Genomic DNA, 245,054 nt, shown 5'->3' on the forward strand with positions numbered 1-245,054 from the left:
CAGTCTGGAGACCTAAGCTTGGAATAAGGGGAAGCAGGCCAAGAAACCTGCGGCTGCCTCTAAGACAGCATGAAGGAGTAGCCCCCGATCCGGGACCGGATCTAGTGGGGGGCAGACTCTCTCTCTCTTTGCCCAGGCTTGGGCAAGAGACGTCCAGGATCCCTGGGTATTAGAGATTGTTTCCCAGGGATATCTTCTGGACTTCAAAGCTTCATCTCCAAAGTGGAGATTTCATCTCTCACAATTATCTGTAAACCAGATAAAGAGAGAGGCATTCTTACGTTGTGTTCAAGACCTGCTGGTTATGGGAGTGATCCACCCAGTTCCAAAGCAGGAACAGGGGCAGGGCTTCTATTCAAATCGGTTTATAGTTCCCAAAAAAGAGGGAACTTTCAGACCAATCTTGGATCTCAAGATCCTAAACAAATTTCTCAGGGTCCCATCCTTCAAGATGGAGACTATCCGAACCATCCTCCCTATAATCCAGGAGGGTCAATATATGACTAACGTGGACTTAAAGGGACACTGTAACCAAATTTTTTCTTTAGTGATTCAGATAGAGCATGACATTTTAAGCAACTTTCTAATTTACTCCTATTGTCAAATTTTCTTCATTCTCTTGGAATCTTTATTTGAAATGCAAGAATGTAAGTTTAGATGCCGGCCCATTTTTGGTGAACAACCTAGGTTGTCCTTGCTGATTGGTGGATAAATCCATCCACCAATCAAAAACTGCTGCCCAGAGTTCTGAACCAAGAAAAAAGCTTAGATGCCTTTTTTTATATAAAGATAGCAAGAGAATGAAGAAAAATTGATAATATGAGTAAATTAGAAAGTTGCTTAAAATTGCATGCTCTATCTGAATCACAAAAGAAACATTTTTGGTTCAGTGTCCCTTTAAAGGATGCTTATCTCCACATTCCGATTCACAGAGATCATCATCAGTTCCTCAGGTTCGCCTTCTTAGACAGGCATTACTAATTTGTGGCTCTTCTCTTCGGGTTAGCCATGGCACCAAGAATCTTTACGAAGGTTCTAGGGTCCCTACTGGAGGTTCTAAGGCCACGGGGCATAGCAGTGGCTCCTTACCTAGACGACATTCTGATACAGGCGTCGACTTTTCAAATCGCCAAGTCCCATACGGACATCTTTCTGGCCTTTCTGAGGTCTCACGGGTGGAAGGTGAACGAAGAAAAGAGTTCTCTCTCCCCTCTCACAAGAGTTTCCTTCCTAGGAACACTGATAGATTCAGTAGAAATGAAAATTTTTCCGACAGAGGTCAGGTTATCAAAGCTTCTAACTTCCTGCCGTGCTCTTCATTCCACTTCTCGGCCGTTAGTGGCTCAGTGTATGGAAGTAATAGGCCTAGCGGCAATGGACATAGTTCCGTTTCCCCGCCTACATCTAAGACCACTGCAACTTTGCATGCTCAATCAGTGGAATGGGGATTACACAGATTTGTCCCCTCTGCTAAATCTGGATCAAGAGACCAGGGATTCTCTTCTCTGGTGGTTCTCTCGGGTCCATCTGTCCAGGGGAATGAGTTTCCGCAGGCCAGAGTGGACTATAGTCACGACAGATGCCAGCCTTCTGGGCTGGGGCTCAGTCTGGAACTCACTGAAGGCTCAGGGTTCGTGGACTCAGGAGGAAGCCCTCCTTCCGATAAACATTCTGGAACTGAGAGCGATATTCAATGCTCTTCAGGCTTGGCCTCAACTAGCTGCGGTCAGGTTCATCAGATTTCAGTCGGACAATATCACGACTGTAGCCTATATGAACCATCAGGGGGGGACTAGAAGCCCCCTGGCAATGTTGGAGGTTTCAAAGATAATTCTATGGGCAGAGGTTCACTCTTGCCATCTCTCAGCTATCCATATCCCAGGAGTAGAGAACTGGGAGGCGGATTTTCTAAGTCGGCAGACTTTTCATCCGGGGGAGTGGGAGCTCCATCCGGAGGTATTTGCCCAGCTGATTCAACTATGGGGCAAACCAGAAGTGGATCTGATGGCGTCTCGTCAGAACGCCAAGCTTCCCTGTTACAGGTCCAGGTCAAGGGATCCCTAGGCAGCACTGATAGATGCTCTAGCAGTGCCCTGGTCCTTCAGCCTGGCTTATGTGTTCCCACCATTTCCTCTCCTCCCTCGTCTGATTGCCAAGATCAAGCAGGAGAGAGCTTTGGTGATTTTGATAGCACCTGCGTGGCCACGCAGGACTTGGTATGCAGATCTGGTGGACATGTCATCCCTTCCATCATGGACTCTGCCGCTGAGGCAGGACCTTCTACTCCAAGGTCCATTCAAACATCCAAATCTAATTTCTCTGCGGCTGACTGCTTGGAGATTGAACGCTTGATTTTATCAAAAGGTGGTTTCTCTGAGTCGGTCATTAATACCTTAATTCAGGCTCGAAAGCCTGTCACAAGGAAAATCTATCATAAGATATGGTGTAAATATCTTCATTGGTGTGAATCCAAGGGTTACTCATGGAGTAAAGTCAGGATTCCTAGGATATTATCTTTTTTCCAAGAAGGATTGGAGAAGGGATTGTCGGCTAGTTCCTTAAAGGGACAGATTTCTGCTCTGTCTATTCTTCTGCACAAGCGCCTGGCAGATGTTCCAGACGTTCAGGCGTTTTGTCAGGCTTTAGTTAGAATCAAGCCTGTGTTTAAACCTGTTGCTCCGCCATGGAGTTTAAATTTAGTTCTTAAAGTTCTTCAAGGGGTTCCGTTTGAACCTCTGCATTCCATAGATATCAAGCTTTTATCTTGGAAAGTTCTGTTTTTGGTAGCTATCTCTTCGGCTCGAAGAGTTTCAGAGTTATCTGCCTTACAGTGTGATTCCCCTTTTTCTGATATTCCATACAGATAAGGTAGTGTTGCGTACCAAACCTGGATTTCTTCCTAAGGTGGTATCTGATAAGAATATCAATCAGGAGATTGTAGTTCCGTCACTGTGTCCTAATCCTTCTTCAAAGAAGGAACGTCTATTACACAATCTTGACGTGGTTCGTGCTTTAAAGTTTTATTTACAAGCTACTAAGATTTTCGTCAAACATCTGCATTGTTTGTTGTCTACTATGGACAGAGGAGAGGCCAAAAGGCTTCGGCATCTTCTCTTTCTTTTTGGCTGAGAAGCATAATCCGTTTAGCTTATGAGACTGCTGGTCAGCAGCCTCCTGAAAGAATTACAGCTCATTCCACTAGAGCGGTAGCTTCCACATGGGCTTTTAAAAATGAGGCCTCTGTTGAACAGATTTGTAAGGCGGCGACTTGGTCTTCGCTTCATACTTTTTCTAAATTCTACAAATTTGATACTTTTGCTTCCTCGGAGGCTATATTTGGGAGAAAGGTCTTGCAGGCAGTGGTGCCTTCCGTTTAAGTTCCTGCCTTGTCCCTCCCTTCATCCGTGTCCTAAAGCTTTGGTATTGGTGTCCCACAAGTAATGGATGAACCCATGGACTGGATACACCTTACAAGAGAAAACAAAATTTATGCTTACCTGATAATATTCTTTCTCTTGTGGTGTATCCAGTCCACGGCCCGCCCTGTCATTTTAAGGCAGGTGTTTTTTATTTTTAAAATACAGTCACCACTGCACCCTATAGTTTCTCCTTTCTCTTGCTTGTCTTCGGTCGAATGACTGGGGGTGGCAGTTAGTGGAGGAGCTATATAGACAGCTCTGCTGTGGGTGTCCTCTTGCAACTTCCTGTTGGGAAGGAGAATATCCCCCAAGTAATGGATGAACCCGTGGACTGGATACACCACAAGAGAAAGAAATTTATCAGGTAAGTATAAATTTTGTTTTTCCCTTTGTTTCCAATGACTTGTTATACCATCTGCAGAGTATACAATGAATGGGACATTGTGTTTTTAGTTTTTTTTCTATATAATGAAATACCCACATCCCATAAAGGGCTAGATTACCATTACCTGTTGCGCACAAGAGAAATCAGTTTTTCGTGTGCGTTGGAAATAGCTCACGTATTACAAGTTGAAAGTAAACTCGATCGCAAAAGAGCGCAATCAAATTTTACACTCGTCATAGTGATTTAAAAAAGAAACTTTACACTAATATCCCTTTAATCGCCATACCCTCCAAAGCAACCTAAGAACACTAAACTATTAACCCCTTAAGCGACAGACCCCCAAAGCAACCGAACAACACTACACTATTAACTCCATAAGCGCAATACCCCCCAACACAACCTAACAACTCTACAGTAAACAAATGTAAAAGAAAAGCACAACAGTAAAACACAACAAAGTAATTAAACCATTAACCAAAAGTACTCAACAAATTAACCTAACTACACAATAAAAAAATGACACAAAAAATTACTACACAACAATAATCACAAAACAAATTAAACTTTATTCAACAATAATAGTTGTTTCAATTAGCCCCTGTGTCAATGCCCTTATACACCAGGGTATCTAATTTGCAGATTTTGGTTTTATGTCTCATTACAGGCTAGATTACGAGTGGAGCGCATTTTATAGCTCCCACTCGTGCATTAAATTTGCTAGAAGTGAGCTTTTTCCATGCGTTGGGCGCGTATTACACGTTGAAAGTAAAATGCTTTTGCACGAGCGCTAACCTGACGTGAAACATTTAATATTTCACATTCCAATGTTCTGCACATGTTATATTTATTCTTAAATACATATTTATATATAAAATATATATATATATGTGTGTGTGTGTTTTTTTATAGGTAAAATATATAATATATATATTTATATATATATATATTTATTTTATTTTTTAAATACTTAGAACATTTACACTATGTGAAGAACATTGGAATGTGTAATATTTATCATATCTCACAAAGTCAAAGAAAAAAAATAATAAAAAAAATTGAAAAATACATCATTTGTGAAAAGTGTTAGCATATCTCACATAGTCAATGTGAAAAAATAAAACTGCGGAGAGCTTGTGAACTCTTTAATTTTAAATAAGATTGGAAATATCCTGTTACCAACGCATGTCGTCCTTTTAAATAACTCCAGATATTACGCCATCTGAGAGTTCTTCCTGTTTAGTGTGTGACTCTGTTTTGCACCATTAAAGTTCTTTTCATTTAGAGTTTGAATGAAAAAATGGGTGCCTCAGTAATTGATTTAGACAGGACCGTCTTTAACACAGGGCAAAAGGGGCAGCTGCCCAGGGCCCAGTTTCTGTTGAGGGGCCCAAGAGTCCTTTTTTATGGTTCATACCAGACTGCTGATGTGACATGGGGAACACACACATTCAGTCCTAATACTGTCACAGTCAAAAGTACTCTGCTTATATATATATATTTTTTTTTAAACTGTGCCAGACCGTGCCGGTGTCACGTGATATGCCAAGCTATTGCCATGTGCTGTTTTATATGTGCACTGTGCAGCACTGAATGCAAAGCCCTAACTCAGCATCCAGCCATTCCCACTGCATCATAAAAGGTCCTACTGGGGTTACCACTGTTACCAGGTAACTGCTCTGGTGGTAGGGATTGTTTCTGGGTAGGGCTGACTGTAGGCGCATGCAGCAGAAAGCTGGAGCGGCAAGCACGTGAGGATTTGAGCATCTGTGCAGCTGCATACAGTGCTCTCTTCAGTCTTGAGGCTGTGTGACTCATCTCACACTGTATCCATGCAGCCTTGGAAAGACAGCATCCAGTCTGCTGGTCCCCTTAGCCCTGCTCTTTCTGCTGTGGCCCTAGGATCAACTAACTGAAGTTTGTTAGGGGAACAGTGCTTTGTAGAAAGGTGTCAGTGGGAAGAATGAGTGCACACACACCCCTCCCCATGCAGCATTGTCTAGTGCAAGGTGAGAGGGAACTTGTTCCTAGCAAAGAAGTAACATCTGCTGCTGTGGCTGATGTATAGTGTCATGCTGATACTTCACACATTAATGTAAGGTTTATTTTTATAGTTTTTGTTTTCTCTCTGTCTCAGATTTTACAGCTTCCTATAGTAGTTCTGCTGTTCCAGTCAGTAAACTTATACTGCACCTCCATGCTTCCTCCTCAGTCTTTACCTTGTTTTGCTCCTGTTGGCTGCCCTAAATCTCTTTAACCAACTAACCTCACACCAGAATCACATTCAAAAGAATATTAAATGAATCCACAGTGGAGGAATTTATATATTTATTTACTTATTAGTACTACTTAGGTTCAGTTTCACATATTGCAATTTATTTCATTTTTTTATTTTTTTTTTCAAAAGAGCTTTATTTTAGTAAACAGTACATACACGGCATAAATGAAATGAGCGCTCAGTACACCAAAGCTATTACAGTAAAATGCTTCATCACAATAGTCCATTGTATAAGCTGTATAAAGTTATGAGGTATGCTTATGAGCATTCATTTCAGCACTTGAAGACACCTATTAAATTCAGTGTATGTCTTAATTGATCCCAATTTTCTAACCATGTAGACCACTCTTGGGTCTGTAACAGATACAAACATGAACAATATTGGGAATATATAGCGGTGGGGTGGGGGGAACTAGGGGTAAGGAAAGCAAACAATTTAAATTTAACATTTTTAGGATAGCAAGTTGGTCCCAATTTTCTAACTTTATAGACCACTCCTGGGTCTGTGGCTGATGCTCATATGAACAGTATTGGGGATCTGTATGGGAGTTAAGGGCAAGGAAAACAAACATATCAAGTACAGCAGTTTAAGTAGAGTGAGTAACTATACCTAATCAAAAAGTTCTTATTAAGCAGTATTCAATTATGACTATCTTGCTGGCAGAAGTATGCTTAGATGGGTGGTTGTGAAGTTAGGGAGCATTAGCTACAAAATTTGAGAGGAGCTTAGGAGTTATATAAGGACACACTTTTTGCATTTGTTTGGGGTAAACTTTTAAGTGACATAACCAACCAAGACATCTAAAAAGCTCTTCTTTATATATATATATATCCTGGGGTAAGTCTTGGTCACCTATTGGTGTAAATGGGGAGGAGTGTGCAATATGTATCTTAAAGGAAAGATTTGAGGGGAATAGGGGTGAAATAGTAGTGGGTTAGGTCTGTAAGAACATGGCACCAATTGCAACTTTGTTTTCAAAGTATGTTATTTTCTCTCTTTTGGTCCTGGACGCTGACTACAACAAAAGGGTTTGTATGACCTATGCCATTGTGCCTTTTTAGTCTATGAATATACGGCTACTCAGATACTAGCCCATTAGATGTGTGACATTGCCCCAAGAGCCCCTACATAGCGATGTGGTCTAATTGGGGCAGTATATCTGTGCATGTGATAAATCATATCTTAAATCCCATACCACCAAACATAAACACCTTATGAAATATTTACACAAAAATAATCTTAATACGTTTCTAAAACATGCAATACAACATCTCCATCTCAGTTTTATTAACGTCCATTTAATATGGCTGTAGGTGATAGTGATCGCTATCAGTCCCCAGGGTTTTGCTGGCTTACTCTAGACATTTTATAGACCAACAGGCTTCTTGGTGGTGATATTTAAGCTTCCCCAATCAAGAGGAGGAAGAAATGAGGATAATTGAGCAGCGTGTCTTTCACTTAAGTGTAAACATCAAACATTTCAACAACTCATGTTATAATAAAGTAGTCAATGCTATTATGGGGTTACCAGAGTCCATTTTATGTATCGGTGGCTGAAGGCATCCGTTGCACTGAAGGGCTAGACCAGCCCCGTGCTGTCTGTGAGGGGCATACGTGGGCTACCCCACTCCTATCTTTGGGATATGGTCGCCGCTGCGTGAGCTGAAAATGCTTTGCCAGGAGCTGAATTGGGATATGGTCGTGGTTCTCCTCGCCGTCTCACCTAGCAGCTGCCTTGCCGATATAGAGAAGTTGCGTTGCTCTGCTGTTCCCTCTGCCGCGGTGCGTATCATCCTCTTCTCTCCCACCCGGGCTCCCGGGGTTTCTTGAAGCTGGGTATCGTGGTTACCATGCTTCCTTATAATGCCGGCAGAAGGTGACAGCGATGAGAAAGGTTTCATGAGCGGTACTCCGCAACTTATTTTATTGCGCTCCATGGGACCTCTCTGTAATGGCGGAAAGCCATGCTGGATCTTTGGTATGCTTATTTGCATCAGAGGTGTTGTGCCAGCAGGGTTCTCTGTTTCTGAAGTCTGGGGTGGGCTTGCTTGGATTCGTTGTAACAGGTAGTCGTATGGTGCCCTGTCCATTAATTTTTGCATGAGGAGTTCAAGTTTTCTTAGGTGGTTGTCTGGCTGCTGTATATGACCTACTTCTGTCATGGCCATTGTGCTGGGTGTCTTCCGAGAGTGTCAGGACAAAAAAGGCGCTGATACTGCTGCCCCCAACAGCCCACTCTCCCGTTATGAACCTACAGTGAAGCAATTTCAGCAAGCCGGGTTATTCCGACAGCGCTGATACCCCGTTACTTCTCGGGGGGGGAGGTGTATGCCTATCAGTGGGCCGCCGCCCTAGGCCTCCTTATTCCGATCTGAGTCTCTGGGGTCATAAAAACAAACAAGAAGTCAATTGTCAGGCCACAATCAGTGACTTTGTGATGCCTTGATGTTGTGTGATATTAATCTTGCTGTTGTTAATAATAATCAGCGGATTATTAGTTTTTCTGCCAGAGCATTCAGAAGATGCGTCCTAACCAGAACGCTGCACGGACACGCCCCTTTATTTCATTTTTTTTAAATGATTAGCTCAGCAGTGGATAATCCACTGCTGGGCTAATAATAAAAAAAAAAAATTTTGGGATGTTGGGGTGAAGAGCGAAATTGCATGGGGGGGGGGGCCCAAGAAAATTTTCGCCCAGGGTCCAGTCAATATTAAAGACGGCCCTGGATTTAGATCCCTGCGAAGGCCAGCTTTACTATTAAAGGAGGATTTAAAAAAATACAATGCTTCTTTTTTTCACATTTACCTTATTATCTTGATATCCTTTGTTGAAATGTACCTCATTTCCATGTGAGAATACTGAGGTAGGCTCAAGATCATGTTTTATCTAAATGATTTCATCTTCCAAGATCTCTTGGACCATATTTGTACACTCAATCACGTTACTATAGCATAAAGCTACACGATGAGTATAGAGTACATATAGGCTATAAAACACATTTTGCCATTGGATATATACATGTAATCACATTTATAATTATTTTCATTATATAACCCTACAGCAAGTCTATCCCTTTTAATACAGGTACTGTATTTGCATTGATACCTTTATACAGTGTGAAATGAAAATAACCACTGGCCACTAAATGTAGTTAAATATTTAAGTTTCAGGACCAACCAATAGGGAAGGACCATAAAACAGAAAGGAATATACTGTAATCTTAATTAATTTAGACCATTGTATATTAAATTGACATGAAACCCCCCAAAAAAATATTTAATGGTTTAGGTAGAACATAATATTTTAAACAACTTTTCAGTTTACTTCTATTATCAAATTTGCTTCATTCTCTTTGTATCATTTGTTAAAGGGGCAGAAATGCACTGCTAGTTTCTGACTGAACACATGGGTAAGCTAATGGCAATCTGTATATATATGCAGCCACTAATCAGCAGCTAGAACCTAGGTTATTTGCTGCTCCTGAGCTTTCCTAGATAAATCTTTCAGCAAAGGATAACAAGAGAAGAAAACAAATTAAATAATAGAAGTAAATTAGAAAGTTGTTTAAAATCACATGCTCTTTCTGAATCATGAAAGGAAAAATTTACCACAAACTTGTAACATGAACATGAGTTTCTGCTTTGTCATTGAAACTATAGGGTGCGGTAGTTATCGTGAGCTTGCACAGGTGAACTCTCAATGGTTTTTTAATGCCCAACTTGTAATAAGGTTCTAGCGCCCAACCTTGTGATCATGTTTGTGATACGACAATGATAGTGCTCTACTTGTAATCTGGGTCTATATTTCTATAATGTTGGCGATATACACATTTATAGCATAACATTCAACCTTGCTCCAAGGCCATTGTTTTTACTGTAGACCTCAAGTTTTAGATTGTAACACTTTAGCAGTGAAGTTTTAAATGCATCATAGACCTAATTCAGTTTTGGCGGTAGCTCTGCAAAAGCAATTCAGTCCTCCAGCACTTGGTCCTTAAGACTAGGCGCCCAGTGATCTAAAGCTCTCCGCTCTAGCGGGATTATCTTAGAAGACTTGTCAGTACTGTGAGGTCCCTTAAAGAGTTTTTGAAAGGCAAAGCGAGTTTTTGATTATTGGGCCATAGAAGTTAAATACCTTGCTCGCTGGTACTTAAACAGCCGATGACTGGAAGCTTTTTTAAAATTGTGCAGAAAAACATATCTGACTAATATAGTCTTTCTTCTTTGTGTTCAGGTACTTCACTCTAAGGACCTGATGATAAAAACCCCTCCTCTCAGATGAAATTATATAAAATGATCCTCCAGCACTGCGAGATCCCTAGAAAAATTCTAAAAAGGCATATTTTGCTATACTTTAATTAGTGTTCCCTGGAATTCTGTGAAGGAGAGACAATTGCAATATAGCACTGCATGACATGGGAGTTCTGCTGCATTTACACTTTGTGCTTTGTGTTATATATTACTTTACACTTCAGATTGTTTTATTACATTTTAACTTTGCACTTTCTATTTTTTATTTTATTTTGTATTCAGCAATGTATTTTGGATTGTGATTTTACAAATTCTAATTATGCCTTAACAAATTATGCTCATACTTTATATATTTATGTGTATCTTTGAAAAATTACATTGCACTTTGTATTTCTTCTATTTAAAATAAAACTGAAAACTGACAGCTTCAGTTTCCCAGAGAGCTTCATTATTTTCCATGGGCAAGATAATCAAAGATTCTCTAGTTCAGAGAGAAAGTACAGTGCAGACTTTGCCGGGGCTGAACTCACTGAATTCTATAAGTAAAAGGGCAGAACCTGGAAATTCCAGAAAGATGATAGCTGCATTCCATAGAAAGTAATGAGGCTCTATGGGATACAGAATTTCAGAGGGGAGAGAAGTTAGCAGGAGAACATCTAGGGCTGATCTAAAGTCTCAGTTTGCAGCAAATACAATTTAAACTGAAATATTTTCACTACAATTTAACTTTTTTTGCCAGTAGCTTAGTATATGTTATGTTTGTGTCTGTTAAATAAGTGTATCTCACAGTTGGTGAGATAAATCAGTGAGATACTTTGTATATGATACAAAGTATGATCCTAATTTGTTAAACTTTCAAAACTTAATTAGAATTTGTTAAATCACTGTTGAATAAAAATCTAAATGTATTAAAATAGAAAATAGAAAGTGCAAAGCATAAATGTAATAACACTGAAAGGAACAAATCTGAAGTGTAAAGTTATATAAAACATAAGTGTAACAAAACTCTCATATTCAGTGCTATATCGGCCTTGGTTTTGTCTCTCCTTCACATACAGAAATGCAGAGAACACCCCTTAGAGAACAGGTTAACTCACATGAAGAACTAGTGTACTCCTGATGGACTTATGTGCGCAAACTCGATAGGAGTACACTACTTCCTCATGTGCGCCAACCTGACATGTTATATTAAGGAGCGTTATGTATTTATTAAATATAAAATATTGAAAAATATTAATTAATGTAAATAATTATAGATGTACTAAAAAAGTCTAAAAAAAATCCATAGAGGGGGCGGAGCCTAACCACTCTGGAAGATGGCTGCACATTAACAGAGCTCCGTAGTCCCCAGTGCTCTCACACTTATTTATATGCAACTAGTAGAGTCGAAGATTACAGTGCTCACAATAGCGCTGAGATGTGCTGAAGTCTTATTAGGTCTCAAACACCAGGATAATCCTGAAATTACATCCGTCTGGAACATGGTGAAACAGCAGACACACGCTATGTCTTAAACCTTGAAAAGGCAGAGAAGTGGAAACCGACCCTATAAACAATCCCTACAACTGCCCAGGAATAAACCTAAAAGGGTAGAAAAATACCACAGCATAAACCCTCATCGACCATCGCACTCTGCGAGGAGCCGCCATATCAAGTAGGGAGACCAACCTTCAAACCGGGCCGCGATCCACAGCACCATAGCTTGAGACAAAGCAGATACAGGTTCCCCAAGCAGCTTCTACGGCCATCCAGACGTGGATCTCGAGGGGTAAGCAGCTCCCATCACACAGGCCGCTATTGGCCAACACTCTCAGAGAGACGCCGCCATTTTGGCGCGAACAGCCTGATAGGAGGAGCGGTTCCTGTGCTGGGCATCGATCAGCAGTATCTGCCGTGCTGTAACTCAAAGCATCAGCATACGCACCTAAACAGCAGACGCTGACCCTGGACACGGCACCCAGAGCTGCTAAGCTTAGACAGCTGACTGGGAAGAGGGTCCCCGCCACACTAATAAGCTACGACCGGCAGTAATCACAGCCTGAAGATTAATCTCAGAGCTATCAACCAAAATTCCCACATTTACAGTGCCCATTGACAACTACCCCAGAGGCAGAACTTTTCTTCACTTTCTGCAATGAGATTTTTTTTTATATGAAAACTTTTCTGCAGGTCATTTTGAAATAGAATTTTAAATTAGGCAGTTGCACTAAAGCACCAGCTCGATTGCAATGTGATTAACAGAGTAAAGGCCGTGTCACACTGCACGCAAAGCAACGCGCAGCTAGGGGAAGAGGTGACGCGCAGACATTCGCGAGCAATGTGTCTTGGCTCTTGACTCCGTCGGCGACATTTGGCGTGGACTCGCGTAGCCAAGCGCTGAGAGATGAAAAATTTCATCTTCAACCAATCGGCTCACGCGTATAAACACGCGCGTCAGGATGCGGGCAGCCAATCAGATTCCCCCAGACAAATGAGTGTCTGTTGAGAGGAATTGATTGGCTTGCCGCTCTTTTACATTATTTCTGGGGCTTTTGCTTGGGTGTTGGTAGCTGGGAAGGAGGGAGGCCACCACATAACCGGCGATTTGAGTGTAGTAGAGTAGTGTACAAGCAGCTGCGATACCTGTGCTGCATATAGCTGACACGCAGTAGGTATAAGCTAACTTGCTTGTGTAAAATATCCATGTAAGGTTAATGTACAATAATAAAAGAGGTTATTATGATTTATTTCCCACACAAAAATGTACTAATTTTTTTAATAGCTAGTTGTTTTTTTGTACAGTACAAATAAAATAAAGCAAGCTGATAAACAAAGGAATACATCTTTGTTTGGTTGAAAAAATCATGTTACTGCTTGATTATTGCATAATATACACCATACATGGATATTGTAAAAAATCAGGCAGTAGCCGTGGGTCAAGTTGTAGTGGATTTTTGCCTGCACATCCAAAAAAAATGTTCTAAAGTTGTTTTCTCTTGTTAAGTGTATCCAGTCCACGGATCATCCATTACTTGTGGGATATTCTCCTTCCCAACAGGAAGTTGCAAGAGGATCACCCATAGCAGAGCTGCTACATAGCTCCTCCCCTCACTGCCATATCCAGTCATTCTCTTGCAACTCTCAACAAAGATGGACGTAGTAAGAGGAGAGTGGTGTATTATAGTTAGTTTTTTAACTTCAATCAAAAGTTTGTTATTTTAAATGGTACCGGAGTGTACTGTTTATCTCAGGCAGTATTTAGAAGAAGAATCTGCCTGCATTTTCTATGATCTTAGCAGAAGTAACTAAGATCCATGGCTGTTCTCACATATTCTGAGGAGTGAGGTAACTTCAGAGGGGAATGGCGTGCAGGTTTTCCTGCAATAAGGTATGTGCAGTTAATATTTTTCTAGGGATCGCCCAGGCGTGGGCAAGAGATGTTCAGGATCCCTGGGCGTTGGAGATCATATCTCAGGGATATCTTCTGGACTTCAAAGCTTCTCCTCCACAAGGGAGATTTCACCTTTCAAGATTATCTGCAAACCAGATAAAGAAAGAGGCATTCCTAAGCTGCGTACAAGATCTCCTTGTAATGGGAGTGATCCATCCAGTTCCGCGGACGGAACAAGGACAGGGGTTTTATTCAAATCTGTTTGTGGTTCCCAAAAAAGAGGGAACCTTCAGACCAATTTTGGATTTAAAGATCCTAAACAAATTCCTCAGAGTTCCGTCATTCAAGATGGAAACTATTCGAACCATTTTACCCATGATCCAAGAGGGTCAGTACATGACCACAGTGGACTTAAAGGATGCCTACCTTCACATTCCGATTCACAAGAATCATCATCAGTTCCTGAGGTTTGCCTTTCTAGACAGGCATTACCAATTTGTAGCTCTTCCATTCGGGTTAGAATTTTTACAAAGGTTCTGGGCTCACTTCTGGCGGTCCTAAGACCGCGAGGCATAGCGGTGGCTCCTTACCTGGACGATATCCTGATACAGGCGTCAAGCTTTCAAATCTCATACAGAGATAGTTCTGGCATTCCTGAGGTCGCATGGGTGGAAAGTGAACGAAGAAAAGAGTTCGCTATCTCCTCTCACGAGGGTTTCCTTCCTAGGGACTCTAATAGATTCTGTAGAAATGAAAATTTACCTGACGGAGTCCAGGTTATCAAAACTTCTAAATGCTTGCCATGTTCTTCACTCCATTCCGCGCCCCACGGTGGCTCAGTGCATGGAAGTAATCGGCTTAATGGTAGCGGCGATGGACATAGTGCCATTCGTGCGCCTGCATCTCAGACCGCTGCACCGATTACACAGATTTGTCCCCTCTACTAAATCTGGATCAGGAAACCAGAGATTCTCTTCTCTGGTGGTTATCTCGGGCCCATCTGTCCAAGGGTATGACCTTTCGCAGACCAGATTGGACAATTGTAACAACAGATGCCAGCCTTCTAGGTTGGGGTGCAGTCTGGAACTCCCTGAAGGCTCAGGGTTCATGGACTCAGGAGGAGAAACTCCTCCCAATAAATATTCTGGAGTTAAGAGCAATATTCAATGCTCTTCTGGCTTGGCCTCAGCTAGCAACACTGAGGTTCATCAGATTTCAGTCAGACAACATCACGACTGTGGCTTACATCAACCATCAAGGGGGAACCAGGAGTTCCCTAGCGATGTCAGAAGTCTCCAAGATAATTCGCTGGGCAGAGACTCACTCTTGCCACCTGTCAGCGATCCATATCCCAGGTGTAGAGAACTGGGAGGCGGATTTTCTAAGTCGTCAGACTTTTCATCCGGGGGAATGGGAACTCCATCCGGAGGTGTTTGCTCAATTGGTTCTCCGTTGGGGCAAACCAGAATTGGATCTCATGGCGTCTCGCCAGAACGCCAAGCTTCCTTGTTACGGATCCAGGTCCAGGGACCCAGAAGCGGCACTGATAGATGCTCTAGCAGCGCCTTGGTTCTTCAACCTGGCTTATGTGTTTCCACCGTTTCCTCTGCTCCCTCGTCTGATTGCCAAAATCAAACAGGAAAGAGCATCAGTGATATTGATAGCGCCTGCGTGGCCACGCAGGACCTGGTATGCAGACCTAGTGGACATGTCATCCTTTCCACCATGGACTCTGCCTCTGAGACAAGACCTTCTAATACAAGGTCCTTTCAATCATCCGAATCTACTTTCTCTGAGACTGACTGCATGGAGATTGAACGCTTGATCCTATCAAAGCGTGGCTTCTCCGAGTCGGTAATTGATACCTTAATATTGGCACGAAAGCATGTCACCAGGAAAATTTACCACAAGATATGGCGTAAATATCTTCATTGGTGTGAATCCAAAAATTACTCATGGAGTAGGGTTAGGATTCCTAGGATATTGTCCTTCCTCCAAGAGGGTTTGGACAAAGGATTATCAGCTAGTTCTTTAAAGGGACAGATTTCTGCTCTGTCTATTCTTTTACACAAGAGTCTGGCAGAAGTTCCAGACGTTCAGGCATTTTGTCAGGCTTTAGTTAGAATTAAGCCTGTGTTTAAATCTGTTGCTCCTCCATGGAGCTTAAACTTGGTTCTTAAAGTTCTTCAAGGGGTTCCGTTTGAACCCCTTCATTCTATTGATATCAAACTTCTTTCATGGAAAGTTCTTTTTCTGATGGCTATTTCCTCGGCTCGAAGAGTCTCGGAGTTATCTGCCTTACATTGTGATTCTCCTTATCTGATCTTTCATTCAGATAAAGTTGTTCTGCGTACAAAACCTGGGTTTTTACCTAAGGTGGTTTCTAACAAGAATATCAATCAAGAGATTGTTGTTCCATCATTATGTCCTAATCCTTCTTCAAAGAAGGAACGTCTTTTGCATAATCTAGATGTGGTCCGTGCCTTGAAGTTTTACTTACAGGCTACTAAAGATTTTCGCCAAACATCTAACCTGTTGTTTACTCTGGACAGAGGAGAGGTCAGAAGGCCTCGGCAACCTCTCTTTCTTTTTGGCTTCGGAGTATAATCCGTTTAGCCTATGAGACTGCTGGACAGCAGCCTCCTGAAAGGATTACAGCTCATTCTACTAGAGCTGTGGCTTCCACCTGGGCCTTTAAAAATGAGGCCTCTGTTGAACAGATTTGCAAGGCTGCAACTTGGTCTTCCCTTCATACTTTTTCCAAATTTTACAAATTTTATACTTTTGCTTCTTCGGAGGCTGTTTTTGAGAGAAAGGTTCTACAGGCAGTGGTTCCTTCCGTTTAAGTTCCTGCCTTGTCCCTCCCATCATCTATGTACTTTAGCTTTGGTATTGGTATCCCACAAGTAATGGATGATCCGTGGACTGGATATACTTAACAAGAGAAAACATAATTTATGCTTACCTGATAAATTTATTTCTCTTGTAGTGTATCCAGTCCACGGCCCGCCCTGTCCTTTTCAGGCAGGTCTAAATTTTAATTAAACTACAGTCACCACTGCACCCTATGGTTTCTCCTTTCTCGGCTTGTTTCGGTCGAATGACTGGATATGGCAGTGAGGGGAGGAGCTATGTAGCAGCTCTGCTGTGGGTGATCCTCTTGCAACTTCCTGTTGGGAAGGAGAATATCCCACAAGTAATGGATGATCCGTGGACTGGATACACTACAAGAGAAATAAATTTATCAGGTAAGCATAAATTATGTTGTTTTATGTTTTAAACACTTTTTAATAAAGTCCTTGGTAACTAAAGGTGCTATATACAGTATAATCTATATAAAATAGAATGGAACCTGAACCATTGTCAGATTATATAGCTTATACATAGCACCTATAGTTCTCATATACATTTACCCAACATAAGGACTTGTTTTAAATAACATCAGGACTGTTGGTAGCTATATATAGCACAGTGTAATTTGTATTTCTGTATTCTGGCCCCATACATGACCAGTGATATCAGGGCTGTTACAGAATGAAGAAATAAAATAAATTACACTGTGCTCTATATAGCTACCAACAGTCCTGATTTTATTTAAAGGGGCAGTGAACACCAGTTTGTGTTGTTGTTTAAAAACATAGATTATCCCTTTTTATTACCAATTCCCCAGTTTTGCATAACAAACACAGTTATATTAATATACTTTTTTTTCCTCTGTGATTACCTTGTTTCCAAGCATCTGCAAACTGGCCCCTTATTTCAGTAGTTTTGACAGACTTGCATTTTAGTCAATCAGTGTTCACTCATAGGTAACTTCACGTGCATGAGCTCAATGTTATCTATATGAAACAGATGAACTAATGCCATCTAGTGTTGAAAAACTGGCAAAATGCATTCAGATTAGAGGTGGCCTTTAAGGTCTAAGAAATTAGCATATGAACCTCCTAGGTTGAGCTTTCAGCTAAGAAAACCAAGAGAGCAAAGCTAAATTGGTGATAAAAGTAAATTGGAAAGTTATTTAAAATTAGATGCCCTATTTGAATTCCGCTTTTGGACTTGACTTTCTCTTTAAAACAAGTCCTTATGTTGGGTAAGTTATATAATCTATATAATCAGAGAATGGTTTTATGTTCCATTCTTTTATTATAAAGATTATATATAGCACCTTTATTAGTTCTCATAGTTTACTAATTTAACCAACATATGGACTTGTTTAACACTTTCGTGACAGGGTCATAATGTCTACATTGGAACAACGTTCCGATGTAGACAAATTGAAATCCCGCGATTGTGCACGCGATTGCGAGATTTCAATTATGGCATCAGGTCTGGGGGGCATCCCTATGACGCTAGGAACGCACTGCAAACCGCAATCAAATCCAGGAAGCGCAGTTGGCTTCAGGACATCCAACGGCTATGACGTTGTATTTTGTCCTAACGGCGCTAAAGCCCAGCGCCGTTTGGACGGAATACAATGACATAACAGTGGTAAAAGGTTAAAATAAAATCAGGACTGTCAATTGGGTTCATGGGAGTGAACATGGATGTGTTTTGGAAATTTCAAGTGTGATTAATTTATTTTATTGACTTGTATTTTTAAAGTTTAAAATTATTTAAATTCTTGAAAATAATTATAAAGTGTATTATTAATACAAATAAAGATAAAAATATTTTTACTTTTTTTAAAAAAAAATCATGTAAAATGGCTGTTGAAGGGGTGGTGATGTGATAATTAATCATGAGTTCCTGCTAGTGTATTTGGTATATACATATAAAATGTATACCTAAACCCTTCCAAATTTTAATTTGAGTGTCCAGTGGCTTTTTTTTATTTTATTTGTTTTTTCTGCTTTATTTTATTCAATAGAAATACATTTTTCATAGAAAATTGCCTTTTCGCAACAGTGTGATTGGGATGCAGATATTCTGTTTGTTTTGGAAGTTGAAAAAAGACCTTGTCTTTACGACATGCGAATAAAAGAATATCGCAATCAGAACTTCCTGGCAAATGGCATCCAAAGAAATCAGCCAAATTTTAAATATCCCAGGTACAGTATTCCTGTTTGTATTGAGATCTTTCATAGAATAGTCCTAAAAGTGTTTGTTGTAAAAAGTGTAACTTACACAATGTTACCATGCTTAAGTAAATAAATATTTGAGTTTATTTATTTTGTTATGCAGAAGCCACCTGTCCTGGCAAGTGGAAGTCCATAAGAGACAAATACCTCCAAATTTATTAAAAAAAAAAAGTGGATCGGGATCAGAGGTGATAATAGAAGATCCCACATGGATTGTGAGCAAATACCTGAGTTTCCTCAATCCTTGTTTAAAACCAAAAAGGTAAAACTTCCTATATCATTGTATTAAAGTTATATTCGTAATTTCTGTGTTTAATTATTTTATTATATAATAAATAGAAATAGTTTAATAATTATTATAAATTCAGTTTATTACATTATTTATGAAAAATGTATTAAAACCATATTATCTTTTTTTTTTTAGGACTACAGGAAACTTTAGTGAGTTTCTATCAAGAGAAACTCCTCAGACCTCCCAGTCAGAACCATCAATTCAGGAGGACACATATATGCTATCAGGCACAGTGCAGGACATGACTGAAACCATCATAATGGAAAACCCAAGTTTGGAGACTTATATTGAGTTAAATCCAGATGTCACCGACAGCGCAGAAATAGCTTTACAGAGTTCCGACATGACAGGTTGGTGGTCAATTAAAATTTAGGATTGTTACAGTGCAGTATAATCAGGGTAATAATATTGCATTTACAGCAAAAATATTTTTGATGTGCTTTCAGATTCTGCTACAACTTCAAGGGATGCTGTTCCAGGAAAAAGAAAACGTGTTCAGCTGTCAGGGTTTTAGGGTATACTGTTCCTTTAATTATTGATCATCCAATCACATACTAGTTACTCCCATAAAACACCTGCACACTAAGCACTCCTTGCTTAGTATTTTGTTATTCACCTTTGGAGTAACACTGAGCCTTGCAATTCATTGTGATATCCTACCTAAATTCAATCTCTACTATTCCTAGAATATTGCTTCCTTTCAGTACCATTGTGGAAAGTTGTCACCCAGCTCCTACCTGTCTGCTGCCACTAAAAAAACTGACAAGAACATCGAGTGATTCGACTTACAATCTGTGTGCTGTTCCGGTAACATCGGAGCTCTTCTGACATCACACGCCACTTACCATTCTAACTAGTGCGTGCCTCATTCCATCCTGCATTCACAGCACACAGAACCCGGAAGTGTTTGTGTCACTACCAACCGCACTCTCAGCGTACAAGAAACTATCTTTACATTTCTCCCATGGGGCAAGTTGCTTACATAATACTAAGCCATAAAAAAAAAAATGGATCCTGCTGAAATTCCCCAAGTAGTCTATAACCTAAGCCAAAAGGTAGACAAAATGGGGCAGGTTATCCTGGACTTACAAGTTGAAAATCAGGTTCTTAGGGAACTGATTAAGGAGGTAAAAGAACAACAAACCCCCAGTTCTGAACCACAGATAAGCTTGCCAGATTTGTTTCATGGTGATAGAAAAAACTATAGGCAGTTTAAGAACGCATGCTATCTGCTGTACAATCTAAAACCCAAAACTTACCCCACTGATAGGGTTAGGGTTTTGTCTACAATTTCATTTCTAAGATCTGAACCTAGAATCTGGGCAGATCATTTGTGTGAAACAAATGACCCTTTACTAAATTCTCTGACAGATTTCTTTCTAGCTATGGATGAGCTATATAGAGACATTGACATCCAGTTAACAGCGGAACAGAAAATGAGGAACCTAAAACAAGGGAAAAAGTCAGTGGAAGAGTATATCACTGAATTCAAGTTATACGCCTCTGATTCAGCATGGAGCCTGGTCTCCCTCAGAAACCAGTTTAGACTAGGTTTGTCTGACCCTGTTAAGGATGAGCTAGCTCATATTGAGCTTCCAAGTACCCTGGATGCCTTAATGAAGGTGGCTACTCAAATCGACCGTAGGCTCAGAGAACGCAAGGCTGAACGAGGACATTCTGAATCAACATTTAAAGCCACTACCTCCTCCTATTCGCACATAAAACCTCCTCATACAGAGCAAGTTACCCCTATGGAAATTGGGGTCATACGAGGTCCTCTCTCTCCTGAAGAAAGGAGAAGGAACAATCACCTTTGCGTGTATTGTGCAAATCCCAGTCATATAGTAACGGACTGTCCTATATTACGAAAAAATAAAAAGAGTAAGTTTACCCATATTAACAATACTCAATGTTCAGATAAACAAATATCTTACTGCAGTTTATCTCTCCTTTTACAGTGGGACCTTAGGAGACTGTCTACTTCCGCCATTGTTGACTCTGGAGCCTTTGGCAACTTCATCAATAATTCTACTGTACAACAAAATAAAATACCTATTGTGTTAAAACAAAAACCAGTCTCACTTAAAGTTATTGATGGCTCAGTGATATCAAATGGTCCCATCACACATAATACGATTCCTATACTAGTCACCACTGAGGATGGTCACACCGAATATTTAACATTTGATGTAATACCATCACCACATTTCCCAATTGTTCTAGGATTATATTGGTTACAAACACACAACCCTCATGTTGATTGGACTAATTTAACCGTTAACTTCCAATCTTCTTATTGTGAAAACACATGTTATCCACATACTGTACTACTACACACAGACTCAGAACAAATACAAATACCTGAACCATACCAAGACTTCATTGAGGTTTTCAGGAAGATTGAGGCTGAAACCCTTCCTCCCCACCGAGTATATGATTGCCCTATTGAACTTATTCCTGGTGCAACATTACCTGTCGGTCATTTATACCCTTTGAGTCAACCAGAATTAATTCATTTAAAGCAGTACTTACAAGATAATTTAAGGAAAGGCTTCATCAGACCATCTTCTTCACCCGCAGCAGCCGGAATGTTCTTTGTAACCAACAAAGATTCATCCCTTAGGCCGATAATTGATTATCGGGAGCTTAATAAACGGACAGTAAAAAATCGTTATCCACTACCCCTTATTCCGGAATTAATCGAAAGATTAAGTAACGCTACGATTTTTACAAAGTTGGACTTGCGTGGGGCATACAATCTTATACGTATAAGAGAAGGCGACGAATGGCTCACAGCATTCAGAACTAGGTATGGTCTATTTGAGTACCTTGTGATGCCATTCGTCCTTTGCAATGCCCCCGCAACGTTTCAACACTTCATTAATGATATTTTCCGTGATTTACTTGACATATGTTTAGTAGTGTATTTAGACGACATACTAATCTACTCTAACAACTTAACAGATCATATAAAACATGTCCGCTGGGTGTTAGCACGTTTAAAAACACACAAATTATATGCCAAACTAGAAAAATGTTCTTTCCACAACACCACTATTTCATTTCTAGGGTACACTATCTCACCTGACGGTATTCAAATGCAAACTGAGAAGGTTGAGTCAGTAAAAAATTGGCCAAAACCTATGGATAAAAAGTCACTACAAAGGTTCTTAGGTTTCGCCAATTATTACAGAAAATTTATAAAGAATTTTTCTTCAATTGTGAGACCACTCACACAACTCACCGGCTCAACACAACAATTTCATTGGAACAATACTCATTCTAGAGTATTTGATTTCCTTAAACAAGCTTTCACAGAAGCACCCATACTGAAATTTCCGAATGTCGACCTTCAATACGTTCTTGAAGTAGATTCTTCTGACTTTGCGATTGGAGCAGTTCTTTCACAACAGAAAACATCTAAAGATCCCTTACATCCAATCTCCTATTTTTCCAAGAGTATGTCATCAGCAGAGAGGAATTACGCAATTGGAGACAAAGAATTACTCGCCATCCGCAAATCACTGGAATTTTGGAGACACCTCCTAGAAGGTGCAAAGAAGCCCTTCATAATTTACACAGACCACAAAAACCTCCAATACCTGCAAAATAACAAAACTCTCTCAGCCAGACAGGTAAGGTGGAGTTTATACTTCGCAAGATTTGATTTCCAGATTTTATACCGTCCAGCAAATAAAAACGGAAAAGCTGATGCTCTCTCTCGACAGTTCACAATACCCATTCCAAATGAAAATCCTACGTCTATTATTCCCAATGAACGTTTCATTGGACTAACTTCAGAATTCCTTGCAGATATTAAGAAGTCTTCAAACATACCACCAACTGACTCCAAGGTCCCCTTGGACCAGAAAGAAGGTTTATACTATTACAAGAATATGATTTATGTTCCTAAAGATTTGAGACACCACATACTCCAACAACATCATGATTCACCTTTATCTGGACATCCAGGTGAATCACGCACTATGGAACTTATAACGAGGACATACTGGTGGCCTCAGATGAGGGAAACTGTATCAAATTACATAAAAGGTTGTGTCACCTGTCAAACCTGCAAAACAGAACGAAAATTACCCTACGGACTTTTACTATCTATCCCAGCTTCTGACAGGCCCTGGAAGCAAATAGGAGTCGATTTCATAGTAGATTTACCGCCATCAAAAAATCATACCACTATAATGGTAGTAGTTGACAGTTTCACCAAGATGGCACATTTTATTCCATTTCATAAACTTCCCACTTCAGCAGAAACAGCTAAACTTTTCATACAACATGTGATTCGTCTACATGGAGTTCCAATGACTCTGATATCTGACCGCGGATCCCAGTTCACATCCAAATTCTGGAAAGGTCTCTGCCTATCACTCAATATAACCCATCAATATACAACAGCATTCCATCCACAAGCAAACGGACAAGTCGAGAGAATTAACCAATGGTTAGATGAGTATTTATGCTGTTTCTGTTCTTACCAGCAAGAAAACTGGATAACTTATCTTCCTTTCGCGGAATTCTCTTATAACAACCTAACCAACTCATCCTCAAAACTATCTCCGTTTTTTGCTAACTATGGATACCATCCAACCATCATTTCAGTTAGTTCAACTCCTTCAAATTCCCCTTTGGTTGACAAATTGAATAATGCACTTTTAGACAATTTTCGGGTTATCAAAGAAAATATTACTAAAGCTCAGAACAACCAAAAACACTATTACGATTTGCGGCATAGAGAACCACCCTCATACCAAATCGGTGACCAGGTTTGGTTGTCAACGAAAAACTTGAAGTTACATCTGCCTAGTAGGAAAATGACACAAAAATGTTGTGGACCTTTTACCATTACTAAAGTAATCAATAGGAATGCAGTCACCCTAGAGTTACCACCTTCTATGAAAGTGCACTCAACTTTTCATGTTTCTCTCCTCAAGCCCTACATACCCACGAGAACCGCAACGCCTCAATTGCTGCCAATTGCATCCACTCAGGACTCAGATGTGTACGAGGGGAAGGACGTAATCGATTCCAGATATTCTAGGGGAATTCTGGAATATCTGATTAGGTGGAAGGGTTATTCTGATGAGGATGATACTTGGGAACCCGCATCCAATCTTAATGCACCTCGTCTGGTATCCCAGTTCCACAGGAGATTTCCGGATCGTCCTAGACTGCAAGCTGAGGATCAGCTTGTTTGAGGGGGGAGTCATGTCAGGGTTTTAGGGTATACTGTTCCTTTAATTATTGATCATCCAATCACATACTAGTTACTCCCATAAAACACCTGCACACTAAGCACTCCTTGCTTAGTATTTTGTTATTCACCTTTGGAGTAACACTGAGCCTTGCAATTCATTGTGATATCCTACCTAAATTCAATCTCTACTATTCCTAGAATATTGCTTCCTTTCAGTACCATTGTGGAAAGTTGTCACCCAGCTCCTACCTGTCTGCTGCCACTAAAAAAACTGACAAGAACATCGAGTGATTCGACTTACAATCTGTGTGCTGTTCCAGTAACATCGGAGCTCTTCTGACGTCACACGCCACTTACCATTCTAACTAGTGCGTGCATCATTCCATCCTGCATTCACAGCACACAGAACCCGGAAGTGTTTGTGTCACTACCAACCGCACTCTCAGCGTACAAGAAACTATCTTTACATTTCTACCAGGGGGCAAGTTGTTTACATCAGCAAAGCACTATGGAAAAGGTTTTGGAAGCGTTAAAAGCACCAATTGTTCCTTCAAACCAAGCAACCATGGAATCGGATGCAGACAGGCTGTTTCTATTAAGTCTCTTACCTGATTTTATGAAGATTAATCCGTGCATTAAAAATAATGTTAAAATTGAAATCATTAAATTAATAGATGATGCACAAGAACATTGATACACTGGTTCTGAATGTGTACAAATGTTACTTGCATTTTGTTTAAAAATAATATTCAAAGTTTTGTTATTTTTTTTTCCATTCAGTTTACATTAACTACATGCCAATGTAGTTTACAGTGTGTGTATATATATATATATATATATATATATATATATATATATATATATATATATTTATTTATACCTGTATAATATATTTTATTTTAATTTGTTATTTCTAACTGGTTCTAGAACATGTTTAACAGTTATAATATTTAAAAAAATGTATCTATATATTTTAATAAAATCAAATGCCAATAACTATTTTTTGTTTTTGTTTATGTATGCGAGTCACTGTTTGGACCCCTATACACAACAGTCATTAGCATACATAAATAAAAACCGATAGTTATTGGCAATTGATTTTTGAATAGTTAAACATTTATATATATATATATATATATATATATATATATATATATATAATAAAAATAATTTCAAGTTTTGAAACTGTTTTGCATTAACTAAATACACTTTATTAAACAAATAAATTAAAAGTTTTTATACAATAAATATTTCATTTCAACAAAATGTGCCTTGCCCTCATTCGATGTAAAATACTTCACAAAAGTTTCTCTTGTTTGATCTGCTACTTTACTATAGTTATTGGCACCCTTGCCTACTTAATCCATGGACACGATCTGCATACACTTCTTGCCTCCATCGTCCAGATATTATATTTCCATTTGCTTCCTCCATATCCATATAGCCAAGAGGGCAGTACCTTCTTCTCTCCGGTTCCATTACAGCTTCCTCTACTCTGATGTAGTTGTGCAATGCACAAATGCTTTTTACTACAGTTTCGGCATTATCTGGATGCATGTACAATGAATCCAAAATTGCCCTCCTTTTTGCACAAACAGATGCCAAACACATTTTCAGAGATCCGCCTAGCTCTTGATAGTCTTCTGTTGAAGATGATTTGGTCTTCTTTAATTTCTTTTTTTTTAGGGAAAGGCCTCATGAGGTTTTTGAGTAGTGGGAATGCTTCGTCAGCAACAATAACAGGTGGAACAACTATGGATGTTCCCGGCATCTTGCATGCAGATGGCAAATCAGCATTTCCAGCAATAATTGCCTTCCCAAAACTACTTTCAGAAAAAACTCCACCATCACTTTGTTTTCCGTATGCCCCTACATAAACAAATATATATTTTTAGTTAGCATCACAAAGTGCCAGCAGTACAATGGTGTTTGAATCCTTGTAGTTGTACCACATGGATCCAGCATTGGGTGGGTCTTGAATATACACAAGCTTTCCATCCATTGCCCCTAAAAAAAATGTAATAATAAATTAATTATTTTGATATTTTGAATACATTAAAATTCATGATTTATTAAAATTTAATAAACAATTCATACCTATACACATGGGAAACTGCCATTTCTCCCAGAACTCATAGCAGATTTTCTTCCACATTTCCTGGTTTGGAACAGGCATGTATACTGGCCACAAAACATCCCACAGTACTGCTGCAGTATCTGGAATGATCTGTCCAACTGTTGTTCTACCACAACGGAATGCCAAACCGATACTTGAATATGATTCTCCAGTGGCCAAAAATCTTAATGTAATTGCCAGCCTTTGAGCAGGACTGATAGATTGACGGAAATTTGTGTCTTGTCTCTGAATTCTTGGTCCTACTAATGTCAGCAGCTTGTCAAAATGTTCTTGACACATTCTGAAATACAAGTAGTGGCTTTCATCATCATTCAATCGCATTTCCTGAATCAGATGATTAAAGACCCCTTGTTGGGCCCTTTGTTGGTAAATGGGCCTTATCCACCATCTTCTGGTATTTCGCCGAGGCAGGGAGTCTATAAGGAGAGCAGCTAAAATCCGTCTCCTCCTCCCCTGAGTTATTACCTATAATGACATAATTTTGTTTATTTAAGCATAAGTTTAAAGGGACAGTTGACTCAAAAAAATCCCCACCCCCCTTTAATTTGTTCCCAATGATCCACTTTACCTGCTGGAGTGTATTAAATTGTTTACAAGTATTTTCATTACACTTATATTAGCATTTGAAATAGTTTATTTAGCCTGTGTTATTCCCACCTATCCTGAAAGTTTTGGCCTTAAAAGTATTTCCAACTATCCTGAAAGTTTTTGGCCTTAAAGGGACATGAAACCCAAAAATGTTATTTCATGATTCAGCTAGAGAATACAATTTTAAACAACTTTCTAATTTACTTCTATTATGTAATTTGTTTCATTCTCTTTGTATCATTTGTTGAATGAGCAGCAATGCACTACTGGTTGCTGACTGAACACATGGGTGAGCAAATGACAATTGTTATATATATGCAGCCACCAATCAGCAGCTAGAACCTAGGTTATTTGCTGCTCCTGAGCTTGCAAAGATAAACCTTTCAGCAAAGGATAACAAGAGAAGGAAGCAAATAAAATAATAGAAGTAAATTGGAAAGTTGTTTAAAATTGTATTCTCTATCTGAATCACGAAAGTAAATTTTTGTGTGTCATGTCCCTTTAAGGCCAAGTTGTGTAAACACAGCCAGCAGAATAAATTACACTCCCAGTGGGGTATAGAAGAGATAAGGTAATAAAATGTTAACTTTCCATTGTTCTCTCCAAGTATTGGTGTTTGGTTAACTGACAGATATAAGATAAAGCAGTAGGCATATGTACACAATTTGATAAAGTAATGAGATCTAATTATACCTACAAGCTCAACACTTTTTATTAGTTTGTGTCCTTAAAACACAAATCAGGTCATTTATATACACAAATAAACCTTAAAAAGAAAATCTCATACATTTTATACTCTGCAGCTGGTAAAAAAAATAATTGGAAACATATATTTTATAGTATACTGTGCCTTTAATGCATATTTGTAATTTGATTACATAAAACACAAATTATGGGGGGGGGGCGGAGTCAGCAGCTGAACAGGGCAGACGTGTTTGTGCAGAGCTCCTGCGATAGACCCTGTTATAAATCTTTTATTTCAGCCTATGCTATTCTGATCTGCCTAACTATGTGCCCAATGCACTGAGGACCACTCTGGCTATGTTTAGAGACCATTCAAGCATATGCCCCAAACAGGTGTATCTGCCGAACACCATCTGGCCTTAGGAAACATTGTGGCCTTATGGCCTTCAATACAGTAGGCCTCGCTGGAGGGAAACTGCACCGAAGAGATTAAGGATCTAAATGCGGCATATACTTAGCCGCGTCCACAGCCAGATGACTGCGAACAGCCCGGAGCTGATTGGAGACTCGTCAGCTAACGCCTGGGTCGGACACACCGCCAGAGAGGAATCTCATCAGAGAGCCAAAGGTTCCAATTGCGGTTCATACGTAGCCGCCTACGAGGCCAGGGGATCATTCTAGGCTAATATCTAGGCCTCAATTATGGCCACAGTCTCAGACTGCTGTCGCTCCATAATTAAGCTGCCGACAAAGAAGCCACATCTGGCCTAGGGCAGAATTATATTGGGACCCCACAATGTGCTTACAGGGTCGAGCGCAAGCTAGAAGCGCCCTTCCACTGTTTGACCAAAATACAGGCATCGCCTCCCGGGGAAGCCACAGAGTCTGCCTGTTTCGAGGGAGTCGCTCTCCATCTGCCGGCACCGCATTAAGTAACGTCAGCTGGGTACACCTAAGCCATTTTGAGACCATTACTTGGAGCGGATTATCTTTGGCAGAGAGACCCATTTTAAGAACAGTGTAATTCTTACCAGCACACATGGAGACACAGCTCCCGCACTAGATGAACGCTGTTTGAGGCACAGCACCCATATTGCACACGCTCCCCATATTACCACGTGGAGTAGCGTCTTACTTGTTTGTCTCTCTTCTACCTGGAATGCAAGCCCTTATCCCTACTGACAGGGCACAGTTTAAATGCAAGACTTCTCAAGAGTGGTCATATCTGCTATCAATTCCAAGTAACACAGCAGCTAAAGGATACAAGAAATATATTCTTGGGCCTGTTTAGTATCGCCTTTAAAACTGCTCTAACTATGGACACTAGAGCACATGGCACCTCTATCAAGTAAAAGTGCGCTGCCCCATACAGACAGGCTCATCCCTCCTTGTATTTAATAGAGCTAAGTGTTTGATTCTAATATCTACAGATACTGTATTGTGTAGTTCACCCTTACAATTGCTACTTGCAATTTAAGTTGATTCATGTTGTTCCTGATATTTCCCTGTGGGAAAAGTTTTTCACTTACTTGTTTAAAAGCTTTAGGGCATACAATTATCATAGTGTTAAAGTGTAGCACAATTATATTTGGTTATTTGTATACTCTAATGCAGGGTGGGTTCTAGATGTGCTAGGTATTGTATGTGCTAGGTACTGTTTGAGCTGGGTACTGTGTGTGTTTGGTACTGTGCATGTCGGGCGCCGTTTGTGCTAGGTTCTGTGTGTGCTAGGTACTCTGTGTACTAGGTTCTGAGCGCGTTGTGGACTGCGTATGCTGGGTACCGTTTGTGCTGGGCGCTGTGTGTGCTAGGTGCTGTGTGTGCTAAGTGCTGTGTGAGCTAGGTACTTTATGTGCTAGGTTTTTCGTGTGCTAGGTTCTGAGTGTGCTTGGTACTGTGGGTGCTAGGTACTGTGTGTGCTAGGTACTGTATGTGCTAGGTATAATGTGTGCTAGGTACAGTGTGTGCTAGGTGCCATGTGTGCTAGGTGCCATGTGTGCTAGGTGCAGTGTGTGCTAGGTACAGCGTGTGCTAGGTACAGCGTGTGCTAGGCAAGGCGGGGGTCGGGCACGGCGTGTGCTAGGTACAGCGTGTGCTAGGCAACATGTGTGCTAGGTACCATGTGTGCTAGGTTTCATGTGTGCTAGGTATTGTGTGCAAGGTGCCATGTATGCTAGGTATCATCTGTGCTAGGTATCATGTGTGCTAGGTATCATGTGTGCTAGGTGTCATGTGTGCTAGGTGTCATGTGTGCTAGGTATCATGTGTGCTAGGTACCATGTGTGCTAGGTGTCATGTGTGCTAGGTACCATGTGTGCTAGGTATCATGTGTGCTAGGTATCATGTGCGCTAGGTATCATTTGTGCTAGGCTCAATGCGTGCTAGGTTCAATGCATGCTAGCTTCAATACGTGCTAAGTACGGTGTATGCTAGGTACAATATATGCTAGGTTTAATGTGTGCTAGGTACAGCGTGTGCTCAGCAAGAGGGGTGCTGGGTACAGCGTGTGCTAGGTATAAGGTGTGCCAGGTATACTTTGTGCTGGGTACAACATGTGCTAGGCACTATATGTGCTAGGCACTGCGTGTGTTGGAAACGGTGTGTGCTAGATTCAGTGTGTGCTAGGTATCATGTGTGCTAGGTACAGCGTGTGCTAGGCAAGGTGGGTGCTAGGTACAACGTGCGCTAGGTATCATGTGTGCCAGGTATAATGTGTGTTAGGAACAGCGTGTGCTAGGCACAGCGTGTGTTGGGTACAGCGTGTGCTAGGTATATTGTGTGCTAGGTATCATGTGTACTAGGGACAGTATGTGTTGGGTACAATGTATGCTTGGCACAATGAGTGCTAGATACAATGTGGGCTAGGTACAGCGGGTGCTAGGTTCAGTGTGTGCTAGGTATAGGGTGTGCTGGGTACAGTGTGTGCTGGGTACAGTGTGCGTTAGTTATAATGAACGCTGGGTACTGTGTGAAGGGTACGGTGTGTGCTAGGTGCAATGAGTGCTAGATACAGTGTGTGCTAGGCGCAACGAGTGCTAGGTATAGTGGGTGTTAAGTACAGCTTGTACTGAGTATTTTGTAGATTAGGCAGAACCTGTTCCTCATTTTATATGGTCAATCCCATTAATACATATTACAGCAATTTATCCTGACTTGCTCTTTGGAACCTTAGATTTAATTTATAAGCACCACCTCCTCCCCCCCCCCCCCCCCCCATATTCAGAGCCCACGCCAGGGTTCAATCTTGGTGAACTATTTTCACCACAAATCCCTGCAATTTACTTACGATGTATCAATGTTTTGACAGCTATTGCAACCGGACCTGCATGTCCGATCCTTTTGTTTGTGTATGTTTGAACTGGTACTCTGTAGAAGTATCCATGACTAGCAGAATCTGTAGAGGTAAACATGAAAAACTACAGACAGTACAGACAACAGTGTAGACAAGCTGCGAGGCGGGGCAGCGCGAAGTGAAGCTTGCAAACTTTTCTTGCTGCTTCGCTTTGCATCACCTCACACATCATCGCTTGCAGTGTGTCACAGCCTTAAAGGGACAGTAAACCTTAAAAATAATGTTATATAATTCTGCACAGTGTCTGACAGCGGGAGCGAGCTGCACTTAGTATAATGGCGCGGTCGGGCCGGGTTGTGACTATACAGCTGGCCCGATGCGCTGTGTAAAACAAACAGACCCGCTCAGAAGATCACAGAGAGCGGGTCTGTAAAACAGCCGTTTCTTTTTAAAATTATAAGGGAATATTAGGTTTTACAGTGTTTGCGCTAATATAATGTTATATAATTCTGCACTATGTGCAGAATTATATAACATTATTTTTAAGGTTTACTGTCCCTTTAATGCAGTTGAAAATTGCTTTGCAAATTAGCTGCAGACAAAAAAAAATAACTTTTGAAAATGTCTTTAGTTTTTTTTCTTTTCTCTTAGCTTAACATCACAAGGTAGAAACATTGGGATCTGGAGAGAACACCAAGTGCTATAGGAACTCAGTACATCTAAGTTAAAGTTTACTGTTAATATCTGTTTACTTGTATAATATCATACCAGTCTCTGAAAGAACCTCATCCTCTAGCTAACGGTAAAGCAGGAACCCCTACTACATGAGTAGGATAGCTTGAGGGCCACTACACTCAGCACAGGACTACAACCAGGTAATATTAACTATGATTTACTGAAATACCATGTATTCGCCTACTGCCATTAGTCTGCTATACTGAAAAGTTGACCTGAACACCACTAACCACACTCACACACAAGAAAGCTGGCTCATTGGGGGATGTACTAATCACTCAATGAGAGCAGGTGGGATCCATACAACTAAGTATAGGATAGGTCATCAGCACTTGGCATACTAACAGCTGACTATAGCTATTGATGAACACCCATCTAGTAGATAACTGAATCTGAACACATAATACACACACGCAGCTTAAAGAAACATAAAATAGGATCTCCCCCACCTGCCCACACATAACAACACACATGTCAAAACAAGAAAAAGGTATGATGTACTGTCTTATATAGTTATGCAATTCTTACAGGTTACAGTCGACAATGTATGACTCTTGAAGTTTTCAATGTTATGTGTAATGTTTGACTCCAGTAACGGACCATTATTAAGTGAACAGTTGAATTATTATTCTTTGTTGTACTGGGTTATAGTTCTTATTGTTTCATGAACGACATTAGATGTTAGTTATCACCAAAACTACTTCTGATGATTCACATTATTAGACTCTAGAACTACACTCATGCACTAAAAATGTGTCACAATAGACATGGTGCATATCATGTCGCTGAGTACAAAATAGACCCACACAACATAGTATATAACAGCTAATTGATCAGACTGAGACAAAGCATTCGGACGGCTTATCAATAGCCAACACGTTTGGCAATTTTTATGAATCTCTATACAACATTTACCCTCCTAAGCAAAGTGAGGAAGAACCTCCACAACGATTAAATCAGAGCAAGCTATCCTAGAATATTTATTAAATATAACTATGCCAAAACTATCAAAGGAGGAAGCAGACTACTTAGAGACTCATTTTACACTGGAGGAGGTTTTCCTGGCAATTAAAGATAAACCAGTGGGGAAAAGTACAGGCCCAGACGGGTTAGGAGCCAGACACTATAAAGCCTTTTCAGATATTCTAGCTCCTCAACTGTTGCTCATTTTTAATCAACTATGTGAGACACCGTCCCTCCCATGTACAATGTTGAAGGCTTATATCTCAGTGATCCCTAAACCAGACAAGCCTACGAATAAGCCCGGAAGCTATAGGCCAATATCCCTACTCAATTCTGACATAAAGATTTTGGCCAAAGTCCTGGCCAATAGACTGAACAAATTCCTTTCTCAACTGATCTCTACAGACCAGGTGGGGTTTATCCCACCAGGGAAGAGCACGATAATACGCTCAAAGTACTGCAACTGATCTCACATGCACACACTATGCTATCCCTTTAGCGCTGGTTTCAACGGATGCTGAAAAAGCGTTTGATCGGGTTAATTGGTATTTTATGCGTCTTACCCTAGTTAAAAAGGGTTTTGGCCCCAGCTTCATAAATCGAGTGTTTTCACTCTACGCCCAACGCACGAGTGAGAGTCAATGGCATGCTTTCCAAGACATTTCAGATTACTAATGGGACAAGGCAGGGGTGTCCTCTTTCCCTGCTCCTTTTTGTGCTTTCTATTGAAGTATTGGCCAACAAAATTCGTGCTAACCCAAAAATAAAAGGCATTGATCAAACAGAACATAACCTGTCAATGTATGCGGATGATATCCTTCTAACAATATCAGATACTATACCTTCACTAAAAGCATCAATGGCAGAATTTGCAGACATCAATGGCAGTATCAGACTTTCTCCTCAACCCATCAAAGTCAAAGATTTTGAATATCACGGAACATCCTAGAATCTTTGATACCCTACGATCACCATGCCCTCTCAAGATCGCCTCTCACCCTCTGAAATATTTAGGAATCACTTTGACTCCCTCTATTAAAGAATTGGTCATCCTGAACTACAAACGTATTAGAGATGAAGTTTTGAGAGATTTAGCTAACTGGAAAAATAAATCCATCCCGTGGATGGGACGTATCCATGTCGTTAAAATGAACATTCTACCTAGGGTGCTTTATGTTCTACAGACAGTCCCTTTGACCACCGCCTTGCATATTATACATCAGATACAAACCGCAATTGAAGCATACATATGGAACGGATTGGAAGGAAAACAATTTTACTACCTAGAGAAAGAGGAGGAGCTGGCGTTCCTCATCTAAAAGAATACTGCAAGGCTATTAGCCTACAACGATTGGTTGAGTGGTGTCATTGCCCAGCTAGTAAGGCTTGGATAGGAATACATAATGAGATACTCTAAAGGGGAAACGTTGGATCACTGACCTGGGTCTCGGCGTCACACCGCCCTGGATTGATAAAACACTACCCTTTGATTGAGGAGGTCTTCCAGACTTGGGACAAACTAATTTGGGTTGAGAATCATATCTCCACTGCTCACTTGTCTGTCACACCAGTGTGTGAGAACCCAGACATATTAATAGCAAACAAATGACACATTCCAGGGTATTCATACCCCATTGCTAAATCTGCCATAACCAACGCTCTCCGACAGGGGAAACTCAAAACACAATGTGAATTGGCGGAGTGGGATAGCTGAATGTTTTCCTCTTGGTTTCGAGTAGCACATCTCAATCACTACTACAATAGACATAGGGATAGACCCTCACTAACCAGACAAAAGACACTCTTTGAAACTCTCTGTACCGCTTCTTATACCCCAAATCACTTAATTTCAATCCTTTATAGACTTTTGCTGGTGAAGAGCGACTCTGTCTTACCCTCCTATGTGGAAGCCTGGTGAAGGGATCTTGACTTAGAACGTGATACAAAGGCATGGCTCAAAATCTTTGACAAAGCCAAAAAAACATCTGTATCATCTAGACTGCAGGAAATGCATTACAAATTTTTGAGCCAATGGTATCTAACCCCACAAAGGCTAAAGAGAATAAACCGAAACACGAGGAGGGTTCTCTTCTGCACATTTGGTGGACTTGTCCGCATATCCGCCCCTTCGGGAACAATGTGCTTTAGGAAATTAGCAGGCTGCTAAATATTATTATACCCATTAACCCAAATTATTTAATTTACCACAATCTACTCAAAGTAATCGGAGAGGCCAGTCAACGTTTGCTCTCCCTGATGCTGAACGGAGCCAAAAGCCTTATAACTAAGTACTGGAAAAAACAACAAGTGCTAAGCCTGAGTGAGTGGAAGGCCGGGATTGGTGATTGGCTTTGGCTGGAAAGGTTTCACTACTTGAAAATGGGGAAACTAGCGACTCATGAACACATGTTTTTAATATGGTAGGGCAAAAACCTTTAGTCATTGTCCAGGACCCTTTTGGTCTGCACTTATATAACGCACAAGGATTCCCTCCCTCAAAACACCTATCTCTATTTAGGAATGAACCCCACTCCTCAACCATCCCATATTACCCCTCATGCCCCATCTACACTTCCCTTCCCTTTTTTTCCTCATATACAGTATATCTCTTCCCTAGCTTTCCTTTATCCTCTTCTCCTTTCTTTCTTTCCTTTCTTCTGACTAAACCCACTTCTTTTTGTTAATGTGGGCAGAAACATCAAGCCTTCATATTTCTACCTATTTGGTGTATAAAAGAATAGGGGTATATGATCACAAGGTTTGATGTGACGCCTACACCATTCATTAAATATGCAAAATACCAATTTTTTTGTTTATGTTAATGCAAAAATCATACGACAAGTTTCAAAATGATGGACTCTCAAACCTCATCATCATCATAGGACTAATGATAGACTTCTCATAATGTGTTAGAGGATTGGAGGGAAACAGCATAACAGAGCTTGCATGTAGAGCTGACATACCAATTATCTGTGAATACTATTAATGTCATCTTTGTATTGCTGTCTAATTACATACAAAAAAAGCTTGTTTTTAAAAAAAAAAAAAAAAAATCCATAGAATATATATATATTACAGTAACTATAATACACTTTCATGATTCAAATAGGGCATGTAATTTAAACAACTTTCCAATGTACTTTTATCACCAATTTTGCTTTGTTCTCTTGGTATTCTTAGTTGAAGGCTAAAACTAGGTAGAATCATATGCTAATTTCTTATACCTTGAAGGCCGCCTCTAATCTGAATGCATTTTGACAGTTTTTCACCACTAGAGGGTGGTAGTTTATGTGTGTCATATACATAACATTGAGCTCACGCAAGAAAAGTTACCTAGGAGTCAGCACTGATTGGCTAAAATGCAAGTCTGCCAAAAGAACTGAAAGAAGGGGGCAGTTTGCAGAGGCTTAGCTACAAGGTAATCACAGAGGTAAAAAGTATATTATTATAACTGTGTTGGTTATGCAAAACTGGGGAATGGGTAATAAAGGGATTATCTATCTTTCTTCTGTTATGTGTGATCAGTCCACGGGTCATCATTACTTCTGGGATATAACTCCTCCCCAACAGGAAATGCAAGAGGATTCACCCAGCAGAGCTGCATATAGCTCCTCCCCTCTACGTCAGTCCCAGTCATTCTCTTGCACCCAACGACTAGATAGGATGTGTGAGAGGACTATGGTGATTATACTTAGTTTTTATGACTTCAATCAAAAGTTTGTTATTTTAAAATAGCACCGGAGCGTGTTATTACTTCTCTGGCAGAGTTTGAGGAAGAATCTGTCAGAGTTTTTTACTATGATTTTAACCGGAGTAGTTAAGATCATATTGCTGTTCTCGGCCATCTGAGGGAGGTAAAGGCTTCAGATCAGGGGACAGCGGGCAGATGAATCTGCATTGAGGTATGTAGCAGTTTTTATTTTCTGAATGGAATTGATGAGAAAATCCTGCCATACCGTTAAAATGACATGTATGTATACACTTCAGTATTCTGGGGATGGTATTTCACCGGAACTACTCTGTTAAAGGTCACTAATCCTTTTTAATAACTATTTATCATGTTAAACGTTTTTGCTGGAATGTAGAATCGTTTACATTGCTGAGGTACTGTGTGAATAAATATTTGGGCATTATTTTCCACTTGGCAGTTTTTTTGCTTTAATTGTGACAGTTTCGTTTCTCTTCACTGCTGTGTGGGAGAGGGAGGGGCCGTTTTTGGCGCTCTTTGCTACGCATCAAAAAATACCAGTCAGTTACTTTTATTTTTCCTGCATGATCCGGTTCATCTCTGATAGATCTCAGGGGTCTTCAAACTTCTTTGAAGGGAGGTAAATTCTCTCAGCAGAGCTGTGAGAATTCTTATAGTGACTGTGAATAAAAACGTTGCTTTGTATTTTTTATGTCAAATTTAATTATTGTTATTTTACTAATGGGAACAAACCTTTGCTAAAAGTTTTGTTATTTTAAAGTTTGATGCTATAACTGTTTTTCAGTTCATTATTTCAACTGTCATTTAATCGTTAGTACCTCTTTGAGGCACAGTACGTGTTTTGCTAAAAAAGATTATAACCAAGTTGTAAGTTTTTTGCTAGTGTGTTAAACATGTCTGACTCAGAGGAAGATATCTGTGTCATTTGTTCCAATGCCAAGGTGGAGCCCAATAGAAATTTATGTACTAACTGTATTGATGCTACTTTAAATAAAAGTCAATCTGTACAATGTGAACAAATTTCACCAAACAGCGAGGGGAGAGTTATGCCGACTAACTCGCCTCACGCGGCAGTACCTGCATCTCCCGCCCGGGAGGTGCGTGATATTTTGGCGCCTAGTACATCTGGGCGGCCATTACAGATAACATTACAAGATATGGCTACTGTTATGACTGAAGTTTTGTCTAAATTACCAGAACTAAGAGGCAAGCGTGATCACTCTGGGGTGAGAACAGAGTGCGCTGACAATGCTAGGGCCATGTCTGATACTGCGTCACAGCTCGCAGAGCATGAGGACGGAGAGCTTCATTCTGTGGGTGACGGTTCTGATCCAAACAGATTGGACTCAGATATTTCAAATTTTAAATTTAAATTGGAGAACCTCCGTGTATTACTAGGGGAGGTCTTAGCAGCTCTCAACGATTGTAACACCGTTGCAATACCAGAGAAACTGTGTAGGTTGGATAAATACTTTGCGGTACCGGCGAGTACTGACGTTTTTCCTATACCTAAGAGACTAACTGAAATTGTTACTAAGGAGTGGGATAGACCCGGTGTGCCGTTCTCACCCCCTCCAATATTTAGAAAGATGTTTCCAATAGACGCCACCACTCGGGACTTATGGCAAACGGTCCCCAAGGTGGAAGGAGCAGTTTCTACTTTAGCTAAGCGTACCACTATCCCGGTGGAGGATAGCTGTGCTTTCTCAGATCCAATGGATAAAAAATTAGAGGGTTACCTTAAGAAAATGTTTGTTCAACAAGGTTTTATATTACAACCCCTTGCATGTATCGCGCCGATTACGGCTGCGGCAGCATTTTGGATTGAGTCGCTTGAAGAGAACCTTAGTTCATCTACGCTAGACGACATTACGGACAGGCTTAGAGTCCTTAAACTAGCTAATTCCTTCATTTCGGAGGCCGTAGTACATTTAACCAAACTTACGGCTAAGAACTCAGGATTCGCCATACAGGCACGTAGGGCGCTGTGGCTAAAATCCTGGTCAGCTGATGTTACTTCTAAGTCCAAATTACTTAATATACCTTTCAAGGGGCAGTCTTTATTTGGGCCCGGTTTGAAAGAGATTATCGCTGACATTACAGGAGGTAAGGGCCACGCCCTACCTCAAGACAAAGCCAAAGCTAAGGCTAGACAGTCTAATTTTCGTCCCTTTCGGAACTTCAAAACAGGAGCAGCATCAACCTCCACTGCACCAAAACAGGAAGGAGCTGTTGCTCGTTACAGGCAAGGCTGGAAGCCTAACCAGTCCTGGAACAAGAGCAAGCAGGCCAGGAAACCTGCTGCTGCCCCAAAGACAGCATGAACCGAGAGCCCCCGATCCGGGACCGGATCTAGTGGGGGGCAGACTCTCTCTCTTCGCCCAGGCCTGGGCAAGAGATGTTCAGGATCCCTGGGCACTAGAGATCATATCTCAGGGATACCTTCTAGACTTCAAATTATCTCCCCCAAGAGGGAGATTTCATCTGTCAAGGTTGTCAACAAACCAGATAAAGAAAGAAGCGTTTCTACGCTGCGTACAAGATCTGTTAATAATGGGAGTGATCCATCCGGTTCCGCGGTCGGAACAAGAACAAGGGTTCTACTCAAACCTGTTTGTGGTTCCCAAAAAAGAGGGAACTTTCAGGCCAATCTTAGATTTAAAGATTCTAAACAAATTCCTAAGAGTTCCATCGTTCAAAATGGAAACTATTCGGACAATCTTACCCATGATCCAAGAGGGTCAGTACATGACCACAGTGGATTTAAAGGATGCTTACCTTCACATACCGATCCACAAAGATCATCACCGGTATCTAAGGTTTGCCTTCTTAGACAGGCACTACCAGTTTGTAGCTCTTCCATTCGGATTGGCTACGGCTCCAAGAATCTTCACAAAGGTTCTGGGTGCCCTTCTGGCGGTACTAAGACCGCGAGGGATTTCGGTAGCTCCATACCTAGACGACATTCTAATACAAGCTTCAAGCTTTCAAACTGCCAAGTCTCATACAGAGTTAGTTCTGGCATTTCTAAGGTCGCATGGATGGAAAGTGAACGAAAAGAAGAGTTCTCTTTTTCCTCTCACAAGAGTTACATTCTTGGGGACTCTTATAGATTCTGTAGAAATGAAGATTTACCTGACAGAGGACAGGTTAACAAAGCTTCAAAATGCATGCCGTGTCCTTCATTCCATTCAACACCCGTCAGTAGCTCAATGCATGGAGGTGATCGGCTTAATGGTAGCGGCAATGGACATAGTACCTTTTGCACGCCTACACCTCAGACCTCTGCAATTATGCATGCTAAGTCAGTGGAATGGGGATTACTCAGATTTGTCCCCTACTCTGAATCTGAATCAAGAGACCAGAAATTCTCTTCTATGGTGGCTTCATCGGCCACACCTGTCCAGGGGGATGCCATTCAGCAGGCCAGACTGGACAATTGTAACTACAGACGCCAGCCTACTAGGTTGGGGCGCTGTCTGGAATTCTCTGAAGGCTCAGGGACTATGGAATCAGGAGGAGAGTCTCCTTCCAATAAACATTCTGGAATTGAGAGCAGTTCTCAATGCCCTTCTAGCTTGGCCCCAATTAACAACTCGGGGGTTCATCAGGTTTCAGTCGGACAACATCACGACTGTAGCTTACATCAACCATCAGGGAGGGACAAGAAGCTCCCTAGCAATGGTGGAAGTATCAAAGATAATTCGCTGGGCAGAGTCTCACTCTTGCCACCTGTCAGCAATCCACATCCCGGGAGTGGAGAACTGGGAGGCGGATTTCTTGAGTCGCCAGACTTTTCATCCGGGGGAGTGGGAACTTCATCCGGAGGTCTTTGCCCAAATACTTCGACGTTGGGGCAAACCAGAGATAGATCTCATGGCGTCTCGCCAGAACGCCAAACTTCCTCGCTACGGGTCCAGATCCAGGGATCCGGGAGCGGTTCTGATAGATGCTTTGACAGCACCTTGGAACTTCGGGATGGCTTATGTGTTTCCACCCTTTCCGCTGCTTCCTCGATTGATTGCCAAAATCAAGCAGGAGAGAGCATCAGTGATTCTAATAGCGCCTGCATGGCCACGCAGGACTTGGTATGCAGATCTAGTGGACATGTCATCCTGTCCGCCTTGGTCTCTACCTCTAAGACAGGACCTTCTGATACAGGGTCCATTCAAACATCAAAATCTAACTTCTCTGAAGCTGACTGCTTGGAAATTGAACGTTTGATTTTATCAAAACGTGGTTTTTCTGAGTCGGTTATTGATACCCTGATACAGGCTAGGAAGCCTGTTACCAGAAAGATTTACCATAAAATATGGCGTAAATACCTATACTGGTGCGAATCCAAACATTACTCATGGAGTAAGGTTAGGATCTCTAGGATATTGTCCTTTCTACAAGAAGGGTTAGAAAAGGGTTTATCAGCTAGTTCATTAAAGGGACAGATTTCAGCTCTGTCCATCTTGTTACACAGGCGTCTGTCAGAAAATCCAGACGTCCAGGCTTTTTGTCAGGCTTTAGCTAGGATCAAGCCTGTGTTTAAAGCTGTTGCTCCGCCATGGAGTTTAAACTTAGTTCTTAACGTTTTACAGGGTGTTCCATTTGAACCCCTTCATTCCATTGATATAAAATTGTTATCTTGGAAAGTTCTGTTTTTAATGGCTATTTCCTCGGCTCGAAGAGTCTCTGAGTTATCAGCCTTACATTGTGATTCTCCTTATCTGATTTTTCACTCAGACAAGGTAGTTCTGCGTACTAAACCTGGGTTCTTACCTAAGGTGGTCACTAACAGGAATATCAATCAAGAGATTGTTGTTCCATCCTTGTGTCCAAATCCTTCTTCAAAGAAGGAACGTCTTCTACACAATCTGGATGTAGTTCGTGCCCTCAAGTTCTACTTGCAGGCAACTAAAGATTTTCGCCAAACTTCTTCCCTGTTTGTCGTTTATTCTGGACAGAGGAGAGGTCAAAAAGCTTCTGCTACCTCTCTCTCTTTTTGGCTTCGTAGCATAATACGTTTAGCCTATGAGACTGCTGGTCAGCAGCCTCCTGAAAGAATTACAGCTCACTCCACTAGAGCTGTGGCTTCCACTTGGGCCTTTAAGAATGAGGCCTCTGTTGAACAGATTTGCAAGGCTGCAACTTGGTCTTCGCTTCATACTTTTTCCAAATTTTACAAATTTGACACTTTTGCTTCTTCGGAGGCTATTTTTGGGAGAAAGGTTCTTCAGGCAGTGGTTCCTTCTATATAATGAGCCTGCCTATCCCTCCCGTCATCCGTGTACTTTTGCTTTGGTATTGGTATCCCAGAAGTAATGATGACCCGTGGACTGATCACACATAACAGAAGAAAACATAATTTATGCTTACCTGATAAATTCCTTTCTTCTGTTGTGTGATCAGTCCACGGCCCGCCCTGTTTTAAGGCAGGTAAATATCTTTTAAATTATACTCCAGTCACCACTTCACCCTTGGTTACTCCTTTCTCGTTGATTCTTGGTCGAATGACTGGGACTGACGTAGAGGGGAGGAGCTATATGCAGCTCTGCTGGGTGAATCCTCTTGCATTTCCTGTTGGGGAGGAGTTATATCCCAGAAGTAATGATGACCCGTGGACTGATCACACAACAGAAGAAAGGAATTTATCAGGTAAGCATAAATTATGTTTTTTAAACAACAACAATTCTGGTGTTGACTATCCCTTTATTGTTTTTATTCAATATTTAATATTTACATAACATGCCTTAAGATTAATGATTCTTCATGTGTGCTAACCCGACATCGAGGTAGACCTAAAGCGTGCATCCCTGAAGCAAGGTATACTTATTTTGCATTCCAATATTCTTCACATAGAAAAAAATCTACTTTTATATATGCAGCGTCGCTGCAAAAGCCGGCGCCAACATTTTTACACAATTTTGGTATTATATATACGGCGCCGCATATAAATGCAGCTCATATATTTCACCCGTCGCCTGCAATTTTTACTCCCATAAGCTAACAGAACCGCGTCGCAAATCGGTATCACATATTCAGCGCAAGGACTTACGTGGCAAAAATTGAGAAATTTTACTCCATTTTCACCTCACCACACAAAGGCAGCCGCAGTAAGCCTTATGTTGAGTATGTGAGCATCGTAACTGCCTGAAAATATTAAATAACACCTAACACATGCGCAATATCTATCTACCTGTCAACCGCAATCCCCCACCACAATAACTAATAAAGTATATTAACCCTTATATCCGCCATCAAACCCACATCGCAATTAATAATTAAAGTATTAACCCCTAAATCCGCCAACCCCATCATCGCAAACTACCTAATAAATGTAATAACCCCTAATCCGCCATTAACCCACAATGCAATAAACCTTTTAAACTATTAACCCTTAATCCGCCAAACCCACACAGTGCAATAATGTGAATAAATCTATTAACCCCTAAACTGCCAAAGCCCACAACGCAAATAACTAATCCCTAACACCCCATAAATTAACCCCATTACATAAATTAAAATAAAACTAAATTAGAATTAAAATAAAAAACCTAACATTACTTTAAAAATAAAAAATACTACGTTTAAATTAAGCGAAAATTACAAAAAATAAAAAAGCTAAAATTACAGAAAATAAAAAAAGCTAAAATTACAGAAATTATTACAGAAAATTATCAAAAATAAAAAAATTATACCTAATCCCTATGAAAATAAAAAAGCCCCCCCCCCAAATAAAAACACCCCCTATTCTAAGAATAAACTACCAATAACCCTTAAAAGGGCCTTTTGTAAGGCAGTGCCCTAAAGAAATCAGCTCTTTTCCTTAAAAAAATACTGTCCCCCCCAAAACCCCCACACACCAAACCCCCCAAAATAAAAGAACCTAATACTAAAAAAACTAAACTACCCATTGCCCCTAAAGGGGCATTTGTTTGGTCATTGCCCTTAAAAGATCATTCAGCTCTTTTACTGTCCTTAAAAGGGCAGTCAGTTCTTTTAAGAAGGCCCATAATCCTAATCTAAAAAAAACTAAGCCCCCAAAATATTAAAAAAGCCTAAATCTAACCCCCAGGTTGGTACTCAAGGTTTCTGAAGTCCGGCGGAGAAGGTCCTGTTCCAGGCGGTGAAGTCTTCCTCTAAGCAGCAACTGGTTCCTGAAGTCCGACGGTGAAGTCTTCCTCCAAGCAGCGACTGGTTCCCCAAGTCCTTTGGTGAAGTCTTCTTCCAAGCGGCAGGTTGCTACTGCAATCCTATTGGCTGATTTGAACAGCCAATAGGATTTCAGTAGCTCTCATCCTATTGGCTGATTTGAATTTGAAGAATCAAAACGGCCAATAGGAATTCAATGGACACCATTTTTAATCGCGTACCTTGAATTTACTGTTCAGTGTACGGCGAAGATCTTACGAAGAGGATCCTCCATGCTCCGAGGTCGCCGGTCTTCAGTTCTGCGGTCCTGGATTAAGATAGAGGTCGCCGCTTGGAAGAAAACTTCACTGCCGGACTTCAGGAACCGGTCGCCGCTTGGAGGAAGACCTCACCGCCGGACTTCAGGAAGCAGTCGACGCTTGAAAGAAGACTTCACCGCCTGGAACAGGACCTTCTCTGCCGGACTTCAGGAACCATGAGTACCAACCTAGGGGTTAAATTTAGGCTTTTTTTTTTTAATTTTTTTGGGGGGGTTAGTTTTTTTTTAGATTAGGGTTATGGGCCTTCTTAAATGAACTGACTGCCCTTTTAAGGGCAGTAAAAGAGCTGAATGCCCTTTTAAGGGCAATGCCCCTTTAGGGGCAATAGGTAGTTTAGGTTTTTTTAGTATTAGGTTCTTTTTATTTTGGAGGGTGGGGGTTTTGAGGGGACTTAGTATTTTTTTTAAGGAAAAGAGCTGATTTCTTTAGGGCACTTCCCTACAAAAAGGCCCTTTTAAGGGCTATTGGTAGTTTATTCTTAGATTAGGGGGTGTTTTTATTTTGGGGGGGTTATTTTCATAGGAATTAGGTATAATCTTTTTATTTTTGATCATTTTGTTTTTTATTTTCTGTAATTTTAACTTTTTTATATTCTGTAATTTTAATTTAATTTAAACTTAGTATTTTTTATTTTTAAAGTAATGTTAGGTTTTTTATTTTAATTGTAATTTAGTTTTATTTTAATTTTTGTAATGGGGTTAATTTAGGGGTGTTAGGTTAGGGGGCTTAGTGATTAGTTATTTGCGTTGTGGGCTTTGGCAATTTAGGGGTTAATAGATTTATTAGCATTATTATGTGTGGGTTTGGAGGATTAGGGGTTAATAGTTTAATAGGTTTACTGCGTTGTGGGTTAATGGCGGATTAGGGGTTAATAAATTTATTAGGTAGTTTGCGATGTTGGGGTTGGCGGAATTTAGAGGTTAATACTTTAATTATTAATTGCGATGTTGGTTTGATGGCGGATATAGGGGTTAATATACTTTATTAGTTATTGTGTGGGGGATTGCGGTTGACAGGTAGATAAAGTATATTAACCCCTATATCCGCCATCAAACCCACTACCTAATAAATGTATTAACCCCTAATCCGCCATTAACCCACAACACAAAAACCTATTAAACTATAAACCCCTAATCCGCCAAACCCACACAACGCAATAATGCTAATAAATCTATTAACCCTTAAACTGCCAAAGCCCACAACGCAAATAACTAATCACTAAGCCCCCTAACCTAACACCCCCTAAATTAACCTCATTACATAAATTAAAATAAAACTAAATTACAATTAAAATTAAAAAAAACTAACATTACTTTAAAAATAAAAAATACTAAGTTTAAATTAAGCTAAAATTACAGAAAATAAAAAGCAAAATTATCAAAAATAAAATAATTACCTAATCCCTAAGAAAATAAAAACACCCCCTAATCCAAGAAATTACTATCAATAGCCTTTAAAAGGGCCTTTTGTAGGGCAGTGCCCTAAAGAAATCCGCTCTTTTCCTTAAAAAAAATACTAAGTCCAGGTAAAAACCCTTTCAACACATCTCAGGTACTCTTTGTTTTCTTATCTGCTGTCACTGCTGAGAAATAGTAATTAGCAGTAATGCTGATTATCAGGTTGATTATAGTCTATTGTTTGATAATTATCAGCAGAATAACGGTTCCTGATAAGCACTTTTAAATATCAGCACAATCACCAATATTCTATTTATTTTTTGACAGCAAAAGAAAATCAGTTTGTCAAAAAATTATTTTATACTTATCATAGGACAGTCCTGCTCGATGCGCTCACCATGCAAAAACAATACTTACCAGCTAACTTATTAACCCCTTCATTGCCGGGAATTTCAGAAGTGTGCTGTGCAGCTGCAATGAGCAGCATTCTACTTACCCAAAACTAATTGCAAAGTCATGAATGTCTGCTATTTCTGAACAAAAGGGACCTCAGAGATCCTTTTACAACTATTTGTCCTATGACTGCAGTAGTTGTGTGTAAAAAAGCGAGAAACCCAAAGTTTGTGAAAAAGTAAACAATTTTTTTTAAATATGATTGCATTTGGCGTCAAAACAGTGCCATAAATATACCAAAATGGGCCTCCTAGATCAACACCTTGGGTTGTCTATTTAAAAATATATATATAGTATTGCTAAGTAAATAAATAAAAAGCAACAGACTCTATTTCTGTTTAAATGGAGTGACAGCAAAATGCTAAAAGTTCTTCTGTATTTTAGGCAAGTATTTCTGTTTAAATGGAGTGACAGCAAAATGCTAAAAGTTCTTCTGTATTTTAGGCAAGTATTTCTGCAACATTCCCGGTACTGAAAGGGGTTATTGAGTTGAGCCTCACATTTCTGTAATGTTTCAGTACTTTTGTTCTTGAAAGCGCAATTCTTCAATACTTTGCACTTTGATGATGGACAGTGTGTGATCTATTTAAATCCTGCTATTGTAGATCAGAGAAGTAGCTTCTTCCTTCTTCTGAAACATATTTTAATTCTATCTAAGGGACGTGTGCTTAGGAGCCGACCCATTTCTGGAACACTATATGGCAGCAGTTTTGCAATAATGTTATCCTTTTGTAAGAACACTAGATGGCAGCACTTTCACAATATGATCTAATATAAATAACCCATCCAAAACACCTGCCTGCTGTATCCATAATGTCCGTGTTAAAATGGCTTTATAAGTCATTAACACCTATACTTATGGCTTTAGGAACACAAGGTTAGTTGCACACGTCATTTATTAACATCACACACTGTACAAAAGGATCAATAAAAATGTAAAATCTGAATCTGCAAAATGACCGTTATCATTTTCTTTGCATTTCGATTTTCAGTGCCAAACTTCACTGTGAAACACTATTTTGGATTGTGATCACTCAATATCCATGCTGACAGAGGGCCAGATTACAAGTGGAGCGTTATTTAATGCTCACGCTCAAGTGTTGACTGTGCTAGAAGTCAGTTTTTTGCGCCAGTCGTGTAGCACTCGTATTATGATTTAAAAGTAAACTGTTTTCGCTTGTGCGCTAATTCAAAGAGCACAAAAAGCCAAACTTAGAATATCGTACAACCGATAACCTATTCTCCATATAAGCCAATGGAGCAAAAAAAGTGGGGGAAAAACACCTTACTCGCGCAAACACAATGCCATATTCTATTGTATAAATATGTTTTTACATGTTTTCATATTTTAGACATGTATATGTATGTATTTCAATGAATGTCTGCCTTTTTTTCTAACACCTGAGACCTCATATCTTTGAGCCCTTATAATTTTTTGTGCAATATTTTTTTTGTATAATTTTATTAGATGGTGTTATTAAGGTGTAAGTGTACTTTGTAATGTATTTTTTATGTGTTTGTGACTTTTTTTTTGTTTTGCAAAACAGCTAACCAGAGCCTTGCAAATCGCAACTGTACTCAAGCGATCACGTTTACTTTCAACTTGTAATACGAGCGGAAAATCCGACCGGTGCTCGTAACTGTTAGCTCTCCACTTATAATCTGGCCCAATATCAGAGGTTCAAAATTTAATATCAGTCAAAAACAAGATTACAAGTGGTGCGATATTTAGCACTCCCACTTGTGCATTAACTTTGCTAGAAGCAAACTTTTTGTGCGCGTCAGGTAGCGCGCGTAATACAAGTAAAAAGTTAGCCCGGAAACAAAACCCAGCTCCTGCAAAGAGTTGGACTTCAGATATTGTGAAAACGAACGTATTCTCCCCATAGACTTCAATGGAACGTACAAACTCACGCACTAACATGAATTATGCATATTTTACATTCCAATGTTTTTCACATAGAAGACTATGTTCTATTTATTCTTAAAGTGGTAGTAAAGTCCAAATTAAATATTCATGATTCAGATAGAGCATGCCATTTTAAACAACTGACTAATTTACTTTTTTCATCAAATTTGCTTTGTTCTCTTGTTATTCTTAGTTGAAGGCTAATACTAGGTAGGCTCATATGCTAATTTCTAAGCCCTTGAAGGCCACCTCTTATTTGAATGCATTTGACAGTTTTTCACAGCTAGAGGGCGTCAGTTCATGTGTTTCATATAGATAACATTGTGCTCATGCACATGAAGTTATTTAAGTCAGCACTAATTGCCTGAAATGCAAGTCAGGCAGTTAGCAGAAGCTTAGATTAGATACAAGGTAATTACAGAGATAAAAAGTATATTTCTATAACAGTGTTGGTTATGTAAATCTGGGGAATGGTAAATAAAGGGATTGTCTATCTTTTTAAACAATAACATTTTTGGTGTTTACTATCCCTTTAAATAAATATATATATAATTATTTTTTGGTAAAATATATATCTATACCTATATGTCCCAAGCAGTTTGGATAAAGGGTTTTCTACCTGTGTATATATATGACTTTATATACAGTAGGTATAGATATATACAGATATATATAGGAATATCTATTTAAAAGTATTTAGAACGTATTCCCTTATGTAACATTGGAATGTAAAATATTTGCGCATATAGATAGAGATATATATATATGTGTGTGTGTGTATATGAGTATATATGCGCTAATATGTGAGTGTAAATGTGTATATATTTAGACATGTATAGGTATGCATATATTTGTTAAAGCCCTTTTGCTGCCCTTTTTTGTCAAACACCTTATAACTTTTTAAATAGTTTTTTAAATAATTTTTATCAGTTGTGTTTATATGAGTGTAATTGTACTTTTAAGTATATTTATATTGTGTTTAATGCAAATTTTTTCTTCCCCTACCCTTTAAGCAAGCTCTTAAATTGCGCTAACCTGATGAGCGTAGACCACGATTGTGCTCGAGCGAATGTGTTTACTTTCAACTTGTAAAACACGCACTATTTCCGGCTCAAAAATATGGAAAAAAAATTATCACTCGAGCACAAAAGTTAATGCACCATTTGTAGTCTAAGAATAAGTGTTTTATACGTGCATGATATATACTAACAACTAAGCACTGCACTGGAAAACATCTGTATAACAATAAGAGCTAGATTACAAGTGGAGCGCTAATTTATTGCGTGCCCGCAAACGGGCACATTCACCTGTTTACAGATGCGCAATAATTAGCCATTACAAGTGGCTAGTTATTGCTACCGCAAGCTTGCAGTAGTAATTAACCAGAGGTCAGACCTAAAAATGTGTGAGGTCCTTTTTGAAAAAACAAAAAATTCTAGCATTTTATATTTTTTTTAATAAAAACTGCACTAATCAGTTTTTAGGGGTTAAAAGTGATGGTGCAGGGTGTTAGAAAAAAACTACACTGAAAAGTGACTTTATATAGCGGTCTATGGGGACTGTGTGTTCTCTATAAATATATGTATATCCTTATGTACCTATGTATTTATCTTTATATACACATATTCACACATTAATATATATATGTATATATTCATATACATATATATTTAAAATTTCTGCGCTACTTACCCCCTTGGATGCGCTAGTTCTCATGTCATGTCTGCCGGCATGAGAACGAGGCTCCCATTGGAGCCTATGGAAGTGCGCTCTCATGAGCGCAATGCTTCTGTGCAATGGGAGGTTGCGTTCGCAATGCACTTCACTGGTAAAGCGATATTTTGCACTTAATTTGTTCTCTGGCCCTAAATGTTTTTAAAGCATTTTAGCTGTTCTTTTGTTAGTAAATTTTGCTACAATTGAACAGCTCACTGATCTAAAGCTGTCTACCCTGGCAAGATTGCCTAAAATGTCTTGTCAATACTGTGAGGTCCCTCAAAGATTTTTAGAAAGACGCATTTTAGCTTGCGAGCTGTTTATCTTGCTTTGCAGGGTTTTTGATGTGAAGGAGAGACACATATAATTTAATGCTCAAAAAAAGCCCCCAAAACATTTTCCATGATTCCTCTCTGTTCTGGGGAGCTGATCATCAAGCCAAATGTATGTGCTTCTATTCGCCTTTGTTTTGGCCAGTTAGAGCCATAGAAAATATTCTAATGCATTAATCTAAGCAATCTCTGTGTAGCATGTTGCAGGGGTAGTTAGATATAGAACTCACTGTATTTATTTGTGTCCCCAATTACAAGACATTGCTGTTGTGTTGCTATTGAATAATATATCAACCAAGTCTTAAAACAAATTAAAATTATTTTTACAGCAATTATTTATCAATAGCCAAACTCCACCACCATCTGGGCTTTAGTCTTCAGACAAGAAGACTAGTACAGAGTACATTGTTTTGCAGTTGTTACCAGTTAAATCCAATTTGGGACAGATATGTACCAAGGTTAGCATTGAGAAGTCAGCAGGGTTAAATTTTAAGTTCTGGGAATGAGAATTTACACATAAAGGGGGGCACCATAAATAATGAAAGTACACTGCCAATTTGTTTCAATATGCATTATTAAACATTTTATATACAAATCTTAAGGTGTTTACTGTCCCTGTAATGGACTTACTGTGACTGTTTAATGTTTTTGTTAAAGAAGCTGTAATATACTCCAGTGTTTGCAATGATACATGTTATTGACCCCCCTCAGGGGATAGTTATTTATATATATATATATATATATATATATATATATATATATATATATATATATATATATATATATATGATCAAAAGGGTGTATGCACTCTCACCATCGGTAGCAACTGCCAGGGTGCTATTGTTGGTAATACAAATAGAAAGGTAAATAAGCACTCACTGGTCTTCTGACATCTGTGACAAAAACGTATTTATTCAATTGTAAAACACAATTAGATACAAATTAGACCAATTAAGAATTGACTTCAGATGTAAATAAAATAAAACTTATATGGCTCATTAGTAGACTTTGAACTCATTTTCATCTGGGCATCCCTAATGCAGACATTGCTTTCTGTTGACTGTTCTTATTGAAGGATGTAAAATGCAGCATGGATATTCAGTTTGTTGTTCTGAGAGGTCCTTAAGGCTGGCTCACTAGTAGCCGTTGCTGAAAACAGCAGTGAAAAGAATCTACGGCATCCACATATCAGCAATTCAGCCAGTAAGAAATGAACTGTAGCTGTGCACATGTTTCTGTCTGTGCTTTTTTTTCATGAAGGATCCGGACATCTGCAGTTACTATAGGCGTGGGGATCGGAGAGGCCTTGGCAGACGATCTGTGTGCCATAGTTTTACTCTACAGAAACCTGTTCTGTGCAGCACTGCACCCACTTACTGGGTTTAGAACAAAATATCACTACAAGCAGAATGGCTTCAGGAAAAAATCATCAGCCTGGGGTATATACTGGACCTAATGCACACCAATTATACTGCCCACAGGAATATTCCCAGGAATTGCATATACAAATGTGCAAGAAAATAGCACAATTAACTAAGGTAAGGAAAATATTATACATGACAGTCTACATCAGAGTACTCTTTAGCATGCTGCTGCAGTAATAAATCAGGGGCAAACCTGTTAGAGAAAATTGAGAGAATATAATGCAATATTCTTAGCAAATTGCATAACAATACACTGAAAAATGCAGCACAAGATTAAAAATAATAATTATAAATAGAAAAGAATATCATAATAACTTTTATTACTTGTTGAATACATTGTTTCTTAATCCAAGTGGAATATATATATATATATATATATATATATATATATATGAAGTATGTGTGTATGTATATATATATATATATATATATATATACAGTATATATAAATATAAAATATGTATGTGCAGGTGGAAAGAGACAGACTGACAAACAAATGGACGGATGGATAGATAGATATTCATAGCTAAACTTTGATATGGCTAAAGAAAAATCTGTATTAATGATTGTTCCTCCGCTCAAATGGCTTGCCATTCCCAGTATTAAAAAAAAAAAAAAAACACCCTGTTTTTTCATCAAAATATGAATGGAGAATGTTTACAATATTTACTGAAATAAACATCGCCAAATGACCCACACACAGCTATAGCTAAAAAATGTTCCAGACATATATATGTCAAGATCATATATTAAGCCTATTATGAGCTATTATTATTTACTCTTTGGGATTATATCCAGTTTATTTTAAAGATAATTACAATGTCTCTTTTACAAAGCTTACATGTACTACAGATACAATCAATAGCAGCACCTATTATAAAGGGACATTAAATTAAAAATATAATTCCACATAAAATATTTAATTATGTATAAATTAAAAAAACTTTGCAGTACACATTCATAATTTAATGTACCTACTTTTACTGTAATTTTACTCTAAAAACTGTAGTTCAATGGCATGCAGAATCTCAACACTCCTACACAGTGATTGGCTGACATGTGCAAGAGCTACAGCAAAGATAAAAAAAAAAATAAACATTAAAAAGGCAAGCAAAGAAATGCATATTTTTCTAATAATATTACTAATTAAAATGCTTCAAAAACATACATTTTCCCTGCAGGTTTTAGGCAAAGCAGTGAATAAATACTTATGCTTAAATGCAAAAAAAAATACTTTAAAGGGACAGTCTACTACAAAATTGTTATCGTTTAAAAAGATTGATAAAACCTTTATCTACCCATTCCCCAACTTTGCACAACCAACATTGTTACATTAACATACTTTATAACCTTTAAACCTCTAAATTTCTGCCTGTTTCTAAGCCCATGCAGGCCGCCTTTATTTCGGGGAATTTTTATAGCTTTTCACAGCAAGACCCTTGCTCATTAATGTGTGCCATATAGATAATGTTGTGCTCACTCCTGTAGAATTATTCATGAGTCAACACTGATTGTCTAAAATGCAAGCCTGTAAACAGCACTGAGATAAGGAGGCAGTCTTCAGAGGCTTAGATACAAGGTAATCATAAGAAATGTATTAATATAACCGTCTTGGTTGTGCAAAACTGGGGAATGGGTAATAAAGGGATCATCTATCTTTTTAAACAATAACAAGACTGTCCTTTAAACCGTTTCAGTCAATTATTTTGCTATGTGTTAAAGTCAGGAGTGGATTCCTTCCAGGCAGGTGTTATATTCCACTGAGCTTGCAAAGTGTCCCACCTGACTTTTTGTGGGTTTTTCACATTTTCAAAAACATTTGAAACCACTAGAAAACACCCTTGCACTGCATTAATTTTAATAACACTTTGCATTGAGTTTATTTCAAATTGTTTTTCTAATCCATCAGAACACACTTTTTTTTTGCATGATTTTTGTACTTCTTAAATGGAGCTTAAAGGGACATGAAACCCAAATTTTTTCTTTCGGGATTTAGAAAGAGCATGTCATTTTAAACAACTTTCTAATTTACTTCTATTATCTAATTTGCTTCATTCTCTTGATATCACTTGCTGAAAAGCATATCTAGATATGCTCAGTAGCTTCTGATTGGTTGCTGCACATAGAGGCCTTGTGTGATTGGCTCACACATGTGCATTGCTATTTCGTCAACAAAGGATATCAATCTAAAGAATTGAGCAAATTAGATAATAGAAGTAAATTGGAAAGTTGTTTAAAATTACATGCCCTATCTGAATCATGAAAGTTTAATTTTGACTAGACTGTCCCTTTAAAAGGGAAACTGTAGTTAGAAAACGAACTTTGGAGAAAAAAAAATACGTTTTTGTAATATATAGATATTAAGAATTTTGCAGCTTAAGTTGTTAAAATTTCACCTGCAAAATTTTTAATACAATAGTACAATATATTGCAAAAATAATATTTAATTAATTATTTTGTCAAACATTGTACTTTGTTTTCTGGCTAAAGTGTAAAAACTGCATTCAAACACATTAGGCAGCTATCAATACTGAATCAAGTAGTTACTTTTATCTGCAATCTCTAATTAATTAAACAGTTAATTAGCCTGGTTTTCCAGTGTCTTCTCATTGCATTCACTTGTATTAATTTGTCAGAAGTATTCCAATCCATCTGAAAATGCTTTTAGAGCAGCCATTCTCATTTTGGACTTATGTTTTTGAACAGCCTTTGAGGCTCATTTATCAAATTCCGAATGGAGCGTAAGGGCCTGTGTTTCTGGCGTGTCTTCAGATTCTCCAGAAACAGCAGTTATGAAGCAGCGGTCTAAAGACCGCTGCTCCATAACCCTTTTTAAACAATAACAAGACTGTCCTTTAAACCGTTTCAGTCAATTATTTTGCTATGTGTTAAAGTCAGGAGTGGATTCCTTCCAGGCAGGTGTTATATTCCACTGAGCTTGCAAAGTGTCCCACCTGACTTTTTGTGGGTTTTTCACATTTTCAAAAACATTTGAAACCACTAGAAAACACCCTTGCACTGCATTAATTTTAATAACACTTTGCATTGAGTTTATTTCAAATTGTTTTTCTAATCCATCAGAACACACTTTTTTTTTGCATGATTTTTGTACTTCTTAAATGGAGCTTAAAGGGACATGAAACCCAAATTTTTTCTTTCGGGATTTAGAAAGAGCATGTCATTTTAAACAACTTTCTAATTTACTTCTATTATCTAATTTGCTTCATTCTCTTGATATCACTTGCTGAAAAGCATATCTAGATATGCTCAGTAGCTTCTGATTGGTTGCTGCACATAGAGGCCTTGTGTGATTGGCTCACACATGTGCATTGCTATTTCGTCAACAAAGGATATCAATCTAAAGAATTGAGCAAATTAGATAATAGAAGTAAATTGGAAAGTTGTTTAAAATTACATGCCCTATCTAAATCATGAAAGTTTAATTTTGACTAGACTGTCCCTTTAAAAGGGAAACTGTAGTTAGAAAACGAACTTTGGAGAAAAAAAAATACGTTTTTGTAATATATAGATATTAAGAATTTTGCAGCTTAAGTTGTTAAAATTTCACCTGCAAAATTTTTAATACAATAGTACAATATATTGCAAAAATAATATTTAATTAATTATTTTGTCAAACATTGTACTTTGTTTTCTGGCTAAAGTGTAAAAACTGCATTCAAACACATTAGGCAGCTATCAATACTGAATCAAGTAGTTACTTTTATCTGCAATCTCTAATTAATTAAACAGTTAATTAGCCTGGTTTTCCAGTGTCTTCTCATTGCATTCACTTGTATTAATTTGTCAGAAGTATTCCAATCCATCTGAAAATGCTTTTAGAGCAGCCATTCTCATTTTGGACTTATGTTTTTGAACAGCCTTTGAGGCTCATTTATCAAATTCCGAATGGAGCGTAAGGGCCTGTGTTTCTGGCGTGTCTTCAGATTCTCCAGAAACAGCAGTTATGAAGCAGCGGTCTAAAGACCGCTGCTCCATAACCCTGTCCGCCTGCTCTGATGAGGTGGACAGAGATTGCCACAATTCATTGATTGACACCTCCCTACTGGCGGCCGATTGGCTGCGATTCTGCAGGGGGCGGCGTTGTACCAGCAGCTCACAAGAGCTGCTGGTGCATTGCTGAATACAGAGTGCGTATTGCTCTCCGGATTCAGCGATGTCTTTCGGACCTGATACGCACTGTTGGATCAGGTCCGACAGACATTTGATAAATAGGCCTCTTTACCTCATAAAACACAATTTTGGCTTGTTTTCAGCATGTGAAAATACATAATGTGACTCAGGTCTAATCTCATGATTGGACAAATTTCCCAGATAGGGAATCTGTCCATTCACATTTGTGGCAGTGAAGCAGCATCTTCTACCCTGCATTTATCATTGCATATGTACTTGTGTCTTCGAATATGTACTGCCATATCATATATAAAAAGCATGGTTAATATCATTACTAGTGTAAATTGGCAGTATAAGTGCTTGTCAATTATCTGCTCTGTTCTAATGATAGGCCATCATGAGTCACGCTTGCCAACCGATTATTGTATAGAATAAATAAAGAGCTCAACCAGGAAATAAAAGTAAATAGTTAGCACCCATGGGCAGCACTTTTAGCCCAGAATGTAACTTTTAAAAGGAAGAACTTTCAAGCAGTTTGTCAGTGTGTCCAGCCCTGAAATTGTAGGCATTCCCTATTTAGTTGACGGGCAATAGCTACATAATTAGTGTGTATAATGTATGTAATTTGCCTTTTAAAACTGATATGTTATTTGGAAAACATTTGGAGTGATTGCTAAAGGTCAGGGCAGCAGTTTTTTTTTTTTTGCTAACACCCGAATCTGGTCATTTTAACACTGAACCTCCTAGATACAAAAAACTAAATTGTTTGGAAATAAGGGAGATAACGTGTAAATATCCATGGACTACATATATTTAAAGTAGAAACATTTTCATTTTTCAGTAAAGACGGCCTTCGAGTGATAGGCAGCCCTGATACTAGATTTTATGTTTATGATTAACTTTCTTATTAATCTTCTAGATTTTGTTATTGTACAGAATATTCATTCACATTGGATATTACTTTATTCACATAAGGAAACTCTGTTTCATTTCATGTTGCTCTTTCGTATTGGGAAAGGGGACCTATAAATCACTGTAGAAGGAGATTGTATTATTTTAATTGTTAAATTATTTTGTTCTTTGTATTGTGAAGACGTCTGGATAATCTTAAATTTGTATGTTTAAGGGGATGGTAAATCCTACATGATGAAAGTTCCTTTATTTGTTTGAAGCGTTTGCCGCACTGAGCTGCTCAGGCAGCCCGGGGAAGACTGCTATTTTGCTGAGAGGTGACGTTTCTACCTCTTAGCAAATAGTGCTGCGCTCCAAATGGCGCCAAGCCAGATAGCCCACACAGTTATTGGCTAAGAGGTGGAAACGTCACTTCTCAGCAAAATAGCGTTCTGCCGTGGGATGCCTGAGGCGCTCAGTGTGGCGAACACTTTAAACAAATAAATAAACTTTCAGCATTAAGTATTTTATACTTCATGACTGAAAGTTCCCTTCATTTCTTCCAATGGTAAATCCTAGCGTTTGATAAACGCTAGGATTTACCATCCCTTTAAATGAACTGAAAGGGAGTATTATAGATCAAGAAAGGGTAGCAACATGTATTTCAACAGCCTCTGTATAACTGCTTAATTTTATATATATATTTGTACAAAACACAACTGTTAGTAATGTGCAGTCACAAGAGGTAAGGACAACATCTGTAGGAGAGGTAAACTTCCTTCCCAGTAGGTAAAAGCCTTATAAGATCCAATCTTGTTTTTTATTTTCCATGTTGGATATTTTATTTCCCTTGTAGGTAATTTAAGTTGTTCTTCATAAAATGCTTAAATTCCCTTGTGGTATACCAGGACGTCCTAAGTGTCTTGTTATCTCACATTTAGCAAGAAGATAGGGAGGGGAACACTCAGAGACATTAACCAAATAGAGAGCACTATATAGGCCTCCATTTATGAGGCAATTTTAGTGCAGACTGGCAACCCAAAAGCTAAGAAGCAACAGTCTTATGACGCAGCTTCTTAACGTGTTAGTAACCTCAGAAGTTATAGATTCCAAATATCCCAGTCTCATTTCTCCGGGGTGACTGACAAGCCTTTCCTTCGTACAAAAGGTGGTGACTGACTGAACCCCCGAAGGGATTTGAACAGGTTCCCTGTTTGGGAACTTTATCTACGCACACACTGATAAATGTGGACCACAGTACAGTATTTGTTTTTTATTGTTTCAATGAAAGCAGTTGTTAGTACAATGAGACCTAAGGTATGTAGCACATATGCATAAAAGCTTTATTTTTAGACTTATTAGTAATATTAGCCACTGTATAATATTAGTGACATTAGTCTATTTTTCAAGTTCATAAATAATAATAAAAAAAACTAATACAATGTTCATAAACAGACACTACAAGGGTTGTCAGTGGTACGTCTTCATGTAACGTACAACTGCAGAGGCAGCTATGTAGCCCTTAGGATGCATACTCACTCATATAAGCCTGTTAACTGAGATAAAAAGCAGCTAATGATAAATACAGTCCTTTATGTTTATATTTCATGTTTTTGTTCACCGTACTTCAGTTGGATAATTATAAACATTTAATTTTCATTTAATATTAAATCAGAGTTTTGTAAGGAGGATTAAGCTATAGTTATCAATGGTTTCACTGTGTACCTTTTTATATAAATAGATTAATGATCTCCTCTATTTAGCACTGATTTTATTCAATAGTTGAACTGACTCATTTTCTACAAAGACAAAAGATATGATATGTATGAACCTACCAGACTGCATCATAAGGGCACAGAAATGTGAAAAAAAATATTATTTTTTCAGACTCTTCTCCTTTTCATCTCTGGCGTCCTTTAGAACCTGTTATAGTTAGATGTACAGCTTGCAATCAGCAATATGAAAACTAGTGTTTCAAGTTGTTTTATATTTCAAAAGAAGGCAATAATTTGTCAGCCCTATTAAGAGTTCTCATATACTATTATGTAATAGCCAACAAAATCACAATCCTATGCTGAGGATATTAAGATGTGCTTAGCGAATCATCTGTACATTCATCAAATAAAGGCGCTTGCAATTTATCTTCATCTCCTTGTATTCTTTCTTTTGTATAACAATATTAGGGCAGTCAATAGTGTCAAAGTTATTTGGCAAGCCCGAAAAAAAGACAACACTGATCACTGTCATTCTTTCACTTTACATAGCTTCTTATAAGCCTCCTAAAAATGTTGAGTACAAAAGATTACTGTATGAAAAATAAAGGTTTGTTCATTCTATCAACACTTGATTCTCATTGGAAGAAGTCTGTCTGAAATAATGAAACACAGCCAGCAGTTTTACAGACAAGAAAAGACAGGGATGGTCTCTATTAGTGGCTTCAGATGCTCACTGCAGTAACAATAGATGGTTAAAAGTGAACAATTTCCTTAACTGTATGTGCATCTACATCAGTTCTGCAATAAAAAAAATGTAGATCCCTTCTTCTTTGCTGTAATCCACTAAAATTTCCTTGGATGTTCAAGTGGGGAATGCTCTTTTTTTATGCATTGGGCAAACTGAAAGATAAAACACTGTAAGGAAAAAAAAAAATTCCTAAGTCAATAGCCTAGATTCAGCAAAACGCATTGGTGAAACTAATATTTAGCTGGGGAAAAAAACTCAATGCAACTTCAACTCTCAAACATTACAGAATTCCTAAAGCTTTGTATCCGCCCCCTTGTCAGAGAGCCAGCATGATCAACTCCATTGAAATCAGTCGGGTCACTTTTGCACGGTCATTAACTTCCTTTCACATAGAAAGACCGGCATCACAATTTTTTTTGCAACGAAAAAGTGCCTACCCAATCAATGTGGATTACAAATGATAAATATCAAGCATGGCCTATGATCCCTATTCGTTTGCCCTGAGGAAACCCCTTGACGCAGTGGTCACGTGGGGGTGAAACGCGCGTCGGCAGTGACGTGCACGGAGTGGGTCGCTCAGCCCTGGAACAAACAAAGTCCGCAATCCAATGGAAACTTTTGGCAACTAATGTGAGCAGTATGGATACATGATTGCTGCTTCTCTTTACTCGGAAGGAAGGCTCCAAGATTAATTATGCCGGTACTTCGATTGAGGGAAGGAATTTCACCCCTCTGAGAGAGTAAATATATGGCGTTTGAATTCTGGACAGTGTGTGAAAATTATACCATACGTTCGGATGTCATACAAACAACCACTTGCCATGCCATGTGATTTAATATGTTATATGGACATATCATTTGCCCTTTGTTTCCTTGCATATAATTCTGACATTTAATTCTATTTGTCAATCTGTTTAGTGGTATTGTCACCTTGATATTAGGAAGACCAGGCATAGATCCTAATAATAATTTCATGACACCGAATCCTTTCTATATGTTAGGGGTGCCCTCTGAAATAGGTGTTGCTTGGCTTCCCACTAGGTTTCAATCCACCTCTCTATAAGTCAGATTTATTTATGTATTTAACACTACATGCATATGTGTTTACAATATACATATATACCTTCTTGTTTATATTAATGTGGCTAACACCTGTTTTGACAAACATAGATCCTCAATGATTAACATGTTGGCTGATTAGTGCAGGCACTGCACTGCCATCCCCTGTTAGAGGTGTTGTTTGTTAATCCAAGCCACTAATTGACTGTATGTATGAATGTATGTTGCGGCTTTGATGTCCTAGGACTGTGTGACCTGTATTTCTCTGTGCAATTTAATAGTGATTCCTGTGAAAGCCAGAATCAGGGTCTCTGTCTGATGCAGGCTTGCAGGAGTTGTGCTGCACCGCTTTGTATTTTCCCTATTTTTGGGTTATATGTAAAGGTTATTTAACCTATTAAAATGAAAATGCTGATATCCCTGTCTTTTGTGTAGCTATTTATTTGATATCTACAATTCTCTCTTTTTCTTAGTTTTTTCTATATACATATTTTAAGGGTCTGCATTTTCAATCCTTAAAACAGGTTTAGCTGTGTCCAGCTTAAGGGCCCAGCCTATTCTTTAGTAACAGCCTACTCCTACTTTTAACATATAAGCAGATGTGAATTTGTCTACTCCAGAATTGTTATTGTTTTAAAAGATAGATAATCCCTTTTTACCCATTCCCCAATTTTGCATAACCAACACTGTTATATTAATACACTTTTTACCTCAGTGATTAACTAAGCCTCTGCAGACTGCCCCCTTATATCAGTTCTTTTGACAGTTTTGCATTTTAGCCAGTCAGTGGCAGTGCCCTCTCATAAGTAACTCCACAATGGTATCTATATGGCCCACATGAACTAGCGCTGCCTAGCTGTAAAAAACTGTCAAAATGCACGTAGATAAGAGGTGGCCTTTAAGGGCTTAGAAATTAGCATATGAGCCTACCTAGCTTTAGCTTTCAACAAAGAATACCAAGAGAACTAAACAAATTTGATTATCTGAATCATGAAAGTTTTATTTTGACTAGACTGTCCCTTTAACAATTACATTCATTTAGAAAAATCCTTTTGTAAACGTTTGTGCAGTTGTAATGATTGTTTTATCATGTTGCTAGTGATATATATATATATATATATATATATATATATATATATATATATATATATTATTTTCTTCAGGGATTAGCTCTCACCATGTGGATCAAGAACTGCAAGGATGTCAGGAATGATTATTATTCTAAACATATTAAGGATCTGCACTCACTGAAAAAATAAACATTTAGGAACAGACTACAAGTGGCGTGCTATTTAGCTCTTCCGCTCATGCACCAACATCGCCAGAAGTAAACTTTTAATGCGCGCGTTTTACAAGGTGAAAGTAAAATGTTTGTGAGCGAGTGAAACCCGACGCGCACTAACTTCAAGACTTCGGATATCGCAACCGTGTTAACTTCTCCCCATAGACTTCAATGGAGCGCGCAGATTTGAAAAAAAAAACTAACACTTATCGCACACATGCTAACCTGACACTGATTTTGACCAACTGCGCTAAACTGTATGTAGTTATGAATATTTTACATTCCAATGTTCTTCACATAAAAGAAAATGTTCTATTTATTTTAAATAGATATTTCTATGTATATTCTGATGTATTTAATATATGTATGTATATATATATATATATATATATATATATATACAGATATATATAGGAATATATATTTCAAAATATATAGAACATTTTCCCCATGTGAAGCATTGGAATGTAAAATATTTACATTACATACACTGTAAAACACATTATCATTATTAAATATTAACATTTTATAAAAAATTATGTTCCATGTTTTCAGGTATTTGAGTTGAAAGGGCTTCATAGTATATATACATGTGTTTATATGTGTATATATATATATATATATATATGTATGTACATATTTAGACATGTATATGTATGTATATATATATATTTATATTATAGGCCTTTCCATTCAAATACCTTGTCATTTACCAAAAACCTTTTAACCCTTATAAAAAAAAATTTAAAATATTTTAATGAATATTTTTATTAGATAGTGTATATCTATATATAAGTGTAACACTTTATTTTAATGTATTTGTGTTTGGTGCAATGTTTTATTTAGCCATAACCCTTAAAGGGACATGAAACCCAATGTTTTTCTTTCATGATTTAGAAAGAGCATGCTATTTTAAACAACTTTTCAATTTACTTCTATTATCTATTTTCCTTTATTCTTTTGATATCCTTTGTTTAAAAGCATATCTAGATAGGCTCAGTAGCTGGTGATTGGTAGCTGCACACAGATACCTCCCATGATTTTCTCACCTGTGTGCATTGCTATTTTTTCAACAAAGATTATCTACATAATTAAACAAATTAGATAATAGAAGTAAGTTGTAATGTTGTTTAAAATTGTATTCTCTATCTGAATCATGAAAGAAAACTTTTGGGTTTCATGTCTCTTTAAGTCCCGCTGTCCGGACAAGCGCAAATTTAGTTTGCTCCCATGCGGTTGCATTTACTTTCAACTTGTAATACTCACGCAAGTTAGCGTGGGCACGATATTTCAATATTACACAAACTATTACACAAACTAATGTAAGCCTGTTACTTGTAATCTAGCCCTTATTTGGTAATGTTTTAGGCACCAATTTCTCCTTCAAACTGACTGGGTGTTCTGGGCAATAAAAGGTTTTATTCACTACTGCATTGGTGTTCTGGGTAATCAACATGTATAATCGATGTTTTATAGGGCAATCGAGGGGTTAAATTACTGCTGCATGTGTTAACATATAGGGGCCCATTTATCAAAGCGTCAATCTAGACGCATTTGCGGAGGTCAATACACTCGCCAGACATCGCTGATACGAATCTACATTTGATGGTCTTATTTATCAACACAATTAATAAAGAAAGAGTGGTCCTAAGAAGTACTGTTTTTTATGTATCTCTTTTGGGCGGACTTGTTTATATTGATTTATCTTATATATTCAAAGAGTCATCACCCAAAAGTGTGCTATAGCATAATATTGTATAAGCATACAAAAATAACCGATTTATAGATAGGTACACAAATAAAATTAGCAAAAAAAAAAGCTTCAAGTACAGTTAAAATTTAACCTTTATTATGTTATAAAATAAAAGACAGCTCTATTTTGCTAAGAAAAATGCTACCATGAAATAATCAAAAACACATCTCTGCTGGGCAGCCAACAATTAATATTAACATAATAGGTTAGTATGGTATGCGGGTAAAGTATGTCAGACTCACTATAAGCTCAATGATTCAATAGTATAAGTTGGACTAAGAGTCTCATATTCATATCCAGGGCCGGCCTTAGGGCAAGGCGGCTGCCTCGGTCCCGGGAGTTAGGGAGCCCCGCGATTGTGCCAACTTTATTTTTTTTAAAACATTTTTTCTTTTACAAGATACGAAGAGTCCACGGATTTCATCCTTACTTATGGGATATCGCCTCCTGGTCAGCAGGAGGAGGCAAAGAGCACCACAGTAGAACTGTATATATAGCTCCTCCCTTCCCTCCCCCTCCAGTCATTCTCTTTGCCTGTGTTAGTGATAGGAAGAGGTAAAGTGAGGTGTTAGTTTAGATTCTTCAATCAAGAGTTTATTATTTTTATTGTAGTGCCTATGTGTGCTACTTTGTTCTAGGGTGTAGCCTAGACCAGATCAGTCTCTTCAGTAAAAAAAGAGAAGCATCTGTTGGCTTCAAAGCAATGGGAACTGGTGGGATATAAATCTCACTGTGCCTCCCATATACTGATGCTGCCCTTGCATTGAAAACCTGAGACATTCTAACTCAGGACTTTTGTTTATTTCCAGGCCCATAGGAGGGAGAAGACCTCTTATGCCTGAAACCTGCCTTACTACCAGGAAGATGAGGTTAGTGCTGACTTTATTCTGGGGTAAGAAGACACAGGATAAGTTTGGGCACTTTATTTTTCCATGGGACCTCATGGTAATGATGGTAAGGTCTCCTAGCATACTAGGGGTTAATATGACAGTATGAATTGTGACACTCTCTCAGCGGTTCTCATGGCTTATAGTAACCGTCCGGGAGATTTATTATGGGCACCGAAGTGCTCTGTGAGAGGTTCAGATTTCACATTCATAAGATTATGTCCTGTGAACTCGATGTAAGGGCTTCACTATCGAGCAGGACTACGCTAACTTGCTTCCGAAACTGTTCTGTGATTTATCCCGGTGGCTCATTTAAAATGGCGACCGGGAGATGGCCAGACGGATCGGGTGGGTGAGAATATGTGTTTAACCTTCGATCTCTGCTCACTGTGTGTGGCGTAAGAGTTTTGGAAGAATCTACGCAGTTTATTTTCTCCCGGTGGCTCAATTTACAAAATAAAGATGGCGACCAGGAGATGTTTTCAGTTTACGCCCACGGGGCTTAGAAGTGTATTCATTACACGTTTTATATTTCTCCTGGTGACTCCATTAGTATAATTCTGATGACGGCAAGGAGACGTCTTCTACATGCCCACGGGGCATGTGTGTATTGCAAGGCTTGTATGCGGCACGTTTTCAGTAAAGGGTACAATTGATAATTACCTAATCTGAGGGACTGCATAGTTTATTTTTTCCGGTGACTCACTCTATCTAATGTTTTGAGGGTGACCGGGAACTGTTATTTGATGCGCTCACGTTACTTATGGGTTTGCTCGAAACAGAATACACACCCTGTGTGACTGTGCTTCCCTTTTTCGTTTACATACGGTTCAGAGGTTGCTTGCTCTACGAATCTGTGTAGTTATTTCTCCCGGTGCCTTATTTAAAAAGTAATGGGGTCTGGGAGTTGCCCTTTCGTATGCCTGTTTGACATAATCTCTGTTCCTTGTTCAATTCATTCTTGGGAATGGAACAGCAGCGCATGTAAGATAAAGTTACTTTATAAGCGGTTAAGTCACAGAAATTTAAAGAGACAGTACCATGTTTTCCGTCTAAGGTGATGGCTGTTAAGAGTCTGGTGACATCAGTTAGTACCCGCCACGCTTTAATATTTAAAGTCTCCAAATTTCTTTATGACTCACAGGCAGTGCTCTGCGGGTCTCTGCAGGGACTTTGTTTTTAAGATACTTAGTAACGTCTACCTACAGCCGTCTTTATGTTGTTATAAGATGTTTATGCATGTCAGAAATAAAACACTCTTTTAACATTTAAAGAGACAGTACATTTTATTTAAGGGAATTGCGGCTGTTTTGTTGTTGGTTAACTCATCCTTAGTTGCGTAGGATGCTGCACATTCCCACATGCATGCGTTGCTTCAGATTTAAGAGTGCAAGCCATCTGGTGGTGAAGAGGTTAGAACCACAGACTGGGAAACAGCAGCAACAAACAAAGAATCAGGTCCCAGGTTCAAGCCCAGGCTGGGTTATGACACCCTTTCTCCCCTTGTTTGTTTGGACCCAGGTACAGCTCCTGATTTCTCTTGAGTTTCATATTTGAAAGAACAGTATCGTGTCCTATGTTTAAATTGGATTACGGCTTGTTCAAATTTATTTTTTCTTTTTGACCCTACTCCCTCTTCAGCATTTGCTGTTGGGGAGTCTGTTAACTATTGGCCAACAAATTTCTCCTATGGGTTCTAATCAAAATTTTATGGCCGTCATATAGTGCCCTGCGTGTCCTTCACACTCGCTTCGGGGTTCGGATGCTTTCTTTCTTTTTACCATGACTTTGAAGCATAGCCGGAGGACTTGCTATTCTAACGTTTTCTCCTTGTTACTGAGAATTTCGATTTCAGATGGAATTGGTGCCTTAGGCATTCCTTCTATTTACAACACTGTTTTCCAGGGCTGTGTCAGCTATAAGGCTGGAAAGGAGTAGTTTTCATCACTCCGTGAACTTCTATATCCTTAGAGGATGTTCCTGATGGACTAACCTTCGTTATGGGCCTCACGACGGGGTCTCCAATGGCGACCATCTGTGTACTTTACTACCGTCACTGGTGTGACGGCATATTGGTTAATTCTTTTTCTACCTTACAGTTATCAAATTGGGAGCGTAGGTGGCTCTGTACCAGCTCGTGGTACCTTATAGTTAGAGCATTGTCTTTTGTATCTATGTGCTCTATGACTAAACTTGGAGTTGAAATATTCCTTCCCCGGAGGAAGGTTTCTTCTTTCATGATTGTCTGTCGACCAGATAAATAGAGAGGCGTTCTTACGCTGTGTAAGGGATCTTTCCTCCATGGGAGTAATATGTCCCGTCCCAATACAAGAACATGGGCAGGGGTTTTACTCCACTCTCTTTGTAGTTCCCAAAATTGGGGGAACGTTCCGATCTATTCTAGACCTTAAAAGTCTAAACAAGTTTTTCAGAGTTCCATCATTCAAGATGGAGACTATTCTTACCATACTTCCATTGACCCAGAAGGGTCAATTTATGACTACCGTGGATCTAAAGGATGCATATCTACATGTTCCTATATACAAGGATCATCACAAGTTCTTCCGTTGTGCCTTTCTGGACAAACTTTTTCAGTTCATGGCTCTTCCTTTCGGGCTGACCACAGCACCCAGAATTTTTACAAGGGTTCTGGGGTCTCTGCTGGTGGTTCTCAGGCTGCGGGGCTTTGCAGTAGCGCCTTATCTGGACGATATTCTGATATTCTGACGTCATCTTACCAACTAACGAAGTCTCATACTGACTTTGTTCTGTCCTTTCTAGGACTCACGGGTGGAAAGTACATCTAGAGAAGAGTTTGCTAGTCCCACAGACAAGGGTTCTTTTCTTGGGAACTCTAATCGACTCTCTATCCATGAAAATCTTTTTGACGGAAGTCAGAAAGTTAAAGATTCTGACTACATGCTGATCCCTTCAGTCCAATCCTCGGCCATCAGTGGCTCAGTGCAAATAGATTGGGATCAGGAGACAAGGGATTCTCTTCTTTGGTGGTTGTCGCCGGATTATCTGTCCCAGGGGATGTGCTTCCGCAGACCTTCATGGGTGATAGTGACAACAGACGCCAGCCTCTTAGGATGGGGTGCAGTCTGGAATTCCCTGCAGGTTCAGGGTGTGTGGACTCGGTCGGAGTCTCTACTTCCCATCAACATTCTGGAGTTGGGAGCGATATTCAATGCGCTTCAGGCTTGGCCTCGGTTGGCTTCGGCCAAATTCATCCGATTTCAGTCGGACATCTTCACGACTGTGGCTTACATCAATCATCAGGGAGAAATAAGGAGTTCCTTAGCAATGACAGCAATAACCAAGATAATTCAGTGGGTGGAAGCTCACTCTTGTTATCTGTCAACAATCTACATCTCAGGAGTGGACAACTGGGAAGCGGATTTTTTGTGCAGACAGACGTTTCATCCGGGCGGAGCTGGATCTTATGGCGTCTCGTCAGAATACCAAGATCGCGAGATACGGATCCAGGTCCAGGGATCCTCAGGCCGAACTGATAGATGCCCTGGCAGGGCCTTGGTAGTCAACCTAGCTTATGTGTTTCCACCGTTTTCTCTCCTTCCCGGGTGATTGCTTGAGTCAATCAGGAGAGGGCTTCAGTGATCCTCATCACTCCTGCGTGGCTTCACAGGACTTGGTATGCCGATCTGGTGGACATGTCCTCTCTGCCGTCGTGGAAGCTTCCATTGAGGCAGGACCTTCTCATTCAGGGACCTTCCATGATCCGAATTTCATTTCTCTGCAGCTGACTGCTTGGAGATGGAACGCTTGATTTTATCTAAGCGAGGGTTCTCTGATTCGGTCATTGATACCTTGATCCAGGCACGTAAGCCTGTTACTAGACGGATTTACCATGAAATATGGTGTAAATATCTTTATTGGTGTGAATCCAAGGGCTACTCATGGAGTAAGATTAGGATTCCTAGGATGTTATTTTTTTCTCCAAGACGGATTGGAGAAAGGGTTATCAGCAAGTTCCTTAAAGGGACAGATTTCTGCTTTATCTATTGTACTACACACACGTCTGGCAGATGTTCCGGATGTTCAATCTTTTTGTCAGGCTCTGACTAGAATCAGGCCTGTGTTTAGACCAATTGCTCCTCCTTGGAGTTTAAATAATGTTCTTCAAGGGGTTCCGTTTGAACCTATGCATTCCATAGCTATTAAGTTGTTATCTTGGGAAGTTTTATTTTTGGTTGCTATTTCTTCTACTCGCAGAATTTGTGAACTTTTGGCATTACAATGTGATTCTCCCTACCTTATTTTTCATTCACGATAAGGTAGTGTTACGTACCAAACCTGGTTTCTTCCTAAGGTTGTTTCCAACAGAAATATTTCTCAGGAATTTATTGTTTCTTCATTGCGTCCTAATCCTTCTTCTAAGAAGGAGCGTCTGTTACATAATTTGGACGTAGTCCGTGCCCTTAAGTTTTACTTGCAGGCGACTAAGGAATTTCGTCAATCTTTTTCATTATTTGTTGTTAAACGTAGGGGTCAGAAAGCTACGGCTACCTCTCTTTCTTTTTGGCTGATGAGTATCATCCGTTTTGCATATGAGACTGCTGGACAGCAGAATCCTGAAAGAATTACGGCTCATTCCGCTAGGGCTGTGACTTCCTTATGGACATTTCAGAATGATGCTTCTGTTGCACAGAGTTGCAAGGTGACGACTTGGTCGTCTATTCATACTTTTTCTAAATTTTATACTTTTGCCTCGTCCGAGGCTGTTTTTGGGAGAAAAGTTCTTCAAGCAGTGGTGCCTTCTGTTTAGGTTCCTGTCTTGTCCCTCCCTTTCATCTGTGTCCTATAGCTTTGGTATTGTATCCCATAAGTAAGGATGAAATCTGTGGACTCGTCGTATCTTGTAAAAGAAAAGGAAATTTATGCTTACCTGATAAATTTATTTATTTTACGATACGACGAGTCCACGGCCCACCCTGTTTTTTATAAGACAGGTCTTTATTTTTGTTAAACTTCAGTCACCTCTGCACCTTGGCTTTTCCTTTCTCTTCCAAACTTCGGTCGAATGACTGGAGGGGGAAGGAAGGGAGGAGCTATATATACAGCTCTGCTGTGGTGCTCTTTGCCTCCTCCTGCTGACCAGGAGGCGATATCCCATAAGTAAGGATGAAATCCGTGGACTCATCGTATCGTAAAATTAATACATTTATCAGGTAAGCATAAATTTCCTTTTTTTCCTGTCATTTTTAAATGTTATTTTTGCCGCCATTTTTGTGGGGGGGAGGGGTTGTAGTGAGACGGGGAGGGAAGCGAACAAAGAGTTTGCGCGCTTTTGAGGGAGTTACTGCGCCCGGCCGGATCCTGGTGGCAAAGACTCTGCAGTGCAGAGGGGTGTACCGGGGCCCCATCCACACACTGCACTGGCATCTGCTGTGCTGCTAAGGTGAGTGGGGTCAGCAGGTGGGACCAGAGGGCAACCAGTGACAAGAAAATCTTGCGAGGTGGAGGGGGACTGGTTACCAGGTCATGAGGTCAGACCGTCAGGCTGGTCAGCACTACATACCAGCGGGCCCCTTGCAGCATGATGGAAAGCGTTGGAGACTATAAAGGGTCTGGCTGGCAGTGGCAACTGCATATCAACAACAGTTGCTTAGGGTCAGTCAGACCCTGAAGTAAGGATCATGGTATTGCATTGGCACTGACTGTTCAGTAATTTTGGAGGCACTGTGTGTATATATATATATATATATATATATACTGTATATATATATATAGAAAAAATAACTCATTGTGTAGTTCATTAACAAATCTAGACAGGCCCAGAGGCTTGTTTTCCCACAGAAAACCTCTGAATTACATTGTTTCCAATGCAGCAAAGGGTTCTGGGTAAGATATGCAAATCAAGTACACAATGACACACCTTTTTACTTCAGTCTGCTTTTCAGCAGGTTCCCTTTACGCCAAAGTATCGCTGTTCACACAGCTTATAAACTTAGCTAGGGTTAGTGCAGTGATTCATAACCATCCCAGGACAGACTGTTTCGTGGTTATTGCCACTCATCAGCTGGGAGAAGGTTAGAATCACTGCTGGGTGAAGTTGATTCCAGGCAGAATACAACAACATTTTAAATTAGGGGGAGATAAAAGGCGAGTTTAAAATCCTCCACTACGCACAAAATATAGAAAAAATAACTCATAGTGTAGTTCATTAACACATCTAGACAGGCCCAGAGGCTTGTTTCCCCACAGAAAACCTCTGAATTACATTGTTTCCAATGCAGCAAAGGGTTCTGGGTAAGATATGCAAATCAAGTACACAATGACACACCTTTTTACTTCAGTCTGCTTTTCAGAGGTTTTCTGTGGGAAAACAAGCCTCTGGGCCTGTCTAGATTTGTTAATGAACTACACAATGAGTTATTTTTTTCTATATTTTGTGCGTATTGGAGGATTTTAAACTCGCCTTTTATCTCCCCCTAATTTAAAATGTTGTTGTATATATATATATATTATGGCTAATAGTGCTCAGCTGTTTGCTTTGGGCGTATAGCGTATAAAGGTGTGGAGCAGTGGACACTCAGATTATCCTATGACTAAGTGCCAGTTGGGCACGAAACGCGTAAGGATGTCTTGTGTTTACCCTCATTGTTGGAATGTGTTATTTTAAAGGATTCTAATAAAGTGACTTTTAATTTTCCCTAAGAGTGCTGCTCTAACGTGGTTTTTAGGATTTTAAACTCGCCTTTTATCTCCCCCTAATTTAAAATGTTGTCTTATTCTGCCTGGAATCAACTTCACCCAGCAGTGACTTTAACCTTCTCCCAGCTGATGAGTGGCAATAACCACGAAACAGTCTGTCCTGGGATGGTTATGAATCACTGCACTAACCCTAGCTAAGTTTATACGCTGTGTGAACAGCGATACTTTGGCGTAAAGGGAACCTGCTGAAAAGCAGACTGAAGTAAAAAGGTGTGTCCTTGTGTACTTGATTTGCATATCTTACCCAGAACCCTTTGCTGCATTGGAAACAATGTAATCAGTGGTTTTCTGTGGGAAAACAAGCCTCTGGGCCTGTCTAGGTTTGTTAATGAACTACACAATGAGTTATTTTTTCTATATTTTGTGCGTAGTGGATGATTTTAAACTCGCCTTTTATCTCCCCCTAATTTAAAATGTTGTTGTATATATATATATATATATATATATATATATATATATACTGTGTATATACTGTATATACCCTGTATATACCCTGTATATACCCTGTATATACCTATATATAAAACTGTTACTGCTCTGACATTGTCATTTCTGTGCCTAAAGTGATTTTATACAGAAAAATGTGCATGATTTAAAAAACAACACATTTTTGGTGCAGATTTATAACAAAAACATAAATGGCTTTATTTGGCAGCTTAATTAACTTTTAATATTACTGCTGCTTAAAGCTATCAACATCTATCTCAAAAAGGATACTAAGAAAAATAACAAATGACTTGCTATTATTTATGTTGAATGTAAGTGTGCAAAAAAAAAAAGTTCTCACAAAAGTACAGACCTGAGTACCAGTTGTTTTAACCTTATATTATGATATTTGCTTAAAAGGGACACTAGCCAGTAAAAATGCTTTTTTTTCTTCCACTTAAAGGGACATTAAACACTTTGAGATGGTAATATAAAATGATAAATTGTATATATAAAACAACTCTGCAATATACTTTCATTATTAATTTTGTCCTCTTTGCCTGTAATTCCTTTCTGAAATTGTGAGCTTTTCAGTTCCTGTTAGAAATGGAAGTGCAGCACACTGTTAAATCCAGCACAACCATTGGCTGCACACTCTAGTGACCTATGTATAACTGTCCCTAATTGGCCACAGCAGAGAAGGTAACACAAGTTACAACATGGCAGCTCCCAGGGCGCGATCCGATAAAGATCATAGTTTGCGGCGCAAGCGAGGGAACCCCCGCCGGCCGCAGTTTCAGCTCGCAACTTGAGCTATCCTATATACGGCGCCGTCAGAGGCTAAAGTGCCGTAAGTCTGACAAACCAGCGATGTCCAGAAATCTGCGTGAGTACAAATTTCTGGAGTCGCCAGTGACTTACGGCACTTTAGATACTGCCGGCGCCTACAAAACCTGACTAAGTTATAAAATCACCCGTACTGTCTAACACGCCTCTCAAACATAGCCCGACACGTCTAACCCTCTATCCGCTATCCCCCCTCACTATCCTAACAATAAAAAATGTATTAACCCCTAAACCGCCGCTCCCGGACCCCGCCGCCACCTAATAAAGTAATTAACCCCTAAACCGCCGCTCCCGGACCCCGCCGCCAGCTATATTAAATCTATAACCCCCTAATGTGAGCCCCTACCCCGCAGCCATCTACCTTAACTACCCCCTAAAGTGAACCCCTTACACCGCCGCCATCTACCTTACCTACCCCCTAAAGTGAGCCCCTACCCCGCCGCCATCTACCTTACCTACCCCCTAAAGTGAGCCCCTACCCCGCCGCCATCTACCTTACCTACCCCCTAAAGTGAGCCCCTACCCCACCGCCATCTACCTTACCTACCCCCTAAAGTGAGCCCCTACCCCGCCGCCATCTAACTTACCTACCCCCTAAAGTGAGCCCGTACCACGCCGCCATCTACCTTACCTACCCCCTAAAGTGAGCGCCTACCCTGCCGCCATCTACCTTACCTACCCCCTAAAGTGAGCCCCTTACACCGCCGCCATCTACCTTACCTACCCCCTAAAGTGAGCCCCTTACACCGCCGGCATCTACCTTACCTACCCCCTAAAGTGAGCCCCTACCCCGCCGCCATCTACCTTACCTACCCCCTAAAGTGAGCCCCTTATACCACCGCCATCTATCTTACCTACCCCCTAAAGTGAGCCCCTTACACCGCCGCCATCTACCTTACCTACCCCCTAAAGTGAGCCCCTTACACCGCCGCCATCTATTTTAAAAATATTAACCCCTAATTTAATCCCCCTACACCGCCGCCAGCTATATTAACTATATTAACCCTAATTATATTAGGGTTAATATAGTTAATATAGTTATTATATTATATATATTAACTATATTAACCCTAATTATCTTTGGGTTAATATAGTTAATATCGTTATTATATTATATATATATTAAGTATAATAACCCTATCTAACTCTAACATCCCTAACTAAATTCTTATTAAAATAGATCTAATTAATATTAATATTATTAATTAAAATATTCCTATTTAAATCTAAATACTTACCAATAAAATAAACCCTAAGATAGCTAAAATGTAATTAATAATTACATTGTAGCTATTTTAGGGTTTATATTTATTTTACAGGTAACTTGGCATTTATTTTAACTAGGTACAATAGCTATTAAATAGATAATAACTATTTAATAGCTACCTAGTTAAAATAATTACCAATTTACCTGTAAAATAAATCCTAACCTAAGTTACAAATACACCTACACAATCAATAAATTAAATAAACTACAAATATCTAAACTAAAATTCAATAAAATAAACTAAACTAAATTACAAAAAAAACAAACACTAAATTACAAAAAATAAAAAAAATATTACAAGATTTTTAAGCTAATTACACCTATTCTAAGCCCCCTAATAAAATAATAAAGCCCCCAAAAATAAAAAAAATTCCCTACCCTATTCTAAATTTAAAAAGTTCACAGCTCTTTTACCTTACCAGCCCTTAAAAGGGCCTTTTGCGGGGCATGCCCCAAAGAATTCAGCTCTTTTGCATTTAAATAAACATACAATACCCCCCCCAACAATACAACCCACCACCCACATACCCCTATTCTAAACCCACACAAACCCCCCTTAAAAAAACCTAACACTACCCCCTGAAGATCTCCCTACCTTGTTGTCACCCAGCCGGGCAGAACTCTTCATCCGATCCGGGCGATGTCCAATCAAGCGGCAGTGAAGTCTTCTTTCATCCGGGCGATGTCTTCAATCAAGTGGCAGTGAAGTCTTCTTCCATCCGGGCGATGTCTTCAATCAAGCGGCAGTGAAGTCTTCGTCCATCCGGCGATGTCTTCAAGCAAAGCGGCATCTTCAATCTTCTTTCTTCGCTCCTCCGCCGCGGAGCATCCATCCGGCACAAAGATTGAACGAGGAATGAGGTACCTTTAAATGACGTCATCCAAGATGGCGTCCATCGAATTAAAGGTACCTCATTCCTCGTTCAGTCTTCGTGCCCGATGGCTGCTCTGCGGCGGAGGAGCGAAGAAAGAAGATTGAAGATACCGCTTTGCTTGAAGACATCGCCGTATGGAAGAAGACTTCACTGCCGCTTGATTGAAGACATCGCCCGGATGGAAGAAGACTTCACTGCCGCTTGATTGAAGACATCGCCCGGATGGAAGAAGACTTCACTGCTGCTTGATTGCACATCACCCGGATCGGATGAAGAGTTCTGCCCGGCTGGGTGAAGACAAGGTAGGGAGATCTTCAGGGGGTAGTGTTAGGTTTTTTTAAGGGGGGTTTGGGTGGGTTTAGAATAGGGGTATGTGGGTGGTGGGTTGTAATGTTGGGGGGTATTGTATGTTTATTTAAATGCAAAAGAGCTGAATTCTTTGGGGCATGCCCCGCAAAAGGCCCTTTTAAGGGCTGGTAAGGTAAAAGAGCTGTGAACTTTTTAAATTTAGAATAGGGTAGGGAAAACATTTTTATTTTGGGGGGCTTTATTATTTTATTAGGGGGCTTAGAATAGGTGTGATTAGCTTAAAAATCTTGTAATATTTTTTTTATTTTTTGTAATTTAGTGTTTGTTTGTTTTTGTAATTTAGTTTAGTTTATTTTATTGTATTTTAGTTTAGATATTTGTAGTTTATTTAATTTATTGATAGTGTAGGTGTATTTGTAACTTAGGTTAGGATTTATTTTACAGGTAAATTGGTAATTATTTTAACTAGGTAGCTATTAAATAGTTATTAACTATTTAATAGCTATTGTACCTAGTTAAAATAAATACCAAGTTACCTGTAAAATAAATATAAACCCTAAAATAGCTACAATGTAATTATTAATTACAGTGTAGCTATCTTACAGCTAGATTTAGAGTTTTGTCGGTAACGACCCGAAAAGCTAACGCTGGCTTTTTTCTGGCCGCACCATAAAAATAACTCTGGTATTGAGAGTCCACATAAAGGCTGCGTTAGGCTCCAAAAACGGAGCGTAGAGCATATTTAACGCAACTTCAACTCTCGATACCAGAGTTGCTTACGCAAGCGGCCAGCCTCAAAAACGAGCTTGTGCACGATTCCCCCATAGGAAACAATGGGGCTGTTTGAGCTGGGAAAAAAACCTAACACCTGCAAAAAAGCCGCGTTCAGCTCCTAACGCAGCACCATTGTTTCCTATGGGGAAACACTTCCTACGTCTGCACCTAACACTCTAACATGTACCCCGAGTCTAAACACCCCTAACCTTACACTTATTAACCCCTAATCTGCCGCCCCCGCTATCGCTGACCCCTGCATATTATTATTAACCCCTAATCTGCCGCTTCGTAAACCGCCGCTACTTACATTATCCCTATGTACCCCTAATCTGCTGCCCTAACATCGCCGACCCCTATATTATATTTATTAACCCCTAATCTGCCCCCCACAACATCGCCTCCACCTGCCTACACTTATTAACCCCTAATCTGCCGAGCGGACGCACCGCTATTATTATAAAGTTATTAACCCCTAATCCGCCTCACTAACCCTATAATATATAGTATTAACCCCTAATCTGCCCTCCCTAACATCGCCGACACCTAACTTCAATTATTAACCCCTAATCTGCCGACTTGAGCTCAGCGCTATTCTAATAAATGTATTAACCCCTAAAGCTAAGTCTAACCCTAACACTAACACCCCCCTAAATTAAATATAATTTAAATCTAACGAAATTAATTAACTCTTATTAAATAAATTATTCCTATTTAAAGCTAAATACTTACCTGTAAAATAAATCCTAATATAGCTACAATATAAATTATAATTATATTATAGCTATTTTAGGATTAATATTTATTTTACAGGTAACTTTGTATTTATTTTAACCAGGTACACTAGCTATTAAATAGTTAAGAACTATTTAATAGCTAAAATAGTTAAAATAATTACAAATTTACCTGTAAAATAAATCCTAACCTAAGTTACAATTAAACCTAACACTACACTATCAATAAATTAATTAAATAAAATACCTACAATTACCTACAATTAAACCTAACACTACACTATCAATAAATTAATTAAATACAATACCTACAAATAACTACAATGAAATAAACTAACTAAAGTACAAAAAATAAAAAAGAACTAAGTTACAAAAAATAAAAAAATATTTACAAACATAAGAAAAATATTACAACAATTTTAAACTAATTACACCTACTCTAAGCCCCCTAATAAAATAACAAAGCCCCCCAAAATAAAAAAATGCCCTACCCTATTCTAGATTACTAAAGTTCAAAGCTCTTTTACCTTACCAGCCCTGAACAGGGCCCTTTGCGGGGCATGCCCCAAGAAGTTCAGCTCTTTTGCCTGTAAAAAAAAAACCATACAAAACCCCCCCCCCCCAACATTACAACCCACCACCCATATACCCCTAATCTAACCCAAACCCTCCTTAAATAAACCTAACACTAAGCCCCTGAAGATCTCCCTACCTTTTCTTCACCTCACCGGGTTCAGCGATCGGTCCAGAAGAGGGTCCGAAGTCTTGATCCAAGCGGAGCAAGAAGAGGTTCTCCATCCGGTAGAAGTCTTCATCCAAGCGGGGCAGAAGAGGGGTTAAAAAAATTAAATCGAGTGGCGGCGATGTGGGGGGGGGCCTCGGTTTAGGGGTACATAGGTAGTTTATGGGTGTTAGTGTACTTTAGAGTACAGTAGTTAAGAGCTTTATGAACCGGCGTTAGCCCAGAAAGCTCTTAACTACTGACTTTTTTCTGCGGCTGGAGTTTTGTCGTTAGATTTCTAATGCTCACTTCAGCCACGACTCTAAATACCGGAGTTATAAAAATCCCATTGAAAAGATAGGATACGCAATTGACGTAAGGGGATCTGCGGTATGGAAAAGTCGCGGCTGAAAAGTGAGCGTTAGACCCTTTTTTGAGTGACTCCAAATACCGGAGGTAGCCTAAAACCAGCGTTAGGAGCCTCTAACGCTGGTTTTCACGGCTACCGCCAAACTCCAAATCTAGGCCTTAGGGTTTATTTTATAGGTAAGTATTTAGATTTAAATAGGAATATTTTAATTAATAATATTAATATTAATTAGATCTATTTTAATAAGAATTTAGTTAGGGATGTTAGAGTTAGATAGGGTTATTATACTTAATATATATATAATATAATAACGATATTAACTATATTAACCCTAATATAATTAGGGTTAATATAGTTAATATATATAATATAATAACTATATTAACTATATTAACCCTAATATAATTAGGGTTAATATAGTTAATATAGCTGGCGGCGGTGTAGGGGGATTAAATTAGTGGTTAATATTTATAAAATAGATGGCGGCGGTGTAAGGGGCTCACTTTAGGGGGTAGGTAAGGTAGATGGTGGCGGGGTAGGAGCTCACTTTAGGGGGTAGGTAAGGTAGATGGAGGCGGGGTAGGAGCTCACTTTAGGGGGTAGGTAAGGTAGATGGCGGCGGGGTAGGGGGCTCACTTTAGGGGGTAGGTAAGGTAGATGGCGGCGGGGTAGGAGCTCACTTTAAGGGGTAGGTAAAGTAGATGGCGGCGGGGTAGGGGGCTCACTTTAGGGGGTAGGTAAGGTAGCTGGCGACGGTGTAGGGGGATCACATTAGGGGGTATGTAATGTAGCTGGCGACGTTGTAGGGGGATCACATTAAGGGGTTATACTTTTAATGTAGGTGGCGGCGGGGTCCGGGAGCGGCGGTTTAGGGGTTAAATACTTTATTAGGGATTGCGGCGGGGGATCGCGGTTGACAGGTAGATAGACATTGCGCATGCGTTAGGTGTTAGGTTTTATTTGGCAGGTAGTTTAGGGAGTTACGGGGCTCCAATAGACAGCGTAAGGCTTACTACGGCTGCATTTTGTGGCGAGGTGAAAATGGAGTAAGATTTCTCCATTTTCGGCACGTAAGTCCTTACGCTATATATTAGATACCAAACTGCGCTGGTTTGGTATACCTGCTATGGCCCAAAAAACTACGGGCGAAGGCAGAAATATACGAGCGTAACTTCTAGGTTACGCCGTATATGTGATACCAAACCAGCGCAAATTTCGGCGTCGCTGGCTTTTGCGGGCGACGCTGCATATCGGATCGGGCCCCCAGTGTTTTATAGACACTAAAACTTTACACTTATTTCGTCACTTTTTAAACAACTAATGAAACTTTAAAAAATACATCTACATGTTAGTCATGGACTAATCTTTTCTTTGAATGCATCATTCTATCTAGCGTGTATTTAGTGTTGAATGTCCATTTAATGTGTTTCCAATGACTACCAGCAGCAGAGTATAATGTTGCTATGCCCAGTAGCTGCTAACAGTCACTCTTGCCACCAAAAATTATGCTATCTGTAAACTCAACCCAGCATAATTAGGCAACAAGGTTAAAAACAATTTATAGTCAAATGGGAAGGACAGACAGAGATATCTGCATTCTATTGTTTCCTTAAATTTTTTATTTCATTATAAATACAGCTTTATTTTGCTTTTATGGTATATTTAATCTTTACACATCCAGAATCAGATCATTAAAGCAAAATCAAAGAATAATTGGTTATTTTTTGCAATAGCTGGGTCAGTGTCTAAATGCAGAAAAAAAATGTGTGTAAATATCACCTGGTCTGCTGTACAAAGTGACTGGCTTGTCCATGTGTGATGCACTTATTAGTCCTTGAAAGGAGGGGAAGTGTAGGCATATGCAGTGTGTAAAACGTCATTGCCTCACGTTTGGCAGGGGACCAATTGGCAGGGGAAAATTTAGTTTCATGATATAGTTAGGGCACTGAAATTTTTTTAAAAAAGCTTTCTAATTTACTTCCATTATCAAAACATGCATATTTTATATGCATACTTTCTGAGGCTCCAGCTCCTACTGAGCATGTGCAAAAGTGTACAGTATGGTTTCCCCTTTTTTTTTTTGGCTGACGGCTGTCACATGATACAGGCTAGACTGGAGATTGGATTAACTTAATTTGCCAGAAAATATTTTGCTGATTTCAAATTGAAAGTGCTATTACATTATTTTATATTTGTCAAATATCCTCAGATGAAGTTCAGAATTTTGTTTAGTAGAGCCATTCCTTCTTCTGCTGATGAGGAACATAAATACGCAAGTTTTTTTGTATAGATTATATATTCCTTTAAATAAGCATCATATTCAGGGTCATGGTGAATTTTGAATTGTTTTAGGTTTGCTGCTGCACATCGTGTTGCTTGCTAACAAATATGTGAACTTAAGATGCCTGGTTCTACTCTTCTCACCTGTTAATATCCCTTTTTTCTTTGTTATTATTTTTTCTCTGCAGAACAATTCTTTAATTAGGTTTAAAATTAAGACCTTAACAAAGAATTTAGGTGTAGATAAAAAAAGGAACTGATATTTAACAAAGATATTTACCAAATGTCTGCCAGATTTTTTTTACCACATTCTTCTTTTTCTGTTTGTGTGTGTTTGTGAGAGAGTGTGTGAGTGTGTTAGTGTATGTTTTGTGTGTGTTTTAAATGTTTGTACATGTGTGTGTGTGTACATGTGTGTCTGCATCTCTGTGTGTGTGTGTACTGTCTGTGTGTGTGTGTACTGTCTGTGTATGTGTACTGTCTGTGTATGTGTACTGTCTGTGTATGTGTACCGTCTGTGTGTGTGTGTACTGTCTGTGTATGTGTACTGTCTGTGTGTGTGTACTGTCTGGGTATGTGTACTGTCTGTGTATGTGTACTGTCTGTGTGTGTGTGTGTGTACTGTTTGTGTATGTGTACTGTCTGTGTGTGTGTGTGTACTGTCTATGTGTGCACTGTCTGTGTATGTGTACTGTCTGTGTGTGTGTGTACTGTCTATGTGTGTGTGTGTACTGTATGTGTGTACTGTCTGTGTGTGTGTGTACGGTTTGTGTGTGTGTGTACTATTGTGTACGACTGTATCTCAGTGTGTGCACTGTTTTTGTGTGTGTGTGTACTGTCATTCTGCCTAGGGACCCACACTTGCTAGGGCCAGCCCTGTAGATGTATGCTGATGTCTACAGACTCCTGGTTGTGTAATGGGTCTTTTCATATGCAGGAGTTGAGGGAGTGTCTGCCTGTTCTACTTTCTCAGCCCCTTACAGGCGGTGTCCCAGCCTAACCTCATCAGCAGTGCTAAGCTTTGAGCTTCTAAGTAAGTTTTTTAAAAGGCTTTATACTGGATATTTATATCAGTATCTGTGCATATTCTTCTTTATAGTAGTGTCTATTATATGAATGGGTGTATACTGTCCCTTTAAATTGTTTTTTTCCCCCATTTTTTCATAAAAAAATGGTTGGGGCAGAGTTGAGGGCGGGGTTAAGGGAGTAGCTAGGGGGCAGGGAGACAGGGGGGCCCATTTCGTCATTCTGCCTTGGGCCCCGCAATAGCTAGGGCCGGCCCTGTTCATATCATTACTGAGCCGTGAGAGGTCACTATAGAATATACCCTTAAATAAATATCTTAAAGGGACAGTCAAGTCCAAAAAAAAATTAAATTTTTCAAATATGGCATGTAATTTTAAACAACTTTCCAATTTACTTTTATCAACAATTTTGCTTTTTTCTCTTGATATTCTAGTTGAAAGCAAGCCTAGGAAGGTGCATATGATAATTTCTAAGCCCTTGAAGACTGCCTCTATTTTATTTACTTTTCACAGCAGGGGAGAGCAAGCTCATGTAGGCCATATAGATAGCATTGTGATCACGCCCGTGGCTAGTGGCAGACACTGCACTAATTGGCTAAAATGCAAGTCAATAGATAATAACTAAAAGTCATGTGATTAGGGGCGGTCAGGAGATGCTTAGGTACAAGTTAGTCACAGAAATAAAAAGTGTATTAATATAACAGTGTTGGTTTTGCAAAACTGGGGAATGGGTAATAACAAAAAATCTGGTGTTGACTGTCCCTTTAAATCCCATTACCCATTTTTGGACAAACAAACATACATTTTTAGGCTGAACACAAACCGAGCATAGAGCTCATTAAAACACACACAGAACCCCTGACGCGTTTCACATTACACTTCCTCACAGGGGGTGTGCCAGGTCGTAAATTGCAGATATTTATGTGAAAATAGATCTACCCTGAATGCCCATCAAATGAAGAAATTTTTGTCTTCTTTTTACAACTTTATTTATACCACTTCATTCCTGTCCATGAACAAGCACATTTCTTCAAAGCTAATCTTTTATTTTTCATTTGTTAATGTCCTTGAAATAGATAGATTTATGCCTGAACAGACAATAAATATCATAGAAATTTACTTTTATTTTTTATACGAAAAATCTGATATATGATATTTTCACATAGATTAAATTTTATTTGTATTTCTAAAAATCATGATATGCTTATCTCATGTTTTTTTTTTTTTAAGCATTATTAATGCTAATTAATGCTAATGAAACAAAAAAAGAAAGGGCGCCTCCTAGTGTAGCCAGTATATATAAGGATAAATAGAATGAGATATAGATTTTGTACTCACATGTAGTGAAGGCAAAGATAATGCCTAGATAAGCAGTCTGGAAACTTATCAGTGTCCCAGTTGACTGTGCATTAGAATGCTAGGGCAGCTCCTCTTAGTAGATTTCCAAAATCATCTGAAAAGTAAGAAGATATACAGAGGGCGACTCCTAGTGTGGAATTAGTAAGCAGAGTGTGAACCCACCAGCTTTACCCTTCAGAGATATACTCACAGAGTATAGAGCACACTGTAGTGCTAATGAAGCAAGCTGGGTATATTAAAAGTGGCCCAGCGCACATACCACTCCGGTGAAAGATGGTCCAATGTATTCAGAAGGTTCAGATAAAAAATTCAGGAGACTCCAGATATATATAAAAAACACTTTATATAAAAATATAACAGTGTACAATAAAAATCAGTAGAATTCGCTACGCGTTTCTCAGAGCTACCACTCTGTTTCCTCAGGCAAGTTATACTGATCTAAAACTGAAGTCTCCTATTTATACATCCTCAAATAAATTAAAACATTGGTCACACCCAATTTACCAATTACTTATGCAAATGTTGCTATGGTGACCTTCACAATACAAACTGACTTTTCTTGATACCAGTATGTGAATATATAACTCATTGTATGCATAGATCTACTTTAACATATACAGCTAGTATCAAAACAAGTATATAGCAGATATTACAATATATCTCATAAACATTTCGGAAGAAAACATATATAGTATGCACAATAGTGTTTCAGCAAAAAAACAAATACAGCACTCATATAGTTGGTTCATTAAATTTTCAGCAATCTCTCTTTATGAAAGTGAATGCACTATTTATTTCTATTTTATATGGTTAATAACTTCTTTATTTCCTGAGGATTTCTTTCCTCCCCTTTGTTCATAGTAGAAAGTCTAATTTATTTATTAATTAAAAGCATTAGCTAGTTTGTTTATATCATATATAAAGCTGTCAGCTTGTGGGTGTGTGTCATTAGCCTATCTCACACTTCCATATGTGTGGGTAATGGCTAGTGGGCGTGTATCATTTATCGCCGGTCTTTAAATACAATTCCTCAACTTTCTTCCTAATATATTCTTACCCCTTTTGACATGATCTCCTACAATAAACTGTTTAAATGTTATCTGAATTGTTGTATTGTGCATATCATAAGCTGATTTTATGAAGGGCTATGTCTATTTGTTTAAAGCTCCCTCTCTGATTTCACAATGTCCAATGTGTAGGTGATAATCCGTGGGCGTGTAGCATAAACCAATCACGCGTCACTATGTGTGTGAATCCCAGCTTATAGGCGTGTGTTTTCTATCGTTAAAAAAAAAAAATAAATAAATCAACTATTGTCTATTTATTTTTTTGGGATATGAACTGCTTTGCTATTATGATATATTTATATATAACCCTATGTCTATGTTCGAGATAGCATCAGCCAATTTGTGTAGCCCTTTGGTATTACTGCTCTGTGAAAGCATATCCTATCCTCACAGTATTCGTCAATTTTTACTGAATCATAACATTCAAAATAATGCCAGTCTCGTAATCATTGCGCTTCAATCGAATAGATGCATATACTCATATATTTTTATATATTGGTAACCTGTATAATGTATATAAATAAAACTATATATATATAAAAAAATATGAATTATAGTCTTCCATTTTTTGTGTGTGCTTTCTGTGCCCTAGTGAATAAATTAATAAATTGTTCTATATGAAAAGACATGTGAAAAAACATATAGAGGAAAATTATGGTTACTATATGCTATAAATAGTGATAATTAGTGAATTCTATGTGTGACTAGTGTTAAGTACTCTAACTATATCTTATTTTATGTAAATAAATATATATAAATAGATGTGCTATTATAAAAACCTATGTGACTAGAGTAATAATATATAAATAATATAACTATAATAATATTATGTGTATGACCATGAATATATCAATTCCTATGTGACTCATATGATTAAATGTGTATAGTGTGACAATGTTAAGTGTTTATAATTAATATAATAAATACTCTATGTGTATGAATATAGACAAATTGTATGTTTATAGTATTCTAAATATACATATCTCCATTAATGTGATTAAATGTGTTTTATAGTGATATGATGCTTGAATGATTGTAAGATGGATAGTAAATACTGAATATATTTTCAAGATGAAACATTACTGGTATATTAAGATATTTACTGGGTGGTGACCTCAGGTGATCTATACTTACATTCCTTCTAAATAATATATATCAATATCAATGAGGATATGATCCATTATATACACATTAATATTAAGTGCACTACTAATGTGAGAGAACAGATATGAAGCTTGTATAACAGAACCCTTAAATTAAAAGATAGAATGAACTGAATGTTTGTACTGGATTGATCTAAAAGGCTGCTGTATCAATTACTTCATTGAGGCCTTCTGGATGTAAAGATGAAAATCTATAGATCCAGAAGGTCTCCCTTTGACGAAGTTTAATCATTCTATTTTGGGAATTACTAGCAGTCACTACCTCGAGTGGGGTTATCTTCATAAGGCATTTGTTAGTGCCATGTGATGCTGTATGATGTCTAGAAGTACTGTATTTATCTAATCCTTTCACAATGCATCTGAGATGTTCAGACCATCTCTGTCTTATCATCCTGCAGGTGCGGCCTATATAATGTAGGCCACAGATGCAGGTGATACAATAGACCACATAAGTAGAACTGCATGTTATTTTTTGTGTTAATGTAAAAGTTTCCCCTGTGTTATTTACTTTGATACTCTTTTGTCCATTGATGGTATATTTACACATACTGCATCTATTTTTGTGACATCTGAAAAAGCCTATTTTTGCACCTTGAGTGCTATCTTGTATGTTTCCTCTATTGAATGGTGCATTTGTTTCCCTTTTGCACATCACTATCTTACTAGGTGCAAGTTTTTCCTTTATTGTTGGGGCTCTCCTAAAAGTGCATATTGGTTTCTCCCCTAAAATGGATCGCAGAACAGGGTCTTTCTTTAATAGTGTCCAATGTTTAGATAAGATCTTTCTAATCTCCCTATGGTTGTCGTTATATCTCGTAATGAATGTTGATTCATATCCTGAATCAAATGTAGATTCTTTCTTCTTTTTACTAGTGAATAATTCATGCCTATTTTGGGCACGTGCCCTATGGTAACTATGTTCAATGAGAGATGCAGGGTAATGTTTTTCTTTAAAACGATCTATGAGGGTCTGGCTTTGGATATCAAATGTATTGATATCTGTACAATTTCTTCGAATTCTTCGAAACTGACTGTATGGTATGTTTATTTTCCAACTGGAGTAATGGTTACTGTGATAGTCTAGTAAATTGTTGCTATCGACTGTTTTGAAAAAAGTGCATGATTCCACCTTATCATCTATGCCCCACATTAGGGAAACATCCAAAAAATCAATTTTATCTATTTGTACGTTCCATGTGAACTTAATCCCCATATTATTCATATTTAATTCATTCTGAAAGGCTGTCAGAGAATCCAATGGACCCTTCCATAAAAAAAGCAGATCATCTATATAACGGCCATAGAAGACCAGATTTTGCTCCCAGTTAGAATCATAGATGTAAATTGATTCAAAATAACCCATGAATAGGTTTGCGAAACTGGGAGCAAATCTGGTCCCCATGGCCGTCCCTTTAATTTGTATATAAAAGTTATCTAAAAACTGAAAATAATTATGGGTCAAAATAAAATTGATGAGTTCTAATATGTAATTTTTTTGAAGGTCCGACATATATATGTCTTCACTTAGAAAATAATCTATTGATTTTAACCCTATGTTATGTGCAATATTTGAATAAAGCGAAGTGACATCACAAGAGACCCAATACAAATTTTCTTCTTTTTTGATGTTAGAAAGTTTGATTAATAGATCAGTAGTGTCTCTAATGTAGGACCTCAGTTGTGATACATATTTTTGAAGATAAAAATCAATATAAGAAGATAGATTGTCAGTGATACTATTCATTCCTGCAATGATAGGCCTACCGGGTGGGTTATTTAGTTGTTTATGTATTTTGGGTAGGTGATAATAATAAGGTATGTTCGGACTTTTGGGAATCAAATATGTTTTTTCTTTTTTATTCAAAATGCCATTTGTATGTCCAAAATTAATCAATGTTATTAACTCTTTTGAAAAGTTGTCTGTGGGATCTTTTTCTAATTTATTATAATATTCTTTGTCAAGAACTATTCTGTATGCTTCATTGATATAATCCAGGTAGTTTTGGATCACTATCCCCCCGCCTTTGTCCGCCTGGCGGATGACTATGTTCTTATCTCTAGTAAGTTCCAAAAGGGCTTTCTTTTCATTGGGCCAAATATTACTATGATTGCTGTTGCGGATGGGAAGTTTTTCCAAATCTTCTAACACTAGACTTTGAAAAATATCAAGATATGCTGTATCCTCTCCTTTTGGATTGAATGAAGATGGTGGTGCAAAATTTGTGTGAATCACTCCCTCAAAAAGTTGTTCTGATAGATCTTCAGGATCAACATATATTACTGTAGTATTCCTACATGTTGGCATGTTATCTGTGAGAATGGGGATACCTATATTTCTATTTGTTTGAAGTGATTTTTTTGCAAAATATCGTTGTAATGATAACTTTCTCGTGAATTTATTTAAATCCACATATATTTCAAACATCCTATGTGGATTTGAGGGGCAAAAACTTAAACCCTTACCCAAAATTCTTATTTGGTCATTAGTGAGAATTTTGTCGGATAGATTGAAAATACCTTTACTTAATTGCTGTAACTTTTCTTCCTGGGAGGCAATTCCCCTTCCCCTCCGTCCCCGTTTGTGTGTGTTCTTTTGGTTTTTCCTGGTTGTTGATAAGGTGTATTTTGCCCTTCCCTTCTCCATAGAGGTGCTAGGGGAATACGTTCCTCTAAAAAAGGAGGGGGATTCTGTGGTAATGGTGAATTGTGTGTCTGTAAATTATCCCTATTGTTAATGTGTTGATCTTCATATGTCCTATTATTGTTGTTGGCGTTTACTCCATGGGTCCTTGGTGTTTCTGCTACATAATCCCTAGCTTGGTGTGTTCTATTATGATGTTGATTATCTCTATAATCCGATGAATGATTATCTCTATATTGATTATAAGTGGGTTTATATGTAGAATAGTGATGTGGCTGCTCTCTATAATGAGAGCTAGTGTTCTGTCTATTTTTATCTTGTTGGTCTCTTTGGTCTCTTTGATTGAAGTGTTGTCTATCATATTGTGTGTAATTTTGATCATTAAGTGGTGTGAACCTATTTGAAATGGGTATCTGATAAGGTTGTTGTTCTCTATGTTCTCTAAAATCTGTGTATGCCGTGTTAGTTTTATTATTTTTTTGTTGTAGAGACTGGGTATTAGAATAATGTCTATTTCCCATGTATTGGGGTCTATTAGAATAGTTTTGGTTTCTAAATCTATTTCTATTGTGATGTGTCACTTTAGTCCAAGTAGATTCATCTGGTTCTTTGTTCTCCTTCTTATTATAGGTATAAACTGTTCCCTTTGTATAATCCTCATCATCCCTTTCTTTTTTCTTATTTTTTTTAAAAATAATTTCATCTTGATATTCATCAGTAGCTTTGATAGTTCTCTCATTGAGTGCTGAATACTCAGAATGATCTTTAAATTGTTCAAGTGATTTTTGGATATTTTCAATTTTTGAGGCTATTTCCTCTGCTAATTTTTCTCTATGGGAAATCAAAATGTCTATTAGATTAAAGGAACAGCTGTCCAGAGCTGAATACCATTTGTTAAGTAATGTGTCATCTTCTTTAAATGAACAACTTTTCAGTAGTCTTAAACCTCTTGGTATTTGTTTTTTGTCTCTATAATATTTCAATGAGTCCAGGTCCCACCAATGTCTATGTTCAGTCTTGATTAATTCTTCCAACTGAGAAAATAATTGTTTAATAGACATTGCACCAGTGTGATCTGTACTCATAGAATTGACATTTGGTTGATATATAGATCTCTTGTTGGCCCTTTCTTTTAGAGATAACATATTCTTATCTATCTATATATATAACAAAAATATACAGTGACCTCTTAGATAGATGATCTCTTAGAAAAAAGAACAGATAGTAAAATACTAAACCCAATACATAAATATTACTTAAATATGTATATGGTACCTGTAACTGGTATTATAAACAGATATAAATATAGATCAGCAGTGACCTCTAGATAAATAAACCAATATTCAATGCCAATGCATGAATACAGCTAAAATAAATATATGATACCTGTGGCTTGTATTATAAATGCAGCATTAGCCAAGACAAAGAACAAAAGAAAGTCCAAAAGAAAGTCCAAAGATGATAGTAAATCCGTTTGTGTGTTGATGATCCAATGATTTATTGCAAAGTTGTTGAGCAGCTCCTTTCAAATGAAATCCTCTACCAGAATTCACTAGACAAATGAAACAAAAAAAGAAAGGGCGCCTCCTAGTGTAGCCAGTATATATAAGGATAAATAGAATGAGATATAGATTTTGTACTCACATGTAGTGAAGGCAAAGATAATGCCTAGATAAGCAGTCTGGAAACTTATCAGTGTCCCAGTTGACTGTGCATTAGAATGCTAGGGCAGCTCCTCTTAGTAGATTTCCAAAATCATCTGAAAAGTAAGAAGATATACAGAGGGCGACTCCTAGTGTGGAATTAGTAAGCAGAGTGTGAACCCACCAGCTTTACCCTTCAGAGATATACTCACAAAGTATAGAGCACACTGTAGTGCTAATGAAGCAAGCTGGGTATATTAAAAGTGGCCCAGCGCACATACCACTCCGGTGAAAGATGGTCCAATGTATTCAGAAGGTTCAGATAAAAAATTCAGGAGACTCCAGATATATATAAAAAAACACTTTATATAAAAATATAACAGTGTACAATAAAAATCAGTAGAATTCGCTACGCGTTTCTCAGAGCTACCACTCTGTTTCCTCAGGCAAGTTATACTGATCTAAAACTGAAGTCTCCTATTTATACATCCTCAAATAAATTAAAACATTGGTCACACCCAATTTACCAATTACTTATGCAAATGTTGCTATGGTGACCTTCACAATACAAACTGACTTTTCTTGATACCAGTATGTGAATATATAACTCATTGTATGCATAGATCTACTTTAACATATACAGCTAGTATCAAAACAAGTATATAGCAGATATTACAATATATCTCATAAACATTTCGGAAGAAAACATATATAGTATGCACAATAGTGTTTCAGCAAAAAAAACAAATACAGCACTCATATAGTTGGTTCATTAAATTTTCAGCAATCTCTCTTTATGAAGTGAATGCACTATTTATTTCTATTTTATATGGTTAATAACTTCTTTATTTCCTGAGGATTTCTTTCCTCCCCTTTGTTCATAGTAGAAAGTCTAATTTATTTATTAATTAAAAGCATTAGCTAGTTTGTTTATATCATATATAAAGCTGTCAGCTTGTGGGTGTGTGTCATTAGCCTATCTCACACTTCCATATGTGTGGGTAATGGCTAGTGGGCGTGTATCATTTATCGCCGGTCTTTAAATACAATTCCTCAACTTTCTTCCTAATATATTCTTACCCCTTTTGACATGATCTCCTACAATAAACTGTTTAAATGTTATCTGAATTGTTGTATTGTGCATATCATAAGCTGATTTTATGAATCAAATCTACATTTGATTCAGGATATGAATCAACATTCATTACGAGATATAACGACAACCATAGGGAGATTAGAAAGATCTTATCTAAACATTGGACACTATTAAAGAAAGACCCTGTTCTGCGATCCATTTTAGGGGAGAAACCAATATGCACTTTTAGGAGAGCCCCAACAATAAAGGAAAAACTTGCACCTAGTAAGATAGTGATGTGCAAAAGGGAAACAAATGCACCATTCAATAGAGGAAACATACAAGATAGCACTCAAGGTGCAAAAATAGGCTTTTTCAGATGTCACAAAAATAGATGCAGTATGTGTAAATATACCATCAATGGACAAAAGAGTATCAAAGTAAATAACACAGGGGAAACTTTTACATTAACACAAAAAATAACATGCAGTTCTACTTATGTGGTCTATTGTATCACCTGCATCTGTGGCCTACATTATATAGGCCGCACCTGCAGGATGATAAGACAGAGATGGTCCTGAACATCTCAGATGCATTGTGAAAGGATTAGATAAATACAGTACTTCTAGACATCATACAGCATCACATGGCACTAACAAATGCCTTATGAAGATAACCCCACTCGAGGTAGTGACTGCTAGTAATTCCCAAAATAGAATGATTAAACTTCGTCAAAGGGAGACCTTCTGGATCTATAGATTTTCATCTTTACATCCAGAAGGCCTCAATGAAGTAATTGATACAGCAGCCTTTTAGATCAATCCAGTACAAACATTCAGTTCATTCTATCTTTTAATTTAAGGGTTCTGTTATACAAGCTTCATATCTGTTCTCTCACATTAGTAGTGCACTTAATATTAATGTGTATATAATGGATCATATCCTCATTGATATTGATATATATTATTTAGAAGGAATGTAAGTATAGATCACCTGAGGTCACCACCCAGTAAATATCTTAATATACCAGTAATGTTTCATCTTGAAAATATATTCAGTATTTACTATCCATCTTACAATCATTCAAGCATCATATCACTATAAAACACATTTAATCACATTAATGGAGATATGTATATTTAGAATACTATAAACATACAATTTGTCTATATTCATACACATAGAGTATTTATTATATTAATTATAAACACTTAACATTGTCACACTATACACATTTAATCATATGAGTCACATAGGAATTGATATATTCATGGTCATACACATAATATTATTATAGTTATATTATTTATATATTATTACTCTAGTCACATAGGTTTTTATAATAGCACATCTATTTATATATATTTATTTACATAAAATAAGATATAGTTAGAGTACTTAACACTAGTCACACATAGAATTCACTAATTATCACTATTTATAGCATATAGTAACCATAATTTTCCTCTATATGTTTTTTCACATGTCTTTTCATATAGAACAATTTATTAATTTATTCACTAGGGCACAGAAAGCACACACAAAAAATGGAAGACTATAATTCATATTTTTTTATATATATATAGTTTTATTTATATACATTATACAGGTTACCAATATATAAAAATATATGAGTATATGCATCTATTCGATTGAAGCGCAATGATTACGAGACTGGCATTATTTTGAATGTTATGATTCAGTAAAAATTGACGAATACTGTGAGGATAGGATATGCTTTCACAGAGCAGTAATACCAAAGGGCTACACAAATTGGCTGATGCTATCTCGAACATAGCCATAGGGTTATATATAAATATATCATAATAGCAAAGCAGTTCATATCCCAAAAAAATAAATAGACAATAGTTGATTTATTTATTTTTTTTTTTTTAACGATAGAAAACACACGCCTATAAGCTGGGATTCACACACATAGTGACGCGTGATTGGTTTATGCTACACGCCCCCGGATTATCACCTACACATTGGACATTGTGAAATCAGAGAGGGAGCTTTAAACAAATAGACATAGCCCTTCATAAAATCAGCTTATGATATGCACAATACAACAATTCAGATAACATTTAAACAGTTTATTGTAGGAGATCATGTCAAAAGGGGTAAGAATATATTAGGAAGAAAGTTGAGGAATTGTATTTAAAGACCGGCGATAAATGATACACGCCCACTAGCCATTACCCACACATATGGAAGTGTGAGATAGGCTAATGACACACACCCACAAGCTGACAGCTTTATATATGATATAAACAAACTAGCTAATGCTTTTAATTAATAAATAAATTAGACTTTCTACTATGAACAAAGGGGAGGAAAGAAATCCTCAGGAAATAAAGAAGTTATTAACCATATAAAATAGAAATAAATAGTGCATTCACTTTCATAAAGAGAGATTGCTGAAAATTTAATGAACCAACTATATGAGTGCTGTATTTGTTTTTTTGCTGAAACACTATTGTGCATACTATATATGTTTTCTTCCGAAATGTTTATGAGATATATTGTAATATCTGCTATATACTTGTTTTGATACTAGCTGTATATGTTAAAGTAGATCTATGCATACAATGAGTTATATATTCACATACTGGTATCAAGAAAAGTCAGTTTGTATTGTGAAGGTCACCATAGCAACATTTGCATAAGTAATTGGTAAATTGGGTGTGACCAATGTTTTAATTTATTTGAGGATGTATAAATAGGAGACTTCAGTTTTAGATCAGTATAACTTGCCTGAGGAAACAGAGTGGTAGCTCTGAGAAACGCGTAGCGAATTCTACTGATTTTTATTGTACACTGTTATATTTTTATATAAAGTGTTTTTTATATATATCTGGAGTCTCCTGAATTTTTTATCTGAACCTTCTGAATACATTGGACCATCTTTCACCGGAGTGGTATGTGCGCTGGGCCACTTTTAATATACCCAGCTTGCTTCATTAGCACTACAGTGTGCTCTATACTTTGTGAGTATATCTCTGAAGGGTAAAGCTGGTGGGTTCACACTCTGCTTACTAATTCCACACTAGGAGTCGCCCTCTGTATATCTTCTTAATTAATGCTAATGACTGTTTGCGACAAGAAACAGCATCAAATTCAACCTTTCTGTGTTATCACACACCCTTTTCTAATACCTTAACATCCCATTGATTTCGATGGCATTCGTGTGCTGAAAGGTGACGGATCTAAAGTTAGGTACGCTGCGTCAGAATAGAAGCGAATTTACGTGTTGAATGGTTGATAAATTTCTAATTTGGACGCATATAGTCGTATGTGAGGGCGGATTACCAGTGATATGCTGAAATAATGCAGGCATCAATTTGCGTCGAAGTGATCTTGCGGGAGCGAATGTTTCGTCAGGCTGTTCCACATTTTACAATGTTGCCGCTGTGTTGTCTAATTTGACGCAGAATTACAGCGTATTCACAGTTGAAGCTTTGATAAATGTAGCCCATAGTCTAGAAGTTAAATCATTCCTGCATCTGCTATGTTGGCATTTACAAGGTCATAACATTGATTTTCCTGTCTCACAGTAATAATTTAACTTTTTCAAATGTTCCATGTGATCTGAGCAACTAAGGGATTAAACCACTGTTTTTTGTTCATTCTTTAACAAGGGATAGTCTCCACAGGAATTTGCCTTTTTTATTTTTGGTTGCCTAGAATCTGCTACAAGACGCCCATCAGCATTAGAGTTTGGATTCATGTTCATATTATTGTTCAGTAAAAGAATTTGCAAGCACCAATAGCACGGGCTGCATGCAGGTTCAGTTATCACCATAGTGATGATTAATGGAAGCAAACACAACTACATTGCAAAACTGCTTCTACTAATACTACTAATATTCGATATGCATTGCTGAGCGTTAAATAAATCCATTTAATGTCACTTTTAAACTAATACAAATCTAAAAAATAATGTTGAGCAGAACTGTTTCCAGAATAAGTTTAGAAGATAAAAACAAGACATATGCATTCGGGTCTTTGTTAGGATCTGAATGCGGAAACAAGGCGGCTGCTTGTGGGATTTGGCTCTTTTTGGAGCCGGCATTTTTATTATAAAAGTTCAACACTCTAAGATCTAGTTCTGTCTACAAAAAGAGCCAAATGCCATGAGCAGTCGCCTTGTTCTGCATTTGGATCCTAACGAAGGATCTGAATGCGCATGTCTAATAAAAACACGTTATGCTGCAAGATATCTTTCTTCTCTTATTTGAAAGCACATTATTTGAAGTTGCAATAAAAGTGATAATAAAAAAAACTAATACATTACAGAATTTTCTTACAGCATTATTGTTTGCACAGAACTATGATGTTAATTCTAATCATTTGGATAGCTTTTAACTGCATTTTCTTTGGCTCCCAATCCTTATTTTTCAAGATCCATGTTTTTCAATCCAAGCGCTAACAATATTTCCATATTGGGAAAAGTTTAGATTGGATCCAAGCAGATAGTGGGAAAATCGCTCACATGATGCATCCACAGCTTCCATCTTCAGTGATCAAAATTCTTGTGACTACGGGTTTTGCACTTTGGCAAGAAAAATGGGCACATTAAATTCAACAAACAAAGATGATACAGTGCAAAACTAGACTTTGTGATATTTTTGCCAGTATTTCAAGAGAATTTGTAATAAATATATGAAAGGTTCACAGATACCATTTAGATGTATATATCAATATATGGTCTCAGTAGTGGGGGGACAGACATTTACATATGTATATGTATTTGATAGACTGATACCTGATATGTCATACAACTAGCGAGATCTGCAGGAAATGCCATAAAATGAAAATCAGGGGGTCAATTTATCAATTGCTGTGTGGACATGATTCGCTGTAGCGAATAATGTCCGCCCGATATCGGTAAATGCCAACAGAATACGCTGTCGGCATTTAACATTGCACAAGCATTTCTAGCAGGGGGTGTCAATTATCCTGATCGTATCTGATCGGGACGATTGCAGTCCGCCACAAGTTAAAGGGACAGTATATAACTGCATCTAAAAGACACTACTATAAAGAATAATATGCACAGATATTGATATAAAAATCCAGTATAAAACGGTTAAAAAAATTACTTAGAAGCTTCCAGTTTAGCTCTGTTTAAAAGGTTACTGGAACACCCAATGCAAGTGGGAAATAGCAAACACCCCCCTCACCCCCTTCCTTTGCAAATGAAAAGATTCTATACACAAACAGAAGCAAGTTGGAGTAGGTATACGTCGGTATTTTCCTAAAACTTTGGGGCTTGGATAGGAGTCTGAAAATCAGAGCATAGTTATTTAAAAATAAGCAAAAGTATACATTTTAAAAAAAAACAAAAAACTGTATGGGCTATATAAATGGATCATCTACAAAACATTTATAGAAAGAAAAATCAAGTGTATAATGTCCCTTCAAGGAGCAATGGTCTTACGACCGCTACTTCTAAACTTAAGTTTCTGGCAAGGCGGAAACTTCGGGCGTAGAAAGCAGCATCCACTGCTTGTTAAATCTACCCCCATGACCATAACATCGAAAAATGGCATTTAGCAATCCTTCTCTTTAATTATTTGTGATTTAGTCTTGTTTAAAACCACAATCTTCTTACAGTTATAGAAGTGCGCTAAAGAGAAGTCCTGGGGTGCGAGAGTGGGAACCCGCGGCGCCCATAATTTCACCTCGCACATCGGGGTTTTACATATACGGCGCCGGCAGTTCATAAAGTGCCGTAAGTCGGATAAACTAGCGATGTTCAGAAATGAGCGTAACTACAAATTTCTGGAGTCGCTAGTTACTTACGGCACTTTAGAAACTGCCGGCGCCTAAGAAAAGTAAAGAAAATAACAAATCTCCCGTAAAAGTCTAACCAGCCTCCCAAAAATAAGCCTGACACGTAAAACCCCTATATCCGCAATCCCCCCTCTCATTACTAATATTAAATGTATTAACCCCTAGACCGAGAACCCCCCACAACGCAATATGCCTATTTAAACTATTAACCCCTATATCCGCCATCAAACCCACACCGCAAGTAATAACTAAATTATTAACCCCTAAACCGCCATAGCCCACATAGCCTATTAAATGTATTAACCCCTAATCTGCCGCCGCCAACGTCGCCGCCACTATAATAGTTATTAACCCCTAAACCTAAGTCTAACCCTAAAACTCACCTAACTTAAATATTATTTACATAAATCTAAATCAATTTACTATTATTAACTAAATTATTCCTATTTAAAACTAAATACTTACCTATAAAATAAACCCTAAGATAGCTACAATATAATTAATAATTACATTATAGCTATTTTAGAGTTTATTTTTATTTTACTTTATTTCTTGAAGACATCCGACGCGGAGCATCCTCTTCCTTCTTTATCCCACGACTGAATGAAGGTTCCTTTAAGTGACGTCATCCAAGATGGCGTTCCTTCAATTTCGATTGACTGATAGAATCCTATCAGCCAATCGGAATTAAGGTAGGAAAATTCCTATTGGCTGATGCAATCAGCAAATAGGATTGAAATTCAATCCTATTGGCTGATCCAATCAGCCAATAGGATTGAGCTTGCATTCTATTGGCTGATCGGATCAAGAAGGAAGAGGATGCTCCGCGTCGGATGTCTTCAAGATGGACCCGCTCCGGATGGAAGAAGATAGAAGATGCCGCCTGGATGAAGACTTCTGCTACTTGGAGGACCTCTTCTGGCTGGATCGGATGAAGACTTCTGCCCCTCTAGATGTCCACTTCTGCCCGGCTGGGTGAAGACGGCTCAAGGTAGGGTGATCTTCAAGGGGGTAGTGTTAGGTTTTATTAAGGGGGGATTGAGTGGGTTTTAGAATAGGGTTGGGTGTGTGGGTGGTGGGTTGTAATGTTGGGGGGGGTATTGTCTTTTATTTTACAAGTAAAAGAGCTGATTACTTTGGGGCAATGCCCCGCAAAAGGCCCTTTTAAGGGCTATTTGTAATTTAGTATAGGGTAGGGAATTTTATTATTTTGGGGGGCTTTTTTATTTTATTAGGGGGATTAGAGTAGGTGTAATTAGCTTAAAAAAATTGTAATTAATTTTTTATTTTCTGTAATTTAGTGTTTGTTGTTTTTTGTACTTTAGTTTATTAGTAGCTATCTTAGGGTTTATTTTATAGGTAAGTATTTAGTTTTAAATAGTAATAATTTAGTTAATAATAGTAAATTGATTTAGATTTATTTAAATAATATTTAAGTTAGGGGGTGTTAGGGTTAGACTTAGGTTTAGGGGTTAATAACTATTATAGTGGCGGCGACGTTGGCGGAGGCAGATTAGGGGTTAAAACATTTAATAGGCTATGTGGGCTATTAAATGTATTAACCCCTAATCTGCTGCCGCCAACGTCGCCGCCACTATAATAGTTATTAACCCCTAAACCTAAGTCTAACCCTAACACTCACCTAACTTAAATATTATTTACATAAATCTAAATCAATTTACTGTTATTAACTAAATTATTCCTATTTAAAACTAAATACTTACCTATAAAATAAACCCTAAGATAGCTACAATATAATTCATAATTACATTGAAAAATGGCATTTAGCAATCCTTCTCTTTAATTATTTGTGATTTAGTCTTGTTTAAAACCACAATCTTCTTACAGTTATAGAAGTGCGCTAAAGAGAAGTCCTGGGACGCGATCAAATATACGGCGCAGGTTTCGGCGCAAGAGTGGGAACCCGCGCCGCCCATAATTTCACCTCGCACATCGGGGTATTACATATACAGCGCCGGCAGTTCATAAAGTGCCGTAAGTCGGATAAACTAGCAATGTTCAGAAATGAGCGTAACTACAAATTTCTGGAGTCGCTAGTTACTTACGGCACTTTAGAAACTGCTGGCGCCTAAGAAAAGTAAAGAAAATAACAAATCTCCCGTAAAAGTCTAACCAGCCTCCCAAAAATAAGCCTGACACGTAAAACCCCTATATCCGCAATCCCCCCTCTCATTACTAATATTAAATGTATTAACCCCTAGACCGACAACCCCCCACAACGCAATATGCCTATTTAAACTATTAACCCCTATATCCGCCATCAAACCCACACCGCAAGTAATAACTAAATTATTAACCCCTAAACCGCCATAGCCCACAACACAATTAACCTATTCAAGTATTAACCCCTAAACCGCCATAGCCCACATAGCCTATTAAATGTATTAACCCCTAATCTGCCGCCGCCAACGTCGCCGCCACTATAATAGTTATTAACCCCTAAACCTAAGTCTAACCCTAACACCCACCTAACTTAAATATTATTTACATAAATCTAAATCAATTTACTATTATTAACTAAATTATTCCTATTTAAAACTAAATACTTACCTATAAAATAAACCCTAAGATAGCTACAATATAATTAATAATTACATTATAGCTATTTTAGGGTTTATTTTTATTTTACAGGCAAATTTGTATTTATATTAACTAGGTACAATAGTTATTAAATATTTATTAACTATTTTATAACTACCTAGTTAAAATAAGTACACATTTACCTGTAAAATAAATCCTAACCTAAATTACAATTAAACTTAACACTACACTATAATTAAATTAATTACATAAACTAACTACAATTAAATTAAATAAACTAAAGTACAAAAAACAACAAACACTAAATTACAGAAAAAAAATAATTACATTTTTTTAAGCTAATTACACCTACTCTAATCCCCCTAATAAAATAAAAAAGCCCCCCAAAATAATAAAATTCCCTACTCTGTACTAAATTACAAATAGCCCTTAAAAGGGCCTTTTGCGAGGCATTGCCCCAAAGTAATCAGCTCTTTTACCTGTAAAATAAAAGACAATACCCCTCCCAACATTACAACCCACCACCCACACACCCAACCCTTTTAAAACCCACCCAATCCCCCCTTAATAAAACCTAACACTACCCCCTTGAAGATCACCCTACCTTGAGCCATCTTCACCCAGCCGGGCAGAAGTGGACATCCAGAGGGGCAGAAGTCTTCATCCAATCCGGCCAGAAGAGGTCCTCCAAGCGGCAGAAGTCTTCATCCAGGCGGTATCTTCTATCTTCTTCCATCTGGAGCAGAGCGGGTCCATCTTGAAGACATCCGACGCGGAGCATCCTCTTCCTTCTTTATCCCACGACTGAATGAAGGTTCCTTTAAGTGACGTCATCCAAGATGGCGTCCCTTCAATTTCGATTGACTGATAGAATCCTATCAGCCAATCGGAATTAAGGTAGGAAAATTCCTATTGGCTGATGCAATCAGCAAATAGGATTGAAGTTCAATCCTATTGGCTGATCCAATCAGCCAATAGGATTGAGCTTGCATTCTATTGGCTGATCGGATCAAGAAGGAAGAGGATGCTCCGCGTCGGATGTCTTCAAAATGGACCCGCTCCGCTCCGGATGGAAGAAGATAGAAGATGCCGCCTGGATGAAGACTTCTGCTACTTGGAGGACCTCTTCTGGCTGGATCGGATAAAGACTTCTGCCCCTCTAGATGTCCACTTCTGCCCGGCTGGGTGAAGACGGCTCAAAGTAGGGTGATCTTCAAGGGGGTAGTGTTAGGTTTTATTAAAGGGGGATTGGGTGGGTTTTAGAATAGGGTTGGGTGTGTGGGTGGTGGGTTGTAATGTTGGGGGGGGTATTGTCTTTTATTTTACAAGTAAAAGAGCTGATTACTTTGGGGCAATGCCCCGCAAAAGGCCCTTTTAAGGGCTATTTGTAATTTAGTATAGGGTAGGGAATTTTATTATTTTGGGGGGCTTTTTTATTTTATTAGGGGGATTAGAGTAGGTGTAATTAGCTTAAAAAAATTGTAATTAATTTTTTATTTTCTGTAATTTAGTGTTTGTTGTTTTTTGTACTTCAGTTTATTAGTAGCTATTTTAGGGTTTATTTTATAGGTAAGTATTTAGTTTTAAATAGGAATAATTTAGTTAATAATAGTAAATTGATTTAGATTTATTTAAATAATATTTAAGTTAGGGGGTGTTAGGGTTAGACTTAGGTTTAGGGGTTAATAACTATTATAGTGGCGGCGACGTTGGCGGCTGCAGATTAGGGGTTAATACATTTAATAGGCTATGTGGGCTATGGCGGTTTAGGGGTTAATAATTTAGTTCTTACTTGCGTTGTGGGCTATGGCGGTTTAGGGGTTAATAGAGTTTATTAGTTATTGCGGTGGGGGATTGTGGTTGACAGGTAGAAAGACATTGCGCATGTGTTAGCTGTTAGTTTATTTTTGCAGGCATTTTCGGGAGTTACAGTGCTCCCATACTCAGTGCAAGGCCTGCTACGGCTGCCTTTTATGGCGAGGTAAAAATGGAGTAAGATTTCTCAATTTTCGCCACGTAAGGCCTTGCGCTGGATATTGGATACCGATTTACGACGCGGTCCCATGTTAGCCTATGGGAGTAAAAATTGCGAGCGACAGGTGAAATATACATGCCGCATTTATATGCGGCGCTGTATGTAGGATACCAAAATCGCGTAAAAACTGGCGTCGCCGGCTTTTGCGGGTGACGCTGCATATGTGATGGAGGCCCTGATGAGTACAGTGAGAATGAGGTTTGGAAATCGTGGTCTGTATAGTGGATTTTTTAAATGTGGTCTGTGCAATGAGTTCTGCAACTTTAAACCATGTTCAAAACCATGTCACTTGGCGGTTTCACGATTTACAGTGTTAGAGCTGTTAAAATCCCTTTTTAGAAGATGAGGTAAGTTGCGTCCATTTTCTTTTAATGGAAATTAATATTCTGCACTGTTCTTGATTTTAGATCAAAATATCACCGAAATAGAAAACAAGGTGTTCTTAATGAATTAAAAAAATATTTGAAAACACATCATAAACCCCACTCTATCCAATTGCTAAACACACACTGACTCCTTTAACCCATTTGATATTTCAGTATTTGGCATCCATTATTGGCGGTTCCAAGTGGCATTGTGGGAAAATGGAGATTAAACCTCTTGTGAGTTAACAGTGTTACAAATATTTGACTCAAAAAGATTGTGATAACGTTGTTAACCAAAAAAATGGCTGTTCCTATTTTTCCAACATTGGGGAAAAAAATTTAAAATATTGGAATCTAACGCTATTTGTTTAGCACTGCAATCCCTGGATCAGGAATCATTTTGGATCCACAAATTAAGCACATTAACCCCTAAGGGACTCAATAGAGGAATAATGTCTGTGTTTCTTTAATAAAATGTTTTTAACAAAAGTATTTTGAATTGAAATGTGACATTCGATCTGGTATGGTAACATTTAGGGGTAGATTTATCATACCCCGGGCAGACCTGATTTGCTATAGCTAATCATGTCTGCGCTGCATAGCGAAATGACTACAGCATACTCTGTCGGCATTTAACATTGCATAAGCATTTCTGGTAACATGCTTGTGCAATGCCGCCCCTGCACATTCGTGGCTAATCAGCCTCTAGCAGGGGGTGTCAGTCATCCCGATCATATGTGATCGGGATGATTGCAGTCCGCCACCTAAAAATTGATTGCAGTCCGCCACCTTAAATCCTGTTTCTGGCAAGCCGGAAGGAATAAGCAACATTCGCTGCTTGATAAATGTACCCCTTAGTATGTTTTAATATTATTGTTAGAAAAACATTTCTGAAAATGGATTATGACCACTAGGTGGCAGCATTACATGTGTTTAAAATATAAAGGCAACTTAAGAGTTAATGGAGATTGTTGTCAGGGTACCAGGAATCAGACTGAGACAAGCAAAAATAATCACACCTTTATTAATAGCAAAAAATAATAAAAAGTCCACAAGTCAAATAACAAGCCAGGAATAAAAAACCAGAGCTGGTAGAAAAATGAGCCGAGTCAGGAGCCAAAGCGAGTAGTCAGACAAGCCGGAATCAGGAACAAGGAAAACAGCAGAGTCAGGAACAAGCCAGGGATCAGGAACCAGGAGGGACGTCAGATAGCCAGGTAATATACAGGAGCTCTCACAAACAGGTCTGAGACAACGCAAAGGCAAAGCATACTGAACAGAGGCCCTTTAAATAATAAGTGATGACATCACAATTCTGAGACTGCATCCTGTCTCACATGGATGATGCACACCAGTCTGGCCATAAAAGGAAGTGCAGGAAATGAGCAGCATCCCCCACAATGCAACATAGTCTGCAAGAGAGGTGAGTAAAATGGCTGCCAGCAGCACATGGCAAACAAAACAGGTAAAAACCCTGACAGTTGTATATAAGGAGCAACACACAGGTACTCTGTATAAGCATGATTAAGGGTGAATAACCTGAAACCTTTATTGTTGCTTTTGTGTGCCTTGATGCTACAATAAAGACAAGAGTTTATTTATAAGATTTGGTGCTGTGGGCAATGCTTTTTGTGGATCAGGAATGCAGTACTTGTCAGGAAATGAACAAAGCCAGTGGCTGGTATTGTGGTGTGTAATGCTGAACCAGAGCTGACTTTAATGATGTGTTTAAACCCTTTGAGGGAGTTAAACACTTGGTTATAGGCAAGCAATAGTGGGAAAAGAGCAGTTTAACAATGTGTTTAAACCCCTTTTTAAATAAAAATAATTATATATATATATATATATACACAGTGCTTTTTTGTAAAAGAAAAGGTACTGGTACTTATTGATTGCTATATTCTGCTCAGTAACTTTGAGGAAAGCAAAGGGAAAACATTATTTACAATGTTTGATGTATTTGCATGATAATTACTAATATTATCTTTTAGGAGTTAGCAGAGGCGGGTGTACTCAGTACCGGTGAGTACCCCCACAAAAAAGCCATATATATATATATATATATATATATATATATATATATATATATATGAAAAAACAATCTTCCAGATTATAACATCGTGCCGAGGTGTATGGCAACAATCAAAAAGTAGTACCAAAAGGCAATTAAAAGTTCATATTTGTCACTGGACATTGGTCAAAGGAGTGTAGGTGCAAATGGAACAGGTGCCTATGTCATCGGACGCCTTTAACGCCGTGCTGGCGCTTTCTCAAAGATAGTGTGATGTGAGAATTGGGGCTTCTATTTGCGTGTTTGATTTATGCCCCTTGGCTTGAACTGCCCAATCTGATGTAATTACATCTCAACCACTCACATCACACTATATCACATAGTTTACCATGATTGAAACAATATATATATACAATGTATAAACAAAATATCTACAATCAATAAAAACAACACATTCAGAACAGATGGATACAAAATAGTCATTGAGTATTACCAGCGAGAAACTAAATATACCCGTAACCCCAATATTTAAAAAATCCACTCATGTTATAGTGCCTATTCTAATGTGTCACCAACATAATTAGCAATCCAAACTCAGACAACTAATGTATGTTAGAAAAATACTGAAGTAAATTACCGCTATGTATGGTGGTTAATACATCAAAACCAAATAGTTTTATTAGCCCTGATATAGATCAATGTCCCATCTCAAATTCATATCAATGGGTTCTTTTGTACCTAATTAAAAAAATCCACTGGACCTCTTTAGCCAGCAAACTCTTAAAGCGATCACCGCCTCATTTTTGGAAAGGAACAAAATCTATAGTTTGAAATTGTAGCACTTTCTTGCCTTCTTTATGCTTGCAAAAATGTTTTGCCACTGGAGTATTGGGGGGGGGGGGGGGGCTCTTTCTCTATAGACAAGAGGTGCTCTCTTTTTCTATCTTTTAGATTTTGACTGGTACAACCTGGGTATTGTTTTCTACATACTTTACAGGCAATTAAATATACCACATATTTTGAGCAACAATCTAGTCTATATTCTAAGTTGTATTTATTGCCATTTGCTGTAGAACAAAAACTCATTATCCACAATGACATGGGGAAGTCATACATGGTTTCCTGCCACATCGAAAGAAACCTTTCTTTGAAAGCCATGTCTCAGGAACTATATTTTGCGGTCTGTAACAAAATAGACCTGGGAGTTATCCTTCCCAGTGTTGCCCCATTTTATTTCTTTTCTTATATATATATACTGCAAACATCCAAATCCGGAATTCCAAAATACAAACTTATTCTAAAATCCAAACTTTTTAATTTATATATATATATATATATATATATATATATATATTTATTTATTTTTTTTTTTTTTTTAAATCATCAAAAAGTACTATTTTCCCATGCCTGTAAGTCACAATCTTCTCTTTGGATTTATTTAAAACAACAAGTATTACCTTTCTGATTACCATACTGTGCTATCTTTCTGAGGCATATATAAGCTGTACTATGTCATATAAATATTGCATAAATTACATAATATATTGTTGTTTACACTTGGCTTATCCCGTCTTCAAACTGTCCCATTCTGAAATCCAAACCTTTTCCAGTCCCAAGCAGTTTATAAAAAAAGGTTTTCTACCTGTGTGTAATATATATATATATATATATATATATATATATATATATATATAGGCAAGCAATAGCACATTAGTATAAATGTATTCAGCTGTTCTGCAAAGTTTGTGTTTACAACAAGTAATATTTATTTTGAAGACCTGTTTTACTCAGTATAAGGTAAGGTAATGTGCAAAAAATATACTGTATTGCGCTGCATCTATTGAAAGCACTTAAAATAAGCAATGGCCAAATGATATTACTTCCTGTTTAACCTATGTTGATTAAGTATCACATTCCGTCTATTTAAAAATATTTAATTGACAAGTGGAAAGCAGCTGTTGTCAAATATCAAGACAAGCCATAATATATTCCTTATCTCACATACCATATAAAAAGATTAATTAAAATAGGAATTGTATAAAACTGTGAAAACAAGCCAGAAACACAAAGTCCTTTTTTATTTTACTTGTTACTGCAGTTACTTGTTTTGTAGTTACTTTTATATAAATAGGATATATTCAGTCTGAACAGGTATCTGCAACAAATATAGAGTATAAATAAATATTGTTTTTTTTTATTACTCAGGACTCTTAAAATCATGTTTATAAAAAGGCCACACAATTTTAAATATATTTATGATCTAATTATTGTAGCATTTCACATGTGTAAATAGTCTATGAATAAAAGGCTTGCAGACAAGATGTCTCTTGTGAAATAAATACAAGTTCTAACTTAATGCTCTGGAATGTACAGAGTTTGACTGCGAGGGTAAATGAAGTGTGGCATTTGTGTGACTAAATTTAAACCAATGCAGCGTATTTCATTGTTGCAAACATACTGGCAGATGCCAAACGAGACGATAATTTGCTGGGTTTGATGGTAATTATACACATCTTTTTCTGTAAAGTTAAAGCTGACCAGCAATTCCATACTGTTTGCAGATAAATACCACATCCCTTATCAACCAGTCTTTTACTTTTACAGAAGACTATTCTCTCTATGGGTGCGATCACATATGTTGTGTAAATTTCAGCGCAACTGCTGAAACCCACGTCACACGTAAGTTCACCTCGCACATCGGGTGATTCACATAACACACACCACCATATGATGTACTGGCGTAAGTAGGCCAAACTGGCAAGGTTCAGAAATATGCGCAACTACATATTTCTGGCGTCGCCAGTAATTTATGCCAGTATATTGCACGCATAAGTTAAAAATAAAGAGTAGTTTTTTTTATGTTGAATTCACACGTAAAAATTGAAACGGAAAGAAATTAATAAACCGACACCCAACCCAACTGCAAGGGAAACATGGTGGGTAATCAGGTTGTGCATTGTCTGTCAGGTGTTTTAAGGATGCAGGTGAGAGGTTGTGCTGTTTATATTTGGTTTGACACACTTGCAGAGGGTGGATATTGGTTTGATTAATTAAGTGGCCAGGAAAGGTTTAACTGTTTGATATGTGCAGCTCAAATGTATGTTAGTATGCGCATGCGTTGGGTGTTTGTTAAGCCTTCCAGGGACTTACGATGCTTTTTACTGTGCGCAAGGGTTGCAAGGCTGCTTCTGCCTATGTGTGGCAAGCTAAAAATGGAGTAAAAATATATCCCTTCTGCGCACGTAAGTCCATTTGTGATACTGACTGCCGACGCCAGTTCTATGTTAGCCTATAGGAGTAAAAAATGTGTACTTTGTGAAAAATCTTTTTGCGTAACTTGGCTGCTGCGCCCGGGTATGTGATCTTGTGATTTGAGAAAAAAATGTCAACGCTGGTTTTTGTGCACGTCACCAAGTATGTGATAGAGGTTTATGTAGAGAGGAGAAGACATTTTTAACAGATTGAGGGCCAGATTACAAGTGTTGCACTATTTAGCGCTTTTAAACCGCCAGTAAACTTTTAACGCGCATGGGTTAGCGCACATATTACAAGTTGAAAGTAAAAACGCGCAAACATAAGCCGATGCACGCTAAATGTTGGACTTCGTATATTGTGACCACGCTAACATCTTTTCCCCATAGGCTTCAACGGAGCATGCAAATTGCTCCAATGTTATTCAAATAGAATACAATACAAAATAAAGCGCACTCCCACTTAGAAACAGCAACCAGGGTGCAAGCAAAAATGAATACAAAAAGGATGAAGGGGTGATTGATCCCCGAAAACGTCACTTCTTTTTGATGTGCCAGTAAAAGCACCTTTTTTCACAAATCCAGTGAGTGCTTGCTTTGTTCCTTTTATTTATATATATATATATATATATATATATATATATATAATTATTATTTGACAAAATATTTGTCTATATCTATATATCTATATGAATATATATAGGTATAGGTATTTACAGATATATATAGTACTATTTAAAAATATATAGAACACTTTCCCCTATGTGAAGAACATTGGAATGTAAAATATTTACAGTAAATACACACTAAAACACATAATCAAATAATACAACTGAATAAAAAGATAAATAAAAGAAGCGCTAAAATAGAAGTAAAAAAATAATAAAAACTTAGATCTATTTTCTTCCATGACAGTTTGTTGAAGAGAGGCGTTAACAAACTTGCTAGTGGGGCTGTAAAAATATTTCTATTGATTTATATACTGCAAGAGTAGTGCCTATTTATAAAAGTGGGGAGTTAACCTTAGTTTCTAACTATCGCCCTATATCATTGCTCCCAGTGTTGTCAAAAATTTTAGAAAAATGCGTCCATACGTAATTATGCGAGTATTACCAACTTTCTAACTGTCTGACCCCTGATCAATCAGGTTTTCGCCTGAATCACTCCACTACAACTGCCCTCCTAAAAGTTTGCAACGACATACAAACTGGCATGGAACAAGGAGAACTAACTTGAGCTATTTTCGTTGATTTTGCAAATGCCTTTGACACAGTAGTCCATGACATACTACTGCTCAAACTACAAAACTCTGGTATTGCTGATCGTCCATTAACCTGGTTTCGATCATATGTATCGGATCGATCACAATATGTCTCCATTTCTAACAGTGACTCCCTCCCTCTCCCAGTCACGTGTGGTGTTCCCCAAGGTTCCATTCTCAGCCCCCTACTATTCACATTATTTATAAATGATCTGCCTAATGTCTGCAAATCCTCAACTGTACACATGTATGCAGATGACACAGTAATCTATGCAAACAATTCTGATTTGCAGCAGCTTGAAGCAGTGCTCCAAGACCAGTTCACAGAAGTAGAAAAGTGGATCTCAAAAAACAAACTCTTCCTAAACGCTGACAAAACTGTCACAATGATCTTTGGAACGAGACCTAAATTACACAAATTACAAAATTCCCATCTACGCATCAAAACAAAATCAAATTGCACGCTGACCGCAGTCCACTCTTTCAAATACTTGGGTACGTTGTAAGACCCTAATCTATCTTTTGGCCTCCACATAGAAAAACTTGCATCTAAACTTTATCCAAAACTAGGTGCCCTGTACAGAAACAAATCTTGCCTCAGCCCTACAGTAAAGCAAAAGATTGTATAGCAAATGCTGATGCCTATCATGGATTATGGGGACGTAGTATACGCACCTGCACCGCAAACTCACCTTAATAAACTTAATACATTGTATAATTCGTTCTGCCGCTTTGTGCTACAATGTAACTACAGGACCCTCCATTGTGACATGCTAAAAGAACTAAACTGGCTGACGCTGGAATCCAGATGCACCCTCCATCTTTCCTGCCTTTCTGGGAAGCTCCCACCCTACCTGAGCAGAATGCTCTCTCCAGCTATTCCCACCTCCTATAACCTCCGATCCAGTACCAGCACATTATTTAGCTTGCCTCAATACAAAAATAAAGCAGCTCGATCCTCCTTTTCCTACATAGCGCCACAGTTATGGAATTACCTCCCACACACTTTCAAACCTTCCCCAAGCCTAATATCCTTTAAGAGATCCCTCTCCACATATCTCAAAACAGAATGCACCTGTCATGGTTGATTATATATTTCCTACCTGTTCTATGTTAAATTTTTGCATATATTGTGTATTATTATTGTTTTTGTATTTTATTGTACCCTATTGTATCAATGCAATGTTTTGTGATCCCAGGACATACTTGAAAACAAGAGAAATCTCAATTTATCCTTCCTGGTGAAATATTTTATAAATAAATAAATAATATACGACTTACATATACATGTGATTAATAAGGCATGGATACTAATCCAACAAAGTTTAAGGTTAAATGTAAACATTAGTTTGTAAGTCTGTTGCTTTAACTCTTCATGCAACAGACACTGACGCTTACTGTATGTAACATTGGAACAAGCCCTTAAATACTGTGGGGCTTGTTAATTTTCTCTGGTACGAATTTAAAGGGACATGTCATTTTAAGCAACTTTCTAATATACTCCTAGTATTAATTTAAATTTTTTTGCCAAATATGATTTCACTGTATTAACAGTGTGCTTGGGATCATTATTATGCGGAAAAATAAAATCATTCTCAATCAGGCGCTTTCTAGAAGGAATGGCATGATAAATTAAAACCTGTCTGTACTCTTAAGCATTCATGATCCCATCAATTTGGACAATATCGCCAACACCACTGGCAGAAATTCAGCCCCAAACCAGGACAGATTCTCCACCATGTTGCACTTCAGGCCGCAAGCACTCATTCTTCTATCTCTCTCCAACTCTTCTACTCTACTTGTCGATGATTGGACCTAAAAATTTAAAACTTTGATTTGTCACTTCATAATACTCTTTTCCACTGATCTGTATTCCAATCTTTGTGAGCTTTAGCATATCTTAGCCTTTTCACCCTTTTCCCCCGTGGAAAAAGTAATTTATTGGCTGCTACCCTTCCACAAAAAACATTCCTGATCAAGCTTCTTCATATTGTAGAAGGGTCAACTTGGCTTCCCGATGAAGCTGCCAGATGTTGAGCCAGGTCCTTGCTGGACTAATTCCAATCACTCAAAGAAGTAACTCTGAGAAACTTCTCATCAGATTTTGAAATATTTCTTGGCCTTCCACTCTTTTTTTTGTCCTTGACCTCTCTTGATTCTTCAAATTTCTTTATAACAGCTTGAATACCACATCTTGAGTATCCAGTTTGTTTGCTAATTTCACTTTGAGAGTGGCCTTGCTGATGCAAAAGTATGATTTTAGGTTTGTCAAATTCTGTGATCTTTGGCTTTTTGAATGGAATCATATGATTGAAAGTTGATCTTACTGTATTAGCAAGCTTCCAATGAATTAAACGCATACCACATGTGTATGTAATGCTAAAGCATATCTTGCACAAACCTGGTGTAATAGACCTTTTTCATAGCAGTCATTTTAACATGAAATAGTAGGACAAATACAGGTGTTAGCAATGACATTAATTAGGGTTCCATTCCATTTAGGTTTACGAGAGCCAGGTTCCTGTTATTGCTCAAGTGTAAGGGGAGGTCACACTAAATACTTACCACTTTAGCCTACATAAGATGTTTCTGGGGGTGGGGGGGTTCTGTTTTTTTTTAATACTGCATACAAATATCCTAAATTTTCTGGTTGTATTCTAATAAAGAGTCTGAGAAATAATTATATATGGTCATTATACCATTGCTAAAACAACAAATCTAATGGTGGCCGAAGATTTTTGCACAGTACTGAGTATATATATATATAGGTGTTGACAATAGTCCTTAATTGAACCGGTAACAGGATTGGTCCCTTTGCTGCATATAGGTCACTACACACCTTGAACATATCACCTCTGATGAAGCGCATGTACGCATGCGCGAAACGCGTCAGGTGTTAAGGCTTTGCTCTCACCTTATGTACTAGCACCTTGCTTCAATAAAAAACCTCTTTTGAACCAGCCGTGGATGATTTCTCAGCCGCCTTTTGTCCTCTTCTCTGGGGATTACCTATCACTATATTTAGCGGATGAGATACCGCTTTGGCTGTCCATCACCCGGAACCCATATCCAGACCTGAAGAGCCGGTTACCTAGGACCCAGTGGACACCTGGTTTGTCCCGAGGAATTTGCCGTACGACGTTGCACGTTTTCCTCACGCTTACAGCGGACCTCCTGTGCGACACCTGGTCTGTCCTGAGGAATCTGCCATGCGACGCTGCACGTTCCCCTCACGCTCACAGCGGACCTTCTGTGCGACACGGCACACTACTCTGACGTCAGAGCTTTGGTCTTTTGAGGACAAGTGGAAACGAGGATACAGCCATTCACCTCCGTCGGAACTTGGGGGCTCTAGCCTATCGAGGATCTTCGGAGGACGCTGTCTGGAACCATTACACTGGTAATCAAATTTCCTGGTCCACCTATTTTGAAGGTACTTTTCATTTCTGGCTCTAAGGGTCCGGAGGGACATTTACATTACAGCTTGTTTCCCCACAGCTTGTTTCTTGCCGCCAGGAACTCCTGTAGCGCTTTCTATACACATAGATATAGCGCTATACACTTGGAACATTCTACATCAATATAATTGTGGACTCCACTATTCTAATTTCTACAATTTTGCAAGCATAGCAAACTGTCTTTTTTGCAACTATGGGAGATGCTAACTACGTAGTATTGTAACATTGTTTAGAAACATACATTGTCTCTATATACACTGTTGTAAGATCCTTTATTATCTATATTTGCAAATAATCTCCTTTTTGCTCTAGATATTTTATTTTGTCTTGGCATCTATAAATAATTGAGGGTTCCTCTGGTTCTTGTATAAACTGCATTTAATTTATTTTTTAAGTATCTATTGGTGCATCTTCCATAATGGCAACAAAAACACCCACAGGGGTTATAAATGAAACAAAAAGAAAACGCATTATGGAAAATGCACTAAAAGGTGATAGCCAAGCGCTTGTTCTTGTTGATGAAGATGATATTGCTAATGTATTTTCCAAATTAGAATTGTTGAGATTTAGAGAAACCAATTTGTGGTGGGACATAGAGTTCTTAGAACTCTATATATCTGAGCACAAGGTACCTAGGGGCTTACGAATGAAGAAATATCCCTCCTTTGCACTTAACAACCCCAAATTTATGGAGGAATGGAATGAGAATTTAACTAATTGTTCCATAATATTAATGAAACAACTACTATGTCATAAAAAAGAGGAAAGAGATCAAGTCCTTATAGAAATCAATAATGCAATCGAAACACTTAAACCATTTGAGACCACCCAAAAACATATAGATTATAGTAAACAGCTTACTGAAACAATAGACACTCTAGACACAGTACTATCTGAGAGGAAGGTACAGAAATATCAGAGAGATGTCAAAGACTATGAACTTAATATAGTATATTCATGGCAGCAACATAAGCCCACTAGACAAAATTGGCCATCTACTAAGGCAAATAAAGAAAAAAATAGAAACAAAAAAGGAAATAGAAATAAGACAGATAGAAATAAAAATAAACATGTGACATTTTCTAGCATAGATACAGATTATCAGGACACTAGTGCGCAGTCCACTGAAGGTGAACAATCACAAGGTCTAATTGTACCAGACAAGACCAGTCTGAATCCGAACACCAGTAGAAAAGATTTAAAAACTTTAGTGAAACAACCAAGCCAGACTAGCACACCTAAGAAAGCTCAAGATACAATAGATATGGACGCAACAGTACCAACTTTTCGTTACCCCAGCAGGGTCAGAAAAAATATAAAGAAGTAGCAGTCATTAACCTCTCTGATTATAAATTGTCCAATATAGAATGTAATTTGCTAAATAAAGGTTTATCGTATGCACCAGCACATAATTTTGATCTTGTAAATACACTTATTGATATAAACAGATTTGTCCGTAAGATAGTTTTGAAAAAACACTTTAAAGATATCCCAGTTGAGCACTCACTTGATAACACACAAGCTTCTAGTAAGCAGATTTCAGTAGGACTGAAATACACGGATCTGGTGGATCTTACAAATTTGGTTTCCTTACAACAGGAATCCACCAGATCCACTGACACACTAACTAACAATTGCACATCTTTCACATATAAGAATAGTTCTTATTTTTATCCAGTAAATTCTAGACATCAACTATTGGACTTATATCAGAGAGTGATAGAGAGAGAATTAACTGACTTAGCAAATACAATTGAAAAAACCCCCTTTGATATATCTAGGGATAATCTTACCCGACAACAAAGACAGGCATTGACTAGACTTCAGAAAAATGACAATGTGGTAATAGTCCAGGCGGATAAGGGAGGGGCAGTGGTGGTATTGAACAAAAGTGATTACATTGGTGAAGTTGAGAATCAACTAAAAGACTGTATGTTATATACTAAACTTACGTTCAATCCCACCACCTCCTTCAAAAATAAACTTAGCCACTTATTAGACTATGCTATAGAACATAGCTTCATGGATAAAGAATTAACTGATTATCTATATGTGGAACAGCCAACCACCCCATACTTTCGCATTGCACCCAAGATACATAAGGGTCTTAAGAATCCAGCTGGACGACCCATTGTGGCCAGTAATGGATCATTGTGTGAAAGATTGGGTGGCTGGCTCGACCACATACTACAACCTATCATGTTGGCTCTACCAGGATATATCAGGGATAGCACACACTTACTGACACAGATAAGTGACATAACTTGGAAAGAATCTTATGTATGGGCCACCATTGATGTGACGGCCCTCTATTCCAATATCCCTCATTCAAAAGGACTGGAGGCTATAGATTTTATGCTACATAGATACTCAGACTATAGCAATGAATTTATAACATTTATCGTCCAAATAACAGAATTTCTTTTACAACATAACTTTTTCATCTTTCAAGGTTCTTATTACTTACAAAGACGAGGTACAGCGATGGGGGCAAAATTTGCCCCCGCGCTAGCAAATATATATATGGGGTGGCTGGAATTAAATATGATCTTTTCAGACCAGTTTCCATATAAGAACAATGTTATAATATATGGCCGTTTTATAGATGACATTATAGTCATATGGGACACCAGGGATGACTGTACAGCTGACAAATTTGTAGACTTTATGAATAATAATGAATATAATTTGACCTTCACAGCACAGATACATAAACAGTCAATTGATTTCCTAGATTTAAGTCTGAGAGCTAAAGATAATAAAATCTCCACATGCACCTACCGCAAACCCTTGGCTAGGAACACGATACTGAGAGCTGATTCCTGCCATCCCAATCATTTAAAAAGAGGTATTCCTAAAGCACAATACCTTCGTTTAAGAAGGAATTGTACAGAACTGGCAGATTACTTCCCTCAAGCAAGAGAACTAACAAATAGATTGACAGATAGAGGATACCATAGGAATCAACTACTTAGATTGGAGAAACAAGTGGCAGATTTAAATAGACAAGAATTACTTAAAGGAGGTCCAAAGAAACCAGGAAAAACTGATAAATCTATATTGCCTGATCAAAACCTTTTATTTATCACGCAATTCAGTAGACAATATAATCTAATTTGTAAGATAGTCAGACAGAACCTATCAATTCTAAAAGGTGATGAAGCACTTAATAACATCTTAACATCAGGAATAAAATGTATAGCACGAAGAGCACCAACCATAAGAGAAATAACTAGTAAACAGTTTACAGATAAAGACACAACAGGTGCACACTGGCTTAGCCCAAAACCAGGGTGCTTTAAATGTGGCCATGTACCATGCAAAGGATGCACGTGCATTACAGTAACAGATACTTTTTCTTCCAATATTACAAAACAAGTGTTCCACATTCGAGATAGAATTGACTGTAATTCACAATATGTGATCTATCTCATTAATTGCCTATTTTGTTCCTGTCAATATATTGGTATAACTACCCGTCCATTAAAAGAAAGAATTCGTGAACATTTACGCTCCTTAGAGGAGAAAGAACCTAAAACGCCGGTAGCTAAGCATTTTAGATTGCATGGTATAGGACAAAAATACTTCTCTTTCATAGGTATTGATATTATCAAAAAACATCCTAGGGGTGGTAATAGGGAAAAATGCTTAAGAAAGAAAGAGATCTTTTGGATTATAAAATTACACACTAGAGTACCAGAAGGGATTAACAAAAGGATGGATGTTGATCTATTTGTTGAATAATGCAATTTACAACATAATCCTAAATAAAATAAAATAAAATAAAACAACATAAGAGAAAACTTTTCTCGACATTTACCCTTTATAAAGTGTCTCCTTTTTTCCCTCTACAGTCAACCACCATAGCTCAGATCCCACAAAGAAATGAATTAAAATATCTAATAAAATCTGTAGATGTACTATAAATGTAAATAGTGAATAATTAACTTAGCACATCCGAAATCAATTGTGTGTTATTTATTATAATTTTCTATTATAATATTTATGTTTTTTATTATATTTTATCTCTATATTTATGTTTCTTTTAAGAGAATTTCTGTTTTTTGTAGCAATTTTATTTGTATTATCTATATATTAATACATTGTTTTGTTTATGTTAATATGATAGTTTCTCCATCCTCAACTTAGATTGTCGATTTTTTCTCATATGCATCGATGGTGACTAACTTATAACATTTGACACTACTATTCACTTGATTGCATCTCTGAAAAAAACGCCATATCTTCTCTCTAAGTTATTCTTACACATTATTGTTGAATTGAATACCTATATATCCTTTATATATGTGACTGCTAATTTCTTATGTAAATATTCTTTATTTTTATTTAATTTATATATTTTTTGTTGTCTATTAGAACTTAGTTCACATAGGCTTAGAATGAATAGTTGATATATATGTATAGATGTTAACAATTGTACTAGTACTAGAAGATTTATAAAATTGTTCACTGTGTTATTTGACTTAGTAAATAAAGAAACAAAATTAGTGACCAATCTGCAGCAAAGGTTTCAGCTACCTTACCTATAGGTGTTGACAATAGTCCTTAATTGAGCCGGTAACAGGATTGGTCCCTTTGCTGCATATAGGTCACTACACACCTTGAACATATCACCTCTGATGAAGCGCATGTACGCATGCGCGAAACGCGTCAGGTGTTAAGGCTTTGCTCTCACCTTATGTACTAGCACCTTGCTTCAATAAAAAACCTCTTTTGAACCAGCCGTGGATGATTTCTCAGCCGCCTTTTGTCCTCTTCTCTGGGGATTACCTATCACTATATATATATATATATATATATATAAAACATATAAGAAAGGAGAGTACCAGTGCTAATGACCTTATATCACTGCAATATGATGCAAAACGATACAGTGCATACAGATAAACACAATTATAGGGAATGGTTATATGTGAGACTTTTCCATAATATTCTCTTCAATGTCCTGTGTTATAAAGTATAGAGTAAATGTATGTGGGGACTGGTAAAGTCCCAGTAGACAGTTACTTAGTAAAAATAACCTCAATCAACTATGAGGTAAGTGTCGCATGTGATTTGTGGTCTTCAGCATTTCCGCAATGTAGGGTAATTTTAATAGAGGTAATGCTTCCTCCTCGAGGGGTAAGGTAGAGGTGGGTTCTCAGGTGGTCCTCTAATTAGTTCAGTAGTATGGGAAAAGTAGTATGGGAAAAGAGAAGAGCAGAGACACCAAAATCAAATAATATTGTTCAATACACGGAGCCCTGTAGCTACAAGGAATCACACTTACAAATTAAAACCTCAAAGCAATGTGAGGTATTTGAAATGCAATAGGTTTACTACAATGATGTGGAGACCTACTGTGTACTGGACCTTACTCCAATGCGTTTATCCAATAAAGGGTGGAAGGCTGGAGCAGTCCATGGAGTAAAGTCCAGCCAATGGTAAGCAAAGTGCAGTGAGTACTTGAGAAAATAAAGCAGTCTATAATATATATATATATATATATATATACTCTGAAAATAATTTCATAGAGATGAATATTATGACTATTGCTTATTACTAAGTTACCTTCAAGGGGTAGGTCTCAGTATAATGTTTTCACCAGTGCCCTCTTTTGAATAGGACTGTTACTGAACCAAAGCATCTTAAAGTAATTGTAGTCATTAGTTTCACTTCTTACCAAACGTTGACATGAGTGAGAAAAAATAAAATAGTGCTTTTCTATAAATGCTACCTTTCCGGCAAGTTGTCATTTATGCCCCTTGAACATCACTGCCTGACAAAAATTGCAGCCATCCTTTAAACGGTACTAATTCTTTTTATTCTGCCGTTCCAATCTGTTATCCAATCATAGTCCTGCCTTACTGGCTTGCTGAAGCTAGTAGAAGGTAGCGTGTGTGTGCATGCATTTTGTTGTGTAAACCTCGTTTTCATCTGATCATCTTTACTGTCTCTGCGCATCATTCATTTTAATTTTGCGCATGCGTAGTGGCTACAAAGTGGAATCCCAATGACATAAGGGTTAACAGTGAATCGAAGACTCTTTCTTGATTCAATCTTTCCCTTGGAGTCCTTCTCGGGAGCGTGCAAAATGATTTAATATAGAGGGGGTGGGACCGATCTATACGTCAATTGAATGCAAGGCTTATAGCAAAAGCAGTTGAGGTTACTATAGTAAGATTAAAGTAATAGACCTTTCAAATTTATGTACTTTTTACCATCACTTTAATGTGGGTGAGACTTGTTTTCCATGTCCTATACTTTTAATGGGTTGCACAGGGTGCGCTATTAGCATAATCATTGCACTGGGTGAATTAAGTGTTGAGCTTGAGCACAATCCAAAATACAGCTGTAAAATGTAGCACTTTTAAGATCTGAAGTAAACCATTATGATTAATAGTACAGCACAGAACCACATGAAGAACTTTACTACATGCTCGCTATTGACTTAGAGTACCCTCTGCTTAGCACACTATCAGCTTAGCACTTGAGTGATATCCATCATGAATTTTGAACTCCACTTGTAATGTGTTCAGTTCATTCTCAGTAGCTTATTGGTGGTCTGGAGCTATTTTTTTACTGTGTGTGTAATACCTTTGCAGTGGTTAAACACATACAGTAGTACTATGCAAGAAGTAGCGCAATAGTAAAAAGCTCTGCCTAGGTATGTTTTTTTTAACAAAGTATACAAAGAGAACAAAGTAAATTTGATAATGCAAGAAGAAAAAGTCCCAATATAGCGCTCAAACCAATGCTGTAAACCAAGTACAAAGTCCTGCAGGTAATTCAGGTAGTATCAGAATTCAAATAACACAATTCAAGATAGGCACAGTACCTCGATCCTCCGGTATTTGCAAAATTTGAAATTTTTACTTTTTTGTCCTTTTAAAGGGTTAATAAACACCTTGAGATTATTACATAAAATGTTTAGTTAGCCATAAATAACTTTGCAAAATATTTAAATATATTATTTATTTACCCCCTTATCATGTGATTTAGCTCTAAAAACTGAGCATTTTCTAATTCTAAGAACTCAAAATCTATTTATCAAATAACAATTGCAAATCCTCGCATTGTATATTAACTTTATGGCAATGGATAGCCTTGTTGTCTGTGGACTTAAAGGGACAGTATACATCAATTTTCATATATACGCATGCAATAGACACTACTATAAAGAATAATATGCACAAATACTGATTTAAAAATCCAGTATTAAACCTTTTAAAAATTTACTTAGAAGCTCCCAGTTTAACACTGTTGATGAGGCTAGGCTAAGGCACCCAGTGAAAGGGGCTGAGAAAACAGGAACAGCAGACACCCCCCCCCCCCTTCCCTGCATATGAAAAGACAGATTATAAACATGAGCTGCAGTATACATCTAAAACTGTGGGGCTTGGTTAGGAGTCTGAAAAAATAAGCAAAACTATACATTTTTACAAAAACACTACCAGATGCACTATGTAAATGGATTATCTACAAAACATTTATGCAAAGAAAAATCTAGAGTACAATCTCACTTTAAGCCCAGATTGGCTTCTCCGAATAAGGCAAATACTGGATGGAATTTGGCTTTTGAAAAATAATTGCACTAAAAAGATGTTAATTTGCTTTAAAAAGGATAAGATTTGATTGCTGTTATTCTAATAAAACAGAAATGTCTTACTGCTCCTTTAACATAATTTAATTTGATATTAACACAGTGTTTTTTTGTTTGTTTTTTGAAGGTCATATATGCTTTAAATCTTAAGATTGAAGAATTAGAAGTCACTATCTTATCATTGAAAGAATCCCATCAGGATGAACTTGATCAAATATTCAACGAGACAAGACAAAAAGTTCTTCAATATGAAAGCAAAGTAGGAGAAGAACAAATCTTGCGAGTACACATGCAGGAACTGGAGGAAACGCTGGAGAAAAATAAAGTGATTAAAGAACAAATTTTATCTGATCTTGCAATGTACAAAGAACAAGTAGAGCAAAGAGAATTGAAAACAAGGTCTGATCATGGTCAAAGGATCACAGCGCTATCTAAGGAGATGATGACTATGAAAACTGACTATGAAAATCAGGTTCAGAGACTTAAAGAGGAGGCGGACTCACTTAGAAAGAAGTGTAAAGCTTTTGAAAAAGATAAATCAGGTGAAAAATTAAATGAGAAACTTCACAAAGAGATTCACACTTTAAGTAAAGAAGTGGAGAGCCTTAAAACTCAAAACCAAAAGCAAAAAGAGGAACATGCGCAGAAGACAAGTAAACTACAGAGCAGCTACATCAAGGAAAGGGAAAACCTGAGGAAGACCTTGCAACAGTCCGTTACGGAAATGCTTAAACAATGGCAGCACAAAGAACAGGAGCAAAAGAAAAGTAGCCAGGCTAAAGAGGCAGCCATGCAGCAAGAAATAAAGCAACTAAAAGCTGACATTGAGACAAAGGTGCAAGATATTAAAGAAGTAAAAAAGCGGTCTCAGAAGATGAAGGAAAGGATACAGGTACTAATCTGTTCTACACAGCCACTTATTTTTTGTGTGTGAATAAAATTGAACTCTTGGTTACTAGCGAGGGATGCTGTGTGTTGCTAAGCAATATATTCCAGCTCTGTGGCAGCCAAGGTATTACAAATCAAGCTACTAAATTCTCTAGCTTCCAGACCATTATTTTTTTTTTTAATTATTATAAAATACCTTGAGTACTGAATGTAACTCAGTTGAAGGATTCTCTAAATGCACTCAGGTTGCAGTTTTTTTTAGGTCTGTAATAAACAATGTAGTTTTATATACAATAGGCAAGATAAGAGCTGTTAATCACTGGCTTATATACAATAAAAATCCTTATGCATAAAAATGTTTAGCCAGACAATAGAACATTAACAGAGGAATGACATTTTTTTTATTTTTATAAGACCTATTTATCCCCATAACGTAAGTGCTGAATAAAAAAAAGAGCCACTATAGAATATGTCTATTTGCTCAATTCAGTCTGATTAGTATGGGGGCCTCTATTCTTAAACATTATGATAACTCTTGAATTTTCATTTGTTTTTGGTAAATGACATTTTTGGTCTGTTCTCAGGCAAAACAGTGTGTGATTTCATATTACATTTGACTGTTAATTGTTCATACAGTTTCAACTTCTACATTAAAATATTTGTATATGAATTTAATGGGATACGCCTTAATAATATAATGACATCTGATATTATAGATGGCAATTTAGTAAGATGTTTTGTCGTAAACAATAATGCAGCTGAAGTCAATGTGATATTTAAAGTGAATGTAAATTTTGATGCTAAAGTGCCCGTTTTTTAAAAATTCGATTAAAAACAGGGGCACTTTAATTCATAAAAATTTACATTTCACTCCTGTTGTGAAAAAAAAACTTACCTTTTAATCTTCACAGCAGCTCCAGCTTCCTCAACCCGTTGCAAAGCCTCTTCCTGGGTCTAAAATGAGGAATCCGGCATCCTCCAATCACGGCATTAAATTAGACACTGATTCCCCCGGGGGGGGGGAAGCTGTGATTGGAGGATGACCTATCCATCATTTCTGACATAAAAAAATGGATTGCAACGACCGGAGGAAGCTGGAGCGGCTGTCAAGTTTAAAAGGTAAGTATTTGTTCACAACGAGTGAAATGTAAATTTTGATGAATTGAAGTGCCCCTGTTTTTAATCGAATTTTGAAAAAGCGGGCACTTTAGCATCAAAATTTACATTCACTTTAATTACAATGTTGTAAGGTTGTCATGTTTACAACTGGAAAGGAATCTTCATTATTATATACTGGATATATGTTTGAGCAGGTCTACAAAATTCCTCTGTAGGAATTTTGTCTGTCTGTTTCTATGTTATTTATATTGTTTATGTGTTTCAATATATGATGTGAGAAAACAGATAGGAGTATGTTCTAAATAGAATCATGTTGGCCACTATGAATTTTGTCCACACCTCTATTCCAAATAAAATGCTCAAAGTAGGGAGAGAAGTAATTTTGAATCCTTATATATACCTGCTCACCTAGCTCATAATGGTATTGCCTTTATTCTTTTTTTTTCTTGGGGACTGTGGGGTGCAATCTATTACAGATGAAAAGCTTATGAAAATATCTGTTTATAAACATCCCCATGAGAAAGAGGTAGAAATACTATGAGCGGTTCCCTCACAGCATGTGTGCGTATGACGCTAAAAAACAGTAACAACTTTTACTAAAAGCATTTTTTGCTAATGTAAGTACATTGGAAAAATGATTCTATTTACAAACTAAATACACCCATGCACATTTCAGTTTTGACCTTTCTATCCCTTTAAGTGTATGAGGCCTATCTATGAAGCTGTCAACTGCAAATACGCCGGAATTCTGCAGTGTAATTGTTGCAAGCTTGATCCTACCTAGTTATCAAAGTCTACAGACCGGCAAATGTTGAAATTTGTGACGTAACATACGATCCGCCGGTCTCAAGCCGACGCAGATCAATGCTTACGTCATTACCGATGTTCCGGGTACCCTCGCGGCTATTCTGATGCAGCGTACTTGGTTTTCAATCCGCCACCCTGGAGGCCGCGGATGCCATAGAAATCCAATAGGAGCCTGAAAGCACCGAAAGCTTATGTTCGATGCTGCCAGATATCCCATTGATTTCTATGGTTGATAACAAGTTACGTTTACACCTAACACCCTAACATAAACCCTGAATCTAAACACCCCTAATCTGCCACCGCAACCTAAATAAAATGTATTAACCCCTATTCCGCCGCTCCCCGACACCGCTGCCACTAAATTAAACATATTAACCCCTAAACCTCTGACCTCCCACATCACCACCACTAACTAAACCTTTTAACCCCTAAACCGTCAGCCCCCCACATCGCCAAAAACTAAATTAAGCTATTAACCCCTAAACCTAACAACCCCCTAACTTTAAATTACAACATCCCTATCTTCAAATAAATTAAAACTTACCTGTAGAATTAAAATAAACTATTTTAAACTATTAATTAACCTACCCTAACTATTATCCTACAATTAAATTAAACTACCAATTAAATAAAATAAATTACATATTAAGAAACCTAACCCTACTCAAATGAATTAGATATACTATTAAACATTATTAATAGTACTACATTACAGAAAAAAACAAACACTAAGTTACAAAAACAAACACTAAATTACAAAAAATAAAAAAACACATTATAAAAAATAAAAAAGAATTACACCTAATTTAATAGCCCTATCAAAATAAAAAAGCCCCCCCCAAATAAAAAAACCCTAACCTACAATAAACTACCAATGGCCATTAAAAGGGCCTTTTGTGAGGGGAATTGCCCCAAAGAAATTAGCTCTTTTACCTTTAAAAAAAAAAATACAAACACCCCCCAACAGTAAAACCCACCACCCAACCAACCAACCCCCTCAAATAAAATAAAATCTAAAATAACCTAAGCTCCCCATTGCCATGAAAAGGGCATTTGTATGGGCATTGCCTTTAAAAGGGCATTTAGCTCTATTACATGCCTAGACCCTACGGGCATTTAGCTCTATTACATGCCTAGACCCTAATCTAAAAATAAAACCCACCCAAAAACCCTTAAAAAACCTAACACTAACCCCGACTATCCACTTACAGTTCTTGAAGTCCCGCTTGAAGGATCCATCCAGCCGGAGAAGTCCTCATCCAGGCGGCAAGAAGTCTTCATCAGGGCGGCCTCTTCCATCTTCATCCATCCAGAGAAGTCCTCATCTAGGCGGCAAGAAGTCTTCATCCAGATGGCATCTTCTATCTTCATCCATCCGGCGTGGAGCGGGTCCATCCTGAAGACATCCGGCGCGGAGCATCCTCTTCATACGGTCGACAACGTAAACTGGAACTTCAATGCATGTGATGCCATCCAAGATGGCGTCCCTTGCATTCCTATTGGCTGAAAGATTTCAATCAGCCAATACGATTAGAGCTGCTAAAACCCTATAGGGATGTTGTAATTTTAATTTAAAGTTAGCGAGTTGTTGGGTTTAGGGGTAAATAGCTTAATTTATTTTTTGGCGATGTTGGGGGCTGAAGGTTTAGGGGTTAATAGATTTAGTTAGTGGTAATGATGTGGGAGGCCAGAGGTTTAGGGGTTAATACGTTTATTTAGGTTGCGGCGGGGTCGGCGAGCGGCGGGATAGGGGTTAATAACTTTATTTGGCGGGGTCGGGAAGTGGCAGGATAGGGGTTAATAACTTTATATTGCGGAGGGGGGTCGGGGAGCAGCAGGATAGGGGTAAATAACCTTTATTTAGGTTGCCGCGGGGTCGGGGAGCGGTGGGATAGGGGTTAAACATTTTAGTATAGTGGCGGCATTGAGTGAAAGGGTATAAATAAAGTTTGAAAAAAGCCAAATAGACACGAGATCGATGAATGTTAGTTAACAACAGTACGATGCTCATCACCCCGTACTTGGTGCACGTCTTTTTGCTGGCTTTTTTCATAAATAAGGAGAGCGTATTGAGATACACGGCCCCAATGTTAGGCAATGTTAGGCGAGCGTATTGGTGCAGGCGAATGCAGCATAATTGACAACTTGATAGATATCCCCCATAGGCTTGAGTGCAACACAAAATGGTGTTGAAATTTAGAACTTTTAGAGACTCAACGTAAGGTGTTAACGCCTGAACATATGCATAACAAAACATATAAAAAAATAGGAGGTTGGTTCAGAAGTGTCGGAAGATTTGTAGTAGTCTCTTATGGGGGGGGGGGGGTATTACCCTTCCGTATGGGACTGGAGTTTTAAGTAGTGTTGTCAGCCACTTAGTGAGAACATTGATGAAAGTTAGAGTCTGGAGATGCAGGGAGAGTCTTACTGCAAAGCCATCCAGACTCATATTAACAGCTCCTTAAGCAATCAGCATTGACAAGTTTCGCTGCCTACTTTTCTTCACTCAAGTCCATGTCAGAGGCGCTGCTACAATCTGTCAAACTTGAAGGACCGTGTCGCTGTTCCACGGTATAGATTCCTGTAAGATTGTTTAATTTTTACACACATGTTAATGATAGAAGACAGGGTCTCAGTGGGACTTCTTTATCTTTATGGAATCTAAGGGTTAATATCTCCTGAGGGGGGTTATTGAACAGTGGAGATTTTTTTAATCATGTTTGTTATATGATTTTGACTGCTTATGTGTAAGAACGTTTGGGCTCATTGGCTGATATGAAACGTACAGGTTACTTTCATTTTGAGAGCTGCACAGTTTTTATTAAGCTGGCGCGCATTTTTTTTAGCAGGGGCAGTCCTGCATGAGCACCATGTGACCAGGAGTGGTCATGTTTTTTCCCGCTTCTGATACCTGACGGGGTGTCTACGGAGAGGAGCATCTTCTCTATCTGTCTGGGTCATAGGAGGTGGTGAGTGCCCCAGCCATTGGGGGTATAAGGTGCCAGTTGTTTTTTTTCTTTCGATAATGGAGGATTCTGATATTTTAGCGGGGGGAGACAGAATTTGATACCTGTGTATATTTTGAGGAGGTCTGGGTAACCCAGACCTCTCAATTATGTTACGTATGCCTCAATAGGGTGTTCTCATCAACCAATATTGGGATGTCAGAGACCACTGAGTCATCCGCCTCTGAGGATTCTGAATCCAGTGAGGTGTGTTCCCTAGATTCTTCAGTTCCTACATATGCAGTTTTCCCGAGTTCCCCCTTCGCCTGTTAGGGGTTTGTTTCAAGTAGAGGTTACTACGCAGTTCTGCATGGCTATCTCTAGGGCCTTAGGGATGCTACCTCTTCCTGCTGCGTGCAAGCAAAAGTTTAATCCAGGTTCTCCTGCCCAAGGACCGTTGTGTAAAATTACAATTGTGTCCAATCATTCCTCTGGGGGTGCGGTTTCCTCTGAGGCTTCAGAGGTAGAACCTCCAGGGTCGGAGTCTACGGACTTAAATCCTCCAACTGCAGAGGGCATAGCATTTAGATTAACACACCTGCATTTGCTTCTGAGAGAGGTTTTGGCGATGTTAGAGGTTCCCAGTACTGATCCGTCAGTTGAATCTCAGTCCTCTAAATCAGATAACATCCTTGACTAGACGCGTGGAGAGGATTGGTCCTATTCCTTATCGTCTTGATTTACATTTTTTTTTTATTCTTTATTAGAATCCCAGTTCCAAGCTCTATAGGGGATTGTGTTGTGTGATGAGCTGGACCTGGTTTTTGTTTGCACGCTCCCTTTTCAACTAACATATTTGGGCGCTTGCCTATTTTCTTTTGCATTCTATTCCGTTCCGGATAGTTTTGTGTTTATAGAATCCTGGGTTGTTATTGAAACTCTTAGAAAGATATTTCATCACATGAGAATTTTGAGACTATCGTCTTAGATGGTCAAGATTGTTGTAGACTTCCAGTGGAAGCATTTAGATCTCTGTTCTGGGTGATGGTCCCCCGATAATTTTGTGACAATTTTTAAGCCACGGAGTTTATATTCCTTAGTTTATTCTCAGTTTTTCTTGCATTGCTGGAATTTAAGAATTTCTGTTTAGCCCTTAAGTGTTTTGGCAGATACGTTGTATCCTAGATGACAGACAGGACCTGTTTTGGGTACTAGTTAAGTCTGCTCCTTTCCTTTACACAAGTGAGGGAGTTTTTTTCTAGCTTCCAGTCCAGGCACCTCGGGGTCATCTATACTAGAGTACAAGCTGGACCTGTTTTAGGCTTCATCTTGGATGGGCGCTTGAGGGATCTTATGGATCTAGGAGTCCTAGAGCCCGGAGCTATACTTCTTTTTTGGGCTTTTTGCTCTTCTCTTGATTTTGTCTTTGGCAGAGGGAAGTTTTTTTGGGTGACATTTAGAGTCATTGTCCCGGTATCATTTGCACTGTGGGAATAATTTCTTTCCACTGTTGGTGTATGGTCCAATAAGGGGAGGGGATTCCCGTCCTAATTGGGTTCTTTGACTGTTAAGCAGTGCTTATAAGTACTACTTTTTACCTGAGAATGTAATGTTTTTCCTATTTCATCCTTTTGAGCGAATCCGGTTCTTAGGAACTGTATCTTCCAGTGAACCTCGTTCTTTCCTTTCGGGATCTGGGGTTTAATGTGACAGTACCCTGCTCCAGAGTTTACAGTAGCTCCTGGGTCTTAGCCTTCTGATTTCTTACCATCTGCTGTTTATAGACTTTTAGCGATTTTCTCTTGTCTTTTTGATCCTCAGAGTTGGATCTAGACTTGAGTTTCTGGTGTAGACATAAGGGTGGTTTCTGGGATGCTGTTTTGTCTTACGGACAGGAAGTTTTTTCCTGAGATCTTGCAATATGCCCTCCAGTCCCCCTTCTGGTCTTCGTTGGGGGTGGGGGTGATATGGTCAGCCGAGGCTGAGTCTTCGGCATGATGTTGTTCCTTTTCTATATCTGTCTTAACGGACTTATTGGGATTATCAGTTGGGGGATTCGATCCCCTGTGTTCCATTCAGACCTCTCTGTCTGGAGTAGCTCTTCATTGGACTGTTTTGACTTTGTGGCTTTGCTGCATGTGGGGAGCGACTGTCTTATGGGGGTCCATGGATCAGGAGTTTACTTCCTTTTTATCCTATGGTTCCTCAGCCGAGCATTCTGCCTTGAAGTTTTGTTCCTCTGGGTTCGTACCAGTTGGGACCTTTCGGTGGGTAGCTCCCTTTTTTGGAAGGGGAGAGTTCCTACTGTGTAGAAGTGTTTGGTGGTGGGTGGAGGCCCACTACGACTCTTTGTCAGCAGTCCTCTAATTGATCAGGCTCTTCAGGAACGGACCCTACTTTCCTTTCTTTCTCGAGGATCGGTATCTGATTGGGAAAGCCGATCAGGCATCCTTGCCTATCCCTGGTTTCCTCTTACTCTCTCAGGGAGATGTGGCGTAGTGGTTAGATCCACCGCTTCTGAATCAGAAGGTTGTGGCTTGGGACCCAGGCCAATTTCTGTTTTTTTCTGCCAGAAGGTGCATCTGGTATCTGCTAGCATGCCTAAGTAGAATGTTACTCAGGGACCTTCAGTCTGAGCTGTTGGATCCTCTTCTTTGTGATCATATTATTCTTGGAGCTGGTCCGATCCTAGCAAAGCTAGCGACAAGTGAGACTGATTGCTCAGTTTATGTTCGCAAGTTTGTATTGTGGTTTAGGGGCTTCGCCTCTATGGATCTTGTTGCATGGTGTCATGAAATCTTATTCCTCTGAGGCGGATTGCGAGAGATTGTTTGGGCTTAGCCAAAAGAGAGTTTTCTGAAAGGCTACGTTCCTTTTCATTGGCGCATAGTTGGTCCCTCGTCATCTATCATAGGTGTTGTGGACCACCCTTGTAGGGAGGAGCTAGTTTGTTCTCGCTCTCTATCAGACTTCGGGAGTCTGTCTTTATTTCCTCCAGGATAAGCTGGGGAAGGGCCTGCCTAGCGAGCTCTGGCTCAAGTAGTCCTTTTTGGGACAGATTGTTCTCTTATTCTGATGGGTACCTTAGCCGCATAGCATGCGGTAGGTTGCGGGTTGAATCCAGCGGCAGTCCTTGCTCCTTGATTGTAGGCTTGCAAGCAATTTTCGATTCCCTGATTGTTCTTCTGTTCCAGTGGATCATTGAACTCTCAGACGTTTCCTTCTTTTTGCTAGGGCACTGACTACGGTCAGGTTGGTATCTTTATTGCTCCTTCTTGGAGCTTAGTCTTTATTAAGGGGTGGCATCAGGTTATTTTTCTACCCGTGCAAGAGGTGGTCTTTGAATACCTTCTTCTATGATCTAATCTGTCTGTAGATTGTTTTTCTACATGCCATGGTCCCTATGTTGTAATCTTGCAATACGTACTCCTTAAAGGAGTTTCCTCTTATTAACGCTGTTTAGGAGTTTGTTAGGGTTTTCTTCCTAAGATTGTTATTTTGTATGTTATTTTCATTTTCTAAATGGAAAAGGGTTTTCCCCCCTTCAGGGAATCTTGCCTTGATGTTCTTTTGGAATATGGAGGCTTATTTGCCTTCTCTATTGTTAGTGGAGGAGTGTTTTTTTCACTTGACCTGGGAGTCAGTGGGTTACTAGCCTCCTCAGAGGTTATGGCTCAGTTCAAGAGCAGTGACGTCTTCTTGGGTTTCGGGCATGAGATCTTTATGGTTCTTATTGTTGGGCGGCTATCTGGTCCTCCGAACATTTTTTTTCTTTTTTACTTCTGTTGAAGCAGCATCAGGAGAATGGGTTTGTTGCAGGCTGTGGTGCCCTCAGATTTGGCCGCCTCCTCTTTTGCCCTCCCGTTAGCATTCAGTGTCCTCTGTAGCTTGGTATTATTTCCCACAAGTAATGAATGAAGCTGTGTACTCTCCCTGTATTAAGAAGGAAAACATAAATTATGATTTACCAAATAGTTTCCTTCGATACAGGGAGAGTCCACAGCTCCCGCCCGTGTTCTCCGATAGGCGGCCCTAAATTTATTTTGTTTTCTTATGCCCCCTTTTCACCCTGATATTTCTCATACTGTTTCCTCGGCAGAATGACTGGGGGATGAGGGAAGTGGGGGAGGTATTTAAGCCTTGGTAAGTCATAATTTATGTTTTTTTTTATAATTAGCTGTTTAAATATTGAAGATATAGGTGTAAAGGTTTAGTTTCTATAAAGTACTTTAGCAATGGATGCTTTTTTTCCCCCCTTCTCTCTCTTTATCTGTTGAGGACAATTACAGACAGACATACAACAGGCAATAAAGGAAACCGTGCAAACAAGGCTGTCTTTACAATATGTGTGTTACAATATGGAATAAAGTAACTAACAGGATTTTCACAGGGTTCTCTCCTGAAACACAGGGGTGTGCATTTTCACCAGTACTTGACAAAACAGAAGCCAACAAAAGAATGCACAATAGCAGTTTATCATAAACTTATTGCAATCATATAAAGCAGTAATCAATTTATATGCAAGGTGATGATTAAACTATAAACATTACTTATCTTCGGATCTCAGATAAGGCACTAATATCAGCGTACAAGAGGGGACAGAAGAACAGCAGGTATATCATCACCACACAATAGCTGTGACAGGTCTTTCTCTTTCAGATGTCATTTCCTTTGATCTAGTCTGCCCCCCTTAGCAATGCTAATAATTAAAACAGTTAGTGCTAGATTACAAGTTGAGTGCAAAATCAATATTTGCGCTCAACTCAGTAATACCAGCGCACGCAAATGTGCCCTGGTATTACAAGTGAGGTGCGTTCACATTGCATTGAAAAGCGCGCTTCCATAAGCTCCAATGGGAGCCTCGTTCTCATGCTGTCAGACACAGCATGAGAAGTAGTTCAGTGTAGGGGATAAGTCGTGCAGCGATAGACAGCAAGTTTAAATACATATGTATATGATTGTATACATATATATATATATATATATATATATATATATATATATGTGTGTGTGTGTTGATATGTGTATATACACATATTAACACATATGTATGTATTTAACACCCCACAACTGCCAACTTTAGCCCCCAAAAACTGCATAGTGCAGTTCTTTTTATTATTATTATTTTTTTATATATATACATTTAAAAAAATAAAAAAAGTAAACTATACTTTAATTTGAAGCCAATAGCGGTCAGACCTCTGGATAATTTTTTTGAGCGCTAATTGTGATTGCGAGCTTGCTATAGCAATAACCATTTTGTAATGGCTGGTTATTTAATTTTACAGGTGCACGATAAATTAGAGCTCCACTTCTAATCTGACCCTTAGTGTGCAGCAGTGTCTATGTGTTATGTCAATCTAATTGTGTAGAGATTGTTTTAGTGAACTGAAATCCTTTCTCAAAATAAAATGTATATTCTCTCGCAGACAGTGCCCCACGTTGGAATGTGCCCCCCTTCTCCTTCTAGATAAATATGCTGTTGTGAGAACAAGGCTATCCTTTATTGTCCTAAACAGAAGAGACAGATAATGGGAAAACATAGGTTCCAACATGGTTGCTCCTATTACTCTATAGAAACTTAGTGGAATTGAAAAAAAACAAACAATACTTTTAAAATTACAGGAAAAAGGTACAAAACAAATAATGAAAGTGTATTAATTTTTTTTAACTACACATAATTAAATATTTTATATTACACTTTCAAGCTGTTTAATTTCCGCAATAATATGTAAATGCATTCTTCTATAGTTTAAATGAATGGTACATTTTTTATTGGTGCTAATTTGTATGTTTTGCATTAAGTAAGATAAGTCTCTAACAATATAGAGATCTGTTTAGGAACTGGAAGTTCAGCTGAAACAAAAATGCCAAGAGGTAATAAAACTTCAGGCCATGCAATCACAAGTAGAAGTCGAAACTTCACCTGCAAAAGAGAGACAGCAAGAGAGAGAGATCCACAATCAAACAGGTAGTAACTGTTAACTGAAATTTAGTTTTTGACAGGTCAAATGTCTTCATATGTCAATTTTTATAATTTACTTTGTTTACTTTATTTAATAATCACTAGCCTCACCAGTCCTTATGTTTTTAAATAGTATTTAAAGGGACAGTCAACACCAGAATTTTTGTTGTTTAAAAAGAAAGAGAAATCCCTTTATTACCCATTCCCCAGTTTTGCATAACCAGCACAGTTATAATAATACATGTTTTACCTCTGTAATTATCTTGTATCTAAGCTTCTGCTGACTGCCCCCTTATTTCAGTTCTTTTGACAGACATGCAGTTTAGCCAATCAGTGCTCAGTCCTAGGTTACTTTACGTGCATGAGCTCAATGTTATCTATATGAAACATGTGAACTAATGCCCTCCAGTGGTCAAAATGTATTCAGATTAGAGGCAGTCTTCAAGGTTTAAGTTTTAGCTTTCAACTAAGAATACCAAGAGAACAAAGCAAAATTGGTGATAAAAGTAAATTGGGAAGTTGGTTAAAATTGCATGCCCTATTTAAAACATGAAAGTTTTTTTTGGACTTGACTGTCCCTTTAATAACATAAGGACTGGTGACGCTAGCGAGGTTGAAGAAGCTCGAGGAAGCCTAAAGGGAAAAAAATTGCACGTGCGATGCAGTCAGTGCGAGACTTATAATCTAGCCAATTGTTTACAGTGTCTACTCTATGCTTGTGCACACATTTCCTCAACATTCTTGGCATAAGTCATAGCTATTGTTAGTCAGAGTGATGCCTAACTTTCACCAGGACCATTCTATGTAAACATCCCACTCAAATAGGTTGACAGGGCTCCCTAACTATTACCCCACTCCCTAGGATGCTCTATTAACCCAAGGGTTGGGTTGTAGATTTCAAATCAGATTTTGCAATTGGTCCTCACACTCTGGCTACTGATCCTAAGCACTGCTTTGTAATTGTCAGTATTTAAGTTCTCTCATATAAACCAACCTCCTATTAAAAGACTTTGCAATCTCCAGGACCTTTCAAATACGGATTAGATCATTCTTCATATGGCATACAAGTACAGATGGCAGTAGAGTTTCCCAAAAGTTTATTATGTGGTTTGTTTTTATATTGCCATATTGTAGCTAATGTATTTTCTATATTTTGCTGTACATTTACAGTACCATTCACATATTTCCAATGTCTAATGTCAAAATGTTTACTTTGTCTATAGAATGATATAGGTTTGCCATATAGTCTTATTTAAAAAAAAATTATAATAATAATTACGATGTTTGTTAATAAATCAATTACCTTATTTGATGACTGGGACATCTGAAGCAGGAGATATGGTACAGGCACCTCACAGAGTTAAGCTGGAAATAACTCTGAGCAGGTAGTAGAGTACACAGGTGGATTCAGGTAAACCAATAGAGTAGTCGGTAAGGGAGCCAGAAGCCAGCACCGGATGATCCATCCGTAGCTGTGCATCATAACAAAAGGAAATATCAAACTCATAAACCAGTATACAGTTCCAAAGATCTTTAGCCATCAAGTCAGTCCTCACTTAACAGTACAGGGAAGGGTCAGACAGGTAACAGAAGCCAAATAACTCACTAGGGTCAACAACAAAGGGATAGACCGGGAACAAGATTGCTATGGTCTCCATACGAAATAACCAAGAACTGAACAGGTGTAGGAAGGAGCCTTTTAACACTTCCCATTCTATTTTGGCTCCTAGGAAACAGCAGAAGCACTTCAGATGAAGAAAATACAAATTTAGCTATTTTAGCACACTTCACCTAAGGCATTTCACCAGAACGGCAGATAGCACAGAGGCAGCCCTTCCTAACTTATAATGTCCCCGGACCCTCTTGGCCATAGCCAAGGTAGGGATAGCACAGTGCCTACCATGCTTGTGGGAATTTAGAGGTCTCCTATGTTTTCTGGTTTCTTCAATACCTGCCCATACAACCTGCTTTTCTTATTACCTATTTGAATTGATTCCAATCTTTCTAATGTTCCTTTTTTTATTTCGATCACAGTCAAACACTACCTACCCTGATAACTGCCATGAGATTTGATCTTCATTTCCCCCAAAATGGCACCCAATCAGGGATATTGATAACATGACCAACATGCAACATGACCCCTATCAATGAGCACTTGCTATTGGACAACTGTAAATATCTTGAAGATATGTTGTATTAATGTGTTTACATATTGATTATAATGGCATATTCATTTTAATTTATTATTTGGCACAAAAACTATTGCCATCAAAAAGCCATTGTTAGCATGGGCTACACCATTTTGTTTTACTGGTTCTATCATGTGCAGATCCTTGGCCTATATGTGTTAATGATTGATCTGTCTGTGATTTATCAATTGCCTTTGGCTGTTGAATTTGATGTGCCCATTTTGTAGTCGATAACTTCAGGACGGGTGGCTTGTGATTGTGGATAATGAGGTAGTCTATGCATCTCAGGTTTGAATTTTATAGTATCTGTTCGGATCAGATATTCTCTTTTTCTAATGAGGAAATGGCGTTATCATTTATATTATGATCACTCGGATGATGAAAAAGTTGTTTTGGGAGCTGTAAATGGCTGATAAACATGTTTGGAAAGATAAGAATCAATCCATTATTAGTTGGTGTGGAAAAAATGAATTGATAGCATTATATTAAAATTAGGCCTTCTGCACCAACTCATAGTAATACTAGTGCTCCTTTAGGCTTTTTTTTAACATAAATAATTTAAATCAAGGTTTCTCATGTGAATAGATCTAGAATTTAAACTACCCAGCCATAATATACAAAATTAGTTTTAAGCTTGAAACCAAAAAAATGACATAATGCCAGTGTGTAAATTTAAAAATTAGGCGCGCAAGTCAAAATATCATCTGATTACAATTATCTTTCTATCTATCCATATATACCGGCCCACAATATACGCTTCTACAACGCAGATGGCACTGAAGTGTACCAGCTGCAGATAACTATGTGTTAGTTTATTTTTTACACGTGGGTATATATGGTGAGATTTGAGGTAGTGTGTTTAGGTAAGATTGTTTTGTGATGTGTTTGCATTTGTCAAAGGGACCTGTGAGGTTCCAAAATGTTATGCCTTGCTTTTAACTTTTGAACAATAAATGTGAAGTTTTATTTTTTACTAAGTCCAATGAGTGCTTATCTTTGCTTTTGATATATATATATATATATATATATATATATATATATATATATATATACTATACACACACACACATACTATACATAACTAGTATAACCATCGCTAAGTTTACAATATGTATATATTTATACATTTTTAAGAGTTGTTTTTTGGAATTAACTAACTGAATGACAGAATTGAGAGAATACTTCCAAATGACAGATGAAGGGTGTGTGATGAGAGTGGGAGGTGACCTCACCGGATGGGGGCATGGCCTATAGCCGTTTTCTCCAACATTGGTGTGTCCGGTCCACGGCGTCATCCATAACTTGTGGGAATATTCTCCTCCCCAACAGGAAATGGCAAAGAGCACAGCAAAAGCTGTCCATATAGTCTCTCCCAGGCTCCGCCCCCCCAGTCATTCTCTTTGCCGCTGAACAAGCAGCATCTCCACGGAGATGGTGAAGAGTATGTGATGTTTAGTTGTAGTTTTTTATTCTACTATCAAGAGTTTGTTATTTTAAAATATTGCTGGTATGTACTATTTACTCTGAAACAGAAAAAGATGAAGAGTTCTGTTTGTGAGAGGAGTATGATTTTAGCAGCAGTAACTCAAATCGTTTGCTGTTCCCACAAAGGACTGTTGAGATGCGATAACTTCAGTTGGGGGTAGCAGTTGGCAGACTTTTCTGCTTAAGGTATGACTAGCCATATTTCTAACAAGACTGTGTAATGCTGGAAGGCTGTCATTTTTCCCCTCATGGGGATCGGTAAGCCATTTTCTTAGTCTCAAACAGAATAAAGGGCTTAATATGGGCTATAAAACTGGTAGACACTTTTATGGGCTAGATCGATTGCTTTATTTAGGCATTTTATACAGTTTGATGTTGAAATTCACACTTTATAACTTTGGGGAACGTTTTTTTACGTCAGGCACTGGTTTAGACACCTTCCCATTCAGGAAGGGCCTTCTCTGTAGAGGCAGAGCCTCATTTTCGCGCCATTACTGCGCAGTTACTTTTGAGAGCAGTACATGCAGCTGCATGTGTGTGGGTCTGGAATTAGTTGAATAAGTTCCTAGAAGGCTTCATTTGGTATCGTATACTCCCCTGGGTTTGGTGAAGTCGCAGTAAAGGCTGGGGCTGGGACTGTAAGGGGTTTAAAACTGTAAACGGCTCCGGTTTCCACATTTTAAGGGTTAACAGCCTGAAATTTGGGGTGCAATGCTTTGAATGCTTTAAGACATTTGGTTAAAATTGAACAATTCCTTCATAGTTTTTCACATATTCAGTAATAAAGTGTGCCCTGTTTAAAATTTAAAGAGACAGTAACGGTTTTGTTTTAAAACAGTTTTTGTACTTTATTGACAAGTTTAAGCCTGTTTAACATGTCTGTGCCTTCATATAGACTATGTTCTGTATGTATGGAAGCCAATGTGTCTCCCCCTTCAAATATGTGTGATAATTGTGCCATAGCGTCCAAACAAAGTAAGGACAGTACTGCCACAGATAGTAAAGTTGCCCAAGATGATTCATCAGATGAAGGGAGTAGACATAGTTCTACATCATCTCCTTCTGTGTCTACACCAGTTTTGCCCACGCAGGAGACCCCTAGTACTTCTAGCGCGCCAATGCTTGTTACTATGCAACAATTGACGGCAGTAATGGATAACTCCATAGCAAATATTTTATCCAAAATGCCTGCATTTCAGAGAAAGCGCAATTGCTCTGTTTTAAACACTGTAGAGCAGGAGGGCGCTGATGATAATTGCTCCGTCATACCCTTACACCAATCTGAAGTGGCCATGAGGGAGGTTTTGTCAGATGGTGAAATTTCTGATTCAGGTAGAATTTCTCAACAGGCAGAACCTGATGTTGTGACATTTAAATTTAAATTAGAGCATCTCTGCGCACTACTTAAGGAGGTGCTATCTACCCTGGATGATTGTGACAACCTGGTCATTCCAGAAAAATTGTGCAAGATGGACAAGTTCCTAGAGGTCCCGGTGCACCCCGACGCTTTTCCAATACCCAAGCGGGTGGCGGACATAGTGAATAAGGAGTGGGAGAAGCCCGGCATACCTTTTGTCCCTCCTCCTATATTTAAGAAATTATTTCCTATGGTCGACCCCAGAAAGGACTTATGGCAAACAGTCCCTAAGGTCGAGGGGGCGGTTTCTACACTAGCCAAACGCACGACCATTCCTATTGAGGACAATTGTGCTTTCAAAGATCCTATGGATAAAAAATTGGAGGGTTTGCTTAAAAAGATTTTTGTACAGCAAGGTTACCTCCTTCAACCTATTTTGTGTATTATTCCTGTCACTACAGCAGCGTGGTTCTGGTTCGAAGAACTAGAAAAATCACTCAGTAGAGAGACTTCGTATGAGGAGGTTATGGACAGAATTCACGCACTTAAGTTAGCTAATTCCTTTATTTTAGATGCCGCTTTGCAGTTAGCTAGATTAGCTGCGAAAAATTCAGGGTTTGCAATTGTGGCGCGCAGAGCACTCTGGCTAAAGTCTTGGTCAGCGGATGTATCTTCCAAGACAAAATTGCTTAATATCCCTTTCAAAGGTAAGACCCTCTTTGGGCCAGAATTGAAAGAGATTATTTCTGACATCACTGGGGGTAAGGGCCATGCCCTCCCACAAGATAGGCCTTTCAAGGCTAAGAATAAGTCCAATTTTCGTTCCTTTCGCAATTTCAGGAACGGACCGGCCTCCAACTCTGCAGCCTCTAGACAAGAGGGTAATGCTTCCCAGACCAAACCAGCTTGGAAACCGATGCAAGGCTGGAACAAGGGTAAACAGGCCAAGAAACCTGCTGCTGCTTCCAAAACAGCATGAAGGGGTAGCCCCCAATCCGGGACCGGATCTAGTAGGGGGCAGACTTTCTCTCTTTGCTCAGGCTTGAGCAAGAGATGTTCAGGATCCCTGGGCACTAGAAATAGTCTCTCAGGGTTATCTTCTAGAATTCAAGGAACTACCCCCAAGGGGAAGGTTCCACATCTCTCATTTATCTTCAAACCAAATAAAGAGACAGGCATTCTTACATTGTGTAGAGCCTGGTTTCTCAACAGCCGGGCCATGGCCCAGTACTGGGCCGTGATAGCCCTGCTGGTGGGCCCCGACCTGTCATGCCCCCACTGCACACTCTTACCCCACTACACACCAGGGGTAGACTGAGACCAATCAAGGCCCCAGGAACACTATCTCACACTGACCAAAATGTATTACATTTTATGCAAATGAACATGGTAGCCTCCCTGCCCTGCCCCCAACAGGCCCCTCAACCTCCAGAGCCAGGACCCACAACATTAAGGTCCAGAGAAAGGGCACCCAACCTCCAGGGCCAGACCCCACACTCCATGGCCCTCACAGCGACAGACCCCTGCCAGGGCCCCCACTAAACCCACACTTTTTTGCTTAGTTACTGATAGGGTAAACTGAAAACTCCAGCTTAAGGAATGCACCAGGATCTGTAGAGATGCCATTTGTGGGCCCCCCTACTTGCTGGTCCCTCGGCCCAGGTCCTATTTGCCTGGCTGATCAGCCCGCCCCTGCTGCTCATTTTATATATATATGTGTATATATATATATATAAACAAAAGCAGAGACCGCACTCATAGGTCTTATTTTTCACCACCACTGTGGACTTTATTCAATCTGTAACGGTTCGGGGTTTCCCCCTTTGTCAAACATAACAAATAACATAGTGCAAGCCCTTTATATACATAAATAAAATCTCTCTTACCCCAGGTGCAAACCATCCAGCTCTGCCTGCGACGGGCTTCCGGCAGCGTTTACTCCGCGCAACTGCGCATGCGCGAGGCAGCACTACGGAACCCCCAGCAGGCCAACTGAAAAAAAGCAAAATAAAAATTACCGTAACTTGGCAACGGTAATGATTAAACAAATACAATGGAACAGCGCTGTAAGAATAACATCTACATGATACGAAGACACCCCATTTATATTTCTAACACATCCTCATCAGTATTCTAAACATTAAGGTATCAAAATGACTGATATATACATCAAAAAAATTATTATCGTCATACACTGGCATTTTAGCCCGGTATCTGAGGAGGGGGTGGGGGGCTAAGTATTGACAGCGATATGCTGGCAAATATTAAATCTGTCTAGAGAGACTGTTAGATATACACAAAACTTTCACAATTGAAACTTTTAAATGTAATTCAACTTGAAAAATAGAGCTGGCTCTCTCTTTATCACAACCCTAAATGATAAATACAGAAATTTTAACAGTATTAGAGTGGTCATGTTTTTAAATGTATGGTCATATCAGGATCTAGTATTAATAAACTCCCTCCTATACTCAGATGTTAATTCACATATTGTTATTTGATATCATTGTCTCCTTACAGGAAACAATGTAAATCGAAATTAGTATTCAGTCCCTTGGGGGTTAATGTGTCCAATGTGTGGATCCATCTAGACTCCTTTTGTAGCAGTAATTTGCCTCTGTCACCACCCCTGGGCAAGGGGGGGACATGGTCAATGATCACATATCTCAGGTCCTTGACCGTATGTCCATGTTTGGCAAAATGCCTGGCCACTGGCTGTTCAGAGTCTCCATTCTTTATTGCTGTTCTGATGGCCGCCCTATGATTTGCCATTCGTGTACGCAAATTATCTGTGGTTTTTCCAACGTAAAATCTGCCACAAATACAATGTAACAGATATACGATGAAAACTGTTGTACAGGTCACACGGTACTTAATTTTGAACCTCTTGTTGGTCCATGGATGTGTGAATTCACTACACTGTATTAGTGCACTGCATGTCGTGCAGCCCAAACATTTAAAACATCCAATTTTCTTGCCCTGTCTTAGCCATGTAGAACTCATATAAGCCTGAGTCATATCAGGACGCATTAGCATGTCCCTTAGAGATTTGCCCCTCCGATAGCTGATCATTGGGGGTCTAGTTTCTTGCAGAGGTAACGTTTTATCACTTGATATGATTTTCCAATGTTCATCTAAAACACCTCTGAAATCTCTCTTGTCCGGACTGTATTCAGTGACAAATGTTAGTCTGTCCATGGTTTGTTGGTCCTTATTTTGTTCACTGCTGGTTAAAGCTTGATCTTGCGTCATATTCACAGCTTGGGCATAGGCTTCTTGTAACACCTCATCCTCATATCTCCTTTCTTTAAATTTTTGATACATGTTGGTGAGTTGTTCTTCCTTACCCTCTCTGGTTGAATTATTTCTTACCACCCTGTGGAACTGTGATATAGGTAAAGCTTTTTTTATACCTGCGGGGTGACAACTTGTATAAAGGAGCATTGAGTTGCGATCTGTTGGCTTGGTAAAAAGTTCAGTACATAATTTGCCAGTTGATTTTTTCACTCTTAAATCCAAAAAGTCAATCACTTCACAATGATGCGTTATTTTGAACTTCAAATCCACCGACAATTGATTGAGATTGTCAAACCAGTCATTCAGATCTTGTTGGGTACCACGCCATATTAAAAATAGATCATCAATGTACCTCTTGAATATGATGATGTGGCTGTCCTCAAATGTTTTCGGGTGTTCTCTTTCAAAGGCCCCTAGAAAAATGTTGGCATACGTTGGGGCCACATTAGAGCCCATGGCAGTTCCTGCTGTTTGCAAGTAATACTGTGTCTCAAATTTGAAGTAATTCATTCGTAGACAGAATTCAAGTAATTGTATCACAGTGTCTGTGGGTGGTCCCACATAAGGATGTCTAAATAGTTCTTTTCTAACCGCATGTATACCCTCATTGTGAGGAATCACCGTGTATAAACTGGTCACGTCCAGGGTGACCAGTATATCCATATCTCTGATGTCACTTAGCTTCTGTAAGATTTTTATCAATTCAATCGAATCTTTAAGATACGATGGGATCATCTGTACAAATGGTTGCAGCATTTTGTCCAAATAGATGGCAATGGGCTGTAGTATGGATCCCCTGGCGGACACTATGGGCCTGCCAGGTGGTTTACTCGGGTGTTTATGTACCTTCGGTAAGGTATATAAGACGGGTACAATAGGGTGTTCAACTTGTAGATATAACAATAGACTTGGCGAGATCTGATCTTCCTTCTTTAGTTGATTCAAGTACTCATCAATCCTGCTTTTGAATTTTTGGGTAGGATTATTTGGTAACTTTTCATATACCTTGCTGTCCTCCAACTGTGACATGATCTCTCTTTTGTAGCAAACGTAGTCTTGGATGACCAGTGCTCCACCCTTGTCTGCTTCACGGATCACAATGGAGGCATTTTCTTGTAGCTTTTTCAGAGCTTGTGTCTCCCTTTTGGTCAAATTATTTCTGATGTTACTTTTGTTTTTTCTGACAGTCTCCCTCATCTCTTCACTGGTTAATCTGGAATATGTCAGAATGCTTGGTTGTTGACTTCGAGGATCAAAAGTGCTTTTCTTCTTTAGTTCAAAAGAGGCTACTTCTGTTTCCTTCGGAGTATCCTTAAAGAATTCTTTTAATCTTAGTGTCCTTTGAAACTTGTAAGAATCTACCAACATGTCGAACTCATTTGCATATGTGGTAGGTATAAAGCTTAAGCCTTTATTAAGCACATCTTTCTCCTCTTGGTTCAGCTCGTAGCTACTTAGGTTGATGATATTATCAGTTAATACCTTCGGCCATGTCTTGGCGGTCTGCCTCTGCCACCGGTTCTTGTGCCCCCCCCTCCTCGTGTGGGGCCTGGGCGCTCCCCGTTTTTTGATCGTGTGATCATGGGTGCCGCATCATCCCTTTGCCATTCTGTGGATGTTGATGGTGCTTCATTATCAGTGGCATTGTCCGAGCTGTCAATAGTCGTCAGATTTCTGGGTTTATATACCCTGGGTCTCCTTCGTGACATCCTGAACTGCCTTTCTTCAGGGCTTAATGTCCACTGATATACTCTTCTCTCCCGGTAATCCGTGGTAACAGCTTCCCATTTCTTTTCTTTAAATGCTATTAGCTCCCCTTCATATTCTTTAAGCTGTTTGTGCAGCTTGGTGAGCCAATCCTCTTGTTGATCTTGTTCTAATTTACACAGATGACCAGTTTCAAATTGTGTGATCTCAATTTCCAGACTCTTCAATGTTGCTCCAGTCTCCTCAATTACCAATAACATGAGATCTAAAGAGCATTTGTTTAATATGCCACACCACTTCTTGCAAAACACAGGATTATTCCTGCCAATGGTGGGCATATTTTTAATTCTAAAGCCTTTTGGTATATGCATCTTCTCGTGGTAGGCGGATAGGTAGCAGCCGTGCAGCTTAAAGTCAATCCTTCTTTTTTTCAATTTCAAAATCTGATTGTATAAATGTAAAGGAATTTCACGCTGTGTTTTTATTACCCCGCTGTCAAAGCGAATGCGAGTTGCATCTTCTGCACTAAATTGGAAAGTATGTGCATAATCCTCCTCTTTCTCAATGTCAAGGCTTGTTGCTGTCGTAGTTGTCATTGTTACTTCCCCACTGTTCCAGCTGGATTGTTTGAGATTGGGTGGAAATCCTGTTAGAAACGGGTGCTGTTTGGTGTATAATAATAATAAGCAAATTGTGGTCACCAAGCACTCACGTTGTACATATGATGCCTAGGTGCAGTGCATAAGGATAATATAAACAAAAGCAGAGACCGCACTCATAGGTCTTATTTTTCACCACCACTGTGGACTTTATTCAATCTGTAACGTTTCGGGGTTTCCCCCTTTGTCAAACATAACAAATAACATAGTGCAAGCCCTTTATATACATAAATAAAATCTCTCTTACCCCAGGTGCAAACTATCCAGCTCTGCCTGCGACGGGCTTCCGGCAGCGTTTACTCCGCGCAACTGCGCATGCGCAAGGCAGCACTACGGAACCCCCAGCAGGCCAACTGAAAAAAAAAAAATTCAAGGAACTACCCCCAAGGGGAAGGTTCCACATCTCTCGTTTATCTTCAAACCAAATAAAGAGACAGGCATTCTTACATTGTGTAGACTGTAGAGGACCTGTTAAAAATGGGAGTGATACACCCAGTTCCAACTGTGGAACAAGGACTGGGGTTTTACTCAAATCTGTTTGTAGTTCCCAAAAAAGAGGGAACCTTCAGACCAATTCTGGATTTAAAGATTCTAAACAAATTTCTCAGAGTGCCATCGTTCAAAATGGAAACTATTCGAATGATTTTACCTACAATCCAGGAGGGTCAATTCATGACTACCGTGGATCTAAAGGATGCGTATCTACATATTCCTATCCACAAAGATCATCATCAGTTCCTAAGGTTCGCCTTTCTGGACAAGCATTACCAGTTTGTGGCTCTCCCATTCGGGCTAGCCACTGCTCCAAGAATTTTCACAAAGGTGCTCGGGTCCCTTCTAGCGGTTCTAAGACCAAGGGGTATTGCAGTGGCACCTTACTTGGACGACATTCTGATACAAGCGTCGTCTCTTTAAAAGGCAAAGGCTCACACAGACATCGTTCTGGCCTTTCTCAGATCTCACGGGTGGAAGGTGAACATAGAAAAGAGTTCCCTGTCTCCGTCGACAAGAGTTCCTTTCTTGGGGACAATAATAGATTCTTCAGAAATGAAGATTTTCCTGACAGATGTCAGAAAGTCAAAGCTTCTAAACGCTTGTCAAGTTCTTCACTCTGTTCTACGGCCTTCCATAGCTCAGTGCATGGAAGTAGTAGGGTTGATGGTCATCTAAGACCATTACAACTGTGCATGCTCAAACAGTGGTATGGGGACTATACAGACTTGTCTCCAGTGATTCAAGTAGATCAGAAGATCAGAAGACCAGAAATTCACTTCGTTGGTGGCTAACCCTGGACCACCTATCCCAGGGAATGAGCTTCCGCAGACCAGAGTGGGTCATTGTCACGACCGACGCCAGTCTAGTGGGCTGGGGCGCGGTCTGGGATTCCCTGAAAGCTCAGGGTCTATGGTCTCGGGAAGAGTCTCTTCTCCCGATAAACATTCTGGAACTGAGAGCGATATTCGATACTCTCAGGGCTTGGCCTCAACTAGCAAAGGCCAGATTCATAAGATTCCAATCAGACAACATGACGACTGTTGCTTACATCAATCATCAGGGGGGAACAAGGAGTTCCCTGGCGATGAGAGAGGTGACCAAAATCATCAAATGGGCGGAGGATCACTCCTGCCACCTATCTGCGATCCACATCCCAGGAGTGGAAAACTGGGAGGCAGATTACCTGAGTCGTCAGACCTTCCATCCGGGGGAGTGGGAACTCCACCCGGAGGTATTTGCCCAATTGACCCAATTATGGGGCATTCCAGACATGGATCTGATGGCGTCTCGTCAGAACTTCAAGGTTCCTTGCTACGGGTCCAGATCCAGGGATCCCAAGGCGACTCTAGTGGATGCATTAGTGGCGCCTTGGGCCTTCAACCTAGCTTATGCGTTTCCACCGTTCCCTCTCATTCCCAGGCTGGTAGCCAGGATCAAACAGGAGAAGGCCTCGGTGATTTTGATAGCTCCTGCGTGGCCACGCAGGACTTGGCATGCAGACCTGGTGAATATGTCATCGGCTCCACCATGGAAGCTACCTTTGAGACAGGATCTTCTAGTACAAGGTCCATTCGAACATCCAAATCTAGTTTCTCTCCAGCTGACGGCTTGGAAATTGAACGCTTGATTTTATCTAAGCGTGGGTTTTCGGATTCTGTGATAGATACTCTGGTACAAGCCAGAAAACCTGTGACTAGAAAGATTTACCATAAAATATGGAAAAGATATATCTGTTGGTGTGAATCCAAGGGATTCTCATGGAGTAGGATTAAAATTCCTAGGATCCTTTCCTTTCTCCAAGAAGGTTTGGATAAGGGATTGTCAGCGAGTTCTTTAAAAGGACAGATTTCTGCTTTATCTGTCTTGTTACACAAACGACTGGCAGCTGTGCCAGATGTTCAAGCTTTTGTTCAGGCTTTGGTCAGGATCAAGCCTGTTTACAGACCTTTGACTCCTCCCTGGAGTCTAAATTTAGTTCTTTCAGTTCTTCAAGGGGTTCCGTTTGAACCCTTACATTCCATAGATATCAAGCTGTTATCTTGGAAAGTTCTGTTTTTGGTTGCTATTTCTTCTGCGAGAAGAGTTTCTGAATTATCTGCTCTGCAGTGTAATCCGCCCTATCTGGTGTTTCATTCAGATAAGGTTGTTTTGCGTACTAAACCTGGTTTCCTTCCAAAAGTTGTTTCCAACAAGAATATTAACCAGGAAATAGTTGTGCCTTCTTTGTGCCCGAATCCAGTTTCAAAGAAGGAACGTTTGTTACATAATTTAGATGTAGTCCGTGCTTTAAAGTTCTATTTAGAAGCAACAAAGGATTTCAGACAAACGTCTTCTCTGTTTGTCGTTTATTCTGGCAAGAGGAGAGGTCAAAAAGCTACTGCTACCTCTCTTTCCTTTTGGCTGAAAAGCATCATCCGATTGGCTTACGAGACTGCCGGACGGCAGCCTCCCGAACGAATCACAGCTCACTCTACTAGGGCTGTGGCTTCCTCATGGGCCTTTAAGAACGAGGCTTCTGTTGATCAGATATGTAAGGCAGCGACTTGGTCTTCTCTGCACACTTGTGCCAAATTCTACAAATTTGATACTTTTGCTTCTTCGGGGGCTATTTTTGGGAGAAAGGTTTTGCAAGCCGTGGTGCCTTCTGTTTAGGTAACCTGATTGGCTCCCTCCCTTCATCCGTGTCCTAAAGCTTTGGTATTGGTTCCCACAAGTTATGGATGACGCCGTGGACCGGACACACCAATGTTGGAGAAAACAGAATTTATGCTTACCTGATAAATTACTTTCTCCAACGGTGTGTCCGGTCCACGGCCCGCCCTGGTTTTTTAATCAGGTTTGATAAATTTCTTTCTTTAACTACAGTCACCACGGCACCCTATAGTTTCTCCTCCTTTTTTTCTCCTGTCCGTCGGTCGAAAGACTGGGGGGGGCGGAGCCTGGGAGGGACGCCGTGGACCGGACACACCGTTGGAGAAAGTAATTTATCAGGTAAGCATAAATTCTGTTTTTGTCGCAGTTACTTAGTTAGATGTGTTGTGCAAGCTGTATACGTCTTTGCTCTGCAATAAAATAGCGTTGTACCTTCTATGCTGTGTCCTGCATCTCATGACATGGTGTCAGAAGTTCTTACCTGCGCTTCTGTTTCCTGAGTAATGACGATGTCGAAGTTTACTCCACCTGAGCCTTTTGATTACTCTCAGCCTGCAGCTTGGCCCACATGGCGTTAGCGGTTTCAACGCTTCAGGATTGATTACAATCTGGACAAGGAGAGTGGTGAAGTACAAGTTAATTCTATTTTATACTCTATGGGGAAAGATGTGGAGCCAGTGTTCAATGCCTTTACTTTCCAAGAAGGGGAAGAATTTGACTTTGAAATAGTTATGAGCAAACTCATTGCTCACTTTGTGCCCAAAAGAAATGTGATTTATGAGAGGGCTTGTTTTCACAAACGTGTTCAGCGTGTGGGAGAATCTGTGGAGTCATTTGTGCGCAGCCTGTATGAACTAGCTGAATTCTGTGAGTTTGGTTTTACTAAAGAAGATTAAATCAGAGACAGAATATTCATAGGAATTGCAGATGCTGAGGTCTCCCTGAAGCTACAGTTGGAGGCTGAATTAACATTAGATGGGGTTATTAGGATGGCCCGCCAGAGTGAACTGGTGAAAAAAGTGCTAATCTGAGTTCTGAGAGTATTGGGGATGAACTGCAGCAGTTCAGGAGAGCTGCAGGTGAAAGGCACAGTGTGAGCGGTAGACCAAGGGCAACAGATAGGCCCAGAAGTGGATGGGCGCAGCAGGCTCGCTGCATGAGGTGTACCCATGATCAGAATGTTGTATGCCCCGCTAAAGATAAAAGATGTAGAAAGTGTAACCAAATGGGTCATTTTGAAGTGGTGTGTAAAACTGAATACATTAAGGAGATGCAGGTGGATAGTGACCAGGAGGGTCAAGTAGTGTCCTTTGTAGGTCCTGTTGTTGAACTGTCTGGTTCATACGAAGATTGGCGGGTTACCCTTACTGTCATGGGAGACAAGTTTGCCTTCAAGATTGACACGGGAGCAGACATCATTGTTATATCCCTTCAAGCATTCATAAAACTACCTCGACAGCCTCAGCTGGCGAATGTTACAACGAAAGTTCATAGTCCTGGTGGCCGCATTGATTATGCTGGGAAATTTCTTGTCAGCTGTGAGAACAAGCAGAGGAAATTTACCATGTGGGTACATGTAATTAGTGGTTAGTGTGTTAACAACCTATTGAGCAGGAAAGCAGCCTGTGGTTTGGGCCTTGTCGCCAGAGTGAATAAGATTTCGGAAGACATGTTTGGTGAATTGGGCCTACTGAATTGCAACCCAGTCCATATATATCTTTAAAGATTATGCAGTCCCATACAGCATTACCACTCCTCGTAGAATTCCGTTCCCGCTCATGCCTCAAGTGGAGAAGGAACTTCTGCATTTGAAGAATATGGGAGTTTTTGAAGCAACTGACTGGTGTGCCCCCATTGTGCCAGTTGTGAAGAAAAACAGGAAAGTATGCACCTGCGTATACTTGAAAAGGCTGGATGAGGCATTGAAGAGAGAGACATGTGCTGCCGACACTTGAAGACATAGCTACGAAACTGGCTGGGGCGAAGTTCTTCTCTACATTGGATGCTTCTAGCGGCTTCTGGCAGATACTTCTAGATCCACAGTGCCGCAAACTGTCTACCTTTATTACACCGGTAGGTCGGGTTTTGCTTCTGCAGACTCCCCTTTGGGATATCCTCTGCTCCTGAAATATTTCAAAGAGAAATGAGTTCCCTCTTAAGGGACTACGAGGGCATGGCAGTCATCATGGACGACATTTTATTGTATGGGTCTACATTGGAAGAACATGATCAGTGATTGAGCTGTGTGCTGCAGACCATTAGAGAGTCCGGGCTGAAATTAAATAAAGAGAAATGCCATTATAGAAAATCTGAGTTATGTTACTTTGGGCATATCATCAATGGAGATGGCATCAAGCTGAACCCTGATAAAATCTTTGTTATTGAACAGATGAAAAGTCCTTCTGATGTACACGAGCTAAGACAAATATTGGGCCTTGTGAATTATGTGGGCAGGTTCCTTCCAGATTTATCCACAGTACTACACCCTATCACAGAGTTCTTGAAGAAGGATGTTGCCTGGGTCTTGGGTCCTTCACAGGAAGAAGCTTTTGTACAGGTCAAGTCCTTGCTGGGGTCTGCCCCAGTATTAGGGTTCTAAGATCCTTCTAAAAAGACTGTGGTTAGTGCTGATGCGAGCAGTTATAGGCTAGGGGCCGCCCTCCTGCAGCTGAATGAGAATAAACTACAGCCCGTACACTGACGGCTGCTGAGTCGAAATACGCCCAAATTAAAAAAGAGTGCCTGGCTGCAGTTTGGGCCTGTGAGCGCTTCCAGCATTACTTAGTGGGTTTAGAGAAATTTAGTCCCTCTTATCAACGCCAATGATATTGACAAAACACCCCTAAGTGCCAGAGACTTCTGATGAGGCTGCTCAGGTTCAACGTTCAGGCAGGGGATATAACTGGTAGTGGCATATATACTTTCCAGGCTCCCACTGACTGCTGCTGAAGAATCTTCAATGGAATCAGATGTGAAAGTGTATGTGGATTCAGTTCTGGCATCCAAATCCATTTCATCAGGGATGCTAGAGCAAATAAGAAAGGAGACATGTTTTTAGATACAGACCTTTAAGTACATAAAAGAAGGTTGGCCCGAGAGCCGGGCAGCCTGGATATCTTTAAGTTCTTACCAGTCAGAGAGGTCGCAGCTCACAGAGCTGGATGGGTTGGTGCTGTTCCAGGACCGCATTGTTATTCCTGTTAGCATGCGGCAGGAGATGTTAAGCAGGATTCATGATGGCCACTAGGGCATTACAAAGTGCAGAGAAAGGGCAGCTACGGCAGTATTGTGGCCTAGGATCAGTTCTGACATTGCAAGCCACGTGTTAAAATGTGCCTTTTGCCAGGAACGCCGGCCGAGTCAGAGAAGGGAGCCCTTGATTTCTACTCCCCTGTCTGCAGGCCCATGGCAGAAAATAGCTGCTGATTTGTGAGAACTGCAGGGGAAAAAGTACCTAGTCATGATTGACTACTATTCCAGGTATTTGGAGATTGCACCCTTGAATGAGATCACCAGTCAAGCCGTTATCACTCGTTTTAGGAGCTTGTTCGCCCGGTGGGGCATACCAATGGAGTTAGTGAGTGATAACAGAATGCAGTTTGCTTCCATGGAGTTCAGTTCTTTCAGCAGTGAATATGATTTTGTCCATTCTACGTCAAGTCAACATTACCCGCAGGCCAATGGAATGGCTGAAAGGGCAGTTTAAACAACAAAGTTCATTTTTAAGCAATCTGAGCCGTACCTAGCTCTTTTGGCCTATAGGGCGACTCCCATCCAAGCCACAGGTTTTAGCCCGGCTCAGCTGATGCTAGGACATCAGCTTTATACCACTTTACCCTCTGTGGGTGTCTTCCAGCCAACCAGCTCCGTTCCTCGGGACAAGGTCCTTAGGAGAGATGAAGAGGCTTAAAACGGCTTATCGATTCTTCTACAACAGAAAACACTCTGTGAGGCCCTTGCAGGAGCTGAATGTGGGGCAAAGTGTCAGAGTTAAACTGGATGATGAGAAGAAATGGAAGACGCCTGCTACGGTAATTGGACACTCTCCAGAACCAAGGTCTTATGTAGTCCTTACTGATGGAGGGACAGTCACACGTCGAAATAGAAGACATCTTCAGCCAGTACTTGAGAGTTTGGTACTGGATGCCTCAGAGCCACGGCCGGTGGGATCCCCTGTTTTAAGAGGGGTGCCTTCCCCTCTGCAAGATCACAGTGGAGATATTTCTTTGCTTCCAGCAGACTCTCAATCACCTTCTTCTGTATCAGAGGACAGTTCATGTAAAATGACGTCAAGTGCAAGAGTGGTGAAACTTCCAGCCAGATATCGGGATTAGCACTAGTTAGAGCAGTGACCGTAAAAATGGGCAGAATAATCCCATGGTCACTGAAGACTAGGGTAGTTTACCCCGATGTTCAAGTCAGGGTTGTATTTCTTGTTGTTCATATATATTCTCTTTCACTTGATAATTGTTATACACTAAACAAAACTATTTTTGGATGCTTTTTGGATGCCTTGTTTTTTGATGTACTTTAAAAAAAAAAATGTATGCATTGTCCTTTGAAAAAGGGGAAGATGTAATGAGAGTGGGATGTGACGTCACTGGATGGGGGCGTAGCTTATAGCCGTTATTGTCTGTGTTGTGCAAGCTGTATACTTCTATACTCTGTAATAAAATAGCGTTGTACCTTCTATGCTGTGTCCTGCATCTCATGACATGTTGAGTGCCAACTTTGAGCTGTAAACAGAGAGGCAGAAAGTGGGGAAAACATAATTTATGATTAAAAGGACCGCAAGGATTCCAAGTTACCGCCCCAGTTAGGAATTATTCAAAACTACTTATGATCATGGAAAGACATTGGAGTCATAAATTAAGTTTATATCAGTAAGCTCTCAATATGGATGTGAGCTAACCACGACTGATGTTACTGGCAATTACTATAATACTGGTGGGATATGGCTAATCTGCTGGATGACAATTACTGGAATACAGGTGGAATAGCTTTGTGTGCGGGAAAACTATTAGAATGAAAAATAATTCATATTTAATTAAAAAAAAGAAGATGAAGGGGAGGAAGAAAAACAGTGATGTTAGTCCATCTGAAGGAATTAGTAAAACTATTATAAAGATACAGGTAAAGTGAAGAAAATAAATGAAATATAAGAGAGAATTCTTTTTTTTTTAAAGATTTTCTTTTTTTTATATTCTTTAATTCCACTATTTCAAGCCAAGACTATACCAACCTCTGCTGACTTTAGAATGGAATCATCTTTCTCTGAGCAGTGCGGCAGACGGGAGGAGTTAAAAATATAATCTAGCTACGCAAGTGGCACAGTACTACGCACCATGCGTAGGGAGATTGTAATTTAACTCCTCCATTGTTTTTCACTGATGTCCAACCGGGCACTGTAGGGAGTTGCGGTGCGGCGGGGGTGACACCATCAGAGGAGATTAATTCCTGCTTGATGGTGTCACGAACCACCAACATCTTCTCGCGGACCACCAGTGGTCCACTGACCCCCGGTTGCCAATCGCTGATACAGAGCAGCATGTATATTATTAGAATTGCTTACTACTGAGTTATCATTGAGGGGGCCAATAAAAAATGTTTGCACCCGGTCCCTCTGTTAAGTAGGTCAGCTACTGTTTCTGTCACATTCGGTATGCAATATTTCTGTTTAATAAGCAGTAACAATCAGTGCATTTATCTTTTATTTTAATAAAATCCTAGCACAATTCTTTCATTTGACAGATCAGACGGTAACAAAGACAAAAACCCATAAAACAGCAGTTACAGAATTTGTGGAATTAAAAACTCAGCTAACACGGCTACAGCAGAAGTCACCTACTAAAATTTGTACAAGCAGGAAAAATGACGATGTTTCAAACTCCAAGCAGGTACTGTAAATAATGGCTGCCAATAAATATAGACTTAGATGCAAACAAAAGTTAATATATAGTTTATTCTTTAGAAAATTTGCTTCAATGACCTATCAGAAAATAAAACAGGAGCATGTCTTAAATATACCTTGCAGAGTTTGCTGAAATAAAGACCCACAAGTTATTTTAGATTAAGCTGTACACTGTATACTCTTGTTAAAGACGTATCCTGTGCATATTAAACATTATTATGGGGCCGATTTATTAAAGTGCGGACGGACATGATATGATGTAGTGTATCATGTCCGCCACACAACGATAACTGCCGACAGCATAAGCTGTTGGCATTTATCACTGCACAAGCAGTTCTTGTGAACTGCTTGTGCAATGCCACCCCCTGCAGATTTGTGGCCAATCCGCCGCTAGCAGGGGGTGTCAATCAGCCCGATCGTATAGGATCGGCGGATTGATGTCCGCAGCCTCAGAGCAGACAGACAAGTTATGGAGCTCGCGCGTGCGCTGGTATTACACTGTGGAATGCAAATATTTATTTAATGAAAAGGATATTTAGCTTTCCAAAAGCTTTAAAACTTTATTGTAATGTTGTGACTGTTAGCACCATGCTACAAAATTGATTATTATTACTGAGTGTGACTATTTATATCATTTTAGTTTCGAAGGCAAAACACCCCACATTACAGAGCCTTAATCCCTCCCACGTTCCTATAATTCCTTAGTCAATATTTTGCCTCCTGCAAGGAGTGATGGAGAAACTTGAATCTTCTACACAATGATTGAAGGGGTTCTCTAACCAATCTGAAATCTGTTATCCTCCTTAGAGTACCTACAAACAGAGCAGAGTGGACAGGAGTTCATGCCGGTAGTGAAAATCTTCTCCTAGTGCAGAAATGTTACAGCCTCACAGGTGAAATGTTGGCATGTCCGCCAATCCCCTGGTCTACAGTGTGCTGCTCCTTTCACTTGGCACGGTGCTTGCACTGCCTCTGATGGGCCTAACTACTGCAGCTAAGGTCATAGTTGCCAATGTCCCATTTTTCCCGGGACAGTCACTATGCAAACCTTTAAATAGGCGTGACTCTGTTGCAAAGTGTCCCTGGGAATTTTTTTCAAATATTGGCAACTACGTTAGCACGGTAAACAAAGTTACTGACAGGTATGTACAATGCACCTTCATAGCCCACAGGCTATTAACATGAACATGTACACATGATTCACATAGCCTTGAAACATAGTTACATACACTAGATAACACAACATATAGTTTTACACGTTTACCAAAAATTGACTCTTTAAATTTACCAGTGCAGACTTTAACACATACTGTAGCTCCAGTCCTCTTTCTTAGCTGGCTCTTAGATGATAATTTCTGAAACTAGAGAGTTTATGTTAAGAAGTTTTTAAACGTTATCCTGTCCAATCCTCAAGGGTTAACTTTTTGTCACCAAAACAGTGTTCTGTGTTTCTCCTTACCCTTACAGTTTGGTGGCTATCTTGGCTGACACACTGATATTTCTCCTTAGGACCTTGGAGTGATAAGCATCCTTAAAGGGACCAAGGGACATGAAATCCAAAAATTTTCTTTCATGATTCAGATACAGCATACAATATTGAACATCTTTCCAATTTACTTCTATTATCGATTTTGCTTCATTCTCTTGGTATGCTTTTTCGAAGGAGCAGTAATGCACTAGAGATGTGCAGGGAATATAATTTTGTTTCGGACAAAATGTTCATTTCAGATATTCAGTGAAATAAGTTTCCCCGAATTTTCGTTGCCTGCACTATTTTCGTTATACATTTACATTAGCTTTCGTTAAATTAATGTAAATGTTTCAAAGTTACAGGTGAAAAGTTCACCTGTAGCTACAATACTTACCCTAATGGAGAGCACGTTAGTCCTTGAAAATAAAAAAATAAAGGAAACAAAGGAATACTGATGATTTTTCGTCAGTATTTATTTGTTTTCTTTATTTTCATTGGTGCATTCATTCAGATTTTCATTTTGTTTTCGTTTTGTGACAAATGTGTATTTGTCCAAAAACGAATGCACATCTCTAAAATGCACTAATGAGAGCTAGCTGAACACATTGGTAAACCAATGACAAGAGACATATGTGTAGCCACCAATCAGCAGATTGCTCCCAGCTCCTAAGTCTACCTAGGTATCCTTTTCCACAAAGGATACTAAGAGAATGAAGAACATGTAGATAATAGAAGAAAATTGTTGACTCAAAGTGTAATTTTTTAATTTTTTAAAATACATTTTTTTGGTCTTAAAGAGGCCACTCTATTGTTTCTGATTCCCTCATAGGGACTTCAATCTTACATTGTGCCAATATTTGTGTGTTCCCCTGATGGGGTCACCAATTTATGTGCCTGTTATACTGTAATTCTGTGCTGGTATAATAATTATGGAGCTAACTGATGCAGCTAAAGTCTTAGGACATAAAGTTCATCTTTTAGAAGGGCAAGCTACTTACAATTGAACCCCTTTTCATATGTGTCTGCTATGTCAGGAAGTGTTGATGTGTCTCTCTGCTCAGCTTTGTAACATATGTGCTGAGTCTGTGTCTAATGCTCAGGATTGTGCAGCGTTGCATTTACAGCAAAGTACTCATGGATTTGTTATCCACCTGGGTTATCTTAAGGACAGTTCTACATACCTGCCTCCTAACTGAAATGATAGATTCACTCTGCCATTTCACCAGGCCTCCACCAGTTAAATGCAAACGGATACAAAGGGCAGAAGAGAACCCTTCACAGGCCCAGAGGTCATCTGGGACATACAGTAGCTAAGGTATGACCTGTCTAGGTACCCTGTATCCTCTAGGAGTACAACTGAATCAGAATTCTTCTCCTTAGCTGAGGACTTTCAATCAGAAACCTAGGACCCCCTTCTGATAATGTAGCAGAAGATGTCATTTAATTTTGAATACATACATGCTTTATTGTGGGACTGGGACATTTTACTTGCTTTGGAGATTGAAGACCCTCCACTTGCTGAAAATCTGCTAAAAAGATTGATAAGCTCTTTAATTCAGCCCCAAAGAAGACATGTACATTCCCTGTCCCTGATGCGGTTTCTGAGCTAATTAGCAAGAAATGGAACTAACCAGGCATTCCTTTTTCTCCCCTCTACCAAATTAAAAAAAACATGTTCCCTTATCCTTAAAATTAAAGGTATGGGAGACAATTCTAAAGGTGTATGGTGCTATCTCCACTATTGCTAAGCACATCACCATTGCTTTTTTAAGCATCCAATGGACAGAAACCTGGAAGGTTTCCTCAGGAGATCATTTCAGCTGGCAGGCTATATGTTTCCTCCATCTGTTACTTAGCCAGAGTATCAGCAACTACTGCAATCTGATGTAACAACATCTCTGGTCTTATTTCCTAAGAAGCTTCCTTTGATGAAATACAGGATTGCTTGAGGTTGATCAAGGCTGCAAGCAGTTTTATTTGTAATGCAACTGTTGAAATAACTTGCATTCATGCAAACTGTGCTGCTATTACTGTTCTGGCTAGAAGAGCCCTATGGCTCAAATCATGGTCTGCTGATATATTATCTAAAGGGGACCTTATCCCTCCCATTGGTGACATTTGCAGTGGGATGAATTGGTGTGGTATTATACAGTGTGGTTACTTTGGAGTGTAGCATGTAGGGGTTAGGGTTAATTACTTTGTAGGATCAAAACAGATCAGAACAGATCACTTTTATGGTGGGAAGATCTTGTCTAGATGTTTAATGTGGGGAGGTATAGAAATAAAGTGGTTAGTATTTTTGGGGGTGGGGGATAAGGCAGTTAGAGTTAATTTCATTGGGGAGCTGCTCCTGTTTTACATATATAATATAGATATCAGTGTTATAACCACTGAGGTCATAAATATTAAGATCTCACTAAATAGTAGCACTATGAAAAAGCAGTGTCTCTGCTTTCTATTATAGCAGCTCCATTATAGCAACTAGCATGGTTCTAGATATAGGTTTCTTGTTTAATACCATTTACCTGTTTTGTTTTTAATTTTTATGAAACTTGTATTTTTCTTAGGAAGAAAGTTCCAATAATCATTTAAAACAACTTAAAAGTGAACTGGAAACCTATAAAAAAGAGAACTCCAGACTGGAGAAGGAAAACACAGCACTTAAAGGTTCACTAGAACTTCATAGTAAAGAGACTTTATTACTGAAGCAGGAGGCTTTAGATGTCAAACAAAAACGGTAAGCAATATGCAAGTGTATTAATACATTGCAATAAATAATAATCAGGATGTAAGATAATTACAGTGGTTACATATTCTTTCCTATAACAAGGACATACTTGAAAACGAGAGAAATCTCAATGTATCCTTCCTGGTAAAATATTTTATAAATTAATACATTTTATTTGAGATTTATGCACTGTTTAAAGGGACAGTCTAGTTGAAAATTGTTATTGTTTAAAAAATAGATAATTTCTTTATTACCCATTCCCCAGTTTTGCATAACCAACACAGTTGTATAAATACACTTTTACCTCTGTGATTACCTTGTATCTAAGCCTCTGCAGACTGCCCCCTTGGGGCCAATTTACTAACTGTCGGACGGAAATGATCCTCTGTAGTGTAGTGAAATGCTTGTGCAATGCCGTCCCCTGCAGATTCACGGCCAATCGGCCGCTAGCAGGGGGTGTCAATCATCCCGATCGTATCTGATTGGGATGATTGCTGCCCACTGCCTCAGAGTTAAGGAGCAGCAGTCTTAAGTTTCCAGTGAGTTTGAAGGCTCGCGCGGAAACAGATACATTCAGGGCATAGTAAATCGACCCCCTTATGTCAGTTCTTTTGATAGACTTGCATTTTAGCCAATCAATGCTGGATTATTAATTCCACAGGACTGAGCACAATGTTTTCTATATGACACACGAACTAGCATTGTCTAACTGTCAAAATACACTGAGATAAGAGACAGCCTTCAACAGCTTTGAAATCAGTTTATGAGTCTACCTAGGTTTAGCTTTAAACAAAGAATACCAAAAGAACAAAGCAAATGTAATTATAACAGTAAATTGTAAAGTTGTTGAAAATAACATACCCTATCTGAATCATGAAAGTTTAATCTTGACTTGACTGTCCCTTATTAAAGAAACATGAAACCAAACATGTTTTGTTTGTGATTCAGATACAACATACAACTTAAAAAAAGATGTCTCTTATTAAATTTTCTTCATTCTCTTGGTATTTTTTTTTTTAAATCCAATCCACTTGACAATCAGTTGAGTAAACACAGACATGTAATTTAAACATGGTAACATTGCTTTTTTCCATTTCTCTCAAGTGTCTCCCTTTTTCTCTTTCTTTTCTCCCTTTTTTCCCCTTCCTCCCCCCTCCCCCATAATTTATATTACAAACAACCCACAAAATACCCTAAACTGAACTCTATTAACAAACTAAGCCATTATTCAACTTGAATTGAAACCTCCTTTCCTCTACTTGACGGGGCCCAGGGGAAAAAAAAAGAAAAAAAGGGGGGGGGGGGAGGTTATATATAAAGAGTTGGGGGGGGGAGGGAAAAGTGGGCAAAGAGACGATAGGTAACATGAGGACATTCAAGAGCACACATGTATTCCATCCTGGCACAGACATTCTCCAATAAGATCAGCTAATTGGTTCTTGATCAGAGAACACCCGAGGCCACTCCCCTCTCAGGGATTCTTCTAGGAATATGGTCGTGTCTTTAAATGGTCTGAGGAGTTGCCTCTGTATTTCTGTCAGGGTTTTTTCCCTGTTGTGTTTGCCATGTGCTGCTGGCAGCCATTTTACTCACCTCTCTTCCTGACTATGGTGCATTGTGGGGGATGCTGCTCAATTCCTGCACTTCCTTTTATGTCCAGACTTGTGTGCATCATCCATGTGAGACAGGATGCAGTCTCAGAATTGTGATGTCAATTATTTAAAGGGCCTCTGATCAGTATGCTTTGCCTTTGCGTTGTCTCAGACCTGTGTATTACCTGGCTGCCTGAGTTCCTTCCTGGTTCCTGGTTCCTGATCCCTGGCTTGTTTCTGACTCTACTGTTTTCCTTGTTCCTGATTCCGGCTCGTCTGACTATTCGCTTTGGCTCCTGACTCGGCTCGTCTGACTACCAGCTCTGGTTTTGATTCCTGGCTTGTTATTTGACTTGTGGACTTTTTATTATTTTTTGCTATTAATAAAGGTGTGATTATTTTTGCACTTCTCGTCTCAGTCTGATTCCTGGCACCCTGACAATTTCCAACTCAAACGTCAGAATAAGTCTACGCTATTTCCTCAAGAACTGACTTAATCTAGATTGTACATCCATTCGTACGTCAAGCTGTTCAGTGAACATCTGCAGCTTTAGCATATACAGAAAGCATGCGACTAAGGGGGGAAAACTCTTAGTCCAGAATTTCAATATACATTTCCTGGCCAATAGCACCTCTAGACTCAGCACCATGTCATATTGTTTAAATTGTGGGTCCCATTTCAAAAACAGCATTGTGTCAGGTTGTAAGGTAATGGGGACACCCAGCCTGCTCTGAATCCAATATTGGATCTTACCCCAAAACTGTTGGACCTTGGGGCATAGCCACATGTAATGCAGTAAGCCTGGGGATTCAAAAGAACATTTGAAGCATTTATTGGCACAGTTAGGATCCCATTTCGCCAATATCCTAGGTGTTAAGTATGCTCTGTGCGTAATTCATCTTTGTGACTCTCTGAGTATTGCTGAAAGTGTGGCCCTTCTTGTCTTTTCCATACTATCCTTTAAATCCCCTCAAGAAAATACTTCTTCCCCCTCTCTCTCCCATCCCATCAGTAAGTTAGGTTGTACGAGCTGGAGACGCCTCTGCATCAGAGCCTAGTAGATCTCTGTTAGAGAAAATCTCCCCATTGAAAATAGCGATTGTGATAGTCGAAAGGGCGAACCCTCCCATAAGTTATCATTGTCTCTGATCACTGCTCCTATATAATGTCGCGCCTGCAAATAGGCATAGAAATTATGATTTGGTAGAGCAAATTCTCCATGTAAGGCGGAAAACGTTTTAACCGACCGAGTGAGCGGATCTAATAAAGGCTTTATTGAGGATAATCCCCGCTTCTCCCAAATGTAAAAAGGACGCATATCCAGTCCTGCTGGAAAATCTGGGTTGTTACCAAGAGGTAAATACCTTGATGCATGGCAGGACGTTTTCAAAAACTTGTGTGCCAAATGCTACGCTTTCAGGGGATCCTTTTATAATGTTTCAAGACCTAGGGCTTTAATGCTCCTAAAATCTTTCATATGTGGCAAGTATGCTAGGGAAAGTTTACCCAACACACCCGCTCCAATTCGGGCTGGCAGAAGTGGTGTGTGCCAACCTGCCAATCTATCACTAGACGTATCGGGGCCGTCTAGTTACAAAATTTAAAGTCAGGTAGCGCCAGGCCCCATTCAGATAGGTCATACTCAATGTGTTGGTAGCAATACACGCCTTACCTCCTTTCCATAAAAAGTAACGTGCTGCTGAATTTAGCTGCTTAATATAATTTTTGGACAGCAAAAGGGGGAGCATGAGGAGGGGGTATAGTAGTTTCGGTAATATCACCATTTTGAGCAGACTGACCCTACCTGCGAGTGAGAGTGGCAAGGACTTCCAACTCCTCATCTGGTCCTGAAGCTTGGAGCACACCGGTGTAACGTGCTGCTGAATTTAGCTGCTTAATATAATTTTTGGACAGCAAAAGGGGGAGCATGAGGAGGGGGTATAGTAGTTTCGGTAATATCACCATTTTGAGCAGACTGACCCTACCTGCGAGTGAGAGTGGCAAGGACTTCCAACTCCTCATCTGGTCCTGAAGCTTGGAGCACACCGGTGTAATGTTGTTTGCATATAATTAGTTCGGGTTAGCTGAGATTTGGATACCAAGATATGTGATGGACTGCCTCGCTACTGTAAACGGATATTTATAGCGGTTGCTGTCTTTTTTTGCAAATAGGCATAGAAATTATGATTTGGTAGAGCAAATTCTCCATGTAAGGCGGAAAACGTTTTAACCGACCGAGTGAGCGGATCTAATAAAGGCTTTATTGAGGATAATCCCCGCTTCTCCCAAATGTAAAAAGGACGCATATCCAGTCCTGCTGGAAAATCTGGGTTGTTACCAAGAGGTAAATACCTTGATGCATGGCAGGACGTTTTCAAAAACTTGTGTGCCAAATGCTACGCTTTCAGGGGATCCTTTTATAATGTTTCAAGACCTAGGGCTTTAATGCTCCTAAAATCTTTCATATGTGGCAAGTATGCTAGGGAAAGTTTACCCAACACACCCGCTCCAATTCGGGCTGGCAGAAGTGGTGTGTGCCAACCTGCCAATCTATCACTAGACGTATCGGGGCCGTCTAGTTACAAAATTTAAAGTCAGGTAGCGCCAGGCCCCATTCAGATAGGTCATACTCAATGTGTTGGTAGCAATACACGCCTTACCTCCTTTCCATAAAAAGTAACGTGCTGCTGAATTTAGCTGCTTAATATAATTTTTGGACAGCAAAAGGGGGAGCATGAGGAGGGGGTATAGTAGTTTCGGTAATATCACCATTTTGAGCAGACTGACCCTACCTGCGAGTGAGAGTGGCAAGGACTTCCAACTCCTCATCTGGTCCTGAAGCTTGGAGCACACCGGTGTAACGTGCTGCTGAATTTAGCTGCTTAATATAATTTTTGGACAGCAAAAGGGGGAGCATGAGGAGGGGGTATAGTAGTTTCGGTAATATCACCATTTTGAGCAGACTGACCCTACCTGCGAGTGAGAGTGGCAAGGACTTCCAACTCCTCATCTGGTCCTGAAGCTTGGAGCACACCGGTGTAATGTTGTTTGCATATAATTAGTTCGGGTTAGCTGAGATTTGGATACCAAGATATGTGATGGACTGCCTCGCTACTGTAAATGGATATTTATAGCGGTTGCTGTCTTTTTTTGCTAGCCAGAGAATTTCAGACTTTTGCATGTTGATCTTGTAGTTTGAAAAGGTGCCAAAATCTTGGAGCGTTTGTACTATGTAGGCTATGTGTATATGCGTGTCTTGTACAAATAAGAGCATGTCATCCGCATAAAGTGCTAAATGTTGTGAGACCCGTGCAATGTCAATACCCGGGAATATTTGTTTAAGTTTGATTGCCAGTGGCTCCAGGGCCAGGTTGAAGAGAAGGGGTGATAAAGGGCATCCCTCCCTGGTCCCCCTCCCTAAATGTATATCCGGTGAAAACATATTGTTAATACAAATATTCGCTACAGGGGTGCTATATAAATTCTGAACAAGGGAAAGAAAGGATCCAGAAAAGTTGAAGTTAACCATGATGGAAAGAAGGTGTCCCCATTCCACTCGGTCAAAGGCCTTCTCTGCGTCCAAGGACAGCAGGAAGGTCTCTGATGGTCCGCCCGGTCCCCCATCCCTCTTCCTGTTCCAGAAGTGTTGAACTATCTGGAGAACTCTGCGTACATTTACAGCTGAAGACCTTGCGTACATAAACCCTGTCTGATCTTCCTGGATTAATTGTGGTAGTATGTATTTTAGTCTTTCAGCCATAAGTTTGGTTAGGATCTTGTAGTCCGAGTTCAGTAGCGAAATCGGCCTGTATGATTCAGGGAGAAGGGCATCTCTACCTGCCTTAGGGATAAGGGTAATAAACGCCGCTGAAAAAGTAGGGAGCAGCACCACTTCTCATTATCCATAAAAAGTTCCTTTATTTAGCACATAGTAGAAGCAGGTTAAGATAGAACGACGTTTCGTGTAGTCAACCCTTAGTCATGTTCACATTATGGATAATGAGAAGTGGTGCTGCTGCATTCTTTGAAGATATTTGATACTGTTGGGATCCTTGCAGTGATCCTGTGTCAGCTTGCACACACCTTGGGTCTGAGTGCTGGATTCCTATTGTGTTTGCTGAAAAAGTAGGGGTCGGTACCCTTCCGTCCTGAAAGTAACTTCGAAATAAGTTGGTGAGGATCGGGGTCATCTGAGGTTTGAGTAGCCGATAGAACTCAATGGGTAACCAATCAGGTCCCGCTGCCTTTTCCAGAGAGATGGACATAATTGTTTTGTCAATCTCTTCTCTGCAGATAGGATCATTTAATTTTTCCATCTGTTCTGGGGAGAGTTTTGGTAGATGAATAGATTCCCAGAAGTTTTGTTGTACCAGTGTAGAGGAGGGAGGATCACTGGAGTAGAGTTTCGCATAATAAGCTGCAAAAGCTTCTGCGATAGGTTAGCTTCTCTGACTATTCGGCCGTCATGCCTTATCGCTGATATATGTTTGGTCGCTGTGCGTATATTAATTAAAGACGCAAGGAGCTTGCCCAATTTATCACCAAATCTGTAGTATTTACCTCTGGTGCGCATCAGAGTTTGTGATGTAGAGTAGACGAGCATGGCGTCATACTCCTTTTTGGCTGCAGTATAGTTCTGATGCAGAGGTCGAGATGGCGTTGTCCGATATTCACGATAAGCGAGTGCCAAGCCTTCTCTTAACCGATGTAACCTTTCAGTGACCTGTTTCTTCCTACGAGCCATGAAGGCAATAATATTACCATTAAGCACCGCTTTGGCTGCGTTCCAAAATAGCTCAGGTTCTACTAAGTGCTGTGCATTATTAGTCTGGAAGTCATTCCAACACTCTACTAGGTAGCTCTGGAACTCCTGTGACGTCCCCAGATATCTCGGAAAACGGAAGTTTCCCCTATTACTGACCCGCACACCTATATCTAGGAATAATGCCACTGGAGCATGATCAGAGACAATTACTTCTCTCTCTTGGCATTTTTTGTTAAAAAGAAGGCAGATAGGATCAGGAGCTCATTTGTGTCTGAAGTGCTAAATGGCAGCAGTTTTGCAATAATTTTTTTAACAGTGTTCTACATTGTGCAAGCACTAGTGTCATCTGGTGCTCAAAAGCATTCTTGCCAAACTGCTGCCATGTAGTTCTCCAGACATGTTCATGCTACCAGAGCCGTTTCTAAAGAATCTGTTTTCCAGGACAAAATTCCAAAATGCGCCCCCCTCACAGATTCTAAAGTCTCCCTCCTAGACCTTGCATGTCACTCTGTCATTTAGAGGTCAGCTCCAAAGCAGCAGTGCACTACTGAGACCTAGCAGAACACATCTGGTGAGCAAATGACAAGAGACAAATGTGTTTTGCGGCCAACCACCAGTTAGCTCCTAGTAGTGCATTGCTGCTGCTAAGCATATGTACTGTACATATGCTTTTCAAAAATGGATACCAAGAGAACAAGAATAATAGAATTGTCTTAAAATTCTATGGCGTATCCTGAATTATTAAAGTTTAATTTTGACTTTCCTATCCCTTTAATTTTTTCCAAATATATTGATATTTTCTAAAAATATCTTTATATCTTTTACTAATTGCCATTCTATTTATACTTTTCTCATAGCTATGCATATTTATTTGTTTAATGCATATCAATCCCTTTAAATTCTTATCCAAAATGTATCTACAAAACTACCAATAGCCTTTAAAGTTGAACTTTGCAGAAAAGTCATCAGGTAAGATTTTCTAAAGGATTGCAATATGTCACTGGGTGTATTTGTAACATATTTAGGGGTCTATTACAATTATTTAGAAAAGTTATAACACATTTTTTTTTTACAAAATTCACTATTAAAGTCTATGGGATTTTTGCACATAGATAATTTGATAAAGAACTGTAATAGCTGTTTATTTTTCAAATATACTACACACACAGGCAGTAATAGACAGAGACATGCACTCACAGACAGTAATAGACAGAGATATGCACTCACAGATAGTAATAGACAGAGATATGCACTCAAAGACAGTAATAGACAGAGACATTCACACACAGACAGTAATAGACAGAGACATGCACTCACAGGCAGTAACAGACAGATACATGTACTCACAGGCAGTAATAGACAGAGACATGCACACAGGCAGTAACAGACAGATACATGCACTCACAGGCAGTAATAGACAGAGACATGCACACACAGGCAATGATAGGCAGATACATGCACACACAGGTAGTATTAGACAGAGACATGCACACACAGACAGTAATTTACAGAGACATGCACACAAAGGCAGTAATAGACAGAGACATGCACAAACAGACAATAATAGGCAGATACATGCACACACAGGCAGTAATAGGCAGTTACATGCACACACAGGCAGTAATAGGCAGATACATGCACACACAGGCAGTAATAGGCAGTTACATGCACACACAGGCAGTAATAGGCAGATAAATGCACACACAAACAATAATAGGCAGATACATGCACACACAGGCAGTAATAGGCAGATAAATGCACACACAAACAATAATAGGCAGATACATGCACACACAGGCAGTAATAGGCAGTTACATGCACACTCAGGCAGTAATAGGCAGATACATGCACACACAGGCAGGGATAGATAGGCATACACACACACAGGCAGTAATAGGCAGATACATGCACACACAGCGCGGGATAGATAGGCATACACACACACAGGCAGTAATAGGCAGATACATGCACACACAGCGCGGGATAGATAGGCATACACACACACAGGCAGTAATAGGCAAATGCATGCACACACAGGCAGTAATAGGCAGATACATGCACACACAGCGCGGGATAGATAGGCATACACACACACAGGCAGTAATAGGCAGATACATGCACACACAGCGCGGGATAGATAGGCATACACACACACAGGCAGTAATAGGCAGATACATGCACACACAGGCAGTAATAGGCAGATACACACACACACAGGCAGTAATAGGCAGATACATGCACACACAGGCAGTAATAGGCAGATAAATGCACACACAGGCAGGGATAAATAGGCATACACACAGAGGCAGTAATAGGCAGATACATGCACACACAGGCAGTAATAGGCAGATACATGCACACACAGGCAGGGATATATATGCATATTTATTTGTTTAATGCATATCAATCCCTTTAAATTCTTATCCAAAATGTATCTACAAAACTACCAATAGCCTTTAAAGTTGAACTTTGCAGAAAAGTCATCAGGTAAGATTTTCTAAAGGATTGCAATATGTCACTGGGTGTATTTGTAACATATTTAGGGGTCTATTACAATTATTTAGAAAAGTTATAACAATTTTTTTTTTACAAAATTCACTATTAAAGTCTATGGGATTTTTGCACGTAAATAATTTGATAAAGAACTGTAATAGCTGTTTATTTTTCAAATATACTATACACACAGGCAGTAATAGACAGAGACATGCACTCATAGGCAGTAATAGACAGAGACATGCACTCACAGACAGTAATAGACAGAGACATTCACACACAAGCAGTAATAGACAGAGATATGTACTTCCAGATAGTAATAGACAGACATATGTACTCAAAGATAGTAATAGACAGAGACATTCACACACAGGCAGTAATAGACAGAGATATGCACTCACAGGCAGTAACAGACACATACATGCACTCACAGGCAGTAATAGACAGAGACATTCACACACAGGCAGTAATAGGCAGAGATATTCACTCACAGATAGTAATAGACAGAGATATGCACTCACAGACAGTAATAGACTGAGACATGCACTCACAGATAGTAATAGACAGAGATATGCACTCAAAGACAGTAATAGACAGAGACATGCACACACAGACAGTAATAGACAGAGACATTCACACACAGGCAGTAATAGACAGATATATGCACTCACAGGCAGTAACAGACAGATACATGCACTCACAGGCAGTAATAGACAGAGACATGCACACACGGGCAATAATAGGCAGATACATGCACACACAGACAGTAATTTACAGAGACATGCACACAAAGGCAGTAATAGACAGAGATATGCACACACAGGCAGTAACAAGACAGAGACATGCAAACACAAACAATAATAGGCAGATACATGCACACACAGGCAGAAATAGGCAGTTACATGCACACACAGGCAGTAATAGGCAGATACATACACACACACATGCACACACACAGGCAGTAATAGGCAGATACATGCACACACAGCGCGGGATAGATAGGCATACACACACACAGGCAGTAATAGGCAGATACATGCACACACAGCGCGGGATAGATAGGCATACACACACACAGGCAGTAATAGGCAGATACATGCACACACAGGCAGGGATAAATAGGCATACACACACAGGCAGTAATAGGCAGATACATGCACACACAGGCAGGGATAGATAGGCAGATACATGCACACACAGGCAGGGATAAATAGGCATACACACACACAGGCAGTAATAGGCAGATACATGCACACACAGGCAGGGATATAGGCATACACACAGGCAGTAATAGGCAGATACATGCACACACAGGCAGACATTACGGGAGGAAAGGGTAAGAGGAATAAGCAGAAGGGACGTCAGAGTAATTTTCGTTCCTTTCGAAACTTCAAGGGTAAATCTTCCTCTGCCAAGCAGGAACAGTCCAAGCCTTCCTGGAGGTCCAACCAGTCTTGGAACAAGGGGAAGCAATCTAAGAAGCCCGTTAGTGACTCTAAGTCAGCATGAAGGGTCTGACCCCGATCTGGGACCGGATCTTGTGGGGGCAGGCTTTCTTTCTTCGCTCAGGCCTGGGTTCGGGATGTGCCGGATCCCTGGGTGGTGGACACCGTGTCCCAGGGATACAAACTAGAGTTCAAAACCTTTCCACCCAGGGGCAGGTTTCTGCTCTCAAGATTATATGTAGACCAGATAAAAAGAGAGGCGTTCTTACACTGTGTCCGGGATCTTTCCGTCCTAGGAGTGATAGTTCCTGTTCCAATGCAGGAACAGGGGCTGGGATTCTACTCCAATCTGTTTGTGGTCCCCAAAAAAGAAGGAACTTTCAGACCAATTTTAGATCTCAAAAGTCTAAAAAAGTTCCTCAGAGTACCGTCCTTCAAGATGGAAACTATTTGTTCCATTCTTCCCTTGGTTCAAGAGGGTCAATTCATGACAACGGTAGATTTGAAGGATGCGTATTTATATGTTCCCATCCGCAGGTATCATCACAAGTTTCTGAGGTTCGCCTTTCTAAACAAACACTTCCAGTTTGTGGCCCTTCCATTCGGCCTTGCCACAGTTCCCAGAATTTTCTCAAAGGTCATGGGAGCCCTGTTGGCAGTGTTCCGGTTGAGGGGCATTGCAGTGGCACCTTACCTGGACGACATTCTGGTCCAGGCACCATCCTTTCAACAAGCAAACTCTCACACGGAGATGTTGTTATCTTTTCTGCATGCTCACGGATGAAAGGTGAATTTGGGGAAGAGTTCCTTGATACCAGCTACAAGGGTATTGTTCCTGGGAACCATAATAGATTCCTTATCAATGAAAATATTTCTGACAGAGGTCAAAAAGACAAAGACTCTTGTCTTGCCCTTCAGTCCTCTCCTCGGCCATCAGTGGCCCAATGTATGGAGGTAATTGGTGTGATGGTAGCTGCCATGGACATCACCCCATTTGCCCGGTTCCATCTCAGACCTCTGCAGTTATGCATGCTCAAACAATGGAACAGGGATTATACGGATCCGTCTCTGCATTTATACCTGGATCAGGCGACAAGAGATTCTCTTCTTTGGTGTTTATCTCAGGAACACCGCTCCCAGGGAACCTGCTTCCACAGACCTTCCTGGGTGATTGTGATTGTGACCACGGATGGCAGCCTGCTGGGATGGGGAGCAGTCTGGGGCTCGTTAAAGGCTCAGGGTCTATGGACTCGGGAGGAGTCCGGTCTCCCTATAAACATCCTTTAGCTTAGGGCTCAGTGCTCTTCTGTTCTGGCCTCAGTTAGCTTCAGCCAGGTTTATAAGGTTCTAGTCAGACAACATAACTTCAGTGGCTTACATGAACCATCAGGGAGGAACTCGGAGTTCCTTGGCCATGACAGAGGTAGCCAGAATTATTCAGTGGGGGAGAACCACAACTGCTGTCTGTCTGCAATCCACATTTTAGGAGTGGACAATTGGGAAGCGGATTTTCTGAGCAGACAGACCTTTCACCCGGGGGAGTGGGAACTCCATCCAGAGGTGTTTTCCAACTTGATTCTAAAATGGGGACAACCGGAGCTGGATCCCATGGCATCTTGACAGAATGCCAAGCTCCCGAGGTACGGGTTGAGGTCAAGTGATCATCAGGCTGTACTGAAAGATGCTCTGGGGGTTCCTTGGAATTTCAGTCTAGCATACCTGTTTCCTCCGTTCACTCTCCTTCCTCAGGTCATTGCTCGAATCAAACAGGAGAGGGGTCGGTGATCCTCATTGCACCGGCGTGGCCTCGCAGGATCTTCTTTTGGGGAAAGGTTCTTCAAGCAGTGGTGCCTTCCATTTAGGTTCCCTGTCTTGTCCTTCCCTTATCAACTGTGTCCTCTTGCTTGGGTATTGATTCCCAGTAGTAATTAGAGATTATCTGAGGACTCACTGTGTCATTAGAAAGAAAACAAAATTTATGATTACCTGATAAATTTATTTATTTCTTGAGTCCACGGCCCGCCCTGTTTTATTTGGAAAATTTTTGTGTTATAAACCTCAGGCACCTCTGCACCTTGTGTTACTTCCTTTCTCTCTTTTTCCTTCAGTTCAATGACTGGGGATGGAGGGAAGGGAGGTGATACTTAACAGCTTTGCTGTGGTGCTCTTTGCCTCCTCCTGCTGGTCAGGAGTGATATTCCCAGTAGTAATTAGAGATGATCTGTGGACTCACTGTGTCAAGAAATAAATACATTTATCAGCATAAATTTCGTTTTTATAAATGGTAGAGCTCTAGAATGAAAAAACCCCTGCAATCTTTAAACTATTCATAGTAAGCTACTACCTAAACTAGGAGCAAAGAGAATACAAAAGAAAGTACAAGAGTGGAGCTTTGTTAAGGAGAGGGGTGAGAGAAAAAATAGCTGAGCCCTAGATACACAACTGCTTATGTACTATGCACTCCAAGGCCTGCCATGAACCAAACTATATAATTGTCACCAATAAATGGTCAGACGTCAGCTCACCTCTGTCATCATTCCACAAATTTCAAATCTCTGCAAATAGACCTGCCTTATCTGTGGTAAGGAAAACATGGTCTTTCATGCCTCTCAAATATTTCATTATGTCCAAGGCTTGGGACCAGGACAGGACCACTAAAGTCCCTCAGCTACTTGCAAAGGCCAGTTTCGTTGCCATGAGTAGGTATATGCGTAGATATCTAGCCGGTAGGTGAATACCGCTCAAATGATGGTGGAACAATGCGACAGAAAGATAAGCACAAATGTAAGGGGCAAAAATTCAACATATTTGAGCTGATCTTAGGGCATGACCATCATATATGCACTACAGTACCAGTATTACTGCAATCCCTCCAGCATAGACCCGATCGATCCGAGAACATTCTGTGCAATACTTTATTAATAAGGTGTGAAAAGCACCTTTTTCTACCTTTGTATTAACATGAATAGCCTATGATATCTCAAACATATTCATAATTGACTCAAGAAAATCAGAAACTTACTGGACTTGAAAATCCCAGTAATGAAGGGTTTTGGTGTGATGACTACTGGAAAGTATGGTGTTTTCCTTTAAAAGGAGGAATGGTGATATTTTAGCAGTAAAGTCAAAAAACATTGACATATTTTTATACAAAAAGAGAAGCGATCTACCAGGAACGAACAACAGCTCAGTAGCTTGTTCTATGACAAGTCACCACCCAGGAGCAGCAGTATCACTAGATTTATTAAAGGGACGTTAACCCCAACATTTTTCTTTCTGATTTAGATAGAGCACGCAGTTTTAAATAATCTTCCTATTTACTTCTATTATCTAATTTGCTTCATTCTCTTAGTACCCTTTGTTGAAGAGACAGCAATGCACATGGATGAGCTGATAACAAGAAGCATGTATGTGCAGCTATCAATCAGCAGCTCCTGAGTCTACCTAGGTATTCTTTTCAACACAGGACATCAAGAAAACAAAACAAGTTAGGTAATAGAAGTAAATAGTTTTTTAAAATTGCATGCTCTGTTTGTATCATGAAGAAAAAAAATTGATTTTCATGTTCCTTTAAGCTGCATACACAGCTTTTCCGGCTATGTGGAGCAGGTTTGCATAAGCGAGCCTGCTGCCACATATTTAAGAAGCAAAAACGGCTTATTTTTTCCTCTCAGAAGTGGGGAGATCAATCACCCTGACACTTGCTCGTTTGGGGGTGGTTGACATACCCGGCTCTAGCGCAATTGGTTGCGAAGGAGCAGGGGGCACGATTGCACAAAAATCCTCTTGTGCAATGATACATTTTGAAGGTGTGAATTACAAACGGACAGGTTCACTACTAGCAGGGATGGTAAATTTACCCTTAAATAGCACATTTATTTTATGTTTTGAAAGTCAACCATGGTGATTATAAAGTTGGAATGTTAAGAACTTGGTGATCTTGTGTATACATAGGGCCCTAATTATCATCTTCACTGCGAGTGAACAACAGATGCTGTTCATGACCTCCAGTCAATTACTCAGGGGAAGGTGGAAAAGATTAAGTAGCAGCTGTCATACAAGCAAGTCGGCAACTCAAGGGCTACAAAGTAGCCTCCGCTGCTTAATAAATGGATCCCAAAGAAGATATGGTAGGCTCTCCTGAAAGATCAGGATAGTAGAGGGTCTGTGATATCAAATCAAATAATTGTTTCAATTGTGAGCCTTTCCATTCTGGTGTGCGCCTTTTCATCATTGATAGTTAACAAGCAAATGAGTGCCACAATGCAACAGTTACAGGGACATTAAACCCTAAATAAATTCTAGATAGAATTATGCATTCAAAGAAAAGATTAATCTGAGAATAACATGTAGATGTATAAAGTTTCATTAGCTGTTTAAATATCGACAAAATAAGTATAACGTTTTTGTGTCTATAAAGCAATGGGAGCTGCCATGTTGTAACTTAGGTTACCTTCTCTGATGTGGCCAATTAGAGACAGATATAAATAGGTCACTAGAGTGTGCAGCCAATGGCTGTGTGGAATATAACTGTTTTCTGCACTTCCATTTCTAACAGGAACTGAAAAGCTCACAATTTTCTAATAAAATTACAGGAAAAGGGAATAAAACAAATAATGAAAGTGTATTGCAGGTTTTTTTTTTATATTAACGATTTATAGTTTTATGTTACCATCTCAGTCTCGTCAGCTAATAGCACAACTCAGGATCTTAGGACCTTGGAGACCCTCAAAAATATTAAACTCTAAATTCCACATAAAATATTTAAAAATGTATATTAAAAATCTTTGTTTTATACTTTCATGATTTATTTTGCCTGCCTTTCCTGCAATGTAACCATAGAAATTGTGTTTTTTCCACTATACTCTCTCCCCCTCTGGTGGGTGGCCTAGAGGAACCCTAGCCCTACAACTAAATAATGATTGTTTGTTCTGTGCAGGAGCTGATTTACATCTGCTCCTAATTTAGGCTGACCATATTGCTGCTTTAAAAAGGGACACATATGAAAAATACATATGCCAGGGCTGTTTAAAGAAATGCTTTGAATAATGTTGTTATAAGAACCCTGACATATGTATTTTTCATATGTGTCCCTTTTTAAAGTGGCAATATGGTCAGCCTATCCTAATTGGACACTACAAAGGAGTGAAAATAAGCAATATTAAAGGGACATGAAACACAACATTTTTCTTTCATGATTTAGGTAGAACATACAATTTTTAGACAAGTTTCCAGTTTATTTCTATTATCACATTTGCTTCATTCTCTTGGTATCATTTGTTGAAGGAGCAGCAATGCACTACTAGTTTCTAACTGAACACATGAATGAGCCAATAACAATGGGTATTTATATGCAGCCACCAATCAGCAGCTAGAACCTAGGTTCTTTGCTGCCCCTGAGCTTACCTAGATTAACCTTTCAGCAACGGATAACAAGAAAAGGAAGCAAATTAAATAATAGAAGTAAATTAAAAAGTTGTTTAAAATTGTATGTTCTGTTTAAATAATAAATGTCTAACTATGACTTTACTGTCCCTTTAATATGAGGCTTTCAGTGTTATGTCTCTAAACTTCAAAACAATGCAAGTTTTAAATGCATTTTACACATGTACTGTATATTATATGCAGATTTTTTTTCCAATTAAGGGCTAGATTACAAGTGGTGCCCTATTAATCACATTAAGGGACTTGAAACCCCAACATTTTCTTTCATGATTTAGGTAGTAAAGTCATAATTAGATATTGATGATTTATATAGAGAATACAAATTTAAACAACTTTACAGTTTACTTCTATTATCAAATTTGTTTCATTGTCTTGGTATCATTTGTTGAAAGAGCTGCAATGCACTACTGGTTTCTAACTGAACACATCGGTGAGCCAATTACAATTAGTATATATATGCAGAGACCAATCAGTAGCTAGAAGCTATGTTCTTTGCTGCTCCTGAGCTTTCCTAAATAAACCATTCCGCAAAGAATAACACACGAAGGAAGCAAATTAAATAATAGGTGTAAATTAGAAAGTTGTTTAAATTTGTATTCTTTATCTGAATCATGAATATCTAATTATGACTTTACTGTCCCTACTCAGCTAAAAGTAAGCTTGTCGGGTAGTGCTCGTATTACAAGTTGAAATATAAAAGCCAATCTTTTAATATAGCGATCACGTTAACGTATTTCCACATAAAAGTCGAGTGCAAAAAGTGGAAAAAAAACACCCTACTCGTTCGTAAACCCATTTGTGTTTTCTCAAGTGCGCTAACCCAATATGAAAATATTAATATTTCACATTTTAATGTTCTTCACATAAAATGTATTCATAAATACATTTCTACATATATCTGATGGTATTTTGGTACAATATATATATATATAAATAACAATAATAGAGAGAGAAAAAATGGCACATAATAGTGACATTCAACAAAGACTGGGAATACAGCACTCTTTTATAAAGAACAGACATTGAACACTTGGAATTTAAGTGTACGAGTACTCTCTTCACTTCAACACTTGGTTAACCTGCTATTTTTTCCATCCACCCAATCTTTATTTAATATATATATATATATATATATATATATATATAGATAGATGATTATATATGGTATAGATATACAGATATATATATATATAGATGATTATATATGGTATAGATATACAGATATATATATATATATATATATATATATAGGAATATTTATTTACAAATACTTTGAACATATTCTGCTATGCGAAGAACATTGGAATGTAAAATATTTACAGTAAATACAAAGCAAAACAGTTTATTAAATATGAATATTGCTTAAATATGCTTTAACATGTTTTCATCTACTTGACTGCAAAGCGATCCAATGCACTTATATATCAGTAAATAGATAGATGCATACATATACATATTTAGACATGTATATGCATGTATCTTATTGTTAAAACCCTTTGCAATCCTTTTTTTCCTAACACCTGAGACCTCATACTTTCAACTTATAAAATGCGAAATTAAATTGTTGCGACGCACACAAACTGTTATTGCGACACTCATAATTGGCCCTAATTGTTTAATTGCTGATGTCATCATATATTTAAATATAACTTTAATGTCCCTCTAACAAACCCAGTTTGCTTTTTGTAGTAGACTGTAAGCAGCATAACCCAATCACACATATTCTGCTTGCTACACAACACTACTCCATATTATGTGTCTGTGTATTCATTTATAACTTATAAATAGTAAACAACACTTGTTACTTTAATAAATAACCATCCTTACTTGTATCTGCTTACATTCTATGGAAAGAATAAATGAAGAGGAGCTAAAGATGAAGCAGAAAGCGGAACTAGAATCCATAAGACAGAACCATCAAAAAGAAATGCAGGCAATTATGTCTGACTTCAGCAATGCCCAGTCTTTTCTTCAGGCAAAGATTGTGTCCCTAGAAACTGAGTAAGTAGCTTCATATTTCAAGTTAAAAATATTTTCAGACGCTCAACTATTTGCTGCCATATGATACAGTAATTATTCTGACAGTGTAAATATAAATGCACCTCTGCTTTTAATGATTTATTCTCTAATAGAAATACAATGTGTGTGTGTATATATATATATATATATATATATATAAATATGCAGTATATATATAATATAAGAAATAGAAGACAAATTGTAGCGCTTAGTGGTATATAAATATCCCTACAAATCAATAGTAGACTCAGAGAGGTCACGTGATGCTGCCTGATAACCTAACAGAACATCAATAGGGGTCTCCACCCCTAGAGGTGTGCTGTCAATGAATAGGAGACGAATCGTTGAAAAGAGTGGTTATAGGTGCAGAACAAGACCTGTCTCTAGTCTAAAATTGAATAACAATTAATACATATATATAGATGAAAATCCCCAAATGGAAATTTAATGGATTTGAGTTGGGAAAGTGCCACGCTAGTAGTGTATTTCTCACTAGTTATCCCTTATTCAGACTACAATGTTGTCAATGTACTATTTATAATTATATTAACAAATAATAATACAATTAACCTTCAATTAAAAGGATTTTCAGTGAACAACAATACAAATATCATAGGAATATAAGTACTTAAATGATGGAGTACACAGTAAAAAAATAGCCTTTAATAGTCCACAAAGTGAAATATGTATTAAAAAGATGTCTCAAAGTTCCCAAGTGAAGAAAACTTCAAGTGATAACAGAAGAATTTCCTACTTAAAAAAAACTACCTCAATCAGAATGAGGTAAGTGCCTTCTGTTATCACTGGAATTTTTTGGGCACACCAACTTACCAGAACTTTGGAATCAAGTTTTCTTCACTTGGGAACTTTGAGACATCTTTTTTATATATATTTCACTTTGGGACTATTGAAGGCTCTTTTTACTGTGTACTCCTCATTTAAGTACTGATATTCCTATGATATTTGTATTGTTGTTCACTGAAAATCCTTTTAATTGAATGTTAATTGTATTATTATTTGTTAATATTATTATAAATAGTACATTGACAACATTGTAGTCTGAATAAGGGATAACTAGTGAGAAATCCACTACTAGCGTGGCACTTTCCCACTCAAATCCATTAAATTTCCATTTGGGATTTTCATCTATATATATGTATTGTTATTCAATTTTAGACTAGATACAGGTCTTGTCCTGCGCCTATCAACTATATATATATATATATATATACAAATGTTCCATTAAAATAACACAAGCACTTGTCCTACAAATATATATATAAAAAAACATGAAAGTTGTTTTTAAAGTAAGCTCATTAAAATAAATGTGGCAAATCATTTCATAACATTTATTGAAATATTCTGAACCATTTCCTTTAATGTAGAAAAGATAAAAGATGCTACTTAATAATACACGCTGGTTTAAAGTCCTGCAAAAACATTATACTCATAACATATATTACAACCAGAGAGTGTATATATCAAATCAGCCATATTACCTTTTTCTGCATTTAGTTGAACATAAATATTTAATTGCTATAGTATTTTAGAAAATTGTACATAGGATTTCATTGATGCTAATTTGGTGGTTGGAGTCTGATTTATGTGGTTTTGTGTTATGTTTGTAATTGTTTTTCCATTCTGCTTTTGTATTATATAGTTTATCTGATGTATATAATTTATCCTTTGGTTCTGTGCTTGATTGTCCTCTTGAATGAATTATGAATGAATTAATGACAACGTGACAACATTTCAATATATCCTACATATAATTTCCCATTTTCAGATTAAAGGGACATTGTAGTGGAAAAAATGTATAGCTTGAGAATGTTATTTTTCAAATACACTCTGTGGAACTTTATTTAACTACTGAAAATGGGTTAAACACATAGGTAAATTACCACTCAGGAGCTTCAAGCTTTGTAACTCCTGGGCAGAACTCCGCCAGTGATTAGCCGTGCTGTGTAACAGCTGCTGCATGTTGGCTCACCAGCTGTTTCCTGCTCTGGGCCAGTATTACTATACGGCTGCCAATCGGGACTTTATGTGTATAGCTCTTTTACGGGGGCTAAACACTATTCTCCACTGAGAAAAGTTGAGAAATCACATGCGCTAACATTAACAGTATTAACAGTATGCATTTTTTTCACTGTAATGCCATATTTCACACACCTTCCTCTCTGTTACCCACTTTGTACAAGTGTGTCTACTACTGATTGTGTGCTAAAGGGCAGGGCACTCCTCTCATTTTTAGTTAAAGGGATATTAAACATTAAATACATGTCAGATGTTATGATGTATTCAAAGGAAGTATTAGCCTTTAGAATTATATATAGATGTTTTTTTACAGTTAGTTGTTTAAATATTAAAGATATGAGTGTAAATGTTTAGTTTCTATAAAGCACTTTAGTTTCTATAAAGCAGAGATGTAGACTCCAGACCATTGACTCAGACTCAAGTCGCTTCAATGTCTTGACTTAGACTCAACTCGCAATAAATGACGCATTGACTTGAAGCGACTTGTATATTTTTAGCAACTGACTTCCATCTCAGTGAGATGATCTCACTGCTTAGAAGACCGTAGTGCTATCGTCTGAAGCAGATTCACTAAAATATAATGGAGTGTTTCAGTAATCTCGATTTAAAGGGACACTGTACCCATATTTTTTCTTTCGTGATTCAGATTGAGCATGACATTTTAAGCATCTTTCTAATTTACTCCTTTTATCAATTTTTCTTCATTCTCTTGGTATCTTTATTTGAAATGCAAGAATGTAAGTTTAGATGCCGGCCCATTTTTGTTGAACAGCCTGGGTTGTCCTTGCTGATTGGTGGATAAATTAATTCACCAATAAAAAAAGTTGCTGTCCAGAGTACTGAACCCAAAACAAGCTTAGATGCCTTCTTTTTAAAATAAAGATAGCAAGAGAACGAAGAAAAATTGATAATAGGAGTAAGTTAGAAAGTTGCTTAAAATTGCATGCTCTTTCTGAATTACAAAAGAAAAATTTTGGGTACAGTGTCCCTTTAACTAACTCAACAGTTAAACTCATAAGAATAAGAACGCTGGTAAAATTGTATTCTCTATCTGAATAATGAAAGAACATTTTGGGGTTTCATCATGTCCCTTTAAAGTTAGCTCCCAGACTTGAGACTCGACTTGAGACTTGACTTGAAAGTATCTTGTAAGGACTTGAGACTTGAAGGTAGAGACTTGAGACTTGGAGTAAAATACTAGAATAAATCACTGCTATAAAGTAATGGACGTCAACCGTGTTTGACCTTAAGTTCTCTTCTGCTGAGGACAATTATGGCTAGATATAAATCAGGTAATAAAAGATACTCCGCAAACAAGACTGTGAAAACCCTGTTATTGGCTTTAACAACCCTGTATTCCACGCAGCCTTTTTTCACAGTCTATTACTTGCCTGTTTTATATTTAGATCCAAAAGCAAAATGGGTGTCTTAAAAATCCTTTTTATAAAGCAATGTTAAAAATAGTTCATATAAAAGATCTCCCAACTATGGCAGGTTGTGTCTATCTTATGCATTTCAGCATGTTTGCCTTAATCATGTTTTATATCTGTCCCTATGTCCTCAGCAGGAGAGATAGATAAGGGAAACTTAAATTCGAACATTGCTGCATCCATTACTGTTTGCGCTAGGGAGAGTGTTAAAGGGACAGTTTACCCAAAACTTGTCTTCCTCTTAAATTATTCCCAATGAGCCATTTTACCTTCTGGAGTGTGTTAAATTGTTTACAATTATCTCCTTTACCCTTATTTTGGCATTTAAATTAGCTGATTTTGCCCGTGGTATCCATACCTATACTGAAAGTTTCTATACCCAAGACCAAACTATAGATAAGCTTATGTAAACACAGCCAGCAGAAGCAATTACACTCCTAGTGGGGTGCAGAATAGTTAAGAAATAAAATTTTAATTTTCCATTGTTCTCTCTAAGTACTGAGCTTTGGTTTACAGACAAATATAACATAAGGAAGCATGTGTGTGTAAACAAAGTGATAACATAATGAGATCTGATATTACCTGCAAGGTCAAACCATTTTAATAGCACAAAAACAGCTAATTTATATACACAAATAAACCTGAAAATGCAATTTCAAATACATGTTATACTCTGCAGCTGGTATAGCAAGTCATTCAAAATACATTAATGGAGAAACAAATTTATAGTAACTATTAGTACTGAATAAAGGGAGGACACAGTAAATATGTGAAATAGATCACTTTTATTGACAACTTATTCTAAACAAAGCAATGATTATATATGAGGCAAGACTTAGCTTCGATTCTTAATGGCTCGTTAGTTGCTAAAGATGGCATACACTGGCAGGGAAGAAGATAACGGTCATCACAGACACATGAGGAACTCCATCTTATCTATTGATAAACACTTTGTAGAAGAGGTTCAGCCTAGCCTTATCTCAACAGGAACAGTTTAGGGTCAACACTGTGATGATACCCGAAAGCAAAACAGAACCAAACTATTAGTCTGCATCTATCTCTCCCAGCCTGGTGTCAGAGAGACAGTTTTTATTACAAGGCTGTGAACAATATATTAACAAGCAGTAATGTTGCTACTTTCCTGCCAATGGTTTAAAAACATTATGGGCTAGATTACGAGTGGGTCAGTAGTTGGCACTGCCGATCGTGCGTTAACTCCACTTGAAGTTTTGATTTTTGCGCGCATCGGGTAGCGCACATATTATAAGTTGAAAGTAAAAAGTTTTTGCCTGCACACTAACCTAGCGCACGCAAAAAGTCAAAGTTCGATTATTGCAACCGTATTTATGTATTCCCCCATAGCCTTCAATGGAGCGTGAAAAGTGAAAAACAAATACCATCTAACAAGTAATACTAACCCGGTCGCATTTTCTCAAGTTCACTAACCCGACATGAAATATTAATATTTCACATTCCAATGTTTTTCACATAGCAGAATATGTTCTATTTATTCTTAAATACATATTTCTATATACAGTTGTGCTCATAAGTTTACATACCCTGGCAGAATTTATGATTTCTTGGCCATTTTTCAGAGACTATGAATGATAACACAAAAAGTTTTCTTTCACTCATGGTTACTGTTTGGCTGAAGCTATTTATTATCAATCAACTGTGTTTACGCTTTTTAAATCATAATGCAACAGACACAACCCAAATGACCCTGATCAAAAGTTTACATACCCTGGTGATTTTGGCCTGATAACATGCATACAAGTTGACACAAAATGGTTTGAATGGCTTTTAAAGGTAACCATCCTCACCTGTGATCTGTTTGCTTGTAATTAGTGTGTGTGTATAAAAAGTAAATTAGTTTCTGGACTCCTGACAGACCCTTGCATCTTTCATCCAGTGATGCACTGACAATTCTGGATTCTGAGTCATGGAGAAAGCAAAAGAATTGTCAAAGGATCTGTGGGAAAAGGTAGTTGAACTGTATAAAACAGGAAAGGGATATAAAAAGATATCCAAGAAATTGAGAATGCAAATGATAACATCAATTTATAGCTTTATGTCAACATTCACTATGTATACCATGGAGCCTAATTGAAGGAATAGGATTCTAATCCATTACTAAATTAACTCCCATTTGGAGGGGGAAATACAAGTAGGGAAAGCAAACCTCCAAAGGGCAGATCATTAGTGAAACCAAAAGTTGATGATGTCACCATCTATATTATAACCATTAGGCTTTCTAGTCTTTAATTGGAAGATCCAAAAAGCTTCCCTATAGAATAGCCTGGTGGTCTTATCACCTCCTCTGATTGGCGCTTTCACGTGTTCTATAATCTGCCACTGGAAACTGTCAACACATTTATTGTGTACAGAACTGAAGTGCCTTGCTAGGTCAGAGCATTCAGTGCCATGCTCTATGTTTTTGAGGTGCTCCCTCACCCGGCTACGTGCCTCTCTGGTGGTGCATCCAACGTATTGCTTCACACACTCAGTGCACTCTACATTTTTCGTACAGCAGTTTGTGCAGCTTCTTAGGTCATAAACTTTCTGGGTAACCCTTGTTCGATTGTGAACTCTGTATCTCCTAGTATGTTAAGGTCTACCAGCACTGTATGTATATTAATGTTTTTATATGTGTATATATGACAGTAAATACATACAGTATATACACATATAAATACATTAATATATGTATATATGTACACATATATAAACATATTTATACATACAAATATATCTTTAGCAATGTCTTTGTATGTGTCTCAATGTTAAAGCCATTTGCCTGCCTTTTTTTCTAATACGCGAGATCTCCTATCTTTGAGCCCTTATAACTTTTTTGGGCAATATTTTTTTAAAATAATGTTTATTAGACAGTGTTAATATGAGTGCAAATGTACTTTGTAATGTATTTTTGAAGTGATTTGTGCAACTTTTTTGTTTTGGAAAACAGTTAACCACAGCTCTGAGATCGTGATTGTAGCGTAAATGGCGATTGCGCTAGTGTAATCGCCATTTCGCTCAACTTGTAATATCAGCGCAATGAAAAAGTCTTGCGAAAATACGATAACCGTTTGCGCCTCACTTGTAATCTAGCCCTAACTGTTTGATTAATTATTTGTGCATGGAATCATAAAACATTTCCATTCCCTTACACTTACTTTACAGAAACTCAGTGGAATTTTCAGTGGTAAATTACATGAAAAGAGGACAAAATAAATAATGAAAGAATATTGTAGAGTTTTATAACTACACATAATTAAGCATTTTATATTACAATCTTATACTGTTTAATATCCCTTGAAGCTTGTTAATTTAAATGTTGCAATGCATGTAATGTATCCCTCATGAATGTCATATACACCTCTACATTGCTGAGTAAAATGTTGGGACTTTTTAAATAATTGTTATTAATAATAATAATAACAGAAGGACATTATTTATTTTACCTACTTTTGTTATAAAAATTCTGCTAACCACACTAGAGAGTCTGGAAGTGAAAAACTATAACTTAAAGGGACATGAAACACAAATAATGTATTTCCTTATTCACATAGAGCATGTTATTTTAAACAGCTTTCCAATTTACTTCTATTATCAATTTTTGCTTTATTCTCTCGGAATCTTTTATTGAAAGTTCAGCAATGCACTACTGGGAACTAGCTATAGACATCGGTAAACCAATGACAAGATACATATATGTGCAGCCACCAATCAGCAGCTAGCTCCAAGCTTTTGAGCCTTCCTAGTTTTCCTTTTCATCAAACGATTCCAAGAGAATAAAGAAAAAATAGATAATAGATGTAATTTTGAAAGTTGTTTTAAATTGTACGTTCTATCTGAACCATGAAATACATTTTTTTGGGTTTCATGTCCCTTTAAATATGCTGCAAAATAATGCAAATTCCATGAAGCAGCTAAATAATACACAATCACAACTGTACTCATTTCCACCTAACTCTAAATGACACAATGACGAGAATGAACATACATAGCACAGCGTCTCTGCAAATTGGTCTCATTCACTTCTGCTGCAGTAAATCTTTAATGTGCAACACACAACACCAGTGCATAATGTAATAATTGCAGCATATTTACAGACTGAAAGAGATGGAGGATGAAAGGAGAAAACAGCATAAGCTAGAAGACGCACATCTTATAAATTGCTTGCAGGATAAGCTGACTGCCAAGGAACAAATTATAAAGCATCTTTTGGTAAGTGTACTGATTGTGGATACAGATTGCAGCTGGGGTCATATTTGTTATGAAAACATTGGTCTTCTTTTATGAAATAACATCAGTACAAGGTAGTTAAATGTTTACATATCACAATTATGTAGCATTTTCTGTGATGCCTCATTTTCTGGAAGCTCTCTATAGAACCTGCAAATAAGGTTGTGAATACACTTTTATAATACTTCTCATACCAGTGTAGATATGTTTCCACGAGAGGGTTTGTTTAGTTGGTGCTCTGACAAAATGCAGACGGACATTTGGCAGACGGACATTTGGCCGACAGACAGAAAGCTAAAGAATGTTCCGATTTCAGCCGAGGGCAGATACGTTCCAGAGTGCTCTGTTCTAATCAGAGCCTCGGGCGCCGCAACTGCCTCTGGGAACTTTACCATGGGTCCCAGACCGCACGTCTTGTAATTCTCTGTCTGGGAAATTATCTATCTATCAAATCTATCTATTTATCTATCAAATCTATCTATCTATTGTATCTATCAAATGTATCAAATGTATGTATTGCATCTATTGATCTATCTATCTAATCTATCTATCTATCAAATCTATCTACCTCGTGGCCGTACTGTTATCTGACAGCCACTTGTGTTTCGGCCAAATGTCCGTCGGCCAAATGTCCGTCGGCTAAAAGTCCGGCCACAGTTTAGTTATTGGGACATTGTAGTGTATTGTGTTCCCAATGATCCATTTTACCTGCTGGACTATATTAAAATGTTTATGAATAGCTCATTTACCTTTATTTTGGTAATTGAAAATGTTGTGCGTTTAAACCTCAACCTATTCTAAAAATATGTATACTGCAATATCGGCTATAGAAAAGATATATAAACAAAAGGCAGCAGCAGAAATTAACCTCCCAGTCGGATGGATCTGCTACTTGCCTGAACTTATTAAGGGCCAAATCACAAGTGGCAGGCAATTTAGCGATTTTGCTCGCATCCAAACACCGCTAAAAAAATAAACTTGTTTTTGTGCGAGCTAAAGCCAACTTGAGGACCTTGGATATTTTGCGACCACGTTAACTTCTTCTCCCCGTAGACTTCAATAAAGTGTGGAAACTGAAAAACCCTAACACTTATAGCTGTGTGTTTGTATGTTTATATGTGTATATACATATAATCGTATGCAAAAGTTTAGGCACCCCTGACAATTTCCATGATTTATAAATAATTGGGCGTTTGGATCAGCAATTTCATTTTGATCTATCAAATAACTGAAGGACACAGTAATATTTCAGTAGTGAAATAAGGTTTATTGGATTAACAGAAAATGTGCAATATCTATCCATGCGAAATTAGACAGGTGCATAAATTTGGGCACCCCAACAGAAATATCATTATTTAGTAGAGCCTCCTTTAGCAGAAATAATAGCCTCTAGATGCTTCCTATAGCCTGTAATGAGTGTCTGGATTCTGTATAAAGGTATTTTGGACCATTCCTCCTTGCAAACATCTCCAGTTCAGTTAGGTTTGATGGTTGCCGAGCATGGACAGCCTGCTTCAAATCACCCCACAGATTTTCAATGATATTCAGGACTGGAGACTTGGATGGCCATTCCAGAACATTGTACTTGTTCCTCTGCATAAATGTTGGAGTAGATTTTGAGCAGTGTTTTGGGTCGTTGTCTTGTTGAAATATCCAGCCCCGGCGTAACTTCAACTTTGTGACTGATTCCTCAACATTATTCCCAAGTATCTGCTGATATTGAGTGGAATCCATGCGACCCTCAACTTTAACAAGATTCCCAGTACCAGCGCTGGCCACACAGCCGCACAGCATGATGGAACATCCACCCAATTTTACTGTTGGTAGCAAGTGTTTGTCTTGGAACGCTGTGTTCTTTTGCCGCCATGCATAACGCCCCTTGTTATGACCAAATAACTCAATCTTTGTTTCATCAGTCCACAGCACCTTCTTCCAAAAGGAAGCTGGCTTGTCCAAATGTACGTTTGCATACCTCAAGCGACTCTGTTTGTGGCGTGTGTGCAGAAAAGGCTTCTTCCGCATCACTCTCCCATACAGCTACTCCTTATGCAAAGTGCGTTGAATTGTTAAACGATGCACAGTGACACCATCTGCAGCAAGATGATGTTGTAGGTCTTTGGATGTGGTATGTGGACTGTTTTTGACCGTTCCCACCATCCTTTGCCTCTCTGATATTTTACTTGGCCTACCACTTCTGGCCTTAACAAGAACTGTGCCTGTGGTCTTCCATTTCCTCACTATGTTCCTCACAGTGGACACTGACAGCTTAAATCTCTGCGATAGCTTTTTGTAGCCTTCCCCTAAACCATAATGTTGAACAATCTTTGTTTTCAGGTCATTTGAGAGTTGTTTTGAGGCCCCCATGTTGCCACTCTTCAGAGGAGAGTCAAAGAGAACAACAACTTGCAATTGGCCACCTTAAATACCTTTTCTTATGATTGGATGCACCTGTCTATGAAGTTCAAGGCTTAATGGGCTCACCAAACCAATTGTGTGTTCCAATTAATCAGTGCTAGCTAGTTACAGGTATTCAAATCAACAAAATGACAAGGGTGCCCAAATTTATGCACCTGTCTAATTTCGTTTGGATGCATATTGCCCATTTTCTGTTAATCCAATAAACCTCATTTCACTACTGAAATATTACTGTGTAGCTATTTGATAGATCAAAATAAATTGCTGATCCAAGCACCCAATTATTTATAAATGAAAATCATGGAAATTGTCAGGGGTGCCTACATTTTTACATACAACTGTAAATACACATGTATACACACATATACATATGTACAGTATATATATACATAATTAGACATGTATATGTATGTATATATGCATTATAGGCCTTTCTATTAAAATACCTTGTCATGTACCATATACCTTTTAACCCTTATAACTTTTTTTTGTAATATTTCTATGAATAATATGTATTATATAGTGTATGTATGAGTTTGTGCTCGTGTTGTAGCCTTTAACGCACCACTTTCCTACTGACTTGTTATACCAGCAGCATAGCATTAATTGTATAGGAAATTGCTCTCTTAGCTTTAATCCAGCAATGGAAAATTGTATGCATGTGTGTATGTTTATAGGAGAGAGATAAGGAGGCTTTTGTGCATATAAAGGGATAAGATAAGATAAAAAGTTAGCACGCAAGTGAAAACCTGACGCGCCCATAGAAGTAAATGGAAACTGCAAAAATAAAATAACTCCCATACTAGCAAGCTAGCCCGATCACGTTTATTCAAGTGCTCTAAACCCGACATAAATTATGAATATTACACATTCCAATGTTCTTCACATACAAGAATATTTTCTATCTATTCTTAAATAAATATTTCAATACTAGGCCTAACCATTTTTTGCAGTACAGCGGTTCCACCCCTTGCTCTCTCTCTATCCCCCCTCTCTTTTGCTCTCTCCCCCCTCTCTTTTGCTCACTCTCCCCTCTCTTCTGCTCTATCTATCCCCTTCTCTTCTGCTCTCTCTCCCCCTCTCTCTATTTTGCTCTCTCCCTCCTCTCTTTTGCTCTCTCTCTCCCCCTCTCTTTTCCTCCCTCTCTTTTGCTCTCTCCCCCTCTCTTTTGCTCTCTCCCCCTCTCTTTTGCTCTCTCCCCCTCTCTTTTGCTCTATCTCTCCCCTTCTCTTCTGCTCTCTCTCTCCCCCTCTCTCTATTTTGCTCTCTCCCCTCTCTTCTGCTCTCTCTCCCTCTCTCTCTATTTTGCTCTCCCCCTCTATTTTGCTCTCTCTCTCCCCCTCTCTTTTCCTCCCTCTCTATTGCTCTCTCCCCCTCTCTTTTGCTCTCTCCCCCTCTCTTTGCTCTATCTCTCCCCTTCTCTTCTGCTCTCTCTCTCTCCCCCTCTCTCTATTTTGCTCTCTCTCCCTCTCTTCTGCTCTCTCTCTCCCCCTCTCTCTATTTTGCTCTCTCCCCCTCTCTTTTGCTCTCTCTCCCCCCTCTCTTTTCCCTCCTCTCTTTTGCTTCCTCTCTACCTCTCTTTTGCTCTAGATAAAGCAAAAGAGAGGGAGAGAGAGAAAAAGAGAGGGAATAGATCCCCCTCTTTTGCTCTCTCTCCCCCTCTCTTTTGCTCTCTCTATCATCTCTTTTGCTCTCTCTATCCCCTCTCTTTTGCTCTCTCTATCCCCTCTCTTTTGCTCTCTCTCTCCTCTCTCTTTTGCTCTCTCTCTCCCTCTCTCTTTTGCTGTCTCTCTCCCCCTCTCTTTTGCTATGTCTCTCTCCCCTCTCTTTTGTTCTCTCTCTCCCCCACTCTTTCCCCTCCTCTCTCCCCCCTCTCTTTTGCGCTCTCTCCCCTCTCTTTTGCTCTCTCTCTCCCCCTCTCTTTTGCACGCCCTCTCTTCCCTTTTTTGCACTCCCCCCTCTCTCTCTCTCTCTCTCTCTTTCTTTCTTTCTCTCTCTCACTCACTCCCCCTCTCTTTTGCTCTCTCTCCCCTCTCTTTTTCTCTTTCTCCCCCTCTCTTTTGCACGCTCTCTCTTCCTTTTTTTGCACTCTCTCTCTTTCTCTCTCTCTCTTTCTCTCTCTCTCTTTCTCTCTCTCTCTCTCTCTCTCTCACTCCCCTTTCTCCCCCTCTATTTTGCGCTCTCTCCCCTCTCTTTTGCTCTCTCTCTCCCCCTCTCTTTTGCACACTCTCTCTTCCCTTTTTTGCACTCTCTCTTCTCTTTCTCTCTCTCTCTCTCTCTCTCTCTCTCTCTCTCTCTCTCTCTCTCTTTCTCTCTTTTTCTCTCTCTCTCTTTCTTTCTCTCTCTCTCTCTCTTTCTCTCTCTCTCTTTCTCTCTCTCTCTCTCTCTCTCTCTCTCACTCCCCTTTCTAACCCCTCTCTTTTGCTCTCTCTCTCTCTCCCCTCATTTTTGCACGCTCTCTCTTCCCTTTTTTGCTCTCTCTCTTTCTCTCTCTCTCTCTCTCTCTCTCTTTCTCTATCTCTCTCTCACTCACTCACTCTCCTTTCTCCCCCTCTCTTTTGCGCTCTCTCCCCTCTCTTTTGTGCTCTCTCCCCTCTCTTTTGCGCTCTCTCTCCCCCTCTCTTTTGCTCTCTCTCTCCCCCTCTCTTTTGCACACTCTCTCTTCCCTTTTTTGCTCTCTCTCTCTCTCTCTCTCTCTCTCTCTCTCTCTCTTTCTCTCTCTCTCTCTCACTCCCCTTTCTCCCCCTCTCTTTTGCCCTCTCCCCTCTCTTTTGCTCTCTCTCTCCCCCTCTCTTTTGCTCTCTCTCTCTCCCCCTCTCTTTTGCACGCTCTCTGTTCCCTTTTTTGCTCTCTCTCTCTCTCTTTCTCTCTCTCTCTCTCTCTCTCACTCACTCCCCTTTCTCCCCCTCTCTTTTGCTCTCTCTCCCCTCTCTTTTTCTCTTTCTCCCCTTTCTCCCCCTCTCTTTTTCTGTCTCTCACTCTATTTTGCTCTCTCTCTCCTCTCTTTTGCTCTCTCTCTCTCTCCTCTCTTTTGCTCTCTCCCCTCTCTTTTGCTCTCTCTCTCTCCCCCCTCTCTTTTGATCTCTTTCTCCCCCCTCATTTCCTCCCTTTCTTTTGCGCTCTCTCTTCCCCTCTCTTTTGTGCTCTCCCCCTCTCTTTTGCGCTCGCCCCCCTCTCTTTTGCTCTCTCTCCACCTCTTTTTTGCTGTCTCTATCCCTCTCTTTTGCTCTCTCTCCCCCCTTCCTTTTGCTGTCTCTCTCCCCCCTTTCGTTTGCTGTCTCTATCCCTCATCTTTTGCACTCTCTCTCCCCCCTCTCTTTTGCTCTCTCTATCCCTCATCTTTTGCACTCTCTCTTCCCCCTCTCTTTTGCTCTCTCTCTCTCCACTCTCTTTTGCTCTCTCTCTATCCCCCCTCTCTTTTGCTCTCTGTCCCCCCTCTCTTTAACTCTCTCTATTCCCCCACTTTTGCTCTCTCTATCCCCCCTATTTTGCTCTATCTCTCCCCTTTCTTTTGCTCTCTTTCTCCCCCTCTCTTTTACTCTCTCTCTCCCCCTCTCTTTTGCTCTTTCTCTCCCCCTCTCTTTTGCTCTCTCTCCCTCCTCTTTTATGATCTCTCTCTCCCCCTCTCTTTTGCTCTCTCTCTTCCTCCCTCTCTTTTGCTCTCTCCCCCCTCTTTCCCCCTCTCTCCCCCCTCTCTTTTGCTCTCTCTCTCCCCCCTCTCTTTTGCTCTCTCTATTCCCCCTCTTTTGCTTTCTCTCCCCCCTCTCTTTTGCTCTCTTTCCCCCCTCTCTTTTGCTGTCTCTCTCTTCCCCTCTCTTTTGCTCTTTCTCTCCCCCTCTCTTATGCTCTTTATCCCTCTCTTTTGCTCTATCTCTCCCCTTCTCATCTGCTCTCTCTCTCCCCCTCTCTCTATTTTGCTCTCTCCCCCTCTCTTTTGCTCTCTCTCTCCCCCTCTCTTTTCCTCCCTCTCTTTTGCACTCTCTCCCCCCCTCTCTTTTACTTTCTCTCTCCCTCTCTTTTGCTCTAGATAGAGAGAGCAAAAGAGAGGGGGGAGAGAGATCAAAAGAGGGGGGATAGATCCCCCCTCTTTTGCTCTCTCTCCCCCCTCTCTTTTGCTCTCTCTATCCTCTCTTTTGCTCTCTCTATCTCCTCTCTTTTGCTCTCTCTATCCCCTCTCTTTTGCTCTCTCTCCCCTCTCTCTTTTGCTCTCTCCCCCTCTCTTTTGCTCTGTCTCTCTCCCCTCTCTTTTGTTCTCTCTCTCCCCCACTCTTTCCCCTCCTCTCTCCCCCCTCTCTTTTGCGCTCTCTATCTCACCCTCTCTTTTGCTCTCTCTCTCTCCCCCTCTCTTTTGCGCTCTCTATCTCCCCCTCTCTTATGCTCAATCTCTCTCTCTCCCCCTCTCTTTTGCACGCTCTCTCTTCCCTTTTTTGCACTCTCCCCCTCTCTTTCTCTCTCTCTCTCTCTCTCTCTCTCTCACTCCCCTTTCTCCCCCTCTCTTTTGCTCTCTCTCCCCTCTCTTTTTCTCTTTCTCCCCTTTCTCCCCCTCTCTTTTTCTGTGTCTCTGACTCTATTTTGCTCTCTCTCTCCTCTCTTTTGCGCTGTTTCTCTCCCCTCTCTTTTGCTCTCTCCCCTCTCTTTTGTTCTCTCTCTCCCCCCTCTCTTTTGCTCTCTTTCTCCCCCCTAATTTCCTCCCTTTCTTTTGCGCTCTCTCTTCCCCTCTCTTTTGCGCTCTCCCCCCTCTCTTTTGCGCTCTCCCCCCTCTCTTTTGCTCTCTCCCCCCCCCCTCTTTTTTGCTGTCTCTATCCCTCTCTGTTGCTCTCTCTCCCCCCTTTCTTTTGCTGTCTCTCTCCCCCCTTTCGTTTGCTGTCTCTTACCCTCTCTTTTGCTGTCTCTCTCCCTCTCTTTTGCTCTCTCTATCCCCCCTCTTTTGCTCTCTCTCTATCCCTCATCTTTTGCACTCTCTCTCCCCCTCTCTTTTGCTCTCTCTCTCTCCCCCTCTCTTTTGCTTTCTCTCTATCCCCCCTCTCTTTTGCTCTCTCTCCCCCCTCTCTTTTGCTCTGTTCTCCCCCTCTCTTTTGCTGTCTCTCCCCCCCCTCTCTTTTGCTCTTTCTCTCCCCCTCTCTTTTGCTCTCTCTCTCCCTCCTCTTTTATGCTTTCTCTCTCCCCCTCTCTTTTGCTCTCTCTCTTCCCCCCTCTCTTTTGCTCTCTCTCTTCCCCCCTCTCTCCCCCTCTCTTTTGCTCTCTCTCTCCCTCCTGTCTTTTGCTCTCTCTATTCCCCTCTTTTGCTCTCTCTCTACCACCTCTCTTTTGCTCTTTCTCTCCCCCTCTCTTATGCTCTCTCTCCCCCTCTCTTATGCTCTCTCTCCCCCTCTCTTTTGCTCTCTCTCTCTCCACCTTTCCCCCTCTCTTTTGCATGTTCTCTCTACCCTCTTTTGCACTCTCCCCCTCTATTTTGCTCTCTCTCCCCTCTCTTTTGCTCTCTCTCTTTTGCTGTCTCTCTCCCTCTCTTTTGCTCTCTCTATCGCCCCTCTCTTTTGCTCTCTCTCCCCTCTGTTTCTTTTGTTCTCTCTCTCTCCCCTTTCTTCTCTCCCCTCTCTTTTATTCTCTCTCCCCTCTCTTTTGTTCTCTCTCCCCTCTATTTTGTTCTCGCTCCCCTCTCTTTTGTTCTCTCTCCCCTCTCTTTTGTTCTCTCTCCCCTCTCTTTTGCTCTCTCTCCCCTCTCTTTTGTTCTCTCTCCCCTCTCTTTTCTCTCTCTCTCCCCTCTCTTTCGTTCTCTCTCCCCTCTCTTTTCTCTCTCTCTCCCCTCTCTTTTGCACTCTTTTCCCCTCTTTTGCGCTCTCTCTCCCCCTCCCTTTTGCGCTCTCCCCCCCACTCTTTTGCTGTCTCTCTCCCTCTTTTGCTCTCTTTTACTCCCTCCTCTCTTTTGCTGTCTCTCTCCCTCTCTTTTGCTCTCTCTATCTCCCCTCTTTTTCTCTCTCTATCCCCCTCTTTTGCTCTCTCTCCCCCCTCTCTTTTGCTCTATCTCTCCCCCTCTCTTTTGCTCTCTCACTCCCCCTCTCTTTTGCTCTCTCTCTATTCCCCTCTTTTGCTCTCTCTCCTCTCTCTCTTTTGCTTTCTCTCCTCTCTCTCTTTTGCTCTCTCTCTCCCTCTCTTTTGCTCTTTCTCTCTCCCTCTCTTTTGCTCTTTCTCTCTCCCTCTCTTTTGCTCTTTCTCTCTCCCTCTCTTTTGCTCTCTCTCCCTCTCTTTTGCTCTCTCTCTCATTCTCTTTTGCTCTATCCCTCTCTTTTGCTCTCTCTCTCATTCTCTTTTGCTCTCTCTCTCTCTCCCCTCTCTCTTTTGCTCTCTCGCTTCCCTCTCTCTTTTGCTCTCTCTCTCCCCCTCTCTTTTGCTCTGTCTCTCTCCCCCTCTCTTTTGCTCTTTCCATTCCCCCCTCTTTTGCTCTCTTTCACCCCTCTCTTTTGCTCTTTCCCTCTCCCTCTCTTTTGCTCTCTCCCCCTCTCCTTTGCTCTGTCTCTTTCCCCCTCTCTTTTGCTCTTTCCATCCCCCCTCTTTTGCTCTCTCTCCCCTTTCTTTTGCTCTTTTCCCCCCTCTCTTTTGCTCTCTCTCTCCCTCTCGTTTGCTCTTTCTCTCTCCCTCTCTTTTGCTCTTTCTCTCTCCCTCTCTTTTGCTCTCTCCCCCTCTCTTTTGCTCTCTCTCTCCCCTCTCATTTGCTCTATCCCCCTCTTTTGCTCTCTATCTCCCCCCTCTTTTTTGCTCTCTCTCTCTATTTTGCTCTCTCTCTCCCCCTTTCTTTTAATCTCTCTCTCTCCCCCCTCTCTTTTGATCTCTCTCTCCCCCTCTCTTTTGCTCTCTCTCTCTCCCCCCCCTCTCTTTTGCGCTCTCTCTCTCCCCCTCTCTTTTGCGCTCTCTCTCTCCCCCTCTCTTTTGCTCTCTCTATCCCCCCTTTTTTGCTCTCTTCTCTCCCCTTTCTTTTGCTCTCTTCCCCCCTCTTTTGCTGTCTCTCTCCCCCTCTGTTTTGCTCTTTCTCACTCCCTCTCTTTTGCTCTCTCTCCCCCTCTCTTTTGCTCTCTCTCCCCCTCTCTTTTGCTCTCTCTCCCCCTCTTATGCTCTCTCTCCCCTCTCTTTTGCTCTCTCTCTTACGCCCCTCTCTCTTCACCCCCTCTCTTTTGCGCTCTCTCTCCCCTCTCTTTTGCCCTCTCCCCCCTCTCTTTTGCGTTCTCTCTCTGTCTCTCTCTCCCCTCTCTTTTGCTCTCTCTCCTTTCTCCCCCTCTCCTTTGCTTGCTCTCTCTATCTCCCCTCTTTAGCTCTCTCTCTCTCTCCACTTTCTTTTGCTCTTCCTCCCCCTCTCTTTTTCTGTCTCTCTCTCTCTCTTTTGCTCTCTCTATCCCCCCTCTTTTGCTCTCTCTATCACCCCTCCTTTTGAGCTCTCTCACGTCCGCACGCCCCCGGCCCCGCCCGCGCCACACCCGGCCCCACCCAGTCCCTCCTGCGTCATGCCCCCCTCACACTCGGTCGGCCCCAGAAGATGTCAGGTCAGTCTGAGATTCTGTTGAAGTCCAGGTGTGTTTGTCCTCGGGCAGTCTCTACTACACATTACAGCTTCGGACAAACACACTTGGTCTTTTATATTATAGGATATATATCTGATGGGTTTTTTTTGGTAACCATACTATTGTAGTTGTGTCCATAATTTTAATGTCCTTTTAAACTCTGCACTACCCCTGAATTAAAAAAAATTTTGTATGCATTTGTTTTTTCCAATTTAGAGCTAGATTATAAGTGGTGCGCTAACTGTTGTGTGCAAGCGAAAAGGGGTTTATTTCAAGTCTTTGCACGCATTAGAAGTAGTGTGTGTATTACAAGTTGAAAGTAAACGCATTAGCTTGAGCGCAATTTAATTTAACCCTCGTCAAGATAGCACGACTTCAGAGCTCTGGTTAACTGTTACGCTTATCTAAAAAGTGGAAAAAACATTTAAAAAATACCTTTAAAAGTGTATCTATATATCTATCTATCTATCTATATAGATATAGCTTTGTAGCTGAAAACATGTAAACGCATATTTATGCAATATTCATATTTAAGTATGTATTTAATGTAAATGTTTCACATTCCAATATTCCAAGTAGTTTTAAATTGATATATAATTTTTTATATATATATAGATATGTATGGATATTTATTTTACCTAAAAAAATCATATATATATACATATATATATATATATATATATATATATATATATATATATATTAGAAATACAGTAGATCAGGGCCACCTTATCTATTTAAAGGAATACTTTTATGCGTGACATGTGTGAAAAAATGTGGTCACAGGACCCACAGTGCACAGGGGGAGTAAAATTAATTTGTGACAATAGAGAAGCAATGGTACTTCTCAGAAGAAGGAAAATCCTCCCCTGTTATAAAATAATAAATGGAACACACTCTTCTATGCTTAGAACATTGGAATGTGAAATATCCATATTTCATGTTTGGCTGGCGCACTTGAGAAAATGCAATCAGGTTTGCGTAGAAGTATGTTTTTTTCCACTTTTCGCGCTACATTGAAGTCTTCAAAGGAATATGTAAATGTGGTCACGATATTTGGACTTCGACTTTTTGCGCACGTCAGGTTAGCGCTGGTGCAAAAAAAGTTTTACTTTTAACTTGTAATATGCACGCTACCCGACGTGTTTTTCCCACTTTTTGCGCTCCATTGAAGTCTGTGAGGGAATAAGTTAACGTGGTGCACTTCGGCTTTTTGCGCACGTCAGGTTAGTGCTAATGCAAAAACGTTTTACTTTCAGTTTGTAATACAAGCGCTACCCAACATGTGCAAAAAGCCTCCGTCTAGTGGAACTAACGCGCGAGTACAAATTACTGCTCCACTCGCAATCTAGCACATACATAATGGCTATTTTCTGATATATATATGCAAATCACTTTAATCTCCCTTGAAGTTTATAGGTCCACGCAGTTAGTTAAATGTGCTTAATTAGTTAAAGGCTACATCATAGTTAAAGTCAAGCCACTCTGAGGGATGTTAACTGGGCACAATAGAAAGTAGACCATAATGATGTATTAGTTGAATTGAAAAAATTTAGGTTTCAATTTAAATTAAATGGGCATGAACGTTAACATTTCACAATTTAGATAGAGCGTGTAAGTTTAAGAGACTTTAAAATTCATTTGTATCAAATTTGCATTGCTGCTCTAGAGCCAAATTTAACTATTTGTTTAACCCCTTTGCATGAGTTAAACACATAGTTATATGAAAGCAATAAGACAAAAATTGGCACATTTTCTTTTGCCCTTTTATGTCCCTTTAATGTGCTAAGCAAACTATATATAGCTAGTGTTTAAAAGAACTTAAGGGGACATCATAATAAATATTGAGTTGTGCATTAGTGCATTTAAGTTTTGAATTGAAGCAATTCTGGAATTTACTTTTATTAGCAAAAATGCGCTTAGTAACAATGATTACTGTTTATAGGGCATACGTACATTTGATGAATTAATTTGTGTTATACAAGAAACACTGCTGGCTCTCTGATCTGGCGCAATGTGTAAAAGTGAATACACTGAGAGTGTATAACATATGCACATATCTCCGTTTTGACTATTAGATTCATTTAAACAGGGACATTCCACATAAATAATTATATAAAAGATGGGAATGTGTGCGATAATTGCAGTTTAAAAGCTGATTCATATACTATGGAAATAATTCTGTAGAATATCTTCCTATTTTGGGTTTTCTCTCTCAGGAAGAACGGAACTGTGATAATATGGATACTATGACAATGTACTCAGAAGCACACAGAAGTCAGTCCTTTTCTTGCAACCCTAATGCGGGCAGCTTAACGCCTACATTGAAGGTAAACTTCTATGTTGTGTGCTGAGAGTGTGTTATATAGTTTGTATGTTTATAGTTCTGTGGAGGCCTAAACTCAGTTATTAAAGGGCCAGTACACCTAGAAAATAATGTTATATAATTCTGCACATAGTGCAGCTTTATGTAACCTAATATTGCCGGGCATTTTTTATTAAAAAAGAGGATTTTTCAGATCCGCCCTCTGTGCTCTATTGAGCGGGTCTGGTTTTCCCTCAGAGCGCATCTGGCCAGTTGTCTACTACTCTCAATGTAGCTTGCTCCTGCTCTGTCTGACAGCGGGAGCGAGCTACATTGAGTGTAATGGCCGGTCGGGCCGGGCTGTGACAACTGGCCAGATGCGCTCTGAGGGAAAACCAGACCCGCTCAGTAGAGCACAGAGGGCGGGTCTGAAAAATCCTCTTTTTTTAATAAAAAATGCCCGGCAATATTAGGTTACATAAAGCTAGCACTAAAATAATGTTATATAATTCTGCACTATGTGCAGAATTATATAACATTATTTTCTAGGTTTACTGGCACTTTAATTATTCCGTTTTTATGAATACCCTTAAAGGGACATTAAACACTAAATAAATGCTAGATAGAATGATGCTTTCAAAGAAAAGATTAGTCTGAGAATAACATTTAGGTATATTTTTTTAAAGTTTCTTTAGCTGTTTAAATATTGACAAAATAAGTGTAAAGTTTTAGTTTCCATAAAACAATGGGAGCTGCCATATTGTAACTTAGGTTACCTTCTCTGTTGTGGCCAAGTAGGCACAGTTATAAATAGGTAACTAGAGTGTGCAGTCAATGGTTGTTTGGAATATAACAGTGTTCTGCACTTCCATTTCTAACAGCAACTGAAAAACTCACAAATTTAGAATGGAATTACAAGAAAAGGGTACAAAATAAATAATGAAAGTATATTGCAGACATATATATATATATATATATATATACAGTATATAATATATATATATATATATATATATATATATATATATAAAATGTATCATTTCACATTACAATCTCAAAGGCCTAGATTTGGAGTTTTGTCGGTAACGACCCGAAAAACTAACGCCGGCTTTTTTCTGGCCGCACCATAAAAATAACTCTGGTATTGAGAGTCCACATAAAGGCTGCGGCCTAGATTTGGAGTTTGGCGGTAGCCGTGAAAACCAGCGTTAGAGGCTCCTAACGCTGGTTTTAGGCTACCGCCGGTATTTGGAGTCACTCAAAATAGGGTCTAACGCTCACTTTCCAGCCGCGACTTTTCCATACCGCAGATCCCCTTACGTAAATTGCGTATCCTATCTTTTCAATGGGATTTTTATAACTCCGGTATTTAGAGTCGTTTCTGAAGTGAGCGTTAGACATCTAACGACAAAACTCCAGCCGCAGGAAAAAAGTCAGTAGTTAAGAGCTTTCTGGGCTAACGCCGGTTTATAAAACTCTTAACTACTGTACTCTAAAGTACACTAACACCCATAAACTACCTATGTACCCCTAAACCGAGGTCCCCTCACATCGCCGACACTCGGAAAAAATGTTTTAACCCCTAATCTGCCGACCGCCACCTACGTTATACTTATGTACCCCTAATCTGCTGCCCCTAACACCGCCGACCCCTGTATTATATTTATTAACCCCTAACCTGCCCCCCACAACGTCGCCTCCACCTGCCTACACTTATTAACCCCTAATCTGCCGACCGCAAAGCGCCGCCACCTACGTTATCCTTATGTACCCCTAATCTGCTGCCCCTAACACCGCCGACCCCTATATTATATTTATTAACCCCTAATCTGCCCCCCTCAACGTCGCCTCCACCTGCCTACACTTATTAACCCCTAATCTGCCGATCGGACCTGAGCGCTACTATAATAAAGTTATTAACCCCTAATCCGCCTCACTAACCCTATAATAAATAGTATTAACCCCTAATCTGCCCTCCCTAACATCGCCGACACCTAACTTCAAACATTAACCCCTAATCTGCCGACCGAATCTCGCCGCTATTCTAATAAATGGATTAACCCCTAAAGCTAAGTCTAACCCTAATACTAACACCCCCCTAAGTTAAATATAATTTAAATCTAACGAAATTAATTAACTCTTATTAAATAATTTATTCCAATTTAAAGCTAAATACTTACCTGTAAAATAAATCCTAATATAGCTACAATATAAATTATAATTATATTATAGCTATTTTAGGATTAATATTTATTTTACAGGTAACTTTGTATTTATTTTAACCATGTACAATAGCTATTAAATAGTTAAGAACTATTTAATAGCTAAAATAGTTAAAATAATTACAAATTTACCTGTAAAAGAAATCCTAACCTAAGTTACAATTAAACCTAACACTAGACTATCAATAAATTAATTAAATAAACTACCTACAATTATCTACAATTAACCTAACACTACACTATCAATAAATTAATTAAATACAATTGCTACAAATAATTACAATTAAATAAACTAGCTAAAGTACAAAAAATAAAAAAGAACTAAGTTACAAAAAATAAAAAAAATATTTACAAACATAAGAAAAATATTACAACAATTTTAAACTAATTACACCTACTCTAAGCCCCCTAATAAAATAACAAAGCCCCCCAAAATAAAAAAAATTCCCTACCCTATTCTAAATTACTAAAGTTCAAAGCTCTTTTACCTTACCAGCCCTGAACAGGGCCCTTTGCGGGGCATGCCCCAAGAAATACAGCTCTTTTGTCTGTAAAAAAAAACATACAATACCCAAGCCCCCCAACATTACAACCCACCACCCACATACCCCTAATCTAACCCAAACCCCCCTTAAATAAACCTAACACTAAGCCCCTGAAGATCATCCTACCTTGTCTTCACCTCACCGGGTATCACACCGATCCGTCCAGAAGAGCTCCTCCGATGTCCTGATCCAAGCCCAAGCGGGGGGCTGAAGAGGTCCATGATCCGGCTGAAGTCTTCATCCAAGCGGGGCAGAAGAGGTCTTCCATCCGATTGAAGTCTTCATCCAAGCGGCATCCATCCGGAGCGAAGCGGCAGCATCCTGAAGACCTCCACCGCGGAACATCCATCCTGGCCGACGACTGAACGACGAATGACGGTTCCTTTAAATGACGTCATCCAAGATGGCGTCCCTCGAATTCCGATTGGCTGATAGGATTCTATCAGCCAATCGGAATTAAGGTAGGAATATTCTGATTGGCTGATGGAATCAGCCAATCAGAATCAAGTTCAATCCGATTGGCTGATCCGATCAGCCAATCAGATTGAGCTCGCATTCTATTGGCTGTTCCGAATCTGATTGGCTGATTGGATCAGCCAATCGGATTGAACTTGATTCTGATTGGCTGATTCCATCAGCCAATCAGAATATTCCTACCTTAATTCCGATTGGCTGATAGAATCCTATCAGCCAATCGGAATTCGAGGGACGCCATCTTGGATGACGTCATTTAAAGGAACCGTCATTCGTCGTTCAGTCGTCGGCCAGGATGGATGTTCCGCGGTGGAGGTCTTCAGGATGCTGCCGCTTCGCTCCGTATGGATGCCGCTTGGATGAAGACTTCAATCGGATGGAAGACCTCTTCTGCCCCGCTTGGATGAAGACTTCAGCCGGATCATGGACCTCTTCAGCCCCCCGCTTGGGCTTGGATCAGGACATCGGAGGAGCTCTTCTGGACGGATCGGTGTGATACCCGGTGAGGTGAAGACAAGGTAGGATGATCTTCAGGAGCTTAGTGTTAGGTTTATTTAAGGGGGGTTTGGGTTAGATTAGGGGTATGTGGGTGGTGGGTTGTAATGTTGGGGGGCTTGGGTATTGTATGTTTTTTTTTACAGGCAAAAGAGCTGTATTTCTTGGGGCATGCCCCGCAAAGGGCCCTGTTCAGGGCTGGTAAGGTAAAAGAGCTTTGAACTTTAGTAATTTAGAATAGGGTAGGGCATTTTTTTATTTTGGGGGGCTTTGTTATTTTATTAGGGGGCTTAGAGTAGGTGTAATTAGTTTAAAATTGTTGTAATATTTTTCTTATGTTTGTAAATATTTTTTTATTTTTTGTAACTTAGTTCTTTTTTATTTTTTGTACTTTAGCTAGTTTATTTAATTGTATTTATTTGTAGCAATTGTATTTAATTAATTTATTGATAGTGTAGTGTTAGGTTAATTGTAGATAATTGTAGGTAGTTTATTTAATTAATTTATTGATAGTCTAGTGTTAGGTTTAATTGTAACTTAGGTTAGGATTTCTTTTGCAGGTAAATTTGTAATTATTTTAACTATTTTAGCTATTAAATAGTTCTTAACTATTTAATAGCTATTGTACATGGTTAAAATAAATACAAAGTTACCTGTAAAATAAATATTAATCCTAAAATAGCTATAATATAATTATAATTTATATTGTAGCTATATTAGGATTTATTTTACAGGTAAGTATTTAGCTTTAAATTGGAATAAATTATTTAATAAGAGTTAATTAATTTCGTTAGATTTAAATTATATTTAACTTAGGGGGGTGTTAGTATTAGGGTTAGACTTAGCTTTAGGGGTTAATCCATTTATTAGAATAGCGGCGAGATTCGGTCGGCAGATTAGGGGTTAATAAGTGTAGGCAGGTGGAGGCGACGTTGTGGGGGCAGATTAGGGGTTAATAAATATAATATGGGGTCGGCGGTGTTAGGGGCAGCAGATTAGGGGTACATAAGGATAACGTAGGTGGCGGCGCTTTGCGGTCGGCAGATTAGGGGTTAATAAGTGTAGGCAGGTGGAGGCGACGTTGTGGGGGGCAGGTTAGGGGTTAATAAATATAATACAGGGGTCGGCGGTGTTAGGGGCAGCAGATTAGGGGTACATAAGTATAACGTAGGTGGCGGTCGGCAGATTAGGGGTTAAAAAATTTTTTTCGAGTGTCGCCGATGTGGGGGGACCTCGGTTTAGAGGTCCCCCCACAATCAGATTGAGCTCGCATTCTATTGGCTGTTCCGAATCTGATTGGCTGATTGGATCAGCCAATCGGATTGAACTTGATTCTGATTGGCTGATTCCATCAGCCAATCAGAATATTCCTACCTTAATTCCGATTGGCTGATAGAATCCTATCAGCCAATCGGAATTCGAGGGACGCCATCTTGGATGACGTCATTTAAAGGAACCGTCATTCGTCGTTCAGTCGTCGGCCAGGATGGATGTTCCGCGGTGGAGGTCTTCAGGATGCTGCCGCTTCGCTCCGTATGGATGCCGCTTGGATGAAGACTTCAATCGGATGGAAGACCTCTTCTGCCCCGCTTGGATGAAGACTTCAGCCGGATCATGGACCTCTTCAGCCCCCCGCTTGGGCTTGGATCAGGACATCGGAGGAGCTCTTCTGGACGGATCGGTGTGATACCCGGTGAGGTGAAGACAAGGTAGGATGATCTTCAGGAGCTTAGTGTTAGGTTTATTTAAGGGGGGTTTGGGTTAGATTAGGGGTATGTGGGTGGTGGGTTGTAATGTTGGGGGGCTTGGGTATTGTATGTTTTTTTTTACAGGCAAAAGAGCTGTATTTCTTGGGGCATGCCCCGCAAAGGGCCCTGTTCAGGGCTGGTAAGGTAAAAGAGCTTTGAACTTTAGTAATTTAGAATAGGGTAGGGCATTTTTTTATTTTGGGGGGCTTTGTTATTTTATTAGGGGGCTTAGAGTAGGTGTAATTAGTTTAAAATTGTTGTAATATTTTTCTTATGTTTGTAAATATTTTTTTATTTTTTGTAACTTAGTTCTTTTTTATTTTTTGTACTTTAGCTAGTTTATTTAATTGTATTTATTTGTAGCAATTGTATTTAATTAATTTATTGATAGTGTAGTGTTAGGTTAATTGTAGATAATTGTAGGTAGTTTATTTAATTAATTTATTGATAGTCTAGTGTTAGGTTTAATTGTAACTTAGGTTAGGATTTCTTTTGCAGGTAAATTTGTAATTATTTTAACTATTTTAGCTATTAAATAGTTCTTAACTATTTAATAGCTATTGTACATGGTTAAAATAAATACAAAGTTACCTGTAAAATAAATATTAATCCTAAAATAGCTATAATATAATTATAATTTATATTGTAGCTATATTAGGATTTATTTTACAGGTAAGTATTTAGCTTTAAATTGGAATAAATTATTTAATAAGAGTTAATTAATTTCGTTAGATTTAAATTATATTTAACTTAGGGGGGTGTTAGTATTAGGGTTAGACTTAGCTTTAGGGGTTAATCCATTTATTAGAATAGCGGCGAGATTCGGTCGGCAGATTAGGGGTTAATAAGTGTAGGCAGGTGGAGGCGACGTTGTGGGGGCAGATTAGGGGTTAATAAATATAATATGGGGTCGGCGGTGTTAGGGGCAGCAGATTAGGGGTACATAAGGATAACGTAGGTGGCGGCGCTTTGCGGTCGGCAGATTAGGGGTTAATAAGTGTAGGCAGGTGGAGGCGACGTTGTGGGGGGCAGGTTAGGGGTTAATAAATATAATACAGGGGTCGGCGGTGTTAGGGGCAGCAGATTAGGGGTACATAAGTATAACGTAGGTGGCGGTCGGCAGATTAGGGGTTAAAATTTTTTTTTCGAGTGTCGCCGATGTGGGGGGACCTCGGTTTAGAGGTACATAGGTAGTTTATGGGTGTTAGTGTACTTTAGAGCACAGTAGTTAAGAGCTTTATAAGCCGGCGTTAGCCCAGAAAGCTCTTAACTACTGACTTTTTTCCTGCGGCTGGAGTTTTGTCGTTAGATGTCTAACGCTCACTTCAGAAACGACTCTAAATACCGGAGTTATAAAAATCCCATTGAAAAGATAGGATACGCAATTTACGTAAGGGGATCTGCGGTATTGAAAAGTCGCGGCTGGAAAGTGAGCGTTAGACCCTATTTTGAGTGACTCCAAATACCGGCGGTAGCCTAAAACCAGCGTTAGGAGCCTCTAACGCTGGTTTTCACGGCTACCGCCAAACTCCAAATCTAGGCCAAAGTGTTTAATGTCCCTATAAGTTTGATTAACCTAGGCTTTCTTGATGTTCCCCAGAGTGTTTGTATTTACCACCTCTAATGGAAGTTTATTTTTTGAATCAACAACCCTTTCTGTGAAGAAGTGCTTTTTTGCAAATTACTCCTGAACCTTTTACATTGCTGTTAGCCTACTTTAGACTTCTGCCTCTAGCTTCTTATCTAGCGGCTCCATTGTAAAACCTTTTTGAAGCATATTGTCCATCCTCTGACCTACCTCACTTGCATATTATTACTTTGGGACCTATATGTTTGATTGTTGTCTATTACCGAAAAATATTGTATACTGTGTGTGTATATATTTCTACAATAAAACCTTTAAAATTACATATGACTTTAGGAAGAAAACATGGGCACCACATGGAAGCCTTACTGTACCATTACTTGCCCACGGGGCAAAAATCTTAGTTTTACCTAATTTTTCCTAAGGACAAATGAATACTGAAGTATTAGAAACCTAACATGTGATTCATATTTGTTTCAATCAGAAAAAAATAATTGGTGAAGTACCTACTCGTGTCATCAGTGTTCCAAACCTTGCTGCCTATGAAAAAACTCTTCCAAACCATGACTTTATAGCCAGAAAAGGCATGAATTCAATGAGAAGCTCTCCAAGTTTAGATCACAGCATGAAGCCTGGTCTTCCTTTCAAACCACCTGCACAAATTCTCAATATTTGTTCAAACAGGTAAATAATTATATTGATAAAGTTTTACACATCGACACCCAAAATACATAAAGAAAAAGCAAAGACTTCATGTGAGTCCTATGTCTATTTGATATTATTTTTATTTGCTTTTATGGAGACATTGTGACTAGTATCTAACTCATATAGAATAATCTTCCAACACTTTAAAGGATGTTGACCATCACATTAATTTAATGACTATCTTGTTAAAGTTCAGTTAAACCAGTAGACCGTTGAATAAGCAAGGATGCATTATCCATTTTTTTTTCTTTTTGTTAGCTTTTCTATCTTCTCTCTGCTGAGCTCATTAGTTTTCCCTATGACCACCCATCCTATTCTGTTATAACTTTTGCGTGGCTCCTCTTTCTACATAGAATAAAAGTTTCAAGTTTCTACAATGACAACACACATACCAAAGCCTTTTGTATGTTTTCTTATTTTTTTTTTTTTACAATATCAGCTATGCTAGGGTTTCATTCCACAGAGAAATACAAATGCACATTGTCACGGATACCAGGCTGCCAAGGCCACCCCCTCTTCTCATGTGGATTATTGTGTTCCCCCCAGTTTCCCTTTTTACTGTTACCATGATTGCACGTTGCCCTTAAAGAGCTGATCGATGCCCCGCTTAGCCCCTTCCTAGCTTACCGAGGCCAAGCCAGAATCTTATGGAACTACTTGCTGGCTGGGCTCGCTAGAGATTCCCACTGAACTTTAGCCTAGGTCGCTCCAGAGGCCCTTTTCCCCAGAGCTCCGCTCTTTTGGGGACTTGCTATACCTCGGGTGGGCATGGACTGGCGTGATTCCTAGGAGAGAGCTCACTTGGGAACCTGGGGTTTTGGACACCTCGTTAACTCATGCTGGTCCTGGGTAAATCTTTGTCTGGCTGCCACTCCGTCCCCCAGCCATGATCATGTCATTTTTTGGATAGTGACATCTGGGGGTTCTGGGGCTCTCCAAAAATACCCTGGGAATAGCCGCCTCTCCCCCGGGATCACCCTGAACTTATGACCTAGCTATTGTGGGATCTATATATTCCTAGGGCTTCTATGGAGGCGCCAGCCTGTCTGGAGGGGCAGTGATTTCTTGATCAGATAAGGCTCTTATTAGATGGCAAATGTGTATATAAGCTGTGTGTTTGTCCCAGTAAAGTGTGTTCGTGTTTCACCTTAATACTGGTTATTAGGGTGGGTTTCTTGCTAAGATCACTTTTCCTCGCTCTACAGCTACAGGTTCCAGGATAAAGAAGGATCGCTTGGCAGAGATACCCAGTTGGGGTATCCGGAGTCCATCACAACTGATTGGCAGCGGTGGGATGCTTCCTTCTACCTTGAACAACCAAACCACCACCAGGCCCCCTTCAGATGGAGCAGCGATACTCTCGGCTTAAAATAAGTACCTTTTAAAGACTTGTTGGAAGCTTGTGGACAAGTGGCCAGCAACAAATCCAAGGCAAGGATCATTGCCGAGCTGATAGAGGGCGGTCGAGCCAGCAATCGGGCCAGTGAGTCCGGCAGTAGCCGAGGCAGTGTCCGGGCCAGTGAACCCTCAACCGGGGGGACTGAGATTTCCGAGGTCCAGAGGGAGATCCAGTTGTGGCTGGTGCTCTATGGAACCACCCCACCACAGGAAATCATCACACAGATCAGTGCCGACACTACTCGACTCAAAATGTTGGAGGTCCAGAAAGCAATGGGGGGAGCCGCACCAGCCGATCTGAGGCCTGCTTCACCCCAAACGAAGTTACCCTATGAGGCTTTCACCTGCCTTTAAAGAAGGAGAGGAGGAAATCGATCGGTACCTCCAGCTTTTGACGCTTTTGAGGCTATTCCCCTGGAAGATAAGCGGAGCTATGACCGGGTAAAGGAACGCACCCTGGCCCGGTTTGCCATCACTCCAGAGGCGCACCGTCTCAAGTTCCGGAGTCAGTTCACCCGCTCCCTGAACTATTGGTTCTCAGATTGCCAAATCCCAGCTCATTTTGCTGAAACACTTCTATGACCACTCTCCGACGGAGGTACGAGAATGGGTCTGGGAATGGAAACCCGCCACGGTAGACCAAACAGCCATTTTAGCGGACTAGTTCCTAGATGCCCGACCCACCGTTTGACCCAAACCCTGTCCAATAATCCGCTCTACTCCCACATCTCCTCGTCATCTAGTGACCCACCGTTACCCCTCTGCTCCACCGGCACAACCACACTCTTCCGGTCCCAGTCCACCCCGGAAGACGGGAATCTGGTGCTATGGGTGTGACCCAATGGGCCATGTCTGATCCAATTGTCCAAGGAATCTGCCCCCTACCAACTGGACCAGAACACCAGCTGGGGTCTCCTGAGCGGCCGCCCACTGCTTGGAGTCAGTGAGCCCCTCTGACCCCACTGCTTGGGCCGAAGAGGAATTCTGGGTCCTGCGGTAGACCCAGTACAAGGGGCAGCCGGCGACAATCGTCTGCATCATCACCAGTGAGTATGGATTTACAGCCGGCAGGCACAAGGACTAAGGGACAGCGTAGCCCCCATTACTCTTGTCCAGCCACATCTGGTTACCACTTTGGACCAGACCAGGAAATCTGTTACAATTCGTGTGGCTGGGGGTAAGGTGCTCCGGATACCCACAGCACGGGACCACTTGGATTGGGGTGCCGACTCCCACGCTGTGGAGGTGGGGGTCATGGCCCACTTGCCGGCAGAAATTTTGCTAGGTAATTACTTATGCTTGCCCGGTTACCACCCACCAACAAGTCAGGCTCCAGGCACTCAAAAATGAGACCCAGGTACGCCACTCCCACCTGACTACTACCTTGACAGATTACCCAATCTCCTGTGCTTCCCCCCTCCAATTTTGCCCAGGAGACGTTAATTGATCAGACGTTATCCCCCTACCGTAATCGGGCGGTGACCAATCCAGGTGGTTTAGGAGGAAACCACTTTAAGTGGGACAGAGGACTCCTGTAGTGGGTTACAGAGGGTGGCAGGAGTAGGCAGATGCTCAAGCGACAGTTGGTGGTACCACAAAAGTATCGATACAACCTACTCTGCATAGGGCACAATATTCCCCTGGCAGGACATCTAGGGATTACTAGAACCTGCCACTGACTCCCCCAGACCTTTTTCTGGCCTGGGATTATGGGCACATTAGACAGTTCTGCCGGACCTGTGACATCTGTCAGAGAATAGGGTAGGCAGGCGACCACTCCAAAGCTTCCCTGCATCCCCTCCCTATCATCAATAAACCGTTCAGCAGGGTAGCTGTAGACATCATCGGACCATTGACTCATCCCAGTCCCTCAGGAAAGACTACGGTACCCGGAGGCAATCCCCCTGGCCAACATCCAGGCGAGACCATAGCCGATGCCCTGCTCTGGATCTTTGCCAGAGTGGGTTTCCCCCTGGAGATTATCTCAGACCAACGGACATAGTTTACTGCTGAGCTCACCCAGCAGCTATGTAAGGTTTTACGGGATAAGACCCCTGCCAAGATCCCCATACCACCCCCAGATTAACGGGTTATGCGAGAAGTTCAATGGGACACTGATGCAGCTGCTTCGGACATTCTCTGTCTCTCACAAGGACTGGGAGAGATACCTGCCGCACCTCCTGTTCGCTTATCGGGAGGTGCCACAGGAATCTACCAGATTTTTTCCCCTTTGAACTAGTATATGTCTGGAGGGTGAGGGGGGCTCTAGACCTGCTTAGAGCCCACTGGGAAGGGTCGGTTGGGGAAGAGGGACCCTCCATTGTAGGACATGTCCTAGAGTTCAGGGACCAACTGAAGGACCTTGTCAGCATGATGCAGGAGAACTTTCAGGTCGCTCAGTGTAGGCAGAAGTGGTGGTACGACCGTATCTTTGCAACCGCACCCTGGAAGTAGGGCAGAAGGTTCTTGCCCTAAAACCTACCAAGATGGATAAGTTTGCAGGCCGCTTGGCAGGGACCCTATCGAGTAGTAGAACAGCTTTGTGATACTACCTACCTGGTAGCCAAATGTTCAGACTAACGAGTCTGCCGGACCTTTCATGTGAACATGTTGAAGGCGTACCAGGAGAGGACAGAGGAGGTAGCCGCCATATTCGCTCCAGCCATGGAGGACTCGGAGAGTCTCCCCATGCTGGAGCTGCCTGGGCGGAGTAGGGCGCTGACAGATGTAGGAGACACAAGAGTAGATGAGTGGATAGGGACTGTGCACCGGGAGCAGGTCAAGCAGGTACTAGAGAGCTACATGTTCTCCAAGGACCCTGGGTACACCACGGTAGTGGTGCACCGGTTGGTGACCCCAGGACAGATGCCCTTGCGGCAGTCGGTGTCCCGGGCCCCCCAGTCAGTTAGAAAAGGCATCCGAGATGCTCGATACAGGAGTTATTTGAAAAGCAAGAATGTAAAGCTTAGGAGCCGGCCCATTTTTGGTTCAGAACCTGGGTTGTGCTTGCTTATTGGTGGCTAAATGTATCAACCAATTAGAAAGTTCTATCCAGGGTTCTGCACCAAGAATGGGCCGGCTCCTTAGCTTAGATTCCTGCTTTTTCAAATAAAGATAGCAAGAGAACAAAGAAAAATTGATAACCGGAGTAAATTAGAAAGTTGCTCAAAATTGCCTGCTCTATCTGAATCCTGAAAGAAAAAAATGTGGGTTTAGTATCCCTTTAAAAAGAATAGGGCTCAGTACTGATCCTTAGGGGACCCCATTAATTGCTTATGTCCAATTTGAGTATGATCCATTTACTATAACATGTTGCTTCCTGTCTTTTATCCACTTATTTATCCATGCACTAGCATTTTCAGCTATTCCCAGTCCCTTTATGTTGTACAATAGTCTCTCAGGTGGCAGGCACTTTATCAAAATCTTAGTAAATCACATCAACTGATTCACCTTAACCCCTTAACGACCGACGTCGTATGCCATACGTCCTCAAAAAAAAAGCACTTAACGACCGAGGACATATGGCATACGTCGTCGGTTTAACAGAGCACTGGAAGCGATCGAAATCGCTTCCAGCTGCTCTAACAGTATTGCAGGCTTGCCTTGATGTCTAGGCATCCTGCAATACTGTTCCCGAGTGCCGGGACCGGATTGATCACTCCCCCACGAGTGATCACTTCCGGTTTCGCTCCACGTGGAGCCCGGCAGTGTTTCAGAGCATCGGAAGCGATCGGACACGCTTCCGATGCTCTGCTTGTGTGCTAAGTGCCTCGGTGGGTCGAGGCACTTAGTTAGTTGTAAAATAAAATTAAAAAAGTAAAAAAAAAAAAAACGAATAAAATAAAAAAAAGCCCTAAATAGCCCCCCCCCTCCCCCTTCACTAGGCATCCAAGATGGCGATGCCCAGTGCATCATGGGGCCTCTGGGGGTGTCCCTAGCCTGCATCATCATAGGGGCAAGCTAGGGTCACCCAATCTGAGCCTCCCACCCTAAAAAAAATAATAATAATAAAATACCCCATTTGTCTGATCATGTCAATATTTGTAAATATTGACTATGATCAGTGTGGATCTCCCTCCCTCTCCTCACTTGCCATTTTGTTGGAGAGAGAGAGAGAGACCTGTATTTAGCAGAGAGAGAGATTTATTTCTTTTATTTGTTAAAAAATATAGAACCAAAGGCTCTTTTCAGAGCCATTAACCCCTAGCTTGCCAGTGATCACTATATATCACTGGCAGTAGCATAGGTGCACTTTTTTTTGCTGCATTTTGCTGTCTGTGCATTTTTTAAGGGTTAATTTTGTTGTTGTAATTTTTTAAAAACCCAAAGGCTCTTTTCAGAAACATTTAGTTAATTTAATTTAATTTTCAGAGCCATTAACCCCTAGCTTGCCAGTGATCGCTATAAATCACTGGCAGTTGCATAGCTGTACTTTTTTGCTGTCTGTGCATTTTTTTAGGGGTTAATTTTGTTGTTGTCATTTTTTAAAAACCCAAAGGCTCTTTTCAGAAACATTTAGTTAATTTAATTTAATTTTCAGAGCCATTAACCCCTAGCTTGCCAGTGATCGCTATAAATCACTGGCAGTAGCATAGCTGTACTTTTTTGCTAGTTAATTTAGTTAATTTAATTTAATTTTCAGAGCCATTAACCCTAGCTTGCCAGTGATCGCTATAAATCACTGGCAGTTGCATAGCTGTACTTTTTTGCTGTCTGTGCATTTTTTTAGGGGTTAATTTTGTTGTAATTTTTTTAAAACCCAAAGGCTCTTTTCAGAAACATTTAGTTAATTTAATTTAATTTTCAGAGCCATTAACCCCTAGCTTGCCAGTGATCGCTATAAATCACTGGCAGTAGCATAGCTGTACTTTTTTGCTAGTTAATTTAGTTAATTAATTTAGTTAATTTAATTTAATTTTCAGAGCCATTAACCCTAGCTTGCCAGTGATCGCTATAAATCACTGGCAGTTGCATAGCTGTACTTTTTTGCTGTCTGTGCATTTTTTAGGGGTTAATTTTGTTGTTGTAATTTTTTAAAAACCCAAAGGCTCTTTTCAGAAACATTTAGTTAATTTAATTTAATTTTCAGAGCCATTAACCCCTAGCTTGCCATTGATCGCTATAAATCACTGGCAGTAGCATAGCTGTACTTTTTTGCTAGTTAATTTAGTTAATTAATTTAGTTAATTTAATTTTTTTTAGTAATTGTTTTCTGTGACAGATACAAAAATGTCACAGAAAAGATATAGTGCTGAGGAGGCGTATGCCATCCTTGCGTCAGAGTCAGATGCCTCTATTTCTGACTCAGACCCCAATTTTGACCCTGCCATGTGCTCAGATACATCACTAGATGCAGTCTCAACTGATAGTGATGTATCTGTGGCTGCTAGCCCCCCTGCCAGCCCCCCTGCCAGCCCCCCTGCCAGAAGGAGGCGTGTTGCTGCCATTGCTGCTGAAGAGTGGGTAACACCTCATCTCCAGAGGCCAGATATCCCACCCTTCACAGCAAATGCTGGCATAAATATAGATGTGGCAGGTTTTAGCCCCCAGCAGTTTCTGGAAGTGTTTCTGGGCAATGATATATTGGGGAACATTGTCGCCCAAACTAATTTATATGCCCATCAGTTCCGTGCTGCAAAGCCTGGAACATATTTGGCAAAGCAGCAATGGGCCCCCATCAATGTGCCAGAATTCAAAATATTCTGGGCATTGACTATGCTGATGGGCATCATAAAGAAACCCTCCATTCGCTCCTACTGGAGTAGTAGCCCCATCTGCTCTACCCCCATTTTCTCCCAGACTATGTCGAGGAAGAGGTATGAAATGATTCTGCATTTCATGCACTTCAGCGACAACAGCCTGTGCCCCCCTAGGGAGCATCCCCAATTTGACAGGCTGTATAAAATCCGCCCCCTGATAACCCACTTTTCTGACAGGTTTGCAGAGGCTTATACACCTGGAAGGAATATATGCGTTGATGAATCCCTAATGAAGTATAAGGGAAGGCTGGGATTCAAGCAGTATATTCCTTCCAAACGCTCCAGATATGGGGTAAAGGTGTATAAGCTCTGTGACAGCGAGACTGGGTATACTCAGGCCTTCCGGGTGTATGAGGGAAAGGATAGCCACCTTGACCCTCCAGGTTGCTCAGAACATATGGGAACCACTGGCAAGATTGTCTGGGACCTGATATTACCCCTAATGAACAAAGGGTATCACTTGTACTTAGACAATTTTTATACAAGTGTCCTTTTGTTCAAGCTACTGTATTGCTTTGATACAGTAGCTTGCGGTACAATTAAAAAGAACCGCGCAGGTTTCCCAGGACAACTTGTACGCACCCGGCTACGAAGGGGGGAGACCTCAGCTCTGCGCCAAGAGGAGCTGTTGGCACTTAAGTACAGAGACAAGAAGGATGTATACCTTCTTACCACCATCCACACAGAGAGGACGGTGGCGGTTTCTGTACGTGGCAGAGCTGAGATCATAAGGAAGCCAGTGTGCATCAAGTCTTATAACCGGCATATGGGTGGGGTTGATCTGGCTGATCAGCTGCTGCAGCCCTACCTAATTATGCGGAAGACAAGGGCCTGGTACAAAAAGGTTGCAATTTACCTAATGCAGATTGCAACCCACAACGCTTTTTTGTTGTTCAAAAAAGCAAACCCCAGAGTTAAAAAAACTTTTTTACAGTTTCAGCTCCAGATTATTACTGGGATTTTGTACCATGATGCACCTGCTCCCCGGGCGGTGATGGGAGAGAGCAGAGTTGGGGCTACTCATTTTATTTTTAAAATCCCCCCTACTTCCGCAAAGCAGAAACCACAAAAAAAATGCAGAGTCTGTACCAAGAGGGGGAAGAGAAGGGACACCATATATCACTGTCCTGATTGCCCTGGACAGCCTGCACTCTGCATTGGGGACTGCTTCAAGCGGTACCATACAATGGTCAATTTTTAAAAAAATAAATACATTTGGTGTTATATATATATATATTTATTTTTTTTTGGTTATGTTTACTGTTAGATGGGTTTTTTTTTTTTTTTTTACTTTTACTGTGCCAGATTTTTACATTTCACTACTCTATTTTTTCTAAAATTGGGCCTGTTATTTTTTTTTAACCAAAACCCCTGTCAAACCTATGCATGGGGGACATAGGTGTTCTCAGGGTGCCTTGCAAAAAACAACCTGAAGTATGTTTTTGTAATAACTTACAACAGTCTCTCCTAAATCATAGTCAAAAAGCAATGTGTCTGTAAAAATGAAAATTGAAAAATTACCACCATACACTTTCTCCAATTTTTTGGGCTAAAACGGTTGCTTCAAAGGCATCAAAGCACACCATATACAATACCTTGGGGTGTCAACATTTAAAAAATATACACTTTCATGGCAATAAATAAAAGTGGGGTATGCGATAGGCCCCAAACTAAAGATAGGCCTATCAGAAGAAATACTCTCATTGTTAATAACTAAAATCACAAGTCATAAATTTGTAACATAACCTTCCCAAAATCCTGGCAAAACTATGCATGGGGGGCATAGGTGTACTCAGGGTGCCTTGCAGAAAACAACCTGAAGTATTCTTTTGCAATAACTTACAACAGTCTCTCCTAAATCATAGTCAAAAAGCAATGTGTCTGTAAAAATGAAAATTGAAAAATAACCACCATACACTTTCTCCAATTTTTTTGGCTAAAACGGTTGCTTCAAAGGCATCAAAGCACACCATATACAAAACCTTGGGGTGTCAACATTTAAAAAATATACACTTTCATGGCAATAAATAAAAGTGGGGTATGCAATAGGCCACAAACTAAAGATAGGCCTATCAGAAGAAATACTCTCATTGTTAATAACTAAAATCACAAGTCATAAAATTGTAACATAACCTTCCCAAAATCCTGGCAAACCTATGCATGGGGGGCATAGGTGTACTCAGGGTGCCTTGCAGAAAACAACCTGAAGTATTCTTTTGCAATAACTTACAACAGTCTCTCCTAAATCATAGTCAAAAAGCAATGTGTCTGTAAAAATGAAAATTGAAAAATAACCACCATACACTTTCTCCAATTTTTTGGGCTAAAACGGTTGCTTCAAAGGCATCAAAGCACACCATATACAATACCTTGGGGTGTCAACTTTTCAAATATATGCACATTCATGGAAAACAAATAAATTGGGGTATGTTAAAAGACCCCCCAAAAAGACGATAGGCAAAGAAAATATGTTAAATGTGAAAAAAAAATCACAAACGCATGTCAGACATTTGGCATTGCACCCCCCAAACAAGCCACCAAACCTATGCATAGGTGGTATCACTGAACTCAGGAGATGTTGGTGACCACATATTGGTGTCTTCTTTGGTAGTAACACATAACAGGAGCTGTGAATCCATGTCTAAAGTACAATGTATGTGAACAATAACACAAAAATATGAATGCCCATTAGTTTGACAAAGACTAGTGGTTAAATTAGTGCATGGAAAGTGTTAAAATACCTGCATTTGAAATACCCTAGGAAGTCTACTTTTCAAAAATATATGGTTTGATTGAGGTAAATTACATTGGCCGGCTTCAGAAATGTCTTAAATAGGACATGGGTGCATGGGATGTGAAAATTCAAAGTGGAAAAAATGGAATGGGCTTCCTAAATATAAGGCCTTTTAGCCCCCAGAGAACCCAACACACCTATACATAGGTGGTATCACTGTACTCAGGAGATGTTGTTGAACACATATTGAGGTGGTTTTTGGCAGTAACACATAACAGGAACTGAAAATCCATGCCTAAAGTACAATGTGTGTGAAAAATAACACAAAAAAATGACTACCCAAAAGTTTGACAAAGACTGGTGGTTGAATTAGTGCATGGAAAGTGTTAAAATATCAGCATTTGAAAAACCCTAGGGTGTCTACTTTTCAAAAATATATGGTTTGATGTGGGTAAATTCCATTGGCCAGCTTCAGAAATGTCCCAAATAGGACATGGGTGCATGATGACCGATGTGAAAATTCCAAGTTAAAAAACTGGAATGCGCTACCTAAAAATAAGGCCATTTAGCCCCCAGAGAACACGACACACCTATACATAGGTGGTATCACTGTACTCAGGAGATGTTGTTGAACACATATTGAGGTGGTTTTTGGCAGTAACACATAACAGGAACTGAAAATCCATGCCTAAAGTACAATGTGTGTGAAAAATAACACAAAAAAATGACTACCCAAAAGTTTGACAAAGACTGGTGGTTGAATTAGTGCATGGAAAGTGTTAAAATATCAGCATTTGAAAAACCCTAGGGTGTCTACTTTTCAAAAATATATAGTTTGATGGGGGTAAATTCCATTGGCCAGCTTCAGAAATGTCCCAAATAGGACATGGGTGCATGATGACCAATGTGAAAATTCCAAGTTGAAAAACTGGAATGCGCTACCTACAAATAAGGCCATTTAGCCCCCAGAGAACCCGACACACCTATACATAGGTGGTATCACTGTACTCAGGAGATGTTGTTGAACACATATTGAGGTGGTTTTTGGCAGTAACACATAACAGGAACTGAAAATCCATGCCTAAAGTACAATGTGTGTGAAAAATAACACAAAAAAATGACTACCTAAAAGTTTGACAAAGACTGGTGGTTGAATTAGTGCATGGAACGTGTTAAAATATCAGCATTTGAAAAACCCTAGGGTGTTGTAATAGTCTGTATTTGTAGCAATTTGAACAAGCATTTAATTTTGTTTTATAAATAAGAACCAACAATTGCCTCAAAAGTAGGTTTGTAACATAAAAGAAGCTTGATGAATTCGTTGTCAGTGCTTCATATAATGTATTACTATTTGCCCAATAAGTGACAGTTTATTAACTTCATAAACTGTATTACTTTCAGGGCATTTGATAATGCAAACAGTTCAAATTAAGCAGTAACGTAAAATATAGTATTCCTTAATTAGGCAGGTAAAGTTCATCAAATTAAGTAAGGATAACGATTAATAATAAAATAATTAGGTCTGACCTGAGAACACAGGAATTGTTACTTGTCCGTTTGTTATGAACAGCAGCGTGGTACTCAGAGGGAGAGCGGTTGCGGCTGCAGCTGATGACGTCACCGCTACTTGCTGTGCTGTGTATGAAGCTGCTTGAATCCTGTTACCTTGTAAATGCTTCAGGGTTTGATGTCGAGTTAGTTTGATTTCCTTATAGTATGAAATATCTTCCAGTGTTGAATTGAGTAGAAGAGCTGCTAGATGTAGGAATGAAAAATAAGAGATGTTATCAGTAACTCTTCAAATAAGAATTTATGAGGCTGTTGGAGAGTGAGGAAAACTCTCAGTGTAACGCTTGTGCTGTGAATCCTTTCTCAATTAACCAGCAATGAATGCTGGGGGGAAGTGCTTGATATAGGAGGCTCTTAAAGGGACAGATCATTAGCAAGCAGTAACCCTGACAGAGCCCCCCACAAAAAGAACCACAGCGAGGTTCAAGGCCTAGGACGATCAGGGTTACGTCTATGGAAGAGGGAAATCAGACGTGGAGCAGATATGTTCGAGGCAGGCTCCCAGGAATCATCCTCATGGCCAAAACCTTTCCAATGAACCAAATAGAAAAGATTCCCACGACGTAGTCTAGAATCCAGAATGCTATGAACCTCATACTGGAAATCAAGATTAGCAGAAGGTATTGGGTCTTCTGATGTAATATTTGTTATGGGTAGGTTGCAAGGTTTGATAAGAGACACATGGAAAGTTGGATGTATCTTAAAAGTTGATGGTAGTTGGAGTGTAACTGTTGTTGGACCATTTACCCTGACGATAGGGTAAGGAACCAAAAAGAGTTTACCTAGTTTCCTACAAGGATAAGGTATCTTGAGGTTCTTAGTGGAGAGCCATACTTGTTGTCCTACGGAATATTGAGGACTAGGTCTGTGGCGAAGATCGTAGTACCTGCGTTGTGATGCCTGTGCCTGAAGAATATGTTCACGAATTGAAGAAAAGTTAGCAGAAATGTCATTAACCAGATCATTCACCTGAGGACATGGGGTGTCAATCTTCGGAAGTAGTGTGAAATTTGGATGTAAACCATAATTTATAAAAAATGGTGATGTGCCAGTTGTAGAACTCTTATTATTATTATAGGCAAATTCTGCTAGGGGCAAGTAGGTGGCCCAAGAATCTTGTTGGTGAGAGCAGAAACAACGTAGGTATTGCTCTAGCCACTGGTTCACCCTCTCCGTCTGCCCATTCGTCTGAGGATGGTAAGCAGTGGTGAGTTTTTGTTCTATATGCAGAGCAGCACACAAATTTCTCCAGAACTTAGATGTGAATTGGGTTCCACGGTCACTAAGGATAGTTTTAGGTATTCCATGCAGTCTTACAATGTTTTGAATGAACAATTCACTGGTGAACTTGGAAGTGGGTAGGGAGGTAACCGGTATGAAATGTGCCATCTTTGAGAATAGATCGGTGACAACCATTATAGTGGTATATTTGTTAGAGACAGGTAAGTCCACGATAAAGTCCAGGGATACCGCCTCCCAGGGTACTTGAGGTACAGGTAAAGGCTGTAAAAGACCCACAGGGAGTTGTTTAGAAGGTTTGGAGGTTGCACATATAACACATTTAGAAATATATTCTTTGAGATCGAGGTTAAGAGTAGGCCACCAAAAAGATCTCTTAAGTAAATCCAAAGTTTTATCCCTTCCCATGTGTCCAGCAAGGGGGGACTCATGAACTGTTTTCAAGATTGAAGATCTAAGATTTGGAGGTATGTATAGCTTCCGGTCCTTATAGAGTAAGCCATCAGAATTGTAAGTAAGATCTGTATGAGGTACTGATGGATCAATAGCAGTAGCATCTTTTATCACTGTAGTTAGACTTGTTATAACACCAATGATAGAGTCCTTAGGAACAATAGTAGTAGGAATGCATGGTATTATAGGTTTAGGACCTTGTCTAGAGAGGGCGTCAGCCTTGCCATTTTTTGTACCAGGCCTGTAGGTAATGATGTAATGGAAACGAGAGAAGTAAAGACTCCAGCGTAATTGTCTGGAGGATAGAGTTCGATTAGACTGAAGATATTGCAGATTTTTGTGGTCAGTATATATGACAGTTGGTTGTGTTGCACCCTCAAGCAAGTGCCTCCAGTGATCGAAGGAACACTTTATTGCAAGTAATTCTTTCTCGCCAACTGGATAATTTAACTCTGCTGGTTGCATCAATCTAGAGAAGAATGCGACCGGATGTAAGGGTTCTTTGAATGATTTCCTTTGAGAGAGGATTGCCCCTATTGCGAACTCAGAAGCGTCAACTTCCAGGATGAATTGCTTTTCTAAATCCGGGTATTGGAGAATGGGTGCTGTAGTGAATTTATTTTTTAAAAGGTCAAATACCTGTTGAGTATGGCTTGTCCACCTGAAAGGATGATTCAATTTGGTGAGTTCAGTAAGAGGTTTGGTAATAGCAGCAAATCCAGGAATGAATTTCCTATAATAATTTGAGAAGCCAAGGAAACGTTGAACATCTTTCTTACATTGAGGAGTTGGCCAATTATGAATGGCCTGAACCTTGTCATCTTGCATCTTGATTCCTTCAGGAGAGATGTTATAACCCAGAAAAGAGATATTATTTGATTCAAATATACATTTTTCTAGTTTAGCGTATAGGTTATTTTTTCGTAACCTAGTGAGAACCTCTCTAACATGCATTCTATGTTGATCTAAATTTTGTGAGTAAACTAGAATATCGTCCAAATAGACAACAACATATACATCCAAAATATCTCTGAAAAGATCATTGATTAAGCATTGGAATGTTGCTGGGGCATTGCACAGACCGAATGGCATCACTGTATATTCGAATAGCCCATATCTAGTCCGAAAAGCAGTGAGCCATTCGTCGCCAGCTCTCATTCGTATAAGATTATAGGCACCTCGAAGATCCAATTTAGTGAAAATTGAGGCCCCCCTTAATCTTTCAATTAATTCAGGGATTAAAGGTAGGGGGTACCTGTTTTTTCTGGTACGCCTGTTCAATTCCCTGTAATCAATAATTGGTCTTAACGTGCCATCTTTATTGGTAACAAAAAATATGCCTGCACCTGCAGGAGAGGTACTAGGTCTTATAAAACCTTTTCGGAGGTTCTCATCGATATAATTTTTAAGGTGTTCTAGTTCTGGTTTAGAAAGGGGGTAGATATGTCCATAGGGAATTGAAACTCCTGGGAGTAAATCAATAGGACAATCGTAATCCCTATGAGGGGGCAAACATTCAGCTTCTTTTTTATTAAAAACATCTGAGAAGTCTGCATATTGTTTGGGTAAAATATTATCCTCAACCTGTAGCATAATTAAATCTGATGATGTCTCACTATTTTGAGTGAGATGAGGAAAAGATAAACTGAGGTCATTCCAGTTTATAGTTGGTTTGTGTTTACAAAACCAATTTATACCAAGGATTACATTAAACATTGGTGAAGATATGACATCGAAAGTGAGTGTTTCTGTGATGTGTGTGCAAGATATTACCTGTAATGGTGTAGTTTGGTGTGTGACAGGACCTGATTTTAAAAAAGAACCATCAATGACCTTCACAGAGACTGGAGTTTTCTTAGAGACCAGAGGTATTTTATTCTGTTTCACAAAAGAAAAATCAACAAAATTTCTACATGAGCCGGTGTCCAGGATAGCTTCAGTTGTTATCCTGATTTGATCCCACTGTAAAATAATAGGGATAGTTAAATATGATGGTTTAATGGTTTTCATCAACAGGGATTCAGAGATGTTAGGCAACCTACCCTTCTTATTCCTAGCCAGAACTGGGCAGTCCTTTACTTCATGTGTAGGGCAGGCACAATACATGCACAAACTATGCAACTTCCTCCTAGTCTTTTCCTGAGAGGAGAGGGGACCCTTTATAAAGCCTATGTCCATAGGTTGTGGTGATTCCTTAGTTTGATAAACAGGTGTGGAGAGAAAGCTTTTTGTACCGCTAGCCTTTTCAGAGCGGCGTTCCCTAAGCCGTCTATCTATGTTAATAGTGAGAGAAAAGAAATCTTCCAATGAATCTGGAATACCTGTGCGTGAAAGTTCATCCTTTATATCCTCAGACAATCCTAAACGATATTGAGTTTTAAGGGAGACCTCATTCCATCCCGAATCATGGGCAGAAATTTTAAATTGTGTGATGTAAGACTCCACTGGGTTCTTTCTTTGTTTTAAAGATCTAAGTAAGTTTTCAGCTGTGACCTGTTTGAAAGGGTCATCATATAATGCTGACATTTGATCAAAGAATTCATCTAGAGATCCCAGTATTGCATCATCATTTTCAAAAAAAGAGTCAGCCCAAGCCCTAGGTTCCCCCCTCAAATATGATATCACAGTGAGCACTCTTGATCTTTCTGTGGGATAAGTACGTGGCTTTAATTGAAAAAGCAACAAGCAGGAGTTTTTAAACTCTCTGAATCTTGAACGGTCACCAGAGAATTTTTCTGGGGGGGAGACCATAGGTTCAGGGATAGAATCTGCACTTGCAGGTTTAGGTGCCAGAGTCTCTCTTAAGCAGGCCTTCAAAGCCTGATTTTCCACTTGTAATTCATGGAAAGAACCTGATAGAGCTTCTAATCTGTCTGACAGGACTTGAACTTTATCACTTAAAAGATCTTGTTCCATAATTGCTGTTGAAAGTATATGTTTAGTATAGGATAATTCTGTGTACACAAACACTAAATCCTTTCTTCCTTATGGCTGGTTAATTCTGTAATAGTCTGTATTTGTAGCAATTTGAACAAGCATTTAATTTTGTTTTATAAATAAGAACCAACAATTGCCTCAAAAGTAGGTTTGTAACATAAAAGAAGCTTGATGAATTCGTTGTCAGTGCTTCATATAATGTATTACTATTTGCCCAATAAGTGACAGTTTATTAACTTCATAAACTGTATTACTTTCAGGGCATTTGATAATGCAAACAGTTCAAATTAAGCAGTAACGTAAAATATAGTATTCCTTAATTAGGCAGGTAAAGTTCATCAAATTAAGTAAGGATAACGATTAATAATAAAATAATTAGGTCTGACCTGAGAACACAGGAATTGTTACTTGTCCGTTTGTTATGAACAGCAGCGTGGTACTCAGAGGGAGAGCGGTTGCGGCTGCAGCTGATGACGTCACCGCTACTTGCTGTGCTGTGTATGAAGCTGCTTGAATCCTGTTACCTTGTAAATGCTTCAGGGTTTGATGTCGAGTTAGTTTGATTTCCTTATAGTATGAAATATCTTCCAGTGTTGAATTGAGTAGAAGAGCTGCTAGATGTAGGAATGAAAAATAAGAGATGTTATCAGTAACTCTTCAAATAAGAATTTATGAGGCTGTTGGAGAGTGAGGAAAACTCTCAGTGTAACGCTTGTGCTGTGAATCCTTTCTCAATTAACCAGCAATGAATGCTGGGGGGAAGTGCTTGATATAGGAGGCTCTTAAAGGGACAGATCATTAGCAAGCAGTAACCCTGACAGGTGTCTACTTTTCAAAAATATATGGTTTGATGGGGGTAAATTCCATTGGCCAGCTTCAGAAATGTCCCAAATAGGACATGGGTGCATGATGACCAATGTGAAAATTCCAAGTTGAAAAACTGGAATGCGCTACCTACAAATAAGGCCATTTAGCCCCCAGAGAACCCGACACACCTATACATAGGTGGTATCACTGTACTCAGGAGATGTTGTTGAACACATATTGAGGTGGTTTTTGGCAGTAACACATAACAGGAACTGAAAATCCATGCCTAAAGTACAATGTGTGTGAAAAATAACACAAAAAAATGACTACCCAAAAGTTTGACAAAGACTGGTGGTTGAATTAGTGCATGGAAAGTGTTAAAATATCAGCATTTGAAAAACCCTAGGGTGTCTACTTTTCAAAAATATATGGTTTGATGGGGGTAAATTCCATAGGCCAGCTTCAGAAATGTCCCAAATAGGACATGGGTGCATGATGACCAATGTGAAAATTCCAAGTTGAAAAACTGGAATGCGCTACCTAAAAATAAGGCCATTTAGCCCCCAGAGAACACGACACACCTATACATAGGTGGTATCACTGTACTCAGGAGATGTTGTTGAACACATATTGAGGTGGTTTTTGGCAGTAACACATAACAGGAACTGAAAATCCATGCCTAAAGTACAATGTGTGTGAAAAATAACACAAAAAAATGACTACCCAAAAGTTTGACAAAGACTGGTGGTTGAATTAGTGCATGGAAAGTGTTAAAATATCAGCATTTGAAAAACCCTAGGGTGTCTACTTTTCAAAAATATATGGTTTGATGGGGGTAAATTCCATTGGCCAGCTTCAGAAATGTCCCAAATAGGACATGGGTGCATGATGACCAATGTGAAAATTCCAAGTTGAAAAACTGGAATGCGCTACCTACAAATAAGGCCATTTAGCCCCCAGAGAACCCGACACACCTATACATAGGTGGTATCACTGTACTCAGGAGATGTTGTTGAACACATATTGAGGTGTTTTTTGGCAGTAACACATAACAGGAACTGAAAATCCATGCCTAAAGTACAATGTGTGTGAAAAATAACACAAACAAATGACTACCTAAAAGTTTGACAAAGACTGGTGGTTGAATTAGTGCATGGAAAGTGTTAAAATATCAGCATTTGAAAAACCCTAGGGTGTCTACTTTTCAAAAATATATGGTTTGATGGGGGTAAATTCCATTGGCCAGCTTCAGAAATGTCCCAAATAGGACATGGGTGCATGATGACCGATGTGAAAATTCCAAGTTAAAAAACTGGAATGCGCTACCTAAAAATAAGGCCATTTAGCCCCCAGAGAACACGACACACCTATACATAGGTGGTATCACTGTACTCAGGAGATGTTGTTGAACACATATTGAGGTGGTTTTTGGCAGTAACACATAACAGGAACTGAAAATCCATGCCTAAAGTACAATGTGTGTGAAAAATAACACAAAAAAATGACTACCCAAAAGTTTGACAAAGACTGGTGGTTGAATTAGTGCATGGAAAGTGTTAAAATATCAGCATTTGAAAAACCCTAGGGTGTCTACTTTTCAAAAATATATGGTTTGATGGGGGTAAATTCCATTGGCCAGCTTCAGAAATGTCCCAAATAGGACATGGGTGCATGATGACCAATGTGAAAATTCCAAGTTGAAAAACTGGAATGCGCTACCTACAAATAAGGCCATTTAGCCCCCAGAGAACCCGACACACCTATACATAGGTGGTATCACTGTACTCAGGAGATGTTGTTGAACACATATTGAGGTGGTTTTTGGCAGTAACACATAACAGGAACTGAAAATCCATGCCTAAAGTACAATGTGTGTGAAAAATAACACAAAAAAATGACTACCTAAAAGTTTGACAAAGACTGGTGGTTGAATTACTGCATGGAACGTGTTAAAATATCAGCATTTGAAAAACCCTAGGGTGTCTACTTTTCAAAAATATATGGTTTGATGGGGGTAAATTCCATTGGCCAGCTTCAGAAATGTCCCAAATAGGACATGGGTGCATGATGACCAATGTGAAAATTCCAAGTTGAAAAACTGGAATGCGCTACCTACAAATAAGGCCATTTAGCCCCCAGAGAACCCGACACACCTATACATAGGTGGTATCACTGTACTCAGGAGATGTTGTTGAACACATATTGAGGTGGTTTTTGGCAGTAACACATAACAGGAACTGAAAATCCATGCCTAAAGTACAATGTGTGTGAAAAATAACACAAAAAAATGACTACCTAAAAGTTTGACAAAGACTGGTGGTTGAATTACTGCATGGAACGTGTTAAAATATCAGCATTTGAAAAACCCTAGGGTGTCTACTTTTCAAAAATATATGGTTTGATGGGGGTAAATTCCATTGGCCAGCTTCAGAAATGTCCCAAATAGGACATGGGTGCATGATGACCAATGTGAAAATTCCAAGTTGAAAAACTGGAATGCGCTACCTACAAATAAGGCCATTTAGCCCCCAGAGAACCCGACACACCTATACATAGGTGGTATCACTGTACTCAGGAGATGTTGTTGAACACATATTGAGGTGGTTTTTGGCAGTAACACATAACAGGAACTGAAAATCCATGCCTAAAGTACAATGTGTGTGAAAAATAACACAAAAAAATGACTACCCAAAAGTTTGACAAAGACTGGTGGTTGAATTAGTGCATGGAAAGTGTTAAAATATCAGCATTTGAAAAACCCTAGGGTGTCTACTTTTCAAAAATATATGGTTTGATGGGGGTAAATTCCATAGGCCAGCTTCAGAAATGTCCCAAATAGGACATGGGTGCATGATGACCAATGTGAAAATTCCAAGTTGAAAAACTGGAATGCGCTACCTAAAAATAAGGCCATTTAGCCCCCAGAGAACACGACACACCTATACATAGGTGGTATCACTGTACTCAGGAGATGTTGTTGAACACATATTGAGGTGGTTTTTGGCAGTAACACATAACAGGAACTGAAAATCCATGCCTAAATTACAATGTGTGTGAAAAATAACACAAAAAAATGACTACCCAAAAGTTTGACAAAGACTGGTGGTTGAATTAGTGCATGGAAAGTGTTAAAATATCAGCATTTGAAAAACCCTAGGGTGTCTACTTTTCAAAAATATATGGTTTGATGGGGGTAAATTCCATTGGCCAGCTTCAGAAATGTCCCAAATAGGACATGGGTGCATGATGACCAATGTGAAAATTCCAAGTTGAAAAACTGGAATGCGCTACCTACAAATAAGGCCATTTAGCCCCCAGAGAACCCGACACACCTATACATAGGTGGTATCACTGTACTCAGGAGATGTTGTTGAACACATATTGAGGTGTTTGTTGGCAGTAACACATAACAGGAACTGAAAATCCATGCCTAAAGTACAATGTGTGTGAAAAATAACACAAAAAAATGACTACCTAAAAGTTTGACAAAGACTGGTGGTTGAATTAGTGCATGGAAAGTGTTAAAATATCAGCATTTGAAAAACCCTAGGGTGTCTACTTTTCAAAAATATATGGTTTGATGGGGGTAAATTCCATTGGCCAGCTTCAGAAATGTCCCAAATAGGACATGGGTGCATGATGGCCAATGTGAAAATTCCAAGTTGAAAAACTGGAATGCGCTACCTACAAATAAGGCCATTTAGCCCCCAGAGAACCCGACACACCTATACATAGGTGGTATCACTGTACTCAGGAGATGTTGTTGAACACATATTGAGGTGGTTTTTGGCAGTAACACATAACAGGAACTGAAAATCCATGCCTAAAGTACAATGTGTGTGAAAAATAACACAAAAAAATGACTACCCAAAAGTTTGACAAAGACTGGTGGTTGAATTAGTGCATGGAAAGTGTTAAAATATCAGCATTTGAAAAACCCTAGGGTGTCTACTTTTCAAAAATATATGGTTTGATGGGGGTAAATTCCATTGGCCAGCTTCAGAAATGTCCCAAATAGGACATGGGTGCATGATGACCGATGTGAAAATTCCAAGTTGAAAAACTGGAATGCGCTACCTAAAAATAAGGCCATTTAGCCCCCAGAGAACACGACACACCTATACATAGGTGGTATCACTGTACTCAGGAGATGTTGTTGAACACATATTGAGGTGGTTTTTGGCAGTAACACATAACAGGAACTGAAAATCCATGCCTAAAGTACAATGTGTGTGAAAAATAACACAAAAAAATGACTACCCAAAAGTTTGACAAAGACTGGTGGTTGAATTAGTGCATGGAAAGTGTTAAAATATCAGCATTTGAAAAACCCTAGGGTGTCTACTTTTCAAAAATATATGGTTTGATGGGGGTAAATTCCATTGGCCAGCTTCAGAAATGTCCCAAATAGGACATGGGTGCATGATGACCGATGTGAAAATTCCAAGTTGAAAAACTGGAATGCGCTACCTACAAATAAGGCCATTTAGCCCCCAGAGAACCCTACACACCTATACATAGGTGGTATCACTGTACTCAGGAGATGTTGTTGAACACATATTGAGGTGTTTTTTTGGCAGTAACACATAACAGGAACTGAAAATCCATGCCTAAAGTACAATGTGTGTGAAAAATAACACAAAAAAATGACTACCTAAAAGTTTGACAAAGACTGGTGGTTGAATTAGTGCATGGAAAGTGTTAAAATATCAGCATTTGAAAAACCCTAGGGTGTCTACTTTTCAAAAATATATGGTTTGATGGGGGTAAATTCCATTGGCCAGCTTCAGAAATGTCCCAAATAGGACATGGGTGCATGATGGCCAATGTGAAAATTCCAAGTTGAAAAACTGGAATGCGCTACCTACAAATAAGGCCATTTAGCCCCCAGAGAACCCGACACACCTATACATAGGTGGTATCACTGTACTCAGGAGATGTTGTTGAACACATATTGAGGTGGTTTTTGGCAGTAACACATAACAGGAACTGAAAATCCATGCCTAAAGTACAATGTGTGTGAAAAATAACACAAAAAAATGACTACCCAAAAGTTTGACAAAGACTGGTGGTTGAATTAGTGCATGGAAAGTGTTAAAATATCAGCATTTGAAAAACCCTAGGGTGTCTACTTTTCAAAAATATATGGTTTGATGGGGGTAAATTCCATTGGCCAGCTTCAGAAATGTCCCAAATAGGACATGGGTGCATGATGACCGATGTGAAAATTCCAAGTTGAAAAACTGGAATGCGCTACCTAAAAATAAGGCCATTTAGCCCCCAGAGAACACGACACACCTATACATAGGTGGTATCACTGTACTCAGGAGATGTTGTTGAACACATATTGAGGTGGTTTTTGGCAGTAACACATAACAGGAACTGAAAATCCATGCCTAAAGTACAATGTGTGTGAAAAATAACACAAAAAAATGACTACCCAAAAGTTTGACAAAGACTGGTGGTTGAATTAGTGCATGGAAAGTGTTAAAATATCAGCATTTGAAAAACCCTAGGGTGTCTACTTTTCAAAAATATATGGTTTGATGGGGGTAAATTCCATTGGCCAGCTTCAGAAATGTCCCAAATAGGACATGGGTGCATGATGACCGATGTGAAAATTCCAAGTTGAAAAACTGGAATGCGCTACCTACAAATAAGGCCATTTAGCCCCCAGAGAACCCTACACACCTATACATAGGTGGTATCACTGTACTCAGGAGATGTTGTTGAATACATATTGAGGTGTTTTTTTGGCAGTAACACATAACAGGAACTGAAAATCCATGCCTAAAGTACAATGTGTGTGAAAAATAACACAAAAAAATGACTACCCAAAAGTTTGACAAAGACTGGTGGTTGAATTAGTGCATGTAAAGTGTTAAAATATCAGCATTTGAAAAACCCTAGGGTGTCTACTTTTCAAAAATATATGGTTTGATGGGGGTAAATTCCATTGGCCAGCTTCAGAAATGTCCCAAATAGGACATGGGTGCATGATGACCAATGGGAAAATTCCAAGTTGAAAAACTGGAATGCGCTACCTACAAATAAGGCCATTTAGCCCCCAGAGAACCCAACACACCTATACATAGGTGGTATCACTGTACTCAGGAGATGTTGTTGAACACATATTGAGGTGGTTTTTGGCAGTAACACATAACAGGAACTGAAAATCCATGCCTAAAGTACAATGTGTGTGAAAAATAACACAAAAAAATGACTACCTAAAAGTTTGACAAAGACTAGTGGTTGAATTAGTGCATGGAAAGTGTTAAAATATCAGCATTTGAAAAACCCTAGGGTGTCTACTTTTCAAAAATATATGGTTTGATGGGGGTAAATTCCATTGGCCAGCTTCAGAAATGTCCCAAATAGGACATGGGTGCATGATGGCCAATGTGAAAATTCCAAGTTGAAAAACTGGAATGCGCTACCTACAAATAAGGCCATTTAGCCCCCAGAGAACCCGACACACCTATACATAGGTGGTATCACTGTACTCAGGAGATGTTGTTGAACACATATTGAGGTGGTTTTTGGCAGTAACACATAACAGGAACTGAAAATCCATGCCTAAAGTACAATGTGTGTGAAAAATAACACAAAAAAATGACTACCCAAAAGTTTGACAAAGACTGGTGGTTGAATTAGTGCATGGAAAGTGTTAAAATATCAGCATTTGAAAAACCCTAGGGTGTCTACTTTTCAAAAATATATGGTTTGATGGGGGTAAATTCCATTGGCCAGCTTCAGAAATGTCCCAAATAGGACATGGGTGCATGATGACCGATGTGAAAATTCCAAGTTGAAAAACTGGAATGCGCTACCTAAAAATAAGGCCATTTAGCCCCCAGAGAACCCGACACACCTATACATAGGTGGTATCACTGTACTCAGGAGATGTTGTTGAACACATATTGAGGTGGTTTTTGGCAGTAACACATAACAGGAACTGAAAATCCATGCCTAAAGTACAATGTGTGTGAAAAATAACACAAAAAAATGACTACCTAAAAGTTTGACAAAGACTGGTGGTTGAATTAGTGCATGGAAAGTGTTAAAATATCAGCATTTGAAAAACCCTAGGGTGTCTACTTTTCAAAAATATATGGTTTGATGGGGGTAAATTCCATTGGCCAGCTTCAGAAATGTCCCAAATAGGACATGGGTGCATGATGACCAATGTGAAAATTCCAAGTTGAAAAACTGGAATGCGCTACCTACAAATAAGGCCATTTAGCCCCCAGAGAACCCGACACACCTATACATAGGTGGTATCACTGTACTCAGGAGATGTTGTTGAACACATATTGAGGTGGTTTTTGGCAGTAACACATAACAGGAACTGAAAATCCATGCCTAAAGTACAATGTGTGTGAAAAATAACACAAAAAAATGACTACCCAAAAGTTTGACAAAGACTGGTGGTTGAATTAGTGCATGGAAAGTGTTAAAATATCAGCATTTGAAAAACCCTAGGGTGTCTACTTTTCAAAAATATATGGTTTGATGGGGGTAAATTCCATTGGCCAGCTTCAGAAATGTCCCAAATAGGACATGGGTGCATGATGACCGATGTGAAAATTCCAAGTTGAAAAACTGGAATGCGCTACCTACAAATAAGGCCATTTAGCCCCCAGAGAACCCGACACACCTATACATAGGTGGTATCACTGTACTCAGGAGATGTTGTTGAACACATATTGAGGTGGTTTTTGGCAGTAACACATAACAGGAACTGAAAATCCATGCCTAAAGTACAATGTGTGTGAAAAATAACACAAAAAAATGACTACCCAAAAGTTTGACAAAGACTGGTGGTTGAATTAGTGCATGGAAAGTGTTAAAATATCAGCATTTGAAAAACCCTAGGGTGTCTACTTTTCAAAAATATATGGTTTGATGGGGGTAAATTCCATTGGCCAGCTTCAGAAATGTCCCAAATAGGACATGGGTGCATGATGACCGATGTGAAAATTCCAAGTTGAAAAACTGGAACGCGCTACCTAAAAATAAGGCCATTTAGCCCCCAGAGAACACGACACACCTATACATAGGTGGTATCACTGTACTCAGGAGATGTTGTTGAACACATATTGAGGTGGTTTTTGGTAGTAACACATAACAGGAACTGAAAATCCATGCCTAAAGTACAATGTGTGTGAAAAATAACACAAAAAAATGACTACCCAAAAGTTTGACAAAGACTGGTGGTTGAATTAGTGCATGGAAAGTGTTAAAATATCAGCATTTGAAAAACCCTAGGGTGTCTACTTTTCAAAAATATATGGTTTGATGGGGGTAAATTCCATTGGCCAGCTTCAGAAATGTCCCAAATAGGACATGGGTGCATGATGACCAATGTGAAAATTCCAAGTTGAAAAACTGGAATGCGCTACCTACAAATAAGGCCATTTAGCCCCCAGAGAACCCGACACACCTATACATAGGTGGTATCACTGTACTCAGGAGATGTTGTTGAACACATATTGAGGTGTTTTTTGGCAGTAACACATAACAGGAACTGAAAATAAATGCCTAAAATACAATGTGTGTGAAAAATAACACAAAAAAATGACTACCTAAAAGTTTGACAAAGACTGGTGGTTGAATTAGTGCATGGAAAGTGTTAAAATATCAGCATTTGAAAAACCCTAGGGTGTCTACTTTTCAAAAATATATGGTTTGATGGGGGTAAATTCCATTGGCCAGCTTCAGAAATGTCCCAAATAGGACATGGGTGCATGATAACCAATGTGAAAATTCCAAGTTGAAAAACTGGAATGCGCTACCTACAAATAAGGCCATTTAGCCCCCAGAGAACCCGACACACCTATACATAGGTGGTATCACTGTACTCAGGAGATGTTGTTGAACACATATTGAGGTGGTTTTTGGCAGTAACACATAACAGGAACTGAAAATCCATGCCTAAAGTACAATGTGTGTGAAAAATAACACAAAAAAATGACTACCCAAAAGTTTGACAAAGACTGGTGGTTGAATTAGTGCATGGAAAGTGTTAAAATATCAGCATTTGAAAAACCCTAGGGTGTCTACTTTTCAAAAATATATGGTTTGATGGGGGTAAATTCCATTGGCCAGCTTCAGAAATGTCCCAAATAGGACATGGGTGCATGATGACCGATGTGAAAATTCCAAGTTGAAAAACTGGAATGCGCTACCTACAAATAAGGCCATTTAGCCCCCAGAGAACCCTACACACCTATACATAGGTGGTATCACTGTACTCAGGAGATGTTGTTGAACACATATTGAGGTGTTTTTTTGGCAGTAACACATAACAGGAACTGAAAATCCATGCCTAAAGTACAATGTGTGTGAAAAATAACACAAAAAAATGACTACCCAAAAGTTTGACAAAGACTGGTGGTTGAATTAGTGCATGTAAAGTGTTAAAATATCAGCATTTGAAAAACCCTAGGGTGTCTACTTTTCAAAAATATATGGTTTGATGGGGGTAAATTCCATTGGCCAGCTTCAGAAATGTCCCAAATAGGACATGGGTGCATGATGACCAATGGGAAAATTCCAAGTTGAAAAACTGGAATGCGCTACCTACAAATAAGGCCATTTAGCCCCCAGAGAACCCAACACACCTATACATAGGTGGTATCACTGTACTCAGGAGATGTTGTTGAACACATATTGAGGTGGTTTTTGGCAGTAACACATAACAGGAACTGAAAATCCATGCCTAAAGTACAATGTGTGTGAAAAATAACACAAAAAAATGACTACCTAAAAGTTTGACAAAGACTGGTGGTTGAATTAGTGCATGGAAAGTGTTAAAATATCAGCATTTGAAAAACCCTAGGGTGTCTACTTTTCAAAAATATATGGTTTGATGGGGGTAAATTCCATTGGCCAGCTTCAGAAATGTCCCAAATAGGACATGGGTGCATGATGGCCAATGTGAAAATTCCAAGTTGAAAAACTGGAATGCGCTACCTACAAATAAGGCCATTTAGCCCCCAGAGAACCCGACACACCTATACATAGGTGGTATCACTGTACTCAGGAGATGTTGTTGAACACATATTGAGGTGGTTTTTGGCAGTAACACATAACAGGAACTGAAAATCCATGCCTAAAGTACAATGTGTGTGAAAAATAACACAAAAAAATGACTACCCAAAAGTTTGACAAAGACTGGTGGTTGAATTAGTGCATGGAAAGTGTTAAAATATCAGCATTTGAAAAACCCTAGGGTGTCTACTTTTCAAAAATATATGGTTTGATGGGGGTAAATTCCATTGGCCAGCTTCAGAAATGTCCCAAATAGGACATGGGTGCATGATGACCGATGTGAAAATTCCAAGTTGAAAAACTGGAATGCGCTACCTAAAAATAAGGCCATTTAGCCCCCAGAGAACACGACACACCTATACATAGGTGGTATCACTGTACTCAGGAGATGTTGTTGAACACATATTGAGGTGGTTTTTGGCAGTAACACATAACAGGAACTGAAAATCCATGCCTAAAGTACAATGTGTGTGAAAAATAACACAAAAAAATGACTACCCAAAAGTTTGACAAAGACTGGTGGTTGAATTAGTGCATGGAAAGTGTTAAAATATCAGCATTTGAAAAACCCTAGGGTGTCTACTTTTCAAAAATATATGGTTTGATGGGGGTAAATTCCATTGGCCAGCTTCAGAAATGTCCCAAATAGGACATGGGTGCATGATGACCAATGTGAAAATTCCAAGTTGAAAAACTGGAATGCGCTACCTACAAATAAGGCCATTTAGCCCCCAGAGAACCCGACACACCTATACATAGGTGGTATCACTGTACTCAGGAGATGTTGTTGAACACATATTGAGGTGTTTTTTGGCAGTAACACATAACAGGAACTGAAAATCCATGCCTAAAGTATAATGTGTGTGAAAAATAACACAAAAAAATGACTACCTAAAAGTTTGACAAAGACTGGTGGTTGAATTAGTGCATGGAAAGTGTTAAAATATCAGCATTTGAAAAACCCTAGGGTGTCTACTTTTCAAAAATATATGGTTTGATGGGGGTAAATTCCATTGGCCAGCTTCAGAAATGTCCCAAATAGGACATGGGTGCATGATGACCAATGTGAAAATTCCAAGTTGAAAAACTGGAATGCGCTACCTACAAATAAGGCCATTTAGCCCCCAGAGAACCCGACACACCTATACATAGGTGGTATCACTGTACTCAGGAGATGTTGTTGAACACATATTGAGGTGTTTTTTGGCAGTAACACATAACAGGAACTGAAAATCCATGCCTAAAGTATAATGTGTGTGAAAAATAACACAAAAAAATGACTACCTAAAAGTTTGACAAAGACTGGTGGTTGAATTAGTGCATGGAAAGTGTTAAAATATCAGCATTTGAAAAACCCTAGGGTGTCTACTTTTCAAAAATATATGGTTTGATGGGGGTAAATTCCATTGGCCAGCTTCAGAAATGTCCCAAATAGGACATGGGTGCATGATGACCAATGTGAAAATTCCAAGTTGAAAAACTGGAATGCGCTACCTACAAATAAGGCCATTTAGCCCCCAGAGAACCCGACACACCTATACATAGGTGGTATCACTGTACTCAGGAGATGTTGTTGAACACATATTGAGGTGGTTTTTGGCAGTAACACATAACAGGAACTGAAAATCCATGCCTAAAGTACAATGTGTGTGAAAAATAACACAAAAAAATGACTACCCAAAAGTTTGACAAAGACTGGTGGTTGAATTAGTGCATGGAAAGTGTTAAAATATCAGCATTTGAAAAACCCTAGGGTGTCTACTTTTCAAAAATATATGGTTTGATGGGGGTAAATTCCATTGGCCAGCTTCAGAAATGTCCCAAATAGGACATGGGTGCATGATGACCGATGTGAAAATTCCAAGTTGAAAAACTGGAATGCGCTACCTAAAAATAAGGCCATTTAGCCCCCAGAGAACCCAACACACCTATAGATAGGTGGTATCACTGTACTCAGGAGATGTTGTTGAACACATATTGAGGTGGTTTTTGGCAGTAACACATAACAGGAACTGAAAATCCATGCCTAAAGTACAATGTGTGTGAAAAATAACACAAAAAAATGACTACACAAAAGTTTGACAAAGACTAGTGGTTGAATTAGTGCATGGAAAGTGTTAAAATACCAGCATTTGAAATACCCTAGTGTGTCTACTTTTCAAAAATATTTGGTTTGATGGGGGTAAATTCCATTGGCCAGCTTCAGAAATGTCCCAAATAGGACATGGGTGCATGATGACCGATGTGAAAATTCCAAGTTGAAAAACTGGAATGCGCTACCTAAAAATAAGGCCATTTTGCCCCCAGAGAACCCAACACACCTATACATAGGTGGTATCACTGTACTCGGGAGATGTTGTTGAACACATATTGAGGTGGTTTTTGGCAGTAACACATAACAGGAACTGAAAATACATGCCTAAAGTACAATGTGTGTGAAAAATAACACAAAAAAATGACTACCCAAAAGTTTGACAAAGACTAGTGGTTGAATTAGTGCATGGAAAGTGTTAAAATACCAGCATTTGAAATACCCTAGGGTGTCTACTTTTCAAAAATATATGGTTTGATGGGGGTAAACTCCATTGGCCAGCTTCAGAAATGTCCCAAATAGGACATGGGTGCATGATGACCAATGTGAAAATTCCAAGTTGAAAAACTGGAATGTGCTACCTAAAAATAAGGCCATTTAACCCCCAGAGAACCCGACACACCTATACATAGGTGGTATCACTGTACTCAGGAGATATTGTTGAACACATATTGAGGTGGTTTTTGGCAGTAACACATAACAGGAACTGAAAATACATGCCTAAAGTACAATGTGTGTGAAAAATAACACAAAAAAATGACTACCCAAAGGTTTGACAAAGACTAGTGGTTGAATTAGTGCATGGAAAGTGTTAAAATACCAGCATTTGAAATACCCTAGGGTGTCTACTTTTCAAAAATATATGGTTTGATGGGGGTAAATTCCATTGGCCAGCTTCAGAAATGTCCCAAATAGGACATGGGTGCATGATGACCGATGTGAAAATTCCAAGTTGAAAAACTGGAATGCGCTACCTAAATATAAGGCCATTTAGCCCCCAGAGAACCCGACACACCTATACATAGGTGGTATCACTGTACTCAGGAGATATTGTTGAACACATATTGAGGTGGTTTTTGGCAGTAACACATAACAGGAACTGAAAATACATGCCTAAAGTACAATGTGTGTGAAAAATAACACAAAAAAATGACTACCCAAAAGTTTGACAAAGACTAGTGGTTGAATTAGTGCATGGAAAGTGTTAAAATACCAGCATTTGAAATACTCTAGGGTGTCTACTTTTCAAAAATATATGGTTTGATGGGGGTAAATTCCATTGGCCAGCTTCAGAAATGTCCCAAATAGGACATGGGTGTATGATGACCGATGTGAAAATTCCAAGTTGAAAAACTGGAATGCGCTCTCTAAAAATAAGGCTTTTAGCCCACATAGAACCCGACACACCTATACATAGGTGGTATCACTGTACTCAGGAGATGTTGTTGAACACATATTGAGGTGGTTTTTGGCAGTAACACATAACAGGAACTGAAAATCCATGCCTAAAGTACAATGTGTGTGAAAAATAACACAAAAAAATGACTACCCAAAAGTTTGACAAAGACTAGTGGTTGAATTAGTGCATGGAAAGTGTTAAAATACCAGCATTTGAAATACCCTAGTGTGTCTACTTTTCAAAAATATATGGTTTGATGGGGGTAAATTCCATTGGCCAGCTTCAGAAATGTCCCAAATAGGACATGGGTGCATGATGACCGATGTGAAAATTCCAAGTTGAAAAACTGGAATGCGCTACCTAAAAATAAGGCCATTTAGCCCCCAGAGAACCCGACACACCTATACATAGGTGGTATCACTGTACTCGGGAGATGTTGTTGAACACATATTGAGGTGGTTTTTGGCAGTAACACATAACAGGAACTGAAAATACATGCCTAAAGTACAATGTGTGTGAAAAATAACACAAAAAAATGACTACCCAAAAGTTTGACAAAGACTAGTGGTTGAATTAGTGCATGGAAAGTGTTAAAATACCAGCATTTGAAATACCCTAGGGTGTCTACTTTTCAAAAATATATGGTTTGATGGGGGTAAACTCCATTGGCCAGCTTCAGAAATGTCCCAAATAGGACATGGGTGCATGATGACCAATGTGAAAATTCCAAGTTGAAAAACTGGAATGTGCTACCTAAAAATAAGGCCATTTAGCCCCCAGAGAACCCGACACACCTATACATAGGTGGTATCACTCTACTCAGGAGATATTGTTGAACACATATTGAGGTGGTTTTTGGCAGTAACACATAACAGGTACTGAAAATACATGCCTAAAGTACAATGTGTCTGAAAAATAACACAAAACAATGACTACCCAAAAGTTTGACAAAGACTAGTGGTTGAATTAGTGCATGGAAAGTGTTAAAATACCAGCATTTGAAATACCCTAGTATGTCTACTTTTCAAAAATATATGGTTTGATGGGGGTAAATTCCATTGGCCAGCTTCAGAAATGTCCCAAATAGGACATGGGTGCATGATGACCGATGTGAAAATTCCAAGTTGAAAAACTGGAATGCGCTACCTAAAAATAAGGCCATTTAGCCCCCAGAGAACCCGACACACCTATACATAGGTGGTATCACTGTACTCAGGAGATATTGTTGAACACATATTGAAGTGGTTTTTGGCAGTAACACATAACAGGAACTGAAAATACATGCCTAAAGTACAATGTGTGTGAAAAATAACACAAAAAAAATGACTACCCAAAAGTTTGACAAAGACTAGTGGTTTAATTAGTGCATGGAAAGTGTTAAAATACCAGCATTTGAAATTCAAAAATAGCCTTGGTCCCAGATGGTCAACAAATTGAAAAGTGGCCTGGTCACTAAGGGGTTAATCTATATTTTACTTACCTCCTCATAGAATCTAATTAGATTTGTTTGACATGATCTTTTACTCATAAAACCATGTTGATTTAAACTCATAATCTTCTGAATCCGAATTTACACTTAAATATAATCCATTATAATCCATTCCAGTATCTTCACCACTACTTATGTCAAGTTTACTAGTCTATAGCTTCCTGGATCAGCCCTGCTTCCCTTTTTTAAAAAGTGGAACCACATCAGCTTTTTACCAATCCTGGGGTACTATGCCTAAGGGTAATGAGTCTTGTTAGCAGAGGTTTGTCTATGACAGTGCTAAATTCCCTAAAAATCCTTGGGTGTATTCAATCTAGACCTGGAGCTTTATTTACCTTGATATTATCCATTTTTTCCTGATGTCATTTAGAGATAACCCAGTTAATTGTATCTTATAGTTTGTTTCAATTTCTCTCCCATTGGGTTCTCTCGTGTATACTAAAGAAAGTAAATGGTTTAGCATTTCAGCCTTCCCCTGGTCACTGTTAATCATGCCACCATTTTCACATTTAATATTTTCCATCTTACATTTTTTGCCATTTATATACTTAAAAAAACCTTTTGGGTTTGTTTGAGAAACCTTTACAATAACTCTTTCATTTTCAAATGTGGCTAATCTGATCGCTCTTTTGCATGATTTGTTACATTCCTTGAATGATGAGTCTGTACTATTTTCTTTGAACAATTTAAATGGCCTACATTTTTTTTCCTGCTTTCTCTTAACACATTTGTATTTAGCCACATTGGCTTGGATTTATTTCTTTACGTTTATATGTGGTATGTGTTGCTGTGTATATTGATTTAGAAAAGTTCTAAATGTCCTCCATTTTCCTCTGTTTTTATTTAAGAATAATTTGTCCCAGTGTAGGCTATTTAACAATTTCCTTAAAGGAACATGAAACTCAAACATCCTTTTTCATGGTTTAGATAGAGCATTCAATTTTAAACAACTTTCCAATTTTTCTTCTATTATATATTTTGCTTCATTCTCTTTGTATCCTTTGTTGAAGGAGCAGCAATGTTCTACTTGGGACTAGCTGAACACATTGGTAAGCCAATGATAAGAGCCTGAGGTATATATGTGCAGCCACCAATCAGCAGCTAGCTCCCAGCTCCGAATACTACCTAGGTATGTTTTTCAGCAAAGAACATTAAGAGAACAAAGGAAATCATGAAATATATTTTTGGGGTTTCATGTCCTTTTAGATAATTTAATTTTCTTTTCTTAAAATTAAAAGTTTTGGTTGAACCCATTTACTACTGCTTATGGAAGGTTATTTCCAATGTGACCATGTTAGGATCACTGTGACCTAAATGTTCTTTCACTTCTGTGTTTGATATTATTTCTGTATTATTTGATAGCACTAAATCCAGTATAGCTTTATTTCTACTTGGCTTCTCCATTAAGTGACATAAAGTTAGCTTTTAGCATTTTAAAAATCTACCCCCTTTAGGTATATTGCAAGCTTCTCTACATTATCACCTGTATCATCATAAATATCCTCCCTTATTGCAGGTTTAAGGTCACGTTTTTAATATACACGCAAATTACTACTCCCCTTTTATTATCATTATCGCTCATAAATAAGGTATAACCCTCTAAATTAACTGCCCAGTCATGTGAGTCATCCCATCAGGTTTCAGTTATGCTAACAAACAAATCAAATTCCTCTTCTGCTGCTAAGAGCTCCCCCATATTACCAGTCATGCTTCTTGCATTTGTTGTCATCTATTTATTTTCTTGCGCTTTCTGTTGCTACTTGGTGCTCTTCCCTCCAAATAGCCTAATGTGTTATAATGTGTAATATCCTAATGTGTAATATCCTAATGTGTTAATAAGATATTGTAGCTGTATCATATTCACAGACTAATCTGTTAGATCTATTTTGTTTTGACTGAGCCCCCCCCCCAGTTTAAAAGATTCTCGAAAACATGCTAACATATTATCCCCAAACACACCTGCGCCCATATAATTCATATGCAACCCATCCTTACTGTACAGATTGTCACCAAGTGAAAATTCCGCCCAGTGCTCCACAATGCCAAAGCACTAATTTTTACACCGTGTTTTTAACCAGGAATGAACTGTCCTCAGATCCTTCTACCGCACTGGGTTAGCACATGGCACTGGTAATATCTCATAAAATACTACCTTGGATGTCATTGCTTTAAGCTTGATTCCTAACTCCCTGAAGTCATGTTTTAGTACTCTCCATCTCCCGCTGACTGTCATTAGTGCCAATATACACCATGACTGCTGGATCAGACCCAGACCCCTATTACAATGTATCAATATTCTTTACAATATGCCTAACATGAGGCCCAGGAAGGCAGCAAACTGTTCTATTTAAGGAATCTAGATGACAAATTACCTTATCTACCTTACTTATAAAAGAGTCTACTATGACCAACATCTGTCTTAGGCCCAGGCTTGTATGCCCCTCTTCTGTTACTGGATGACTGTTTGCAGCCCAATCTAACATTGCTACACCTGAACCAATATCCCCAACATCATCACTCAATCTTGCAAATCTATTGAGGTGTACCAGCTCAGAACTGGCCTGTCTCTTCCGCTTAATTTTACCTCCCCTTCTAACAGGGACCCAGCTACTTCCCTCAGTATCCCCCTCTGAATTAACTCTATCCCGATTACTAGAAACATGAACAGCCTTGTCAGTCATAACCATTTCCCTTTCAAGAGTTTGAATATCACTCAGTGTGGCAATTCATTCCTCCAGTACTCTAATATGAGCTTCTAGTGAAACAATATGCTCACACTTGCCACAGAGATATGATCCCTGTAGTGGCTGCTCCAGCAAAGCAAACATATGGCAAGATTTGCATTGAATGAAATTATCACTCATGATTATAACGGTTTAAACTTACAAATCATTATTTAAATCACTAGCAGTAAGACTCAATTTAAATCAAGGTTTTCTACATAAAGATTCAATTTTTAGAATAATTATTATTCTAGTTATATCAGAAAATACTGATTTAGTTATATACCATTAGAAATACATAGATACATCATTTAAATGAATGACATTCAAGTTTAATATATATATAAAATATATAAATGGAAAAGGATTTCTTTAGCCCGCCCCTTACAAATCTATGGGGAAAGGGAGTTAGCGTGGTTGCTATATTCGAAGTCCTGAAGTTAGCGCACCCAAGTCTTTCGCTCGCATGCTAACTTTTTACTTTCAACTTGTAATACCAGAGCTAATCTGGTTGCGCAAATTTTTTAGTTGAGTTCAGTTAGTGGACTTACACAGGTGAAAATAATACTTCCCCTTATTACACACAATAAGGAAGGTAGGAGAGAACAAAAAACAGGAAACGGTTGAAGAGGAAAACAAAACGTAATAAAAAACCAGTTTAAATAAAACAGTTAAATATAAAGTTTAAAACTTTGCAACCTCTTCTGCAACAAACTATTTAAATCTCCTTTAGCGCCCGATGATCAAAAACTTGCTGCTATGGAGACAAATCACACAAAATTTTGAGATTTTGCTTTTTAGACCTTGTTTTATGTTTTAATATAGGAGTCTCTCCTTCACATACAGAACCCTGTAAAGTGGGATAAACATCTCTCAATGTAAAAATTTGTGTTTGTAAATTTATTTGAGGGACCTCACTGTACTGATGAGAAGAATTCATGGATCATCTCGCCTGAGAGGAGAGCTTTAGATTATCAGGCTCTTAGTGCTCAAACTCTACACTTACACAGTGAAACCCACTTGCAGCAGAGAAACCGATTGCAGCAAGTTCTATTGGTCAGAGTAATTATAACAAAGCAGAATTAGTATAGGATTACTATTAGAATGTTGCAACAGTCAATATCATGCATCATACAAGATGTTGTGGTCAAATTGTTGAGGTCAAGGGCTCCATTTATGATGCTGCTTCGGAATCCCATCGTTTCATAAGATTTTTAGATGGCGGATTGAAATCATCCTGATACAAGACGTTTGGGATGATTGACAGCCCCTGCTAGCAACCAGTTGGCAGTGAGAGGGGGGGGGCATTGCACAAGAATTTCACTAGACAATATGCTGTTGGCATTTAGCAATGTCGTGCAGACATGATTCGCTATAGCGAATCATGTCCGCTCAACATTTAATACCTTTACTCCCAAGAATGCTGTTGTTGACTTTCAGAATATCTTTTGTATTGTTAGCAGAGAGCATTTAAATGTCACTGCTTCAAAACTGATATTCTAAATAATGCTGCATTTTAACTATCTGTTGTCCGCATCATTATAACAGGATGCTGGACTTCTGACACATTATATTGAAATAAAAAAATGTTTTAGTTTAATTTTCATAAATGTCGTACATTGTGTTCACTTTAGTTTAAATGTAAATGCCAATTGAAACTTGATAAAGGTGGAATCTTGTCTCTACATTTTTTTTTTATTTAGCTGTAATAAAATACAAATTGTATATACATATAATCAGTGTTATCCACAAAGCTAAAATTGTTTTAAGATTTCATTCCTGATTTAGCCTATAAGGATCAAGATAATAATTTGTTAAATGTCCTTCTTTTTCAGGAAAAACAATGGGAATATAACCTCGAAGGCGGAGTCAAAAGATCAAGAGCCGAAGAACCCAGAGTGGTTTACAAAATATTTCTCATTCTAAGAGAAATAGTTAAACCCAATTCTGTAAATATGTCATTGTTGTAGGCGGTTTGTTTTTGTAAAAAGAAAAAAAAGACATTTTATTTTAACATCTTCTGTATTCTACTTAATATTTTGGAATGTATCAATAGGCTTCTTATTTGTAAAGAAGTGTGCTGTACATTGGGTATTAAAAATCTTTTTTATTACAGTTCTATTATAGCTATCCTGCAGGTTTTCCATTAATTATTGTATAAAATATCCATTTCTTGTATAGCAGGTGCTTGAAAAACATATTGACTTAAAGGGATAGGAAAGTCTAAAATATACTGTCACAATTTACATAGAGCGTGACATTTTAAGACACTTTTAAATTCACTTCTTTTATCAAATTTACTTTTGGTATTCTTTGTTGAAAATCATAAGGACATATCCTCTGCAGCAGCAATGCACTACTGGGAGTTAGCTGATTATAGGTAGCTGCACACATTTGTCTCTTGTCATTGGCTCACAGATGTGTTCAGCTAGCTCCCAGTACTGCATTGCTGCACTGGAACTAATTTTAAATGTGTTTAACCCTTTTTTGCAGAGGTTAAAGACATTTATATGCAAGCAAAACTACGATGGTAACATGTTCTAGCATATCAGCATTTTATTTTTACACTTTTATATCCCTTTAATATAGCTACTAAAATATAACTCATATGTATTGAAGAAAGTGAAGCCGCCACTGTAGACAGATCAGTAGCAATCAATGTGTGAACATTTCATTCCATATTAATTGAAAATCTATCACATCCAAATGGCAAAATAAAATTTAGCTCATAATTATATCTCTCTAAAACAGCCTGGTGCACATACTGATTAAAGAAATTAATAAAATTTATCAAAATGATATTTTGTTGATTTATTGTAAGTTATAAAGCATCACATATTAGAAGATAAACATCAAACTTACAAACAATTAAGTTTTACAAATAGTATAAGAGAAGCGATTGGAAGATAATATATGCAGCACTAAGGGTAAACTAGAGCTTAACTGCTAAGGTTTATATATATAAATATATATGGCCATGAAATCAGTGAGGTCAATCACAATCCTGTTTATAACATATATAATGGTTTTCAACAGAAAACCGCTATTAAAGTCTATGGGAATTTATGTAGATAAATCATTAGATAAGTTAATGATTGTTATTGGTTCCTGTATTTCTATTTTACTAATGTTTATTTTACAATGGGGTTTAGACCAGGGATGGTTCTAGACCTGAAAAGCTGGGTATGCTAACAAAGAGGTTGATCACAATCTATTGTACAATATTTGTCACCATGTTTTTGGCTGCTGATAAGCACTTTTCAAATTTGAGATGACCACAGTCAGTCATTTTCCATCTTTTAGGCACCAAAAAAATAATTAGCGGCTCTCCAAAAAAAGGCACTAAGCATAACATGGGACAATCCTGTTCAAGGTGATCACAATCCTATTCTCAGTACAACAGATTTAAAAAAAAAAATCTCTTTCAAAATTAATAGCTGAAAGAACTTGATAAAATGTCAAATTGGTCGTTTTGACTTGCTAGAAAGTATTCCAGGATATTTTGGAATAAAACATTTTGTTTGGCATATGTTAAACAATACACTGAAATTAGATTATATCACCATATTGGATAATCTTATGGAATTATGGTCAAGATTCGTAGAGCCTCTCTTCTTCTCGCTTGCATAGTCCATCAGTAGTGGGTATTCCTGAAATTTACATATGTAAATGTATTAATTAGTCGGATACATGATATGTTGTACAGCAAACGAGAAGTGCTAAAAACACAAGAAATCAGAAATATTGACACCAATATCTAGAAAAGTTGGCTTTGCAATTGCGTCCATAAAATGTTTGAATTTAGTTAACACTCACAATGCTGTCCAGTTAAAGGGACATGAAACCCAAATTTGTTCTTTTATGGTTCAGACAGAGCATACAATTACTTTTTTCCAATTTACTTCTATTATCAAATTTGAGTCGTTCTCTTGTTATTCTTTATTGATAAGATCTCTAGATAGGTAGTGTGCATATGTCGGGAGCGCTACATGACAGGAAATAGTGCTGCCATCTAGTGCTCTTGCTAATGTATAACGTTGTTGCAAAACTGATGTCCTATAGTACTGCAAACACCTGCACGCTCCTAAACCTACCTTCCTGCTTTTCAACAAGGGATAACAAAGAAATAAAGAGAATGTGATAATAGAAGTAAATTTGAAAGCGTCTGATGATCAAAAGCTTCTTGGCATGAAGAGAATTTGTGCAAAATCTTTGGAGGCTTTTTTTGTGCATTAAATTGCAATGTATGTGCCTTTCATTCCCACCAAGGACCCTGCATAGTTATTTATACAGCTCTCACACTAAAATGCTCCTTTGTAAAATTCTAAAGATACCACAATAGTAACAATATCCGTGTGGTTAAAAAATGATTTCTACAATTGTGTAGAAATATACTGATATTACTATGTGTTTGTATCAACATTCAGAATCATTCAGTCCAAAGAGTATCTCACTCGTGATCACAGAAACTCTAGCCCTATATATAATATGTGGATGAAGATACCATACTAGAAGTGTGACCATGTAAGTTTGGAGCACTCATTTAGCAATTTATTCAAAGTTTTTCTGAAAATATATATTTTAGCTTCAGATAATAACAATTCTAAAATTGTTTTCAATGATCCTGAAATGTAAAAATATATCAGTGTGGATCCTCATTAGATAAGATTTTCCACTGTATTCTCAAGCATTAATGTGTTGCTCATTGGATCTTCAGTCCGAGGGCTAAGTAGGTATTTTATTTAGTAATGCTTTTGACCTTGAGCCTCATTTACCCTGGAGATCATTATGATGCAGTAAAAAATAAAAACAGTGATGTAATTATACGCTCAAGTCTTGAGAAAGGACCCTTAAGTATGGCTTAAAGGGACAGTATACACCAATTTTCATTTAACTGCATGTAATAGACACTAATATAAAGAATAATATGCACAGATACTGATATAAAAATCCAGTATAAAACAGTTTAAAAATTTAGAAGCTCCCAGTTTAGCTCTGTTAAAATGTTTCTGGAACACCCACTGAAAGTGGGAAATATTCAGACACTCCCCCCTACCCCTTCCTCTGCATATAAAAATACCCTTTACACAAACAGGAGCAAGCTGGTGTAGGTATACATCAGTATTCTCTTAAAACTTTGGGGCTTGGTTAGGAGTCTGAAAATCAGCGCAATGTTGTTTAAAAATAAGCAAAACTATAAAAAAAATGTTTTTTTAAAAGCTGTATAGGCTATATAAATGGATCATCTACAAAACATTTATGCAAAGAAAAATCGAGTGTATAATGTCCCTTTAATTAAATGTCCCCTGAGTTTTCAACCCATTGCGCACTTATCAGCCCATAAAAATATATTTGTGTAATTGTGAATATATCAGCAACACTTTCTAACTGACTAACACCAATTAAAATGATAGGTAGATTAGTTGTATCACAGACCCATGAAAGAAGTAGATGAGATTAAAAGTCCATCTTTAATCCCTTCTAGTTTAAAAACATATGAATATTTAAAATTCTAATTTCTTCACCAGCACCATAGTTTAATTTGGTATCATAGGAAAGGAAAAAAAACATTCCAAAGCTAAAGATGATACTCATCACGTTGATATTTAAATCCAGTGCAATAGTATAACAATAATATAGTGAAATAAAAAAAATCTCTACAGACATGATACCAAACATGAATTTGTTTGATGAGGACTGTACATCCTGTATACCCATATGGCTTTGAAAATACTTTAAAGGCCCCAGCAAGATCTTTGGAGACTTTCACTTGTCTGCTCACCAGCAGTTGTTTGGGGTCACAACTTGGGAGTTAGGGGATGCTCTGACAGTAGTTTCCCCATAAAGGCTGTCATATATATTCACTGCAGCCGATTAAATAACTTTTTTCTTTCCCTAACTAGTAATGTAAAATTATCTTGATGTCTTGCCATATTTCCTTCATTTTTTTGCCTGCTAATTTGATTTTCTTTTGAGTGTGTGTGCAATTTTTACTGGGACTTTTGGATTTCTTTTATTAAAGGATCCACTCTATTTTACATGTTTTTGTGAAAGAAGGTACCCCTAGGTAATTTTCTTATATTACCTAATGAGAAATCCAACTCTAAACAAACACACACATACATATATTTACATTGTCAAAATGCTTAATGGAGTCAGGAGTCATCTAATCGGAAGATCAATCAATCAGATGAGATTGAAGGTGTTGGCCATAACTGCCCTGCCCTATAAAACAAATGTTGAGGGGGAACTTCCGGGCGGCGGCCATCATAGGTCGCAGTTTTGAATGCTGCTCCAGCCTTGATGATTTAACCTGACAAAATACCTTAACAAAAAGCCATCTTACATGAAGTTTTATATCCTACAAACAAGTTAATCATCCTCCATCTGACAAACATAAAATTACTGAGTTGGCTGTCAGTAACAGAACACTAGAGCTTTTATTAAGCTCAACAACCCCCCCGACAGAATATCTTTGGGTCTCTGTCGTATCACAACCCCAAAGGTGCGCTGCAATATTTGTTAAAAGCTGCAATTGACCTGCAAGTTGTATTGTTGTATAAACATGGAAGAGATTGATATGGAGAGCGTTACTACCATCTTAGAGGAGCTGCGCCTAGTTATGGATCATCAGATAGCCTTTGAAGAATTGCTACATATGAGGGACATGTATATGTCACAACTAACTACTCACCCCAAGCCCGTTTTGATGGAAAGCAGGGGTGGCTGCGCTTTGGGGCCCCAGCGCTATAACGCTACCCCACACAGCTGTGTTAGAGACCTGGAAATCACCATTTTGGAATCTGTAATGGGGATGAGGAGGTCACAGCTGAGCCCACAGAAAGTGGTATCAAAAGCAACGCAGTGCTAATATGGACTAGTGAAAGTGGCACCGCCGATACCTTTACTCAAAACCAGGCAGAATTGGGGTTACAAATACAATACTCCCCACCGACCTTGTGGTTTACAATTGCTCTTCTATGCACAGACCTACGGAACTCAAACCGGGAATCAAGAGCTGTATCCATGCCGAGCAAATTTGAGAGCTACTGGCTTATGCTAAAGATTGACAAAGGGATCATTACAAATCTCTTCTACCACATATGTTCTCTGGAATCATCACACATGCTGGCGGATTTGACTGGGATTGGTTAAATGATTTGATGACCCTGTCATCCAAGACTCTCCTTGGCAAATATGACATTTAAGTGCCGATTCAGAGCCATAGATGATAACACAGGACGCTATGGTGGTTTGTTTGACAAGCTTGCTGTATGCCATTAAGAAATGATGGCTAGTTAATGATGATCTAGGGATCTGAAAAATATTCACCCAAATTAGTTGGCTGCAATATAGCTTACTGTTAATAGTGGAAGTACCTCTATAGACCAACATTGTAATAGCCGTGGACACGCTCATTGAACTACTTAGATAATTGTTCTACTTTTCTATATGTGAAACCTGTATAGTTGTGTCTGGGGGCTATCTAATCTCAAGAGGCTGATGCTCGCCTATGCTCTTCACTACTGTACAAATGTATCATAACGATTAGGGACATGGCATAATTAGTCATATTGTTTATATTTGAATGATGGTATAGCTACTAGTCTCTATATGTTCCAGGTAGCTGCTACTGTGGTATGCCATTTCACATAGCATTGTATTAATTTTATATATATCGCCATTGCATGTATATGTTTAAACTGCACATTTTATGTGGATGGAGTATGATATTAATTATTAGTTATAGCAGTATTACATATTATGTGTGTTATATATGTTTCACAGATAAGCTCCTATAAGCTTATATAATACCTCTGTTCATTGCTTAAGCTTAGTTAATGCTGTTAAGGGTTGTCAATATTCTATCTTACTATAAAACATCCTTTTTTGTACTCATATCCTGCAGCCTCCATAACATTTAAGTTAGATTGGAAGTAGGTTCATATAGTTGGCTAATAAGTGAGACACAGCATAGTTATTATATTAGCGACTTGCTTTATTTTTACAAAGGCTATTTTCATGTAGGCAGAGTACCACTTCTGTTTACAGAAGCAGAAACCTATAGTCAAACTTCACAGTGTTACGTTGCAAGAATTATAGTGAAATTACGGCCCCAACCCCATAGAATAGCAAACTCTAGAATATCAGTCATAGAAGTGGCGTATATTATTTTAAGAAAGTTAAATTTAACCATTATATATTATTTCACTTAATATACCTATATTTTCCAAATGTAGGCTGGGGTATTTACTTATTATATACTACTGGTGTGCTATATGCAGCCGGGGTGGCACACTTTTAGTCTTATACCGATTGACCATACGTATCACTAGCTATAGGAAACCACTCATTGTTAGGAGTATATAGCACATCGGGTTCTTTAATACTCTAATCCTCTAGAGTTTGAATTTTTAGTTTGGGATTAATAGTAGAAATACATCCTCATATACTGATGTAAGCAACTGTTAATCAGAGAGACGTCATCCTATACCAATCTATATTATTAGACCCTTTGGGGACACTATAATACAATGCCAAATATAATTAGGCCAGTAATGGTGGTTCCCCCCATCAACATACTTATTTGCCAATTTTACCCTGATGTTACTGAATACATGCTGATTACTGTTTCACAGTCCCTAATTTCTTGTCTCTTCAATTTAACTAGATCCAAAAGGCATCATAATACCTATTGGCTGATTGGAACAGCCAATAGAATGCAAGCTCAATTTTATTGGCTGATTGGATCAGCCAATAGGATTGAAACTCAATCCTATTGGCTGATTGTCAGCCAATAAGATTTTTTTTCACCTTTAATGCCGATTGGCTGCTAGAATTCTATCAGCCAATCGGAATTCAAGGGACGCCATCTTGGATGACGTCCCTTAAAGGAACCTTCATTTTTCGTAAGCCGTGGAAAGAAGAGGATGCTCTGCGCTGGATGTCTTGAAGATGGAGCCGCTCTGTGCCGAATGGATGAAGATAGAAGATGCCGTCTGGATAAAGACTTCTGACGGCTTGGATGAAGACTTCGGCCCACTTGGATGAAGACTCCTGCCCGCTTTGCTGAGGAATTCTGCCGATTCGTTGAGGATGGATGTCTGGTCTTCAAAAACTGTAAGTGGATCTTCTGGGGTTAGTGTTAGGTTTATTTAAGGGTTTATTGGGTGGGTTTTATTTTTAGATTAGGGTTTGGGCAGAAAAAGAGCTAAATGCCCTTTTAAGGGCAATGCCCATCCAAATGCCCTTTTCAGGGCAATGGGAAGCTTAGGTTCTTTTAGATAGGATTTTATTTGGGGGGCTGGTTGTGTGGGTGGTGGGTTTTACTGTTGGGGGGGTTGTTTGTATTTTTTTTTACAGGTAAAAGAGCTGATTTCTTTGTGGCAATGCCCCGCAAAAGGCCATTTTAAGGACCATTGGTAGTTTATTGTAGGCTAGGGTTTTTTTTTATTTTGGGGAGGCTTTTTTATTTTGATAGGGCTATTAGATTAGGTGTAATTGGTTTAAATATTTGATAATTTCTTTTTTATTTTGTGTAATTTAGTGTTTGTTTTTTTGTAATTTAGTTAATTGTATTTAATTAATGAAATTTATTTAATTGTAGTGTAAGGTTAGGTGTTAGTTTAAGACAGGTTAGGTTTTATTTTACAGGTAAATTTGTATTTATTTTAGCTAGGTAGTTATTAAATAGTTAATAACTATTTAGTAAATAGTCTACCTAGTTAAAATAAATACAAACTTACCTGTAAAATAAAAATAAAACCTAAGCTAAATACAATGTAACTATTAGTTATATTGTAGCTAGCTTAGGTTTTATTTCACAGGTAAGTATTTAGTTTTAAATAGAAATTATTTAGTTGATGATAGTAATTTTTATTTAGATTTATTTTAATTATATTAAAGTTAGGGGTGTTAGGGTTAGGTTTAGGGGTTAATAACTTTAGTATAGTGGTGGCGATTTTGGGGCAGCAGATTAGGGGCTAATAACAGTAATGTAGGTTGCGGCGATGTTAGGGACAGCAGATTAGGGGTTAATAATATTTAACTAGTGTTTGCGATGTGAGAGTGCGGCGGTTTAGGGGTTAATATGTTTATTATAGTGGCGGCAATGTCCGGAGTGGCAGATTAGGGGTTAATAATTTTATTTTAGGGTTTGCGATGTGGGAGGGCCTCGGTTTAGGGGTTAATAGGTAGTTTATGGGTGTTAGTGTACTTTTTAGCACTTTAGTTATGAGTTTTATGTTACGGCGTTGTAGAATAAAAACCATAACTACTGACTTTCAGTTTACGGTATGGATCTTGAAGTTATAGGCTGTACCGCTCACTTTTTGGCCAGACAGGCAAACTCGTAATACCGGCGATGTGGAAGTCCCATTGAAAAAGGACTTTTTAAAAGCTGCGGTAGTTACGTTGCGTTACGGCCAAAAAAGTGTGCGGTGCACGTATACCTAAAAAACTTGTAATACCAGCGGTAGTGAAAAAGAGCTATAATGCTGCTTTTTAACTCATACCGCACAACTCTTAATCTAGCCGTTTGGATTTAGCGCAGTTGGTCTAATGCGTGTCAGGTTAGTGCATGAGCGATGCTTTCCTTTTTTTTCTTAACAGTGCACTCCATCAAAGTCTATGGGGAGAAGAAGTCAGCGTGGTCGTGATATCCAAAGTCCTGAAGTTAGAGCCAGTGGCATCACTACAGGGGGATCAGGGGGCAATTGCCCCCTCTAGTATATTCTGTGCCCCCCCCCCCCCCACCAGGCCTGCCCTTTGGTGCACAGCGATTGGGAGCAATAAAGCAGAGTATAGGTCACAATGTCAGGCTTGTTGTGGAATCCGAGTCAAGCTGATAAAAAGCTGTCAGAGAGACGTCATCCTATACCAATCTATATTATTAGACCCTTTGGGGACACTATAATACAATGCCAAATATAATTAGGCCAGTAATGGTGGTTCCCCCCATCAACATACTTATTTGCCAATTTTACCCTGATGTTACTGAATACATGCTGATTACTGTTTCACAGTCCCTAATTTCTTGTCTCTTCAATTTAACTAGATCCAAAAGGCATCATAATACCTATTGGCTGATTGGAACAGCCAATAGAATGCAAGCTCAATTTTATTGGCTGATTGGATCAGCCAATAGGATTGAAACTCAATCCTATTGGCTGATTGTCAGCCAATAAGATTTTTTTTCACCTTTAATGCCGATTGGCTGCTAGAATTCTATCAGCCAATCGGAATTCAAGGGACGCCATCTTGGATGACGTCCCTTAAAGGAACCTTCATTTTTCGTAAGCCGTGGAAAGAAGAGGATGCTCTGCGCTGGATGTCTTGAAGATGGAGCCGCTCTGTGCCGAATGTGCACAGAGCGGCTCCATCAAAGTCTATGGGGAGAAGAAGTCAGCGTGGTCGTGATATCCAAAGTCCTGAAGTTAGAGCCAGTGGCATCACTACAGGGGGATCAGGGGGCAATTGCCCCCTCTAGTATATTCTGTGCCCCCCCCCCACCAGGCCTGCCCTTTGGTGCACAGCGATTGGGAGCAATAAAGCAGAGTATAGGTCACAATGTCAGGCTTGTTGTGGAATCCGAGTCAAGCTGATAAAAAGCTGTCATTCACATCATTTAACAAGGCAGCCCACATAACCCTTGCTCATATGTTATGTACACAGTGTGACTGCCAGATGAGGTGAACCAATTAGTAATCTACTGCTGCAGTTACCACTGGTTGCTAAAGGGGCATGTGCAACATCTCACTTCCTTATGTGCGGCAAATTTGTACTCAAAATGAGTGTTCAGGTTTTCTACCGTGTACCGTTTCAGTGCTGCTGACCGGGAAGCAAAGCTCCTGCTTTTGCTTTTTTCCCTCCCCCTCCTTGGGTCGGTATGCACAGATGGTAGTGGGTACTATCACTCTGTCTCCCTGCAGTTATTTCTGTCAAGTTCCTTCCTCCTGCACTATATATGAATGGTGGACTGTGGATACAGGGCAGCACAATAT

General features: G+C 39.1%; 1 protein-coding gene across 1 annotated transcript; it reads left to right on the forward strand.

The window, feature by feature from the left end:
• The first annotated feature begins 50,931 nt into the window (after positions 1-50,931).
• On the forward strand, positions 50,932-235,851 carry FAM184B (family with sequence similarity 184 member B). Its single transcript, XM_053704104.1, has 10 exons — positions 50,932-51,199; positions 117,337-118,101; positions 128,810-128,939; positions 148,526-148,671; positions 152,724-152,893; positions 170,480-170,626; positions 178,224-178,338; positions 190,541-190,651; positions 198,180-198,379; positions 234,888-235,851. The coding sequence occupies exons 1-10, from the start codon at positions 51,071-51,073 to the stop codon at positions 234,976-234,978; spliced, it is 2,004 nt and encodes a 667-aa protein (XP_053560079.1). The 5' UTR covers positions 50,932-51,070; the 3' UTR covers positions 234,979-235,851.
• The last annotated feature ends 9,203 nt before the right edge of the window (positions 235,852-245,054 follow it).

Source organism: Bombina bombina, chromosome 2 (assembly GCF_027579735.1).
Source record: "Bombina bombina isolate aBomBom1 chromosome 2, aBomBom1.pri, whole genome shotgun sequence".
In the NCBI taxonomy this organism is placed as follows: domain Eukaryota; kingdom Metazoa; phylum Chordata; class Amphibia; order Anura; family Bombinatoridae; genus Bombina; species Bombina bombina.

Coding starts and splice junctions, on each gene's coding strand:
- FAM184B (XM_053704104.1), top strand. CDS start 51,071: ATGGCTTCAGGAAAAAATCATCAGCCTGGGGTATATACTGGACCTAAT. Junction 51,200..117,336: donor AAATAGCACAATTAACTAAG/GTAAGGAAAATA, acceptor TGTTTTTTGAAG/GTCATATATGCTTTAAATCT. Junction 152,894..170,479: donor TTAGATGTCAAACAAAAACG/GTAAGCAATATG, acceptor TTCTATGGAAAG/AATAAATGAAGAGGAGCTAA.